This window comes from Castor canadensis, chromosome 8, assembly GCF_047511655.1.
Source record: "Castor canadensis chromosome 8, mCasCan1.hap1v2, whole genome shotgun sequence".
Lineage (NCBI taxonomy): Eukaryota > Metazoa > Chordata > Mammalia > Rodentia > Castoridae > Castor > Castor canadensis.
The window spans coordinates 48,148,449-48,436,806 of record NC_133393.1 but is presented as its reverse complement, the minus strand read 5'-3'; the positions used below and the strand labels follow the sequence as shown (position 1 = coordinate 48,436,806).

Here is a 288,358-nt window from a genome sequence, read left to right as displayed (position 1 = left end):
TGAGGATGTTTAAGTAAGAGCTTTGATCTTGCAATGTCAAGATGACAACTATATTCTGATGCTGGGAAAGGAGCTGGAGAATGTCAGCTGTACAGAAGTCAGCCATGCAATGGGTACTAAGGCCAAGATGGCCGCTGTATGACTGTCACCTCTGACCGTTATACCAGCCACAGTCCTTAATCTTTCTCTCTCTCCTGCCTCTGTGCCCATGATGGTTGATGTCCACATGTACCAGTTTCTCTCAGGGTTTGAGCATTTTGAGGGGTTGCTTTTTGGGTTGTGTCTATAAGTTTTATGGTATTGTAACAAACTACTGTGATAACATACTTACAAAGAGGAGAGGTTTATTTTGGTTCAAACTTTTGGAGATTTCTCTCCATGGGTGGTGACCCTTTGTTTTTAACCTATGGTGAGTCAGCACATCATGGCAGACTGTGGGGGATCAAAGCTTTTTACCTAATAGGAAGGAGAGGGAAAGAAAGGGGCTGTAGTCCCACAAACGCCTTTAAGGATACACCCTCAATGACCTAAAGATCTCCCATGAGGCTCCATCTCTTAAAAGTTCCACCATCTCCCCATAGTGCCAAGCTGCATACCAAGCAAGGGCCTTTGGGGGACAGTCCACAGCCAAACTATAGCAGAGTTTGTGTACTATTAATTTGTACATTTTTCTTTCTTTTTTTTCCCTATCCAAGTGTTTATTTCCTTCTTTAGTTAGAGTGTTATGTATACTAAAGAGTTTAGCTCTTTATCATGCAGCACAATTGTTTGCATATGTTATCATGAAAATATTTTTATTTTTAAATAAAATTTATTTCTCTAATAAAAAATGCATACTACATTCACATAGTTAAAAATTAAATAAAATAAAGTAAGATTGTAGAATGAAAAATCTTTTCCTCTCTACCCCTGTCATCTATTTACTTCCTGTGTCTCCCAGGTTTGATGGGTGCTACCACTATTAGTGCCTAACATATTTTTCCAGAGTTTACTTTGTGTATAGAAGCAAGTGCAAACAATAATGTCTATTTCCCTCCTTTTATATACATAAAATGTAGGAAATTATACATATGTTCTGCTCTTCATTCTCATTTTAGAGTTTTTTCATAACAGCACTTAGTGAACTTTATTGTCTATTTAAAGCCCTAGGGGATATGATAAGACATCTTTTCACCTTTTAAAGTTACAAAAATAATTTCTCATATTTTGATAGTTTTAATTTTTACATGTATATATTTAATCACTCTGACAGTGTTTTCATGAGTCTTGAATCTAATTATTTTTTTTCAAGTGGGAGCCACTTGTCTCAACAGTGTTTATAGAGTAATCTATCTTTTTCCCATTTACTTGAAATGCCATGTTACCCAATAATAAATTCTTATAAACATTCATGTCTGTTTGAAAAAAAAAAGTCTCTATTCTGTTTCACTGATTGAATTGTCCAGGCCAGAACAGCACAGTACTGTTTTAATTTCTCCAGTGCTATAATGTATTTTGTTACATTTTGGGAAGACAAATAACCTTTCCTTGTATTTTCAGAATTTCTGCATTATTTTCTTATCTTTTATTTGATGGGTGAACTTTACAACTAATTAGTCAAGTTCAAAATTCTCTTGTTAAAATGTTGGAGTTCCATTAGATTCATAGATTAACTTGCAGACAGATAACATCTTCTACTGCTGGCTTTCAGAAAATGGAAACATAAAATGCCTCTTTATTGTCTTTCAGTCAAGTTTTGTAATTTCAGTCAAGTTTTCCAATTTCTTCCTCCACACCATAGGTCTTTTACATCTCTTAAGTTAATTTCAAGGTATTTTATGCAATTTTTTGTTTCTATTAAGAATACTGCTTCCTTCTCTCCTCACCCTAACTTGTTATTTTTAGAATCATTGGTTACTGAGTTTTGCAATCTTACCTATTTTTGTTTTCTTTTATTAGAGAAAATTCCAAAAGTTTGCATTGCCCTACAGCCAGTCCGATGCTATGTATACTCTGGGTGTGTCTCCCACCCACCCTGGCTTATTTTGAAGCCATTACCAGACATCTTATTTCAATACACATTTCTAAAAGATGTGGAGTCTTTCTTAAAAAGCGTAACTACAATGCCATTATCACATCTAAGGAAAAGCAGTAACAGTCTCCTAATATCATTAGATATATTCAGAGCTTATTTTCCCTAGTTACCTCTAAATTATTTTAAATAGTTCTTTTCAATCAGGATGTAAATAAATTCCACACATTATAATTACTTGATGCCTCATGAATATCTCTTGGTCTCTAGGTTTACCCTATAGATGGTGTTGATGAATTCAGGTCTTTTTTCCAGTTTGCCCCATATTCTGATCTTTTTTGTTGAAGCCAATGGTGTCATTTAACACTGTTGTCCTGTTTCCTGAATTCTGTCCAATCCTTTTATCAAGGCCTCTCTGGTCATTCTGGTTGGCTGTAGCTGGTTCTCCTGTGGTTTTCCAGGAAGAGCTTATGGAACAATTCCCTGAGTTCTTGCTGTCCAAGATAGCTCCTTTGTGTGCTTGCAAATCAGTTAAGCTGAATGTGGAAATCTTGGCAATTGTGGGGGGTCTTCTGTTTTTAAGGCTGACAGATCCCCTGTTGCCTCCCTTTTCTCCCTCTGCACAGCTGCTAATTCCGTATGGGTCTTGTAATATATGTATTTCTACCCACCTGTTCTGTGTAAGGACCTTGGAGATTCATCTCATTTTATTGTAGATGGTACCCATGTTTTTTAATACTGTTTTCTGTTTTTATGGGGAGATTTAAGAAGAATAAAAAACTCCAAAACTTGTCTCCTAAATAATGACTCACTGCAATGTATTAAGGTATGGTTTTAAATGTATGGGTTAAAAAACATTCTTTTTTTTGGGTTAAGCTTCATGGATTTTTCTAGATGGAAGAATCATACCACCTGTTTATTTTATTTTTTATTCCCAAGAGTTCATTCTTGTTCTCCTATTGTTCCTTTGCTGATCTTGTCTTCTTATTCCAAACTTCTCCAATTTCATTGAGGATTCCAACTGGAATATTTTGGAAATTCTGTTCTTTTTTGTTTTAATTCAATTTTCTTGGGAGGCAGTTGACATAGGCTGGTCATTTTTGGAAGATGGTTTAGTTTCTGCCAAAAATTTCATGGATCACTTTCTGCTTCCAGGTAGGATTCTCTTCCTTGGATATATTCTCCAGGGATAAGTAGTTTCCCTAGACCATGGTCTGTCTTTCCTTTGGATATGCAGGCTCCAAGGGCAGCTTTGCAGTCACCTTTGAGATGTACCAGCTGGGAACCCCCGGTGAGCTCCTCTGGTGAAAGGTGAGAAGTCAGAGGAGCTCAATAAACACAATTATTGAAAGCATTTATAATGATTGCTTGCCATTTCTTATCAGTTTTGACTCAATAGTTATTTCTACTCCATCACCCTCCTCAATAAAATAATTCACATGGAATGAGAGTGAGAGAAATGGCATTTAGGGTTATAACCCTGAGTCTAACACAAAAATACACACACACACACACACACACACACACACACACACACACACACATCCGAGAGAGAGCAATTTATGTGGCAACATAAAGCTCAAGTTATTTTAAAACTCAGGTAATTTGATAATTAGATGTGACAAAATTATTTGTGATGCACCTCAGAATTGATATTGACAAGCAAGGTATCTCAAAATCAGAGCACCTTAGTTGAAAATCAATGGTTTTGTTTAACATATTTCATTGCACATTGTACATTTTTATATTGTGTATCATAAAGATAGAAATGCTGTCTTTTTTTTTGTAGTGAAAGTAAGGTTTATTAGGGAAGAAATACAGTTTTAATAGAATGAAAGTGGGTTATCTCTAGAGTGAGAAAGAGAATGACCCTTTGAGGTTCTGTGTTGAACCTGGGTATAGCTTAATCAAATATGATAGCAATCACACTCTCCTCTATTACCATGCTAAGCACACGAGGCTGATCTATGAGCAGTCATTTTCAGGTATCTCATGACTTTTGTGGGAGGACACTTTTCAGGATACAGCTCATTTAAGTGATTATGTTACAGTTGATAATCAAGTTTGTTCACTGTCGAATTAGAAAAGTCCTAGATAAGACTAGTGACTATAAAAGTTACTTAATTATAACCTCAAATTGTGATGCATATTATTTAGTATATTTAGAGGTTGTAGCAGCAATGGAGTCTAGAAATGTCTTAGTGGCTGTTCCCAAATCGAAGTATGAAATTACTTCATAGGCAAAGATGGAAGAAAGGAGAGTACGCTTGCTCCTCTCAGGTAACAGACGGGTATTGAAGGGGTGCCTAGAAGGGCATATTTTGATCATTACCCTTTCTCTCTAGTTTTTCAAATTCTCCTTGTCTGGAAAGGCTGCTGAAATGTGGACATTTTATTTGCCTTTAAACCGGACAGCACGCCAAGTGCCATTAAAGATGGCTCTGCTCCTGAATCATTAAAGGCCAGTGAAGAAGCTGCAATGAAATATGCTGTTTTTTTGACATTCCGTAACATTGCCCTTCACTGCGGCTGCCAAAAGTGAGCAGCTGCTTCTTACATTCCCCTGCCATTTCTCGGCACTGCTGAAAGAGGTCAGCTCTGTTTTCTCATTACCAGTCTCTCTACCAGCGAGGCATCTGGATTCATCTTCCTCTTGTATCCTAACTTGATATTTTCTTCACCTCATAAATAACATGATGGCAGATGGGCCTACCTGTGGTTGCAGTGTTTTTAGGTGTGGCCCCCATGACTCATTCCTGGTGGTTTAACCCCAGAAATCCAGCTGGTATGACATGAGAATTATAGTATTTTTCCACTGAGACAGGCCATAGTCTAGCTCTTGAGGACACAGGAAGGGGAGTGAGGGGGAGGAAACGGGGGTCTTCCAGTTGTTCCTGCTTCCCCCACCTTGCTGACATTTGATAGCAATAATGCACCTGAAAATGAGGTAAAGGGTTCTTCTGCCTTTGCTCAGTCATAGCAAACCCTGATCATCTAGTGTGGCTCATCTTCACTTTGAGGGGCTTTTAGCACTACCCATTGCCTCTGTAAAGACAAGTAAACAAATTTGAGGTTAGAAATTCTCATTTAGATAATTTTGAGTTTAAGATCAGGACTATAATTAACCTTGATAAAACCAAGCCAGGGACCCTGGTTTGGACTGTGGTGGCTTTCAGTCAGGTTCTAAGACCACCGTGGAAAAAGAGGTTTTCTCTGGGGTAGGTCTGAGGGCTCCAAGGCCACAGGAGGTTCTCGAAGTAGATTCAAGCCCACTGGGATGGATCCAGACCATTTCTGAAAGGCCTTCAGGCTCCCAAATGTTTTCTCACCCCTGGCTGGTGTTTGGAGTTCTACTACTAGGCAGTCATCCTTTCAGCTTAGGTTAACACCTCATTGAGTGTGGATTACCTGCTCAAGTGAATGAATTAATTAGGTTTTCCTCCTGAAATGATAATTCTATGGGTAAGGGATTGAGGAATAGGATTGAGAAGTACCTGTTTGGATGACAGTCGAAAATGGGGGTGAGCAGAGGGGATGATGGGGAGACAGGAGAACAGGCATTGTGAAATGGGAAAAGCATGAAGAAAATGAGCAAATTCAACACCAAAGATCAACCTCTTTTTTCACCATTTTGCTATGAGTAGTCCTGTTGAGGATCCAAATGACTATATAAGAAATTGTGAAGGCTGGGGATGATAACTTGTGCCTGTAATTCCAGCTAAGTGGGAGGCATAGGTAGGAGGATTGTGATCTAGAGCCTGCCCTGGGCAAAAGGTAGGAGATTCTATCTGAAAAATAGCAAAAGTGGAAAGGGCTGGAGACATACATCAAGTTATAGGGTGCCTGCCTAGCAATTGTGAGGCCCTGAGTTCAACCCCACTACTGTCCCCACCCCAAAAAGAAAGAAATTGTGATCATTTGTAACCCATACAAGATTCTAAGAGACACTGGCTACAAAGACACAGCACTACACATTTGAGATATTCTGGACTGATTCAACAGCTTCACTTTTCTTGCTCAATGTCTCTGTTTCCATGAAAATATCTCAGAAACACTGATGTCTTAGTTTCTGAATATGTTCTAGACATTGAGACTCAAAATGTGGTCTGTGGGCTTTATAGCATCAGCACTGCAGAATCAGCACCACCTGGAAGCTTGTTAGTAACCAGCGTCTCAAATCCTATCCTACATCCAGGGAATGAGATTAACAAGATCTCCAGCTTGCCAGTTGCCATTCTAGACCACCTCATAATTGGCAGCCCCAAAATTATTTGCCGGAGCAGGATGGAGTGACTTTTGTACAGAATCTAGAAGAGGTTGCATTTTCTCTTTACTAGAGCTGACCTCTTCGATGTGGCCCTGAGTGAGATTGGGTTAATGTTCATTTAGTGTACATCTGGCCTCACTAGCAAAAAGGATTAAGAGCTTCGAAAGAGAAACATCACAATATGCCTGGTACTGAGATTCTTTAGTCCTTGGATAAAGATATTTTATTCTAAACCCTGGAGCAAGACCAAACACTTGTATAATTTGTAATTTTCTTTTTTTCATGAGCAGTAAAGCAACTGAACTCATGTGACAGCTGGAAGGTCATATGTGCTCTTCAGCCCCAGAAGGATGCACATGGCCCCTCAGCCTCACCAGTCAGAAAAAAGGAACCAGGGGCTCTCTCATCCTTCTCCCTGTCTCCCTAAATTAATTTAGGAGTTGGCCTCTCAGGATGATAGTGATAATTTTAGGTGAGCACCGTGAGGTCTCCAAGATAATATATATCGCAGAGTGTTGATTTAATGCAGAACGCAGATACTTTTCAAAAATGCTCAAGGCATTCTTATAGATACTTACCTTGTGTCTGTAAGATCATGTAGGAACTCATTCCTTCCTACTTGTTTACTATTGAAGAATTAAAAGGAAGAATGATGGATTAAGTCAGTCACATTGTGGTCAATAGCATCAACCCTACATTGAAAGACGCTATCTTTCCTTTCCAGAATGTACTGTTTACTAAATTGAGAAAATGCCTAGGGTTTGGGGTTCTGTGATTCAGTAGTAGAGCTCTTGTCTTGCCTATGCAAGGCTCTGGGTTCAATCTTTGGTATGTAAACACACACACACACACACACACACACACACACACACACTCCTCTAGGAAATCTTGGAACCCGGCCATGAAATAGCAACTTTTTTGTTCCTAAGATCTGCTCAAGCTGTATTTCAGGAGGCAGACACAGAACCCTCCGACATAACCTAAAATGAATTTGAGAGCCTGGCAGAAACAAAAAATGTCTCCCAGTGGGAACCTGAGGAATAAGAACAGGGCTCAAAGACTTAGATTAGAAGTGAGGGGTGCTGTTGACAGTTGCAGGATGGACCAGAATAACTGACGGATCAGAAACGCTTCATTTATGAAGTATCCACAAGTTGAACCTTGACCGTCTGGCATAGCAGGTGTGGACTGTTCAACCATGATTTTGGTTACAATCAATCAGCCCTTGATTACTCCTTGTCCTGGCCACCTAAATTCCTTTCCTACTGGCCTGTGGGGAGGCAGCTTTGAGCATGTTCCCTTTCTCCTTGTTGGCTGACCTACAATAAAGCTTTTTCTTTTGGCAAAAACCAGAGCTATGGTATTGGCTTTATACATGGTGAGCAGTGGGCCCTTGCTCAGTAGCAAGTTTTTCTTTGAGAAGAGAAAGGGCAGCAAAGTATCTTAGTTTTGTTCTGAAGTATTTCTGCTTATGGTTTTCAGCCACGAGAAGGGTGAAACCCTCAAGATTAGATTTTTTCATCAGGAGGAGAAAAGCATGAGCCCCCAAGAGACTTTATAACCTGAGCCTGGACACCCAGTGGGTAGAGTGGCCATCTGGTTACTACAGGCTTACTGCTCCTATTGAAGTGTAATTATTATCTCTGCCTCCCTCTCTCTCTTCCCTTGCCCCACTTGGTTTGGACCTTATATGATTAGATTTATAAAATAGACAACTTTATATGATATAAATAGTCATTATATGAAACCACTGCTGTGTCCATGACACCCTTAACCCATTGACCCAGTTTATCTTTCTGGTCTAATTTCTGACATTCTCCAAAGTACTTTGGGTTCCAACTCCACTGAACTACTGGATTCCTATAACATGACTTCTTGTTGGATTTGCATGGGACTATTCTGTGTGCAGAGGAGATTTTGTTTTTGAGATGGGGCTCGTTATGGTGTTCAGGCTTGTCTCCAGCTTCTGGATTCAAGTGACCCCAGTCTCCAGAGTAACTGGGACTACAGACAGGGGCCATAATATGGCTTTGGAAGAGCACTTATTTCTTCTGCAAAATCATCCCAGTTAATTCTTCTCCTTTCCTCTGGACTCTTCCTGTACCTGCTCATTAGTGAAGCCTCATGTAGAAACCTTCATTTCATAGACTTTCAATGCACTGTTGAACATATAGACTTCCATCAGGGAGTTGAGTTGGCAGAACACATGGTGAGTACTCAATACAAATGTATATGAGAAACACTGGAAGGAAAAAGAAAGGAAGGAAGGATGTAAACAGAAGGGAAGGAATACAGCATTGTCATTGAGAGGCAAGAGCTGCTAAAAGGAAAGCTGGATTTTGAAAGCAACTTTGGTGTAAAGCTGTGAGGGCTCCCTTGGTAATACGTCCATATTTATTCTCCTCTTGTCTTTTCTTCATTGCTTGCAATAAAGCCTCAAGGAAAGCCTAAAATGTCTTATGCACTTTTGGAGACAGGATAGATGGGCAAGAGCAAAGAGATGGTTCATCCTGTAGGGCTTCAAAAGAAGGCTCTGATCAGAAAGAAGAGGGAAGGCAATTTTAAGAAAGGAAAGGAAAATTTGTCTCCTGGAGCTAAGGGGTAAAATAAAAAAATATGGCAGGAGGCCCTGCCTGGGACCACAAAAATGTCCCAGGAGTGTCTACAATGGTAGAAGGTCCTGCATGCCATCGTTGGTTTGAATTTCAAAGTCATAGCTACATTTAATATATTACTAGTTACATGAGGACAGAAATCAGTACAAAGGAGTTTTTATTCCATGAGGATTTCGTTAAAAGATGGATGCTTATAAAAAGAAAGCTTTAAGGCACCAGTGCATTTGGCTAAATATATGTTTCTTCTCAGGCAGTGTTTCTGATTGGTGGTCCAGGGACCACCTGCACCTGAGTCGCCTGGGCCACTTGTTAAAATGCAGATTCTTGGACCCTTTCTCAGACTCACTGAACTCTGGCTTTTCTGAAGCCCACAGGGGTTCCTGGCAAGGTAAAAGCCCCTGGGGTCACTGCCTTTCTTCTACCTTGTACAGGAGTAATTTTTATAGGAGAGTCAACACTTTCACAGGATGGTTTTCTTGTACAGTCACAGTGCCTCAGATTGCTTAACCAGGCTGGCAATCCTGATCAGGACAGGGAGCCTTGCTTGCTTCCAACCATGTTTCTTCTTCTTGGAATGGGCTACTAGGCTCCATGTTATTGAAAGAGATAGCTGAGAGAATATAGAAAATTCTTCTCCAGCGTTCCTTTACAGAGGAGGTTGGGATGGGACTGCAATATACCTGACATCTTCTCTTTGAATTTCTTGCACCAAGGACACAGACATTTGATTTTCTACTTGGCTTACTTTGGCTGTGTTGTGAGTGCTTATAGCAAGTGCTGTCCAGCTTCTGAAAATTGACTAATTTAGTGGTACTCAGTGACCAAGAGATGAAATGCAGGTCAGGACAAAGGGAAGACAAAGTCTCCTCAGAAGGAAGATGTTCTCAGTGGCATGGTTGGGAAGACTCTTACTGTGAAATGGTAGTCCCAATATTTCCTAGATGTCCAGCTGTCTCTCAATGTCACATGTACATTAAATTACAGTGTGTGGAGTTTTTGAAACTATGCCTATTTTAAAATCACTTTTTCTATCATTTGAAATTATTTTCCATACCACCAGATTTCTAAATCACTAATCCAAGAATTTAAGGATCCACATAAGAGCTCTTATTACTTGGTTGTTTGGGAGTGTAGAGTGTTTTTGTAGGAGTCTTTTGTATGTTACTTCAGAACAGCTTCTTCAGTATGATGGTTTCTGGATTATGTAAGTTGTCTCTGTAACATCATGGCTTTTGAATCAGTACTTCTCATTTTGCATAATGTCTTGGATTGTCCAACTTTTTAAACATGGACACTGTCGTGTTTTGAAACTAGCATACAATAAAGGGCATTTGTCTTCAGTTTGGGAATTGCAAAATCTGGATTACTGCTTAAAGGACTCAAATCAACCAGTCAGTCAAATTTCCCATGCTCTTGTGTTGTGCATGATTTTCTAAAGACTGCAGATAGCAGTGCAAATGTGCCTGTGGAGTGAGTTTGAGCAATTTTTTTGAACACTAATGATAGGAAAAGAAGGCATAGTGAACAAACATTACCAAGACAAAGTATATGTACAAAGATGTTTTGTTTACTGGAATAAGCCAGAGAAAATCTCCTGACAGTAAGACTTGTGAAATTAACTATTTCCAGGAAGAGGTTAAATACGTTCAACTTGATCCAGTAGAGGGCACTGTATCTCTGTCCTTATGTATATATATTTATGTGTATATTATATACTATTAAATATGACCTATGTTACAACAACATATATGAGTATAATGTATATAGGGCATTTGTATAATTAACATTCTTTTGAAATTTTACCTTTTCCTTTCCAAAGGATGAGCTATTGCTTATGTGTGAAAACATGGCTTGTATAGGAAACATACATGATCATGCATTTACATGAGAACCCAGTAGGTAGTGAATATTTACCTACCCATAGCAACGCATGCATTAACTAGGATTTTTTAAGCAACATTCTTTCTCATGATTCTGGCTTTTGAGAATTAGGATTATTGTATTTCTTTATTCTCCTCGTCATTTCAAATTCTTGAAAACGACGTTGGTAGCTGAAACGCCAGAATAAAGGATCCTGAGTTTAGGTCATTTCCTATTGTGCCTGTCCCCAAAGGGCGGGGAGTTCCCGGGTCCTGCAGCCTCCCGCTGGCCTCCGCAGGCAACTGCTGTGCGCAGTGCGGGGAAGCCTGTCTGCAGGCAGAGCCTTGCTTAGTGGTCAACTTCAAATGACCCTGCAAAACCGCATCCAAAGATGTCGCGGTGGGAAGAGCCCTGCTTAGTGGTCAACTTCAAATGACCCTGCAAAACCGCATCCAAAGATGTCGCGGTGGGAAGAGCGCTGCCCGCCCTGCCCGCGCTCATTGTGATGCTGCTCGCTGTTCTTCCACCGAGTCTTTCGCGTTCAAGGTGGAACAAGCGGAGTAGTAAACTCCGCGAAGCAGCTCCTTAGAGTTGAGCAATTCGGCTTTGAAACTCAACACAGAGCGATTCAGGGATAATTTAGCTGCAGGGACCACAAAAGGAAACACGTTTTCTCCCCAGTTACCCCAAAACCGCCATCGTTCTCCCATGGTAAATGTGGCTACTTCGGGAGAATGGGATTTAATTATAAGCCTTTGGAATGCCAGTCCAACTAGAAAGTGCATTGTTTCTCTTGTCTCTATTAAAGGGGACCTTGATTTTTAATTCTTCTGGAAGAGCCCATCTTAAGAGCCCATCTGCTTAAGTAGACTTAGCAGTAAGTCTACTGCTGCAAAGGCGCTCTGACCATGACACTTTCTGAAAGTGTAACAAGATAAAGGAACAAGTTGGGAGTCATGGTCTCCAAATAGTTCTAAAATTTTAGTGACAGAGTGCAGTGGGGGAAAGTCTACAAGAAAGGGGAAAACAGCAGGCTGGCCTTCCTAAGATCTCAGATACCAGAAAGCCTGCGGGATGATTTCACATCTTTGACGCTACTTACTTTCAAAAAAAGTGACTCCCTTCGCTTATTTTAACCAGGAAGAAAAGCTCAATGCACCACTAATATATCTGTAATTGCTTACACCATTCACATCCAGTTAGACACACAGGCTGTGGGCAAATACATATGTATTACATGAATGAGTTCTGAAAACACTGAGCTGAAGGAATCAGGTGGCCCTGTCTTTGCTAAGACTGTTTCCTGTGCCTTCAGTGTCCTTCCTCTTGACTAAGCCAAGTTAAACCCTGTCTGTCTTTCTGCACTGCACTTATAATAGGGGTTTTAACAATGGCAACCCAATGTGGTGAAAAGGCACCTTGAACTGATGGAGTGGACTTGCTTTTACCGTTCTGGAAAGCAATCAGTGTGACTCAGAATTTCCTCTTCAATAAACTTCTCATGGTAGGAAAAGTACCAAAGTTAGGCACCAGTGTACTTATAGCTATGGTCTTGCCTGGGCCCCATCTAGACTAGGAAATGACTTGGAACTTATACTAGGGAGGAAAGCTCTGTCCTGGTTTCTGTTCACCTCTGATTAAATGGAAAGAGATGTTTCTTCAAGGAGCAGGGGAGGTAGAATTAAAGAAAATTATTCTGAAAAATTTCAAATATTCAAAATAGAATAATGAAATAAACTTTGTATACCTATCACCCAGACTTAACACATATGAAGGTTTTCCAATATTTGCTTTTATCTCTTCATTTGCTGAAAAATTTTACAGTAAACCTCTATCATGCCACCTTATCATTACATACTTTAGAATGCATTTGGAAAAATATTAATGCTTTCTTATGCCCACAGTGCCATTATTCACAACAGTAATGTTTTCATTTAGTCTCCAATTTTTAATAAAAAGTTAAAAAATTTTTTTGGGGGGGAGAGTTGGTCAGAATCCAAATAAGTTCTATCTGTTACATTTGGTTGTTGGGAAATGAAAATTTTATTGGCATATTTAGTTGGTGTTCAAACACATACAGTTTTTTTTTTTTGAGCTAAGCAAGGTTGATAGAGGTAACACAAATGAGGTTGACAAGGATGGTGAAGTGAAACTACTGAGACCTGAAAGAGAATTTGGTTGGACAGACCCCAGTGGGAACAGTGCAGGTCATCAGGTCATGGTGTGGCAAAGCTCAGAGGGGTTGAGTCATGGATGCGGTGAGGTCAGTGGGCTTGTTTGCCTGAGAAAGCATTTCCTTTCAATTTTGAAGGACAATTTCACTAGATACAGAATTGTACATTGGTGTTTTTTTGTCCAACACTTTCAACGGTTCACTCTGCTTTCTTAATGCATGTGTGGCTTCTGGAGAGAAGTCTGGTTAACTCTGACACTATCCATAGGATGTGACTCTGTATTCATCTGTATTCATTGCCTTTGTGTTCATTCATGTCTCCAGTTTTCAGGGCAGCAGTTTTCCTTGTGTCCTCAATTCTCTGATGGGTCTAAGAAGAGTTGTTGCTTTTTTCAATTTGTTTAGATTTTTCTTTGTTGTGAGCGTAGAAGCAATGACTTCCAAACTCATATGTTGGACTGATGAGGCTAGTCATTTGGATGTGAACAGCAGTGACCAAGGGAAAGAATTTAGGACAGTGAAGACCAATGGAATCAGGATCACAGATTACCTGTGGATCTTTCCATGAAGAAGGAAGGATTACAATGGATTCTGAGCAGGTTTGGACAAAAAGAGTTGAAAATTATCATTATCTTCATAATCACCAATTGCAATAAGTATTTATTGAGTGCTAAGTTAGGATATAAAAAGTAACCAAGAATGAGTCTTGTGTTCAGGGAGCTTAAAGAGTAGTTGGGGAGAAAAAGACTGATGCATAAGAAGAAAAATAAAAGAAAGATTATATTTATGTGTCTCATTTGCCTATGTATCCAGGTGTTTAATGCTATAGCAATTCTTAGAAGTTAGGCTTCAGAACTCTCTTTTAAGATAGGAATTTTAATGTGTTTGTCAGCATTTTATTACTGTAACAAATACCTGAGACATTCGGCTTATAAAAAGAAACCCTTTGTAATTGTTTTAAGTGTGTGTGTGTGTGTGTGTGTGTGTGTGTGTGTGTGTGTGTATAAGAGGTGGTGAGAGTGTGAACCTAACCAAGGCACATTATAAGCATGTGTGGAAATGCAATAATGAACTCCCTTCCCCGTACAACTAATATATGCTAATAAAAATGTTTAGAACAAAAGAAAAAGTTTATTTTGACTCATAATTTTGGAGGCTTCAGTCCATGATTGGTTGGCCCCATTGTTTCTGGGTTTTTATCCGTCATGGCAGGGATAAAGCACAGCTATTCACCTCTTGGCCAGGGTGGAAGAAAGAGGAAGAGACCAAGCTCCCACAATCTCCTTCAAGGGCATACCCCAATGACCTAACTTCCTCCCACTAGGATCCATGTGTTAAAGACTCCACCACCATGGACTAGAGGCCAAGACTTTAACACATGTGTCTTTGGGGTACACTTATCCAAAGAAGAGCACAACTATTGAGGTGAGATAATCAGGATAAAGGCATATTTGGGTGGTAGTGAGAAAGGCTTCTTAAGGCATTTTGCATCTTTATAAACCTTGGAATTTTCTTTCCATTATTAAATGGAGGCAGAGTATATTCATACAAAGCTAAAAACCATGCATCAACTTAACATGGATCATATATGCACGAAGTTCTTCTACACTGAACATTAAATAATCAAAGTATAGGGCCTGGCACAGTGGTTCATGCTGGTAATGCCAGGGAGGGAGACAACAGGAGGATCCCAGTGGCTCACACCTATAATCCTGAAGAGGCAGAGACCAGGAGGATCCCACCTGAGCAAAAAATTACCAAGATTTCATCTTGACAAACAAGCTAGGAATGGCAGTGCACATCTGTAGTGAAAGCTACATGGGAGGCATAGTTAGGAAGATTGAGATCGGAGGTCATCCTGGGAAAAAAGTGCTAAATCCTATTAGAAAAATAACTGAGAACAAAAGGGCTGGAGGTAAATAGCTCAAGTGGCAGAGCACTTGCCTAGAAAGCACAAAGCCTTGAATTCAAACCCCAGTACTGCCAGAAAAAAGTAATGACCAAAACACAAACTTGAATTTAGAATTGAGATGATGTTCTATAGGTTTTAAAGGCACAGAAAGCCAATCCACAGCAAATATTTCTGAAATATTTGTTTGAAAGTTGAACTCTGAATATTAATAAATTATCCTGTGTTATTCCTGGAATAATCCATTCTATCTAGTAATTGGGAACACTATCTTAGCTTTACAGACAATGTTATTTTTAAAAATATGAATGGAATTTTTCTTACGGATATTCTTATTTCCTTTGGTGAGGGTCCATTAGTGGTAAACACTCTTATTTTATAATCTTTTGTATCTTTGAAAGACAGTTTAAGTGGGTATATAATTCTAAGTTTGAACACCAAATTTAGGTTGGGCAATAAAGGTATTTTTTCACAGTTCTCATCATCTGCTGGTGTATCTCTCTTGGTAGGTGCCTGTCTTTTCTCTCTGGATGCTTCTAGACTCTCTTCATCTTTCTGCAGTTCCACAGCTATCTGCTTAGGTGTCCATGCCTGTTTTATTTATTCTGCTTAAGAGTTGTTACTCAATCTGGATATGAGATTTGCTATCTTTCAACAACTCTGGAAAATTCTGTCATAATCTCTGTGAATATTGGTTTTCCAAATAATATCAATTTGTTGTCTCTTCTGGAATTTCAATTGGATGTAAGGTAGACCTTGTATTACTCTCCAAATCACTGAATCCTCATATTTTTCATCTCTGAGTATCCACAGAGTGTATTCTGGATCCATCACCAGTTTGGTAGTTCTCTTTTTAGCTATTTTCATTTTTCTGTTTGAGTCATCCTTGAGTTTTTATATTTCCAATGTTTTCTTTTTAAAATTCATTTTATCATTTTTACATTTACTCACATGTGTATACATTGTTTGGGCCACCTCCCCCCACCCCCACACACACCTGCTTCCCAGCACAACGTGTTCGACCCTCTTGTTCTCTGATTTCGCTGAAGAGAAAACATAGGTGATAATAAGAAAGACATAGCGTTTTTGTTAGTTTGAGATAAGGATGGCTATGCAGAGAGATTCCTAGCATTGCATGCACTTGTGTATTACAACCTACATTGGTTCATTTCTACAGATCTTTTCAGTAGTTCCTAGTCCCCTTCCCATGGTGGCCTCTGCCAGTTTAAGATTACTATATTTGCTCTTCTACAGTGAGCACATCAACCACATTCAAGTTTTAAGTTTCTTTCCCTTTCGCTATTCCTCCTCTGCGTGTTCTCTTCTTAGTGTGTAACCCATGTCCAATAATATTATTGCATTTTTAAGGTCTATAATCCTCATATGAGGGAGAACAAGCAATTTTTGACCTTCTGAGCCTGGCTAACTTCGCTTAAAATGATGTTCTCCTGTTCCACCCATTTACTTCTGGATGACAAAATTTCATTTTTTTGTGGCTGAATAAAATTCCATTGTGTGTAAATACATTTTCTTAATCCATTCATTGGTAGTGGGGATTCTTGGCTGTTTCCGTAGCTTGGCTATTGTGAATAGTGCTGCAATAAACATGGGTGTGCAGGTGCCTTTGAAACAACCTGAATTGCATTCCTTCAGGTATACCCTTAGGAGTGGAATTGCTGGATCATATGGCAGATCTATGTTTAGTTTTTTGAGAAGTCTCCACATTGTTTTTCAAAATGGTTGTATAGCTTACATTCCTACCAAGCAGTGTATGAGGGTTCTTTTTTCCCTGCATCCTCGCCAACATTTGTTGTTGTTAGTGTTCTTGATGATAGCTATTCTAACAGAAGTGAAGAGGAATCTTAGTGTGGTTTTGATTTGCATTTCCTTTATGGCAGGGATGATGAGCATTTTTTCATGTGTTTTTTGGCCATTTGGATTTCTTCCTTTGAAAAAGTTCTGTTTAATTCAGTTGCTCACTTCTTTATAGGCTCACTGATTTTTGGGGAGTTTAGTTTTTGAGCTCCTTGTATATTCTGGTTATCAGACCTCTTTCTGATGTATAGCTAGCAAATATTTTCTCCCACTCTATGGGTGGTCTCTTCAATTTAGAGACTATTTCTTTTGTTGTGCAAAAGATTTTTAATTTCATGTAGTTCCATTTGTCTATCCTTTCTCTTAGTTGCTGGGCTGCCAGAGTTCTACTGAGGAAGTCCTTGCCTACACCTATTGCTTACAGAGTATTCCCTGCTCTTTCCTGTACTAACTGCAAGGTTTCGGGTCTGATATTAATGTCTTTAATCCATTTTGCATTGATACTAGTACAGGGTGATAGGCATGGATCTAGTTTCAGTTTTCTGCAGACAGGTAACCACTTTTGTGAGCAACATTTGTCGAAGAGGTTGTCTTTTCTCCATTGCATGTTTTTGGTGACTTTGTCAAAAATAAGGTGGGCATAGCTGTGTGAATTCATATCCGGGTCCTCTGTTCTGTTCCACTGGTTTTCATATCTGTTTTTGTGCCAGTACCAAGCTGTTTTTATTGCTATGGCTCTGTAGTATAGTTTGAAGTCGGATATTGTGATACCTCCGGTGTTACTCTTTTTCCTCTGTATTGTCTTGGCTATTTGTGGTCTTTTGTGTTTCCAAATGAACATTAGGGTAGATTTTTCAATCTCTGTGAAGAATGTCATTGGGATTTTGATGGGAATTGTGTTGAACATGTAGATTGCTTTTGGTAGTACAGCCATTTTTACTATGTTGATTCTGCAATCCATGAGTTTGGGAAATCTTTCTACCTTCTGCAGTCTTCTTCAATCTCTTTCTTCAGGGGTTTGTAGTTCTCCTTGTAGAGGTCATTCACATCCTTTGTTAAGTTTACTCCTAGGTAAATGATTTTTTTTGAGGCTACTGTAAATGGAATTGTTTACCTATATTCATTCTCAATTTGCTCATTGTTGGTGTATAGAAAGGCTACTGATTTTTGTAAGTTGATTTTGTATCCTGCTACATTGCTGAAGCTGTTTATTGTGTCTAGGAGATTTTGGGTGGAGTTTTATGGGTCTTTGAGGTATAGGATCATGTTGTCTGCAAATAGGGATACTTTCACTATTTCTTTACCTGTTTGTATGCCTTTTATTTCTTCTTCTTGCCTTATGCTCCAGCTAGGAATTCCAGAATTCCAAGACTATGTAGAATAGGAAGAGGGAGCATGGGCATCCTTGTCTCATTCCTGACTTTAGGGGAAATGGTTTCAGTTTTTCCCCATTAAGTATGATATTGTCTATAGGTTTGTCATATATAGCCTTTATAATGTTGAGGTACATTCCTTCTATTCCCAGTTTTCGTAGAGCTTTTATCATGAAATGATGTTGAATCTTATCAAAGGCTTTTTTTGCATCTATTGAGATGATCAAGTGGTTTTTATCTTTGCTTCTATTAATGTGCTGTATTACATTTATTGATTTGCATATGTTGAACCATCCCTGCATCCCTGGGATGAAGCCAACTTGGTCATGGTGAATGATCTTTCTGATATGTTGTTGGATTCAGTTTACCATTATTTTATTGAGGATTTTTGCATCAAAGTTCATTTAGGAGATGGGCCTGTAGTTCTCCTTTTTTGATGTGTTCTTGGGATGAGTGTAATATTGGCTTCAGAGAATGAGTTAGGCAGTGTTCCTTCCCTTTCTATTTTGTGGAAAAGTTTAAGGAGGGTTGATATTAGTTCTTCTTTAAAGATCTGGTAGAATTCAGCAGAGAATCTGTCAGGTCCTGGACTTTTCTTTTTTTGGGAGACTCTTTATTGTTCCTTCAATTTCACTATGTGATATAGAACTGTTTAGGTGGTTAATATTCTCTTGGCTCAGTTTTGGATGGTCATAAGTATCTAGAAATTTGTCCATTTCTTTAAGATTTTCCAATTTATTGGAATATACATTCTCAAAGTAGTCTACAATGATTCCCTTGGTGTTTGTTGTTATCTTCCCTTTTTTGTTTCTGATTTTTACTGATTTGGGTCTTTCCTCTCCTTATTTTAGTCAGATTTTCCAGGGCTTGTCAATCTTCTTTATATTTTCAAAGAAAGAGCTTTTTGTTTCATTGATTCTTTGTATTTTTTTTTTGGTTTCTATTTCATTAATTTTTGGCCTCATTTTTATTATTTCTCTTCTCCTGCTTGTTTTGGGTTTTGCTTGTTCTTGTTTTCTAGGAGATTGAGATGTAAAATTAGGCCATTTATTTGAGATCTTTCTGTCCTTTTAATATACACACTCATGGCTATAAACTTTTCTCTTAGGACTGCCTTTGCTGTGTCCTATAGTCTCTCTGGTAGGTAGTGTTTTCATTTTCATAAACTTCTAGGAATCTTTTGATTTCCTCTCTTATTTCTTCTATGATCCACTGATCATTGAGGAATGTGTTATTCAGCTTCCAATTTCTGCTGTTGTTTTTGTTGCATTGTGATCAGATAGAATGTAGGGGATTATTTCTATTTCCTTGTATTTGCTGAGGCTTGTTTTGTGCCCTAAGATATGATATATTTTGGAGAAAGTTCCATGGGTTGCTGAAAAGAATGAATATTGTGCTGTTGTCAAATGAATATTCTGTAGACATCAGTTATGTCCATTTGATCTATGGTGTCATTTAGTTCTAGGATTTCTTTGTTGATTTTTTGTTTGGATGACCTATCTATTGGTGATAGAGGGGTATTAAAGTCTCCCACTACCACTGTGTTGGAGTCTGTATGTCCTTTTAAGTCCTTTAGTGTATGTATGTTTGATGAAATTGGGTGCACTGAAATTGGGTGCATATAGGTTGATAATTGCTACTTTCTTTTGATGTGTTGCCCCTTTATTAGTATGAAGTATCCTTCTTTGTCTTGTTTGGCCAATGTAGGTTTGAAGTCTGATTTGTCTGATGTGTATTGCTACTCCTGCCTGTTTTCAGGGGCTATTGGCTTGGTAAAGAAATCTTCTTTCAGCCTTTTACCCTAAGCCGGTGTTTATTTCTGTCAATAAGATGGGTTTCTTGTGAACAACAGATTGTTGGATTTTCCTTTTTAATCCAGTGAGCCAAATGGTATCTTTTGATGGGGGAGTTGAGTCCATTGACATTCAGTGTTGATACTGATAGGTATTTGGTGGTTCCAGCCATTTAGTTGTTTTTGTTGTTTAAGGACCTGATTGTATGCAGCCAAATCAATGCTACTCTCTGATTGTCTTCTGCTGTGTCTGATACTTCCCATCCTGTTGGGGTTTTGTTTGCTTTCATCTTCTATGTGCAGAATTCCTTGGAGAATATTTTGTAGTGGTGGTTTGGTGGTCATATATTGTTTTAGTTTCTGTTTATTATGGAAGATTTATTGCTCTGTCAATTTTGAATGATAGTTTTGCTGGGTAGAGTATCCAAGGGATGGAATTATTTTCATTTAGTGCCCAAAATACCTCATTCCATGCCATTCTTGCTTTTAATGTTTCCATTGAGAAATCTGTTGTTATTTTGATGGGTTTACATTTATATGTTGTTTTTTCTCTCTTACAGCCTTCAATATTCTTTCTCTGTTCTCTGTGCTTGTTGTTTTAATGATAATATATTGTGGGGTAGTTCTATTTTGGTCAAGTATGTTTGGTGTCCTGGAGGCTTCCTGTACCTGAATGGGCAAAACTTTCTTGAGATTTGGGAAAATTTTTGTTATTATTTTATTGAATATACTATGTATCCCTTTGGCTTGCACCTTTTTTCCTTCTTCAATGCCCATGAATCTGAGGTTTGGTCTTTTGATGGAATCACTGAGTTCTTGCATATTCCTTTCATAGCTCTTGAGTTGTTTGACTAAGATTTCTTCTGTTTTTTTCTCTTTAATTTCTATTTTATTTTTGAGCTCTGTGGTTCTGTCTTCCAATTGCTCTAGTCTGCTGGAGTGACCTTTCACTGTGTTTTTGTTTGACTAAAGGGACTTTTTATTTCCAGGATTTCTGTTTGATTCTTTTTTTCTGAGGTTTCCATATCTTTGTTCAACTCCTCTTTTATATTTTGTGTTGTCATCTTTAATTCATATTCCTCTTTTTGTATAGTGTCCTTTGTTTCACATTTGTGTTTGTTGAATTCCTCTCTGAGTTTATTTATTTGTTTTGGTGTCTTCTCATGTTCTTTATTTTTGGTGTCTTGAAATTTCTTGAGTGCATCTTGTACATTCTGGTTAACCATGTCTAGTATCTTCTCAATGAATTTCACAGTGATTTCTTCCAAGATTTCTTCTTGGAAGAAATCACTGGGCTCCTTAGTGACATTTACCATTATTTTGTTGGACTCAGGGACTGGGTACTCATTTTCTTCATTTCCCACTGAGTCCTGTTTTGAAATGTTTTTTTTTGAGGAGTATGTTTCCCATCCCTTTTCTTCTTCTTCCCATCACTCCACTTGGTGCTGTGCAACCATGTTTTTGATAGGCTAGTTGGTGGTTTTAATTGCCTGTTTTCTCCCTTGATTTAATTTTTGTGTTGTGACTAACTTGGGTGTTAGCTAGGTTGATGCACTTTTTCTGTCCCTGACCTGGAAGTGTAATTTAGTAATTGGTTCAATGCCAGACCAGGTGTTTACATATTAAATAGAAAACTCCTTGGTGATAATAGCTATAAACAGTGGAAGTTGGAGGGATAATGGTTATTAGACTAGATGTAGAAATTTGGGTAATTGATAAAGGTGGCACTAAAAATGGAGGGCAGGAAAAGGGGATGGGTGGGTGGGGGAAGTGGTTTGGGGGCTGCTGGGTTTTGTGGCCCTTGTGTGTGTTTGGGTGTATTTCTGTTGTTGTAGTAGAGGGTGCTTGTGTCAGGGACTGCAGGGAGCTGGGGTTGTGTACAGTTGATATAGTAGGTTGTTTTTTCTGTAGATTCATGCAAACAGTTTTGAAACTGGCTGGTGGGGAGAAATGATGCAGCATAGGGAGTCTTTCCACAGGTTAGGGGTCCAGGATATCGCAGGGTCTGAGTCTGATTGATGTTCTGTCTTCTGCTTGTTGGGAATAAAAGAAAAAAAGAAAAAGAGAAATTGTCAGGGCACTTTTTTTCCCAGGGCTGGACATGCCTTGCTGGTTGTGCCACATGGGATTTTTGCAGCTGTTAGATGCAATTAAAGGCTGACTTAAGGGTCAGTCTTTAAATTTTATGTGCCTCTAATGTGATGGAAATTAGTATTTTTGTTTGGAGCAATCAGAATTACCCAAGTGTAGCTCTGATGTCTCAAGGTAGTTTCTGGAGTCACGGAGCTTAGGATTTCTGATTCCTTGCCCTAACTGCCATCTTCAGATCAATTCTCCCAACATCTTCATTATACTCTTTTCAAGTCTTCTGGTTGTTTTTAGGATCTTATATTTCTTGCTCTGATTTTAAGCTTCAATTTAATTTCTTGTTAAATGTTAAATATAATAATTTTATTTTCAAAACTATTTGTAATTCTGAGTTTGCTGTCTTTTTTCCCCTTGCTGGCTCACACTCATAGTGCTTTGTTTCCATATATGTTTTTGATGAGTGACTTTGAACTATGAACTCATTTGCTTGGAATTTTATTTGGGGCTGCATTGAAGTTACAATCTTTCATAGAGGATCTACGTTTATTTTTGCTTTTTCTCTGGGGCACTCATTATCCTAGACTACAGTAAATTAGATGATGTATCTGAGGATTGTTTGGATTGCAAAGGTAGTGTGAACTTCGGCCCCAATTTTATACAAGTTCCAATTTGTTGTTGAAAATGCTAAGAGTAATTTGTTTTGAGAAGAAAGATTCCAGTTGAAGGTTTTAGTTTCTGTTCATTCTTATGGTGAACCTGTGCAGGCCTTTGAAGGTCCGAGCTTTAGAGATTTTTCTGTTTTGATTCCTACTTTGGGTTTACTGTGGCTCTAAAAATGGAGTACAAGGTCATTAGAGTTTGGAGCTCAATGTTAAAACTCAGTTCAGATGCTCTTTTAATCCAAAATTCTCACTTTTACTTTTAGTTTTTTCCTCTTTGGGGCTTCCTTATTTTTGGAGAGCTAGCTTAGAAATTAATTAAATCAGGTATTTCTAATATTTTGTTGAGCTACCATGTTATTCACCTTTATATGGCCCTATTATAAACCATTTGACAGTATCTATCAAAACAAAAATTTATATGTCATTTGAATCAGCAATTCTATTTCTAGAAATATCTTTGGCTGAAATACTCATGTGCAAAGGTATATGTGCATTCTTTTGTTTACTGCAGAATCATTCGTCACAGTGAAAACTAGAAGTGTTCATAATGAGTGCTCCGTGCTGTGGAGCAATGCTAAGCAGCCATTTCAAAGAATGAGCAGATCTACATGGAGTGTACAGAGCAATTTCCAAGATTTATTAGTAGGTGGTAAAAAGCAACAAAGAAAGAACTTCTTTACTTTTCAGTGCATTTTCTTGTTTTTACATTTTATTTAAAATGTCTCAAAACATTCTTATCAGAAGTGGTAGTAGCACCATTATATGCAACAAAGATAAATAATAAAAACTTGATCTGCTAAATGCCTTTCATCTCTTGATTTCAAAGAGCATAGATTAACATAACATTGAAACATTAATAGGCTAAGCATTTATTGTATGTATAAAAGAGAAAATTATTTAAAAATTTCAAGACAAGGTATTAATTTCATAAGGGGCTTTTGAAGTGAAAGCAATCTATTCTTTTAGGAGTTTTTAGTGGTAGATAATTTTATTCATTATGACATCTCCCCTTTTAATACTCAGACAATGTACCTTTTAGAAAAAGACGTTAGTCCTACCTAGCATGGTGAATGACTTTTAAGTCAGTAGACTAGAATTATTTCTTATAATAGACATTTTAAGATTATCAGTACAATGAAGTACCGATGTCATGTTTCACTTACTAGGGGTAAATGATATTTGAGTCAGACAAATGACATTGGAGAAGAAGACAAACACCTGTTCTCAAGGCAATTGTCACAGAACTAAAGTGAAGTGTTACACAATGCCTCAGGAATTTTATAAAGCAATTTGAGTTTAAAGAGACAAGAAATGAAAACAGACTTTGTAATTTTGATTAAACATCCTTGAATGGATTAAGCTGAATATTTTAACTAGATATTCAGAGCTTGAAAATAAGAAAGAAAAAAAATACCACTAATTTTTCTACAATTATGGGGAAGAAGTCATAGAAAGTTTTGCCATGAGTATAAACTTGGAATAATTTGTCTTTCCATTCAAGTCACATTTTAATGATCTTCCTTGATGTGTATGTGACTTTCTATTAGCCAGTAAATGATGGAAAATTTTGAAAGGCAAATTTTTTGGGAAGTACTGGTGACTGAACATTAGCACTGTCTTTACCACTCAGCTACACATGCAGTCCCAATGCAAATTGCTACCTAAGTACTCAGTTCTCAAGAATGAAGACTAGGCTGTCAGAAGGTGTTAGAAAATCCCCAAACTAATAGAGAAAATAAGATTTTGAGAGGATAAATCCACATTTTTTTTAGGTACTAGGGATTGAACTGGGCCATGAACGTGCTAGGCAAGTGTTCTATCACCGAGCTCACCCCAACCCAATCTTGTGATCTCATCATGAGTAAGTTATATAGAATCACAGTGACCACACATACACAGGAGGGTGACGAACAGCCACATTCTCATCATTATGGTGTCTGCAGACTCTTTATTGCTTTTAAAGCTATTTGGTTCCCCTCTCTCTCCCTTTTAGCCTCTAACACTGTTTCTATAAGTTGGCAATTCTGTTTCCTAAAAGTTTGGGTAACTTCCTTGTAAAACATTCTAAGCCAAGGACCTCCTGGGAGATGCTTTTTTTCCTCCTATTTTCCTAAAGTTATTGACCCGTGTTAGCTTCAACTTCTTTATGAGCAATTTTGGCAACTCTTACTTTTGCATAAAATGGTCTTTTTTGCTGTGGTTTAAAAATTTTAAACCAGATACTACACATTATCATCTATTATAATTTAATATCTCTTCTATAGCTATGCTTTGCACTTATGTATAGTTTTATGTGTTTGTGTTTTCAATAGCATGACTTAATTTAAATATAAGTAAGGCATAAAACATAAATCTGAAAAGGCAGAAACCAAACATTAACAGTAGGTAACTCTGTGCTGTTGAATTATAAATGAGTTAGTCTTTGTTAATATTTTCAATGTATTCCGAATGCATTGACTTTTACTGATGAGAAACATAATTTTTAACATAAGTGATATATGAAGCTCTCACACTGCTTTGCGGTGGTTCTTTAGTTGCATATTACTGTCTCCTGATTAGAGAGCACTGTCACGGAGAAATGACACCATCAGCCATGCTACGGAAGTTTCAATTAACATGGATTTCCAGGTGCCAACTAAGCAATGAAATAAAATGTCTATTTGTATACTTTTTATCCAGAAATTGGACTTCTAAGAATTTTTTCTCTTTTTTTGCATGGTACTGGATTTTGAACTCAGGGCCTTCATTTTCTAGGCAGGTGCTCTACCACTTGAGTCATACTCTCAGCACCTTCTTGATTTGAAGAGCTATGTGCCTAGACTGTGATTCTCCTATTTATGCTTCCCATTTACCTGGGATGACAGGCGTGTGCCACCACACTCAGCTTTGAATTGGTTGAGATGGGGGGTTCTCTCTAATTTTTTGCCCTGGTTGGCCTCAAATTGTGATCCTCCTAATCTCCACCTCTGGAGTAGCTAGGATTACAGGCTCAAGCCACTACACCCAGTCTAGGATGTTTTTTGCTGTCATAAAATATATTTGTTAAAAAAAGTATGTCAGGGAATGGGGGTAGGGGGGAGAAATGACCCAAGTCTTATATGCACATATGAATAATAATAAAAAGTATGTCTGTGTATGGTGTTTAGAACTGTTTTAATGGTACCTGAGATTTATTTTAATCAGGCTTGAAAGCATGCAGATAAGAGCATGATTTTCACAAAGAACAGCTATGCAAACGGCATAATACTTAGTACAATCATGTATTGCTTAATGACAAAGCAATGCTCTGAAAAGTGTAACATTGGGTGATTTTGTCATTGTGTGAGAGCATCACAGAGCGATGGCCCAGGCCAATCACTTGACATGGCCTTTTGATGTAGTCAAGAGATGAGATAAACATGAGATGGATGAGGTTGCTGCTGATATAACATGATTGACTGCTGGACAGCCAACTTTTTTCCTGTGAAATGATATCCATGCCATTATTAGGTGACTGAAAAAATTCAGCTTCATTATAATATTATGAGACCATCATGTTATATGTAGCCTCTTGTTCACTCAAACATCTTGCAGTGGATGACTGTTTATGCTTAGAGAATTTCAAAGAAAGACATTCAACATTGGTTGTACTTTAGCATGAAAGGTAAATGGCCACCTGTCTAAATCACTTGAGTCATCTCTAATTCCTCCTGTCATGGTAATATATGCCACACTCACTCATTTCTGTATCTTTCAGTTATTGATACTATTGAAACAGACTTGTAGACATTTGCTCTACCACTAATTATTTTCCTCAAAGGTGTTTTTATTCATTTTATGTTTTCCTTGGGAATTTTGTTTACAGTTTTTGCCTCTAACTATCATTACTAATGGTAGCCCTAAAAGTTCTCTATCAATTTGGAATAATCTATCAATGTGGAATGTACCTGTGACTCCCATGAAGGTCTGTGTGATTGTATTGAAAATAAGCAAAGATTAGTAGTACATCTTGAAGCCTTTCTGTTATGAGCACCTAGAAGTGAATTTAAAAAGTAGCAAATAAACAATCTTACAAATATAGAGTGAATATCTCAAAAAGGAAAAAGAAAGCTTCCAGAGGCAGAAAAGGGAAGAAACGGAGAATTCTGAGTGATATGGGTGTGAACAGATGCTGTGGTGTCCTGGGGAGGAGGAGTGTGTATTGGTCTTGTCAATTTAGGAGTTTGAGTGTTGTCACTACTATAGGAATAGAAGCCAGAGCTTTGGGTCTGTCTGAGGCAGAAAATTGAAAATTGAACAGCTCTGATAGAAAGGTACAACTTTTGAAGGGCTGCAAGCTGGGTAACATGTGAATCAAAATAGGAAAATAAAGCTTGTTTCTATCTACCAGGTTCTTAGTGGAAAAGACAAATCTCTTCTGAGTATCTAAAACTCAAACTTGACCACCATAGAAGTTTAAGATTCCAATTTCACCATTCCTATGGTCAGAATTTCAAATAAAACAGATAAATATTAATACGACATTCAACCTGGGATGCTGGTATCTCTATGACTGTGTTAGAGACAAACCCATATTCACTCTGGATGGGAATGTCCATAATCCAGACCACAAAGCCTCATCACAGAAAAAAAAGCCTAAATTAAAATGCTCTGACATAAAAATTATTGAGGAAATAGTTCACCATAGGCCAGAGTCAGTAAACATACACAGAAAGGTTAGATTCCCCCAATAATTTAAGATAATAAGTCACCTGAGAGAGAATATAAATTATGTGTAAAGTAATAAAAGACATGAACCAATTGGTGTTGCAAATAAAGAACAGGCAGATTTTAGTTCAATCTCTAGAATTGAAAATATAAAGTTAATTTACTATAGATGCCTTTGCATATGTTAAATAACAATTATGAAGAGAATTAATGAAATGGACGATATTGTTAAAAAAAAACTACCCAGGATTTAACAAAAAGAGACAATTTGGAAGACATGAAGGCAAAGTTAATAGCATAAAGAATAAAATAAGGTATTTATAGCATATAAATATAGTATAGTGGATAAGAATTCTAGAAGAAAGAATGAGACATACACTGTAATAACAGTAGAAGATTTTTAAAAATCAGAATTCAAGAACAACATGCTTCAAATTGAAGAAATTCAGAGTTCCTTGTAGGTTAAATAAACACGAACCAACCTATGGCAACATTGCAGTGAAATTGTGTAGTAAGTGCTAAAATCAAAGAGAAAATCTTAAAACATCAAAAAAAGTTACCTACAAAAGAATAATAGCCAACTTTCAACAGAATAGAAGCTTGAAGTCAATGGAATAATATGTTCAAAGAGCCAAGAGAAAATAAGGATCAACCAAGAGGTCTACACACAGAGAATCAGACATGAAGGGTGTGGATAAGGCAAAGGTATTTTCAAACTAAAGCTGAGAGGTTTTTAATCATGGATCTTCTTCAGGGAAAATAAATTAAATGCAAAAGTAAGGAGCAGTGTATAAGATCAATGATGAGTAAAGAAAGTGGGAAATGTAAGGTGAAACATAAACCATCTCCCTCATAATGACCATGAATGCAAAACTACAAATGCACAGCGTGTCATAGGGAAGATGGAAGGGTGGGGATAATCATAGTCAGAGTGAAAATGGACTGAGGTCCTTGCAGTTTGCAAGAGGAGGGGTGAGTATTGGCTCTGGACCCTGATTTTATTCTTTTAAATAATTACATGTTTAGAGTAAAACCACTACAATAATAAAAGCAGGGGCTGGGGATGTGGTTCAAGTGCCTTTTCTTGTATGTGCAAAGCTCTGGATTCCAGCCCCAGTACTGTTAAGAAGAAGCAGAAGAAGGAAGAGGAAGAGGATGATAAAGAGATAAAGGAGAAGGAGAAGAACAACAAGAAGAAATAACATTTAGCTCAGTAGGGGGAGAAAATAAGGCATTAAAATGTAATATTAGCCATAAAGGAATAATAAAAGAGAGAAAAATAAGCAAAAATTCATGACTAAGTAGAAAACACAAAATAAGGTAATAGGAATAAGTTAAAGCTAAGCAATAATTATAAAAATGTGGAACTAAAAATCCATTAAAAGAAAACACTTACATTAGATTAAGAAAACCTCACCAAATCCAGCCACATGTCTGTTTGTAAGATACATGTAACTGGGGCTGGGGATACAGCACAGAGGTAGGAACACTTGACTAGGATGCCCTGGGTTCAACCCTCAGCACTGTACAAATCAAATCACCAGCAGCAAATGGCAAAACACATACCTAAAACTTAATGAGAAAACTTTTGAAAAATAAAGGATGGAAACAATCTCACACAAATGCTAACCAAAAGAAAGTTACTTCAGCAATGTTATCAGCCAAAGTGGGCTCTAAAGCAAAAGGCCTTGTTTGAGACATACTCATTCTTTAAAGACGAAAGGTATAATTCACCAAAAAGCAGGTGAATTCTGAACTTGCATGCAATTAACAAACACCACTGAAATATATCAGGCAAACATTGATATAAATGTAAGAAGATATAAACAAACCGGGGGCTTTGTGGGAGATTCTGAGGCTCTCTTTTAGAAGCTGACAGATCAAGTTGGTAAACAATGCACAAATGTGTGAAAGGTCTGAGTTACATGTGTAGAAAATTCCTTTTAGGCATACAGGAAACACTGACAACAAAACTGGGCAATAATAAGCCATAAAGGAAGTCTCAAAAATGCTAAGAAAGTGACATCACGAGATTACCTTGTGACATCAATATTCTGCCATCAGAATGCACTAAATTAGAAGCCAATAAAAGAAAGATACTAACCACACATACAGACAATAAAAACCACAATTTTAAATGATTTAAGTCAGTAGAAGTCACGATGGAAACTAGAACATCTTTAGAAATGAGTGACACCAAAATTTTTGCATATTAAAACATTGAGGTTGAGCTGGAGGCATGGCTCTGGAGGTAGAGCACCTGTCTCTAAGAGAAAGGACCTGAGTTCAAACCTCAGTACTGCCAAAAACTTGTAAAAACTTTGAAGTTATAAAGTAGTATTTAAAGAAAAAAGTCATATCCTCAAATGCATATAGTTTAAAAAAGAAAGAATAAAAATGTTCACCAGTGGGCCTGGCAGTGGTGGTGCATACTTATAATGCCAGCACTTAGGAGGCAAGTGGATGACAAGTTTGAGGCCAGCCTGGGCTACACAGTGAGACACGGTCTCAAAAAAAACTCAGAAGTTAAGCATATAGCTCAAAGAATTAGAAAAATGAGAACAAAGTAAGCTCAAGGAATGAAATAATGAAGAGCAGAAATTAAAGAAATATAAACCATTGAGGAGATCAGTTCTCCCCAAAATTATTTCTTTGAAGAAAAGAACCCCTTAGTAAAATAGACACAGCCTTAAGATTAGTGGTCATCACAAGTGACATTAGAAATAAAAAAGAAAATTTAACTATAGTAACTATGTAGACTTTAAAATATCATAAATTAATTTATGCCAATAAATTTGAAAGCTTGGTAGAAACAGACAAATCCTTAGAAACGTATAACTCCCCAAAACCTATTCAAACAGATGTAGAAAAACTAAGCAGTGCTATGACTTTTAGAAGTTGAATGGGTAATAAAATATTTTCTCCTAAAATACTAGCCAAAATTATTTCATTAGTTATTCTCATAAAATACTAAGGAACTAATAACTCTTGTCTTATATAATGTGTTCCAGAGACTAAAATAGAAGGCAAGCTCCCAATTCCTTGAGGCTGATATAATCTTGTTACAAAAACTGGTCAAGGGCACTATGGAGAAGGAAAATTCTATGCAGTTCTCACTTGTCAACAGAGAAGGAAAACACCTAAATAAAACAGCAGCACTCCTAATCCAGGAATGAGCAAATGATCTAACCTTAATGCTGCAGTAGAATATACCACACAAACACATTCAACAAGAAACTATATGATTATTTCTAAAGAGGTAGGAAAAACGTTAACTAAAACTCAATCTTATTTCTTTTTTTGGAGGTATGGAGGCTTGAACTCAGGACCTTACACTTGTGAGGCAGACGCTCTACCACCTGAACCACTCCACCAGCCCTGAGTCCCCTTTTGAGACCGGGAATGTTCTCTGTGGTAAAGCTCTTGTATGACATGTGCAACGCCCTGAGTTCAATGCCCAGAACTGCAAAATAATAAATAAATAAATAAATAAATAAACGATGCTTTCTCATCAACAAAAAAATTCTCAAAAATAGTTTTCCTGGAACTCAAAACGCGTTTCCTAAATTCCCAGAAAACAGTAAAAGACCAAAAGGCGGGGTGAAATGTTTGGGGAGCAGCAGCAGCGGATCCCAGTGACTGCAGAGGTGGCCCAAACTGAAGGACACGCAAGGGATAAACACCGGCGCACGTGACAGACAGACCATCTGTGTCTACCAGCGACAGACCGAGCATACCCATGGCTCCAGAAGGTTAGGATGGAGCTGAAAATTCCCATCTCCTAGTGCCATAGTGTCGCCTCACGAGTCTTTGGAAGCCAGTGTAGACACATCGATTTGGCTGCTAGCAATACACAAGAACAGCACAGCTGGGGCTGGTGGCGCAAGCCCATAATCCTGGAGGCTGAGATCGCAAGGATCCCGGTTCAAGACCAGCCGGAACATCTAGTTCGTGAGACTTCCCATCTCCAAGATAACCAGTAAAAAATGGACTGGAGGTGTGGCCCAAGCGGTACAGCGCCTGCTTTGCAAGCATGAAGCCCTGAGTTCAAATCCCACTGCCCCACAAAAAAATACAACGGTACATATGCACAATATGTACATTGGTACTTGACAATGGTGATCAGCCACTATGCTCCTGGCTCACGTATTTACTATACTGCTCTTTGTATCATTATTTAAGAAGAACTCCTTCTACGTATTACAGATCACTGTAGAACAGTCATCCACCCCTGTCGACTGCGCGTCTCTTCATCACTTCGTTTCTCTGGGGCTTGATTTAATCTCAGTACTTTTGTCCAACCTGGCCCAATAAACAAGAGGCTGGACTGCGTATATGTATGTATGTGTCATATACACACATACACCCAGGCTCCGTGTGTAGTAGGCTATACCATCGAGGATGGAGAAAGCCCTCCACGGCGCACGCAGTGATGGAGTCACCTGACAGTGCACTCGTTAGAGGCTCACGTCGTCTTGAAGCAGTGTCTCCCTGCTGGAGCTTCGTCATCACAGCTACACACAGCGTACAGTGCGTGTAGTACATTGTGGGTACTACAATGTGTAGTCGTGTGGGGGGGTGACAGACAAATCATGGGAAAGAAAACATAATCTGGAAACCAGCCCCCAAATTTATGGGAATTTCAGTGACAAAAGGGTATGATGAGTCATTGGAGGAATGATAGATTATTTCATAAAGAAGCCCCTACAATTGCGTATTTATTTGAAAAAAAGATGCAATTAGGTCTCAACTTCTGTCTAGTCTATAAATCAAACTCCTGGTAGGTTAAAGAGATATTATGAAAAAAAAAACTAAGCATTTCAAAGTCAAAGCCAAGATTTCTGTTATTTTTAATACTTTTTTCTATGTATAAGTATTTCATAGTTAAACAATATTTAAGAAAAAAATCAGCAAATCAGTGTTTGGAGGAATTACACTGTTTTGGAGGTGACCTTTCACAAAATCTAAGGGGAAGATATTTATAGAAATCATAAATAGGTGTTCTCCACTTTCCCATGGTTAAAGTGACACTGAAGGCCAAAAAATAATGTGCAAGCCTGCTGAAGGATGTTACCTGGCCTCACTAACTCACCATAAAAACGAGGAAAATGAAACCTGCTCCATATGGTGGTGACTTTCACGTCTCTTATGAGCTTTAGGATTTTTATGTCAAGGAGACAGAAGCCCAGTTCTAATCCGCTTGACCCAGATAGGGCGTCAGGGTTATGTCACTGGGAAGATCAGCAGCAATGTTAACAAACAAGTGCACAGTGCCAGGCCCTGGTGGGAGCTATTTGCATCTGTACCCATTTGTTTCACAGTGCCCTAACCAGGTGGTCGTGTTACTATTCTCATCTTGCTGATGAGCAAACACATACAGAGGTAAACTCAGCACCCCTTCCCTTGCCTTCCTTTTCCTTCCCTTCCCTTGCCTTGCCTTCCTTTCCCTCCCTCCCCTTGCCTCCCTTTGCCTCCCCTTCCTGACCTCTTCTCTCCCTTTGCCTCCCCTTGCCTTCCCTTCCCTTACCAGGGTCTCCTGCACAGAGTGGATGGACTGGGATTTGAACCATTGATATCGGGCTCAGGAGTCCTCATACATACCTATAGTTTGCTGCTTTCAATGTTTTATTACCCTGCAGAATGTGTCAAGGAGGAAGTACAGTCCTGGTGGATTGAGTGTTAGGTGGGGAGAAGGGTGAGGTAGGGGAGAAAAAGCCAAAAATCTTGATGGCTCTATGACTAAGAAAGGACTTGGGAAATAGAAATGTCTGCTGTAGATCTCTAACCTGTGCAATGTGAGCCCCTGGTCCAAGTCTCCTGTGTCATCAAAGTCTCACTGCTTACCCATACTTTGCAGTGCTTGGTTTACTCGGGGAAGCACAAAGAGGGTGAACTCTTTATTCAGTTTGATGCAGCATCAAAGTAGAGACAACATGTGAATGGGAAAACCCAAAGCTAAAGGGCTGGTTAGCCTCTGGGTTAGGCTATGCTGCATAGAACTTACTCTGATGGACTAGGGACCCTACATAAAAATTTGAGCAGGTGCTAATAATACAGTGAAAAATAGTGTTATGGACATTTCAAGGTATCTACACATTAAGTTAAAGGCTGATTACTGAGAACAGTATGGAGGTTCCTCAACAAACTACAAATAGCCAGGTGTGGTGGTGCATGCCTGAAATCCCAGCACTCAGGAAGTTGAGGCAAGATGATGGAGAATTTGAGGTCAGCCTGAGATACTTAGTGAGTTTAATGCTAGTCTGGGCTGTCTAGGGAGACCTTGTCTCCAAAAAGCAAAACCAAACAACCAAATAAACAAAGACACTAAAATTAGGTGTAGCCATGATCCTGTTATCCTAATTTTGGGTATGCATCCAAAGGAAATGAAGCCAGCATTCCAAAGAGATAACTGCAGTCCATGTTTGTAGCAGCTATATTCACAATAGCTAAGCTATGGACTCAAGACTCAGTGCCCATTGACCAATGAGTGGATAAAAAAATGAGCTGGAGGAGTGGCCCGAGTGGTAAAGCGCCTGCCTAGCAAGCATGAGGCCCTGGGTTCAAGCCCCATTACCACCAAAAAAAAAAAAGATACATATGCACAGTGGAGTTCTACTCAGCCAATAAGAAGAATGAAATTATGTTGTTTGCTGGGGAATGGACGGAACTGGAGCCTATAATGTTAAGTGAAATAAGCCAGTCCCACATTTGTGCAAGTGGTGGAAGAATAAAAACAAGGCCATGAAAATAGAGGGGGGGTATTAGAGAGGTAGAAGGGAAAGGGAGAATAAGAGAGAGTAATAGTAAATATGATCAAAGTACATTGTACACATGTATGGAAATGTCATAATGAGCCCCTCAGTATGTGCAATTAATATACACCAATAAGACAAAGAAAAGAAAATATGGTCTATATATTGGAGTATTTTTCAGCCACAAAGAGGAATGAAATCTTGTCATTTGCAGCAAAATGGATGGAACTAGAGGACATAATGTTAAGTGAAATAAATCCAGCACAGAAAGAAAAGTTACCACATATTCTCTTTCATATACAGAAGCTAAAAACAATCAAGTTGAAAGTACAACAGTGATAACTAGGGACTGTATGTGTGTGGCGGGGGGAGATGATGGGAAAGGTGATCGGATGTCACCTGTATGTGATGCATGCATGTATGAAAATGTCACTTGGAGTCCCATTAGTATGTACAATTAATATTTGTTAATAAAGATAATAAATGGAAAACTCGAAGGCAGGGAGACCAGGAAGAATGCCACTTGCTGCATTGGTTCAATGCTAGATAAAGTCAGATTTCACAAGAGGAATAGGGCTGTGGGCAGATCAACAGAAGAGAGAATGGGGAAGGCACGATCACAGAAAACCTAGCAGTGGCTGCTGCTTGAACAATGTTGAGTGGGGAAAGTTAAAGATAACTCCCAAGCTTACAGTCTGGGTGACTAGAAGAATGACGTCATTAGAAAAAAAGGAACATTATAATAAATAACAGGTTTTAGGAAAAAAGTTCAACTTCAGACAAGCTGAATTTGAGGTGATGGAAAGGAAACTATCAGGATCTTTTTTTGGCATTAATTTTTTATTTTACTGTGATGATCATCAGTCTTTTATTTTTTATGATTTTATTATCATATAATAGTTGCACAGGGGAATATATTGTAATGTTTACATGTGTGTTTCAAACATATCTTAGTTGGATTTACCCTCTCCATTGTTCTCTCTTTCCCTCCTCCACGCTTCTTAGAACAATCTCAACAGGTTTCATTTTTCTGTTTTCATGTATGGATAGAATACATCCACCATATTCACCCTCATTTCCCCTTTTCCTTGTGCCCACCCCCTCCCGCTAGTTCCCCCATCCTGGAAAAGATTTATTTTTCTCTCCTACTCTTCATTTTTTAAATCAAGTGTATATTGATAGTCCAAGAGGGTTTCTCCTTGGTACTTCACATCTGTATATATTATGCTTTTGCCAAATTAACTCCCTCCCCCACCCCGTTACCTGCTCATTCTCTATCACCATTCTCCCTTAATATTCAGCAGCTTACTGTACAGTGTATTATATTATATTTACAAATAAATGGGAGGTCAATATTTTTCATTCTCTAACATTTTCTTTCTCTCTCTTACCTCCTGTAGCCCCCTCAGATGGACTCACTAATACAATTTTGTTCTCTCTGTCACTATATATGTATACACACACATATATGATCATATATATATTTCATCAGTTAGGATCTTATTTGGAAGCAAACCAAACCAACTCTGGATTAGGAGGAAGGAGCTTTTTAAAGGGAGATGGAGTTATTTGCAGTCTTCAAATAACTGAAGGGCAAGGCTCAGACTCCCTGCCCTGAAACATGCCCCAAATCATGAATTCACCTCTGGTTTCTGAGCTCTGGTGTTGCAGCATGGCCACTGCTACAATCACCAGCATCTCCAGGCTTCTGGGTCCGTGCTTCCTCAGATTGTGAACTCTTGATCCAAGGGACAGGGCGTCGAAGAGGCACAGGCCACATGATCATACCTTGCTGTAAGGGCAGCTGGGAAATTGAGCACGGCAGTCCCTCTGATCTGTGATTTTGTTTTCTATAGTTTCAGTTACCCATGATCAACTGTACTCCAAAAATATGGATGGAAAATTTCAGAAGCAAGCAATTTCTAAGTTTTAAATTTCCATTGTGAGTAGCATGAAGAAATTTTGTGTTGTTCACTTGTGTTCTTCCTGGAACATGAATCATCCCCTTTGTCCACTATATTCATATTGCATATGCTCCCTGCCCTATAGCAGCTGAGAGAGAGAGAGAGAGAAATCATGTGCCATGTGACATTAATTACATTATATCACTATACCTACTCTATTAGTAGTTCTTACAAATCTCTTAGTGTGCCCAATTTATAAACTTTTTCAGAGGTATGTGTATATAGGAAAAACATTATCAATAGGGTTTATACCATTCGTGACTCCAGATATCCACTGAGGACCTTGGAACATATCCCTTGAGGATAAGCGGAGAGGCGGGAACTGCATCTGTAGTTTAAAGTTCACTTACAGGGGGTGCAGACTCTGCCTTCCACTTAAACTCATTAGATCTCAGAATTCTCCCCAAATAGGAAAGGTGGTCAAACGCCAGAGAGCCAAAAGAGCATTTGAGCACTTCTCAGGGGTTCAGCAGGTTCAGATGGGCGCTCAAGTGAGAGGTGGGGGGTGGTGAGAGAGCTCTGAAAGGGGAGTCAAAGAAAGGGCACCAGAGAAGTTGTCAAGATAAGAGTTTCCATGGAGGACAGTGGGGTCAATGAGTATCAGAGAGGTCCGAAGACCTGGGAAAACATCAGTCTTTGGAATTAAGAGGTCCAGGTTGGCCATTCCGACATTCAAAACAGTGAAGGGAAGTAGTGAGTAGGCAGTGAAAAAGGAAATGCAAGAGGTACAGTCAATCCACTTATAAGCATCACAGAGGATATATGCCATACAATTGAAGGCAATTTATTTATGCTGTAAAATTATTCACACGCTCCATTTACTGTGCCCTTAAGGAGAGTCCAACTCTGGAGGGCTGCTTAGCAATTAGCTTTATGTATTTTCCTGAATGCTTAATGTTTTCTGGTCAGGGTCTGGGCAGCAAGGGGCAAGCTTTGTCGATACTGGAGCTCTCTGGTTAAGTGTTGAAGTTCTGAGCAATAGTTTCTGCACATCTGCTGTGTGATGGTGGATCACAGGATCATGGCAGATTGAAGGCGGGTTTGCAGGTGAGACACCTGAGTGCGTAAGGGCAGATGAACTTCAGGAACCACAGAACCAGGTTCTTCTGAATTCTGACTGAGACAGAAATTTTATTTGAACTTAATCAATGAGGCAATTGGGAGTTCTCTCTGGATAGGACAGAAAAGAGGTGAGGTCTTGAGAAGAAATTTATAACCCCAGATGTCTTAGTCTATTAGTGCTGCTGTAACAAAATACAACAGACTGGCTAATTTACAAAGAACAGATATTTATTTCTTAGACTTCTGAGGTTGGGAAGTTCAAGATTAAGACACCAAGAGTTGTGTTGTCTGGACTGCCTTCTACTTCCAAGATACTACCTTGTACACTGTGTCCTCTAGAGGGAAGGAAGACTGTGTCCTCACATGGCAGTTTGTAGAAGGGCAGGAGGAGCCAACTCTTTCTGTCAAGTCCTTTTATAAGGGCACATGATCCCATGCACACAGGCTCCAACTTCATGACCTGATCACCTCTTGAAGGTCCCACTTCCTAATACTGTCACTTTGGTCTTTACATTGCAACATGAATTTGGAAGAGAATGCAGATATTCAGATACACCAGGGATTTTCTGTTCCTCAGGAGTTTCACTTGGCTAGGTCTGAGGTTTGCTCAGGGACTGAAGGGCTATAGAATGTGGCATACTCTAGGCCATATGTGGTAAGCTCCCAGTTGGGAATCTTGATGTAGTTTCATTGCTTACACATTCACCTATTCCCTTCAGGGAAGACTGAGACTGTAGCCGCCCTAAGTCACAGTCTGAAGACTATTGCTAACCCTAAGTACAGATCCCACAAAGTGATGCTTGGGCAGCTGGTGTCTGTCTTAAGAGGTACTCAATGAAGACTGGCAAGTAAATTCTAAATCTCAAGAAGTATCAAAAAGGAGGCAGAATGGTGGGTGCTGGAAATGGGAGAGACTGGCAGAGGCAAGGATGGGGCTGGGAGACAGAAGAGGAGTAGCAGCAGCCTGCCTGGATGGCAGTACCATCCTCAAAGGTTATTTGTTTTGAGGAAGAGCCTTTTTGTGATGAATCTGAGCAAATCCTGTATTACTTGTCTGGGGGGAACCCAATCCCTCTAGACAAGAGTGGTCTTTCTCCTTTTTAGAATTCTAAACTCTAAACATCTTTCTTTGTTTCATACAGATATTGATTTCCATTAAATCCATTACATATCTTATCACTTCAGGGAGTACTTTATTAAACTAGGAAACACCATATAAATAACTAATATTTATATGGATAATATACAAGGATGTTAAAATAGAACAGTCTCCCACAGCCTTGGATGCCAACCAACTGCACACTTCAGAGTGAGGCATGAGAACATCTGCTACAGACTAAATGCCTCTGACTCCTCAAATTCACATGCTGAAACCCCACCCCTAATGTGACCACCTCAAGAGGTAGGGGCTTTGGGAGGTATATTAGGGTTCTTCAGAGAAACAGAACAAATAAAAATATATATGCATTATATATACATGTGTAACATGTGTAAGACTGTTTCACATGATCACTGCTATGATTTGGATAAGTATCTCCTACAGGTCACATGTCAAAGGCTTTGTCCCCAGCTTTTGTTGCTACTGGGAGGTGGGGGAACCTCTAAGAGGTGAGATTTAGTTGGTGGAAGTTAGGTCACTGGGGGCATGACCCTTAAGGGGATACTAGGATCCCAGTCCCTTCCTCTCTGTCTAGTTGCCATGAGGTGAACAGCTTCCTCCACCATGTACCCTGCCATGATGTGCTGCCTTGCCATAGGCCCAAAAGGTACAGGGGCTAACAGATCATGGATCTGAAACCGTGAGCCAAAATAAAGTCTTTCCCCCATTTAAGTTGCTTATTTTAGGTATTTTGTTGCAGTAACAGAGAGCGGACTAGTGACCACATAGGTAGATAGCTCCACAGTGGCCATCTGTAAGTTGGCGAATCAAGCTAGAAGCCTCAGAACCAAGGAGATTGATGGTGACGCCTTAGCCTGGACTCTGGCTGCTGGTCCAAGTCCCAGAGTTCAAAGGATGAAGAACTTGAAATCTGTTCAAGGGCTGTAGCTACAGAAAACATATACTGCTCCAGAAAGAGAGAGAGAGACACAGAGAGAGAGAGAGAGAGAGAGAGAGAGAAACAGAAAGAGAGACAGGAAGTTAGTTTAGCTTCCTTCTTTTGCTTTCCTGCTCCATTCAGCCCCCGGCTGATTGAATGCTACCTTCTCACATTGAGGGTGGGTCTTCTCCACTTAGTTTTCTGGCCCAGTCTTCTCTGGATAACACCTTCCCAGAACCACAGACACACTTAGGAACAATGCTTTACCAGTTCTCTCAGCATTCCTTAATCCAGTCAAATTGACACTCAAAATTAACCATCAGAGAAAGCGATTAGGAGTAAATGAGGATTACTGCCCTTGTAAGAGTCCCAAGAGAGCTTGCTTCCTGCCTTAGCCATGGGAGGAGAAGACAGCCTTGTTTGAACCAGGAAGTGGACCCTAACTTAACACTGAATCTGCTGCAGGATTGATCTTGGATTTTCTAGTCTCTAGAGCTTTAAAAAATAAATTCCTGTTGTTTAAGCCACAGACTGGTCTGTGGCATTTTGTTAGAGCAGCCCGAGATAAGGAGATTTTTAGAAACAAGGTTTGTTACTATTTACCCATTGCCCACCTTCCAGGTTGGAGAAGTGGAAACAGAATTTAGGGAAGGAGGTTAGATAATAGCAAAAGGGTACCTTTGTTAAGAATTGTCAGATGGTTGTGGTGGGAACCAGGGGGAACTGATGCCCCTTTCCAGGATAGGTCGAAGTCTGTTTACACCTCTGGCAGGTGAGAGAATGTACTGAAGGCCACCTGCCAGGCTTTGGAATGAAGAAAGGTGGCCAGTTTAGAGAGAAGATCACTTTCACAGATTCTGGGCCACACTGAATTTTCCATGAGTATGCTAGATGGACCCCATCTGACGATAGTTCTGTGGCTTTGCCCAAGAGAACTGCCAGCAGAGGTGCCTAAAAGGGGGCACAGTAATGGGAACCAGGGACTGGTGAAGCATCTTGAGTTGCCAAGCATAGCCCATATGAAGGAGGCTGATGCTGGAGAATCCCAAGAGAATGTGCATCACACCTACCTCAGTCAAGTGGGACCTTCCTTTCTCTTCCCTTCACATCCTAGATCATCCAGAGGCAGCTTAATGATTGGATGAACAGAGACAGATGGACTCGGCTGTCAGTCAAAGAGGAAGGTGACTATGCCCATTGTTACTTATTGCTTCCTTTTGCTATAACTAAAGTGGGTCCAACCCTTTTTATTATCTGGGAGCCCAAATGATGAGTCCTGAAAGATTTCATCCAGGGGCAAGAAAAACCCTAGCCCATAGTTGGGTTTGTACTATCAGAAAAAGGACAATGTGGGGAAGAATGAAATTTTCTGGTTATACTTGTGAATGCCTCTAGTTCAAAGACATGTTTGCAAAAGACTCCTTAAGGGCAGGGGATATGTGAAATTCGCCCTTTTATCCTTGTAGTACTAAGGCTGTGTTGTTCTTGGGTGGTGGATTTCCTGGGCTTTGTCTTATGATGAATATCTAAAACTTTTGGCATGAATCAGAATCAGAATTTAGATGCCTGGCCCCTGGGGGAGGGAACATTTCCTTATGAACAAATTCCCAGGTGTAATGTGATTCTGCTGTCAAGGGCCATATTTAGAAAGGATTGGTTCAAAAGAAATAGATAATGAAGGGCATCAACTAAACCATTCATTCACTCACTCATCTATTCATTAATTCAACAAATACTAAAGATCTGTCATGTGCTTTGTGCTGGTTGGCCTGGGATCACTCGACCAATCTGATTGGCTCCAAAACACTGCAACAGTTTCTATAGGAAGGAGGAATGAACGAGCTCAGAAGACTGCTCCCTTCTCTCCCACTCACATACTCTCATGCAAGGGTTTCCGTTTCCTTGTTTGGCCTACTTCTGGTTGGAATTGAACCTGCTTCATATTTAATAGAGGCTTTTGTTCTCCCCCCACACAATATATTGATTCTTATAATTGGACCTTTTTGCTTTTTCCCAAACTGCATTACCCACATTAACAGCTAGCTTAAAATGCCATTATGAAACCATACGGGTCTTAGTGGATGAGAAAAAAAGGAAATGAGCCTCTCTGAGTTCCATCTCTTCCAGTAAGGAGGCACTCCCCGGATGGGGACGTCTGGCAGGTTTGCCTTTCTGCAGTTCCCCAGAGCTTTCTAGCCAGTGATTAACTACTCATTCAGCTCTGCCTTGCAGATTGGGAGTGTTGGAATGTAGAGGTGGTGGGGCCCCTAGTTCCTCACTCTCCTGTCCATTAGGGAGCCCTCTGTGCCTGAGTCTGTGAATATGCATTTGGGTACTGTCCTGGTCTTTGGTCTACTCCATGGGGAAGTCAAGGGGGCTGCTCAGCCCTGAAGGTCCCAGGTTAGCAAAATAAACCTAGTTTTTGTGCCTCTCTCTTTAGTCTGACATGGGGAGGCCATCATGGCATGCCATGGGTGGGACACTAAGATGGGGTCACAGAGATGACAAAGTCAGAGTCTTTGCCCTGGAGGTGCTCAACAAGGTCATGATGGTTAATTTCATGTGTCAATTTAGCTGGACCATGGTACCCAGATATGTGGTCAAATCTTCTGTACACCCTGTGGTACTTTTTCCCCCTGAGATGAGATTAACATTTAAGTTAGTAGACTTTGAGTTAAGCAGAGTCAGTTGAAGGCAAGAATAGAGCAAAAGATTGACTTCTCAGAATGAAAAGTGAATTCTGCTGGAAGATAGCTTTTGAACTTGAATTGCAGTATCAGTTGTGTATCATATCCTATTGGTTCTGTTTTTTTCAGGAGAACCCTGACCAGCACAAACATTAGGACACAGACTTACATAAGAACACCAGTCAGATCGCATCCTCATGTGGTATGGTGTTGGGAAGGGCTTTGAAGTGTGGGTAAAACATCTGGGGAACAGTTCAACCTGAGCAGAGTGCAAAATCTCATCAGGGATAACAGTCTGGTGGCCCAAAGGACCTGACATGGCAGTAGGTGGCAGGGAGGCAAGAAGTAGGAAAGGAGGGTGCAGATGTAATCGGGAAAAATTGTGGAGGATGTTAAGAAACATAGGTTTTATTCTGTGAGCAGTAAGGGACAAATTGTGGAGGATGTTAAGAAACATAGGTTTTATTCTGTGAGCAGTAAGTGTGAAAAAAGAAATAGAGATGATGGCATTATATCTATGAAGAACATTCTAGTAGCATTTGATGAGATTGGTACCAAATGGGAAGAGAGACAACTGGTAAGGAATTAGAAACTGTGGGTAACAGACATGACCTACTTACCTAAGAAAACAAGACAGTAGAAGGCAGGAACAACAAGACGTGGAGGACCATCATCCTAAGGAAGAGGGGAGACCTGGAAATACACGATGGAGAGGGAAAGATCTGTAGAAGGGGAGCCAAGAATGTTTTCAGGAGGCTTCAAGAGAGTCTGGGGTCTCAGGCATTGGGGAACATGTTATCATGGTGTAGCAGCAGGGTCACAGTTAAGGTTTCATAGTTTCTTTTTGAGAATGAGTTCATCCTGAGTTGTTTTTCCAGAAATAAAACAAATTTGCCTGGATCCAAGATCCAACTCCAGCAATGTCTATGCTGTATTATAAAAATATGCATACACATGTGTGTGCACACATGTGCATGTGTGCAGTCTATGGCCCCAGAAGAGTCAATAGGCACCACGTGGAAAATTTGACCTTATAGGTCTTACACAGCAGCGTCTCCCACTAACCATAGATAGCCAGAGCCAGCCTGTAATGCATGCTTCCTGGTGCACAGTAGCATTCAGTGAATGTCTGGGGAACAAATACATGTGTGTGATTGGGTCTCAGAGCCATCAGAGGACTCAGAGGTTAAACTGAGTGTTGTTTTTAAATATTGAAAGGTAAGTACACACACATTTATATGCACACACACACTTGGAGCCTGTCATTTTAATACTTTGAGCAGCACAACCAATATACATTTGATGAGGGAGAGAGAGAGAGAGAGAGAGAGAGAGAGAGAGAGAGAGAGAGAGAGAGAATTGGAGATATGTCTGAACAGCACAGAGAGAGAACCAGATTTGTTCTTGTGTTTCTCAGTCTTGGCTATGCATTGAGACCATTGAAGGAGCTCTAGAAATCCTGATGTTGAGGCACTGAGTTCTTTGCAATGGTGCTTGGACTAAGAATAAAGATTTTCAAAAAGCTCCCTTGAGGAGTCCAAGGTGCAACCCAAATAAAGAACCCATTGCTTTAGATGCTGCTGTTGATTTTGGTAGCCACTTGCCCCATGGGGCCACTGAGCACTTGCAGTGTGAATAGTCAGAACTGAGGTATGCTGTGTATGCAAATTACACACTAAAATGTTGAAAACTGTGGAGGCTGTGAAAAAAAATTAAAATAATTTTGTCATTAATCATTTCTATTTTGACTGTGGCAGGCAGAATAATATCCGCTTCTTCCCATGATATATATATGCTAGGTCCTGGGTAAGACTGTGAATATGGCAAGAGAGAATTAAGGTTGCAGATGGAATTAAGATTGTTTGCAGATGGCCTTAAATTAGGAGATTATCCTGGATTATCTGGGTGGACTTGATGTCATCACAAAAGTTTTTCAATGTGGAAAAAGAAGCAGAGTGATGCTACATGAGAAACTCTACAGCCATTTTCAGCTGCAAAGGTGGAGGAGGACCAGAGCCAAAGAATTCAGGCAGCCTCCAGAAGTCTGGAAAAGGCAAGAAAATGGATTCTCCTTTACCTTTTCTAGAAAGAGATATATCCCAATTGACACATTGATTTTAGCCCAATGAGACTCATTTTAGATTTCTAATCTCTAGAAAACATATTTATCTTGTTTTAATCTGTTAAATTTGTGGTAATTTGTCCTAACAGCCATAGAAAATTAATCCATTGGCTTATATATTGAAATAGTAATATTTTTGGATTGGGTTGAATAAGATATATAATAAAATGATTTTACTGGCTTCTTTTTACACATGTGTTTCTGACACTACTCCATGTGGGAAAAGCAGCAACTTCTATTGGAATTTTGAGCTAACTGAAGACAGTTTCTATTTGTATCCTTTTCTAACTTTCTGGTAATAAGGGGGGGGGATTGTGCCTCATGTCTGACTTTCCATGAATAAATGGCCAGAGATTGCTTTGAATGACAGCTTTCCAAATTTGTAGAAACTATAAAACTGGCCCAATCAAATCAATCCTTAGAGTCCAAGAGAAGTGAATGTGGATTTGTCCATTTGCTAGTGGAACCTGATTCTCTGAGTTCCCTTAACAACATAACCATGACAGTTATTGTCCGTGACCAAGACTTTCATAGGCCTGTATGATAAATTCAATTTTTGTAAGTAATACATTTCATGTATGGATAGTCAAGATTGCTATCTTTGCTTTCTAGTAGAGGAAGTCAGCCTACAGTTGACTCTCAGAGGGGACAGATAGGTGTCAAGTTAAGACTTAATTTCTTAGCACTTTTTCTTGGAAACACAGGTAAGAGGGTATGCATTTTCTTCTAATTTTTTTTTTCCTTCAGTGTTGGGTATCAAACCCTTGGGCATGCTAGGCAAGTGCTCTACCACTGAGCTACATCCCTAGTTCTGTTTTGGTCTTGAGGTCTTTGTCTGGAGAGTAGTTATAAACTCTAAAAACTCTAGCCTTGTCCTGATGGATTTAAGCGTGGAGGTTTTCAATGTGCTTGTCATTAGTTACTTCTTTATTCTAGTGGATAGTCCAGTGCCTAAGTGTTCAACTGTGACCAAGTGTCCTTCTCACAGTATACTTGCTTATGCTAGCAGACATCCTTGTGGCTCTTGTCTGACCTGTCTAGTTTATTCCTACCAAGATAGCTAAACCCGAGGGTTCCCTGGAACCCTGATCAAGTAGAGTTAGGCTTGGGTATAACTGTCAGGTGAGACACAGACTCGACAGCTCAACAAAACACATAAATAACAGAAGCAGTGCATGACTCACAGATCCCAGAGAGAAGAGGACAACACACCTCACAGGTCAGTGGGACACAGAGAGCCTCTAGAACCTGCATGCTCAACTCATGGGCAGTGGAAAGAAAGAGAGGAGAAGGGGCATGTGAGCCAAAGTCTTTATTGAGGTCCTTAGTGTTCCCCCAACCACCTTTCCCTAGGGGAGTTCAGTTGGCTGGCTTAGAGCAGGTGGGCATGAGTTCTGTGGAGTTATACTGACTGAGAGATGGTCACTGAGGCACATGTGCATGGTCCATATGGGGTGTGGGGTCAGTCAAGCTGGCTGTATCCAGCTGTCCTACAGGAGGTGATCTCCAGAAAGCAGCTGTTGAAGGCAGACAGTGGGATGAACCACCTTGAGGAAGTGGAAGGAAGTGGAGAACTGAAAACTGTCCAGGGTGACTGACAATCAACATGAAATTATAGGAGATCACTGCAGTGGGGTTAATAGTTACTTCTTGAAGGGCCATGACAGGAAGAAACTGCCAGTCCTTGATGTATTTGGGTGTCATTTATTGCCATGAAACACACCAATGGAATCTGAAAAAAATGGGGACTTTACACATAGATGGGAAACCCTCAAAATATAGCCATGAAACAATGCTTTCTTCCAAAGAAACAAAGCTAGATTGTTGCAGAAATGCTGTAATAGCTGTAGTAAACATCTAACTTTCAAAATTAATGTTAATGATTCTGAATTTGAAGTACTGGACATATTTGGAAGTCCTGATAGCACCATTTGGGGTCCATTTCTGAAAAAAATTTCTGTTCTGCAAAACAGTTCCCAACAATGTGTAATGTTCATGGAACAAAATTGAGGAGCTTGTGTGGTGGGCCTCACCTTTGCCAGATTCAGCAGCTGAGTAGCACTTAAAATGACCTCTGACCCCTTGCAGTTGAATGGAATCCAGGAAAAGAGAAACTTCTTTCTCTCCAGTTTGACCATCACCCCGCCTATCCCAAACTTGGTTTTATTGGATGAAAGAATGATGCAAGATGAAAATATTTCTGCATTTTCTCCATGGCTTCATGCCAGTATCTAATGTACTTAATGCTGTTTTATATATCTGGCCAACCCCTGTAATCCACTTACAGTAGATCGAATTGCCATTGGTACAAATGGCCCTCCTCAAGCAGTGGCCATGATATCCATGCTCTCCACGGGCAATGAGAGCAGAAGTCTGATCACAATGCTTTCTCAGAAACTAGTTTAAGGAGCAGTCACCAGGCCAGTTGTGGGAAATTTCACGATGATCTTATGGTCATAAAGGCACTTCCTTTTGTGTGGGTAAAGTTACCTTCAATAAATGAGCTGTTTCTCTTTGTTCATGTTGTATAAAATCATAGTGATGGAACTATGAGGGTATCTTCTGTTTTTATTCCTCAATCTTCAGGATCCAGTCATGAAGAACCCCTCATACTAATAACCTTTCTAGCACTAGCACAGCTTTCCCTCCTGGTAGCTAATGCTTCTCACAAAGCAAGGTGCTCTTGGTTAGCTTCTTGAGAGCTTGTTTGGAGGTTCTAGCAGGGGAGCGCAGCTACTCGTATACCCTTGACCGAAGAACGGTCCTCCTCTATCGGGGATGGTCGTCCTCTTCGACCGAGCGTGCAGCTTCGGGAGGGACGCACATGGAGCGGTGAGGGAGGAAGGGGACACCCGCCTAGCCAGCCAGATCAGCCGAATCAACCCTGGCGATCAATGGGGTGACAGATGTCGCAGCCAGATCGCCCTCACATCCTTGGTTAGCTTCTTAATGGGATCAATTCATGGGATTTCTTTTTGCCCTTCTAAATCCCTCTAGGGATGTTGTTCCCATTTTATAACTCCCCTTCCCTGACTTTCTTCTTAGAAAGTACTTCTTTTCTTTTGCATTTATACATCCATACATCATGACCAGAAGGCCAGCAGGGGCTCATTTCTTCAACTCAATGTCTAAAAAAGTGCACTAACATAGGTGAGTGTGCAATCTGAGAAAGAGAGAGAGAGAGAGAGAGAGAGAGAGAGAGAGAGAGAGAGAGAGAGAGAGAGAGAGAAGAAGGGAATAATTTTTGATATTGTTCTCTTTTTAAATTTTACCCCTCACAAATTTTCATGACATGTTCCAAGAAATGAGAAAGGCTTGTTTTGTTTACCACAGATTGGGATGGCTGGAGGAGAGACGGAGGGGAGGCCACTGGTCAAAGGATAGGTAATTACAGTTAAGTAGGAGGAATAAGTTTCAAGAGATCTGTTGTACAAGATGATCGTAGTTAATGAACTATTGTAATCTTGAAAACTAGAAAGAAAGTAGATGTTAGGTATCCTCACCACAAAATGATAACTATGTGAGGAAACAAACTTGTTAATTAGCTGGACTTAATTATTTCACAGTGTATGTACACTTTAAAACATTATGTTGTACAGGATAAAAACATATACTTATCTGGCAATTAAAGATAAATAAATAAATAAATAAATAAGAGGTAAATATGAATTTCTTAACATAAGGGCCAGAGGCAGGGACAAGAAATTTCCTGTGGAACCTGACTGAACTTAGAGTGGACTTCCGTCTCCCTACTGCTTTTCCTCTGGTGGCCATTGTCAACAGAAAGGCTGGAGTATTCTGTTAAAGCAAAGCCAGGTCATGTGGTTCCTCTGTTGTAAACCCTCCCTGGCTTCTTACTTCAGAGAAAAGCAAGCCTCCAGGACGACTCTAAGTCCTGCGTGGTCAGGTGTCTACTTACCTATGGAAGTTCAGCTTCTAGACTCTCCCACTCACTCTGCTCCAGTCTCCTGGTCTCCTTGCTGTGTTTTGCATGTGCCAGATACTCTCCTGCCCCAAAACTTGCTCTTTCCATGCCCTCAGCTTGGAAAGCACTTGCCTGAGAGATGTACATGGCTCTCGCTTCCTTGACTCATCCACCTAAAATTGCAATACCCGCAACACTGTGGGCTCAATCTTCCTTTCCTTATTTCTCTGCTACATTTTTTCTATACATTTAAATCTAAGAGAATATATATGTCAGTTAACTGAATTGTAGTCATCCCTCAGTATTCATGAAGACTGGTTTCAGGATCATTTACAGATACCCAAATCCTCAGATGTCCAAGTCCCTTCTATAAGATGCTGTGGTATTTGCATAGAACCTTTGCATACCCTAGATTACCCATACTACCTAACATAATGTAGACATAAGTCAACTGTTGTTATATTCTTTTATTTAGGGAAGAAGGACAAGAAAAACCAGACTTTATATGTTTAGTACAGATGCAATTTCTTGTCCCAAATAGTGTTTTATCCTTGGCTGGTTGGATCCATGGATGCTGAACCCATGTATACAAGGGCCAACTGTATTTATTATCTGTCTTCTATCAATTGGGATGGGTGCTTCATGAGGGCAGAATTTTTTTGTCTGTTTTGATCATTACTCTGTGCCCAGTGCTCTGGCACAACGAAGGTGCTGATTCTATGTGTTGAACTAGTAGGTGAATTACAGTACTCCAGTGGGAAGGGGATAGTCAAGTCACAAGATGGAGACAAAGGAATCACTCCCTTAATTGTGTTCTGCGTTGACAGATGCTCTGTGAGTATAAATACAGACAGTATTTCTGAAAGTTGGTCTTGATAGTGTGGCAGGAAGGCAGGAAGGGAGAAGGGAGATTAATGAGTGCTACAGTGAAACAAAGACAAACAGAGTTGGGGAATGTTACCTGGAGACCAGAGAAGGGTCACCTCGCCTCAGAGGTTAGAGCGGCCAATGAAATGACATATGATTATGTATGGGACAAGCTGTATTTCCCCTCCCTATTTCTGTAACCTGTTGTAAATGGTATATGAGGAAGGCCCCCAACTTTGTTCTTGGAGTTCAGCCTTTGGACTCGAGTCTGCTGAGTTGCTGCCGGCTTGCTTAATAATAAACTTGCTTCCTGAAAGCTTTGGTGCCCTCTCTGTCTCTGTCTGAGTCCTCCTGCAACAATAGTTTGTGCATAATTTTTTTTTCTCGTCACTAATAGATTTGAAAGTCACTGGTGGGCAGTAAAATGGAACCACAGAGTGAGAAAGAGAATCAAAGCATCTTGATACTATCACTGACCAGGAGGAATGCTGAAGTAGCTCACGGCTTCATAGGAAGTGAAAATAGAAGGATGTTTGCCACTTGAGAACTTGTCTTTCTGGTACATGAGCAGGGCCCTCTTCCACCTCATCACATACTTATTTCAAATTCTAGTAGGGGGAGAATTCCATCATTCATATAAATGATCTATTCAATGTGTGCTTTATAAGATTGAGGAAATTCCTTTCTTACTTTGCAAAGTTTGTTAAATCATTGATAGGTGTTTAGTTTTGTCCACTTCCTTTGTGCCTCTACTGAGAAGATCATGTTTTTAATTCTTTAATTCTTAACGTGTAGACTTACTCATTGATTGACTTCAAATGTTAAAAGTAGCTTTGCATTTCTTGGACAAACCCTGCTTGGTTTTGATACATTATGCTCTTTGTTAATTTCTGGATTTGCAGTATTAACATTTCACTGAAGATTTATTTGGTCTGTACTTATGAAAGATATTAGTGTACAATTTTATTTTCTTAAAATGTCTTTGTTTGCTTTTGGTATCATGATATAGCTGGCCTCATAAGTTGAGAAATCTTGCCTTTTATCTATTTTCTAAAAAAAAGTTTGTATAGAATTTGTATTGAAATTTCCAAATATATCTATGGATTAGTCTATTTTTCCTTTCAGTTTCATCCAGTTTTGCTTCATTATTCAAATCTACAAGTTAAAAGCATACATATTTAAGATTATTATTTTCCTGTTGTACTGATTCTTTTTTCATTATAAATTATCCGTCTTTTAATTTTGATAGCACTGCTTGCCCTCTGTTTCCTTTGTCTTATATTGACATAGCCACTCTGACTTTCTTCATGATTACAGTTTTTGTGATTGATATTTCTGAGTATTTTCATTTCTTAGATCTGTCTTTCTATTTGTGAGTATCTTTTGTAAGTAGCATACAACTTTGCCTTCTTTTTAAATCCATTCTGAAAATCTCTTTTAATTGGAGTGTCTAGTCCATTTATATTTTTATGTACTACTACCATCTTGGTACTCATTCTTTTCTTCCCCATTTCGAATTAAGGTTTTTAACAAATTAGGACTATTAACTTGAGCAATGGTTATTAATCTGTTACTGTTACTTATTTTGATGCTGAAACTGTGCCAGGTTTATTTACTGAGTACCCTCTAAAGCTGGCTTCTCCATCCTTTTGACATATTCTTATCATTCTTTGAGCACTTCTTTTCTTTCAGTCTTGTATTTTCTCCACCTCAGCCCTGGAAATTATCTTTCTCTCTACAGAGCTCTGGTTCCTCTCGAAACTAGGATGTGAGTATAAGTTGTACTCAGAGCTGTGAGTGTCAGTAGCAGTGGGTATAGAGAAATATTTTGTGAGTTCACATCACTATTCTCAGTTCCATCTCAGTGCCACAGAGGTCATTTGATTTTTCCTTAGATTATGTGTGATTCTTTGTAGTCTATTGGCTTATCAGTTTCCAGTGACCAGTATTGGCCCCACCCACTCTTCTCCCACCATAAGGACACCTTCCTTCCTTAGCTTGGGCTCCAATACCTTGCCCTGGGTTGTCCTCAGTGAGGGTGCTTTTCTTACTTGTCTTGTGGCTTTCAGAGCCACCAAATGCCACCTTCTTACTCAGCCCAGGCTCCACTGGCCCATGTGGGCCAATATTGACCTCCTGTTACAGGGACTCCCCCTTTACCTTGTTTTGATTCCAACAGTCTGTGCTGGGCTGTTAAAGACCCTTCTTCATCCTGATTAGGGTCTGGTACCCTTTTTCAGAGCTGTTGTCATCATCCTACCCCACAGGAACCCTATCCTCACCCTCTTCAGCTCTGACAGCCATATTGCATTGCTGCATTCCTCACATGGTACCTTCTTCATTCTGCCTGGTCTTCAGTGCCCCGGGCTGGGCTGTTGTCCCTCAATCCCCCACCCCTTCCACCAACTCAGTAGTATTTTTCCTGGATTATTCCAGAAGAAAAGTCATTTTGAGGTAAAAGGTAAATGGAAGGCAGGATGAGATACTTGTATGAGGTTTTTCATTTTGAAACTTCTACAATTCTTTCTTTTAGATTAATTTTCGACCCCCTACTAGGCCTCTTTCTTATAGTCATATTTAAATTTTAGTAAAATCTAGACTTTTTAAAGCATCTCAAACTTTATCTGGCATGGACAAGAGCAATTCAAATGCATTTTAAACTACTTCTGTGTTACAGTTAATTATATAATTATGCAATTAAATGACTATTATGCATGCATTTGGCTTAATGGTGAGTATGTGTAATGCCTGTCACTGTAGTGCTTGTTTCCTCAGCCCATTTCACTCTGTCAGAGAGTTGTGATGATATTTCATCTGGATCTACCAGACTTTATTGGAATGAGGTGCTTCCAACCACTAATTCATGACCCAAAGCTTTGGGATGTATAAACGAGTTCATAAGCAGATGTAACCAATGTGTGCACAAACTAAAAATGTTCATAACTGTGTTTTACATGTTATACACAAAAGAGCTACAAGGTGTTGAAAATTTTATATGGTGTCTCATTTAGTGTATATCTGACAAAAGAGTTCTTGCGTTTTGACTTGGTATTAATTAGAACTGAATCTCTGGTTTACATAGACTAACTTCCAGGTCTATTGTATTGATTGATTTGAATTTTAATTAGTGTTATTGCTTGTCATAGATTTCTTATTAGTGTATATTAATGATACAAAATAGCTGGCTTTCTTGTGACATTTTCATACATGTATATTACCTTTACCCCCATTGCACACTTATCTCTGACCCTCTCTTCTCCCCTCCCACTGCTCCCCTTCCTATTCTCTAGTACCCCTTTCTGCTTATGTCTTTTTTAAAGCAATACAGATACCTGCACACCATGTTTATTGTGACAATATTCACAACAGCCAAGTCATGGGATCAGTCTACTGCCAATTAACAGATTAATGGATAAAGAAATTTGGTACATATACACATGGAGTATTATTCTGCCACTAAGAAGAATGAAATCATGTCATTTGCAGGAAAACAAATGGATCATCATGTTAAGAGAAATAAGCCAGTCTCAGACAGACAGCTACCACCTCTTCTTTCATAAGTAGAATCTAAAAACAAATTAACAAATAAAAACCCAACTTTCTATTTTAAAACTTGCTCTATCACACACTTCCAGTTCAGAATCTCATAGGTCACATTCATGCCACAGTAGGTCTCTGACCTGCAACTCTGAAATATTCCTGGAAATTGCTCTCGGGTTGAGACAGCTAGCAGTAATGTCATAATACACAAAAGGGACAGCGAACCACGTGCATGTGTTACTCAATGCAGTGAGTGTATTCTCAATTTGTCTTTCCCTTATCTGAGTCTCTAAAATGCCTGTGAAGAGCTTAATGTCACCTGACACAAAGGAAAGTGGCTAGAGGAAACATTGATCATTTAGCTCATTATGGTTGAAATATCTTCCTCTTGCAAATTTTAGAAGTATTTCTGAATATGTGAAAACAACACCAGGGCCCCTCTAGGCTCTGAGAGGGGACTGTGCGGGGAGGGGCCATGGAGCATGAACTTGGAGGCTGAGCACTGCTGTCTCAGTGTCTCTGTCTCTGGACACGCCATTGGGACCTTGCAGTGCTTTCAACCCTCATCGTACATTTCTTGGGCCCTGTCACTTTGTCACACTGTGAGTAGCTGACTTTAAACAGTCCCTGGACCTTGGGAACAGTGCAAGGAAACTGTAAGAACTAAAACAGGGTGTGCCAGTTTAGTGAAAAGGAAAATTTAAGCACTCTTTTTCATACTGATTAGGAATCTGTCCAATACATGAAAATGAGATTAAATTCAGCTTACTTTTAACTGAAGGCTTGCTGATGTAGGTGATGTGGAAAAACATAGACGTTAGACAAATCATGTGGGTTCATTAATCTTACCTTAAATAAGAGAATGGTCAATTAAGCACCACCCAATCAGAAGAATAATTTTGCAAATCAGGAAGGTAACTTTCAATTTTAAACCTTAATATCAAGTGGCTCTCTATCTTCCTGAGATGATTACTGGCCAAAAAAATAGATACCAAATTGACATTTTAAGATTAAAATGATGCTAAAGTGACATTGTATTACAGCAAGTAATATGCAGATAAATTCAGCATTATTAGTTTATAGACAACTTAGATCATCAAAGGATCATGGGTCTCAAAAAGCAGATGATTCTCATTTAGCTTTGAAATAGTTTTTATTCATCCTTTCTGTGTCTTTCCATTCTTTTCATCTACAAGACATAGAATTAAATGTAACATAATTAAAAGGAAATTCTCATAAATGTCACGAAAATTGTCTCACTAAGAATGACTGCATCTTTCAAGGAAAGGCTGTTGTCTTCATTTTAAGCTTTCTTAATATCCAAATCTAAATCTAGAGTCTTGGTTATTATTAGTGTGTAATCTTCACCAACTGTTTGCTTCTAGGTCTTTGTTTTCCCTCCTTTTACTCACATCTCATGGTTGTTAATCGAAAGGTAATTATCAATAAAAATTATGCCTTATGTACTGTGGGATGGTTTTGTTCTGCCATTTTCATTTATGTGTATAAGGTACTTTGATTGTCACTTATCTCGTATCCTTACTCTGGGAATCCAGTGAGTAAATTGAGAATTCTGTCTCTTGTGTTACTTTTTCCATCTGTCTTTATTGGCACTCCAATAACATATTGTCTTTATGTGAATCTTGGCTGGAAGGACACACTGATGAAGCTCAAATTATGGGCTGATTCTCATCTGGATAAGGTAGAAAAATTCTTATTGGTGGACACACTTCAAGCACAATCTAAAATATTCATCATGGTCATAGGAAAGACTGAATGACATGGTGGAGGTTTCAGCTCAGAGTGTTGATGGGAAACACTATGTATTATTTCAAATACAGACTCTTGTAATAATAGATTCTTAGACTTGGAAGAGACATTAGAAACTATCCTTTTCCATTCTTTTGGTTAGTTTAGCAATCCCATTAAGCCAATCCTGATGGAAAGGGATCTTAAGAGCTGGAGAACCCACCTGGACATCTTCAGAGTTGGAGAACTCACCACCTGGAAAATAGTTTGGTTGATGGCTAGAAACTGCATCTGTGGGAAAGTCAACACATGGTGCCTGGTTTTAAGGTGAAGCTCAACTTCTCTTTCTTCCATATTTTCATCTTCAAATTCCCTGAACCTCATCCAATCCCTCAACCCAAGGAGAACTAAGTGATTGAAGAGTTACTTAAGGTTACTTTGGCAGTAATATGAGAAAAGAAAAAGACCATTTCTGGTTTCCTGATGGCAATCTTGGGAATGAAAAATTGGAGGTAAGTTGTTTGGAAAACTTGGTTATGAAGACTCAGGTTACAGTGACTCCAGATATTTCCTCTTCAGGGGAATTAGATACATTCAAAGGAGCCATGCTCAATAGCAGAGTTCTGCCTCTCACCCCATCTTGACCCTGTTTCCTTTGATAATATTTGAGCTTTGATCCTTAAGACAAGTCTGGAAGACAGAATGGAGAAAAGGAAACTAACTGTGTGGAGACAAAGGGCTTTGGGATTTAGAGGCATGAAAAATGCCCGAATGGGAGTAACTAAGAAGACTGAAGCAGCCTGGGTGCTACAACCCCAGGGAAAAGGGCACTGCTTCCCTATGCCATCAGGTGGCTATTAGGGCAATTCATCCATTCACCAAATGCTTATTCTGCACCAGGCATATAGCAAGGTGTGCACCCAAACCACAGAGCCCTTCTTGCACACTGAAAAGTAGATGGTTGTCTAAATAAGCTTTATTTAAGCCCTTTGGGACTGTTAGTCATTTTTGGCAAAGGAAATCATTGGGATGGGTTAGCCAGACACTAAAAGTTTTTTCAGCATTTGATAGAAGTTGTCAGAGAAGCCATGCCAAGGCATAGAAGAGATGGAAGAGATGATTAACTTTAAGCATATAGGGAATGGATGCTAGGCATCCTCTGCTATATTTACTTGCTTTTATGTACAGTCCCCACTGAGATGGCCCAAACGCTAGTAGTCAAGAGTGTTGGTTTTCTGAGTGCTTTCCAGGCTGTGTCTACAAAGTGATACTGATGCCAGAACAGCAACTCTACCCTTTCTGGTGTCCTGACATTGTCTCCTTAGCCGGAGAAGGTAGCCTCTGCCTGGCATTCAGATAGGCTTACTTGCTCTGGTTGGATGGTGCTCTCAAGAAGTAAATCCTGAAGTTGATGTCTCTGTTAAGGAGGAAAATGACCCAAGAAACCAAATTAGAACTCAGAAAGTATTTATGGACAACTTCTTAAGCCAATGGAGGACAATGTAAAAACCGAAGTACTTCTGTAGCCAGGCCCTGTGGCAATTCTAAGAATATTTTTCTATCAATTTTATTGAAATATAACTGTATGGTCTCCAATAATCCCTGCCTGCTAATCTTCATGTGCTTGTGTAATTCCTTCCCCTTGACTGTGAGCTGGATTAAGTTACTCACTTTTAATAGCTAGAATATGATAAAAATGTTAGAATATCATGTCAGAGATTAGCTCACAAAAAGATTTTGGCTTCTGTCTTGCTTACCTCATCCCTCTCTCTTGCTTCTTCATGGAAGCCAGATGTTGGGTTGTGAGTTGTCCTGTGGAGAGACCTGCATGACAGGAAAATGAGAGACATCCAGCCATCAGCCAGCAAGGAACTGGGGACCTTGGTGCACCAGCCTGTGAGGAACTCATCAATGAACTTGAAAACAAATCATCTCCTAGTGAAGCTTTCAGATGAGACTGCAGCTTCAGCTAACTTGATGGCAACCCTTTGAAAAACAATGAACCAGATGACCCAGCTAAGACATTAACTGGAGCTCCATCCTATAAAAACTATGAGACATGAATGAAATTTTAAGCAGCTAAGTTTTGGGGGTAATTTTTCACAAGCAATGAATAATGAAAACAACCATAAATGTATATTTTAATGAAGTTTACAACACCATGATCAAGAAAGAGAACAGTGGCAGTATCCCAGAAGCTCTCTGTGTCCCTATTTAGCCACTATCCATCTTCCAAGTGTAACCACCTCTTTATCTTCCCTCCCTGTAGATTAGTTTGGCCTATTTTTGATCTCTGAATAAACAGAATCATATTACAGTATGTACTTTATAGTGTGACTTTTTTTTCTCTGTGTTAGGTGTCAGTTCTTTTGTGTTATAATGTTTTATACCACCTTGTATTTTATGAATTTGTTTTATTTCATGTTTTCCTATCACTGCTGTGTATACTTTAATTGTACAAATGTGCCACAGTTTATTTGTCTGTTATATTATAGTATATGTTTTTAAAAATATCCCTAAGAGTGGAATTGCTGACTCGTTGTGTGTGTTCAGGTGTAGCTGATAATGGCAGACAGATTTCCAAAGGGGCTGCATCTATTTGTATTTTACCAGCAGTGCCTGATGGCAATCTTTTCTGTCACTATTTCAGCTGGATTCTTTGCTGCTTCTCACTTCAGCACAGGATCAAGTATGCCAGGGTATTTTAATGCCATGCTTATTGGGTAATAATACTACTAATAAGAAGTATAAGGGAATCTTTTGGATACTTAATTATCTGAAGTATTCATTTTCAAAAAACAAGATACAGTGAGTACTCCATTATGCCTTAATACGTTATGTGTAAAGAGCACTGAGAATATAAAACATTAAGGACTTATTAGAATATGTAGATATCAGGTTGCCTTTAAATTAGACTCATTAGGAGATAGCCAGGATTAGAGAAAAATGGCTGAAGTATAATGCTTTTATATTATGCTTCCAATATTTAGGTTCTCTAGGTGAGTCCATGCATTTGTGGAAGCTCAAATTTCCCAGTTAACAGTCTTCATTTTCTGGCTAACATTTCTAGCAAAGATATCAGAGAAGCTATTTTTTTTCATCATGGAAGGAAGTTTTATTGTACTATATCTATTATTCAACTTCATATCATAATAATATTTTTTTCATTTAGATTGGTTTTTAGCATTGTACACTTGACAAAGCTAATTGGGATATGACTGAAGATACCCAGCATTTCTTAGTAATGATCAGCATAAAAGGCAGATTGCTTTGTTGGAGCCATAATTTTTGACTTTATGGTGATAGTCAAGACAAAAGAACAATACTCATGAGCTCAGCCTTATGTAGGTAATAAAAGTCATGTTCTAAGAAGCAAGTTTGACAGTAGGAGGCCACCATCCTGGGCACTTCAGCCTTCATAGGCTTAGTTTGATTAGGAAAATGCTTGGTGGGGGTGTGTCCTTGTCATCTGAAAGTCCTGGAAGATATAGATGTACAAATTTGGGATATAGATAATGTTAGCCATAAAGACAAGCACCAGAAGCAGCAAAGGGTTAAGTGTCATTAAAAGTAAGAGAATGAAGAAGTCATCGTGGTAAGGAAAGCATTTGGGATCCATGTTAAATGCTATGGTTCATCATATAAAAGCCCCTCCATTAAGTCTAAGAATATCTCTTCAGAGGGTGAAAGCATAGAATGGCAGATCTCTCCTTCCTGAAGGCTGTACAGTGTTAATGAGCACAGGAGGGAACGGTAGAGTGTGCCATAGAGATGAGCTCCAGTGTATTCTGGCAGTGACCTTACAGATATTCCTAGAGAGGAGCTTCTGTGAATTGTGAATGGTGCTCTGATAAAAGCAACTGCACAGAAACATGGTACCAGAGGTGGTACAAAGGCCAGGTGGATGGAAGCTGGGTGGGGGAAAGGCTGGCTCACCTCACTCACTATTGAGTCCTGAGGACACATTTCCAGGGGGCAAGACTGCTCAAGGGTTACTGGTGCCAACTATGGCAAGAGTGTGACTGGCTTCCTATACTTATGGCTAATTTCTGAGTCATCCTTGCTAGAAACTCCTGGTTTGGGGACATTATTGAGTTTTCCTATTCCAGTATCTGTAAGTTTTGGGTTTAGGTATAGGTTGAGTATCTTTAATCTAAAAATACAAAATACAAAATCTGAAACATTTTGCCAACATGACACCACAAGTGGAAAATTCCACACCATGAAACTTTGCTTTATGGGTCTGGGGTGTAGCTCAGTAGTAGAGTGCATGAGGTCGTGGGTTTGATCCCTCCTGCCAAAACCCCCTTTACTTTATGTACACAATTTTTTAAAATACATGTAAAATTTCCTTCAAGCTATGAGTATAAGGGGTATATGAAATGTAAATGAATTTTGTGTGGGTCCCATCTCTAAGACATTTCATTGTATGCATGGAAGTATTGCAAAATCTGAAAAAGTCTGAAAGTCAAAATGCTTCTAGCTCTAAATCTTTCAGATAATCGATGGTCAACTTACATAATTGCATAAAAATAAATTGTTCTGTTTTGTTTCACAGTTAGAGCTAAATCAGTGCAACCTATGTGCAGGTCAAGGCAGTTTTGAATGCTGAAGGAGAAAAAATATGGCCAATCTTTAGCACTTTAGCTCTTGGAGGAGTTGGGTTCAAGGGGAGTGGCAGAGAATTTGACCTTTCTTTGAGGTTCTCATTGGGAAGGTGTCATTTCCCAAGGTTTTTGTGAAAGAGGGCTATCAACCTTCAGCATTGTGACTCTCTTGCTCATCTTCAAGTTATCCCTTATGGCATCTCACCAAATCTTGTTGGAGTTGTGAGAGGTGAAAGGACCAGAAAACCATACTTTTAACAGAAGAGTTAAAGAACTGGCAGTAAATATTACACTTAGGAAAATATGTTAGGTTTCTTGAAATATGTGGAGGCTGCTGAGAAAGAACAAAATATCTTGTATGTATTCTTCAGAATGAAAAGATGAAGTATGAAAACATTGAGCATTTCTTTAAAGCAAAGAATAGGATTAATTGGTAAACTTGCCCTGACAATGTTAGCCTAAGTGCTCTGGTGATATCCTACAGCATTAGAAATTGCTTCAAACTTTAGTGGCTTAAAACAATTGTTTTATCCTCTTTCATGATTTGGTGAGACAGGAATTCAGACAAGTCTTGGCAGGATGATTCTACTCCAAGTGACATTGAGTGAGGTCACTTTGTACTGTGCAGTTGGTGGATGGGTTGGCCTGGAGCACCCAAGAAAATTTCATTATCATGTCTGGTGCCTTGAAGAGGTAGCTGGAGCCCAAGGTTAGCTAAAATAGTTGGAGTGTCTACATGGGGCTTTTCAAGCATGGTGATCTCAGAGTAATTAAGCTTTTTTTTTTTTAGAAGCTCGGGGCATCTACAAAGAGGAGTTTAAGAGAGGAGAAGTAGACACTGCCATTGTCCCATAGTGTGGGCCTTTGAATGAGAAATGCTGTTTCAGCACAATCCGTCAAAGCAGTCACAGAGCTTTCTAGAATCAGGCAGAGGAGGGACTATGAACCCCACTTCTTGGTGGGAATAATAACAGTAATTTTATGGCTATTAAAAAATTTGCTCCTTAAGATAACAAATTCTGTCATGCTGTACTTTCCCAGTAAACTTTGCTCAAGACAGACAGAAAACGATTATTTCTGTGTTATAGGCAGCAGAGTTTTGCTACTAGGGACTACTCATTAGGGTGCCTTATGTTAGTTCAGGGATGATGAAACAAACATTGCTTAGATAATCACCTAAGTCCTAGAATAGTGATTAGTGTGCAAATTAATGGGAATTGTATCAGTAGCAAGTTTGCTGATTATATTTAAAAAATGTCCATTGTCTTGAGAGCTAGAAAAACTTAGAGTAATTCCTAGCAATTGAGGCACACACCCCTTCCTTATTCTTTTTCCATGTGCAATGAAGGTGTTTTCTTTCTTACTCATTTTTGTAAAGTGACTTACAGATACACTATGAAGCTTTTTGTTCATTTGTTTGTTTGCTTGATTTTTTTCTAGAAAGGTAGATATGTATGAAGGGAAAGTAAGTGTGAGTGAGCTAAGGGGCTGAGAACATGAAAATGTTTCTCCAGAAGCAGTTGGGTCTCTTGCATATGAGTTGGAGAGCTTTGCCCAAATACAGAAGTGACTTTGACGCTAGGGGCAAGAACCTGAGTCTTCACCAGTCCCTGCTTATGGAGTTTACTTGACTGCCCAAATTTAGCTACTAGGAGTTTGTGTTTCACACACTTCCATCAGGATTTGACATGGACAGTTTCTCACATGTCAATCTCCCACTTCATCCACTAGAGCCTTGGTTCATCTCATTTCTTGTCCCTAAACCCAACTGTGGCCTCACCCTCCCATCTCATACCTTCTTCACTGATCTGAGTTAGACCTTTCACCCCATTACTCTCTTGGCGTCTGTTAGCTCCATGCCACAATACAGCCCAGAAGGAACAAATTGTCAGTCTGGGAGGTGCTCTGACTCTGATCCATACCTTTATGCATCATCTCACTACACCAAGCTAATCGGGGCCATGCTTATTCTTCCTTCTAGGTTGTCACATGATCTTCTTTCTGTCAAGCACACTTCAACTTACCTCCTAGTCTTTTTTAAGATCCAATTTCTCTCTTCTTGGAGATATCAGGGGAGCTTTCTCCAGGCATCTTTTTCTTTATATTCACTTGGTGCTCTAGGAATACTTTTATATCATACCTGTCCTGTTGTACTTCATCTGCTCCATTATCTTGATCCTCCTCTTCCTTAAGAAGCCTTTCTAGGCAGGGACCATGGACTCTTCATACTCAAATTCTTGGGCTCTGGAATGATGCTTACTGCATTCATGAATGGATTGTTGGAAATAGATGGATGGATGGTTGAAGGCTGGATGGCTGACTGGGTGGTAGAAAAGGTGAATGGATGGATGGTTGGTTGATTGACTATTAGCTTTATAATAACATGGGATATATCTTCATAAATGATGACCTTCCATCTGGGATTTTGTGATTTTTGATTGCCAGTGAATATAACACAAATGTCACCCTTCTACATCTCTACTATAAATTTGTACATATTTTTATTTGTATCATTCTGCAGCTCTCCAAAGACTCCTGAAGTTAGTATTCTTAAAACTCCAAAGGGACAACAAAAGATCAAAACCTGTGCAGCAAATGGTTATTCCAAAAGCAAAGTTTGTTTTCAATATTTGCTCCCACCCCTAGCTTGATTTGTCATGACATACAGCCTGCTAGGCCTTAGCAGGTTCTTTATTAGCAGGTTGGAAATAGTTATATTTACTTTCAAGGTTTATAAGTTGTAATTATTTGAAAAAAAATGTATGTATGCATCTATGTATGTATGTATCTTATATGTGTTGCTGTTAAAGTTTGTTTGATATTTCCCCTAAAAGAACCTTGTGGAAACATAAATGTTGTTACCTTTCTTTTTCCCTGGCACTCTAAACACAAAGGATTTGTTCAAAAGCATCAAAAATTAGCATAGGTAGAAACTAGAGCTGCTGTTAGCTGAGACATATTGTTTATCATTGATAAAATTTTATTTTTATAGTAACTGCATTTGTGTTTGTCAGCTTTCTGGTTCTGTAATAAATGCCTCAGATAATAAACTTATAAAGAGACAAGGTTTATTTTGGCTCATGTTTTGGAGGTTTTAGTTCATTGTCATTGGACCCCATTGCTTTGGGGCCCATGGAGATATAGCAGATAATGATGAGGCACATGGAGGAGCAAAACAGCTCACATCATGGCCAGGAAGTGAAGAAGACAAAGAGGAAGGGAATGGGGTATTACTATCTTCTTCAATGACCTTAAGACTTGCCACCAGATCCCATCTCCAAAAGGCTGTACCATCTCCCAGTAGTACCACATGGAGATGGGAACCTAAATCTTTAACACATGGGCCTTTGGGGAATGCTTTAGATCCAAATTATAGAAGTAGTATTATACAATGTGGAATCTCAGCTGTCAAATAGCTTCATCTTGTGTGCCAATTCCAAATCAGTTGGCAGTTACTACCTGCAGTTGAGAAGGACTCTGAGGCCCTCTTTGAGTTCAATTGTTCCATGAGGTCTACCACGAGTATATGATATCCTATACACTCTGCCATTTATTTTCTATCCATGCTGTAAGACCACAACAGGTGCTTATTGTGATAGAACTCCATGCTGGTTGTCCACTGAGTCACCATAGTGGTTCATGAGATTGTTCATGGGAAAATATTTATGGAGGTTTTCCAGTTTATAGAAGCTGAATTTTAAACTAAGTATGCAAATTTCCTCTTTCAGTGAATGTGTTTACAAAATGCAGAGAGGAGGTGAGGAAAGCAAGCTATGACATTAACACCTATTACAGCCATCTTCCTATCCAGGAGTAGCTTTTCCTCTGTGGAGGAACCATGGCTTCTCAAGGAGTTGTGGTTAGTCATATGTAGTACTAGCAATTAACAGCATTCACTCTGTGCAGATGAAAATATAATCAGATCAACTTTATTTTAAGCATCTATTACATTCTCATGAATAACAATATTCTAAGTCAAGCCAGTTTAACAGTCTAGCAAAAATGCATTTCATTTTAAAGGTGGGTGTTGAGAAGTTTGGCAAATGCTTGGAGATGGCTCCAGGAGTTCTGTGTGATGTACCATGTTGGGACCTGCTAACTGCCATGGGTTAGCACTGAAGGCTCAGGAACAGTCGCAAAGGCTTGGAAATTGACAAGAGCATGGTTACATAGACCAGAGCATTCCATTCTAACTCTTCCCAACCCCCAGTTCCTCCCCATTATGTAACTTTTGTTAAGAACCACAGTCTACCGGCCTAAATCACCCCCTAAGCATGTCAACGGGGAATTCTGACTATAAATCCATTTTGCAAATTAATACCAGCTACCTTGAGTATTGGAGCCTTGGAGCATAATACAAAGGATGGTGGCATCCTCTGCTCTTGGGTCAGAACTAGCATTTGCCGTTTACAAGACTGAGTTCCTGTTACCTTCCAGCACCTAAGTGTTGGGGTGAGGTTTCAACATCAGCAATATGAGGAAAAGAGAAACAGGGGCTGTCTGTCTTTCCACATGTCTAACCACAAAATCTGCCAGTTCTTCCAACTTATGCTTCTAAAAAAATAAAAAAAGACCTGGGTCCGTGCTATTGTGTGAAGGAGACAATCCTGGAAAGACAGGTGAAGTACAACCACCAATTATGGAGATTAAACCCTCATTCCCCCAGTCCCAAACCAGCCTCCTTACTTTCTAGTTCTGCATTCCAGACAGCATTAAAGTAAGGGCTATTTGTTCCTGCTGATCAGGCCACACTGTGACACCTATAAAATGCACTAGAAACTACATTATTTAATAGATCCGTAGATTGCACCTGCTTTCTTATCTCCTCTTAGGTGATTAAGTTCCCACGAATGTAATTTGTTAATATAGGGGCCACATTTTCTTACAAGGTAATCTGTGAAATTTGGCAGGCAATTGCTTGGCTGCAGGTGCAAGATGAAAGACCTTTCCCTGGCTTTGTCAAAAAGAAAAATGATGTTGTACTCAATTCCTGGGAAAAATATTCTAACACAGGGGGTAGAACCTGCTTCTAAGAAAGGGGAATAGAATTCTGAGGATACAATCATGTTCTTCCCTCCTTGGAGAGAGTATGGTGCCTGGAAATGTTGAGTGGGGAAGTTTTAAATGAGGCCAGGTATTGAGGAAATCCCTCACTAAGGGCAGCCCTCTGATATCTGAGCTGTAGCCATTTGTGGTGATAAATGATAACTTTTTCTCTTATGAGCTATGAGAGTTTAATTAGAGCTTAGTTACAGCTAATGCTCAGAATCCTTTGGAAGGTGGAGTGATTCAAAACTAGCTTTCATGCCAGATAGCCTGGGTGTGGAAAAGTATCTTTGAAGTACATGCATCCACGTGCTAGAGCCCTCTCCAGTCCTGTCTGTGTCTTCACAGCTAAGTTAAAGCAAGAGCTATTTTTGCATTAGAATTTCCTTAGCTAACACTGCAAGAGGCCAAGTGCTCAGGCCTATCTCAGCCTCTTGTGGGTTTACATGGAAGGTCGTCTTTGAATCTGCAAGTTCAGCTCGCCATATACATGTCTCAGGGAGTCGCTGGTCATGCTGGCTATCAACTTCCGAGGGCCAGAGACCCAAGGCCGACATACTTCTTCCCACTGCACAGTGGAATTGGGCCGGATTTCACTGAAAGAATTGAAAAGAGAGGAGAGGTTGACAGATCTAGCTTCCCACCTTGACCAGGAAGCAATGAGAACCCCTGCATGTCTCCTCTTTCTGTCAGCGGATGCTGGCCAGAGGACTGAAAGCCTGGTTGGATGATTCTGCAAGTCACAACCCCTCTGTGAGGCCCTGCATCTAGTCATGACCCCCCTGCTGCCATCTGACTTGAGTATCTTTACACTCTGTAATTGGTAATCCCTTTCAACCACCAAATTGGATTCCCTTTATGAATGGACTTTCTTTTCTTGCTTCTTGCCAGTGCCTGGAATTATCCTGGCAATGGGGTGGCCTTTTATGGTCTTGAGTTCTCTTCTTCTTCCTCAGTGCATGCTCAGAGGTCTTCCTAGGTGTTATGGACTGAGGGACAGGGAAATTTAGATTTTTCTGGGGTGCTTCTCATGCATCCCTCATGTAAGCATAGGAGGAATATTGTGCAAATTTATTTGTGTGACGGTGCCTGAAGGTACATGTTCTTTAACACATGGAGAGTTAAATTACTGAAGTAATTTTCTAAGATTCTATAGTTAGTGAATAGGCAAGGATGAGGTCTGATCCCAGCTTACCTGAGTTCCAAATCCCTGCTCTATGGCTGTACATTATGTTTCCTGCTATTTTCTATAAAAGATGCTTACTGTTTCACAGGTTTTATTTCTCAAGGAGAACAGATGCCCTTTGGTTCAGTATCAAGAACTTCCTGAACATCTTGTGCATGTATGATTCCTGGCCTTGGCTCTTTGACCCTTCGACTGGCATACTGGAAGGCGTAGCATGGGACCCAGAGATGCCTTTTTTTTGTGAGAGTAGAAGAGAGATGAATCCAGAGCACCATGAGTGTCTTGAAAAGTTAAAAAAAAAAAAAGGAATCTGATCTTTTTCATAGGATTCATGTCAGAATCAGAAAGGGCTTTAGAAATGACCTAGCCCAATGTCCTGTTTTACAGATGAGGAAGCTGAGACCTAAGGAACCTACAGAATCTCCAAAGTCACAGAACCTCATGGCCCAGGAAATGGAAAAGCTAGAATCTGAGCCAACTGCACAGACTTTCCAGATTCCTGTTAGTAGAATAGAGCCTATACTATTGTGAATTTCACCTAAACATCTGGAAGCCACATGAGGGATGGTAAGAAGACCTACCCTGTAGCAAAAGAATCAGCTGCTTCCAGCAAGAGATGACACAGTGCAATCTGTACTGTCTGCCTCAGTGCTATGTAGAGCTTGTTCCAAATCTGACTCTTCCACATGCAAACCCAGCTGATTCTCAAAGTCCCTTGGTGGTCACTGAAATGGCTATTTCTTGAATGTGATTTCCAGTGCGTTTGGAGTCCTCTATCAGTATTTCAGCAGTTTAGGTGCTTAGAAGTTATGAAAATGGAGGTGTTGATTACCATGCAACAAAGAATACCAAGTCAAAATGTTTTTGTTTATCATATGGTTCCATAATGAGCACTATCATGTGTGGGGTTTATTTCATGTTTATAGCTGCCTCATAGATGGGAACAATAGAGAAAAAAGCAAATTGGAATGGATGGATCCATTCTGAAAAAAAAACAGACATAGCTATCTAAATAATGTGCAATGCTTAGTGTCTCCCACAAAGACCTGTATTCCAACGAATGGAAAAGTATGGGATGAGAATCAAGGAAGAAAAGGGAATAAGCAGGGTAAAGCACTGCATCCCCTCTTGACATCTTCTGTGTTTAGTTAGAGCCCCCAAATTTCCTGTAACGTCAGTAAAGCAATATATATTTTGACTAGCTGTGGGTGTACATCCTCTGAGATAAAAAGGGAATAGGACTGAAATCTCAGAGTCCAGACACTAAATAAGAAATCCTCTTCTCTCTCATATCTGTAGCCAGTGAATTGGAAAAGGCTTGGAGAGCTCTCTCTATGGGGCTTCAGATAATGACTTTGACACTGATAATCTAAAATGTCTAAATTAATTCATTATTTGCCAATGATTTTCTTTATTTTTGTTCTTTATAAATAAGGTCTTACAAGTTATTTTAACATGTTATATAGCAACCAAATTATGTGGAAACACACATATAACTTAAACTTGTGAGTGTGTTTTCAAGTCAAGTGAACTGATTTTATGATTCAGAGTTTGAAGAACACTGACCTCATAATTTTTTTCTTTCCCTTTAAAAGGTGGATACTATTAAATATTGAGTAGGGTGAGAAGAGGGTGGAGTGAGCTAATATTTGTACTGCCCTTAGAACAGTGGCAAGACATGGTAAGTACCAAGAAATGTTAGAAGTACATTATTATTATTATTACCATTGTGGTTATTTTTGTTCTGCCTGAACTCTCTACAACATAACTAGGGAAGTTCCGCCTACCTGTATGCAGAAAGATAATTCTCTATACTTAATTTATAATGATCAATTCAATATGAATATAGGTTTAGGATATTTATTTCAAAACAGCTGTGTTATTTTTACTCAGTCCATTCATTCTCTCTCCCCTGGCTTTCTACATGAAAGATCAGAAGCACATTGTGAAAGTTGTCAGCCTGACGACCTAAGCTGGGACTGTGAAATGTAGGTAGGTATTTCAAACAGGAACGAAATCTTGAGCCTTACTGCACCATTTGCTCTTAGTTTTAAAACCGTCTGCATAATAATGTGCACATATGAAAATACTAAGATACACATGCATGTCATCTTACCTACTGATAAATACATAACGGAAAAAGAGACAGAATCATTTGCTCTTTTGGGTAAGAGGAATAATGTTGGAACAATCCTATTTCCTGGGGATGGATGCTGTGATAAATGATTCTCAGTAATGTGCTGAATCATCAGGATCTACTGGCCATTTATCATCTTGAATGCTTGCAGGCAAATGGGATTATTATTACAATAAACTGCAAGTACCTAGAGTTTGTCCTCTATGTGTGTAGTTCTTAACTTCTGTCCTACTTGAGAAATGTAAAGTTTAAACTCAAATCATAAAGTTGGGGGAATTTTCTTTTGAAATAACTCACTGAATCTAATTATTTGTTAAGGAGAAAAATGAATCTGGAAGATGAATTATTTGATATTCTGGAAGTACTAAGTGCAGAAACCTAGGCTGAGAGTGTATGCGAGCAGAACCTCTGAGTATGTGAAGCAGGGAGGAGCAGTGGGGGGAAAACAAGAGGTAATATCCTACCCCAAGTGAGGACTGAGATGCGACATTGCCTTCTTTGTTACTGGCTCCAATTCCCAGCTCACCAGTTCCTGCCACCCAAACTCTCCGGTTTAGACTTGAGACTTCTTGCTTTCTAGATACAAACCTGGCAAGGGGATGGGTAGATGGATGGGGTGATGATTTAAGATGGGTGTCCTTTTATAGGATTTTGGTTCTATTGAATTACACTGTCTAGAAACCCAAATTATCACGTGGGTTTGGCACTCCCAGATCAGACCTCAGCAACGTGGGACACAGTAGAGTGTTTCTAATTATCTGTCCATATGGAAGTGGATGCTAGCTGGCTCAGGTCCTGGTTGTAAAGGTATGTGCCAGTCAGGAGGAAACAGAGAAAGTAGGGCTCGCTCCAAAGACCTGAGTCAATCTAGATGCTTTTTTCTCTCTACATTTCTGACTGTCTCTGACAAATAAATCATCCCTTGCTTGGGAGGGATTCCAGCCTGGATCTGAGTTCTCATGAGAAACTGAGGAGGATTATGGTTTGAATATTTGAGTCTTCTCCAAATTCTTATGTTGAAGCATTAATCCCCTATGTGGTGGTATTTAGAAGAGAGTTTGGGGAAAGTAATTAGGTTAGCTAAGGAAGTGAGGGTGGGGCCCTCACTATAGGATTTGTGCCCTGAGAAGAAAAGGTATAGAGACCTTGCCCTCCTTCTAACTCTACCATGTCTGTGAGTACATGGTGAGGAGATGACTGCTTGAAAGCCAGGGAAAGAATCCTCAGTAGGAACCTAATTGGCTAGCTCCTTGATCTTGGACGTCCCAGGCTCCAGATCTGTGAACAATAAAGGTTTGAGGTTTAAGCCACCCAAGCAGTGGTATTTCTTTTCTTTTTTTTGTGTAGTACTGGGGTTTGAACTCAGGGCCTCACACTTGCTTGGCTTTGCTAGGCAGACACTCCATCACTTGAGCCACCTCACCAGCCCAGTGGTATTTCTGTTGTAGCAGCCTGAACTGATGAGGAATTCAGACAGACCCCTTAGCTTCTCCTCTGGGCTTCCATCTTCCATAAACTTTTGTACCGGTGGTAAGTACTTTCAGCCAGCATGTGGGCAGGACATCTTCCCTGTGTCCATCATCTTTTCCTTGATGCACCCTATTTTGCTACACCAATGTCACACATTAACAAACAGCAAAGCATTTGAGCCCTAACCTACTTTGATTCCTGTGCCTCCCGTATGGCAAGCCATTGCACTCTGTGAGGATTCATCTTTTTTCTAACACATAAAGTATCCCTTTTCATGCTGTATCAGTCATCTTTCCATTACTATAATGAAATATCTGACACAGACTACTTATGAAGTAAAAAAGGGGTTGATTTAAGCTCACAGTTACAGAGGTTCAAGTCCAAGATTGGGAGGCTCCATGGGTTTGGTCCTTTAGTGAGGGCAGTACATCATATTGTGTTAGAGCAAGCACCTCACATGTCAAGCCAGGAAAAAGAAGGAAGAGGAGAAGTCAGGAGAAGAATAAGAAGAGAAGGAGGAGAAGGAGAAGAAGGAGGAGGAGGAGAAAAAGGAGGAGGAGAAGGAGAAGGAGGAGAAGGAGGAGGAGGAGGAGGAGGAGGAGGAGGAGGAGGAGGAGGAGGAGGAGGAGGAGGAGAAGAAGAAGAAGAAGAAGAAGAAGAAGAAGAAGAAGAAGAAGAAGAAGAAGAAGAAGAAGAAGAAGAAGAAGAAGAAGAAGAAGAAGATTATTCAAGGTCTCCAGGGACCTAAGAACCTTTAAAGGTGTATAGCATTACTCTATACTACCACCCTGGGCTGGGAACCAAGCCTTTATATAGGGACATTTGGGGCTTACTTATGCAAACTATGGCAGATGTGTTGGCCTTGATCAAGGTGGAATTCTGAGGCCAGTCGTGTAAAGGTTGCAGGAGGCTTTGGTACGCTCAGATGAAGCTTGTGGGGCTACTGTATGAGAAGGAAAAATTGGATACAGCAGGGGGCTGTTTGGGAAAGGAAACGTGTTTCACTTTGCCTGAGTGATTCTTGCATCTGATTTGAGTGGGAAGGTGTGAGAATGGGTGAGTGAGACTGTCGTTTCTGACGAAAGCAGGGCTATTGCTGCTGACCTCTCCCTCTAGCAGGGGTTGATTCCTAATTTAATTATTTTTTTCCTGGAACTTTCTTATTAGCACAGGGAGGTTGTGATGTCTTGTGTTTGCATTTAAAAATATACTAAAATTATTTTTTCTGTTGTGTATTACATCTGTAATAAGGCATCTCTTAAATGATGGGACATAGTTGTAAGCCTTGTAGGTAGAAAGAAACACAGAAGGCCCTTTTTGAGCAATAAAACTGTCCCAGAAAGGGTGAGTGAAGCCTGGCACTTGTCCTACAGCTTACAGCATGAGGCGACTTCCATAAAGGGCATTGGGAAAATTCCTGATATAGTGGGTCATAGGCAGTTTCGGAAGACCTCCAGTTCCTTTTCTATGCCTTAGAAGGTCACCCTAAAGAAATGTGCTAGATTGATTGATGCTGACAGGGACTTATTTGTGGTAGAAATGAAAGTAATAAACCTCAAAGATTGGACTCCATTCTTAGTGTCACACTTTAAGAGGAGCACTGACAAATTGGAGTGTCGGGGGTGGGGGGGAGGGAGGGAGCTGAAACCATATTACAAGTGAGAAAGATGAAGTCGGGACAGGCATTTGGTCCCAAGTAGAGAAGACTCAAGGAAGATGAGACAGCTGTTTGCAAACCTTTTAAGCCATCAGATGGAAGAGAGATGAGCCATATTTTATATCAGTCCAGATAAGACATTAAGTTCACAGGTAGGATGGAAAGGTAGAAAAGTCATATTTTCCTACAGTTAGAGCCACCTGACCCGCTGTCTTGGCGGGTGACATTCTTGTCAATAGAAGCCATAGAAACAGACCTGTAGAATGCGATCTGATGGCTTTGGATGGGGAAGAGGCTAAGTTCCATTCTTAATATTACAGAGCCTGGATGGTCTTTGGATGCCAGGATGGAACCAATTCTTTCTATAGGACCAACTAAAAGAACAGCAACTGAGAAACAACAGTTCTATGCAGTGATTGGGTTGTAAATCTGAGAGGTGGAGTTCAAAAGAAGGATCCTGTAATAAAAAAAAGGGGGGCATCTTTCAGCATCAGATCTGACACACTGCAGGTACTCAATGAATATTAGCAGATTGGCTTAGGAGGAGATAGCATGGCACAATGACCCAAACTTGACTTCTGAAATTAGCCACCTTGAATCTGAATTTTGATTCTACTCTCATAAACCACATAATATGGGAATAAACCAACCAAACCTGAAGGTTCAAATTTCTCAGCTACAGAAAAGAGATGATAATTGTATCTACCTCATGGGGGTGATGTTAAGGATTCAATGATGGACGTGTTGGTCAATCCAACCCTATTTTTACCCCATACCTTACAGAAGTTGTCCAGAAGGAAGTATCAGATTCTCAAACATTTTAAATGAAGATTAGATGTATGAATGGAAAAGATAAAGAGAGGGAAGCTTCCCAAAGCCCACACTGCCATCCCACTCCTTTCTAACACTTACGGGAACATCTTCCTCTTGGGTCTCATCATCCCAGGACCATCCAAGTATATCCAGACATTTTTCAGAGTTTCTTTTAAAGGATTGGTGAACTCAACAGTCACAATCATGTCAGAACCAACTATAGCAGCACCTTGGACCTACAAAACAAGTCAATGGAGAACACAGCCCATCAGCCACAATGAAAACCATTCTGCTTTCCTGTCTCCTTAGCATTTTCACATTAGCTAAAGTTTTACCACATGGTTATTTATTTGTTTTGGCAATGCAACCAGAGTGAGCATATTGCTTTAACTGGGGGATACCTATTGAGAAAAAGATGGAAAATGACTAATTAGATTCTTTTCCTCATTATAATAACCACCTTAATTAGAGCTCAGGTTAATGGCCATGGCCATGGGCTGCTCTCTATCAGCGGGAGCAAGAGTGCATTCTGTGTAGTCATAGATTTCTTTGGTGAGGGTGGCCAGGTGAACTCTGCTTGTTGGAAGGATTCAAATTTCCTGCCAGGATGTGAGGGAATTTCCTAAGTTCAAGAGGTAGGAAATGCCACAGGGGGCTTGTGCCTTCTTACTTTCAGACACATTACAAAGAAAGATTTCCTAGAAGAGAGTCCTTATTTGAACTTGAAGAATAGGAATCTAAATACTAAAATAGGGACAAGAGACTTCATCTGCAGATACCACATGAGTACTGGAGGGTAGAAGCCCAGGGGCACATGGGCTTTTCATGGGTGAATTTATCCATAACAACTCTCAGAAGTACCAGGTATTTGGCAAAACATCACATGAGGTGACCAGAGTTCAATGCCAGCTCTGACACTCCGGCAGCAGTGCTTTGGGTGACTCAAACTTTCAGAGAATTCAGCTTTCTTGTCTCTAAACCAGGACTGACATTTGTATAGGATAACATATATAGAATGCTATTGTTATTACTGTTATTGTTCTTTATGCTGTGTTTACTATGTGCCTCACACTTGGAAGATTCTGCTTTCCCCGTACAAACTCAGTGTGCTGGAAAATAGCCATGTGGTGATGGGATTTGTTTGTCTGTTTATGGGTTTATGGGTGAATACTGAATGGGTGGATCTATATAAGACCCAAGTCACTTGACAAGATAATCATAATGACAATAACAACAGTTCTTTTTTTGTAAGAAAGGGTAGGATGAGATAGTGCACATAGAGCATATGCAAGGTGCACTGAAAAGCATGAACACACTACAGCTCAGGCTTCTTAGAGTAGCAATGCTCTGGGTAGTTTACTTACCATAGGTTTTCATTCACTTTGAACTCCAATACCTACCCAGTACCCAATAAATACTTAATAAGTTAGGCGAATTGTTTCAAAGTAGAATTTACTGGTTGCTTCATTTTCCTATGTAATGACCAGATATCATCACATCGTTTCTTTTGCCAGTTTGGAATACAGGAGAAAACACATAGAAACAAGCCTTTCTTATGAATGGAGGCACACAAGGAGGACACCACCCACAGAAGAGGCTCCTTGCCCACTGACTCCACAGTTAAGAATAAAATGGTTTTCTGACTAAATTTATGTCCATGGGAATCTCCAAAAAAATGAAACTTTTAGCCAACTTTCCATGTTTATTATATTCCTGTCAACGTTTCCTGGGGGGCAGTGGGTAGAAAGATGGGTTTGGGGGTGTCTAGAGGTGGGCAAATAGAGTTGATGACAACAGAAGGCACACCTAAAAAGCATGGGTTGTGTGCGATTTCAGGAGTTTTTTGGATTTTAGGATATTTACGTAGACTTTACCAGTTAAACATTGCTAATCCGAAAATCCAAAATCTGAAATACTCCAAAATCTGAAACTTTTTGAGGGTATGTTGAAGTTTGCTTTTTTGGATTAAGGATGTTCAATTTGTATTTGAAAGGCTACCCCATGTGCTTGGGGTTTCATGGATAAGGCTTCAGATGTGGATATGATCATAAGACTAAGCCTTCTTGGATAATTCCAGGTGTCATGCCCAATCAGTTTACTTCCAGATTATCACTGTAATTAGCTGGTGGCATGGGTATATCAACACCGCCTAGACTTCTCTAACACTGGAACCACGAGAAAGCTGGGGAGAGGTCTGGTGGAATGACTCAAGTGGTAAGAGCTCCTGCCTAGCAAGCATGAGGTCCAGTGTCACAAAAACCCCAGTTCAAACCCCACTACCAAAAAAGAAAAGAAAAAAAAGAGCTGGAGAGAGATGGGGAGATGAAAGAAGAACTCCTTTCAGGTGTACTGTGTTTCTCTTGCAATTAGCAAGGCTCACTGATCCTTTTCTGGCATTAATCTCCAGCATCCAGAATTTAACCTTCCTGACCACTGACTGAAATGACATTGAATCTTAAAAACTCAAACCAACTGAAGGATGAAAGTCTGCCCAATGTTCAGCATTCCTGCTTGGGAAACTTAAGTGGAGGTATTTCCTCCCACTTCCTGTGAGGAAAAAGAGGCCCCCACACAGCGTTCCCATGCTATGTGTTGACTTAGGTGATTGCAATGTGCTATTATGTCTGGGAAAGCGGGTAGCAATGACTATTTTGGAGGAAAGGATTTGTTTGCATTGAATTCTTCCAGAATTCTGTACTATTCCTTTCTCTTTAATGTTGTAAGAACAATTCTATGTCAGTATAGTTGTATTTCTGATTTTCTTGTTCTCCAAAAGCCTTGAATAAAGGGAGAGTTTAGACAATCCAGAGAGGACAGATCAAGAAGAAACTCATGTATGACTTTAGGGAAGTATTCTATTATGTGGACCAGAGAAAAGAACAAAGCACATGTGACTTTACATGCTTTTCTATACATTTGATTGCCCTGATTTTTTTCCAGTATTTGATTTTGAATATCTCTGTTTTAAAAAATCAGTCTGTCATATATCTTCCCAAGTTAAAATTCACTCACCAATATTTACACACTGATTTCTTGTCTTTTATACTATTTCATGGTAATGAGCAGTTATTCTGATTCTATGGTAAGCAGAAAAGTTGCTAACACACACAGAGAGAGAGACATTTATATAAACTTTTTGGAAGGAATTACTCTTTAGGAATCACAAGTTATCTTCCGCCGAATATATGCTTCACAAAATGCATAATTGTATTCAAAACCAAAACTGAAATGAAGGGAAAAGTTTGAGAGAGTGAAAATGAATTAAGTTGGAAATTTGATTCACACAATTTATTGGATTCACCTAAAAGCCCTTATTTCAAGTGCTTTCAATCATGTCTTCCAGTAGTACTGGAAATTGGATTTCCTCCCTCCTCCTCATTCCATGGTCACTGCTGGTAAGAAGCAATAGCTTGTTTGTAAACTGTGTTCACCAGCTCCAGCATCCACACTGCCCCTAACACAGGCTGCCATTTGCTAAATAATGCTAATGATTTTACCCACGTCAGGCAGTGTTCTAAGACTGTGCTGGTCAACAGCATAGCCACTAGTGACATGTAGTTATTTAAATTAATCAAAATTAAATGAAATTTAAAAATTCAATTCCTTGATAGGACTAGCCACATTTCAAGAGTGCAAGAGCTTCATGTGGCTGATGGATGTGTACTGGACAGCGAGGGTTTAGGATATTCCATTGTTATGGTTTGGATATGAATATCCCCCAAAAGGCTTATGTGTTGAGGTCTTGGTTCCCAACACAGCAATGTTAGGAGGTGGGGCTTTTGGGAAGTGACTGGATCATCAGGGTTCTGACATTATCACTGAGTTAATCCACTGATGGATTCATGATGTGATGGCATTAATGGGAGGTGGCAGAAAGTAGGTAGAGCCTAGTTGCAGGAAGTAGGTACTGGGGATATGGCTTTGAAGGATATATGTTGCCCCTGGGCTCTTCCTGTCTGTCTTTGCTTTCTGGTCTCCATGAGGTGAGCAGTTTTGCTTTTCTATGAGGCTCTGTTTCATCACAGAGCCAGAAACAATGGAGCCAAGTGACCATGACCTGAAGCCTCTGAAACTGTGAGCCCAAATAAATCTTTCCTCCTTTTGAGGAGGAAAGATTGTTACAGTGATGGAATGATGGAACACTGACTAGCACACCCATCATTACAGAAAGTTCTATCAACTCAATCTTCACAACACTCTTGAGTAAATACTATGAGTCTTCATTTTACAGATGGGGGAACTGAGGCACAGAGCAGTTACATAATCTACTTGAGTTCCCACAATAAAGTGGAGTGGATGAGTTGTGAATGCAATAGTGTAGTACTAGATCATTGCTTTGTCAACCCCTATACTGATTCTGTTTAATAATACTCATTAATAACAAAACCAACTTATATTTTCTGAGTGCTTACTTAGTGATGCAGGTGCTCTGATTGTCATTTTGTTTACATTGTCTTACTGAATTCCTATGACCTTTTGGGCTTAGAGGCAGACATTATTATCCTGGCTTTACTGGCATGAAAGTGAAACTTAGACGACAAATAAAATACTGATAGAGATAGTAAGCTGGCAAAACCAACCGGATATAAATCTAGGTCTTTCTAACTCTAAAACATTCATCTTTAAACACTACTTACACTGTGATCTTTGACAAGTGAGAGATATAGATAGTAACATTTTTTTTTTTTTGGCAGGAATAGTTTCTTTATTTTCTGAAATCCACAGTAGAATCATTTGCAGTGTTCACTTTTTATGTTATCACTAAACCATGCATTGAGGACAATGATTATAAGTTGACCCTGAGCTAAATTTGAAAACACATCTACCACCCACTTCTTTCTTTTTGACTTTCTGGGGAAAGAATTAGATTCCTATGCCAGAGTGAAATGTGACAAGGTGGCCTTGGGGCCTTGGTGTACATTACTAGATGATAATAGGATTTTCTATTTAGGGTTCAGCTAGAGATACCATGTTTTGAAATATCTCTAGTTGCCCCAAATGTAGTGGAATTACAAGTGGGTAGATGGAATTGGTTCTCCTAGGTGTTTTCTTTGTCTGTGATTTTTTTTAAGATTAAAAAAATAGCAAACAGGAAATGCATAGAGCAAATTATGTTTTAGGTATCCCACTTACCAGTGATGTATCATTTTCCTTCTCTAAGGCACACTGATGCATAGCTGTGCTTGCAGGAGAGGTGGAAATAGTGAACACGCAGAGTGGCAGGGCTCCCTCACAGATAAGAGTCTTGGATGTGTTCTCCCCACTAGCTGAGCACACCCACTGTCTGATTCTGTGGTCATCATTCTCCAAGACCAACAGCCACAGTCGGTGCAGTTGGCTCCCTGAGCATAAAAAGCAGTGGCTGGAGTGCCTCACCTGCAGTAAGTAAGTGTCACTTGCTCAGATTCTTTCATGGCAAGACCTCACAGACAGACATCTTTTATTTTCTCCATGGATGGCCTGCAACAGTGTGAGGGATGCTGTTGTCTGGGAGACATGTGCATGGGTGCACACTCTTTCATGGGCATACAGTGATGTTCTTCAGGTAAGATTGAGCAGAGAGTGAGCTAACTCTGGATCTGAGTACTGGGGGCCTCCACTATGTGTCCTTGAGCAAGTCACTTGGGCTCTTGGATCTCAGTTTCTTGTGTACTTATTGGGATGATTCAGTATAATCTTTACATGGTCAAGCATCTGAAACAGCATTTACTGAATCTAAGGCTGAAAGGGAGAAAATGTTGTCTGGACAACCATGAGGCCTTCCTTGCTCATAAGTGTTTTTGGGGGACTTATGTGGCTTCAGTTTCTCAGGTATGGAGAGGTGGAGAATCCCATCTCCCTCTTCGTTCCCCTGTCCTTGGTGTCCTCTTGAAGGGCAGGACATGGCTGAGTCCTGGCAAGTGAGACAAGTCACTGAGTACACAGGGAGGCTGAGGAGAGAGCATGCTTGGCTGGAGACAGGGAGGATGCTATGGTTTGGGTCTTAAGTGTCCCAAAAAGGTTCATGTGTTTGGTCCCCAGCCTGTGACATTATTGGAAAGTGGTGGAACCTTTAGGAGGTGGAGCATAGTGGGAGAAAGTTAGGTCATTGGGGCGTGCTTTTAAAGGTGATATTGGCATCTTTCTCTTTCTTTGCTTTGCAGCTGCTATGAGGTGAACAAGTGAACAGGATTCCTCTACTATGTGTGCTCCCACCACCATATGCAACATAGCCAACTGACCACAGACCGAAATTTCTGAAACCATGAGCCAAAACAACCCTTTTTGTTTTCCTTTCAGCTGATTTAGCTCAGGTATTAGGTATAGAGAGGCAAAGCTGACTAACTCGATGGAGAAAATGGTCAAGGCTCAGGGGTGATTAGAAAATAGTCTCTCTTCTTATATTCTGCCTTGTTGACCAGTTTGGGATATTTGGGCTCCTTCAGAGCAAAATGAAACTGTAGTTAAGCCTCAGAATTTACCTAGTTGTTGTCAGGGAGTTCAGGATTCCAATTGCATCCCAAGTAGTTCCACAATTTTAATCTTTCCTTCAAGATGAAGGTATATGAATCAGATGTTGGAGGAGCAGAGCCCTATCACCCACCTCAGCATCCATCTTGCCTTGCTCAGGGGACACGTGTAGTAGGGAATGGAAGAGGATTCCATGGCTAACCTCAGGAAACATTGTGGCCATCTAATGAGAAGCTCCAGTTGAACAAAATGTTAGGGCTGCTATTGGGACAAACCATGCTAATGTGTAGAGCTAGAAAAGATCTACATGTAGGGTTGACCCATGGTGCATCTGGGCCAGGTAGAAAGGGAGCCCGTCTTCACAGGAGATGCAGCTCCCTGCAGGCTATAAAGTTTGGTCCCTGGCTGTCTCCCTCCCAGCCCAGAGGGATACAGTGCTCAGGTGTACGTGCTGGCCTAGAGGAGCTTAGCTGCAGGAAGGCCTCTTCAGGGGTCAACACTGACACTTGCCTATGACCTGTTACTACTGGTCGTTATAGATGAAGTGGTCATTATTCCAAAGCAGCCCTGATAGGACTATGAACCAGCAGGTCTGCTCTGGCCTGTGCCTTACCACTGTAGTTCTCTGTCTTCTAGAAACAGACTGAGCCTCTCGGTTATCTTTCTGTAGTTGATTTTCTGAGGATATGAAAACTGTCACACCTTCACTGCTACTTGAAAATGGGAGAAGCCCTTCAGATTTCTGCACCTGTATTACAGGCCACGGACCCTAGACAAACTGAACTATAGTCTGAAGACCAGTTGAATTCCCCTGTGATCCCTTTCTCCACAAAACAGCTGTTCATTAAGAATTAAAATGTGGAAGGGACTTTTCCTGACTTAAAGTAGTTTATGACAATCAATACATGGGAAGGCAGAGAAAAATTCTATTCTGCTTTTAATAAAATATGTTTTTTTCCTCATCAAAATATTTTGCTAGCACAGGAAAAGAGATGTGTGCTCATTAAAGTTTAATGAATGTCTCTCCCTGCCATTTTCCATATGAGGATCACACACTATGACTCATGCATAGTGGGTGCTGAGAATAGTTAATTAAGAAAAAATTCAATCCAAACTCCATCTTTATTGCCATGGGGATGAATGGCACCCAATATGGAGTCATCAGGATCCAAGAACATGGAGCCACTGGCCTAAGTGCTTTGATTGACAGTAACTTGGATTTAGACAAGTAGACCCAATATTGTTGCTGGTTGTTTGAGATTTGCTCTAAAAAGGAAGTTAGGTCTGAAAAGCTAGGTTCTTGCTTCCAGGCAAGTCCCAAATCTGTGCTGGAGAATCCCAGAAGACAATGTACAAAGATGTTGAAGACCGACAGGAAGAAATCTTAGGAGGGCAGAGCTGAGCACCATGTTATAGTCATCCTCTAGAATCGTCACTGTGCAGCCTGTTTGTCCAGAGAGTCTATTACAAAGCTCTCATTCCACAAGTTTTAGACTCACCTCAAAATGGCCCTACTCTGCATTTCTCAGGTTAACTTCCACTCCAGCCAAGCTGGCTTCTTATTGCTCCCCACACTTGCTGTCTACATCCCTGCTGCTCTTGCTTACGGTTTTTTCTTTTTCTGGTATCTGGAACATTCTCTGCATCATCTCCACTGGGTGAATGGCAACCATTCATTGAGAACTACCTATCTTGTACATCTTAATTCTTGATACTCCACTGCATTTAAACCCATGCAGTTGCTCCTCCATTGAAATGCACAAACTATCTTGTTAAGGTTGTCAGCACCCCTACCTCCTGTGAGAGTTCCCGTATGAGAGTTCCCGTATGAGAGCGATGCAGCTTTGTGGTTACCTGCACGATCAGAAGGGCCTGGGGTAGCAGTTTCTCTCTTCCCTCACCAGGAGTGTTCATGGGCAGGTCACTTAGGAACAGAAGCAATTACATAATACCAAGCACCAATGTATAGTAAGTGTTTCCCGTGACTCCAGCATCAGGCGTCCTTGGCTCACTAAATACTCACAAGAACCCTAACACTTTCGCTGTCCTCACTTTTACTGTCCAGATGAGAAATAGGAGCTGAGAGGTTCAATGATTTGTCCAAGTTACAGAGGTATTAAGTTCAGAAAACAACTTTGAACTCAGACAGCTTGGTTCCAGAACTCCATGTTCTGACCACTGTGCTACAAGGATTACTCTGTGTCTCTTGTAAAATGAAGGTTACAGTAATACCCACCTGTAAAATGGTAATGAGTTCTAAATAAGACAATACAGGAGGCCCACCCAATAAGTGCAGTGTTTAATGACTCACAGCTGCAGTCATTGCTGTCAGCATCCCTCCTCTTGCCTACTAGCTGCAGGTGGGCAGGTCACATCCTCTCAACTTTGTCTTTCTCCCTACATCTGGCTCAGTCATCCACCATGACTTTGGGAGTTTCAATCTGCAGCGAGCTCATTCCAGGCTGAAAGAGTTGGAGGAGAAATTCTGGCATTTTCCTAGAATTGGAGGACATGTGTCCTAGATACTTCTGGATCTCTGAGCCACTGCAGATTTTGCAGTTTAGTGCATTTAGTTCCTTCTCCAACTCATGTTTTGTGCCATTTATCTCACTCATCTCCCTAGAGTCTCCCGTGTAACGTTTCAACTTGATGTTTTCTTACTGTCCTCTTCTCTCTCCTCTCCCTCAATATGCCTTATTTTTCTCAGGTCTCCATTCCCCACCTCCCCCCGTACTTTCAGGGTGAAAACTTCAGTCTGCAGACTGGGGTCTCTATGTCATTCATATCTCTAGAAAGCTAAGCATGTCCCAGGTCCCATCTATTAACTAGAGTTTCCAGAATCAAGACCTGCCTGTCACAGCTGGATGACACCTGAGTTTTTTTAAGGGTACAAGGTGCTTTCCTCAGGAACATGTCTTCCCCTGTTTGGATCGAGTTTATCCTGGGGGTTGATGAGGTCAATGTTAAGGCTTGTGTGATGATGTACATCCTCCTGAACAGAAGGTAAAATTTCCTTCTCTCTTGCATTTGAGACTCAGTTAAATGGCCCTGGCTCTAAATACACTTCCTCCAGGACCTGCTTGCTGTTTTTGTTTTGCCAAGCAAAACAAACCAAACCATGCCTTTTTACAGTTCCCCTTCCCAGCCAAGGTCTGGTGACTTATGGGACAAGGTGTTTCTGCTTCAGCCTCTAGGGAATTAAACTGCTCTTTATGGAAACCCAGAAGATAACTAACAAATAATCCTTCAAATTAGAAATGCCTCAAAGATCAAACGTATCAGTTGCCTTCATCCACCCAGTTTATTATCAGTGGTGCAATTAATTCTATTTTATGCTGTGGCTTGAGCTCTTCACAGGGTGGAAAAGTTTCTCCTGAGACCTTCACAGGGACCTCATCACTTCATAATGAGATGAGCATGCAGGCCTCGCCTCTGGTGGGAAAGGCTCAGGGCTGAGCTGGGGCAAGGGCCCTGCCCAACATCCCCTTGACAGCAGCAAAAGATGCCTCTACTGTGCAGCTGGGAGAGGCCTGCAGGGCTGCACACCTGTAGGGACACAGCATGAAGGGAACTGCCCCTCCTTCCATGTAGGGGCAGGGTGGCCTCCTGTGCCTCACATGATTGAATTTACATTCTCATGCATGATACCTTTGAAGCAATCTGGATGCCCACTTCCCTGCTTTGCATTTGGTTCTGATTCTGCCTGGAACCTGCAGTCCTCATTTGTATTCTGGCTTTTAGGCCTTTTGTGCTGACAGTACTAGGATGGGTCTATGAGCAGTGACTGGATGAAAAAGCACATCTCTTCTTCTATGCTATGAAAGATAACATAGGTCTTTCTAGGAAAGAAGGACCTGGTGTTCTATTTCTCAGTTGGCACATGTTCTCAAGTTTGGATGACCCTCATCTCGGGGTAGCTCATGTGCCTTGTACATAAGGCCAGACCATCAGAAGAGTAGAGTGAGCTAGTTCCCCTCCCTCCCTCTACAGCTAGACTGTCTGGGAGAGGCACAGCTCTATGTCTTGTGGGCTGTGTAAACTTGAGAAAAAGTTTTAGCCTTTAATTTTTCAGCTTCCTCATGCATAAAGTGGAGATGTTAGTATTCCCTACCTCCTGAGTGTTGAAAATGCAACAGTGCAGATAAAGGGTGTTGATAACAGTATCTGGACCCCAGTAAGTACCCAAGGAAGCTGCCATGTTGAATGTGACACAACAGTGACTAGGTTTAAAAATGATTCTGAGCACATGGTTCATAAGAAACAAGGCCTACTCTTCATGGACACCCACTGTCCCCACCTCTAAGGCCATTTAAAGTATGCTAGACATTAGGAAACTTTGATTTATGTACCACTCAGGAGAATGCAGCTTATCAGGATCTATGCTAATCATTCTTTACCACTTCAAGAATAGTCTCCAGACACTAGGGGAAGTCTTGAAGGCCTGGAGATCACTCCTTAAGGTCTCTGCAGGATACTTGGGCTCCTGCTTCCAACATGGGAAACGGTTTCAGGGGTGGGGCTGGCTGTAGAAACCACCAGAAGATGTGCATGTGTAGGTCTGTACAGATGGTCTACAGATGTGCACCAGAAATTTCTGGTGGTACCTGGAGAGGAGCCATTAAAACTATTACCAAGTGGGAAAAATAAATGTATGATGGCAGAAATCAGAACAGTAGCATTTTGGTGACAGGGGAGGAAGATACCTTCTGGTGTGTTAGAAATCCTCCATTTCTTCACCTGACTGGGGGTTGCATCTGGGGGTTGCATATACATATATAAAAGCCCTCACCATCCAACTGTACTTTTCAGTGTGTGCATCCTACTGTATATGATTATACTTCAGTAAGCAATATTACTGCTCCAAATGCAGATGGGATGATGCATGAGGTCTGCTTAGCACACAGCTCGCCTGACCCACTTTATTCTGGAGACAGTGAGAATTCGAAGGCTCTGTATCCATTACACAGCTTTATCTTCCTCCACAAGTGTGTTTATATCCACAGGTTATATTTATATCTGCAGTCACATCTATATATTTAAATCTAGGGAGAAGAGGAGTGTTATATGTACATGGCTATATATAGGGTGGTGTGCTTCTTTCAAAGAACAGGAGGATCCTAGCTCCATTATTGCTTTTGGAGCAGGACACACACAGATACATAGACACAGACACACACGCTTGGGTGCCTAATCCACATCTTGTCTTTCTCCTTTGTCTGAGAGGAGATGCTAGAACTGACCTTAATGATGACCTTGGGGATGGTCAGCACAGCAGACTTCTGCTTGGCGAGGACATCTTTGGACTCATTGACTCGAGCTGTGACGAAAAAGTGCAGGAAGGCCTGTTCCAGAAGCTGGCCCATGTACTCGCCGGCTCTGATCAGCACTTCTTCTTTCTTGACTGTAAGGAGAAAAACAAACAGGCAACATCAAGACCCCACACAGGGTCTGCTTTACTTTCCCCTGCTCCCCCATCTTCCCACATTAGCACATTAGTCACCAGGACAGGGCAAAGGTCAGGGACAAATGGAACCAAGAATCAATCAGGTACAAGCACTCTTCTGCTTCTTGAGTGAAGAAAGAATGTGCTAGAAATTTAATATTCAGTGAAGTCAGTTTCTAGGGAAAGTATGTTGAACTTTTCAAACATTGCCTTTTCTGCTGTAATATGGAAAGCTGTGACAAAGATATTTAAAATGGAGGACCAAGGAGTTTTAACTGTGGCTGCTTTCATTCAGACAGGGACAATCCCAAATGTCAGATATGTCCAAGGCCCCCAAAAGCTTTCAATAGCCCCTCCCCCTATTTGTAATTTAAAAAGAGCTCTGTATCAAATGCAGGTTCTCTAAGGTGTTGGGGACAAATCCTGAAGGATGGCATGGGGTTGGGGGTAGCCCTGGCTCCCCTCTAGTCACCATCTGGGCTGAGGATGGTGAGTTCTACCTCGTGGCTCTGGACCACTTCCTCCATCATTCTAACTCCCCATGGCCCAGAATTCTGTACAGCAAAGGACAGTCCTTTCGTAGGCTGGGCCCAGGTGTGGTACCTGCTGCTACCTTGCCAGAGCCAGGTGTCTGTGCTGCACCATCAGCTGGCAGGCCCAGCAGGTAAATGGGTGACTCATACCTCCATTCTCACCCTCAGGGCACAGACTCCATAAACATTCACACACTGACATCTCCAGCTTCTTCTTGCCCAATGTCTGGCTGTTACCAAAGATGCCTCCTTCCTGTGGAAGTTGCTGAAGCCAACTTCCCACAATGGTTGTTCAAGTGCAGAGGCCAGTTCACTTCCCCCCACCACCCTGGGCAGCAGTCTTGGAGGGGGTGGAGTGCTGCCTGTGGACAAGTGAGCACCAGGGCACAGGGAAAGCCCCTGACTCCGCTGCTTCACTGGTGAGGGAACATTCACCATGCTTATCACCCATAGGCAGGATACTCACACCTGGGCTGGAACTGCAACAAGTTCCTGGCCCAGAAACCAAGAGCCCAGGGAAGGACTCTGCTTTGGGCAGCATTCCACCTGCAAGTCTCCTTAAAGATGTGTAGGTGCTGTGGCTGCCTCCAGCCCTCTGACAGCCAAGCTCTCAGTCTTTAGCCACTTCAAAATCCCTGGGGACTTCTAAAAAACCTGCCATGCTGGAATGCTGGATCCCACCCCAAACCCATGAGCCTGCTCCTAAAGATTTGAGCCCAGACATCAGTATTGATTTGCTTTTTTTTTCTTCAGTGTGTTGGAGATTGAACCCAAGGCCTCACACTTGTTAAGAATGTGCTCTACCTATGCCCCCAATATCAGTACTTTTTAAAAGTTCTGCAGCCGATGTTGACATGTAATCAAGGTTGGAAAGCACCATTCCAACAAATGGGGGGTGTGTGTAGGGGGGGGTCTGCAGAATTGGCCTTGCAAACTGCTCTGGTTCCAGTGGAAGGCACGGCCTTCCCACCTGGCCCTTGTATCAGGTGTGGTCTGTAGAGCAGCAGCAGCAGCAGCACTGTGTTGAAGATACAGGCTCCCTGACCTGCCACTCCTGTGAGTCAGACAGTGTGTCTGCATCGGGTCCCAGGTGCAGCTCATTCACGAGCAAGAAGCTCTGAGAGGCAGGGGAGCTCTAGAAGGGGAGTAGTTGGGACAGAGTTAGGGTTGATGTGGGATGCTCTAGGTTTTAAAATAGAAACTCTTATATCCCAAGAGTCTCATTGGTCCCTTGCCCACCAGAAAGGGTGGTCAACCTACACTGGTGTCAATGGGTGGAAGGTTTTGTGTGTCCCAGAACAAAACATTTGGCAATGTTTGGAAATCTGTTTGGTTGTTGCAACTGGGCTGGGGGACAAGTTGCTAGTGGCATCTGGTAGTAGAGGCCAAGGGTGCTGCTAAATATCTACCATGCCCAGGACAGTCCCACACCAAAGAAGTAGCCAGCCCCAAATGTCAATAGTGCCAAGGCTGAGAAACCTGTCCTAAGCTGTACAGGTATTTGAACATATTGGTCTATCCATGACAGGACTCAACAAAATGGCTTGGGTTGGCTTGATTCCTGGGATAGTGCTAGCCCATTTAGAGTCTATTTTTTTAAGTTATGGCTTTGCCTTGAACTTTGCTCCTGAATTTTCCTTTTTTGGATGACCTACTCATATTGTTTTCTTTGGACCTGATCCTGGGCCCTGTGCCTTCCATGGTTCTGCTAGAATTAACTGTCCAGATAAGTGAGCCCCAGCCTTCCCTCTAATGGATGTTGACCTCAAATGAGTCCATATGGCCTGCTCTTCAAACTTTTAGATCTGGATGGGTGGAATGGCAAAGCGTTAGGGCCTGAACAACAAACATTGTGCCCCTAGGTGCCTCTAGTAATAGTAATAAAAATGGACTTCCTCTAGCTATTTCTAGAGGGGTAGCCTTGACCATCACATTTCTTCAGGCTAGTGGGATATGTCTCTTTTCTTCTCTCTACCCATCTTCACTACCCTTACAATGTCAATACCAGAACTCTTTTCTTCTTGGAGGTAGAACATTCCCTAAATCACAGCACTAAAGAAACAGGGCTGTGCTTCAGAGCCCAAGAGAACAGTGCTCCTGAAATAGTCTGTTATGTAAGTGCTGTGTTTTGCCACTGCACAAGAAATTGTTCTAGATAAAGTTTATTAAACGTGGCAAGAGAAGGAGGAATAGATTTTCACTCTATGAGCGGTGGAGCTGGGTTGCTGCCAACATCATTTACGGTGTCTTGGGAAAGCCAAGGGAGACACAGACTGAAGCTGCCTCATCTCTTTTCCAAAAAGCAAAGGAAACTAAATATAGCCAAGTGGAAATGATAGCACCTTTGAAGGTACTGGGAGGTTTAAGTTATTCAGATTTCCCAAGGTGATTTTAGCCCCCACATCCCTTTCATCTTCAATCTGGAAAGTCTGCTTCACATTCAACTTGGAAAACTTTCTTTGCAGTAGAGGCACTCAAGTCGCTTGATTGGAGGCTAGAAGTATGTGGCTTTTTGCAAAATCCTGCCATTTATTTTCCATTGTAATGTGCAGTTTATTGCACGCAATTAATGCCACCTACCTGCATTAATGAGTACACTAATAAAGGAAGAAAGAATTTCTAATTCCAGATTGGCGGTGGTCTGAGTGGGTGGGAATTACATTAATACTGATTTAGGCTTAGGTTTCATCAACTGTCCCTGTACCAGTGACTAAGTGGGGGTAGCAGTCTAGTCCATGAACTCACACATGCTCATCCTTTAATTGGATTAGGGAGAGAAGGGGAAGATTGACAGACAGGATGCTTGCTGGGCAGGGAAAGTGCTGGAGTTTGGCCACTTGTTCAGGGATGTGTGCTGGTCTCCTAATGGGGGCAAGAGGGAAAAACTGGTCCACTATGGGCCCAAGTTTCCTCCTATTGGCTGTCATTGCCTGCATGGAACTTGGGGTCTACAGTCACACCACCTTGGAAGCACCTGATCTCCTCTGAATGGGACCTGGGTTCTGTTACCTGTTTTGTCTCTAACTGTTCTGTGTGACCTTGAACATATCAACTCAGCCTGTTTCCCACAATTTTGGAAGTGAACGTACTGACAGCTATCACGTCCAAAGCATTTCATATCTAGCATCTCAGTTTCGTCCTTTTCTCACACACATACCCAATCCATTGGCTGATCAGGTGGGCTCTACCTTTAGGACATGCCCACCTTTGACCAGTTCTCACCACTTCCATCACTACCACCACCTCTCAGGTGAAGGAATGCAATAGCATCCTAACTGGTCTCCAAGTTTCAGTCTTGCTTCCTCTACTGTCTCCTAACACAGAAGCTACAGTGGTCCAATCCAGGTTAGACCATACTCAAAACCCTCAAATGGCTTACAGTTCACTGCAAATAAAGCCAAAGTTTGTACAAAGGCTGAGAATTCTTTAGATGATTGATCTGCACCTACCACTTTCCCCCTTGTTACTTTGGTTCCCATTTTAGTCTGTTTTTTGTTGTTGTACTGAAATACCTGAGGCTGGGTAATTTATAAATAAAAGAGGGTTATTTGGCTCCCAATTCTGGTGGCAGGAGGATAAACAGCATGATACCAGCATTGTGATTATATCACACCATGTTGTATAAATAGAAAAGGAAGGGGTCAAGCTTGGAGGGTGGCCTTGCTTTATAACAGCCAGGTCTCTCGGGAACTGGTTCGCTCCACAACACCAATATCAGTCCCTTTGAGACTGATATTCCCATGGCCTACTCACCCTCCACTAGGCTCCACCTCTTACAGGTTTTATCACCTCCCAATGTCAGCACACTGAGGACCAAGCCTCTAGCACATGGACATTTTAGGGACAAACTACATCAAAACCAATTTAGCTGTCAGTCCTGGCTTCCTGCTTCTCAGTGAACATATAAGACATGCTCTGACCCCAGGACCTTTGCACATATGGTTTCTTCTGGCTGGAAGCTCTCTGCCAGGCCTCCATTCAATATCATCCTGTTAGGGAAGTTTTCCCTGGCCACCCCAACCCCAGCGACAGCATTCCTTGTCCCCCTTAACCTGCTCCATATTTTCCTTTTACATATATAACCACTCTATGCATTCACTTGTTTGTTGCTTATTTTCTGGTTCCTCATGAGATCAGAAACTCTGCAAGGGTAGCAATTGTTGTTTCCAGAACAAACCAGAACTTGCACTTCCAAGCATGAAATAAATGCTTGGGGAATGAATGAATATTCTGCAGTGTGGGTGATATTGTTCCCAGATGCAGATAAGGAGAGAGAGAGCACTGATGGCTTAAGCAATGTGTCCCAGGACACACAGAGGTGACAGGGCCACACTTTATATCCAGATTTGTCTGATTCTAAGGCTCAGATTGTCTAAAATCGAACGTGCCTGCTTGTGCTAGACAAGTCTGAGGACCTTCCTTCTCTCCAGCCCTAAATGCTGACTATCGTCTTCTATGAGAACCCTTTTCTCCTCCTTGGGATTAAAAAAAACAAGTGTTAAATCTTGCTTCCAAAGAAAATACCATGGTGATTTTCTTAACTGGTAACTATACTTCTGAAGCTAGGGATATTCACTTCCTTCAAGTTCCTTCAAGTAGGTTTCTTGGAATTAGAATTTTTAGGAATAATTTCTCATTTTTCTGGGAAGACCTCTCTAAGGGGATTCTTGGGCTGGGACAGTCACCAAGTCTAGAAGCTGGGGAACAACTGAGACACGGCATTTGTTCATCCCAGGGGGGCACATTCATTTTGTGTCTCTGATTTATAAAAATACTACTTTTGTATCCTTTTCCCCTTTTCTTTTCTTTTTCAGTGCCACATGTCAGGTCAACAGAAACCCAGTGCCCTTGACTGACAGGTGCACTCCAGACTTCCCTAACTCAACATGCTCTGCCTGAAGAGTTTCTTCTGATTGACTCATTTTCCCCATCCTGTGGCCGACTTCTGCGCCCACCCAGCATAACACCCCAGGAAAATGAGGCAATCCGATTGTAGTTCCCAATGTCACTGAACAGGTCAGTCCCACCCTGCTTAAAATACTCTGGACTTTCATGATGATGAAAATACTTGGAAGGATGTGTGTGCAGGGGAGGCCAGCAAGAAGAAAGGATGGGAAGACGCCCACGTGAGATGCAGAGAGCACATTCAGTGTCCCTGCCTCCTCTCCTGAACATGGACGCTCTCCCTGGACATCCCACTGATCAAGGTTTAAAAAACAGGCTGGGGCCATGGATGTGGCTCAGTGGTAGAGTGTTTGCCTAGCATGCATGAGGCCCTGGGTTTGGTCCTCAGTCCTGCAAAAATAAATTTAAAAAACACAAACTTAAAGAAACAGCCTGTGTGTAGAGCTTAGGTCTCTCTCTGCCTTCTGAATGGAAGATGAAGCAGCCACCAGGGCCTTTCCTAATTTGTGAGAGAGGCAACCAAGGGTTTGTTTCCTGAGCCAGATCATTTAGACAAAACTTTTCTGTGCACTCAGATCCTCTGGATCTTGTTAAAATGCAGATTCTGATTCAGGGGGATTGGGTGGGGCCCAAGACTCTGCATTTCTTTCTTTCTTTCTTTTTTGCAGTACTGGGGTTTAAACTCAGGGTCTTACTTGCTAGGCAGGTGCTCTACCACTTGAGCCAGGCTCCCAGTCCTTTTTGCTTTGGTTATGGGGAGAAAGAGTCTCACATTTATGCCTGGACCTCAATCCTCCTGTTTATACTTCCCAAGTAGCTGGGAGGATAGGTCTGCATACCACACCCAGTTTTTATTGGTTGAGATGGGGTCCCTCAAACTTTTGTCTGGGCAGGCTTTGAACTTTGATCCTCCTGATTTCTGCTTCCCAAGTAGCTAGGATTATGGGTGTGAGCCATCATGCCTGGCTGAGACTGAATTGCTAAGACTCCCTGAATGCTGTTGCTGCTGGTTCATGGACCACGCTTTGAAGCAAGAAGTGAGGTTACACTTAATTCTCACAACTGATGGGGCTGTGAAAATTTTGGTGTTCACGTCTATGCATGAGATGTAAAGGTGAAAGTTGAGGATTTTCTAGAACAGATGAGCTCTGTTTGTATAGTTCATGTACCTGAGTTCTGGGGAGAACTTGAACTTTGACAGAAAACTATAAGTGGGCGTTGCCACTGACAGAGACAGAAATCCTGATAACAAGTCGTGGAGAGAGTCAGACCCTTGTTCACTTACAGGATAAGGGCTCCAATGTCATGTTGAATGCCTCATTCTTGAATTCTGTTTTGGCGACCCCGGTGTAGAATGTGATGTTGCCGGAGAGATAGGCTGAGATGGTGTAACGGTTGGAGCTGTTGTTCTGGAAGGTAATGGTGACCTTGAAGTCTTTCCCAAGGACAGCATTTTCTATTTCAAAGTTCATGTCCACGTCAGACCTCGATTTGACGATGCCTTCTGTGTTGAGGGCCTTCTTAGCTCCATACATCAAGGCAGTTTCTAGAGCCAGTCTCTCTTCTTCTTGACCTAGGACAGAGATAATGACAGGGAAAAAGAAATATGATCCACCAGAGAGAAGGCTATCTTTACAGACGTGCGGACCTCTGTCCTTACCTATGAATTCTATGTCTCTCAGCCTCCTCAGGAGGCTGATATGCTCTTTATTCCTTTTATATATTCTGCAGAATAGGTTCCCAGAGAGAACGTGACCTGCCCAGGCATCTGGGCTGATGGGCAGCCATCTGGAATGAGGGTTACTAAGGGGGTTGCTTTAAGGGTTGTTTGTCCAGGGCCATTATTTTAGGATTTAGCAAGTAAAGCTGGCAAAAAACCAGATTTCTCAAACTATAGGGTCAATTTGCCTTCCTCTCCAAGCCCTAGCCTTGAAGCTAGAATTTGGGTTCCCCTAAGCAGAGATTTTGGAAATAGTTACCTCTTACTCTCCTACCTCCTGCCATACAGAGACTGACTCATGAGCAGGCAGAACCTGTCCCCCTCATTCTTCTTTGCCATGGACTTGCTGTCTCTTGCTCACCCTACCCTGCTCTTCTCCATCTTCTGCTTATGGCCGGTGGTCCCTGATCCTCAGCAGAATGCAGACATGGCTTTTTCCTTCCAGGACACTTGCTCTGGAGATGTATTGTCTTCCCTACCCAGGGATTCCCCTTTTAGATCCTCTGAAGGGGCCCTGAGTTGTCCAGAGCTCCTGAAGTCCACAGATTCCCTTACCCTGTCAGTGAAGCCCTACAGCAAGGAGAATTGTTGGCTTTTTTTTAGCAAAAGATCTCCCAGACACATGTGACACAGAACACGGTTTTTTAAGGGACATCTATTGGTATATGCACCACAATTCTAGTGCAGTTGAGACACGAGTGCTGCTTTGAGGAAAGTATTTTATACAGTTTCTGAGGTGTTGTGGTGGAGATGAAGGAGGGGAAGCTAGAGACAGAATTTGCACTGGAAGAAGAAAAACGTAGCTTTGTGCAGGTGAAGCAACTGGAAGTAGGCAAAGAAGTTGGGCCTCAAAGGGGCTTGTGCCTTTGCCTCTGAGGCTGATGAGCTGGGCCAATGGTCCTTACAGAGTTTCGGATAAAGTGCTTGGCTTTGGAGATAAGCAGGACAGAGGCAGGAGGGGTTTGGAGGGATGAGGGTTTGGGGTGGGATGTGTTTGGTTGCCATTCTCTTTCTATCCTAAATATCTTTGGTTATACCTTCATGCATCTTGGAGGGTAGAGACAAAAAGATGAAGGTGAATTCCTTGGCTTATGAAAAGTAGTCATCAGAATGGCTAGTGGAAACATTCACTTTATAATAAGAATGCTGGCTTTTCTATGTGAATTTTAAGATATTGCCTTCTTCCTGGTTAATAATTGACCACAATGATGGTGAAGAGACCAATTGATCACAACAATTGTTATTAAGCATTAAGTCTGTACCAGGCATTGGGACAAATGCTTATTGTGCTTTATCTCATTTAATCCTTATGACAACTCTACAAGCTAGGCACCATTAACACCATCAGTTTTCTTCTAATGGTACCTGCCCAGAGGGAGTAGAAGGACAGAGAAAAAGTCAGCAGGCTGCATGCAAACGTGAGTGTGAGTATGTTTGTGTGTTTGACAATGTTCCTGATTGTCAAGACTGCAAGGATGTGCCAGAGGACAGGCATTGGCTGGAGCACATTTGCAGATCAACAGAAGGGAGCTCAGGAAGGAAAGGAGGGGCGAGGGTAGTGAGACATTTTAGCAGAAGTCATCTGGCAAACAGGCCCATGAGAAAGAGCACATTAACGCCTGTCACTTTGGATGGGGCCAAATATACATTTAAGCAAAAGGTGGGAGGCCAATTCAAGCAGCAGGAACATAAGCAGAAACGGGCTGCCTTTGGGAGAGGAGCAAGCAGGCCGAGGGGAGGGAGGGGCTTGTGTGGAGTCTGTCCTGGACAGTGCAGCCTTGAGCTCCCTCCCTGTGGAAGGGGCCTGTACCTGTGAGCAGGCCCAGAGAGAGGACAGAGCTGCATGTCCCCAGAGCCCAAGAAAACAATTCCCATTTCCCTGCAGTTAGACTCTGTGCTCTGGTGTCTGTGAAATTCAAGGCCATGGGCAGCACTGAGAGATTCTCTAAAGCTAGACTATATTCTCTGAGGTTCCTCTGTGGCCTCCAGGAGAAAGGTCAAAGATGTCTTCCTGTTGATTAGGATGTCAACAAGAGCTCTTTTATGTTGGACTAAGTCTCTTCTCATTGTCTTGTTCTTAGCCATCGCTACCTCCTCTGAGCCCTGCCCCACTACTCTGTGTAATGCGTTCTGAAACCCAGTCCTGAGACTCTCACTAAATCTGACTTTCTTTCCCTTTGCTTGTCCGGCAAGGTACTTGGTGCTGTGTGACATTGCCTCCCCTGCTGGGGCACAAGTTCTAAGAAAGCAGGGACATGGTCTACTTTGTCTACCGTTGTGTCCCTAGGTTGTACTGGCACAGGGCTCTGAAGGATGAAGGTTTGAAGAAACACACTGCTTTCAGCCAGATACAACGGTTTTCTCCAATAGTCCAACTTACAGCATTTTACATTCAGTTGAGTGAAGTTGAGAATCAAGCAGGATTCAGAAGGGAGTGAAGAAAGGAAAGCTTAGAGTTGCAGGAGATAGGAAAAACAAAGAGCAAGGTGAGGGTGGAACGAGGAGAAATTTGTAATATAAAAGCAAAGAGGAGAGAGAATTTTGAGGAAGGTGAATGAACAACTTCATCAGGAAGTATAAGAAGGTCAAGCAAGATGAAGTCTGCAAATATGGATTTTGTGACCTTGAGTTAAGGATATGCTGGTTGCAGAAATCAGGGTAGAGTGACTGGAAAAGTGACACAAGATGGGCATGCATATCAGGTGGCGCTTTCAAGATGGGCAAGGAAAGACAGAGAATGGGGAGTGGGTGGTACAGAGCATGGTCTTGAGAAAGAGTTTTGTAAAATATTTTGTTTCATTCAGGAGATACTTAAATGCTAATTGGCAGGAGAAAACAGAAAATGGAAAGATGAAAATACAAGTAACAGAGGGAGTAATTCATGGAGTGAAGAGTGGTGACACCGTCACAAAAGAAGATATATTACCATGGTTAAACCGTTCAGAATTCTAGTTTTCAAAGTTTTACAGGTACTTAATCTTACATTTTGAAACAAAGTTACAAAGTTGATAGTAAGCTTTAGTTGACTTGAAGAACGGTCTTTCTACAATTTAATTGGAACAGTTAATTCCTAAATCTGGTAGTAATTTCTTCTCTCTGTCTATACTCATCTCCATATTTTAGTGTTTACACTTAGCATTTGTGGATTCAGAGAAATTGAACAGCTCACTATGAGAATCAGAGTGGCCAACACACTGGTCCGTCACTGCTGGTCCTTTACCACATAACTATGGCGGACATCAAAATCCACCACTCTTCCCACCACTGGCAACGGTGTTCCTATGTCCTGCTCAAAACAGCGCTCTATTCAGTTCTTTGAAAAGTTAGAATGTGAAATGAATGTACCATCCTTCATTAAGACACTATCTACCTGAGACTGAACCCTAGCCCAGAAGCAGGATGGAGGGTGGGGGAGAGACTCTCACAACATTTGGTGTGGGTTTAGGGGTTCTTTCAGTTCGATCAGAACACACACTGGGCTCTGCCTGTGCCTTGTCTTCTTGCCAAATTCTGGAGACATGGACTTCAGAAGTCTTCCTCATGGAGAGTTGTGCATTTTGTTTTAACCCTTGTCTATCCCTGACCACTCCGCTTTAGTAGGCTGGTTGTCGTCTTTCTTCTCCTGGCATCTGATTCTGTCCTGTTCCTGATCTTGATTTGCCTGTCACCCTGAAGTTGACAGTTAATGGAAGCTGTGTTCTGCCACCTTTATTTGATAGGACATCTGGTCACATGGCTCACTGACTGCTCCTCCTAGATGTCTGGGACCTCACCTTTCCTTCAATGACCTACCAGATTAGGATTTACCTTCTTCTGGAAAAGGGGAGTTCATGCTGCAATCCCTACCTCACACCTCTTCCTGGACAGCTCTCCCCAGCGTCACCTACCAGTTTTCATTTGGACACTGTTTTGATATCTGCTCTGTGCTCAGAGCTCAGCACACAGGAGGTGCCAACATTCTAGGACCAGTGATGCCCAAGGTGGGACTGAATGAACTGCTCCTTCAACTCTATCCTACAACAGTGTGTAAGTACAGCTACAGGACAATGACCACATGGCTGCGAGGACCACAGTCCCTTTTGGACTGGAGTCTGGGTGGGAAGACCGGGCCCTGTGGTATCTGTACACCGAGTGTGGTAAGGCTGGACTTTGTTTTCCCCTGCAGCTAAATGGGCAGGCAGGGCTGTGCAAGGCTCACCCCACACAGCCCTCAGGAGAGGGAGAGTGCATAGATGTATGAAGAAGAGAATGTTGCAGCTAGTCTCTTGCACATTTTCTATGAAGTATTCTTTTCCTCTTTCCAAATCTGTTTGTTTGTACCTCTGTAATAAGAGGGCATGGCTTATTTGTTTTGTTTTATTATGCTTACATTGTTTTTAACTTCCCTTTTTGGAAAAAGCCAAAAAAGAAAAAATCTCAATCTTTTCTGTATTTATGTCATGCAATGGATGATAACTAAATAAAGAAGAGAATGAATCTTTTCAGAAATACTGTAAAAATTCAGTATTTCAGATGACAAAAGTTCTGAATTTCTAACACTGTGCACACATGTTCTCAGTTCGGCAGGTATTTTCTTTATAGTGCAAATTGCTTTTGTAAATAAAAGCAAGGAGACTGTCTAAAAATTTTTTTAAAACAAATCCAGCACTCCTTAGCACTTCAGGAATGCTGATGAATATTTAGATATATTGGTATATACCTAAATATACTTGTCATTTTTATCCAATCCCTAAAATAAATGCTGCTCTTAAGAATGTTTGGAGGTGAAGCATTTGCAAAATATATTCATTATTCCCTATCAAGTCCCCCAACATCCTCACCTCTCGGTAGGTACTGACCTTGGGCAGCTCTGTCGTTAGTCACCAGGCATTCTGAACTTGATGGGGTTAAGGCCTGCAGGACACTAAACACATGGGCTGCTTCTCTCTCCGACCTTTCGCTATGGTCTCACTGCCATAACCCCATTCACCTTGAGGCCTGTGATCTCCTGTCCGAAGCTTCACTTTTGCTGACACTCCTGATGGGACTAAGGATCCCTCTTTTTTCCTACAGACTTCTCTGTATGGTGATCCTATCTCTTGGCTAAAGACAGAAACTGCATCCTGCTCATTGGGAGGACTCCCAACTCCAGACCAATTATGAAGACACTCAGTATTGATTGAGATGGAATTGGACTCATAGCACCATTTGAAACATTCTACAAAAGTTAACAAAACCTGCCCTAACGTTATTTTATAATTTAACTGGCCTTTGAATTTGTAAGATTCCACTGTCCTGTTAATGTCCTATCACCTATGTCATGGAGTTTCCATGGCAATTCAATGGAACAATGTATTAAAAATAATTTGTAAAGTACTCAACAAATATGAGATAGTTATTTAAATTTCTATTGTTGAACTAAAATTATACTAGTTATATAGTGTTTCCTAATATAATTTAAAAGTAAGGTTCTTGTGAGCAAGAACATACTCTATATTCTGTTAAAATAGATACAACTTTAAACCAACTCATTTCACAATCCATGTGAAGGGGAATTCTGCTCAAAGCAGCAAACAAACATAACTGCAATGGAAAACTGGGGGTGTCTTTTGCTCATGAGAGTTTATGCATGTACTCTCACTACCAAATGCTACCAATGCCAGTGCATTCTCTGGAACACATTTTTGATGGACAGGAAATACATACTAAATGGAATTGGGCAAAAAGTTACCTTCTTGGAATTTGTAAGTATCAGTGATATCTTGTATGCCATCTCCTCCAATTTGTTTGGTCACAATTAATTTCCCGATGTGGGTGGTATCCACGGTTTCCACCACATGAGAGCCATTTTTTTTAGCTGTAATGTAAATGAGATCACTGTTGACCTGAAACAGGAGAGAATAGTTAGCCACCAGGAAGTGTCCTTGACACCAAATGTAGCACTATCCATAATAGCTAAAATGCGGAATCAATTTAGATGCCTGTCAGTGGATGAGTGAATGAATGGATAAAAAATTATATATATATATGTATGCACACATACACATAATGGAATATTATTCAGCCATAAATAAGAAGTCAGTTTTGTAGACAGATAGGATGGAGTAGTGGTCAGTAAAGACTGGAAGGAACTGGGGAAAGGACAGAAAGAAGTTCTATAGGGACACCAAAACACAGGGAATAAATCACTTCTTGTTCTTCTTTAGCATAGTAGGGTAACTATTGGTTAAAATAATCTATTATATATTTTACAATGACTAGAAGTGTACAAAATTCCCAACAGATAAAAAAGATTCATGTTTGAAGTGATGGGAATGCTTATCACCCTGATTTGATTATTACAAATACATCATAAGTGTATCAAATGACTGTAATATGTATACACACACACATACACACACACATATAATGCCAGCAAAAGTTCCTCATTGCCAAAATCTTTAACTTTCCATGGTGTGGACAGCTAGTGACCCCTAAAGTTGACTTGCTCTTTTCTTCAACAGCATTGGGTTCATTGGGCCAGGCTCATTTAACAATATTCAGTTGGTGGAGTGGCTCAAGTGGTAGAGTGCCTGCCTAGCAAGCATGAGACCCTGAGTTCAAACCCCAGGACCACCAAAAAAAAAAAAATCAGAAGGGGGAATCAACTTTAGATCCATTGCATGTAAGTTAAATGAAGACTCCCTGGGGTTGGGATGATCAATTGTGTGTACATAGCAACTGTTCCTTATTTCCCTTTTGCTTCCTGATACACTCTTCCTCCCTCAGGAGAGCAGGAAGTATCAGGCTCATTTCTTCCCTTCCCAGACCTCTTTGAAGCTGGCAGAGGCCATGTGACCTATTTCTAGGAAGGAAAGGAAGCCTGCCAGGTGGCCTCCTGGAAATGAGAGAGTTTGTCCTTCCCTGCCTGCTGGGAAGGGAACCAGGGACAGTGACAAGAAGTGTTATTAAGCTGGCAGAGAAAAAAGGAGGAGCACTTGCAGGCAGGATGATGCAATTCCATGGCTAAGCCAACCTTGGGGCTGCCTAATTTGGGATTTCTTATGTGAGGAAAAGAAACCCCCAACCATTTAAGTCATAGTAGTTCTGTTACTTACAGCCAAAAGTTTTTATTTTATTTTTTTTTTAGTAGTACTGGGGCTTGGGGTTTGAACTCAGGGCCTCACACTTGCCAGGTAAGTGCTTTACCACTTGAGCTAAGTACCCAGCCCATTTTTTCCAGTTATTTTTTAGGTAGGGCCTTGCTTGGCCTCAAACCAAGGTCCTTCTTCCTATAGTTTCCCACATAGCTGGGATGCCATGCCTGTGCCACCATGTCTGGCTAACTTTTTGCCTGGGCTGGCCTCGTACCTTGCTCCTCCCAATCTCCGTCTCTTGAGTAGCCTTACCAAAAGCATTTTAATAGAAAAATAAGATTAGACCATATGGGAGGAATTCAGGCAATTTTCTGTGGTTCAGCAACTAAAATATGCTCTCTGTGGCACTTGGAAATAGTGTCTTGGGACCATGCTGGCTGACCCAAGCTCTTCCAAGATTCTGCTTTCCCTCACCACTGTCTAGAGACAATGATCAAATCCAGGCCTGCACAACAATTTCCCCAGAGCTCCTTATTGTATTTTTCACAATCATATTATTGGGAGGTCCATTTATTAGTAGGGGAGCAGGCAAGAGTTACAAACAGCACGGCTAACAGTCACTAATGTATCCTACTATGTCCCCAGCCCCTCTCCTTTTCTTTACGTAGGGTAACAACAGCTTCTTTCTTAAAGGATGACTGGCAGAATTAACTGAAATAAATGCAGTCAACTACTTATGATAGTGCCTGGCAGAGAGCTAACACTCAGTAAGTGTTATCAATAATTATGTATTATTTAATAGCATTCTCAGATGTGTTCAAAGTGCTGGAGGCCTAACAATGAACAAAATAGTTGTGGTCCCTCTGTGATAGGATTTCATTACTAGTAAGGAGAGCCTGCACACCAGTTCACTGGGGCACTTAAAAAAAAAGTACATCCCTGATTAAGTAGGCCTTGGGTGGGACTCTAAATCTAATATAGTCTCCAAGAAGTCTCAGATGATTTTAATGAACACAGCCTGAGAACGTCTGCAATAAAGTACCACAAGTACCTTGAGAAGATACATCTAAGACACTTTGGGACTCAGAGGTGGTGAGGAGTTGTCTAGAAAGTGTCAGCCAGGTTGAACTTACAAAATGCGTAGGAGTGTGAGAGCTAAAGAATGTAGGGAAGGATGTCTGTGGGAGGCAGAGAGATCAGCAGGCGCCATGCCCTCTGACGAAGGTCTTGAGAGAGGGACTAGAACAGCTGCAAGAAACTTGGGCTGTGATCCAGGATGTAGGCTTGTAGAAAGTTGTGTCAACCTCTCTGAACTTCAGTTCTTGCTTCTCTAACATGAAAATTAATCACACTTGTTCTGCCAATTTTATAAGAACCTTTTAGGCCAGAGTGAGACAAGAGCTAGGTGAATGTGACTTGAAAATTTCAAAACTGAATAAAAATGGAATGGCCATTCTGAGGTAATGGGGAAGCAAGATTATATATTCCTAACTTTTAAAGTTAAAGAGAGAAACTTTCCTCTCCTTTCCCATAAAATGTTCTGAATTTATAAGAAGTCTGATCTTTACTTGAGGATATAGCCAACAGTTACTGAATACTCACAGTGTTTCATGGACATCTTGTAAATGTCTTAATTTAAACCTTAAACAACAACCTTGTGAGGACTGTATTATTATCCATATTTTATTGATGACAGCACCAAGACTCACAAGTGTCAAGCAAAATGTTTGTGGTCACATGGCTGGGAGACAGTGGAGAACTGGTACAAGTGCTGAGATAACTCATAGTTCTTCCTCTTGACCCTCAGCCTGACCTATCCCATAGCATGTCTCTTTGAACTTCACCCCAGGTCAGCCCATAGCCCTTCCTCCTTGACCTTTACCCTGGGCTGACCCATGACCCCATCTGTTGACCTTCACATTGGACTGACCCATGCTCCTTCATAGCACACTGTCTCTCCCATATGACCCTGGAGATCCAAGAGCACCACCAAGAGCCTTTGTTGGTTTCACCCTCAGGACTCAAGTTTCTGAGGATGATAAATGGTACTCTACTCCACAGAGTAGCTAGAGCTTGATGGTGCTAGCCAAATATGAAGGGGTGAGGTGTGAAATCAGGAACCAGGATGGGAGAGCAGCTGCCTAAGGAATGTTTGCCTATTTGGAAAAGAAAAAAAGTTAAGGAAAATTTAAATGAGTTGCCTGGGAGCTTTGCATTCCCTCTGGGGAGGCCATGAAGCACCAACAACTACTTCCTCCCCTTGCAAATTATAGCAATGATCATGATAAATATCCTCTTAATAACAGCCCTCACGATGGCCGATGTTTTCCAGAGAGACAGGCTAAATATGAAAGTGGCCAAATCCTGACCTCCCCTTGAATATAGCTTAAGATATTTATGAAGTCTAAACTCTCAGGCCAGCCCTACAGCACTCTCCCTTATGGAGAGAGGCTGGGAGAAACACACAGATGATCTGGCTTTTGTACATGAATGCAAGGGGAGGAAAGAGGAGGAGGGAAAGTATTCTTGTCAAGTGATATTAGCAAGTTCTCTTTTCAGTTTCAGCTGGTAGAGTGACTCTTCATTCTGGCTTAAGGCTGAATATCTGAGGGGATATGTGTGATAGGCCCCACCCAAGACCGACTGACTAGACTAGTAGAGAAGTAGTTTAATGCAGAGTATACTACAAGGAATATTGGAGTTAGGCTGTGTGACTTTGGGCAAGTTACTGAATCTTCTGAACCTGGGTTAAATAATACCTTTTTTGAAGGACTAGTAGGTAGATCAGCACTATTCAGGAAAGTTCCATGTTTCAGGCTTATCTCTTTTCCTTTGTTTAATGGAAAGGAATCTCAGTGACCATCTAGTCCCCCTCTACACTATACAGGGATATGATCACATTGAACTTGGGCCTCCCCATGTGAAATCCAGCACTCTTTTTCATAGGGCCATACCCTCTCCTCTTCATCAGATACAGGCATTTCCTATGCAGCCTAGTCCCTGGGGGCTCAGTGAAGGTGACCTGTGCCCTCAGCAGGCTAGAGAAACTCTCTGTAAACTTCTGCCTTTGCCCATAAAGTTGAGCTCTTCACTGGGTCATTTTTCAGGACCCAGGACAGAATTCTCTTTGGTTTGTCCGTTTGTTCCCAGGAGGAGATGATCCTACTGCAGGCCCTGGAGAGCGTGCTGCTTCCCCGAGCATATCCAGTCTAGATGTCACAGGGGTTGGGGACCTTTGTGACACAATCGCTAAATGCCAGCCCTGTCCTTTACAGCCTGTGGGTGCAGTGCCTGGGCCTCCTCTCCCACCAGGACTAAGGTCTTGTTGCAATTCTGGCCCCATCTTAGAGATGCTGTTTTGGCAGAGCACTTGGCACCAGCTCTTTAATGAACATTTATTGATGGCTACTGTGAAAAGGCCTTGCTCTCAGTAATGAGAACACAACAGACCCTCCTTCAGGGAGCTTCTATTCTAGAAGGGAGAGAATAAACAACAAGGCTGGGAAGGAGGATTAAAAACAGAACAGAGTATGATATTTCTGAAGGGCAGGGTTGTGATGTAGTAGAGACCCAAATGCAGTGAGGGAAGAGGACATGAAGATTCTTCCACCACAGGAAAAGGGTGTGATGGAGAAGTGGGGCTTTTCCAAAGAAAGAACAGCTCTGGCACAAGAACAGGTTTGGATGGTTCCAGAAGAGCAGGAAGGTTGGTAGGGCTGGAGGGAAAGGATCAAGGGAGGGGTGGAAGGAAAGCTGGGACCAGATCACATAGGATTTGTAAAGATTATGTTCACTTTAACTGTAAGGGTAACAAGAACCCCCTGGAAGATTCAGGGCGGGTGTGCTATGACTTAATTTACAGTTTGACGGGCAATTCTGGCTGATTGGCAAGAACAGCAGAAGAACAGACAGGTAGGAGACGACTCAGAGCTCAGCACTGGGGAGAGCTCAGAGAGTAATGACAGTGGTTGTGAGAGGCGCCAGATCACAGATGTCCTTAAAGGTGTTTCTGGCAAGGTGCATGAAGAAGGTTAGGAAGAGAAGCCAAAATAATTCTTGAAGTTTATGTATTATTTGGACATATGGGTGAATTTTTTAGATCTGAATAGGAGATGCTTTAAAATGAGGTGCACGTAAGAAGAGGTAGCAAAATGGACAGGTTTGAGCTGAAAGGAAATGGTCTACAGAGAAGTGTGTGGCAGGTGGACATGGAGAACTGATGGCCCACAGCCAGGAAGGGGAGGCTCAGTCACCACAAGGGGACAATGTGGCTCCTAGGAGCTAGTTTCTCTCTTTCTCTCTCTCTCACACCCCTCCCCCCGTACTGAGGGTTTGAGCTCAGGGCCTCATGCTTTCTAAGCAAGTGCTCTACCACTTGAGTCACTCCCCCAGTCCTTTCTTCAGATAGGGTCTCACACTCACTAAGCTTGGACTGGCCTTGGACTGCAATCCTTCTACCTCCACTTCCCAAGTAGTTTGGACTAGAGGCATACACCATCACACCTGGCTCTTATCTTTTTACAGGCTCTGGAGCACCCTGGATTGGGGAGAGAAGGGAGGGTGGGCCTTTGGAATCAGAGAGATTCACCATGGTGAAGGTGACCTGAGAGGGGAGGAGTCAGAGATCATAGGATGCATAGACAGCATCTTCCCTATGTCCCTTTCTACCCACCATGGGGGAAGGGAGGAAAAGGACCAGTAAGAGAGGGCACTTTCCATGACCCCTCTTATCCCCTTTCAGATTCTGTTTTCACTCAAATAGATCAAGGCCCTAAGAAAACTAAAAGCTAAAGATAGGCAGTGAACACAATGCTGACCTGGTCTGGAAATGAGTGAGGGATGGCCAGAAAGTCGGCAAGCCGAGAGACAAAAGCCGGCAAACGCCTGCTGATGCACATGGGGCCAAAGAGCCATGATGACGCATAAGGAAGGCAGAGGGGAAGGAGCCACAGCCTCAAGCCTGAGTCACGGCCACACTCATTGAAGTCACACACTAGGCCCCCATGGTGCACCCTTAGAAAAAATGCATCAAGAACCTTCCACAGCTTGCACATTCTTACAAATGGCTTGGCCCTGGAGCTCAGCCTGTGCCAAAGCAACAAACTACACCCTCTCTCAGACAAGTGTCTGCAGTGGGTGAGAGAAGGATAATCCACAAATCCTGATGACATTCCCAACACCTTGATCTATATTTAATATCAGCAAAGAGTGCTTGCATTAACAGCTATTAGGCTGTTTGCACGTCAGGGATGGCCTTCCTCTCTCCTTTGCAGGAGTAAAGCATAATGAAGTTATAAAAAGAAAGCATTGTAGATTTTAGAGTGATTTCTTATTGAGAGGTTCTGGGAACATCATAAACTATCAGATGACAGCTTGGGAGGTTTGTACAAATCTTCAAATCCCAAAGTGAAATCAAACTGCTAAGACTCTAAGTACAGCAAGTCTGGTCTCCCGAGGTTTCTAGAAGCTGCAGATGCAGCAGGAGAAATGTAGTTCCTTTTGTGTATTTCAAATTTTAGATTCCGCCATCTGAATATCAACACTTATCTTACTTCCCATATACATCTCAATCCTGCCTCCTCTTTATCCCAGCATTGTTGAGTTGAGGCCTTTCCCATCTCTGGCATGGAAGGATGACACAGCCCTCTGGCTGGTCTCCCATCTCCCATGAAAATTCTATCCAATTTGTGCTCCCAGGCTGCAGTGCTCTGGCTTATGCCCCTTACTAATGATGACTCTCCCAGGCTTACAAGGTGAAGGACTAATTTCTCAGAACCTGAGGCTTCCCTTGTAGACTTCCTTTGGCTTTCATTGTTGACACCCTGATGCATGGCTGATATTGTAGCGAGTGCAGACTTTTTCTCCACACATAGCATTTGGGATGCTCAAGTCATCCCCTCTGCCTAAGTTCCTTCCTTCCTCTGGCTTCTTTCTCAATTGGGAGCATCTCTCTGTATAAATGCAGGTTGTATGCTGACTATATTGCTCATCTGACATTGAGTTCCATAGCAGCCTTTGTACTGTCTCTACTCCACTTGTCATCAGTTGATTATTTTCTGCTATCTCCCACCAAGAATCACACTTCCTAAGGACCTAGGCCTCTGAAATTCCCACAGCACAGTACCTGATGCACACTAATACTAAATATGTACTCCTCCAGAGTGGTTTTGTGGAGCAGTTGCTTGGGCCCAGCTCTTACATTACTACTTATTAGCTGGATGACTGTGGAAAGGTTATTTTCTTTTCTGTTGAGTGGGGAGAATTATATACCCATTTTAAGGGTTGCTAAAAGTGTGAAATAGGAGGCAGAGAGATTACATAGCAAGAACTCAATACATTAGAAAGATTATTTCAATGTATTTCCTGGCGGAAATACATCCTTTGGAAGGTCCTGCCTCTCAGTCTTTCAAATGCCCACCTCCCTAGCAGCTTCCCAATCTTCTCCTTTACCTGACATCTCTTACATTTAACTTAATTTTCAACACTCTCACCCTTTAACTGCTTCCTCTGCTTCTACTTCTTGCTCAGTTCTTCTGGAATTTCATATCATTCACCTAAGCATCCCCACCAGCTTATACAATGGGCTGCATTCCTCTACTGGAGCAGCATAGGTGATGGCCTGGAATGGCAGTCACATGTATTGCTGTGCCCAGGTCAAGACCATGGTTGGGGTGGATATGAATTTTGTTTTGCATGGATTGCTGGACTAGTCTTAGAGAGAAGTTGTGGACTCTGAAATTTCCATCCATGAACCATTTCTATCAAGTCATAGTTGAGTTAACTAGTTCATCACTTAAAGTTTCTGGAAGCATTGATAACAGTTCACAGGTGCTGAGAACTCAGCTAAGGTTGTAAATCATTTGGTTTGAGCAAAAAACCCACCTCAAAACATGAAGGAAAGAAAAAAACTAAGCAAGAATTGCAATCAGCATTAAGAACCTGGGGGTTGGAATGCTGTCTGGCTGATTGGTAAACACAAAGCATACACCATGTACCTGGGAAATTGAGAATTAACAACCTTGTAACCTGTTCTGTGTTAAGAGGTTGGGGAGAAAAATAGCATTTTCCTCCAGCTTTCCACTTACCTCTGCAAAAACAAAGGGAGCATCAAACTGGAAGCAGATGTGGCCATGCTTAACAGCTTGGACAGAGGCGGGGCCACAGCGGTACATGCCTGTATCACACAGAGGAAGGCACTATGAGATCCTTGTCTGCAATTCTGTCCATGTACAGAACCACATGTAACCCCGAGGTAGCTCTATAGACACTGGCATCCCTAAGCTTCATCACTGATGTTGCCCAAATGCTTTCCATGGCTATAGAGGGCAGGTGACTAGTGTGTGGAAATCCCTACTCGACCCAAAATCTGAAGCCAGAGAAAGAACTGGCAACACTGTTCCTCTGTCCATCTGTTCCACACTAACACATACCCGAGTGTGTTTGTGCCAAGCTGTTGGCTTTCACAGTGTTTATTCCTTTTTCAATTGTACCTGAGAGGTTGGAGATGCTGATGTGTCACTGGGTGGTTGTGTTGCATTTGTTTCAATTTTTGTTTTAGACATTATGGATGTATGTCAAGTTCAACTGGAGAATTTGGACACTATACACATACATTGGTCAATGTCCAACCTGTGTTCAGGAAGTTAGCGGGCTCATTGTTTACTTTTCTACAAGTCTTTAAATTTTAAACACCTATCCACAGTTAATAAGAGATTAGCTGCCATTAGTCTCCTCTGAAGTATCCTCACATTCTGCAATTCAGAACATCAGAAAGTGTTAACATTCTTCCTTTAACTCTAGAGTTATAATTCAGGTTCATTATGCATATGTGAATAAATGTTCCTGCACACATGTATCACTATCTCAGATCAACATCCGAGGAAATAAACATAAACATAATGTCCTCAGTCTAGTGATTTTTACATTATCATATTAAAGAAAGATGGAGTCTCTTTCTTTCTCTCTTTTGGTCGTACTGGGATTTGTGCTAAGAGCCTAATTCTTGCTAAGAAAGCACTCTACCACTTGAGCCATGCCCTCAGTGAGAGGTGGAATTTAGGGTGTGATTTTACAAAAACCTGGGGTTGGTGATAGCTGCATTGCTTGGCAGAGCTAGCAACTTAGAAGACAAATACTGACACATCCAAGTTTTGAAAGAAATCACACAACATAAAAAGAAATCAGGCTCTGGAAAATCAATAATTTAAGGTATGATCTATAATTATTTTTCAAGTTCTTTATTTTCTCTGCAGCCTTATATCTTAACACTGAATCAGGGAGGACTGAAGTATATTTTATAGCCTTGTAAAAATGCTTACACAGATATTTTTGTCTCTTGTCTTCAAAACTGCTTAGTAAAGCAAGAGTAGATGAATTATACTTGCTAAGTTTTATATTATTTTTCTAAAAGTTGTAAAACAATCAGTATAAAGCTGTCTATTGAAATGACATTAAACTTGATTGGCAGTTACTTAAGATAGTGCTCATGTCTAGAAAGCACATGCCTGATGTTGGTTCCCAATGGATGTATTGCCTCTGCATCAACTCAGACATAAAAGCAAAATAAGGTCAGCAGTGAAACAACTTCCCCGAGGGAAAATGCATGTTTACCATCACTGTTTTCCTGGGGGGTGCTATCCACAACTTGCCAGCCTCCAAATCCAACAGGAAGATCAGGCCTTGTCATCCAAGCCTCATTCCAGCAGTGGTAGTTCCTGAGAAGACACAACCCCAAAGAGGTCACACTTCCTATCACATTCAGTGCTTCACAAAATCAGAGGGCTCCATCATTCTGTGCAGAGGCTAGCTTTAGAATCTTGGGGTGTACTGGATTAAATCTGGGGGCTCCCAGAGATAGCTTGAAAGTCCAGATTTGAGTTTGTTGTGCCCATCCACATCCATTGGCACCCTTTGGCACTCTCATGGCTGGCTGGTGCTCTTCCCCTGTTAAGGTCAGATTTGAGGTCACCTGGAGACATGTTAATCAATGTGTTTAACCATTTTGATATTGACCATTCTCTGCCACCTAATGAAGCAGAACTTACCATGTGGTCAAAGGGTAGGGAATAAAAGCTAGCTGAAGTTAAAAAAAACCTGAATTCTTTTTACATAGTTCTGATTTATAAAAAGCATACTCTTGCAACAATTAAGTAATACATATTTGTGCTTATGTTCTGAGACTATTACCATAAAAACTATCACATTAACTGCTGATTATAATTTTCTATAATTTGTGGCAATTTGCATTTGGTGTTCATCAAAGAGAAAAGGTTATCAGGGTGAGTATTTCTTTACCCTTCACTGAAGGTGGGCAACCTGTGAGGTAAGGGTTGTGCAAAACTTCTCAGAACTTTGCATTTGACCCTTGAAGCAAGAGCATGGAATAAAATATCGTCATGAATTGTATTATTATGTCCTTGGAAAGACCTGAGATTATATGACAGTATAGAATCAAATGAGAGCACATTAACCCCTGAGCACTACAGAAAATGTTCATATAGTAATAACGATTCAATGATGGGGCGACATAGTTACAGCAGTGTTCACTTAGAGCCCGGATGAGTTTCAGATCCAAGGACCATTCATCCTTTCCCTAAATGTCCCTCAATGTCAGTAGTTTGTGCACGTTCCCATCTCTGATCGCAGCCCATTTCTGATAGATTCCACTAAGAGATACTAATTCAATCATATATCTACAATGCACAGGGCACCTTGCTGGGTAATGAAGATTCAAAGGTGGTCAAGGCAGGATTCCTGCCCGTGAAGCACCTCACAAGCAGTGAGGAGGCAAATGTGTCTGGCACTTATTAAAACACGTGGAAGACTTGCCATAAGGTTTAAATGAGAGAGTACACGTAAATGAGAGAATACATAGCAGTATTTAGAATGGGGCTGGGCATGGGATAAGTGCTCAAAAAATAGTTTTGGGGTTTATAAACACAATTGAGGCAAGGCAAACTAAAATGGAAGCTCATTTTGGGTGCCATGGGGTCTCAGTGGGGGGTGGTCTTGGTGTCTTAGGAGAGGCTTCCCAGAAGTGATGGCTGTGCAGAGTTGTTAAGAGGAAGGTAGCCAGTGGCTAAAGTTGTGGAGATGAAATAGTCACTGTATCTGGGGAGAACTGTTTGCTGTTGGTGGGATGATGGGTAGCACACTTACATACATGTGTGCATGGAAGATGATCAGAGGGGAGAGTGGGCAGGCAGTCCACACAAATAACAGATACGCATAGCACCTCTATGTGCCAGGGGATGCTCTAAAACCCTGATATGTATTAATACATCCCATGTTCCCTGTACCTTATGAGTTCTATTATACTCATCCCTAGTTTACAAAGAGGAAACTGAAGCACAGAGAGGTTAAGAACCTTGCCTAAGGTCACAAAGCTAGTTAGTGGTAGAGCTTCAGGGTCTATGCTCTGAGCTACTATATAGTGAGGATAAGACTATGATATGGCTTTATATCACATTAATATTTGTGATTTATTTTCACACAAAATGAAGCCATTGAAATAACTCAAGAAGATCTGTTTGTAAGTCTTTGTTTGTGGAGAATAGGTGGAGAGGCCAGGCTAGAGACCAAGAAGAGCCCTTCTCCCTAACACCCTCTTAGGGATGTCTCCCCACTTGCCGGAAACACTGCAGTAGTCTACAGTGGACCAAAAAAGGGCATTCACTGTAGCTGTGGCTGTCACCATGGAGAGGGAGGAGAGTCATCTGAACCTGTAACCGAGGGCCTGGGGTGGCTGAAGGACATGAGTGAGCTAAGGGAGACTTTCTCATCTCCAGGAGTATGATGATTTTGTTACAAGACTCTGAATGAAAAAGGAAGAGAAGGAGTGTGTTGGGAGTGGCAGGGAGGGTGAGCAAGCAGCTCAGTTTTGGAGAAATCCAGGAGGTGAGACCCAGGAGGACTTTCTGTATATATCTGTGACACTGGGTTTGACAAGGATGAGGTCATTGAAGTCTTTATGGGTGGAGACAGAGGGTAGTGGAGAGAGGCTGTGCAGATTCCTTCATAAGAGATCTAAGTTGTGGAGGAGAGAAGAAAAGATAGGGTGCAGCCTAGCACATGGTACAATGCAAAGAAGACTGTTGTGATTATTTGAAGTGAGGAGAGCTTGGGGCACACTCAAAGAGGAGGAAACTGTAAAGAGGAAGTGGGAATTAAAGAGGCTCAAACACCAAGGATCAGAGAGTGAAGCCGGGAGCAGCCCCATGGACAGGTGTGGCAGCGAGTCAGGATCTGCAGGGCAGGGAGGGGGCGCAGATGGGGTCAGTCAAGGTGCAGGGTTCTCTAGGCAGGAGACACCATCTCTGTCTCTGCTCTGAGGTGGGAGGGGCAGTCATTGCACGTGAAACCATGCATCTGCCAGCCTCAGTCCAGGACAGTGGAGTTGGCCTCAGCAGGCAGAAGGATCCAGGAGAAAACAGCAATAAAACATCTGTACTCCTGGGTGGACAGCTTCCTGCTCCTTCCACGCTCATGGTGTTCAGTGACACTGGCTCTCTCTTTCTGCTACCCCAGCACCCTAGATTAATAGGTTGCAGAGCGTGCTTATTTAAATTCAAATCTCCTTGGCAAGGCTAGCTTGGAACAAGAGAAATATGCCTTGCCCTTCAGATCCCAGGTAAAGACTTGTCTTTGAAGTTAATATTTCTCTTCAAACAACTAGGAGCTGGGGAAAGTATTTTCTCTCTCAGTATGACACCTTATTAGTGACATGAGCTCCTTCTCCAGTTTTACTAGTGACTGAGACAGTATTTGTGTGTTGAGGGCAGGAGAGTTTGGTGACAGGGTCAGGAGGTTGCAGGCAGTGGGGAAGTGGAAAGGAAGTGGCAATCTGGTGGGGCTGGGCTCCAGGGCAGGGGATGGGGGACAAGCCAATGGCTAGACTCCCAGGCTGGTGGTGAACAGGAGGAGAGGAAGCCACCTGCCCAGCTATGGGGACATCTTTCACAGTGCAAGTCACTCTGCTCAGGTATGGCACGAGGTAGGGGGACTGCCACTAGGGTTTCCTTTTGGTGGGTGTAGTTTGCGTGTTCGTGCTGACTGCTATATCCGAAGTTCCTCGGTGAAAGGGACTATTATTTATAGAATTTAAAGTTTCATTTTGTTTTTGTTGTTTTTAAACATTTACATGACTCATAGAGATTTCAGGGAAAAGGGAAAAATTGTCACAAGTTGTTACCAGATATGTAGCTTTTTTGATGAAATTCACACACATTTCTGAGGATTTAATTTTCCATATAGTGTCATTTCCTTTTGGTCTCATAAACTTCTTTTAGCATTTCTTTCTTTAAAATGTTAATTGGAAAAATAACAGTAAAAAGTAAAATGCAATAACATATTCAGTATGTACATATTTGTGGAATGCAATGTGCTATTTTGACATACATACACAATGCAGAAGGAGAACATCAAGCTGTAATATATCTATCACCTCACTTATTTTTTCTGTGGTGAGAATGTTCGAAATTTACTTTCATAGCAATTTTGAAATACATAATATATTATTATTAACTATAGTCACTGTGCTGTGCAATCCATCTAAAATACCTAGTCCTCCTGTGCAGATATTTCTTAATTCCATTCACTAACTCTCCAGGTTAGGAAATATATACTGGTTCCTGAAATGCTGCTTTTTATTTTAAAGGCTCTTTATCTAGATGAATCATAATCTTTCTGTTTTCATTTTGCCACTTGAAAAGGGCAGTTCTGGGGTTTTTATCTTGTTCACTCCAACAGCTCAGCTCTGGAGTTGGCTTGGTCCTAAGGAGATGCTAAGTACAGTTTTTCTCCTTTACCCACAGGGAATACATTCCAAGACCTTCAGTGGGTGCCTAGAACTGCAGAGAACACTGATACTATCTTTTCCTAATCATACATATCTGTGATAGAACTTAATTTGTAAATTAGTTAAGAGATTACACAGTAAGAGATTAACAATAACTAATCATAAAATAGAACAATTACAGAATGCACTGTAATAAAATTTGTGTGACTGTGTTTCTCTCTCTCTCTCTCTCTCTCTCTCCCAAGTGATTAATGGGCAGGTAGCATATCCAATGTGGATAATCTGGACAAAGGGGTGATTCACAGCCAGGTGTGGTGGTACTCATCTGTAATCACAGCTACTTGAGTGGGAGAGGCAGGACAATCACAGTTTGAGGCCAGACCAGACAAAGTTAGTGAGACCCTATCTCAAAAACAAACTACAAAGAAGAAGGATAGAGACATGGCTCAAGTAGTAAAGCACTTGCATTTTGCCCTGGATTCAAACCCCAGTACTGTAAAAATATAAGAAAAAGAAAAAAGGGATGATTCACTGATTCATGTCCTGGGTAGGATGGAGCTGGATGGTGTGAAATTTAATCCTGCTACTCAGAACAATGTGAAATTAAAAAATTAGGAATGGATTTTTCCATTTAGTATTTTTAGATCATGGTTGAGACCACAGATAAGGAGGTACTACTGTGGTGGTTAAAGAATTGTGAGGACATCTCCTAGAGAGGCAGGTGTTATCAAACCTTTGTTTGTTGCTTGTTTTTAAGATTTGCAGTTTCATATTTTCTCAGAGCCTTCATTTCCAACTGAGTTTTTACTATAGAGTGAGAATGTACAATGTCCCTTTAAGGTTAAAAACATTATAGATTCTAAAGTGAGCTAGTTTCCTCATTGTCTCTTTCTAAGGAAAGAATGTAGAAACTAAAAGGCTCGATTTCACAGAGAGTTGTTTAATCAAGATAAAACTTTTGTGTAGAGGGGATAATGATAGAGAGGACAAGTGAAAATCATATCTCTGGTCACTTGTTTGTGTGTGCAGGGATGGTGATTTTTAGAACTCCTTTCAAGGATGCTGATAGATCTGCAGCATTGGTGCAAAGGATCCAGAGAGTTTTCATGAAGGGCAAGGAAGGCTCACTAGAGAAGCAGCAGCACCCTGCCTGGGTGTCACAGCGTTGCTTTAGTTCATCCTCTGATTCAGCAGACACATTGGCTTTGAATTTGCACACAGGAAATACCACACAAACATAAAGATGAGACCGTTAGGATTGTCATCCGTGCAAAATTGATAAGAAGGGAAAATTGGGAACAACCTAACTTTTCAATATGTGATCAAGTATTTTGAAATCCAAGCTAGAATGCAATTCAACCATAAAAATGTAGACTCATATTATGAGGCAGGAAAGGTATCTGTGCCATAGTCATTTAAAAAAAAATCACACTACAGAACACCATGAACAGTGTTCACCGTATATGTGTATTTCCAGAAAGCAGAATTTTAAGTGACTTCTGCACCCTTGTATAGTTCCTTGAGAGCAAGAAAAACCTATGAATAGGATGGGATATTACTCTTTTGATTATGCTACCATGGAAGATTTTGTAATTAAGGTTCCTAATCTGTTCACTTTGAATTAATCAAAAGGAATTTATCAGAGTGGGTCTGGCCCAATCACGTGATGCTTTTAAATCTAGGTTTAGAAGTCAAAGATAGAGCAAGTAAGGGAATGGGAGCAGCAGGGACAGTCCTCTGCTGGCTAGAAGGAGATGGAAGCTTCCATAAGTTTTACAGCTGCAGAGAACTGAATTCTTCAAAGGCTTGGATGAACTTGGACGAGGAACCTGAGTGTCAGATGAGGCAGAAGTCCCAGTCAACATTCTGCACCATTTGAGACCCTCAGCAGAAGATGCAAGCAACCTCTGCCTAAAGTCCCAACTCCTAGAAACTGTTCAATAAGAAGTTTGTGCTGATTGAAGCTGCTGCTTGTGGTGCGTGGCCATGGAGCTGTAAAACATGCATACATTGCACAAAGGGATATGTTAGAGAGTGTTTAATGAGGGGCTGTAAATGTTCTGAGGAGTTGGAAGATGGATGGTTCTCACTTTTGTACTTTTTTCGGGCAATGTCTGAACGTTTTTTAAATGCAAGCATATTCTAGTTTGCCCCCAGAACATTATGAAGATCGTTTCTTTTATCAGAAGAAGGAAAAGCACAGTTCAAGGTCCACCCTGGTCTGAACAGCTGACTGGTCCCACTGAGAGATGCAGGACACCATGGGATGGGGAGAGCTGGACAGAGAACATGGCTGAGATCAAAATGGGCTCCGAGGCTCATGTGCCACGTTCAAAGAAAATAAGGTGGTTAATTTAAGCAAAGAGTCCTTTTCTGCAGTTAACTCAAACACCCCACAGGGTCAGCTCCTTTACAATCTGTCCAGAAAGGTTTCAGAGAAAAAGAGCCCTTAAAGGAGAAGCAAGAGACACAGGCTTGTAATTTTGTTTGCACAGCTTTATAAGGGCTGGAGGAGAGCACAATAAGATGGAGAGAAAGCCCCGGAGGAGAGGTCTTGGACCAACTTCAAGTGAAAACCAAGTGTTTGAATTCTTTCATTGGAGAAATGGTAGGGGCTAGAAGATAAGCACCGGGTTGTCCTGAAACATTGTCTGTGTACAGGTAACAGAGAGAGGCAGACTCACCTTTCTGGTTCTGCCAATATTCTAATGCAGGCAATGATACTGGTCATAAAAATGATAGCACACCTTGGCATTATTAACCTGGCCATTGCAATAGCAGTGGGGATGGGATGGGATGGGGTAAGAGCTGTTGGGAAGAAGTGGGAACCGTTTGATGGACTCTAGGATTGTCAAAAAAGACTCTTCAAAATGGAAATGAAAGATAAACTTGAGAAAAAACTTGTCCATTAGGAAGCTTAATGAGTAAGAGGGCAGAATGGAAATATTCAGAAGCAGGGTGGAGGACTCTTTCATGGATCTGCGAGCTGGGAGCACCACACTCCTTCAGAATGCACCTGTTCATGGGGAGGGGCTGTTGGAGTGCTAAAACCAGGAAGGACACTTGGAAGCTCCAAGTCATGTCAAGCAAAGGCCACAAGTTCAATCAGACATGTGGAGGCCAGCCCAGTGGCTCCTCTCCAGGCTCAGCCGCTTCAATTCTCTCTAATTGGGAGCTACCTGAAGAAGCCCTGGGGAATCAGTCCTGCCAGTTTGTATGGTGATGCAGTTAGGGACACTAATGGAGGATGCTGCAGCCTTTCCAGCTCACTGAAAGATGCTGTTCCAGAAACCAGTTGCCCACCAAGAAAAAAGAAAGAAAGAAAAGTATTTATTCTAGCTTGTCCTATCGAGGCATGGATTGTGTGATGCCCACTGAAGGGTTGAAATTTAATACAGTCTCCTGTGTCACAAGACATGCCGATAGATGGGGCTGCAGATGCAGGAGGACCTGGGGATGTTGTAAGTGTATTTATAGTATGGGTGATGGTTAATGTCATGAATAACTGCTCACACACAGGTGCAGCCACCAATTGAATGCTGGTGCTAAGTAGAAAGGACACTGGTTCTAAACGCTGGTACAGTCCTACCAGAGCAACTGGCTAACCATCAGTCCACATGCAATCAATTGCATACAGACAGTGCCACTTAACATGCTTCTACTTACAAATCTTTTGGGTCCATGTCCTTCCTTGGCCTTGAAAGTATAGCTGTTCTACTCAATCTTTCAGGGAAAAATCTTTGAATATTTAAGAGAATTTTACAACAGTTTTCTTTCTTCTCTTCTTTTTTTTTTTTGTCAGTACTGGGGTTTGAATTCAGGGCCTTGTGCTTGCTAGGCAGGTGCTTTACCACTTGAGCCACATTCCCAGACCTTTTCTCATTTTTTTTTTTTTTGAGCTTGGGTCTCGCCTTATGCCTGGGTTGGCCTGCACCATAATCTTTCTATTTGTGCTTCCTCACAGTAGCTGGGATGACATGCATACCCCACTGGTCCAGCAATTTGTTGAGATGGGGTTTCATAAACTTTTTTGTTCCAGCTGGCCTTGAAATGTGATCCTTCCAATCTCTACCTCCCAAGTAGCTATGATTACGGGCTTCAGCCACTGTATCTGGATACCATAGATTTAATAAGAGCAATTCTTGAAAAATTAAGAGATGATCATTCGGGTTTCTTCTTTTCCCTTCTTCCATTGTTTCCTCTCAATTTTTTAAAATGGATTGCCAGAAAATAGGATAGGCAGAAAAAGAATCTGAATTTAGTAAAACAAGTCACAAACAACAAAAAAACCTACAAACAAGTCAAAACAAAACAAAACAAAAATCCAACAAATACAAAACCAAAAATGCTCAAGACAGTAAGTGCCACCTGTCCACCCACACTATGGTTGCCCCTCTTAGTTCTGCTCGGTTCTCTCCTGTAGGATTTGTTTTGAAAATGTTACCCTATTCACCAAACCAGTCTCTGGCATAGTAAGTCAGGAATTGCTATCCTGACTGAAAATAAAGAAAAGTTTGAATTTTGAAGATACATGTTTGTGTAACTCTAATGTATAAAATAACTCTCTATAATAAATTCCAATCAAGTTTCTTCATAATTATTGGAGCAGATTTAAAAAAATCCAACCATCAGTCTCAGTAGGTACCAACGTCTGTTTTACATTAGAAAGATGTTTATAAATATGATAATCTAAAATCAATAGTTCTTATTTTTAAAAAGTTTTTTAGATGTCTTATTAATCATAAAAATAAATTAGCCTAGGTAGTGCATATTTATTAGTTTCTAATTCTTTTTAGTAACCCTTTTAGTGGTAAATATGAATTCTTTGTCCTAGGCAGAAATTATAATTAACCAGAAAAATGACATTTTTCGAATAAAAAATACCTCAGTGTGTTCTGTATGGCTTATTCCAACTTTCCCTGTCCATTCTAATTTTCTGAGAAGCTCTGGCAATGACCTCTGACTTTTTACCACCCAAACTCCCTCTTTGTCTACTATCAAGTAAGACTTGAGTAGGTTATGGATTATAGGAACTCTTTGGAGATATTCCAGCAGCAGAGGTAGGGTAGGTGGATGATAGCAATAGGAGGAGATTCTAGTGTAGTAATTTCTAACCTAATATGCAGGAGAAATAAAAGTATATGTATACAGTCATGTGCCACATAACAACATTCTGTTCAATGATGGACTGCAGATAGGCCAGTAATCACATACGATTATAAAGGAACTGAAATTTCCTGTGACCTAGTGACATGGTAGCTGTCATAATGTCACAATGTGCATTGTGACTTGTTCCTATGATGTCATAAACAAACCTACTGTGCTTCCAGTGTTAGAAAAGTCTAGTACATACAACTGTGTGCAGTACATAGTACTTGACAATGGTAACTAACAACTATGTACTGATTAATACATTTACTGTACTATATTTTTTATTATTAGAGTATACTCCTGCTTATTAAAGAAAGCTTACCAGCAGCAGCCTTACCCATCTCATGTTCACTGAGGTTTTTGATGGCATGAAGAGGCCACATCCAGTGATTGACCTAGAGCATCTGTGTTTGTGTAAGTGCCCTCTAGAATGTTTGGACAATTAAGTCACTTATTAAAGCATTTCTCAGAATGTAATCTTATCATGAAGAGACTCATTACTCTACATACAACATTTTGTATTTCAACAGATATGTGTCAAGAAGTCTATACTAGATGCTAAAATGTAGCCCTACAAAATGTAGGGTATGGTAGACCCTCCTTTTGGATTCACTTAAGTTGAGCTAAGAATTATCTTTAGGAAAATTTCCACAATGACAGAGTATCAATGAAAACACTAGCAAAAATGATCAAAACCAATTTTTCCAGAACTCTGGAAACTAACCCAAAACTTGTAAAAAAAGCAGCATTTATTTAAGAAAAACTGATAAATCTTGGTAAGAACACAGATTTGTGAAGCTTTCATTGACTTTGCTCCCACCTGTTCACCGTAGTGCCAAGGAAATCTTAAAAATCAATAGCCTCAATAGCTATTGTAAACATGTGCAAACAACTAAGAGAAAACATCAGAATGATGTCTCACCAAATTGAGAATGTCAGTGAAAAGACAAAAATTCTGAGAAGGAACCACATGGAAATTATGGAACTGAAAAGTACAATAACAGAAGCAAAAAAAAAATCACAAGAAGGTTGCAAAAGTAGATTTGAGCAGGCAGAAGAATCAGTGAACTTGAAGATAGGCTAATTGAAATGATCCAGTCTGAATTCAACAAGGAAAAAAGTGAAAAAAAAGTGAGCAAAGTCCCAGAGGCATGTGAGATACATCAAGTGTACCAACATACTCATAATGAGAGTCCCAGAAGGAGAGGAAAGGAAATAGTATACTTGAAGAAATAAAAGCAAGAAACTTTCCAAATTTGATGAAAGACAATGCTGCATACAGTGAAGAAATTCAGAAATTCAAACTAGGATAAACTCGATAGATCTTCACCTAGACACATTATAGCCAAATTATTGAAAGCTGAAAGCAAAAAGAGAATCTTTAAGATGGCATGAGAAAGTGGTCCATCCCACTTTTCATCAGTAAGAGGATTTTAGTATCTCTTCCCTTCCATTTTCTTCTTTTATTACTTCTATTTTTACTTCAGGCTACATACAAAAGTTAACTAAAAATGGATCCTAGATCTAGGTATAAGATCTAAAAACTACAAAACTCAAAAGAAAATAGAAGAGCAGGTCTTTGTGACCTTGGGTTAGGTAATGATTTCTTATATACAACAACCAAAGTATAAGCAACCAAAGGAAAAAAATAGAAAAATTGGATTTGATAAGAGCTAAAATCTTTAGTACTTTAAAGAACTCTATCAAGAAAGAGAAAAGACAGCCCGGAGATGGGAGAAAATGTTTGTTTACATCCAGAAAACATAAAGAATAGTTACAATGCAACAAAACAAAGACAGATAACCCCTTTTAAAATGGGATAAATATTTGAGGAGCCATTTTGCTAAAGAAGATGTACAAATTGTCAACAAAAACATGAAAAGATGTTCAACACCATTAGCCAACAGGGACATGCAAATTACATCCAGGATGAGACCCCCCTTGATATCCAGAAGGATGCCTATAATAAAAAACTGGGAAATAACTCTTGGCAAAGATGTGGAGAAGCTGGAACTCTCATACACTGTTGATAGAAATGTAAAATGGAATAGTTGTTTTGTAAAACAATTTGGTACTTCCTCAAAAAGTTAAACATAGAGTTACCATATGACCAAGCTTTCTATTCCTATGCATATCCCAAGAAAACTAAACACATATGTTCACAGATAACTTTTACATGACTGTTCATAGCAGAATTATTCATAATGGGCAAAAAGTAAAAAATAATCCAATTGCAACTAATAAATGAATAAATAAATTATATTTTATCCATAAGATGAAATATTATTCATCAATAAAAAAGAGTAAATTACTGGCACATATTATAACATGGGTGAGCCATGTAAATATGCCTTGTGATGGAAACCAGACACAAAATGTTGCATACTGTGCTCCATTTATGCAAAATGCCTCAATAGGCAAATTCTTAGAGACAGGGAGTAGGTGAGTGGTCATCAGATGCTAGATAACAGGAAAGTACTGCTAATAGGTGTGGGGTTACTTTTTAGGGTGATGAAATGTTCTGAAACTAGATAATGATGGTCGCACAACTGTGAAGATACTAAAATCTACTGAATTGTGCAATTTAAAAGGGTGAATTTTGTGGTGTGTGACTTATCTACCAATAAGGATTATGTGTATATTTGATTGACTGGGTCTGGGATCAGCCCCCTGCATTTTTAATTCAGTCTCAGCCACTTATTGACTGGGACCTTAGTTAAGTCCTGTGCCTCAGTTTCCTCATATATAAATGAGGACTATAATAGTAATTTCCTAAAATACTGTTAAAAGGATTGGTGCACTTGGTGCAGGGCTGGATGCAAAGAAAGTGACATCCATCAACATGAGCTAGTTTTATTCCTTGGAAGTGGCAGATAACTTTTAAGTCCATTTTGTCAACATGCTGGCCTTCATTCAGTGCATACACGTAGCCCTCAAATGATAGATCTCGGATGTGAGGGCGATCTGGCTGCGACATCTGTCACCCCATTGATCGCCAGGGTTGATTTGGCTGATCTGTCTGCCTAGGTGGGTGTCCCCTTCCTCCTTCACTGCTCCATCTGCGTCCCTCCTGAAGCTGCGCGCTTGGTGGAAGAGGAGGACCATCCCCGATAGAGGAGGACCGTTCTTCGGTCAAGGGTATACGAGTAGCTGCGCTCCCCTGCTAGAACCTCCAAAAAAAACAAGCTCTCAAATGATAGATCTCATGGTCTAGTTCCTGGTGATTTTCCTAAAAATGATTTGGCCAAAAATATGGTTAACAGGATAATGCTTGAAAATAAATATGCTTGTAACTGTTCAGAATTAGTAACTCGAATGCATCGTGGGATAATTTTACAAATCCTCTAACATCTCTAAACACTTTGGTCTATATTCAGAATTTTTCTTTTATTTTATTTGGAGTTTATTTTCAGATCATTCTGCTTTTCAAAGATAGTGATTAAACTGAACATAATTTAGCAATATAAAGGGCCAACTAGTTGGAACACACAGAAAAAACATCTAAACCAATGTCAAGATGGAACAGCCTACATTAAAAAAATGTGCCTAAGGTGTGCAGCAAGCACTAGAAGTGCACTAGGGTAAACTCCCAGTGTGATGCTGGTGAATCTGTGTTCTGAAATTTGCCTTGAAAGAGCTTTGTTTATAGAGAATGCTGCCAGTTGCAGAACAGAGGGATTCATTTTAGAGTTAAAACAAACCAATGACAACTGTACTCTCCCAAAAGTCTGAAAGGAAGGGTTTTTTCTTTTCTTTTTCTATTTTTAGAATCCAATGCCCTGAGGCTAGGCAAACAATTACAGAAATTTACTGTGTTGCTTTGCTTTGTTTCTTTTATTGCAAGGGAGCTGATGTGAAAGCAGTTTGCAAAGCAGCACCTATGATGTGAGGTTGCAGACCATAGCCTGGATGTGTGCAGGTGAGCAGGTCTTCAAGACACAGAACAAATGGCAGAGACTGCCCAACACTGGGGGAAAAGCCTGTTCGGAAGAACAGAGCAATTGATTCAAAACAGATTTGGGGGTAGAGCTGGGAAAGACTCTGTAGCTAATTAAGATTAAACTCTTAAATTTCCATGTAGACTATTAAGGCCAGAGTAGTTGAGCAATTTGTACAAGGTCACCCAGCTAATTCATGCCAAAGCTGATCCTGTTTCACAGAGAGAGGGAGAAAGAGAGCGAGAGCGAGAGCGAGAGCGAGAGCGAGAGCGAGAGCGAGAGAGAGAGAGAGAGAGAGAGAGAGAGAGAGAGAAAGAGAATTGTTTGACTTTGGTATTTGCCCATGATACTCTGAGGAACCAAAATGTAACTTGTAATTTCTTTCTACAAGGATCACTGATGGTTGAAACTTTGAGCTGAAATTGACTAATACAAATTAGCTCCTTCAGAATAATTTTTAAAAAATCAAAAAAGGTCATTTTAACCAAACCTACTTAATTTCAGATGGAAAGGCAACATAGAAGATAAGGATTCTTGCTGATTTTTTTTTAGTTCCTAACTCTTACTATTATTTTTAATGACACATAGGTTTAAACACATAGGCTGTTTAAACCTCCCAGATTAGGCTGTTTTCTCCATCTGCCAGTTGGCCAGTTAGCCAACGGACATTGATAAATATGTGAGGGCACCTCACGGGCTTAAGAGTCCACTTAGCCTCCTTCTCTTCACATCCACAGGCATGGACAGAGCTGCCTCCACCCACCTCGTGCAGAATTCCCTTTTCCTGAGAAGAATACAGATGTTCCCCTACTTACGGTGGGGTTCTGTGCAGACAAACCCATCATCAGTTGAAAATATCCTAAGTGGACCATGCACTGAATCCACTGAGCATCCTAGCTTACGAACCAGCACACTCTGCAGTGTCTCTTGTCTTTGCTTTGTGACCCCATGCCCGACTCAGAGCTGTGACCTGCTACTATTGCCCAGTATGAAAAGAGAGGGTTCTAGCATATCCTGCTAGCTCTGGAAAGATCAAAATTTCAACACTTAAAGCATGGTCTGTACTGAAGGCATAGTGCTTTCACCCCACCCCCAAAGTTGAACTATCTTAAGTGGGGACGACTGTATGTCCTCTGCCATTGTCAGCAGGAGGAAAAAGAGTGCAAGGCAGGGCTCAGAAGTTGGATGGATGAGCCACAAGTTAGTGGGCAGTGAAGCTGTTGTCTCTAAGGGAGACTCAGGAATGCTTTTGACTGCAACTAACAGCAAGGGTGAGTTTGCCTCAGGAGACAAAGCCTGCAATGAGACAGCTCCAGAGGGTGGGCAGGGTGGGGGAGGTGATGTGGGAGTACTGGCACCACATCTGCAGCTGATTATACCTCCTCTGGTCCTTGTGGGTGCACAGCTGGGGGCACTGGCCATACAGGAGGGCAGACTCAAGAGAAAAAAATGGACATAGCTACAAAGCCTGACTCATGAGGGTGACAAGGAGTTTCAGTGCTCAACGATTACACTGATAGCTCTGGATGCAATTCATTCCTGCCTGCCTGGTCTCTAGAGCAGATTGATGTTTGGCTGTCTCATTTCAGCCCTTGGCCCTTTCTTGACATACCCCTGGGTTTCAGCTGTGGACTGAGACATTTCCTAGGCTTCCAATCTTTGAACAGCACAGCCGGAAGACTGCAGCAGGAAAATGGGTTTGACTCCACGGCCACTTCCCATGGGAACAGCTTTGCTTCCCTGGGCTTAGGATGAAAGTCCCTTTCCTGGTCTCTCTGATTCCCAGGTCACATCATAATCCTCCTATTTTTATAGAATGTTCTGTGTCATTCTCTCCCCACCAATACTGGCGGGAGGCCCCTCGAGGGCAGCAACCCTGATTGATTTCTCTCTGGATCCTTAGCATCAGGTGTTTGGACACAGTAGCGTGCAGACGAGTTTGTTGGATGATTAAATGATATTTATTCAGCTCAGGGAGCATTTTAAAATTTTCCCAACCAATAACATTTATTCAGTGCTTGCTCTCTGCCCCATGCACTGTTACATGCAGGCAAACAAACAAAAATACGAGAGAATAGACACTGCTTCCCAGTGAGAGTTTGTGTTCTGAAGGGGACAAGTCAAGAGAAGGGCACAGTTTTCCACCCCAAATTATCAAATCAGATTTGCCTGCTCCAGCCAAAGGGCAAAGGGTAATGCTTACGTTGAGAAGGAGCGACGCCTTGCATTGAAATACCTTTCATGACCCTAAGTGCCACCATCCCTGTCTTTTAAAATTGCTTCCATTTCCACTGTGACCTTTGTATAATGAGTTGGTCAAACAGAGTTCTGGCAAGGAATGGGAAAACTGCCACTGTTGTCTGTGCATCTGCACGAGCCCTGACTCTGTCTCCTTCATGTCCCTCCACATTCCTATTCGCTGTTTGGATTGCAGAGAGGCACTGGGCAGGCATCTTCATTAAACTGTTCACAGTGATTCATAGACACCTCCCCCAGAGGTTACACATAATTCAGACCCCATTGGCCTACTGGTGACAGGTGCCTTTAAATTGCTCCATCCAGGACCTGTGACCTTGCGTTTGCACATTTGAAAATTCATTGTCTGTGCTGGGGTTCAATTTATCTGCTCAGTTGTGCCATTCTAAGGTTCCCTGGCCCTCTGCTCCTGAACAGCTAAGGAGTCCCCTGACTATGCCATCGCTGGCGCTGACAGTATGTCCACTCTGTATAACACCTCAGCCGCATTCAAGAAGGTGCTCTCAGAGGGGGACATTTACTAGACAGGGGGCCTAAGGCAGCAAGCCAGGAAGTAAGACAATAACGTCTGCCCTCCATGCTGTGTGATCTTAAGAGTAGAGTCAGAGCAAGGAATGGAATCCAAACTTTGCCACTTGGCTTTGGAGTGTCATGAGTGTTAGCACAGCCTCTCCCACAGTTCTGAGCACTTTCTGTCTCTGCGATCCTCCCTGCTGGCTTATTTCTGGCTTGGCACTCAGACTTGGCTGAATCGTGGAGAAGAAGATGCCCTTGGTCACCGAGACCTAACTGGATAAATCAATTCATCACAAACTGTGGACCTTTGGGACCTGTGCTGAAGAAGTGGTGGATTGAGGGAGGGGGAGTATATCATTCTCACAGCTTTCTTACTTCAAGAGGAGAGCGGTGGCATAAGGAGCAGGGGACACACAGCTGACACTCCCACCCCCACCCCCACCCCCACCTCAGCCTCCGCTTAGCTTCAATGCTCACCTTCTCTCTTGTTTGCCAGCCCCAGCCCAGGCAGCCTCTCCCTCTTATCAGGGGCCAACACCGATCTGATTAGCACCAGCTGACCACTATGGCAGGGAGAGTTTGAGAACGCTCTACCTGGAGTGCTTGGGACCAGAACTGTTCAGGATTTTCTCAGGTTTTGGAATACCTGCATATACACAATGAGGTAACTTGGAGAAGGGACCAAAGTCTAAATAAAATTAATTTATGTTTCATATACACTTTATACACATGCCCTGAAGGTAATTTTATAAATTTTTAGTGCACCTGCATTTTTTGACAGTGATCCTCCCATGAGGTCAAGTGTGGAATTTTCCACTTGAGGGTGTTATGTTACACTAAAAAATCTTTGGGAATTGGAACATTTCAGATTTCAGATTTTTGGATTGAAGATATTCAACCTGTACTTTACCTTGGTAACCTCAATTAATTATTATGGCCACCCTATTAGGAAACGGTAACTGATAAGGTGATCCTCATTCTGCCGACGAGGAAACTGAAACTCAGAGAGGCGAAGTCTTGTTCTCAAAGTCACACAGCAGCTAACAGACCAACCCAGAGGTTGACAAGGGGATGTGACTGTGGTGACCATATACCAGTTGATATGTCCAGGGAGAACCCCTATCATTTTCCTTGAACAGGAGAGTTCTTGCCATACTCTGGCTTCCTGGAACACCTTCAGCTTTCAAATTGCACCAGTCTTTGCATGAGAAGTACACATTTCTGCTTTCCTTTAAAAACACCCAAAGTGACAGAAATAAGAGTCATCTTAGGACACTGGGCACCCCTCTTTTTTTGACTGCTTCAAGGTACTTAGGCTGATGGTAACACATTGCCTCACGAAATTCCAGCTGTGCGACTAATAACAAAGGCAACCATAACAGCTGACACTCATTAGGCACCTGTTATATTGGCTCTGTGCTGAGTGAAGGAGGCAGGTTGTCATCTCCACTTTAGAGGAGGAAAGAGGCACAGAGAGGTTGTGTCTTGCCCAAGGTCACACAGCTGGTCCACAGCAGAGCCAAGCCATTGACTGAGCCTTTTAAGTCCCGTGCTCAGGGTCGGGTGTGCTACATGGATTAGCACAGGCCATTGCCAGTGAGCTGGTCAAGGAAGATGCACTAAGATCCAAGCCAGAGGAGGGCAGAGGAGCCCAGGGCAGTAGTGTGCAGTGGGGCATGCATGAGGGTCTGGCCAGGGAGCAGAGTCCAGGGAGCTGCAATGGGATTTAAGCAAGGCCCTGAAGGAGCAAAGGATGCCAGGGACAAGGAAAGAAATTTGTAGCAGGGAGCTGGAAGAGGAAGAGATACAGGGACAAGATTTGTTGGCGTCTCAATTTTGTATCAATTCTAGTTAGGGCTTAGTTGAGTTATTTGGCCCAGTGCCCTATGTGGACTTAATATGGGAGGCGTTTGGCTCAAGGAGCTGGGAGAAAATAACTTTAGACTGTGTGTGTGTGTGCGTGCCTGCATGCAAGGAAGAGATGCAGAATGGAGAACGCCAAATAATTCTCATTTTGCCATTTTGACGGTCACAGCTGGCCTTAGGATAGCTGTTTTGGTCTGTGTTTTGTCATTCCATATACACGCAGGGCTGCTGTACCGAAATTCTGCTGGCCTGATGGCTCTTTAAATTGCTGTGCAGTTTTCAGGGTAAGGTTTTGTTGGTGAGCTCTCCAGGTCACCACAGCCCAGCTCATTCCCTTCCAATGAGTGGCACTATTTTTCACTCTTAGTAGCACATTGCCGCTGGTTCAACTGTCTCCCTCTTCCGTGGCCTCTGAAGAGCATTTACAGGTCCTGGCAAGTTACTACTGCTCTTCATACTGCCATACATCCCAGCAACCCAGGCACTTCTAACTTTTAATTTCTCTTAAAATGAGCTTCGAACTTCCAACCATTCCCACTTGGATGCTTTTACAACTGACAGTGTTTTAGCTTTATTACTTACAAAGAACAACTGTATGAGACACATTTTTGGCTTGAAAATTCCAACTAGTTCCATGCCTAGGGACAGCTGAACTTATGTCTCAATTTCCTCCCCTAGGGACCTCCCTAAATATCCTTTCAATTTGGAGTTGGGATTTTTTTTTTGTCATTTTAAAGAAAGGTACTGTTTGATGGAGGGGGTCCCAAGAAAAAAATGAAATTTCTTTGAGTTCTTATACTCTCTATAGGATACCCCACTGCCACAGAGCAGTTCAAGGGCAGTGAAAGGAGTGTGGGGTTGATGTTTGGAAACAATTTAAAGTTTTCAGCTTCACTCCCATTTGTATCTCTAGATGCAAGGTCAAGGCCAACATTATCTTTACATTCAAAGAGCACCCCTATGGCTGCAAAGGCAATAATAGATGGTGCTAAGAGTCACAGGCACTTGGAATTTATTCTCACTGTACCAGACATGGGACCTGGAGCAAACCTCTCTGGGCCTCAGTTTTCTCTTCTGTAAATGGAGATATTAAGAACACTCATTTGATAAAAGAATAGATATGACTGTGCCCACAGAGAGGCTGGTGCACACTGAGTGTTCTCTGCCATTGACACAGAGAATGCTTGGCTTCAATCTCTCCTCCATCAACCACAATATTAATGGTCTAAGATAGAGAGGAACCAGTACAGGGTGCATAGTAGCTAAACCATGGATTTTCTTTTTTTGGTGGTTGCTGTCAGAATGGATGGTTGATTTTTATTATTAGGTTCTGAAACTGCCTGTTCAGTAACATTTCTAATTCATTAGCTAAAAATCCTCTTTGACAATCAGACATTTATGCCTATGGTATGGAATGGCCCTTAAAATAGAAAAGAACAAAACATGAGGTAGAGTCTGTCTTGTGGTAGGTATGCAATGTCACTCTAATTTGCTGTTGGCCAAGCTCTTGTAAATCAAACTCACCACACTGAATCCTTGGTGAGTTTGGAACTCACACTCCCATCTTCTTCCAGGAAGATGTCCATTTGCAAATTGGCATCATTATCGTGGGCTGAGAAATAATTGGTAACAATTCTTGCTGGAATTCCAAGGCATCGCAAAACTATAGGAAAGAACTATGATTAGACACATCACCAAAATTCAGCAAATGCACAGTGAAAAAAATTCCTTCTTGTGGGACTTTCTTCTTTCCCCATATGAAAAGCCCCTTGGACATGTCCTCAACTGTTCTATACTGAAGGAGGGTGACTTGGTCATCTCCGTGGGGACAGGAAAGAGACATCTCCCTCTGGTGTGTGATCCTTCGGAAACTTAGTGTCAAATGAAGCCAAGTGGAACAGAATCTCAATAGCATGGTTCTAATAGCTTAGTTTCTAATCATAGGTCACCAAAGTAGTAGCATTTTAGACCAGTTACTAGGATCATGTTCCTAAAAAACAAAACAAAAACCAGCTAACAGAAAGTTAGGAATTTACAGAGCAAGTCCCCATGGGCTTTGTTTTTCCTGGCTGCAGTTCACTCTTGTGACACTCGTAGTAGGGTGACACCACACATTCTTTTTAATTATTAGATAATAAATTACTTGGATGCATCTCTTGCCATATGTACCTATTGATTAAGCTTAATCCAAATGCCCTCTCTGGCTCCCAGGATGCCAGACATCAGGGCTCATTGAAAATAATTCAGCTGACATTTTTAAGATTAATGACTTGGTTTGCCTTTTTTTTTTCCTTCCCTCAGAATAGTTTAGCATTTTTAAACAAAGACTATACACCTCCTTCTACAGAACAACCTTGGAAGTCCAAACCTGAGCCTGGTATAGATCCAAATGTCCTCTTCCTTAAATGACTTGATCTCAAACACTACACACGGGTGGCAGCCACCACCAACGGCCCACTCCCATTTTCCTCTGTTGATTTGCAGCCCCTGTTCACCCATAGTCTTACCAAAAAAACAATCAGCACTCTCATTCTACTGCTGGTGAATTCTAATGTGAATTGCTGAACACTAGTTCCTGTCATCACAGAATGGCACTTGTTCTAGAGTCTGCTTTACTCAGAATTTTAAGATAGTCAGAGTTTGACTTTGGGGCACCTGCTCTGCCTCCCTTCTAATGACCCTCTTAAGATTCACTCTTTTCTTTTCTTGCAGTATTGGCATTTGAATTCAAGGCCTTGTGCTTGTTCGGCATGTGCTCTACTGCTTGATCCATAGCCCCAATCCTTTTTTGCTTTAGTTATTTTTCAGGTAGGGTCTCATTTTTTTGTGTCCCCCCTCTCCCCCCAGGGCAGGTCTGGGGAGCTGGGGAAGGCAATCCTCCTACCTATATCCTCTCATGCAGTTGGGATGACAGTGCCTGGCTTCTTCAGTTTTGCTCTTATTGTGAGTCCCCCAAAACGTGTTTCTGTCTTTTCTTAATTTACCACCAAAGCCTGTTTTCAGGCACAAATCTGACAATTATTTTATGCAAAAGGCATAAATAGAGGTAAAGTGTCACTATTTTAGCTGGTTCTAAGCCCAAAGGAATTGAGATCGGACTGTGAGATGGTAGGGCTAAGGACTTGGGTCCGTTTTGTCTTCCTGGAGTATTTTGCAAGAGTGACAATCTCTCACTGCCTCGCCTTGGAAGCCTCGAGGGAGGGAGACTCCCACTACCTTCAGCTCATCATGAAACTCAGCTTTCTGCCTAGCACTTCAGAGACCAGTGCTTCTAGGAGACCGATTCTTTTGGCTTATATTGCTTCCAGGACATAATATATTCCTTCAATCCTCGGGTATATCCAAAAGGCTAAGGAAATATTTATATTCAGCTGATGTCACAGGGAAACAAACAAACAAAGTAAAATTTACAATTTCTTTCAAGTTGGGTCACTGGCTAAGTCCTAGATAGTCACAACTTTGAGCTAAAAATGGTGGATTTCTCAATCATTTTAAAAAATCACCTTGCCTCCAGCCTTTCTCTCTTTCCTCTCTGATTTAAAAAATGCTAACTAGGTAAAACATTCTTTATTAATGAGCAGAGAGAAAGGACACTCTGACTTGAGCTTAATGTTTCTCCAAGGCTGTAGAAATGGCATTCGAATGAAAAACATTTCTAATGATGAAGATACAAGGAAATAAATGCATTTTTAACATAATCACTCAATTAACTATAACATTATCTGGGTCTAGAGAGGCAAATGCCATTTTGAAAAATGATGCATGAGCCTGAAGAGAATAATTCTGTTCCTGGCTAGGTATTGGGTGGATTAAATACTGGAGGAGCAACTGGGGCGATAAAGACCGTTCGTGCGTTCTGATATCTAATTTCTCAGGGGCATTGAGACTCACGTGGATTGGGGGAGATGAGACCACTTACCACAATCCTTTTTATAATTAGAATAAAAATTAAGAGGATATAGTTATATAACTTTTCAACAATAAATAAGCAAATAAGCATATTGATGCAACTTCTCAATAGCAAATCAGCAGTATATATCTTACCTTAGTAGTTATTATTTTAGTTTAATCTTTAAAAAGTGGATTACCTCCCCTGCCCCTGCATCCTTTCTTGGCCCCACTGCTTGGGTGTTGAATGGTGGATCATGCAGGAAACAGCCTATCATTCTTTCCATAAAGATTCTGCAACCAGAGAGACTCTGAGCATAGTTGGCCCAGTACAATTTAATTACGCATTGACTGCATCCCAGAATAGTCACCCATAAATTCTATAGAGCCAACAGGGGCTGCTAAGTCTCTTTGGCAGGTAATAGACAAAGTGTCTTGAAGTGAAATTTCCTTTACATTAAAAAAATACTATTCAATTGATACTCACACGTGTTAAAAACACCAGCAAACACCCAGCACTGACCATACCGGACTGGATTCTCAGAGCTCTTGTATTCAAGTAGAATGTCAACACTTCCAGTCCAGGCCGATGGGGGGACACCATAGGCATAGATATTGTCCCAGGATCCAATGAGGACACCTTCATCATCTTTGGCATTCACCTAAATGAGGTGATGAGAGGTGAGAAGGAAAAACCATTATTTAGATGAGTCCCACTTAGACTATGATACTGGGCAAGCTAAAGCTTCCAGTGCCTTCCATATGTCCTGATGGTGGAAACAGTTTCACTTCTGTTCGATTCACCATTATGTTGTCAGGGAAAATGATGCAAAAGCTAGGTGTACAAAGGGGAGACCAAATAACCAAGATTGCCTCTTAAATTGCATATTATCACAGAGAGTGAGGTTGAATGGCAGATATGAAGACTCTTCATATGATTTGGAGAAGTTCCACATAGGGCACTTGGCGTGGACTAGAATGACATGAGGAAGAGAGGTGGAAGATCTGCAAAAGAGAGCTCAGCAGGGGATCTCATTTTGGTGGCAGGAGAACTCAAAACTGACAAATGAGAAATCATGGTCTAGTGTGCTATCATGCATATGATGAGTGGCAGACTCTAATGGGTTGAAAAAGTAACAGATGTCACCATAGGAGCCATTAAGAGTTAATAAGAAAATAGATTCCCATGGATACCTCACAGAATTATTTTTGTAAATTTCATTAAAGAAATATTCTTTCTATGATTATTGAAAGTGATTAAAATTTTATATATTTTTCTGTGCTGAGGATCAAACTCAGGGCCTTGCACATGCCAGGCAAATATACTACTACTGAGCTACATCTGAGGCTACAAGTTTTATAGTTTTGTTAAAGGATATTTCTATTTAACTAAAGGGCTGTGAAGTTATGGTTTCAATATAAAGGAGAGTTAAGTGGGCAGTGGCTATCTTGAATATTTGGGAAAATTTTGCTGTATATTCAGACAACACATCTAGTAACAAGCAGACCTCAAGTGCAGGAGTAAAGACTTTGCATTTCTACAATAACAATAAGTTTGATAAATAATAGTTTTCAGTCATTCAGTTTTTCTGGGTACTGCTTACTCTACCTCTTTTGATGTAACTTTAATGATGTTTGTCTGTGGACCAGCTGTGTTCACCTTCCCTGATTTCTCATCAGGCTGCACTCAGGCATACTGAATAAGTATCTGAATTGTAACAAGATCCACAAGTGGTTTGTGTGCACATTAATTTGAGAAATATGGGTCTGGATGATGCTGAAAAGACACTAGTAAGTAATGTGAAGTACATGATTTGAAGCATGTGCATTTGGATTATTGAAACCATAGAAGAGATACTAAATATGGTGAATTTATATGTGTTTGCTGCCTCACTAACTAACAGAGTCTGCCTAGACCTCTCTGGCTTGCCACATTTGGTTGTAGAAGAGTCTGTCTTTCCAAGTGGTTTAAGAGTTCCTGGAGAATGGAGATAAAAATCTATGTCTTTATGAATTTTAGCAAGTATGAGCAGAGTAGGTACTCCATAATTGTTCAATAATCACTTGCACATTCAACAAACATCTAGATGTTGTATATTGAATAAGACCTTTTCCCTGGGGAGAGATGGACAAGAAGCCAATTAAGTGGAGGTAAACATTACTGGGATTAAGACAGAAAGACATCTAGGTAGAGTAGACGCCTCAAGGAGGGAGAAGTCAGTTGGGTTTGAGGGTGACGGTGGCAATATTAGGGGCTTCATAGAGGAAAGATGGCTAGAAAAGTTATCCACATAGTGGAAAAGGTTGAAGAAATGCTTGATGTTGTGAAACAACATGGCAGAAGCAGGGGCCTCTGTGTGGATATCATGTAAGTAAGAAAATATTGCAGGCAATGAAAAATACCAGTAGGAAAAACTGAAAATGCATATGCATCTTCTACTGCAAAGGGCAAGCCCTCCACCAAAATGTGACATTCACTCAGCACTGAGTGGCTTTTCCCAAAGAGGGTTCTTCTGTGGAGTGTTCTCTACAAAATCTTATTCCATTTGATTTAGATGTAGTATTTTCCCCTTTGACTCTGTGTCCAAGTTGGGTTAGAGTGAAGAGGTTCAGTAACTACCCAGTCAATGTGTTAAATATAGAAAAATGTGATTCTTTGGCAGTTTCTGAAAGGCCTTGTTCAACTGACGGCAAACTCATGCCTTTGATGTGAACTTTGAGTTCAGCCTGTAGATCCATGAAATGACTAAGGTTCAGGAAGTTTGAGCCAATCATTCTTTCTCTATTCATGATCAGTACTTCTTCTTACAGTTGAATTGACCATTAAAAAAATCTGTATCTTTTATAGTGGAGCCCAAGAGCATCTTGGTAGGCTAACAAGTAGTCTTTAAAGTAGATTCAGCTGAGAACTCATATTATCATTCCCTTATCATTGAGAAATAGAACAGGATCTGTGAATCCCAGAGGTAAAATTCCCTAAACTGTGGTTTTTATGACTGATTTTCAGATAGATACCCATTAATGAGAGGGTTATTTATATCATAAGGCTAAACCTAATCAGCTGGGGGTGGGGAAGAGTCAGAAGAAAAGAGCTCTCTTCTCTGCAGACCTTTTAATTGTTAATGCTGAGCTGTTACTCTGTTGCTAGCTAATCAAAATTCTCATTTATTAGCATTTGGCCAGATTAGCTACTGTTTTCTAATTAGAACATTGATTTCCAGGGAGCTCAGATGCTGAAAGAGGTAAGTCTTTAGTGACAGCTGTAAAGGGTTAAAGTAAAATGTGTTTCCCTAGACAATAAGATGTATTTGGGGTTCATTTCAAAGACATGCTGGTTCTTTTTCATGACATAGTTGACTTTTTTAACACCCTATTGTGAATCAGGGTTTGACCAAGGGCAGACTGACACTGGTGATCAAGTAGACAGTCTGAGCCCAGGACTATGGACAGAATGTCTTCAACTTCAATATAGTTGCACTAGATTTCCCACCCATATGACTACAGAATTAGAAAAATGAAATTAAAATCAGCTCCCAGAAGTTATTATCAGCAATCTCAGTGTTATAACATTATTTAATAAATTCAAAACCTGGTGGCAAGAGATGAGGACTCTGGACTGAAGGAGGGAGGCTGCTTGGCTCCAAGCCTTACTCTGACTACCAGGTTTTCACAGCCTTACTATGAGTCAGCACAGTCCTGAGGGTTTTGATTTGTCTTTCAAAATCTGAAAACAAACAAACTGAATTAAAACACTGATCTTCTTCTTCTGGCCAAAATAGGAGAAATAACTTCTGTGAAGAAATGGGTGAAAAGGGTCTGTACCTCAAAAAAGGTAGATATTCTGTGATTACAATTGTGAAATGGTACAAAACTTAAGAGAATTTTCCATGGGAATGAGATGCACCTTCAGTTAAGAGAGAGTGGAAGACTTAACAGAACTTAAAGGAAGAAGCAGAAACCAAGTGCTTTGATAAAGATGGCCCATCTTCTCAGCTAATCACCTCCTCCCTCCACTCTCTTTGTGAGTACTAAAGAACAGACAAAGTGAAGTACACTGGTCTCAACTATAGGTCAGAGAGAAATCAGAGTTAGATTGAGAAGAGTCAAGATTTTGTCTATTAGAGCAAATGGAATACCTGGAGAGGAGCTATGCAAGTACGAACATGAAGAAAAACAAAAAAGCCTTAAGAAGGAAGGCGGAGGGAGGGAGAGAGAGAGGTATCACACACAGAAAAGAAAAAATGAAGGTACACAATGAATTTTCTCACAATCATTAAGGGAACAAATTAATGATGAAATCATGTCATTATAGAACACACAACAATCATTAACTGCAAGAAGCAGAATAGAACAGACACTGTGAAAAATAAACTAAACAACATAGAAGACATGCTTGAGATAATCAAAGAAAATGCCAGCAGAAAAGATGAAGTTATTTAGAGAGAAGTTAATAGTTATTGAATACAAAGATGATACAACATAAGGATAATTAGTTTCCTTAAAAGAGAGAACACCCCCAATAAAACTGACTATATAGTCATAATATAAGAACATTTTACTTAATCGAGGAAAAATCGAATCTGTATATTGAAAGAGAAATTATGCTCTGTGATAATTTGATACAGAAGTCTTACTGCCTAGGAATTTTAATAAATTAAATTTTAGGACAAAGAGAAACTTATCAATCATCTAGAAAAAAATGCAGATTAGCAAAAAGTGAGGGAATCAGCTGCCTTTGGATTTCTCCACAGTATCTATTGGTTACAATGCACTGCTAATCAATATTTTCATAGTCCTGAGAGAAAAAATTTGATCTAAGAACAACTAAGATATTGTGCAAGCCAAGGGCAGGCAGCACACATTGACAGACACGAAAGACCTCAGGGAATACAGTAGCTTTCATAAACTACTTGGAAAGTGATATAAAGTTTCACTGACTCAAACAAAGAGCTCAGAAAGAGAGACGAGGTGGTAAAAGTTCTGGTGGTGAGAAAAAAATCCATATAAGTGAAGCATCATTGGGAACAAAAGTTACAGAATGAATCTGAAAACTTAAAAACTTGAAAACAATAATCACTGTAAGAAAAATTAGGCATAAAGGAGGAAAGAGAAGCAGGGGATGAAAGTACTACAGTTTTAATGTGTTGAGCTTCCATAGTTAATTAACACCATCTAAAGTTAAAACATAATTTAAAATATATAATTACTTTATTCTTTTAATGGTTTTCATAATTTTTAAGTAACTTTAGAGAAGTCTGTTAGAAAATGATGTCTAGTATGAGAAAACATTTATTTGAAATTTAATAAGTTTTTCTGTTGTAACTTGGTTTTGTCTTCTATTCATATGCGGACTTTAGATCTAGGGCAAATGCAGCAATGTGGTTGGACTTGGGTCACATGACAAGGGGAGAGCACATATGGGAGGTATGGGGATAGGTAAAAAACACAAACCATGGAAGTGTTTGATGTCCCCACTCCAGAGGAACTAATACAGAAACCTTAAAGTGACAGAGGTTATCATGAGAATGGGGTCAGGAACCAGTGTAAAGATCAGTTAGAGATGAATCAACGTGGGTCGTAACTCATGGGTACATGAGAGCAATAGGAGGAATCTTTCTGTATAGCTATCCTTAACTCAACTAGCAAAAATGCTTTGTCTTCCTTACTATGTTTGTGTCCTTTCTTCAACAAAATTAGTGATAAGGGCAGAACGGGACCTGCCTGGAACTGAGGGGGAGAGGGTGGGGGAGGGAAGCAGGATGGAGAAATGACCCAAGCAATGTATGCACAAGTGAATAAATGAATAAAATAAAGTTCATAGGCAATAGAGCCAGAAACAAACAAACAACAACAACAACAACAAAACAAAGATGAAAAGATTGAGGTTTAAAAAAAAAGTAAAAATTTAATAAAATTAAATAAGACAATTAAACAGAATCTGAATGCAACTAAATGTAATAATTTTAAATTAAATAGCATGATAGCATTTGGCATAAATACAGATAAACAGATTAATGGAACACAATAGAATACACAGAGATGAACCTACACAAATAGTTAGCTAATTGTAAAGGGAATTTCATAGACAGAACATAATTTTTTACCAAATGGGGTTGGAGCAATTGGATATTCAAAGGCAAAAAAAAAAAGTGAAGCTTTGGTTCATACTTGTACCAAATATAAAAATGGATGAACAAAAAATGGATCATGGACTTAAATATAAAACCTAGATCTTTAAAACATCTAGAAGAAAACACAGGAGAACACTATGTGTTCCTGGGTTGGCACATATTCCTTAGAAAAAATGCTAAAGTATGATCCAGAAAAGAAACATCTATAACTTAGACATCTCAGAATTAAGAACTATTACTCTTTGGAAGGCACTGTGAAGGGAATGAAAAGATAAGTCCAGAGTGGAAAGAAATATTTAAAAATCAAATAAAGGATTTGTATCCAGAATATGTAAAGGACACTTGAAATGCAATAATAAGAAAGCAGACACAAGTTAAAAACATGAGGAAACTATTTGAATAAATAGTACATTCAGGAAGAAACATGGATGGCAATTAATTAACCATATATATAATTTCTATACATTATATATAGTTATTAAGTAACTATATATATATATATATATATAGCTATATATATATATATATATCTCCCTTCCAGTCTAACTGAAACTTTGTAGTTTGATCAATACCATCCCTTTCCCCATCCTTGTCTTTCCCTCCCATCTCAGCCTCTGGTAACCACTTTTCTAGTCTGTTTCGGTAAGATCAACTTTTTACATTCCACATAAAAGTAAAATCACACAGTATTTTGTATTTCTGTGCCTGGCTTATTTCACTTATAAGGTCCTCCGCCACACAATATATAAAAATAAACTCAAACAGTTAAAATGCTTAGACATAAGACAAAACTAAAACTACTAGAATAAAACATCATAGCGAGAAAGGTCTACAACATTTTTCTGGGCAACGATATCTTGAGTAAAACCCCAAAAGCACAGAAAAGAGAGCAAAAACAGACAAGTGAATTGCATTAAATTAAAAAATGCAATAGCACATAGCAAAGGAAATAATTAATAGAGTGAAGAGACAACACCCTTTACAAACCATAATGTGATAAGGGGCTAATTTTTTTAAAGAAATAATGTATAGAAAACAATTATATTAATAAGTAGGCAAAGGATTTGATCAGATATTTCTCAAAAGAAGACCTAGGAGTGGCAAACAAATAAATGAAAAAGCTTAACATGTCTAATCATCAGAGAAATGAAAATTAAAACCATGCTGAGATATAATCTCACACCTGTTAGAATGTCTGGAATCTGAAAGATGAATATTAAGTGTTGCTGAGGAGGTGGAGAAAATGTAACCCTTGCATACTGTTGGTGGGGGATGTAAATTAGTAGTCCTTTTGGAAAATAATTTGGTAGTTCCTCAATAATCATAAATAAACTTATGATATGATGCAATAATCCACTGTTGGGTATATATTTCAAAGGACTTGAGATCAGTACATCAATGAGACATATATACATTCAAGTACATTGCAGCACTATTGACAATAGTCAAGATATGGGAGCAGCCTAGTGTCCATTGATGGATGAAAACAAAAGAAAATGTGGCCTAGATACACAGGGGGGTATTATAAAGCCATAATAAAGAAATTTGGGGAGTTTAAAAAAATCTTAATGTTCAGATTTTTCTAGATGTCCTGAATTTGTTTTAGAGAGAGAATTTTTTTTAGGCAAAAGAAAGATTATCCATAAAAGATACTGTAAGCAGATATGTCAAGCTGCCAACTATATTTAAGTCTGTAATATGCACATATATGTAAAGTTATTGTTTTCTTCATATTTTTGAATATTTAAATTTTTCTAAATATTGACTTCAATGAAGAGAACAGCTACAATTCCCTTTGTCTGTGAAAGAAGGAACTAAGTAGGATAGGCAGTTGCTGACTCCAAAGTGTAGGTCCAGTGGGAGTGAGAAAATTGGTTTTGTTCACCTATAGGGAGGGGTGGAGGCAATGATCTGAAGGCTGGAAAGGAAGGCTCAGCCATTTAAGGAGATGGGCCTTCAGGGGCTGGGACAACGTGGGAAATACACAGGAAATGCAATGCTTCTTGGGTAGGAGGCCCTTCATGAGTGGGCTGGCTGTACACTGATTTTGAGGATGCAGAGCTGCCAGCAGTGTGGCCTGCCCTGATCTTGGGATGTAGCTTAGGAGTCATACTGGGTAGAACACCACCCTGCGGTAGGAATAGGCCCTGGGTTCCTGTGCAATTAGAAAAACAGGAAGACGCTGAACTTCTCTCTAATTTTGGTCATAGGGCTTGAGAAAATTTTAACTTGATTCTGACAAGTAAAGGAATTGGACATTTCTTGATTCTCTTATTTCCTATAACACAGATGTTTATATTTTGTATAGTTGCAATTTGTTTTCTGCTTTTTAAACAAGCAAAGGCATTTCTCTTCTCTTGTGGATGCATAATACGGTATGAATAAGTGACTTTTCTCTGTTGTAAATCTACTGTACCCTGTTAAATTTCATTGTTAAATTTACATTCTCATATAAGCTGGGATTTCTGTAACTCTTTTAGAAAACAGTTTTATACCTAATATTGTCTCCAGTAATTTCTCAAAGACTACTGGATATAAATTTTGGGTAACATGAACTAGCTTCAAAGGCATATAGTTAAATTTGGGAAGGAGAATTAGTCCCGTAAAAATCCTTTCCAGCTTCTGTGAATCACAGTTCCATCTTCTGTAACTGTGGGAGTGGAGGAGTGAATGGCCCCTGGGCCCCATGACCCTCTAAGGTTTTATAAGTGCATTTCAGTAGTTGCTGCATTGGGTGGGGGGTGAAGCAAGAGAAGAGTGGTTGCTGCATTGGGTGGCAGGGGTTGGGTGTAGCTGGGAGGTGTTGCAGCTGTCACCTCTCCTTAACAAGAGCTGTTTGACTTTTTCTCCCTTTATGCATTTGGTTCAATTGATATTTTAAAAACCAGTTCTAGAATATTCATAAACCCATTGGTCTGGGAAGGTAGAGGTCTGATTCTTGTGTTGCTCCTCTGCGTTTTACCAAGTTATGTGATAAGGATGGGAAGGGAGATGAGTTGAAGATAAAGTACTCCTAGCAGGTTATTCTAACAGAAGAGAAATAAGGTAGAAGGAATTTCTGTTTCTCTTGCTTGGCTTCTCAGCCTTGATCCTCTCTGGGCTTTCATGGCACTTGTAACAGCCAGAGTCACAAACCTGATCTAAATGAAAAGGAAGCCATCCCCATCTCCATCACTTTTCATAGTGAGGTGTTTAACAAGCTCTTTTCTGCTCTTGTGCTACTGGAAATGTTATTCTGTCTTCCTGGAATGCCTTCCATAAATTGTCCTTTATTTGGTGAATTCCATTAGTTGTTTAAGTCTCAGTGGGTTTCACTTTGGAACTTTTAACCTATTGCTTTGATGGCCTTCATCTATGCTCACTTGGTCCTCTGCTTAGCACTCTATACTTGTATATATCATACTATATTGTGTCACTGTTTGGATTGTCTTTCTTTCCATAACCAGATTGTGTGTTCCTGAAAGGAAGGAAGTCACCGTGCTGCTTTGACTTTGCATGCCTAAGGCTACCACAGAGTAGGCACTCAATAAATTCTGTTGAATGCATGCATGTGATATCATTTTAGTATTTCACTACTAGATTGAGACAATGGGCTAGCTGGAATGCCAACAGACATTTTGAAATTGACAAGTTTCTGAAATTTACATAGGATTTAGAATAACTAAAAATATTGAAAGGAAGAAAGAAGTGGAAAACTACTTGATTTGAATGTTTTCTATTGCAATACAGTAATCAATACTGTGTTATATTGATATAAAATAAACCAATAGAACAGAACAGAATTCAGAGGTAAAGCCACACTCACATCACCATTTGATTTTCAATAGTTACCAAAGCAATTCAATGAGGCAAATGAAAGTCTTCAACAAATGAAAGCCTTTCCAAAAGTCTTTTCAACAAATGATGTTAGAAAAAAATAGATAAATTGGGGAAAAGTAAACCCTCACTCCCACCTCACACTACACAGAAAAGCTCAAGATGGATCACAGATCAACATGTAAAATCTCAAATTATAAATTTTTGAAAAGACAACATAGGGCCTGTGAAAAGAATATATTTCCTAGAGAGGACCATTTTTGAAAAAGCAGTTTAAGGCTGGAGATGTAGCTCAGTGCTAGAGCATTTGCCTAGCATGCACAAGTCCTGGATTTGGTCCCTAGCACCACAAAAAACAAACAAATAAATGTAAAACAAATTTAAAAATTGGACTTCACAAAATTTTTAAATATTTGTTCTTAAAATATACCATTAAGAAAATGTAACTGCAAAGCCAGTTGTGGTGGTACATGTGTATAATCCCAACACTCAGGAGGCTCAGGAGAAGGGTGATGGGCTCAAGGTGAATCTCAAAAAAAAAAAAAAAAACCCAAACAAACAAAAAAACACAATAAAAAAGGAAATCTAACCATATGCCATAGTTTTGGGGAAAATGTCTTCTTTACATCTAACAAAGGATATGTATTCAGAATACGTGGAGCAAGTACAACTCAATAATAAGAAGAACACAATCAAACAGAAAATGGAGTTCTTCCTACACATGTATGAATATGGAACATTAAAACCTTTCCAAGTCATTTTAAGAAGGGGAATTGGGGAAGAGGGAGAATAATGGAGGGATTGAACCAAACCAGGGTACAATATATGTATATATGGAAATGTCACAACGAACCCCCGTGTATGATTATTATATACTAATAAAAACGTCTTTTAAAAAAGAAAATGGGTAAACACTTGAAAAGATAATACATAAAGAGATATGTGAATGGCTGATAATGTATGAGAAAGTGGCCACCATTATTACTCTCCAGAGAAAACAAAATTGAAATAACAGTTGGATACTACTATTCACCCACAAGATTGGTTAAAATTAAAAAGGCTGAAAACATCAGGAATGGATGACCTATAGAAATACTAGAACCCTCATAGCTCACTGGGAAGAAGGTAAAATGGCAAACCTATTCTGTAACACTGGCAGATCATTATAAAATTAAACATATACATATCCTATGGCACAGCCATGGCATCTTTAACTATTTACTTCAGACATATGAAAGCATGTACACAATAAGACTTATGCAAGAATGTTCATAGTAGCTTTACTTGTAATAGTTCTAAAGTAGAAACATCTCAAATATTTATCAATCAGTGAATGGATACACAAATTGTGATACACAATACAAAGAAATATTGCTCAATAAGAGTAAAGATAAAATTAAAAGCACATGTAACAACTGAGTAAAAGAAGTCAGCTCCTTACCTACGGCATGAATCCATCTATATGAAGTTTAAGAACAGACAAATCTAATCTACTATAAAAAAAAAATCAGTGGCTCACACATGTAATCCTAACTATTCAAGAGGCAGAGAGCAGGAGGATCATGGCAAATAGTTCATGAGACCATCTCCCACCACACACACAAAAAAGGCTGGTGGAGTGGCTCAAGTAGTAGAGTGCCTGCCAAGCAAGTGTGAGGTCCTGAGTTCAAACCCCAGTGTCTCTAAAAAAAAATTCAGAATTATTGCTGTCCGTGGAGGTGCAGACTGAGCAGAAGGAAAACAAAGGAAATTCCTGAGCTGATGGAAATGTCTACATTTTGATAAAGGTGCTGATTATCCCCATCAAAACTGATTGAATTGTACATTTGATATCCTTGCTGTTTATTGTATGTAAATTTGACCTCAATTAAGAAAACATGAACTAATCCTAATCTATATTGTGAAGTATCTAACTACTGTTATACAGTTACCCTTTGGTATATGTACATGAACCCACACTGACAGAGGTGGGTAATTTGGTTCATTTTTCATGATCATCATTACAACAAATAATTATTAACTTGTGTCTCTCAGTAACTTAGAATTTACATTTGACTACAACATTCTTTACTAATTGACAATCATGAGAGAAATAACCAAATGTGGACCAAGAAAGAAAGAAACTAAGAGTTTAAGCTCCTCCAGGGTTGTCTTGTTTTTCATTGTCATACTACGTCTGCATGGTGGAGGACTGGTTGGTATAGAACAGGTCTCCAAAGATATTTCAATGAAAGGAGTAGATGGGATGGAAGAGGGAAAAAATGGAACAAGAGGAGAAAAGAGAGAGAAGAAGGTCAAGGGAGAAGAGAGAAGGAAAGACAAGAAAGAAACCCAAAGAGCATAAAGGGCACATCCTAAAGGGCCCATTTGGCTTTGCTACTTTCTCCTCATCTATCCTGGGGACATTTGTCCCTAGAGACCAGAGCAACTCCAACTGCACAGCTTGGAGGGAGTGCTGATAAGTAAGCACCCCCGTGTTTCAGAAATAGCCTGTGTGATTACAAAATAGCTGCTGTGTTGAAAACTCATTCCAGGAAGCAATTCAGGGAAAGCAGACATTTAGATTGACTATGATTATCACATTCGAGAGATGGCTTGTAATAAATGTCTGTTTTTCTCCAGAAATATGGGAAGAACAAGCATAAGAAATGTAACCTTAATAATTGAGAAACCAAGCTGTTTGCCCACAAATGGAAACTTCATTACATTGCTGGCTTTTACCATAGGAGAAAAAAAATGATGCCTGCACAGCTCACTGTCCCTCATTCCCCTTATCTGGAAGAGAAGGACTGAGTCAGGCAGAGCATGTGGAAGGCATTATCTTTGTACCCAAGGAGCTCATGTGATATGGAGAGAGGACAGGAAGAGGACAAATCCAGGGGAAATACAGCATTGTGAGTGGAGCAGGGGGATTAGGCAATCAGAGATCCACCTCCAGAACTACCCATGACGTTGGAAAAAGCCATTCAGCTTTCTGATACCTCAGTCTCTCCATCTGCACATTGGTTATTTATGGAATTGATATGATTTCTCACAAGTGGCTATGAAGATATTTCCTGTTAGGTAAATTCTATTTTCCCACTGATTTCCATTAGAGTGGTCAATTGTTGACAATCTTTAATTTACAGAAATGAAAATCCCTGGTGACCTATGAAATTGTGTTTTGTTGGGAGTGCCTTAGAGAGTTGTCCTGACTCCCCCTTTATCATTGGCTTCCCTTGGTCATTCTAAGGAATGACAAGAAAGGCAGAAATGCCTTTCATTCTTAGGAATACTTCCACTCCAACTTTGAGGGCTTAAAAAGTCTTTTAAAATTGGTAACTATTTAGTATTTTACCATGTTGGACTGTCATAACATTTTTCAGCATGACTAGCCAGTAGATTCTCCAAAAGGTGCTACCATGAGTGCTACAATTGACTTGAGTTTTGTCACCATTGGAAAGGTTACACAAAGCATCAGAAGCTCTACCTTTTTCTACCATCCCCAAATGAGGAATCTCTTCCTGACCTTCATGTGCATGAATCATGGAGATAGACAATAAAAATCTAAAATAAAAGCTTATAGGTTTGGATACACAGGAACTCTGGACCCACCCCTCTTTGTGGAGCCTGTTATCTGGCAATGGTCACCAGCTTGGGAATTTTGGCTCTAGGCCTCTGCAATTCAGCAATGCAGGTGGGTTGTGCTCACACTCATAAAATATCAATGGAACCCTCACAGAGGTGGCACCAAATCATATGTTTGCACTGACTCTCTGCTAGTGGCAATTACCACTAACCACCACCATTAGAAGTTCTGATTGGCAATTACATAAGACACAGGAATGGGGAAACCAATTATTATTACCTAGTCATGATTTTAGACAGATGAAGATTTTCAAGAATGAGATTCAGATGGGAAAATGTTTAAAAGATCTTTTACGGTAAAAAAAAAAAAAAAAAGATGGGGGCAATGTCACTGAGTACCCATGTCCTCGGATTTCTCTGTAACAATTCACTCAAAGAAAGAGGTTCTGACTACTTTACAAACCAATGGGGAAGTTAGATATTGCTTCATACATTAAAAAATAAAACTGTTAGGGAACTACATGTGGTTGACTGTATTATCAGGGACTAGATTTTGCACATTTATTTCTGAATTTCAAGTTTATTTGGAATGACTCAGGTGTGGAATTTCTAACTCAAGCAAATTTTTTAATGTAATCGGAATAATTGTAATTAAGGTTTATTGTGTGAGGAATTTTGCTGAATGTGAAGCTTTCCACTCAAGACTGGTAAGTAAAAACTGGAAGAAAATTTAAAAGGAAATAAAACATGGTTTAGTAGTAAATCCCCTGTGGAATTACTTGGCAATGTATCAAGGTAGTGATGTCATGATTGTCTTTTTTCATGCATGAAAAGAAAAAAACTTACTAAATACTAGGGAGAAGAAGAAGGGGAGGAAAGGTAGACAAAATGAAAATAGTGAGTGCTTGAAGATCAGAAGCCAGGAAGTCCATTTTGTCTCAAAAGTCTACAGTAATTCATCTTGCACTGGCTTAAGAAGAATTCAGGACCTACTCCCAGTGTGGTCAGTTTGATTTCCTAGCTGTAGGTCAAGGTTTTTTAAATAACACTAAAGAGTACATAGAACATCGATTGATTAAAAAAGTTCAATCTTGAGTTAATTCCCAAACGGCACGGTGAGAACAGGGCATTAATAGGGATTAATGATGGCATCACAGTTCAATATCAGCAGAAGCGCAAGGTTAAAAATAACTATGCATACCTCAAGGCAAGCTGGGAAGTCCAGGCCAGCACTAGTGAAAAGCGCTGGAATTCTAAAATCTCCGCTATATTGACTTTTTCCCTTCCCTCCCACCTTCCAAATTTCCCATTAATACTACTTTTTCCCCTTATCATAACTGAATCAAAATACAGCATTATGGGATCAAGTAACTGTAAATGGTGGCACCTATGGGGAAAACTAGTTATGGCAACCTTATGTTTTCTGAATCACAAAACAAACAAGGGCTCAGAGGAGCAAATTATGGTACCCCTACTCTCTTTTCCTCCAGTGCTTTTGGTAACCTGTGATTTGTGTATAATTTCTGCCATGGAAGACATTCTTATGAGTAACAGCATGACTTATTTATTACTGCTATGAGCCCTTGTCAGCCATTCCCTCTGTTTTTGATCCAATATTCCAGCATTCATTAGGTCAGTGTTTAGTCCTAGGTAAACTTTGATCTAAATTTCAGTGATTTTGCTTTCCCACACAATCCTGTGCTTATTTCTATTAAGGAATTTGCAAAAATGGACAGAAAAATTTCTATTTACTTGTTTATCTTTTCTATTATTTTTTCTTTATTCATTTATTCATATTATCTTCTCTATTAGACTATAAGATCTGTGAAGACAGAAGCTATTTTGTTTCCAATTGTACCCAGTTCCTAGGTACTTGCTGAATACTTGTTGGGTGAATGAGTTAATATTGAGTGCTTACTACCATGAGTGTTATATCACCATCACCACCAAAACAACCATCTTTGCTATCACCAACATGATTACCAGCACCACTACCACCACCCCTACTTTCACCACAATCACCTCTCCATCATCATCACCACCACCACATAACACATCACACCCACCAAAATCACCACTACCTCCTTCATACCTCATTTGGTACCTAATTCTTTTGGGAACCTCTTTCCAAGGAGACAGTGCCTCTGGCTACTTAGCATCCTCTGACTTACCCTTTCTTCACTTATTCCCTTTTTCCAAAACTTACTTGCTCTTGGGGACATGTTCTTTTTTTAGGAGACATCTACTCACTGTGATACAATAATTGTGTTCCTAGCATTAATGTGTTGGTAACAGCCCTCCGAAGCAATATGGTCTAAGAGCAACGATGATATCTAGTTCCAGCTCAGCCACTAACGTGCTGGGTGACCTTGTGTGAATCACATCATTCCAAGAGCTGCTTCCTCACTGAGAAGACCCCTGAGAGCCTTCCAGATCCCATGCACTAGTTTGATGCAGGTCTTCTATTGACCAACAGGAGGGAACCTGCACCGAGGTGGGGCATTCAGGTTTCCTGGTGACTAAGCAGGTAGTGCCTTCAGTAACTGAGGTGCCACTGCAGCAGCTGCATCTCCCTGGGGATCCTGCTGCACCAGATCCAATCAGTCATGGGGCAGAAGCAGGCCCAGGCAGATAACTACTCAGCAGTAATGACAGGTTATTGTCACTGTCATCCTCTCTCCTCAGGGCTATAATGTTCTTTGTTCAACACATAATGGCACTTTTGTTTTGATAGTCTGGGAGCTCAAAGTCTATATCTGGTTGCTTCATAGCAATTGAGGGCTAGCAATGGAATGCTGTATTAATGCCATGTGAATGGAAAAAGTTTCAGATGGCATGGAGCATCCTTCTTAAAGATTCCTAGTGTATTTCCTGACAATTTTCTTAAAGGGGACTGTCACGTTAGAAATGAGGTGGAAAGAAAACAGCAATCAAGGGATGTAATTTAAGGGAGGAAGTGTAACTTCAGGCAAGTTTCTTTTTTCCTCTTTTTTTCTTTTCTCTCTTAAATGAATTTATAGTGTAGCATTGGTAAAATATGCCACTCAGTATTTAGAAGAGCCTAAATAAAAGTCCCTTTTAAGAGGTTAGATCATCCCAGGCCCAGTCCCCAGACAATAGGATTATAGGGTTGGGGACATTCTTTCTCTTGGGAAAGTCCCATAGTGTTAGGCTGGCCAGATTGCTATCAACCTTTTCTACTTTAAAAGCTAAATAACAGCAATCCAAAATAACAAGAGGAGATACTGAATGTATAAAAGAAAAAATAGAAGGAAGGAGAGCATTATAGTGAAAAATAAGAAGATAATTTTGCTAACAATGGGAATTACAAATATGGTTGAAGTACAAAGTTTCATTTTAAAGAGGAAAAAGGAGCCACATAGAACCTGAGCGAAGGTCCCATCTCCTGACTTGGGTCCAGGCCCCTCCCCTGTGATGTTGCCTCCACTTTCTCCTCAGCAGAGAATGAAAAGCAGCAGGTTTTGAAGAGAGCATTCCTCTATGAAGGCCAAGAAGAGAGTGCTATTTTCAGTCCACAGATTGGGGAAGCTGAGCTATGAAGAAATTTAGGGCTCTGGTCCTCTCTAAGGGTGATTTTACCCCCAAAGGACAGTTGGAAGTATGAAGATATTTTTGGATGTCACAACTGGTGTATATGTTTGGGAGAGGAGGTGAGAAGACAGAGATGCTGTTGAACATCTTCCATGCAGATGGTTTCAGTGTCTCCCCTCCCCTACACACAACAAACAGTTCTCCAAGGTCATATATACTGGATCATAAAGATTTTTATCTGGGGTGTGCACTTAAAAGCAAAGGTCATATTTTTGTCATTAGAAAGTTTGCACAATGTGGGTCATTATCTGTGTTCTTTTGGCATCACACACAGCCCATCTCTGGCAAACTCCTTGCCAGTCTTCAGTGCTAGACTTGGCCATGACCACAGAAAGCCAGTTTGTACTTGGGTCTCCAATTGTGTGCTCCTGTGTCATGTCCCACTTGGCTCCACTCCACTTTCTTCAGGTACCCAGGCATGGGTGGGCTACTTATTCCCACTCCCTTCAGCAGCAGATGTTCTCAGGAAAGTTCTGCCTGCCCTGCCTTTCACCTTAGCATGAACTGAAGTCAATGGGTTACGTCTTTGGGAAGATTTGTACATTTTGTGCATCTCTGTCCTAGTATGCACATTCTGTGAGAGGAATTTCCAGGTTGAGAGGCAACTGAGAGCAGGCCCTGCTCCTGAGGCTGAGTCCATCCCTGGAGAACATTTCGCCTATCTACCTGTGACTCTTGATGCTGGCTAAACTCTCCCAGCTCCAAACATGTTCTCTGGACACTCCAAATACATCTTTTCCCGTGTTTTTAAATTTGCTTATAAAGTGATTTATTCTACTTTTTAGAACACACATTTGGCATGTTACAATGTACATAAATGTGTTAAAAAGCTAATAAGTAATTGGTTTTTTATAATATTTATTATTTATTTTTTTCTTCTCTTTTTTATTATTCATATTTTTCCCATTTTTAAGGCAAAATTTTCATTAAAAAGTTTGAAGGTTTTTTTTTTCTTTGTTATTTGTTTAGCTGTACTCAGAAATTTCATGATATATTTCCAGGACTTTTAAACAGGAGAGAAACTGTCTGAGTAATTAGAAAACAGTTGTTACTTTTTTTCTAAGTGTTTTTGGATGTTCTATATTTTACTCATAAAAATCACTATAATTAAGTGGGTGTTGGGAAGATTCACAGAGCTATTCTATGGGTTAAAGGAGGTAATAGAGGTGAAAGGGTTTTGTAAACCATCAGTCTTTCTGTATATGTTAACAACACAGTGGTGGAACTTGAGATATTGCTCAAAATTGCCCAGGAAAAGACCCCTTCCCTTCAACAGCCAAGGTCACTTCCAAAAACCAAACCAAACCATTCCCCAGACAGATTCTCTCTGTCTAGTTCCAAATCTTGTAATTGGGATATACATTTTCAAGATGAGAACCTCATAGGCTTTTTATAATTAATAAAAATTCAAGGCAATTTGCATTAACATTTCGTGTTTAATTCAATACTTCACAGCTTCCACTTGGCCAGATGCCCCTAGAGTCAGCACTAAGATAGCTGCTCCCTCTTGCACTGGTTGAGCAATGATTTCTGGGTTTATAAAAATACTCACAATGTGTGAGTAAACTCAGGCTGAGGAGCAACCTTTTTAGAATGTTTATGAGGGAATTAATTTATACTTAATTACTCCTAGCTATTGCTTCCCTTTTCACCATAAACTTGTCCTGGTAATTTCCAAGAAGAAAGAAAAAAAGGAAATCTCTTTGAAGTAAGAAGTGTGATGAGTGACTGCCTGTCTAATAGTTGTCATAATAGGTTATTAAAAAGAGATTCCAAAGTCTTTAGAACCCAGTGACTAACAACGGAAATAAAACTGCCTTTCTTTATTTGGGTGCTGGGAAGTGAACCCTAAGCCTCATGAATATTAAGCACGTGCTCTACTACTGAGCTATTACCTCCAGCCCCAAACTGCCTTTAGCTGTTAGTTTCTACTTCCACTTGGTGAAACTGGAGTTTGAACTCAGGGCCTTGAGTCAGGCAGGTGCTCTACCACTGGAACCATGTCCCCAGCCATTTTTACTTTAGTTTGTTTTTTTGATAGGATTTGACACCTTTGCCTGGGTGAGAGTCAGACCAAGCTCCTCCTACCTCTACCTCTTGGTAGGTGGGATTACAGGTGTGTGCAACCATGCCTGGCTCTACCCTCACTTTTTAAGCTCTACTATCTCTTCAATTTACATTTAGCTTAATTCTTAATAAAATAAAAAACCTTAACAGCTCCAGAAATTACATGATGTATCATTCTCAGGCTAATATTTGTATGTTAACAATATTATGTTTAATGCAAAAGATAAATAAGACCTAACACAAAAGATGGAATTCTTCCTGGGAGAATATTTTAGAAAACTTAAGTTTTCTAAACTTTGTATGAAATACAGTCTAGTATAACATTTCTCTTTTCAGGAACAGTCTGCTCCTGAACAGGTGTGATATACTTTTCTTCACCAAGGGCCAACTATGTGCTGGGTGTATCAGTGTGGTAGGACTACACCAGATCCACTTCCTACCTTTGACCCTAACCTTCCCATTCACAGGCTTTCTGTCTCCTCTTTTCTGTGCCACTGTGGGATCTCTGCATGCTTGAAGATATCTTAGGCTCTCCTACAGAGAGTAGCATGACAGCTGGGACACGCCCAGATCTGGAGTTAGCAGACCTGTTTATAGCAGAGGCTGTTTTCTTCATTGTAAAAAAGTGGCATGAGTGATGCCTGCCCTACTTATCTCATGGGATTACTGAGAAGAATGAATACCCACTTCAAAAGTGACAAAGCCCTGTACTGCCATATCATTGCGAGGGGAGCTGGGATTTTATAGAAGCATTTATTCTTAACTCTTATCATAGCATAAACATGGAGAAAAACTGTCTTGCACATCTTCATGTTCCTTGATAGATTGATCCTTTGATTATAGTCATTGACATTTTTGTCATGGTCACTTCTTAGTCCCTAGGCAAGAAATTCTTAAGAATAACCATTCAATGGTATCATGCAAACATACCTCATTGAGATTAAGACTGTTTTATAGTACCAAGAACTATGCTGGGTGACATAAGCCAAAATCTTCCAAATAAAAGTTTATTAAGTGTAAGTACCGATTTCAACAGCTCTTCATGAACTGATAATCAATAGTGAGGCAAGTGGAGTGTGTGCTAGGTTTTAATCCTCAGTGGCTCTTGCTTACCATGGCAGATCCAACACGGCTGACCTTGATGGGATTCCCTCTGCCAGAAAGGTCCATTTTTGCTTTGTCCATTACGTACAAGCAAGCATCAAGGATGCCATCTTCAAACTACTCGGGAGGGAAAGACAAGAAGTACTTACTCTCTACTCTGTAAACAAAAATATGCCCTGCAGAAAAATAAAATGAAACCACAACCTAATATTTAGAAATGTGTATTTCTTACATAGTGACCAACCATAATTTTCAGTATGAACTATAAAAGGGGAAGAAAGGAGACATCCTTTTCCTCTTTCAGTGAAGTGAAGAACATAGAAGGAAGCCATAAAAGCAAACAGGACTACTAGAAAGCAGAAGTACTCTAGGATCATGAACTGACGAAGTTCTTTGAAGAACTGTACAAGTTGATTCAGAAGATCTGTCTGACATACAGACTCTAGTGCCTAAGGTGAAGGAATGAATGATTTACCAAAGCCACTTTAAAGTCTTGTGACCTCAGAAGTAACTTGAGTTCTTATGTATATGGCTCTCAGATGTGATACAGGAAGGTACTTCAGACCCAGTTACTTGTACACCCAATAGGAGGAGCCCTTGTGGTGAATGCCTTGTAAGAGTCCCCTCTTTTGAGACCAGGTGGATCCTAGGTTTAGAGAAGGTAGGTTGTATTATCTTGGGAAGAACCTGTAGCCACCTTGATTTCCTGAAAAAGAACTGCTGGCTACAGACAATATCATAATTACCTTTAAAAGGAATAAAGAGCAAATAGTAATAAAATGGCAAGATGGGGGAGATTTTATCCATACTGTACTCCATTGTTGGAGATATTTTTATATGCAGAAACCTTGCATATTGTCCACACAAGTACTGTGACACATATCCAAATGTGTGTACGTGTGTATTTGGTGGTATTAGGGTTTGAATTGGGGTTTAAATTTAGGGCCTTGTGTTTGCTAGACAAATGCTACTGCTTGAGCAATGCCTTCAGTCCTTTTTGCTTTTAGTTACCTTTATATAAGGTCTCACACTTTTTGCCTAGGGCTGTCCTCTGACAATCTTCCTACCTATACTTCTGTGTAGTGGGGATTATAGGTGTGAGCACAGCCCCTGGCCATGATATCACAATTTTAATGGCTAATTACCATGTAATTCTTTATTAAATCTAGTTATAATACCAACTCTGAGTGTGCCCCAACCTGGTGGGATAGGTGCAGAAATCTGTAATTCAAACATATAGATAACTAGTTTTCCAGATACATAGTAAGTCACTATTCAGGTTCTCATTAAGTAACGTATCTCAGCTGCTTGTGGAACATGATAGCAGCTAACCATAGAGGTAAAGGAATCAACATAGAATTCACTATTTATCTACATAACTGCAAATACCTGGCTTGGCTTGTTTTGTCAGAAGGACCTGAATCAATGGACTCTTTAAATGATGGTATATACAGGTCCTGGGCTCAAGACATCTACTGAAAGGCGTGCTGGCCAAGTGTAACCTGACTGTGCCTGGCACACCTTTCTAATTCTCTTTGCTACCTTCTTGTACAACTTTTGCCTCATTGGCTATCTGTAGAATGTCAAATTGGGGCCATAAGTAGAACCACATCTGATGTGTAGATGTGATATATTCCCCAAAGTTCCATATGCTAGAAAGTTGCCCTCCAGGGTGGAGATATTGACGTAGTGGAACTATCAAGAGGTAAGGCCTAATGAGAGATAACTAGATTGAAGGGGCACTTCCCTGGTAAGTGATTAGTGCTTGTTTTAGGGAGTGGGTTAGTTCTCCCAAGAGCAGCTTGTTATGAATCAAGGCCACCCTTTCTGCTTTGCCCTGTCAGCACATGGCCTGTTTCCTCACTATGTTGTAACACAGCCAAAAGGGCCCTTGCTAGAGGTTGAACAAATGGATCTGCCCAACGTGGGACTCTCAGATTCCAAAACCATAACCTATATAAATCCCTTTCATTTATAAAGTATTCAACCCCACATATTCTTTATAGCAATAGAATACAGACCAAGATAGCAGCTAAAGACTAGGAAATGGGAACCCAAGGTAAGGCTGTCAGGTAATAAGTATTAGTCAAAGGTAATGGGTCACTGAGGAAGAAGAGGGCATATAACAAGGAGACCCAGAAAAAATCTAAAAACAAGACTGGGTGCAGTGGTTCAAACCTGCGATCCTAGCTACTTAGGAGGTGAAGATCAGTAAGATCGGGGCTTGTGGCCAGCCTGGACTAAAGATTTATGAGACCTCCATCTCAACCAACGACTGGAAAAGGTGGCATGCATCTGTCACCACAGCTACAGTGAGAAGCACAAATAGGAGGATCATAGTCCAGGCCAGCCCTGACATAAAGTGAGACCCTATCTTGAAAATAACCAAAGCAAAAAGGACTGGGGGTTGGATCAAGGGGCAGAACACCTGCCTAGCAAACACAAAGCCTTGAGTTCAAACACTAGTACCTTAACCCAAAGAAAAAAACAGAATCTGAAAACAGGGCAAGTGAAAATAGCACATAAACACAGGTGAGCAAGACTGGGCACAGCAGGTTTTCTCGGGAGTCAGAGTGATGAAACCGACCACAATGCTGGGCAGGGCGATAAGAACTTGTGATGATGTGGGTGCTGGTGGTCCAGCTGGAGCCATGGGTGAGGGACCCAGGGAGACCTTGTATGGGAGTCAAAACAAGGCATCATGTGACTTGGTGTGGCCAGATTCTGTGAACTTTCTCCCATGGACACCCAACTTCAGTTCTCTCTGAAAAATGGCATTCATTTCCTCTATGTTGCTAGTGAAAAATCATTTTTAAATCACAGGATGTACATTTGTTTGTGGCAAAATTTCATTCATTTGCACCGTTATTGAAATAGTTTAAATGACCATCTTAAAGAAATATAATTTGGAGCTGTGTATCTAGACAGTAACTTGAGGTGGCAACTGAGGAAATGGTCTCTATACAAAACTCCACTGGGATTTTCTTTGACCAGATGGTAACACTCTCTTTTAAGTAGTCGTACCCTAGACAGCACTCTTCTTCTTTTACATTTTTTATTATTGTATTTTGTTGTTCTGGGGGTACATTATGACATTTACAGAAGTTCTTATAGTAAATCATAGTTGAATTCATCCCCCCCATAATTTTCCTTTATTCCCCCCTCCCTCCATTCCTGGAATAGTTTCAACAGATCCCTTTTTGCCATTTTTATACATGAACATATATTTCCACCACATTCATCCTCCTACACCCTTTCCTTGTATCCTCTCCTTCCCACTGGTACCAATCCCCCAGACAGGACTCGTTTTACCTTCTGTTCTCCATTTAAATAACACTTTTAAAAAGTTATTCTTTAAGTTGGGCACACACCTTACAATATTCTTTATAACATTATCAAAATATATTTCTTTATAAGAAAAGGAAAATTTCAGTCCATTTCTGGTAGAACTAATGAGATTTCACAGGTCTAAGATGCCAGCCTATTTCTGGGTGACTTTACGTTATCCACAGAACTTCTGAACTCTGTAACATTTGGAATAAGAGGAATATATGTGGTTTCAACTGATAAATTATGCAGTTGTCTTTATAAGTCTCTGCTCCTATGCTCTCTGCCTTGGAATCTCAGATCCTGAAAAGCAGGAAACTGCACTTGTCTGATGTCCATACAAGGCACCCTGCGGTACTATGTGTGACAAAAATATTAAGTAAACGTCCTTGCCAATGGTCCATTGAGTGTCTCACCTGACCATAGCTCCAGCTTCTACTCTTGATGTCATTGAAGTCTCCATAAAAAATGACGCCGATGTCATTCAGGACATACTCTTGTCTTTCTTTCTCATCATCCAGATACACAGCGTCCTCTGTGTTGGGATTTGAACAAAATGACCATTACCAAGCCAGCCTGTTTTCAAATGCTTACAGGTTTATTTTGTTACTAAACTGAAATTTAATCAACCAAATGGAAAAACAATGTCTTGTGTTTCACAAAGCTTAGCTCATTTCCCAATTTTTTCAGCCATGGTGAACAGAATCGGCACCAAAGATCAGTCTGTAAATGATGACATTTGTCAGCAAAATGGTGACAAACTGGCTCCGAAAGTTCCAAGCTGCACAATTAAGTTGACATGACTCATTAAACATTTTGTGGTCCTGATGCACAGTAGATTCATGATCAAAATTCTATGATGCAGATGCAAATGTGCAAGACCCATCAAAAAATAATTTCTAATCTACTAATGTTAATAGAAAAGGAGCTGAATTGAAAATGATTTTAAAAATAAATCTGGAAACAGTGGCATAATTTGTCATGCCTGCTTTGTGGTCCATCGGGCTCAAGGAGGAGGGAGGCTGTAGGTTGTCTCCTTCTAGTGAAAAATCCTTATGGATGTGTTGGTAGGTGTGTGTGCCCACCAACTTCCCTGGTTAGCTTTGTTGTTGCAAAGTTTTTTTTTTTTTTCTGGTGGCTTTTATCTTAGGAAGGACTCACTCTTCACCTACTTATCTAGTTACCTGTCTGGTATTTATTCCAAGGCTCAGTGTGAGAACAGCAAAGCATCTTCAACACAATTCCACACAGGTATAGATTGCATTCAGATAAATTTACATGCCTGGAGCAGGATTGATCTTGAACAGGGCTTGGTTTACTATATTTATTTAGCCCAGGTCATTGACCATCCCTATTACCTTTGGGGGTTTTGTTCTCCTTATTTTCTGACCCATTTTATTACTCTCTCTCAAGTAGTTTTTCCCAACCTTGGCTACACATTAGAATCTATTAGAGATATTTAAAAATTCCTGACTCAGCTGGTTGAGTTGCTCACATCTGTAATCCTAGTTACTTGGGAGGTGGAGACCAGGAGGATTGCAATTTGTGGCCAGCCCTGGGGGAAACAGTTCACAAGACTCCATCTAAACCAATTTTTTAAAAGCATGGCATTATGCATCTGTTATCCCAACTAGGTAGGAAGTGTACATAAGAGGATCACAGTCCAGGATGACATCAGCATAAATGTGAGACACTATTCAAAAAATAACAATCAAAAAAGGGCTGGAGGTGTGGGTCAAGTGGTAGAGCACCTGCCTAGCAAGCAGGTGCTTGAGTTCAAACCCCAGTACTGCACCCCTGCCCCATTTCCCAATTCCCCCATGTTATGGATTGCGACTTAAATGTCTCCCTCCAATGGTCCATATGCTAAAGGCATTCCCAGCCTGTGGGAGGTGGTGGAACCATCAAGAGGTAGAATTTAGTAGGAGAAAATAAGGTTATTGGGAACATACCCTTGAAGAAGATACTGGGTCCACAGTCCTTTTCTCTCTCTCTGCTTCCCAGTTCCCATGAAGTAAATAGGTTTCCTATGCCATATGTTCTGCCGTGACATATTGCCTTGTCACAGGCCCAAAAACAATAGTCATGTGGCTGTGGACTGAGACCTTCAGTCAAAATAAACCTTCCCTTCCTTTAAATTGTTTTGTCTTAGTTGTTTTCTCATTGCAACCGAGGGCTAGTATAGCCAGGCTGACATCTGGGTCAGTTGAGTCAGAATCTCTAGGGTGGGATGAGATCCAAACATCAGAATTTTGTTTTATTTTAGTTTCCTAGCGATTCTCATACACAACTGAAGTTGAAATGGATGTTGTAGCCCCTCACTCCACAAAGAGACCCGAAAGACAGCAGAGCCAGTATCGCCTGGGGGCTTGTGAGAATCACAGAGCCTTGAGGACCTTCTCAGTCTTGCTGACTCACATCTGCATGGTAACAAGATCCCTGGGGCAGTTGTGAGCACAGTAAGACTAAAGAGTTCTGCTCAGTCTGACCAGCTTTGTGGGTTTCATTGAATCCTTGGGTAATTCCCTGGTTTTGTCTGGTCTTCTGCACTTTGTTGTACCTTTCTCTTCTGTTCTCTGCCTCTTGCCTACCATTTGCCTAGATTCGTGCCAACACACACACTCTCTCTCTCTCTCTCTCTCTCTTAAAATATACAGTCAGCCTTTCACATCCTTGGGTTTCAAATCTGAAGATTCAACTATTCATAAATTGAGAATATTTGGAAAAAATTGCATCTGTAATTTTTTGTTCTAATTTTCTAAAAATTACAGAGCAGAAATGATTTACATAGCATTTATATTGTATTAATCATTATAAGTAATCTAGAAATGATTTAAAGCACACAGGAGGACATACACAAGTTCAAGTACTACACCAATTATATAAAGGATTTGAGCATCTGTAGGTTTTGTTGTCCTGCAGAGGATACCAAACCTGGAACCAATGTCCTGTGGATATGAAGGATGACTGTATATTTCAAAGTTCAATAAACTGCACACATTTAAAGTGCACAATTTCACGATTTTCAAGATAATAAACATATCTGTCACCCTAAAAGTTCTCTGTCACCTCTGTGATTCTCTCTTCCCCAACCTGTCACCCCATCTCCACTCCAGGGAACCATTAGTGGTCCTCTGTCACTGTAAACTGTCTAGAGTTTTATATAAATAGAATCACACATATGCTTTTTTGGAGGTCTGTCTTCTTTCACCTAGGATCCACTATATGAAACTAATCCATTGTCTATCAATGGTTTGTTCCTCCCAAAACCATTTCATCCTTCCAGAGTTACACAACAAATATGCCCCAGTTTCCCGTTGGCCCTGGAAGGTGTGAATTACGCTGCCTTTTACCTGCCGGCCTGGCTGAGTTCAGGAGGCAGCATTGCCATTAGTACTAATCTCTGTACAGTTTGGCAACACATACTGAGGACACTTAACCACAACTCGAGCATCATTCCCAAGCGGGACTAACCAGAGGCGACACATGCAGAGCTGACAGCTGAGTTCGAGATTGAGGTCAATATTTCTAAGTAAATGCATGAAAAACACTTTTATTTTAAGGGAACATAACACAAGAATGCATGTGAAGGGCTTTAAACATTTATATTCACATAGTTGCCTACCAGATGCTAGCAAACATCTAGAAAATGAAAGTCTACTTGTGTATTTTGTGGGGTTTTATTCTTTTACAATAGTAGTTCAACTCTTCTGACTATTGCAGAAGTAACCATCTTATCAGATGGGTTTAAAATACTTGTTGTGGAGATAGAATCTCTTCTTCAGACCTGTGATGTCTGGCATTGTCATTTTGTGATGCTTCTGAAGTACGATGCTATAATATTTCCCTTTAATGGAAGATGTGCATGGATATCTCCTATAAGAAATTAGAGTACACAATAAAGTGCAGTAATGTGAACAATTGGTATAAAATAGGTTAATGGATCAGAATAGGTAGCCCAGAAATAGGTATAATTGCATGCCTGTGCTGTTCTCTGACTAATGTACATAAAGGAGATATCAATGAGAAGGATGAGCTACTTCATTAAGTTTTTTTAACTCAGTTTTTTTGCTTGCTAGGCAGATGCTCTACCACTTGGTCAGCCTTTCTTCATTAAATTCAGTTGGGAAAATGACTGTTAGGGATGAGTACATTTTATATATCTCAAAATAAACTGAAAATTAATTTAAAATCTGAATTTTAGAAAAATGAAAGTGTAGGAAACTTACAGTAAAATAAAATAAAGGTGAGTATTTACTTGATCTCTAGGTAAGAAATTTTTATTTATTTATTTATTTATTCATATGTACATACAATGTTTGGGTCATTTCTCCCCTCTCCCCCGACTCCCTCCCTTACCACCCTCCCTCTCCCTCCACTCCCTCACCACCCTCCCTCTCCCCCCACTCCCTCAATACCCGGCAGAAACTATTTTGCCCTTATCTCTAACTTTGTTGAAGAGAGAGTATAAGCAATAATAGGAAGGAACAAGGGTTTTTGCTAGTTGAGATAAGGATAGCTATACAGGGAGTTGACTCGCATTGATTTCCTGTACATGTGTGTTACCTTATAAGTTAATTCTTCTTGATCTAACTTTTTCTCTAGTTCCTGGTCCCCTTCTCCTATTGGTCTCAGTTGCTTTTAAGGTATCTGCTTTAGTTTCTCTGCATTGAGGGCAACAAATGCTATGTAGTTTTTTTAGGTGTGTTACCTATCTTCATATCTCTCTTGAAGAAATTTTTATTCAAACAAAAGTAATAGAAGAAAGTCACTAAGGCAATGCTAATGCATGTTATTTAATGTAAGTGTGAAATCTGAATTTCAGATACAATGCAATGTAAAGCATAGGATTAATTGGGGAGATATTTTCAGCAATAGTTTCAATTTACTTACAAATGTTGGCAGATGTTCCCTGTATGTAAAGCATTCCAACAAATTGAAAAGGAAACCATAGTGTGTGAAAGGTCAGCAAAGGAAAACCAGTTCATGGAATTGGAAAAGTAAATGGAAAATAAATATACAAAAACAACTTTTACTGATCCAAGAACTGCAAAATAATGTAAATAATGAAATTCGTATTTTACCTAGAGGTATATGTATTTTTATGACATTATTATGTTGAATATGCTTTGAACAACTAGTCCCCAGCTGGTGGTGCTTTCTTGACAGGTTCTGAAAACTTTAGGAGGTAGGACTTAGTTGGAGGAAGTAGATCATTGGGGCGGAGGTCCTTGGGGGATATCTTGTGCCTGGCCCCTTCCAGGTCTGCCTCTGCTTCCTTGGCCACCATGATGTGAAGTGCTCTGTTCTGCCACATGTTTCTGCCACCATGCTGTCTCTGTCCCACTATGGACCCAGAAACAATGGAGCCAGTTGTGATAGACTGAGCCCTCTGAAAGTATAAGCCAAAGGAAATCTTTCCTCTTGTGCCCTTGCCATTCTTAGGTATTTGGATGCAACAACACAAAAGCCTGACCAACACAAATATGTACTTTTAAATGAGCTTAAAGTTATAATACTCAATACAGCTAACATGTACTGAATTACCAGTCTACTGATGGGATTTCAATTGCTACGATATTTCAAAATGGAACTTACAATTATATCGTTAGTCTTAAAAAGACCTACAGTCTTTTTTTCTAGAGTATGAATCCCTTTATCCAATGGAAATAATTCAGAGATGCATCAAAATGTCTATATAAGATTTGCTCCTCATAGTACAATTTATGGTGCAAAAAATAGGAAAAGATCTGAAATGTCCCCTAATTTCCCCACATAATGGAATAGTCATATACCCATTAAAATAAACTTTGAAAGAATTTTTAATAATACTAAAAGCTTTATACATAGAAAAGTGAAAACTTAAATGGGGAAATAAATCATATATTAAATGCGTTCAATTATGCAAAAAGAAGTAAAAACCTGAAGATAGTTTGGTCAAGATTATTGATATATCTACATCTACCTTCCCTACTACTGTAGATTGCTTTAAGTGATTCAAAAGTATGCATATATTAATTCCACTACATTGGGGGAGCTAGAAAAAATGCCCTCAGCATCTCTAGAAGAATCAAGGAATTCTTAGAACAAACAAAAAATGTGTAAGTACGAGAAAGGCATAGCATAGAAGACATTCAGAAAGCCCAATATCTGCCACAGGGCACTTTACTGTAAGAAAGCACATTAAGAAAAGAAGAAAATTATCAAAGATACAGCAGAAAAAACTTCCCAGAGCTGAAGGCAGACTTACAAATACAGTACCTGGAAACAACAGTAACAAAAACACCTGGATACAAATTGTTTGAATGTCAAAACTTCAAAGAAAAAGCATAAAACTTAAGGGCTTCACATCTTGTATTCTAAAGCAAATTGATATCAGCAAGGATCAGTAATGACTTATTTTGACCTAAATTTCTCTTTGAAAATTCCAGTTTCTCTACTTAAAATTTTTCTGAAAGATCTTAAGCTAAATGGTTTTCTATGTGTGTCTCTGTCTCTGTTTCTCGCTCTGTCTCACACACACACACACACACACACACACACACACACGAGACAGAGAGCAGGAGGAACATTTGAAAGTGGAGTGTGGTAATGGTTTTGAGAGTGTACACATAACTTCAAACTCATCAAGTTGTCTACATTAAATATGCACAACTTTTTGTTAACCATATCTCAGTAAAGTGGTATTTTAAAAAGTTTGTCTCACTTACACACAATAAATAATAAATAAATAAATAAATAAATAAATAGGTAGATGAATAACTACATAAACAAAATTGCAATTTTTAGCTCTGTGCATTACAAAGAACTAGAGAAAAAAATCAACCAATGTAGCAATTAGCACCCTTGAACCTGGATTATCATCTCTGGGGTAGTCAGTTTTCTATTACTGTGAAAAGAAAAACACCTGAGATGATCAATTTATAAGGAGCAAAGGTTCATTTTGGCTCATGGTTTTGGAGGTTTTGGTGTATGATCACTTGACTCCATTGCTTTTGGGCCTGTGACAAGGCAGCACATCATGATGGGAATACGGGGCAGAAGAAGCTATGCACCTCATTGTGGACAGTAAGTGAAAAAAAGAGAAAGGAAGGCACGGGATAGGATCCCACAATCCCCTTCAAAGACACTCGCTCCATTATCTAACTTCCTTCCTCTAGGCTCCACCTCTTAAAAGTCCCACCATCTCCCAATATTGCCACAGGCTGGGAACCAAACCTTTAGGACATGAACGTTTTTCAGGACATTTCAGATCTAAACTGTAACAGTCTCAAAGTACAGTCCTCTCGCCTCCCCCACAACCCTGGGGAGGTACCTGGGCTGTTTGAGAGCTTGAGCTTCAAAATAGCCATGGGGTAGCTATGACTTTCGACTACATTCCACTCATTACAGCTCTGGGTCAGGAAGTATACAGGACTAATCTGGAACATTTTTTTCTGACATAAAATAAGGAGGTGATCAAAGATTCCAGGGGTCATGAAAAAGGAATCAGGAGCCAGCTTACAGGTGCTCTCACTTGACAAAGATGGAAAAGTTTAAGTAACGAAAATAATAGTCACTGCAAAGGATTAGTGTACATGAATTATCTCAGTATTTATAAATTAATAATGATTTAAAAAGTGTGTTGGTCACCTTTGTGGCATGCTAGGAACCAATTTATAAATTTGGAAATGGAGAAATGAAAGGGCATATTAACTTTACTTTGAGGTAACAAACTAATTGTTGCTAATAAATACAGAAGTTACAGCAGAATTAGAATATCACCATTTTGCAATTTCTAAGAAATAACTGGTTAAGGCTGAACTCAATAATTAAAAGAACTTCATGATGGATGAACTAATAAAACCTGATTCTACTGGTGAGTCTAAACATGTATATCTCTTGATTGGTTAAATGCCCTGAGAAGCATATGACATGACTAATGGAGTTCTCCCCCTTCCCTGACAAGACAATTTTTGAAGAGGAATTTAATCTTGTCTCTAGACCTTACTAACTGCTTAACAGAAAGTATCACAGGAGTTAGAGAAACATATTTCATGACACTAGGGGACAGAATCAGCAAAATTAAGAATATGGCAACTTCTACAAATGACCCAATTTCAGCAACAAGTTTGGGGCAGGAAAACAATCACATCTAACTAGACCTGATGATTCAATATTGTATTCTACTCAAGTTAGTCTATAATGTCAATGTGAACCCAACCAAAATGCAACTCAGATTTTTTTAGAACTCTGCATGTTGATTCAAAAGTTTGTATGGAAGGAATAATGTGAAAAAAAAGCAGCAAAGTAAAATGTTAAAAAAAGAAGAAAACCAGGTTTTCTGCCCATTGGTGAATTGTTCCTTTCTCTATGGCCTGTGCCATGCCATGCCACCAACAGTCCTACTTGTAAAGGTAGACGAGTCCCTCCTCACTTTGGTTTAAGAGGGTTTAGCAGAAGTGATACATGCAGGGGACATACACGTGTTTGCACAGCTGAGTGTGCTGTTGGCTGTCACCAAGAGAAAAACACGCTGGCAGCCCACTAGTCAAGGGGTGAGCATCTCAGCTGAAGCAGAGCTGGCCAGTCAAGCCACATCCAGATTAGCACAACCCCAGGTCCCCGAAAATAAATGCACACTGTTGTATGCCGCTAAGATTGCCTGGTCCTTTTTCTTTATGGAGTATTACTGTGACCATAGCTAACTGAAATGAAGCTTTAGGTCAGTGTAATTTTGGCATGGTATAGCAATATGCAAATACATGGATGGAGCTAGATATATATTTGATCTTAATATATGATAGAGACAACATTTAAGGTCACTGGGTAATGATAGATCTGATCAATACATGGTTATTTGACATCTGGCTATCTATACACTATCTGTATACACTATATATCTATATAGTAGATATGTATATACACTGCATGGGAGAGTAAGTAAAACGTATGATACAATCTCATTTGTGATTTAAAAATATTCAAACTCTAGGTATGCATTATGGGCACTATCTGGGGAAGAAACATCAGTAAGATCATTTTTTCCACCTTATAGAAAATTTATTGATAGGTCTAAGAGCTGCATGGGTGTCTCTTCTTACCAGTTCTTAACTCACCTAACATGTTCCAGATAAGAACAGTACAGAAACACAGCATTCAACAAATATGTGAAAGGTTGCTCAGCTTCACTAATGATTACAGAGATATGAGCTAAAATAACCATGAAATAGCCATGATTCTTCATTATATTGGCAAATATTTAAACAAATGGTAACATCTAGTACCAATGAAGGCATGAAGAAATGAATGTTTTCATGTATTGTGTCTGAATTTTAAAACAGCACAGCCTTTTCAAAGGGCAACTTGACAGTATCTATGCAAATTTAAAATATGAACTTACTTTGACCAAGCAATGCTGTTTCTACAGGTCTACAGAAGCATATTTGTACAAAATGCATGTACAATACTCAATACACTATGGTGTGCTACAGTGAAAATACTTGTAAGTAAATAAGTTATTGCAAATCTTAATAGTTGCAAATAAAAGACCAAATTTCTTGTGGTACAACCATATCAAGCAGCCATTAGAGAGAATATGTACGTACCGCTACAGAAAACGCTCCAATATACACTGCATGGGAGAGTAAGTAAAATGTATGATACAATCTCATTTGTGATTTAAAAATATTCAAACTCTAGGTATGCATTATGGGCACTAATGTGTAAAATCCTAGTGAAATATCTGTAACAAGTTCACATACTTGGTATTCCCTGGGGATTCTCTAGGATCGGGGACTCAGTGAAAATGGGAGTTTGCTTTTTATCATATATATGTGCACATATGTATAATTGGAAAAGTGTATTCAATTGTCAATTAAAAATGAAAAACACTCAATATATATTAACTGGATGGAAATGCACCAAATGTTAACAGTGGGAGTCACCAACTTTAGCTGTATGAGTTCTTCCTATGCTTTCATTATTTTTTATTTCTATAATATTTTTATTTCCATAATAAGACATTCATAATCAGAAATGGATATTTTTACAATGTGTTTGCATTTATGTGAAACTACCTGTTTAATAAGGGATTAACAAGTCCAACTTTTGTGCATTGGTTTTTCTTTAAGAGCACTAGGGTTATATTCTTTTTTGTTTCAATGTTCTCATTAAATGTCCTTATATTAACATTTTCTTCTTTCTTTAAGCCTCTCTCTACCCTTCCCAGCAGAGGAAACCTCGTTTCCTTATATCTTATGAATATTGGGTTAACATTCATCCTACTGCATGAAGATGGTCATTTTCTGACTGTAAATTTAATTTTATTGAAAATATGTGTACTTAGTATTTACTATGTGCCAGGAACTTCCAACATCTGTATAAAAACAAATTAGCTCATTGAAACTCATAGTGTCCCTATGACAAAGGTATTTCATTATCCCCATTTTATGGATGAAGGGTCTGAGGCACAAGCCAAGCAACTTTCCCAAAACCATCCTGCTGGTAAGACTTGAAGCCAGGATTTGAATATTAGCTGCCTCCTATGTAGGCTGAGACTCTCACGACAAAGGGACCAGGGTTCTGTGTTCCTATTCCCTAGCACAAGGGTAGGAGTAGCACTAACAGCATGGTGGGTAGTCAGTCAGTGACTCTGCAAGAGTGAGAGATGATGTTGGAAGCCTAGAGAGCGAGAGAGAAGTCCAAGAAAATGAAGGATTTACCTGTGGACTTTGGGTTATTATTGATGGGAAGTTATAAATTTGGAAACTATAAATAGGAGGAGTTTTGTGGCTCCATACTAGGCCACCCTTTTCCTTCCAGCAGCTGAATTAAATCCTACCTCAAACCAGGCAGGCATAATCAGGAATCCTCAACAAGGCAAAGCAGTCCAATGGGAAGCCTCAATTTTAATTTTAAATTTATTTATGATTTTTAAAGAAGATTGAGGGTGGAGAGCTGTTTTATTTCCCCTGTTTTTATTCATATCTGTCACTTTAAAATATAGTTGTCCAAAGCTAGGTGAAAAAAATACACATCACCATGGAAACTCCAAAAAACTCTCTACAGGAGTTTAAAGCTAATAAAAATAGGGAATTTTAATCATATTTGCCTCTGAAGATTTTTTGTTGGCCTTTGGTGCTGTTTTTGTTTGTTTTATAGTTTTGGGTTGGGATCAGAAGAGCAGTGAGTTTTAGCAGTTCCAAGGGGAAAGCTGGTTTCTGCTCAGTAAAGCTCTGTTGGCAGGAAAACGAATAGCTCACTGTTCTAGAAGTCCAGCATTTTGGACTGTTAGATGGTCAGGGTTGTGCATGCTTGTGTGTAGTGTGGGGTCTGGAAGCTTCACTTCTTAGTTACATGAGGACAGAAAGGCTAGTTAGGATCACATAGGTCCCAGAATGGGTGCGGTTTCACCATGGGCCTAATGACAATTTTGGATTGTCAGCAGCATTTGGAAAACAACCATCACTACAATAAAACTCAAAAGGAAAACAGACTACATACAGTACCATTGATAAATGTGACACAGAATCTCCACTGCGTCCCCAGAGTGGCTCTGACACCAGAACAGACCTTCAAAAGGCCTTGTAAAGATGTGCCCTGTAAAGACTAACAGCTTACATGAGGCCAGCAGTAAAGAAGGATGATTTCATTTACTTTACTGTTTCTCTGGTGGGAATAGTTGGGTAGTGAAAAAAAGAAAATTGTGGGGCTACGAAATTTTAGGACTCACTTATAAGGCTGATTTCAGGCACCCTTGGAAATGACCACTGGCCTCCTGACCCAGAAAAGGTAAGAATTTATCACAGACACATAAAGATGAATGCCAAACCCATTGATTTTATAGCTAGATAGCCTCTTTGGGGGAAGGAAGACCATTCATCACCACTTGGACTGAAAAATTCCTTTTCCTGTTTACATGCTATTTTAAAGTTAAAGCAAGTATATTTCCAGCATTATTAGGTTCAAGCCTAGAAAGGCAAGAGCTCAGGGATTAAAAAAACTATGGTGCTGGGAAGGCCCTTAAGTAGGCCAGAGACTCCAAGAGACTATTCATATCAGGGGTTGATCTTGTTTCTCATCTTTTAGGAGGAAAGATGGTTTGGGCCTTTCAAAAAGGCAAAATGTGTCACTTCTTTAGTGAAAGGAGGGATTTAGAATGAGGGGACTAGGAATCACTTCACATGCCTCCCCTGTATATAAAGGCTCAATGTCACTAATGAAAGAGGGAAGACTTATGTCGGGAGCCTGCAATCACTTAGAGGGAGTGGCTCCATCTGCAGAGCAAATGTGACTCCAGATTGGTGTCATCATGATATGTTTTTCCATCTCAAAGTAAATCAGAAGGGGTGGCAACTTCTAGCAGACTGTTGTGTGCTGTAGGCGTATTAGGAATAGCTTCCTGTCTCCGAGAGTTGTGAAACACTGGACCATATGAAGGAATGGCATTTCCAGAGACTGTATTTTTTATTCTGGACGGCTCCAGAGCTGCTGCCTTCCTGACATGGTTTAATACTGTCACTTTGGAGGCCTTACCTTTGACCTATTAACTCTGGGATGTAATGAGTTCATGAAACACTGGCAAGTGGCCCCTCCATGGTTCACTTGCCCCACAAATGCACTGTGTTACCCTGCAGTGCATCTTGGGAAGTTTATTCAAAACTGCTGATTGACGAGTTTTGCTGGTGATGGACTTTTCAGTTTAGGTATCATCAGAAGACAGACTATTATTTGTGAAGCAATTCTACAAGGAAATGCCAGAGCTTCCCCACTTAGCACATATTCTTTGAGGGAACCTGGCCCTTGCTGGTATGCTTTCGTTTCTATTTTTTTTTTCCCAGAGAAAATTTTCATTTGATCTTATAGCTATCAACCTGATTTTATTTTTGTTTTTTTATTTATTTTATAAGGGCAGGACTTCCCAACATTGATAGATCATCATGGAATCTTCTCAGCTGGCCATCTGCTTCTCATGTCTCTTGCGGGATGACAATGAATTTTGTTTTAAAAACTAAAGTGTTTTCTCTGATTGAGTCAATACACAAGTTTTTGCTCCAGTTTGTTTCCTAATTTTCTATATGACCTTGGGAAATGTATATAACATCATGAGCTTGTTTTCTTTCTTGGAATGTCAGCCTAATAATCCACTCCCAGCCTCTCAAAGTGGTGATTATTAATTCAGTTCAGCAAACATGCCTTTCACTGAGCTCCATCTCTGTGCCAAACACCTGTGCCAGGTTGAATGCGATAAGGGTTGCATTTTCCAAAATTTGGAAGCTAGGGAGACACTGCCTATGAGCATACTTGATGAGTATAAGGAATTCCACATGAAGGGATTGTAAGCCACATGCATTGGTAGATGAGTAGAATTCTGCACTAGACCCTTCCAATCCTGCTCATTCCAGAAACATCTTGTAAACAGCTTTGACCTTGGTCCTGGGGTCACCTATGTGGCACTGAAAAGAATGCTTACTGTGAGCTTTCCAGGGTCCCTTCTGATTACAGTGCCACGCTGCATGATGCTCTCTTGGCATAGAAAGGATAAACAAGGCTCAAAGTGATCCAGACTCAGGGAAGGGTGACGGTAGTCTTCCCTTTTACATGGGGGATAACTTCCAAGACCCCACTAGATATCTGAAATATCGCAGAGTGCTGAACCCTCCACATGTGATGTTTTCCCTGCATGCCCAGCAACATTGGCACACAACCTGTTCTTCATGGGTCATAGCCTGCTGCCTCCTTTGCAGCACTACTCTTGCACTTTGAGACCATTATGAAGTAAAACAAGGACTGCTAAACACAAGCACTGTGATACCACAACAGTTGATCTGATACTAAGACACTACCAAGTAACTGACGGTAAGTAGCAGATACAGTGTGGATACTGGGGACAAAGGGTGATTCATGTCCAGGATAGCAGGGACTAAGATGTTGTGAGAGACAGGTGTAAATCACACTCATGCAACTTAAAGCTTACCAAATCATAATTTGGTCTTGTTTCTAATCATTTAGGAAGAAAAATGGTTTGACTCTTTCAAAAAGGCAAAATACATCACCTCTTTAGTGAAAGGAAGGATTTACAGTGAAGGGATTAGGAATGATTTCACTTGCCTCTCCTTTATATAAAGGCTCAACGTCTCTAATGAAAGATTATGCTGGGAGCCTGCAATCACTCTTACAGGGAGTGGCTTCGTCTGCAGAGCAAATGTGACTCCAGGCTGGTGTTATTGTGGTAAGTTTTTCCATCTGGAACATTTCATTTAATATTGTCAAATTATTTGGATCTCGTATAACTGAATTCTCAGCATCTAAAACTATAGATAAGGAGAGACCATTTTATTAAATAAACCATTTTATTAAACAGAAGCATCGAATAGAGGGTTAAAATTTTGACATAAGTTTTTGGAAACTTTATAAAAATCCGATTAACCAACTCTTTGATTGCTGCTGCTCACATGCTGTTCTAGAGGATGGTGAGGGTACAAAGACAAGCTACTCTCTGGTCTTTCCCTGATCCCCAACTATGCCAGGGACCCCTGTTTAATGTTCTTGTCATGCCCTGACTTATTTCAGTACTTTTTACAATTGTAATTAAATTTTATTAGTAGCTCACTTGTAAAAATCCTTGTTACTTGGTCTATGTGGGAAAAAAAAACCACCTGTCTTTTTCATTGCCATATCCCATGAGTTGAGTTCAACACTGACTCTTAATATTTATGAATGAATGAGTAATGTTGTTGTACTTTGCATGGGTAATTGTGGCTGTGGGAGAGGACACACCATCAATATTTGTGGACTGATGGATTAATGGCTCAAGCCTGGGGGTGTTATTCTGTTCTGAGTTCAGAATTTCTCCATGAGAAAGGGGTGTTGGTGATTGCCCCTCTGAAAGAACCAGTCCTAGGGAACTGCATTCTGCACTGAAGGGTGGAAACCACCATGTGTATTCAAAGCAAATAGTCTAAGGGTAAATTTAATAATAAAATACAAGCTAGTCATATTTCTTTATGCTCTATTAAAAACATCAAAGATATTAGAAACATGATTTCTTTACATTCAGTTAAATTGATTTCTTTGTTTAAAGGAAAAATTACCCTGAATAAACAAGTAGAAATACTAGATGCTAACTTGGTGTTAGATGCCAACAGAGAACTCTATACACATATCACTCACAAGCACACTCCCCCATGTTTTTTGACTCTTTTCAAGATGGTAAGGTCTGAGATTACAGTTACCACTTATCTGCGGTGATAGGGTGCAGTGAACCTAAAAAGTAGTTACTTGGAATTATTAAAAGAATGCAGCAAACGTTTATGAAATGTCCAGTATGTACCAGGCACTCAGTGGGATCCTGGTGACATGGGATTGAATGAGGCAAGGGAAAGTATTAATGGGTGATGTAGAGGAGCAATGAGCTGTGGAGAGGAGGAAGACCCCAGGAATAAAGAGATGCCCAACCAAAACCAATGACTTAATACTGCCAGGGAACCCAGCAAAGGCATTGAAACCTAAGCTTGTCAGAACTCACTAACACCAAGGACACACTACCAAATGGGAACACTTGACATTGAAGCAGTGAAATACATTCAGCAGTTTGGAGTCTGTCAGTGGTCAGAAAAGCAAGATGGACCAGAAAGAATGCTCAATTCACCCATGCTGCCTTTGTGGTGTGGTTCTGTCCCCAGCACCCTACAGAAGGGCTCCCTCATAGAATGGACCAGAAGCCCAGTTGGCATTATCAGCACTAAGCACAGTTCTCCCTGCATCCACCATGCCCTCTCTCGGGTGGTATTGCTATTGATTCTGGTTAATGATTTAGTGGTTAAGGAGGATAAATTGCCTATGAATGCAAAGCAGGCTGACACTCCCCCAGGAGCACAGCTGAACATTCTTCATCAGTAAGCACTGTACGAGCTGTGTGGGGGAGCTTTCTGCCCAAGGCCCATTGCTTCCTCGGACCTTACTGCCATAAGTGGAGTGTGGCGTTTCCAGAATCTCGAGATGCTTCCCTTTGCTTCCCTGTTATCTTTTGCACCTGAGCAATGGTTTCACCCTCTTTTGACCTGTTTTCCAGTTGCTCAATGAGTCCCTTGTCATGTATTAACATCTGCAAGCACAAAACCACCACGGGGATTACCAGTTACTGCTCAGTGTACTTGGTTGTCGTGAGAATCATCATGCTGACCTCCTTTCTGGGTTAGGCCTTGGGTGCTAGGCTGCAAAACCACATAGTGAGGGAAACTAGATGAACTCTTTCTCCCATTTCACAAACATCCCCTGGAAGATCTCAATGTGCATTAAGATAAGGAGGTTAAAAGGAATTTTCTTAAAAGCTGACACCAGACATTTTCTTCTGAAGGGGGTGTTCTTCAAAAAGGTGTGGCCCCCAAAAGTCTGGTTGTCCAGGGTGCCCAAACAGCAAGTTTAAAACCTTGCTGAATCCCTCTGCATTAGGAAAGGATTTCTTCCTGGGAGGGAATCAGAGCTTGGAGAACAAGGAAGATGGTTGGGAGAGAGATGAGAGGTGGTGAAGGTGGAGAGAGACTGGGATTAAGTTCATGGAGGAGTTAGCGAATTTTTAAGAAGAATAAATTCTACTCTCCCACTATTGTTTTGAGATTATTATCTAAACCAGTTATTCCACTCAGTAATCTGAGCCCACCCCAGGAACTGGCTAGAAATCAAAATTCTCAGGCTCCACCCCAGACCCACTCAATTTGAGGATGCTGCACAGAAGCCTTAAGGAGCTGAACAGGTGAAGAAAGTCCTTGTCTCTTACTCAGTACTGAATTGCAAGTAAGACACTCACAGACTTCTTGTTGCTGATGACATTGAAGAGGGTTGATGTTCTCATTTGGGGTCACAGGGTAAGGAATGGGGAGAATAGGATTCTTAGAAGCAGAGATGCCATGAGGACAGAAATACCCCAGGAATTTGTAGAAATGCTTACACTTCTACAGGTCAAGGAATTAAGGGAATCATGACTATTTTTCCAGTATTCAGGAGAGCAGCAGGGACCACCTGTCACATTTCTATAATGAGTTCACCTTTCACTCCCCCAATGACTGCTCACGTCTTCTCCTCCAAGGCTTCGGTCCTCCCTTGCTGCTTTTCTCAACATGTGACTTTGCGCTACCCTTCACTGAGAGAAAGACAATCACGAAATGGCAACAGCTGTATCCTTCCTCCACCAAATCTCAAAAATCTTTTATCTGCCCCTCTTTCTCAGTGCAGTGTCAATGGGTTACTTCTCTCAGGCCCTTTACCCATTCCTGGATCCCACCCACTCCAGGATTTCACTGTAAAGCCAGTGTTTCTCAACTTTAGCTTCAAGAGTCACCTGTAGAGCTGTGGAAAAACCCTGAAGTCTGGGGTGGCTCCAGACCCATTACATCAGAATCTGTGTGTGAAGAGTTGGGTTTAAACTCCCAGGTGGTTGCACTGTGCAGCCAAGGCCAAGAAATGCCTTTCTGCTGGTTTCTCTGTCCTGGTTCCTCTCCATCACCATAAAATCATAACACCCATATTCTCCTGTCCAAAACATTCTCCTTTGACATTCCCGTTAGCAGGAGGCTCTGCAGAATGTCTTCAATCCCTGGTGTCTTCACGTTCTCACCCCTTTAGACAGCAACCCATCTCCCTGGCCTCTGTCCTCACTGCTTTAGCGAAACAGTCCTTTTCAAGATTGTGTGTGACATCCATGTTTCCACAAAGAATGGCTGCTTTCTTTCCTTATGCAATTCAACTAATCAGCAGCTCAGCAGAGTCAGTTGGCATCTTCTTGACTCAGTGGATGCATCTGAATCTATCCTCTTTTGATTTCCTTGGACCTCACTGACTGTCCTTCTCAGGCCTTTGTTGACGTCTCTTTTGTCATGACTCTAATTGCTGGTGAACCAGAATCCATTTTGGTTTGTTCTTGCCCTTGATGTTGTCATATTCACATGACTACTTTGGCCAACTCTTTTGAGCTCTACATTCACTGACTCAAGTGCTTACTTTACATCTTCATCTGGATGTCTCACAGATACATTTATCATTCCATCCCTAGACTGGCCCTCTACCTCCCCTAGTAGACCCAGGTCTGAAAATGGCACCATCATCGACCCTGTTTGGCCAAGCCAGATCAGCTTCCAAACTGGTCTCTCTGGTTTAATCTCACCTTCTGCTCTGCACAGAAACACCAAGGTGAGGGGTCCTTCTATTGTGCCACAGCAAGTAGGGAAGGGACCACATTATCTCTACCTCTAGGCAATTTTAAGAACAGAAGTACTAGATAGCTGCTCACTGTGTATACAAGTGAAGGCCAACGTGATAATTATGCAGTCTAGAGTATTAAACTATCTACCCCCTGAATGGTTCTCTTGTACATCAAGCAACATGACTAGCACTTTTCATCTCAAAAGGCATGGCTACATAAATTGAAATGCATGTAGACATGTACCTCATTTTACATAGATGATGTAATCTAGAAAAGATGTGAACAAATTAAATTATGGATAAATCATATTCTTCCTTAAATACCTTAGCATGCTCAATTAGTTTTATGAAGCCTGCAACTTTCTTGTTGTGATGCAAAGAAAGTCAACAATAAACTCCTAATTTATTTATTTCATAAGTATGGATTTTTAAAGTTCAGTTTTCTTAGAACAGGCCACCTGTTCCATATTCTTTCATCTCACTCTCCTTTGCCAATTCCTCTACTGGACTCATAAGCTGATGTTCCTGAGGACTGGATACTGTACCTTATTTCTTCTCTGTATTTTCTCTCTAGGGCACAGATCGCTCCCAGATGTATGTGTCTGGTTCTCCTCTCCAGAGTCATATACTATTTGTCATTTCTGCTTGGATATCTACAGTTATCTCCAATGTACTGCTTTTGAACCCTTAGTTTATCTCTGAATCTTTATTCTCCATCTCTGCAAATAGTATCCCATCAGCAAGTTGCAAAATACCTTATGTCTAATTAAAGAGTTACTATAAAAGCAGCTCACCTGTGACCTACATGAGGCCCCATTAACATCTCCTGTTCGTAATGAACTCACTGTGCAACTGTAAGCAATCATCAATTAATCTGAGAATAAAGGTAGTGGCATTATCTTCACATGTACGGGTTTTACCCTCACATACTCTGAGCAGAAATTTTGCATTTTTCTCTCTTCTATAATCATTGAAAGCAGAATGTGTAGGAAAGGGAAGTGTTCTCTTAGACATGTCCTGCCACCCTCCAGAAGAGGCGCATTGTGATTACAGGAATTATTTAAAACGGGTAAGTGAAATGTGTGTCCCCTACCTTCACACCAAGGATTGAAGAGAATGTACGTGTCTGTTTCTGGGTCCCTGCGGGTCCGGAGTATGCCGTAGGGGGTCCACACAGCAACGTACATGCGGAATTTCCCCACAATGCACTCAGGGGAAGACTGGATGGACAGCCGGACAGACCTGTCCTCGCTCATGAGAACTTTGGCTCCCCACTTTCCGCTTTGCAGCTCTGAGACTATGGGCACCGGGATATAGGTGCCCTTGTTCTCCTGAGGGTAGCGACCTGTGAGAAGAAAGAAGGAGTGAGCAGATTGCACAGCCCGGTTTTGTTTTCACTGTTGGGTCGTGGCTGGAGGAGGGAGGTACTCCATGGGGCTTGACATAATAAAACGTAGGTTTGAATTTCATTTCTGCTACCAACGAGTATGATAGTAGCTGATTTTCCTGATTTCGAGACTCATATTTTTCATGTCTGTAAAAAATAAAAAGGATAACAGAGATTTTTGTTGTTGTTGTCTTAGCCTGTTTTCTGTTGTTAATAACACAATACCACAGACAAGGTAATTTATGAAGAAAAGTGGTTTATTTTTGGCTCACAATTCTGGTCCAAGGTAGAGCGGCCACATTTGGCAATGACCTTCTTGCTGGCAGAATCCCAAAGCAGGGATGGAGATGGAGCATGTGTGTGGGGGAGTCTCTTTTTCTCTTCTTATAAAGCCAATAGTAATCAATTATGGGGGCCGACCTTGCTGTCCTTATCTACTCCCAATCAACTCCCAAAGGCCCCACCTCTTAACACCATGTTAGATTGAGGTTCCACCCTCTTAATATCTCACAATGGGGATTAAATCTTAACATAAGTTTCAGAGAGGTCAACAATATTCAAATCATAGCAGTTGGGTGGATAATGAATTCAAACGAGATGCAGAAACACCAATTTAAATCCCAAAACAAAGTTTATATTCCCTGAAATTCTACCCTCTAAAAAGTTATAGTGTTTTTATTATATAGAAGTACTATTAGTACACCACAATGTTTTTAGGGCCATAAGGCAATTTTCTTTTTTTTATTCTGAACACAATTTCTTTATTTTTTATGGTAAGGTTATATCCTATGATATCGCACACAGTAGAGTAATAACGCATTTAGGGTTGCCTATACATAGTCATTTTTATATTCAACCTAAACACGTTTGCTGCTTGTTGCATTAATGACTTAGACTTATTATAGGCAATGGTTAAGAGTTCAGGCTCAATGACCTGGGTTTAAATCTTGGCTCTGCTACTTTTTAGCCTTGCAACTTCTGGCAAATTACTTGACTGTTACCAATCTTTTTTTCCTTCTCTTTATCTTCATCAGTAGGTGAGGATAATAATCCCATCTAATTCACAGAAAGGCAAAATAAAATAATACATATAAGATGCTTTGTGCATAGTTTCTCATGCATAATAAATACTTGAAAATTTTAGCTGTTATTTCAGCAGAAGATTAAACACCAGGTCTTTTTTTTTTTTACCATATTTCCAGGCTCATCATATTTAACGTTTAGGCTATCTCAAGATAAACCTTATTTTTTTATCACTGCCATTGTAGGCCACATTCATATTCCATGGTCTTCACCTCAGAACTAAATTCTGTCAGTGGTTTCCTGAGTTGTATAGAGTCGACCTCAGTCTTCCTTAACTCCTTAACTTGCAGTTTCATTTACGGCTTAGTGTAGCAAAGATCAAATTTAGAGCTATTTTAAACTGCAGAAATATCTCATTATCATATTTTCCAAATATAGATTAATTCATTTGACTTTAAGAGAGATAACAAGTAAGACAAGTCTGCAAGGTATTTTCGTTGTAAGCAGAAGACTGCTTAAGAGCAAAGCCTATGCACTCCAATTATTTTATATAAAGCATATAGAACATTCCACAACCAAACAAACGATGCTATGTTTTAGCTTCTCTGCTGATGGAGGCCTTAAAGATTCTTTGGTAGGCATATTGTCTTCAACAGAGCATTCTAAGCAGGTGGTTGTGTAAATCACTGCTGTGTAATTCTGTACAGATGCATAATTTTAATGAAAATAATGATTTAGACAGTGCAAACCAGGGAGAAAGAGTAGAACCCCAGTGTGCTGCTATGTGTTGGGGTATCAGTTAACCACAGTTCAGAATGAGTATCACATACACTCATCATAAATCCAACAAAGACTTAAACATGGTTTTCTGCCAAGAAGCCACATCTGAGCAGTTCAGATTTTGCCTAAATAGTGCTCTTGGGAATACATGGGCTCAGCCTCCAAGAACCCAATAGAAATCCCCCAACCCCTCGGAAGGGTGTGTCTATTCCAGAGACACCTCTGTCTGTCCTAGCCCTCTTTAGCCTTCCTTTTTCTGCCAGCCAGACTCAAGGATGAGGCCTTGTTGCTCTCTGGAGTCCCCATCACTGTTGGAGTGTAGACATTAAAGGCAATCTTGTCAGATAAATGGGACCCATAATTCAATTACCACAGTGCTCCTGGCAGCTGATGCCACAAAATACTGAGTTAGACTTGCAACGTATGGAATTACAAAATGGCACAAGTTTAGCAAAAGTAAACTTTAAGAGAAAAAGCTATGTGATGGTGTTAGACTTCAATTTTTTTTTTTTAAAGACTAAGAGCTGAAAGGAAGTTTGAGATGAATGACATAGGCATGCTCCTTTGGGAACAGCAAAGGGCCGGGAAATCGTAATTACCACGTGCCTGCTCTGTGCTCACCCTTTGGCCCCACCTTCCTACTATTGCCCACTTTGGTTGAGAATTTTGAAAGAACTAAGACCGTTGTTAGTTTCCAGGACAGGCTGCAAATTCCTTATCTGAAATGCTTAGAATGTTTGGGATTTCAGTTTTTTTGAGATTTGGGAACATCTGCATAAATGAAATCTTGGGGATGGGACCCAAGTCTAAACAGAAAGTGCATACACATAGCCTAAAAGTGACTTTAGACACGGTTTTTTAATAATTTTGTGAGTATGACAAGGTTTCATGGTGAGAATTTTCTGCTTGTTGTCTCATGTTGGCACCAAACAGTTTCAGATTTTGGAGTACTTCAAATTTTGGATTATCACATTAGGGCTGCTCAACATACTCAAAAGACTCCCAGTGAATTTCCCCACAGAACTATGCTAGAAAAGAAGAGTATGGCTTTGAACACAGCCATAGCCTAATCTAAAGACTCTGTTTGAAATTTCTTTTTTGAGACAGGGTCTCACTATGTTGTCAGGCTGGCCCCACACTCACAATCTTTCTGCTTCAGCCTCCCATAGTGCTGGAATTATAGGTGTGAACCACCTTGTCCAATGTGAACACTTTTCATTCATGTGCAATTTCTTACTATGTGCTACACATTATTCTAGGTGCTCAGGAAATAAAAGCAACCAAAACAGACAACTCTTGTGCTCATAGAGCTTATAGATTTTGGGAAAAGCCAATGACTGTGGTGTTTGTTATGATATGGTGACTCTTTTATTCCTTGTAACAAACTATGAAAAGGAAAATATTATCTTCACCCTCATTTGACAAATCAGGAAATTAAGACAGAAAGTCATTAAACCATTTGCCCTGGATAATGCAACTGGTAAATTCTGAAGTTCCTATTTGAACCTAGACAGTCTGGCTTGAGTTTGGGAGTTTGGCTACGAAGATCTAAGGCAATTATTTGTATTAAAAATGCCTCGGAGCTGGTGAGAACCAGCTACTGACTACTGAGGTTACTTGAGATTTCCATTTTCTCAACTCTTTGTGGCTATTTCTGAAATGAGAAAGAAAGATTTTATAATATAACGAAAGCTTTATCCTGGCATTCATTAAGGACTGCCTCAGTGGGATCTATTGTTTGTGTTTAAAGCATAACAGCTCCTGGGAAGTAGAGGTCGGAAGAAGAAGAGGTAATTTTTCGCCCTCTGATTCTGAACCTCAAGATAGGTGAGTGGCTCCAGGAAGAGCTGGTTACTGTGTTGAGGGAAGCATTGAGTCCAAGGGCAAAGCGGTTCTGCTGCCTGACACTTACTCAGTGACGCTGGACCAAGCACTCACCCCCTGTCAGCTAAAACGTCATTCATTTTGTGAAGTGGAGGTGACAGTGGCCCCTGTTTGAGATGGGGAGGGTACTTAAGGAAGCGCAGGTTCTGTTACCTTCCCATTTTCCCTGGACTTTTGAACTCCTCTAAGTTGTCCTTTCTTGGCCCCATCTGTGGAAACCTGGGATGGTTCACTGACCACCAGCACACACTGTAGAGCCAAATATACTTTCAAAGGCAATTTATCACAGATTCAAAAATCTTGAGTTGACTTATTTTTCTGTCAGGAGAATTTGTAGGGGTCAAAAAGAAAAATATCCATCATTGTAATCCAAAATAAATACATACATACATAAAAAGGCCTTGGCATTTCCAGAATCATCATAGAAGGGTCACCTGGAAACTGCCATCCAATTGTAGTTTCTGATTTTTCTCAGTTTATCTATGGTCACCTTAACCTCCGTTCATCCCTTAGATTAGAGGTGAGCAAAGTATGACCCATGTGACAAATGTAGCTTGTTTCTTGTTTGCATAAATAATGTTTTATTGGAACACAGTTATGCTTGTTTGTGTATTGTCCCTCTACAATAACAGAGTAGAGTAATTGTGACAGAGATCACATGGTCTACAATGCCTAAAATATTTACTCTCTGGCCCTGACAGTAAAAGTTTGCCAACCTCTGCCTTAGAGGATATTGCATTTTATTTATTTAAGGGTAATTTGTTATAGATACTCAATGTCTAAAACACAGGCCTAAGGACAAAATACCAAACCCAGATTTTCTTTCCAAAGAGGAATATGCTACCAAACTAATAACAAGCATTAGTTTCCTTAATGTCTGCTAGTTAAAATCCTCACTATCTCAGAGAATTCTGAAAACCTCGGAAATTGGTTGTAACTTCTTATTGATTTCACTATTATAGCTAAAATGCTCAATTTTAAGATCCTGCAAGTTGTTTAGAGTTGCTAACGCAGCTCACACAGAGATGGAAATCAAATTAAAAGAATGAACACTCGTCCCCTGAGGTCCTTCCACAAATCCTGGAAGGGAATTTTTGCAGGTGGGAAACTGAGGCTAGCTGAGAGTGTCACAGGCATGGTGTCACACAATGAGGCAGAGGTAGACACAGGGATTGGGCCCTGGTCTGTGCTCTGTGGAGCTCCTTCCCCTTGCATCCTGCTGCTTCCATGGAGAAGGTGGAAGATGCTCGCAGGAACTAGAGGAGATGCTGGGAGGCAGGAAAGCTTGAAACTCTGGACCAACCTGAGACAAGGGAGAGCAAGCCCATGTGTGGGTGGATAACAGATGTGGGAACCAGCGATAGGATCACAGGGGTGAGTAACAGAGTGATGAGAAAGGAGATCTGGTAGAGAGGACCCTGCCTGAGGGTTGAGCTGGTTTCTAAAGTAATGCAGCCACTGAATGACTTTGGGAAAAGGCTGGGCAACCACTCCGACACATGGCCCTGGATCAGTTTCTGGAAGCCAATCAAGAGTAGGTAGTAGTGCAAATTCCAGTGCCACCAAAAAAAAAAAATTAGGTAGCGATTCAATGACTTCCAAAGGAAGAGAAAGAACCCTGATTTCAGGTCTTTCAGAGTCATGGCAGAGAAAAGCTAATTATTAATGTGAAGCCTGCCATGTCAATAGGACCTCAGGGTCTTGTCAGCAGCTCCATTACACCATGTTTAATTCTGAGTGTAATGATTTCAGTGACAGCACTGGGGAAGAATTTGCCATGATTGAATTGTGAGTGAGGAATTGGTGACAGGGCAGTATTTCATTCCTCCAAACAACCCTTCCCCCGACAGGAGTTAGCACGTTTTGGAGACCACAATCAGGCCACACCGGGAACTCCCATCCATCAACATCCATGGCTGCCCATTGGCTACCCTTGACAAACCTGCGTGTGAAGTTTGGCCCCACGCAGGTGATGCCTATGCCCATGTTTGCTAGAAGCTGGTAGTGCCTGACGAGGCTTTTTTCCCCCAAATTGAACAACTTTGTGCTAAAGAAAAATCAGTGCAAGAAATAGGGAAGCGGGAAATACAACACCCTACAAAGACTCTCATTTTGGTTTTAATAATTTAGTCTTTGCAATTGGACTACAGAAAAATGAAAGGAGAGTTTAGGTTGCATTCTTTCACACTTACTTAAAATTGGTTCCATCCTCATGTTATTTAGAAATTAACATATGCTTAGTTTATATGCTGGCTTTAATTTGTAAAATTTTTTGAGATCAGAAAGCTATTGTTTTGTTTTGTTTTGGTGGTACTGGGGCATGAACTCAGGGCCTCTAGCTTGCAAACACTGTATCCTTGAGTCATGCCCCAGCCTTTTTTGCATTTAGTTTTTTTTTCAGATAGAGTTGTAAGCTTTTGGCCAGTCAGCCTTCACCTTGATCCTCTTATCACTGCCTCTTGAGTAGCTGGGATTACAGGCATGAGCCACATCTGGCTTGTTTTTTTTGAGAGAGGGTCTTGCTAACTTTTTGTCCAGCTGGCCTCAAAATGAGATCTTCCTACCTCTACCTCCCAAATAACTGGGACTAAGAAAACTACTGTTTTTAAGGCAAAATCTGCATGGACCACCACCTATATTCAGATGCCTCACTCTCCTGAAGTACATATATTGATATGGAGATGCACCGCTTTAGTCCTCCCAGCTGGAACTGAAGAAGGGGGTGAAAATATGTAATTTCATTCAAATGTTACTGTTTCCTGTCAAAGCTAATTGGCTTTGTGCATGGCTTTTTATGTTAGTGTTATTCTTAAGGTAGACAAGAGAGACCTAACTACAGCTCAGACTCTGCCCCATGTGACCTGGGGGAGATTATTTCTCAACCATTCATTTCATAATCAAGAGACCCCACTGCATTGGTTGTTATCCAGTGGAGAAATTCATTCGTTTTTGGAAAATCCATGCTTTTTGTCAGTTGATGGCTTTGAAAAATCTTTCCATTAAAAACACAATGACCTAGGTGGTGACCAGGTCCCAGGTACCCCAAGAAGATCATTAATTAGCATAGAGTATGGTCAATATGGTTGAATATTGCTTCTAATAGAACTGTTCTGACTCCATCTTATAGTACCTTGAACCTGGAAGAACATAGCAGCATGAATGAGAGGTCAGTATCAGTGACTGAGAAAACAAACTTATCAATCACTGGTCCTTCTGGCTCTCTGAAATGAAGAAGTCAGTAACTCGGGATGCACATTCGCTCATCTCTTGCGCACATCATCTGTATGTCTGTTTTTACATTCTATACTTGGAAATAGTAAAATTTTGGCCATAAGAGTCTGTTTTAATTGTCAGAAAAAGCCAAATAAAACTTTTTGTCTTTGTTCACTTAAATATCTATTTCTGTTATTAAACTGAGCTAAAGGCATATTCTTCTGTATCTGATTAGCCTTATGATTGTCACAAAGCTTTACAGAGGAGGGCACAGCACATGTCAGAGGGACTGAACTGAGCTCTTTGTAAATGACATGCCCAAAAAGAACATGGCAGGGACTTTGGAAGCCCTACGCCAGCTGCCCGTTCCACATACTGTGCAGAAGAAATACAAAAATTAAAGTCTAAATCTTTTCCTCATGGACTTGTTTTCCATTCATGTACAAACAGAGCTCTCAGTTTAAACGGTGCGTTCTCATGAGGGATCTTCTCGAAGGAACCCATGCATCATGTCTTCAGCTGGAAGGTAAATTTCATGATGTTGATTCATTTTTCCATTAGATTCATTTGCTTTTCCCAAGACGCACCTTTTGTGCTCAAAAAAAAGATCAATCTATTTCCAAATGGGCCCTAAAAGTATTACTGTGGCAGCATGATGCATGCCACAGAGCTAGCAGCGTGAATACATAGCCTAATGAAGGGAGTCTTAGGATGGGGTTGGGATAAGCAGAGACCAGGATGGAGTACATCCCTGAATCACTGTTAGAAACACCACTACCAACTGCACAGAAAAAACACCACTACCAGAAAAGACAATCAACAGGCCCAGAGGTCATGGATGATAACCACTATGAAGAAGAACACAAATGTTCAAGGACCAGGGATGGAGCTCAGTGGTACACTTACATAAGCACATGAAGGACCCTGGGTTCCATCCCCAGCATAGCAAACAAGGGGCAAAAAAAAGAGTTTCCAATTAAATAAACATTTAAATTCAAAGCACAGTACATCTTTTCATTGGTATAATGGTGCATGCTTGTAATCCCAGAACTTGGGAGGCTGAGACAAGAGGACTGTGGGTTTGGGGCCAGCCTGGGATATGTAGTAAGGCCCTGTCTCAACTCCCCCCCACCCTCAAAAAAAAGGCTCATCATGAAATCATCTCATTAAGGACTTTGGGAACCTGCTCTTTCCATTCCGTTCCATCCCATTGGGACGTGTGTGTGTGTGTGTGTGTGTGTGTGTATGAGAAACACATTTCCTTTGCCCATTCATCTGCTGATGTACACCCAGGCTGATTCCATATTTTATAAGCTAAGTACTCTTTAAGGTGCTTTGTCTACCTTAATTTTATTTCACCTTTCTTTCAATGTTTTCCAAATTGCTTGAAACATTTTTTTTGAAGTAAGATATAATTTTATGAAATATATATGAAACAAGAACTGTGCCAAAACTTTGCTGGGATACCTAACCATGAGAAGCCCAGAGAGAACATGGCTAGTGGTCTGTGTGAGTCTGAGGAAAGTCCTTGGGGAAAGTGGTTTTGGGATATAAAGTAAAGGCAATGTCATGGTTGATCTTGATTATCAAGTGATTAGGTTGAGAAGCACCTTGGTGATTAGTACAACACACCTCTGGTTGTGTCTATGAGGGGTTTCAGAAAGAACTAAGGGGGAAATCCTAACCTGGATGTGGGGGCACTATCCCATAGGCTTGACCTGACAGAATAAAAGGAGAAAACCCACAGCACGGGAATGCCCCACCTCCCACTTCCTGGACGCCATGATGTGAGCTGCTCTGCTTCACCATGCCCTCCCATGATGGATTAAAATCTCTAAAACCATGAGCTGACATAAATCCTTCCTTTCTCAAATTGTTTATGTCATAATAAACGAGGCGGGGGAGAGTCTTTCTGGCACGGGGCATAATGAAAGCATGGTGTATGAAGAGGATGAGGCAGGGTGAAGAGGATGAGAAGATAATTCAGGATGCTGTGGTAGAAGCTGCAGCTGACTGTCCCAGGCGGGTGAGAACCACAGGGACCTTTGACCCTGTGCTAAGGTGTCTGGGCTGTATCTTTGGAAGGTGCTGGAGATGGGGCTTCCTGAAGCATTGTGATGCTTTCAGTAGCTCAAGGAGATTGCATTTCAGAAAGATCACTGACTGCAGGATGGAAAATGGGTTAGAGGGGACCAAGGGGAACCACGAAAACCAGTCAGGGGGCTGCTGAGTACAGGTGAGGTGGGAAGGCAGCTTTAGAAGCTGTATGAAGGTAAGTGGCGGGAAGTAGGGTAGAAGCAACAGGCACTGGTCAGGTATGAGATGTTGGTATTGAGTGGTGGAGCAGAGCAGAAGGTCACCTTAGATCACTAACTCATTCTTTGTCAAAAGGTTATTGAGCGTCCACAGGTGCCAGGCACTCGTTTCGATACTAAGTACACAGCCACGTGCCTGCTCCAAAAGTTAGGGCCTGGCATGGCTAACTGCACTGCAGATTTACTTAGTAAAAGGCTAGTTTTTTGGAAATTCCCTTAAACACACACATGTTGCCTCATTTGAGAGAAAATAGAATATTGTGGGTCTTTAAGAAAACATACTTATACAGCAGCAAAGCTGTATCATTTACCAAAGTTGGTTACACGGCATAATGCTACCCTGTGGGTTTACTCATGGTGCTGGTTCAGTTTCTAAGGAACAACGACAGGACTCAGACAATTTGAATTTGAGGTCCCTGCTGTTTACTTGGAGTAGCCACTACTGTAGACAAAGTGCCTACTGCTCCCAGATCCACTGTTTCCAGGTCCAGTGTCTATACTTCAGGATCCTCTGCTCAGCTGCCCCTTTGTCTTCTGGCTTTCAGGTAGATTTGGTCGATGAGAGGTTTGTAAGGAGGAGGAGGGGAGCCCTAAGGCCTGTCTTTCCTTCTCTCTGATTCTTGGAGGGAGACACTAGGTCTGCTCTGGCCTCCAGCCTTGATGGCCCTGTTTCTGCTCTGGCTCCTGCTGCTGGCTTCTGTGTTCTGACAAGATCTTCTTCCTCCCTGAGCTCTAGTTCAGGTACAAGGACAATTTTCTCCTGTTACTAATTTCTGGGTTGCCTCACTGTGTCTGTCACCTGTTCAGATTCTGTGTCCCTGGATTAAGCTTCCACTGTTGGTAAAATCTAGCTTCTATTTCATACTTGAGCCCTGACCCTGCAACATGTCAGACATTGTCTTAATACTCCAGATCGGCTTTAACAGCTATGTTCATTTGATATATGGGGAAACTGAGGCTCAGAGAACTTAAAGAACTAGCTCAAGGCTTATAGCTATCAGATTGCAGAATGGTAAATTGAACCCAAGTCTCCAGAGCTGTGACCAAAGAAGCTAATGAATCATGCAGTCTCTTTTCCATGTATAAAATGTCCATTATAAAAGATGAAGGTTAAACAGTATTGTACAGGAAGGGCAATTCATGATCCAAACACCGAATTGTTGTTCTCATGGTGTCTGTTGGTCACAAGGGTAAGGAAAGCCCACTAAGCCTATTTTAGTTTTATTTTGAGCATGACCACATGGGAAGTTAAAAAGGCACCTGCTGATTTGGTATAAGTCAGGATTTATTCAGCCTTCATGTTATTTATTGTGCACCATATGTGTGCTAGGCACTGAGAAAGCAGTGGCATCAACACAGATCAGGTTCACAGAGTGTATGAGCTACAGAGAGTAAACAGATGCTAAAAAAATGTTGTGTCAAAAGGAGATGAGCCCTGTGAAAAATGAAAAGAACAGTTTAAGGGGACAGAGAGTGATGAGGTGTGCTCATTTGGCCAGAGCAGGACTTTTGAGCAGAACATGAGAAAAGTGAGGAGATGAGCCATGGAAACACTGGGGAAGTAACATCTCTGTAAGCACAAAGACCCCGAGGAAGTTGGAACTTGGCACACTGGAGACGGCTGACATGCCTGGAGCAGAAGGAACTACGGGAGATGAAATCAGAGAGAGTCAGGAAGTCAAGCAGGGCATTGTAGGATTTTATTCTGGCTGAGGAAAGAAGTCACTAGAAGGCAGATGTGATCGGCCTGAAGTTCTCTAAAATGATTACTTTGATTGCCTTGTGAAGACTTCAGAATAAGCAAGATTGCCACAAATATCACTTGACCGCCAATAACATTCCCACTTTGCATGTTGGTAATGAAAACCCTGCAATGGAGGCGGAAATAGAGATAATGCTAAAACGTTTACATCTTTGGGAAAGGCAGTATGTTTGCCTAAAGTTGTTATACACGATATGAAACCTGATCACTGTACCTGTCCTAAAAGCTTGCTTTTACAGCTCCAGGGAACCAGATGTTGGAAACGCAGAAACTTGCTCAGTGAGATGGTATTACAATGCGGCTGTCAGAAGTACAGAATTCACTTTTATCATTGTTTCTAGGGAGTCTCCAGCCCTCTGCTGGCATGAGCTTAAATGAGGCGCTAATGCCTTGTCAATTCACAGGTAGAGAAGTGGGAAATAGACATAAGATTTTGGTTCACAAGTCTAATTTACTGTAGTTTGCTTGATTTCATGAGTAAAACCCAAAATGCATATCCAGATTTTTTCCCATCTCACCCTAACTATTAGGCAACTCTTTCAACCGACAAAAAATGTTTCCATATTTCTTGGCTTTCTGTGCGGTTTCCTGCTGAGCTTTTGGAGTCCAAGGGAAGGAGAGAGACATGGCGGGAGGGGCACACCCTTTGGATTTAATATGAAGATCTCTGGCATCTAGCAGTTTTGGGGTAAGGAATTCTCTCCTATAAGGACCAAATTTCCCAGCAAATAGCAATTCTATGGAGCCAATGTTCCATTTGTCTGTGTGGATGAAGATGTGTTCTGTCCAGCATGTGAAAAGAATGAAGCTCTAGATCTTACAAGAAAGACTCATTTAGTTCAAACCATGGCAACTGAGTTAAAAAGCAAAGTGTCATTAGCCTACAAGTATAAGTTCAAAACTGGCAAATAAACTTTTCTAAGCAAAGCAGGCCAACTGATGACATTTTATTTAAAACAGTCAATTCTTGTTAACAATTCAATGGCAACAATGGGAATAAGAACAAATCACTGCTAATTCTGACAAAGTACTTCTCTTCACAATGCAGTAATATGAGTGTAATATATAATAGCAAGTATGAAATGAGACTCAACCAAGTATGGGGTAGCAAAACTCAGTATAGAAACACTGTGAGGAGTAAGAAACACCCCATCTCATGTTATGTGCAAGTGGGTATTCACAACACATGCTCCACAGACTTCTTGTTAAATACATACCTATTAGTAATTACTGTGAGCAAAACAATTCCACTTAATCTGGAGGAGACTGGGACTGGGTGTGCTGAGATACACAGAATATATTTTCTGTGCTCAGTGGGTTTAAAATCTAATAGCCAAGTTTAGATTATAATTCAAGTCAGAATACTGAAGCCACATGAGAACAACAGACCATAAGCAATGGATTGGTGGGAAAGTCAAGATGATTATACTAGAGACATAACAAATTTGGAGCTTGAGGGATAGACGAGAAGATGCACATTGCATTTTATTTGTGCATGTGTGTGCTTATGTGTGGGTTTTTATTTGCTTACTACAGATGTTCGTTGCTGGTTCGTGAGTTGTTCATTGTTCACATTTAAAAGCATCATAAAAAGCTGTGTATATGGACATAAACTACAAAGAGATCATGAACCTGTCTTCACATGGATGTAAACTATACAGAGATCATGGATGCAGTGGAAACACAAGGGTGTAAGGGAACAGCATGCTACATTGGACCAGTGGAGCTTTGCCTAGAGATGCTTTGTAGGGGACCTCAGTTGTTCTTGGCATCCCCCCAAGGCCTTGGCATGCACGCCAATTTCCTTTTCCTCCTGTGTTTGGTCTTTTGCTGATTTGCCTAAGGCCTTCTTTAATAAAGCTCCCTGCTGGGTACCTCTTTATGCAGACGGGGATAATTTTACGTTCCATGAATGACACTCCTCAAGTCCACTCCTTTGGAAAATGGCATAGTGAGAGAATTTTGTCTAATACACCTGCTACTATGTTTTCCATAGTTCAACTTATCTTTCATTGGGACACATTAAGATTGATTCCAGTCCTTGCCTTTATAATTAATGGTGCAGTGAACATTCTTTGATAAATCATTTTTCTTGTTTATTTTTGATCAACACTTCTCTTAAATTCTACACTAGATCTTAGCCAAAAGGCCAAAAGGCTCTTAAATTCTAAATCACTTTGAGTATGTTCTGGAGTTTCACACTGTCAGCTCAGTGGCTGAAGAGTTCCCCTTTTGGGACTCACCTGGGCTAGCCTCACCCGTACTACCTGCCTGCCAAACATCTCCATAGTTTACCCCCAAAGTATAGCACATGCATCTTGCTAAAATGTTTTCTCTTTTTTAATTATTCTTGCTGGAATTTTAATACCTTTGCTCTTACTTTTAATTACACTTGCTTTGACTTCCATATTTCCACTTTGTAAGAATAATGCCTTGACATCTTAAAGAAATAAACTGCCATAGCAGAATTCTACACGTTGCATAAAATATGCAGAAGGAACCGGGTTCCTGTCCTTCACATTCTGGGGACCTCAGCTTCCTCCAAGACCTTTCCAGATCACAACCCCAGTGTCCAACCAGGAATAGTGGGACCAGCCAGGAATTGGGATCTGAATTTCACTGATTCTTTTTTGAGGGAAGAGACTAGAGATGAAGAGCTCAGCTAAGATTTCCTTACACCTGTTCTATCATTATACTCTGCATCAAAATAATACATTTTTGCACACTATTTTGTGATAATTTGTTGCAAAAGCCATAGAAAGATAAAATGGACACAAAGCACACCAAGCACACTTACTTAGTGAAAGCTCAGTAAATGTTAGCTGATGTTACCATCATTGAATAATCCCATATCCACTCAGGTCTTCTTAGATATGAATTAAGAGAAGTCTCAAATATCCCTCAAGGCTAGGGGTCAGGGTCGTCACAGGCATGTCACAGGGGTAAAGCCCAATGGTGACCTAGGTTAGAATGGAAAGTATGAAGGGAGATAGCAACATCCTACCTAGGACCTAGATCTTGGTTTCTAAGTACCGCTCTCTACTGTAAGGAAGCAGAGATCCTTGGAAAAATGGTTGTTTCCAGGGTTGGGAGCAGGGAGAATAAAAAATGAGCCCAAAACATGTTGCTGCTCCAAAAAGTAAGGAAGTAAGTACTGAAGGCAGTTGGAACTGTTTCTGACTGGCAAAACCTAGGACTTTGTGAACATCAACCTAACTGATAATAATAACAGATTAAAGTAAACCATTTAATAAAAAGAGGAAATCAGGAGTGCATACTGATATCAGTCAGTCACTCTACCATTAAAACCTCACTGATGAATGGAATAATTCCAATAATTTACTTTCCTGTAAACTTACTAACTATACAGGGAACAAAGAGTCACTTTGTAGCAGATAATTCCAACCGACACCACTGTGTTGGGCTCTGTGATTGGGGCCCAGGTTCCCCTTCAGGATTGCTAGAAACCTATCCCCATTGCTGGGCATGATGACAGAAAATGGTCCTCGGTGGGTCAATCTTGTCTTAGCTGAAGAAAAATGTCTCTCCAAGTTCACACCTCATTTGAAGCTAGGCTTATAGCCAATGACACATCAACATATAGAGCCCAGTCCCCTGTCCTCATAACAGAAGACTATAAAGAGCCACCCCAGTACTGTAGCTCCACATTGAGTCAGAAAAGGCTTTTGTGGCAAGTGAATTGTAACCTGACTTCTCCTTTGTCCCAAAGGAGCGATCCCAAGAACACTCCATAGTCAACTTCTCACGGGTTAATTTCAAAGTGTTTTCTGGAATATCCAACTTGTAACAGTCTTAATGCAATTACCAAAGTTCACATCACCAATAATGGGACCTGAAAAATACTATGTGCACGCAGGTAGGAGGCTGTTATGGTCTGAATGTTTCCACCAAAACCCATGTTGGAATTTAATATTCATTGTGAGGTATTAAGAGATAGGACCAGGAAGGATCTTTAAGGAATGATTACATTATGCCTTCATTAATCACTTGATCCGTTAATGGTTTCATGGACTAATGGGCTATCTTGAAGGTGGGGCTGTTAGAAAGCCAGTTTGTCTCTGTCTCTTCTATGCTTCCCTCGCCCTGTGCTGCCTCAGCACTCTGCAGAGACCTCACCAGTGGGAAGGATTTCATCAGACGTAGCTGCCAGATCTAACTTCCCAGACCTCAGAACTGTCAGTCAAAAAATCTCTTTTCCTTATAAATTACCCAGTATCAGGTGTTCTTCTACAGCAATAGAAAATGGCCTAAAATAGATGCTCTGAGAATAATACAGTGTGATTTCTGTGACATTACTGTGAAAGGTATGTGACCTAATTTTAATCATGAAGAAATGTCTGACAAAACCAAATCAAAGGGCATGCTATAAAATTTTTTCTTCATAATCCTAGAAGGGATTGAGTCCTGAAAGTCATGGAAAGGCTAGAAAACTGTTCCAAATTAAAGAAAACTAAAGAGATGAGACACGAGACATGCCAGCTCAATGGAACATGTGATCCTGGACTAGACCTTCTAAGGGTTGTTGTTGAAACAACTGATGAAACTCCAATGGATTCCGAAGATGAAATGGTCACAAGTATCAACATTAATGTCCTAATTTTCATGGTTACATAGGAGATTGTCTTTGCTTATAGGAAATACATGCTTAAGTATTCAGGGATGATGGGATATAAGCTAGGGCTCTAATGGTTCTGGGAAAAAAAAGGAAGATATTTGAAATTTTTCTGTAAATTAAAAGCAAAATGTTATTTTTTTTGGTGGTACTAGGATTTGAACTTAGGGCCTCCTTGTTTACAAGGAAGGAGCTCTACCACTTGAGCCACTCCACCAGCTAGAAAACAAAATTTTAAATAAAACAATTACATATATATTATATATATAAATTATACAAACAGTACAGTACATATATATATATATATCTCCATGGTTTGTACAATTATCCTGTATACCCATGTCCTCTTTTTCTTAACTATCAGTGATGTTAAAATAAGTGACATTTCTTGAACTTTATTTGTAGCATCAATCTCAATTCTTCAAAAGAATATGTTGAGGGGATTTGGTCCTGTCCTAGGCCCCATCCTATCTCTAGCAAGGGGCATGAGGACATCTTTCCCTCAGGAAGCATACACTCTAAGAGAACAAGGGAGGAAGAACTTCAATGAAGCTCAACTGATTGCCTGATAATGCAAACTGAACCCAGGTGCTGAAGAAATCAGTATGTGTTACTTAGTAGATCACTGAAACAGGGGTGTCAAGCACTCACTATACTAGGGTCTTCAATAAATCTAGGGGAAATAAGGCAGAGAGCAGAAAAGAGATTTCTTTCTAACTTCTGAAAATGATTACCTTATGCTTGTGTCCTAAATAATCAGGACTGTGATTTTTTTTCCCCCTGTAATTTTATCTTGATATGGCTATAAACACAAGTGCTATCATTATGAATCATCTTTATTTTTAAAATTTGGCTAACACTCCACTCAAGTGTCTTTGACATGTTTAAAGCAATTTGTTTCACAAATATGAAAGTTAGAAAAGATTGAAATGATGGAAATGAGATAATGGAGCCTGCGTGTCATTTCCTATCACTTAGGAATATGTTGCGCAAATAAAAAGTTGTTGGATGGAAAATGCCACTTGAGCTGTCGCCACTACTTCATTTCTGTCACTTGAGTCATACAAACATTTTTCTTTTTGTCTTTTGTAAAAGTAATTGCTTCAAAATGTTAAAGGCTCTTGTTTATCCTGGCCACTAAGTTTTGGATGAGTCTTGAGGTCCTTGACAACTAAATTTTGAGATGTGGAGTATCTAATGTGAATTCTCCCTTTGCATGCTATGAAGTTGTGTATTTTTCCAGCACAAGGGCACAGGACTTGAAACAATAAGTTCTTATGATGTGAGTCCAAATGGAAAGCACAAAGCTTGTTCTGGAAGTTGACAGCAATGTCGAGATGAATGGATGCCTTCCCACCAAAAATGAAAGTCCTGCTCATGTGTTTCTCTGGCTAACACTAACAATGCAAAGTGGCACACACTTCATTTAGCTGTTGGGCTGTGGGAAGTATCAGGCACCAGAGGTTCTCATTCCTTAATTCCTGTTGTAGGCAGCTTGGACTTCTCTAACAAAATACTATAGATTGGGTGGACTATAGATATTCATTTCTTGCAGTTCTTGAAGCTTTAAGATCAAGGGACTGGAAGATTTTCCTGGTGAGGGTCTGCTTCCTGGTTTATGGATGGTGGCTTCTCTCCATGCCCCCACATGGCAGAGAAACTGTTTCTTCCACTTCTTAGAAGGCACTAGCCCACCAGCGGTAAGCAGGAGAGTGAAAGGAGAAGATGAAGAGGGCAAATATGACCAAAGTACTTCACATGCAAGTATGAAAATAGAATAATGAAACCTGCTAAATTTATTTTAAAGGGGGTGGAGTGGGATAAGAGAGAGTAATAGGGGAGGGTGAATTTGATCAAACTATGTTATATGCATGTATAGAAATATCACAATGAAACCCTTTTGTATAATACCTAATTTAAAAAGAAAAAATAAGAGGATAATTTGAGTTAAAAAAAAGGTCATTAACCCCATTCATGAAGGCTCCATCATCATGACCTAATTTTCTCCCAAAGTGTCCACCTCCAAATACCATCACACTAGGGTTAGGTGTCAACATATGAGTTTTGACACTTATCCCAAAACCAGGCAAAGACACCTCCAAAAAGGAGAACTACAGGCCAATCTCCTTAATGAACATTGACGCAAAAATCCTCAACAAAATAATGGCCAACCGAATTCAACAACACATCAAAAAGATTATTCACCAACACATCAAAAAGATTATTCACCACGACCAAGTAGGCTTCATCCCAGGGATGTAGGGGTGGTTCAACATATGAAAATCAATAAACATAATAAACCACATTAACAGAAACAAAGACAAAAACCACTTGATCATCTCAATAGATGCAGAAAAAGCCTTTGATAAGATCCAACACCATTTCATGATAAAAGCTCTAAGAAAACTAGGAATAGAAGGAAAGTACCTCAACATTATAAAAGCTATATATGACAAACCTACAGCCAGCATTATACTTAATGGAGAAAAACTAAAACCATTCCCTCTAAAATCAGGAACCAGACAAGGATGCCCACTATCTCCACTCCAATTCAACATAGTACTGGAATTCCTAGCCAGAGCAATTAGGCAAGAAGAAGGAAGAAAAGGAATACAAATAGGTAAAGAAACTGTCAAAATATCCCTATTTGCAGATGACATGATCCTATACCTTAAAGACCCAAAAAACTCTACTCAGAAGCTTCTAGACATCATCAATAGCTATAGCAAGGTAGCAGGATATAAAATCAACATAGAAAAGTCATTAGCATTTCTATACACTAACAATGAGCAAATGGAAAAAGAATGTATGAAAACAATTCCATTTACAATAGCCTCAAAAAAATCAAACACCTAGGTGTAAACCTAACAAAAGATGTGAAAGACCTCTACAAGGAAAACTATACACTTCTGAAGAAAGAGATTGAGGAAGACTATAGAAAGTGGAGAGATCTCCCATGCTCATGGATTGGTAGAATCAACATAGTAAGAATGCTGATACTCCCAAAAGTAATCTACATGTTTAATGCAATTCCCATCAAAATTCCAATGACATTCATTAAAGAGATTGAAAAATCTACCGTTAAATTTATATGGAAACACAAGAGGCCACGAATAGCCAAGGCAATACTCAGTCAAAAGAACAATGCTGGAGGTATCACAATACCTGACTTCAAACTATATTACAAAGAAATAACAATAAAACAGCATGGTACTGGCACAAAAACAGACATGAAGACCAGTGGAACAGAATAGAGGACCCAGATATGAAGCCACACAACTATAACCAACTTGTCTTTGACAAAGGAGCTAAAAATATACAATAGAGAAATAACAGCCTCTTCAACAAAAACTGCTGGGAAAACTGGTTAGCAGTCTGCAAAAAACTGAAACTAGATCCATGTATATCACCCTATACCAAGATTAACTCAGAATGGATCAAGGATCTTAATATCAGACTACAAACTCTAACCACAAACTCTAAAGTTGATACAGGAAAGAGTAGGAAATACTCTGGAGTTAGTAGGTATAGGCAAGAACTTTCTCAATGGAACCCCAGCAGCACAGCAACTAAGAGATAGCATAGATAAATGAGACCTCATAAAACTAAAAAGCTTCTGTTCATCAAAAGAAATGGTCTCTAAACTGAAGAGAACACTCACAGAGTGGGAGAAAATATTTGCCAACTATACATCAAAGGACTGATAACCAGAATACATAGGGAACTTAAAAAACTAAATTCTCCCAAAACTAATGAACCAGTAAAGAAATGGGCAAGTGAACTAAACAGAACTTCCTCAAAAGAAGAAATTCAAATGGCCAAAAAACACATGAAAAAATGCTCACTATCTCTAGCAATAAAGGAAATGCAAATTAAAACCACACTAAGATTCCACCTCACCCCTGTTAGAATAGCCATCATCAGCAACACCACCAACAACAGGTGTTGGTGAGGATGCGGGGAAAAAGGAGCCCTCTTACACTGTTGGTGGGAATGTAAACTAGTACAACCACTCTGGAAAAAAATTTGGAGGCTACTTAAAAAGCTAGACATTGATCTACCATTTGATCCAGCAATACCACTCTTGCGGATATACCCAAAAGACTGTGACACAGGTTACTCCAGAGGCACCTGCACACCCATGTTTATTGCAGCACTATTCACAATAGCCAAGTTATGGAAACAGCCAAGATGCCCCAGCACTGACGAATGGATTAAGAAAATGTGGTATCTATACACAATGGAATTTTATGCAGCCATGAAGAAGAACGAAATGTTATCATTCGCTGGTAAATGGATGGATTTGGAGAACATCATTCTGAGTGAGGTTAGCCTGGCCCAAAAGACCAAAAATTGTATGTTCTCCCTCATATGTGGACATTAGATCAAGGGCAAACACAACAATGGGATTGGACTTTGAGCACATGATAAAAGCGAGAGCACACAAGGGAGGGGTGAGGATAGATAAGACACCTAAAAAATTAGCTAGCATTTGTTGCCCTTAACACAGAGAAACTAAAGCAAATACCTTAAAAGCAACTGAGGCCTATAGGAAAAGGGGACCAGGCACTAGAGAAAAGGTGAGATCAAAAAGAATTAACCTAGAAGGTAACACACACGCACAGGAAATCAATGTGAGTCAATGCCCTGTATAGTTATCCTTATCTCAGCCAGCAAAAACCCTTGTTCCTTTCTATTATTGCTTATACTCTCTCTACAACAAAATTAGAAATAAGGGCAAAATAGTTTCTGCTGGGTATTGAGGGGTGGGGGTAGAGGGAGGGGTGGAGTGGGTGGTAAGGGAGGGGGTGGGGGCAGGGGGGAGAAATGACCCAAGCCTTGTATGCACATATGAATAATAAAAGGAAAAAAAAAAAGAAAAGTATAAAAATAAAAAAAACAAAAAAACAAAAAACATGAGTTTTGAGGGGGGATATAAACTTGTAGTCCATAGCAAGCTGTCATCCCTCTGCTACAGCTCCTCTCTCACTGCCATACAAAGGTCTTCACGTTGTCCTGCCTGGACTAAACTTGAACTGAGTCCCTCATAGCTAGTCTCTTCCCTTGAGGAGGAATTATGAAAAATCAGAACCTGATTCCCAGATGGTCCCAGGATTCCTGGATGGACACTGGGTGTGTAATCTGAAAAGGTCTGAGAAGAAGGTAAGATCTAGGGAATATGAAGTTAGGGACTGGAACCCAGTACCTTCTCCACATTTTATGCAATGTGTAGAACTCTACTGTAACAGTTTTTTCCTTCAGGGTGTTAAGGCACTATTTCTTACAAAGTATAAGTTATGAGTTAGTACACTTCATCTTCTTGGATATTAAAACTGTAGCAAGGATGAGTGTTTCAGACTTGGTCATTTGCTGTTAACTGACACCAATTCCCTTAAAATGAATTGTCAAATGGCTGTTTCTATGGGATGACATTGAAGACATTGAGTGACTAGTGGCTGCCAGAAAAGGCTGATCCAGATGAAGTGTAGGGTTTTTGGAACCACTCAGTGGGCAGTGTGAGTTTCCTGACACACTCAGGAGATCAGAGCCTCAGTTTTCTGATGCCCAAATGTCATTGTAAGTCTCTCTATAGCTTGACTCCACAGACAATTGTGTCAGGGTCCTGGGTCTTCACACTGGTTAGCCACAGTCATGTGACTTTGACCCATTATTCCCCCAATTGCCCTCAGTTTCTGTCTGCATGCTGTGGTGAGTCCTAGTTTTCTAAGGAGATCTGATGGAGCACCCAGCTAATTCCATCCTGCCACCCAGGACTCCACCCAGAGCCCTGAGTGCTTATAGTGCCTTGGAGCAATATTCTGCATTGGAGAGAGACTCAGTTCTTAACTGCTTTCTTGCCCTTGCAATGAGGAGGTGGGAAGAAACTCCACGCCATGCTTCAAAATGCTTGCTGGGTCTAGCATCAGCTTTGTGTCTCCTCAGTCCATTTCCTACAGCAAGGTCTCCTGCCCCCTCCCTTGTCTCATCTTAAATGGGCATCTCTGGCCAACCTGACCTATGAGGAATGCATTCACCATACTCAGTGTGCATTTCCAAATCAAGTCCACTACAATCCATCCAATCAATTGTTCTTGGCTCCTGCTGTTTTCTCTCATTCAAAAGGATTTTGTGCCCTCTTTGAACATATATTCTGCTTATTTAATACTATGATATCCTTCTTTCCTCTTCTACATCTCTCTAACTTTGTAGTAACTTCCTCATGCCTTAGCTCTGATTTGGTGTCCATATATCCAAGGTTTGCTAAGGACAGACTCATCTTATACTTGCTTCTCTAGCATCCCATCCAAATAGTCTCTCACTCTCACAAGTGTCCTGGTTTGGAGGGTAAATTATTGTTGACACCCACTGAACTCTATCAGATTCTGGGCTGATCTTGTGCAGGGAAGAACATACACTCTTACTGGGTCCATATCATTTCTAGACCTGCAAAGTAAGTTGGTTGGGCAAAGTGCTAGCTATGATTCCTTCCAGTCCTAACATTTATGATTCTGTGATTTTTATGAAATGCACCAAGCTTTGGATAACATCACCTTTACCAATGAGCAGATGCACACAATAAAGTACTCTGTGAGGCATGCTTGTTGGAGGAGCCAGGGCTAGTTGCTTGGTGGGCAGTTAATCCTGGACATGTCTCCTCCATTGACCCCTACTTCCTGCCTTGACTATAAGCTCAACCCTTGGTGTCTTATCCAACCCATTGATGCACAGTACCCAACCTTCTTCCCTCTCTCTGTTTCTGGCTTCCCACACTTCCCAAAACTTACTTTTACAGCATCTTACTTCCTTAGGACACTGCTCTCTCCAGTGTCAACTGGTCATTCTGCAAAGCTAACTTGTATAAATTTATGAACAGGACTGGTTGGAAAACATCATCTGTCTTCATGGAACATTTTCATTCTATTAGGGGGAACGTCCCATGTTTTGTCTCCATTCAAAGGTGGAGCTACAAAGAGGAGCTCGACGTCCTGTTCCCGGGATACTGCCCATATCTCGTTATGCAGACAGCTGTCTGTCTATGTGACTATAGATTGGGCAGGTGGCAATAGTTGCTCAACCTACCATCGGTGAACACATTTCAGTAATTCATAATTCAAATGAATGATTTAGATTAAGCATTTGTTTTTACTATAACCCATCTTATTGTCATTCTATACATTCCTTCTCAGTAACTTTCATTTTTAAAAAGTGTATTTGGTTTCAAAGCTGAAAGTATGACTATCTGATCATCTCTACATTAGCAGGATAGTACAGATTATTTATCTTCCTTCTAGATCCTCCCCACAGGCATTTCGGGTGATTCAGTGGAGGGGGATGGATTCCACTCCAGCCTCTCTTGCACTCTTATGTGCACAGAAACCTAGACAATTTCTTGAGCCACTTTTAAAGCATTCTTGGAAAAGAATGGCTTCTTAATTGCATTTGATCATGTTAGTGAGAGTCTGATCATTGCTAGAAGATAGTTTTCCAGGGCTTGCGTTTGCATTTGACATGGTGAAAAGATTGTTTGAAGAGGATAATGATCTGCAGTGTGGGGAATACAGATGCCACAGCTCACCTCTACATGAGCAGGACACACGAGCTCTGAATTCTACTCACCAAGGTACAAAGGTTGACTAACCAAGCAGTAACCACAGGCTGATCCCTAAGGGAAGTCCATTTCTGTCCCAGGTCACTGCACACTCAACACAACTCTGGTCACCTCAAGACCCAGCCCGAAGTACAGCCAGGGAACTTGACCCCATGAAGGAATAATTATTTTTCACTACAAGCAGGTGTGCATCTGCAGAATACTAAGCTCTTGGACTTCCAAGAGCACTCTCCTCCCAGCAGAGAGGGCATATACTTTCTATCCCTCTTGAAAAACTCCAATTCCTCAGGTCTATCTTAAGATCTATTGGCTTGCCTTGAGACTCTACCCTTCAACTCTACCCCGTCCTCTCCCTCCTGACTGCCCAGAGCAGTTCCCAGTTGGATGGAGTGCACAGTCCTGGTGGGGAATTGTATCAGTGTAGCTCTTGATTATGTAGCATTCATTAATTGTTTATAGAATTCCTTGCACCCAGACTAGTGTAATTGCTTTTAAGGTAGGGATAGACTACTGGGTATGTAACCAAAGGATGTGAAATCAGTATGTCACAAGTCATCTGCATGCCAATGTTCATTTTAGCACTATTCACATAGCCAAGATAGCAGATGAATGGGAAAAGAATGAATATTATGCAGCCATAAAGAGTGAAAGAAACCCTGTCATTTGTGGAAATATGGATGAAACTGGAGATCATAATTTTAAGTAAATCAGCCAGATACAGAAAGACAATAGTACATGATTTCTCTCCTATGTGGAATGTGAAAAAGCTAAGCTCATGGAGGAGAGAGAGGGAGAGTGGCTACCAAAGGCCAGGGAGGGTAGAGAGAAGAAGGCATTGGGAGAATGGTGAATGGTGTGAGGACATAGCTAGACAGAGGCATGAGGCCTGGTGTACAGTTACACAGAGGTGTTTAACAATATAGTTTAACAATATTGTATGATATAATCAAAATGGCTAGAAAAGAGGACTTTGAATGCTCTCATCACAAATATAAATGATAAATGTTTGAGATGAAGGAGAGCCAAAAGAGCCTGAGTTGAGCTGGGCACCAGTGGCTCACGGCTGAAATCCTAGTTACTCAGGAGGCAGAGATCAAGAAGATCAGGATTCAAAGCCAGCCCAGGAAAATAGTTCATGAGCTTGTATGTTGAAAAAACACTTCACAAAAATAGGCCTGGTTGGAGGCTCAAGGTGTAGGTCCTGAGTTCAAATTCCAGCACCACAAAAAAAAAGAGCCTGAGTTGATCATTACAGTAGATGTGTACCAAAATATCCCACTGTCCCTCATTAAGGTGTGCAATTGCTATCTGTCAATTAAGTAAAAATGAGCAGATAAGGTCGGTGATGGGGTATTAAACTCCTCTTAAGCCTCTCTTCCCCCACAGGCATCACAAAGTGCTGTACACAGCAGAGGTCTCTGCATCAGAAATTCATTGAGTCAGACTGGAGATGAGAAGTTATTGTACAGGTCCTTAAACAGCTGGGCAAAGGAAGTAGACAGGGAAAGTGAGTAGACAGGGTAAGACTTCCAGCAATGCCAAAAAAGAGCATCCAAGTACCCAAGCAAGACTTTAGTCAGAGATGGGACAATGCACTCAAAGCAGTCAGCTCTGGCTTCTGGGACTAAAGAAACACTGGTGAACCGACACAAACTCTCCCACCCACACCCTTGTCCTAGGCAAGAGCAAGTGCAGACACTCATGCACAGGATGGTGGGCGTGTGTGCATGACAGTGAGCTAGAGACTGACAAGAGATGGAGAGTGCTAGCAATTACAGAGAGAGGAGGAAAGATCAGAAGAGAGAAGAAAGAGAAGGTGAACAGGACAGCAAGAGAGGTCTGGCTATTTATAGCTCAGCTCCTGGTCCTCTGATCCCTGTCTGCTGCTGTCCTGGTGGCACTTATGCAGGTTAGCCCTCCTTAAGGAATACTGCAAGGACTCAGCTTTCTGTATAGTTGCAGTATTCAAAATAAGGCTGGTAATCGGGTCATCTCATTAGCAAGGGACTATCACTGATCAGTTCAAAGAGCTTCCACAATCCCTCATCAATCCTGCAACCTGCTCGCAGAGCAGCTAGAGGGCACGCATGACGAATAATTAGCCCACTTGCGTGCTTTCTGTAGTGGGTTTAATTCCACTTACTCATGCCTCTTTTTAGACTGAAGACTTCAGAGCAAGGTGGAATGGTTGGCACGTTAGTTTTCATTAGGTATTTTCCCCCCACCTTTCTCAACCCTTCCTTCACACACTGCAAGATTTCTTAGGGTTTATGTGGAACACAGGGAGTGCCTGCACTGTGTCGTTCCTGAGTTCATATCACGACTTTCTGAAGGAATATAGCTTCAATTACATAGGTGCTAATGAGCTGAGCTTATGAACTCTCACAGGTAGAAGAGGTCACTGTAAGAGACAGCATGAAGACAGAAACAGAGAGAGGAGCAAGGGTGGGGGCAGATGAAGGGAAGCGAAAGGAGAGGGAGGCAGAGGAGGGAGGAAGAGAGGCATTCGTGAGATCTCATTCCAATATCCACGGTCCTATCCAAGGATTCCATGTGGTACAGTGCTGTCACAAACACACTGGTGACTCTGGCACCTTAAGGACCCTCAGTTCTGCTTAGAGCCCCGAGTTCTGCAGGCTGGGACGCAGTGGCAGTCCTCCCACTTTAATATCAGTCAGAACTGTGGGCAAATAATCCCTGGCAGGACATGGCCTGTGAACTGTCAAGGCTCCTCTTCTGACTAATTAAACTGTCAGCAGGAACCAGGGAACTTTTGTTCAGAAGCTCAGGATCTGTTGTCTTTGCCACCATAAGAGAAAAGGCATGAAGGCACAGCCTCTGCTATCTTCAGAAAGTGTTTTCTTTTCTACATGTTTATTTAATTGACAAATAATAAGTGTATATTAGGGGGGCCTGAAGTGATGTTTTGATCTATGCATACATTGTAGAAAGATTCAATCAAGCTAATTAACATATCCATCACTTCAGCAACTCATATTTTTGTAATGAGAACATTAAAAAAAATCTATTATGTTAGCAATTTTGAAATACATAATTCATTGTTATTAACTGTCACTACGCAGCACAACACATCACTAAAACTTAGTCCTCTGGTCTAACTGAAACTTCTTTCTTTGACCAACGTCTTTCTTTCCTTATCCCTTCCTTTCCACCCCCACCCTGTTGCTCCTATGAGACCTACTTTAAGATTCTACATGTAAGTGAGATCACACAGTATTTGTCCTTCTGTGACTGGCTTATTTTACTTAGCATAATGCCCTCCAGTTTCCTCCATATTGTAGCAAAGGAGAGAATTTCTTGCTTATTTAAGGCTATATAGCATTCTATTGTGTCTACATATATATGTACTACATTTTCGTTATCCATTCATTCATTGATGGACACTTAAGGTTGATTCTGAATCTTGGCTATTGTGAGTAATTCTAAAATGAACACGGGAATATAGATTTCTCTGACACATGACAATTTCAGTTCATTTGGATATATACCTAGAAGTGGGATGATGGATCAGGTGGTAATTATGGGGTGTTTTTGAGGAACCTCCATACTGCTTTCCATAATGCCTTACTAATTTACATTCCCACCCACAGTGTGCAAGGATTTCATTTTCTGAACATCCTTGCCAACATTTGTTATTGTTCATTTTTTGATAATAGCCATTCTACCAGGTGAGAGGTAATAATCATTGTAGTTTTAATTTGCATCTTGATGATAATTAGAAAAAATATGCTGAGCTTATTTTCACATAGCTGTTGGTCATTGTAGCTCTTTTTTTCAGAAATATCTGTGCAAATCCTCTGCCTATAACCCTCAGTATAATCCCTTAACTCTGTGAACTTCTGTTCCAGATTTCAATGAGATTTCTCTCTACTCTCCCTATTTCCCTGTTTTGTTGTGAGGATAAAAAGGTATTTTCATATATATTGTGTCCTTTAACCCATAAATGGCTTGTATTGGCTGGTATCACATTACTATAACAAAACACCTAAGACAATTAACTTATAAAGAGAAAAGGTTTATTTTGGATCATGTGTTTGCAGGTTTTAGTTGGGTCTGGTCAAGGAAGGGATCATGGTAAGAGAATATGTGGAGAAAGACTGGTTATCTGATCAGCCAAGAAAGAATGAGGAAGAAACTAGAGCCCCCCAATCCCCTTCGAGAGCATGCCTTCTATGACCTAAAGTCTCCCACTTGGCCTCATCTCTTAAAGGTTCCACCACCTTCCAGTAGTGCCCCTGGAGACTGAGCCCTTAACACCTGGGCCTTCGGGGGCCACTCATCCAGACCATAGCATGGCTGCTTAGATGAGGAGACAGTAATTCAGAGGGTGGAGCGACTCCATCTTGGCTCTTAGGCTGGAGCTGAGTCTAGACCCCCTACCCCACTCTGCTCCCGGCCTCCCATTGAGTGAGGTTTGTCATAAAATGACCCCAAAAGTGGAAGGGGGCAGTTGCCTGGAGCCCATGCATCCTCAAACCACAGTGCTTCAGGTGAACCTTGTGGTACTATGCAAAGGAAGGAAAAAAATCACGTTTTTAAAGCTACTTTTTGTTTTAAAAGTAAATATAGATTCCTTTGGGGAAAAGAGAAGGAAAATTATAGAGAATCAGGCAGCACACTTTTATCCTGTCATTTTTCAGTGATCCTGCCCACCCCAGGTCACTTACAAATGTTCCTGACACCAAACGCAATTTATCTTCCATACTTCTGCCACAGGAATATAAAAAGTGCAAGATACCTTGATGGTTTTTGCACTCCACACTCTTCTATGTAGACTCTTATTATTTAAACAACAATGTCTTAACTTCTGATCAAGTTGTACAAAGCCATCAACCTGTTTCCAAGTTTCTGTGCTCCACACATCATTCTCTTTTTGTTCTAGAATAGATGTGTTTTCCACTCCACTGGGTGAACTCCTGCTCATCCTTTGAGACTCAGCTCAAAAAGCACTTCCTAGGGGATTCTGCTAACTGTCCTCACCGTGTCCGAGGTGCCTTGCAGTCATGTTGTTCACGCAGCTGGCACTGCACCCAGTCCCTAGCTCAGACCCTGGACCCTCTGAAGGCAGGGGACATCTTACTGCTATAGACCCAGGGTGGTGCTTTGTACATGCACAGTGCTCAATAAGACTTCAATTAACATAGTCAAGAGGAAAGAGGTGGGGCCTTATGGTGAAAGAAGACAAAGAAAAATATGGCAGATAAACATGTAAATATAAACAAGGATAGTTAGAAATCATTGTTGAAAAGAAAGTTACTGAATATGAATGCCAAATAGATAGAGTGTATTTATTGTTGGCACAAAAATCTTAATTGTCAAAAAGAAAAAAGTGGGCACGACAATAACTTCCCATAGATGACTGTGAATCCACACACGCTCCTGGTCCTCCCTCCCCAGAATTCTCCAGAAGAGGTGAAATAGACAGCTGCACTTTGGCTTTTCCTAGGGCAAGTTCTACATTTTAGCAGAGTGAATCACAAAAAATAAAAATGCAGTAGGGTAGAGTTTATAGTAAAACAACTTGTGGAACTGTTGGCTGAACAAGATTCATTTTCGACTGTGTGCCTCCTCAGAGCCTTTCATGTATGGAAGTGTGTTGGGACTCTGAGAAGGCACGCAAGCACAGCACGCTCCAGATGCATTTGACTACCGAACTTTTCCTTTTCCCAAGGAGCATCTCACGACAGGTGTCCATAGGGAAACGCCCTGGGAAGCACTGCCCTAGTTTCTTAGATGCCATTATTAATCACTCCGCACAGATGCTTACACATGGACACGTTGATCATCAATGCAGAAACTCACAGAACAAAAATGTGCAATGAAATCCTATGGAAGTGCTGCTTCAAAATGATGAAATTGCCTGTTTTCAGCAAAATGCAGCACAAAATGGCAGACAGAGCTGGTCTAAGGATTATTTCTCTACGTATTAACCAGCTGTCCTGGGGCAAAAAAAATTGTTGACAGAGAAGCTATGTTATATATGTGCAAATTACACATTAGTCTGAGAATTTATCTGGACTTTCTGAAACAAAAAGCCATGGGGAGACACAGTCCTAAATGATTTGTCTTTCAGATTGCTTTGGTATGGGTATGGTTTAAGTGAGTCCCCAAAGATCCATAGGCTGGAAGACTGGTCCCCAGGGTGGGGTGTTGGGAACCTTTAAGATGTGGGCCCAGTGGGAGGCAATTAGGTCTTGCCTTCCCTCCCCCTTTCTGCTGCTGTCACTGGAAATATGAAGCATGGAGTTGTGGGGGCTACTGTAGGGCTGAGACCAAGGTGGAACTAATCTCTGAGGTTCTGGTCTCAGTGCCTTTGGACTTCTGTGATTGACCTCTAGGGAAGCACAATATATACATGGATAGGAATTGCACAGCCAAACCCATTGATTTTTACAATTAAGACGCATTAAGAATGATATTAATAAATAATGACTTTCTCTCTCAAAACTGGGTATCAGAGAAGTCGGGTCCCAAGTTAAAGTAACAGCAAATTAACACCACAAGTTGTTTCTAAACTGTGAAAGCTCCAGCTTCAGGTTGGCAAAGCTATAATTAACGCTCTGCTCCAAGCCTGTCATGATTTGTCATGGCTGCAGGCTCAGAGAGGAAAGGAGAAAAGGCTACTGGGCATGTTTTCCTCCCCAGCCACCTCCTCAAGTTCATTAACACCTCCCACCTAATTCTTACAGGTAGTGGTGCTCTGCTGGCAGTTAGAGAAGGCTGTTATCAAACAGAGGCTCCTGAGGCCCTGGTCCAACGCCCTCACTCTCCTGCATACCTTTACTGCTGGAAGAACCCAGCACACAGGGGCTCATCTGGCACCATCTTGCTTAACTTCTTAAAAAACAATTGCTTAAATATTTAAAAAAAGAATGAAAGAAGGAAAGGAAGAAGGGAGGAGGGAGGAGGAGCTTGACTACAAGGCAGAATCACTTATAAATAAATTCCAGGACCTAGGTTCTGAGCACAGCAACAAAAGGTTACTCAAGGTATTAAAACATGAAAGTGACAGGGAAGTGGAATGGAACAGTACCAAAGCCCTGAGTGCAAAGTGGAAGCAATCAGGTCGAAAGTGATTTTTCTGTAATTTTAAAATTCTCTAAGCCATCATTATATGCTTTAAAAGTATTGCTTCAACTGATCTTTGTTGATAAATCTAATTGCATTAAACACTCTAAAAGAAGTGCTTAAACAGATGCTATTATTGTTTATTTTTACAAGGTATCATCTGTTATGTTTCTTGAGTCAGTATTTTCACATTCTGGGGTTCTTGATATTGAGGTGCTCTTGCATAAGCAAACCTGGGCACTTAGCTTCATTTCCAGTTTACATTTGATACTTGTCGTTTTTTCATTATAAGGATTACATTAAAATCTAATTTCCATGGCATTATTCAGCTGCATTTTAAGAGAATTATTCCTGAGCCCCAGCAAGTGCTCAACAATGTTCTTCTCCCCTTCTGTTTTTCCAGTCTTAGCACTGTCTCAGTGAGGAAGCCTAGATGGTCCTGAGATTTCCTGAATGATGTGAGATGCAGAAAGGACAGGGATCTAATCAAATCCCCCATCACCGGTCCTTCAATTGTTGCCTCTAAGTATGTTTATCTCCCATACACTAAGTGATCAAATGTGGAATTTTTCATTTTCCTTTTCTTATATCTATAATACATTCAGAATTAGAAAACTCTCTAGCCATACCACCCTGGATGTGCCCAAGTTCATCAGGTCTCAGAAGCTAAGCTGGCTTGAGCCTGGACGGTACTCAGATAGGAGAAAATCGTTTAATGCAATAATGCCTGGAAGGGCTACATGTGCCAGATTACAGCTTAACTTTGTACTTCACAGGCTCTGAGAAGGATTTAAAATACATGTTGTTTTTAAATATATATATATATTTATATTAAAAGTAAAATTAGCTATGTTTTTTCCCTCCCTTTGAACTGATAGAATAAAACTATTGCTTTTCTTTCTTTCTTTCTTTTGTCCTTTCTTTCTTTCTTCCTTCCTTCTTTCTGTCCATCTCCTTCCTTCCTTCCTCCTTTCCTTCCTTCCTTCCTTCCTTCCTTCCTTCCTTCCTTCTTTCCTTCCTTCCTTCCTTCCTTCCTTCCTTCCTTCCTTCTTTCCTTCCTTCCTTCCTTCCTTCCTTCTTTCCTTCCTTCCTTCCTTCCTTCCTTCCTTCTTTCCTTCCTTCCTTCCTTCTTTCCTTCCTTCCTTCCTTCCTTCCTTCCTTCCTTCCTTCCTTCCTTCCTTCCTTCCTTCCTTCCTTCCTTCCTTCCTTCCTCTGTCTCTCTCTCCACCATCCCTCCCTCCTTTCTCTTCTCTTCTCTTTTCTTATTTTAAAGAGTTTAAACATCTACTTTCTGGGTGCTGTGTGGTCAGCTGCCCAGACTTCTCTGTAGCTGAGGGCATTGGTGGCTGACAGCTCTCCCGCACAGAATTATTTTAAGAGCTTTGCCCTCAGTCTCAGGAAACCAACTGCATTACAGTTACAACCTCTCAGATGAGTACCAGTGGCTCACACCTGTAATTCTAGCTATTCAGAAGGCAGAAGTTATGAGGATCATGGTTCGAAGCCAGCCCAAGCAGATAGTTCTAAAATACCCAACATAAAACAGGGCAGGTGGAGTGATTCAAGTGGGAGAGCACTTGCCTAGCAAGTGTGAGGTCCTGAATTCAAACCCCAGTACTGAAAGAAAAAAAAAAAAGAAAGAAAAACAACCCATCCCTGGGCAGCCTGTAATAAAAGACTGTCACTGCTCAGGTATAAAGGCCACACTCTTCCTTTGAAATGGGACAAATCTGAAGGTCCAATGCCGTTCCTTGTGGCCTAGTTAGTAAGTCCTCTCTCTCTGCCCAGCACAGAGATTCCTTCTCTCCTCACAGATCTGGCCCAGAGAGCACTCCCCAACTAGTTTCCTCCTCAGAACATGTTTCCTAGGAACTCAGTCTAAGACTTGTGATTTCATGACTATTTTCTGAATGGTCTTTGGAAGAGGGTCTCAGACCAGAGACAAGTCCAATTCAAGACTGAAGCTTCCCCATCCACTTCTTACTGCCCTAAATATTTGTCCATAAAGGTAGAATTAATCTCCTGCTAGCTGGAGCAAAACTGTGGGCAGGGTTTCAGATGAGTGTTAGTTGCCATGCACAGGTACAGAGTGACATTCCATTACGAATGTGTCAAAGGCATATTAATCAAGTGTCTGCCTTGTGGTCAACTAGACACTCAGACGTGTGCACAAAGAAAAGAGATAATGAACTGAAGGAGAAATAAAAATAAGTTCTCACCAGATTTTAAAAATAACATTAGCAATATTAGCTTCCCTCACCTGGATAGTAGCAAACTCTCCACCACTACTAAAAATACTTAAAATGTGCATTAACAATAATCGTTTATACCTAAAATGTAATCAAATTGTGATTGGTTCACTTTGCTTAAATATAGGAATAGTAATTTAGCATTCTCTCCTCTCACCCACAACTGGGATAACAAGCAGTGCTGTGCAGGACCCCATGAACTGCCTGAGTGCTATTTATTCTGACATAGAGATAGCTTTTCTCCATCCCCTACTTCCACTCTGGACTCAACCAAATGCTTTCACACATTTATACGCCAATTTGCACTTGTAAATGCAAGTGAGCAGGAACTGTATTTCTTGTACTTGGGATCAGAGATTTTTTTTCCTAAAAAAGTGTTTATTTTTAGTTCAATTTCTTAACTATATATTCCACATATCACTAGTTTTGAATACATATAATCATATCATCTTTGCCTTTTTTCTCCTTTTCTTGCTTATTCCCTTCTTTGCTTCTTTTCCCCTTATTTTGACTACACCCCGACTAAAATCCATGTTTGTACCTATTGGAGTCTTTCCTATTCTCTTTTGTACTCACAGCAATGTACAGGTAGATCTATGAGCACAAACAGCAGTCTCCCCTGGTCTACAATTTCTCTTTCCACAGTTTTGGTTATCTTTAGCCAATCTCAGTCTGAAAATATTAAATGGAAAATTTACCAAGCCCATAGGTTGCTTTTTTTTTTTTAGTGCTGGGGTTTGAACTCAAGGTCTCACAATTGCAAGGCAGACATTCTAACCACTTGAGCCACATTCCCAGACCTTAACTCATAAGTTTTGGGTTGTGTACTCTTCTGATTAGTGTGATGAAAACTCATGACTTTCTGTTCCTTCCCACCCAGAATGTGAAGCACCCCTTTGCCCAGCATATCTGCACTATAAATGTCACCTGCCCTTTTGTCAATTGTCACCATCTCAATTACATGATTACTGTGTTTCTGTTCAATTAACCCTTATACAGTAGTCTAATACTACATCACAAGGCCTATGTCATCCACCTGCCTTCATTTCATTCACTTCGCTTCATCTCATTAAGTAGGCATTACATCACCTCATATCACCACAAGAAAGGTGAAAACAGTGCAATAAGACATTTTGAGAAAGACAGAATCCATATTCATGTAATTTTTATTATAGTATATCATTATAATTATTACATTTGATGATAGCTGTTATTTCTCTTATTGTGCCTAATTAAAAAATAAAACGATCATATCATGTGTATAAGTAGGTTTCAGTATTATCTGCAGTTTGAGGCATCCACTGAAGGTCTTGGAGTGTGTCCCCCATAGATTAGAGGGACTACTGTATAGTTACAGGCACAGAGTCATATGTAAATTCTTCTATTTTTTTCTAACTCAGTTACCTCTCTTGAAGTCATCTGGCATAGGTTTAATTCATTCTTTTCTTTTCTGGCAGTACTGGGAATTGAACTCAGGGCCTTGTGTGTGCTAGGCAAGTGCTCTACCACTGAAGCCTTGACCCCAGTCCTCATTCATTTTTAAAATAGCTATTATGCAAATATGTTCAACCATTCCACTACTAAAATGTTTTTGTCACTATAAACAATGCTGTAATTGATTATGCCTACCTATGTAAGATGGATTGTTTTTGGTGGTGGTGGTTCTGGGTTTGAACTCAAGGCCTTGAGCTTGTGAGACAGGTGTTCTTGAGCCACACTCCCAGCTCTTATTTGCTTTTTATTTTTCAGGTAGAGTCTTCCACGTTTCCTGGGGCTAGCTTCAGACCTAATCCTCCCTATCTCTGCCTCCCAAGTAGCTGGGATTATAGAGGTAAGCCACCTTGCCTGGCCTTATAAACTAGTTTGCAAATATCTTTGATAGAGTTGCCTAGGACTGAAATTGTTGGGTGAAATGGAATATGTATTTTTATTATTAACAGATGTTGCCAAATTACTTTCTAAAAAGAGTATAAAATTGCACACTCATGTAAGCAAATGTATGCTTTTTTCTGCATACATGTTGGCAAAAGACATTAATATTTTTCAAATTTTTGCCAGTCTGGTGGATATTACTTTGATTTGCTTCTATAGTCTACTAGAATTTAAGTATGTTTTCATGTGATTACAGGTCACTTTGATGTTCTATCTTGTTAATTGTCTTTTCATATTCTTTGTATGTTTTCTATTGCTTACATTACATGGTCAGTTTATAAGAGATTGCTTTTTGACTTTCTGTGTTAAACCTTTACCTATGATCTATGTTTTGAATAATTTTCCACATCTGCCTTTGTCCAATGATTTTATTTGGGATTTTTTGGTCAGATATTTCTATTTTGTCATTTGGTTATATAAATAGCCATTGTGGGTTTTGGTATATTCATATAGTTTTCATGTTCTTTTACAGTTTCAGAATTGACAATCTAAGTCTGTCTGATTTTTTTCACAAATTATCTTATAAGATTTTTATATTTTATATTAATATTTGTTCCATTTGAAATTTATGACTGTGTGTGGCATCAGATGAGGGTCACCTTCTAAATTTTCTCCCAGTTGGAGAGCCACTTGTTCTAGCATTACTTATGTAAAAAAGTAAAACAGAAATCCAAAAGCCAAAAAAAAATCTACAGTTACTCTAGTTTCACTAAAATCTGACATCTGCTTCTGGATTGTCTTGTGTTCCACTAAATACTTTTGTAGGGTGTTCTGGTACCTGCTCCTGATAGAAAATATTCTTACTTATTTCCTTTTTTTTCTTTTTGGTGGTACCGAGGTTTGGACTCAGGGCCTCATACTTGCTATTGCTACTATTATTATTTTTTATTATTGTCAGCAAATGATTATTTCAAGTGAACTTTAAGAATGTTTTATCCAAGTTCAAAACAAAAACAAAAATTCCACAAAACTCCACTTAGATACTGATTAGAAATGTATTGGAATTTTCATGTTCAATATTGATCAATATGATCAATATGAAAATTGGTCAACAATAATTGTCTACATTTATGGGGTAAATGTGATGTTACGATGTATGTATATACTGTAAAATTGTTCAGTCATGTTAGATAGCATATCAATCACCTGACATACTTAGCACTTCTTTGTGGTGGGAGCGTTTAGAATCTACTCTTTTAAGCTGGACATGGTGGAGCATGCCTGTAACCCCAACACTCAGGAGGCTGAAGCAGGAAGATTTTGAGTTTGAGACCAGCTGCTACACAGCAAGATCCTGTCTCAGAAAACCCAAAACTGAAAACAATAAAACAACGTCTCTTCTAGCTGTTTCAAAGTATCTAACATGTTCCTATTATCAATAGTTGCATATTGTGCAATCAGTCATAAGGCATTCCTCTAACCGAAATTTTGTGACCTCTGACGAACACCTTGGAAGACTTTGAAAAATATATGTGGAAACTTCACATTCAAGACCAAGTTTGCCTTTTCATTGCTTTCTTGTGTCTTTTATTAGAACTTAGTAGCTGCTTTATATAGGTTTCATGTCTTGTTTGTAAAAATTTAGTTTGACCTTTCATAGTTTAGTCACTATTGTATATGAAACATTTTTCTTATTTCTATTTCTAGATGCTTAGTGCTACAGAAGATAAAAGCCATTGATTTTCAAGTATTTATGTCCTATCTAGCCATCTTAGAAAGTTTTATTAATACTGTGCCTTTTCCCCACTTGCATTTGGTAAGTTTTCTACACACACAATCATAATATTATTGAAATACATGGTTTTACTTCTTATTTTAAGTGTCTATAACCGATATTTCCCCTATATTGTACATTGCCCCCAATCTTTAAATCAGTGCTTTTTTTCTAAGGATGGTGATAGTAGTCTTTTCTAATTTCTGATTATATTTCAATTTAACTTTTTTTCACTTGTTTGGGAGAAAACAATCTTTATTATAATTGAGGAACTTTTCCTACTTTTGCTCAAACAATTTTAAAAATAGCTGCTGAATTTTATCATGTACCTTTAGTCACTATTGACTCGATTGCCTCATTTTTCCTCTCAATTTAGGCAGATTTCCTTCTATTGATACTCTTGTAAATTCCAACAGAAATGTTTACCAAAATATGTCAAATGTTCTAGCCATAATTTAATAAAAGGGCTCTTTGATCAAGTTAATTTGAGAAGCACTGGGCCAAACAAAGTTAACTGGTGCTTCCTGGAATCTTTAAAGCTAATATGCATTGTCCATCTTCAAGAGAAGATCAGAGTACAAAGTGTTAAGTGAATTTTACTGGATGGTCCATCTCTCATGGACCATCCATGGGACTAGATTATTGCAGAGCAAAACTTTGGGGAAGGCATATGTGGAGATCATAAGCTAAGATCTGCAAGTGTTTTCAGCACTTTAGACCAGTGAAATCATTGTGATGCATTAAAAGTCACAACTATAAGATGCCACACTATTGTTTAATTTAGTCAAAGAACATTTTATACCAATTGGGCATATTTTATTTTTACTGCATTTTCACCAGGGTAGTCCTAAATCATTGATGTATGGCATGATGAAACACATCATACAGCACAGGTGACCCAGGGACTGAGTGTGGTCCCTGAGCTAGTCAGTGTTCAATATAACGCTGTGTATAATGCAAGTGCACAGTGCCCGCCCCTCTCTGCAGTGCGACCCACCATGACTAGGGCTTGCACGTGGCACTCACCAATGACATATTCCACTCTGAAATGATCCTTCCTGGGATCATATGGACGATTGAAGTCAATCTGGATGTAGAAAGACTGCCCTCTGCGGACAATCAACTTGTTGTTGTCATACTTGTCTGTGTGGTGATCAATTTTGTTGGTGTCCCATTTCTCCTTGAACAGGTGAACACCTGTGACATTAAGGTAGTCTGGACAAGAAGAGAAGAAAACAGTTGAAGGAAACCATGAAGTAACTTTGGTTTGCATGCAAACTCAAAAACAAGATTAATTTTTCTGAAGATGGAAGGGAGCAATGTCTTAGAAGAAAAATCTATATGGGGAGGGAGGAAATAGCAGATGTGAGTTAGCCTCTTGTAACATTCTTGCTTTGAAAGAGTATTTAAGCTTTTTCCAACCAGGATCTCATTTCAGATCACAGGACACCACTTTGGGAGAGACAGATGCCTAGCTTATAGATCTAGACACAGAGAAGGCAGGGCCAGAGGCCAAGTCTTCAGATTCCCTCTCCTGCTGGGTCTTGTTATGCTCAGCTCTCCCCATCATGACTCTGCCTCACTATGTAACACAGCCACTTCAATTTTCCCATCTCTCAAAAGAGAGAAATCAAATCTGACAAAGCCTCAAAGGGATGTTCTGAGCACAAAGTTGGCCATTAATCCAAAATTCTCCTCTCACCTCAGGAAGGGTCAAATGTCTCCTCCTGTAATTCTAAAAGTAGATCTGGTCCCTCAAAGGCAGGAAAGGGAGGGAACAGGTCTGCAGAAAAGGATCCAACATTTCTATGAGACAAGGTATGCCTCCTTCCATTTCCTCAGGCATCTCCTTAGCTACTGAATGACTGACTTGCACATCAAACCCTGGTCTGTCTGGTACCAAAATTCCAGGCTTTTCCTCCATCTTTTGGAATGAGGCATACACACAAAAGTTATATGTTTACTAGTCTTCTAATTTTGTGTACATTGCTTAAACTCATTTCCTCATCATAAAAGGAGGACATCAACATTTGTTTTACAGACTAACAGCTTACAACCTATTGCAACACAAATGAAGTTAACGTGAAAGGGTCTGACACAGGATAGTTCTGCGTGGAGGTGAGTTTCCCTTCCAGTCCTTCCACCAATGATCATTATGGGAAGATAACCACATTTATACTGTGGTTTAGAAGGCTGGTTCCACAGGGCTGCTGGAGGGAGAAGTTTGTGTGGGGTGCCCTGATCTCCTGCTCTCCTTCCTCCTCCCTCATGGCTATAAACATAGTACTCTCAGAAGACACAGTACACTGCTGAGCTTCTGCCTATGTGGAGGCATTGTCTTATACTCTAAAGACATCTTTGCTTTGACGTAGTAATCCTGTGCAGGACTCCTGGTTCCCTGAATTTCCATTTTCTCTTTGGTTTCTTCTTAAATCAAGAAGTTGGGCTCTTTATGATTCTTTCTAGACTAAAGTCTAGGAGTCCTGAAACCCTCTTGATAAATTCAAAGTTCATCAAAACCTAAGTTTGAATTTCAGGTTTCAAAATTACTTAGGGAAGGTCCTTTACCTTTCAGACTCAGGTGAGTTTTCTCACCTTTAAAATGAGGCTGCTAATAACCTTGAGAACTTCCATGAAGACTCAGTGATATGTGATGCCATGAGCCTGGCTCCACCCCTGGCACACAGTGGGGTTACAGTCATATTATGCTCATGGCACAGGAACTCTGATGGGCCACTTCTTGTGGCCTGGTGCTCCCTGGGTTACTCAGACTGTGGCATTGTAGCCAACAAAGTACAAGATGGAGTTTTATTTTTACCTTACCCCAGAACCTAGTCGTAGTACATGGGCCCCTGAAGGGCACTTTCTTCCCACTAGGCTGTGGGCTGAGATGTTTAATTTCCTAGGCCTCTCTTTTCCAAGCCTTCTTTCTCCTAAGTTCTCTGGCTTTATTAAGGTCAAAATCCCTTGTGTTAAACAAGTCTAAGAAGGAGCTGGGGAATCATAAGTGCCCTAGGTTGAAAACAACTTTAGTGATCAGATTTTCTGGTGCAGAGACTTTAATAATTAGAAAAAACTTAAATCCTCAGAAATGGGTTTCATCAGTTCTCCATTTATCAGCACCCGTGGAAAGAATATACCAATATACAACCTCACAGAATCACTGAAGGCAAAGGCACTTTCTGAGACATCTGGTATACCTGCCGTGTCTGTGGGGTATGAGCCACATCTATGAACATATTGTACTTGGGGCTTCAAGCCTCTGACTAAGCAGAAAGCTCACTAACTGACTGACAGGGCAAGCCAACTGTTTTTAAACAACTCTAATCCTCTTAAGATGAACTGACATCTGCTTCCCTGTAATTTTTCTAGTCATGAGTCCTGGTCCCGACTTGTGTATCATTACAGTAAGTCCTCAATTCATTTCACGTCACACTCTTCAAGTGTTTAAAGATTGCTCTTAGGAATTCTCAGAGTCAAACAGTCTCCATTTCTTCCGCTGTTCTTTACAACATTATTTCCAGAACTTTTACCCATCACTCTGTTTGGGAATATGTTTCATTTTGTAAATTTCTTTCTCAAAGTGTTTTCCCTAGAATGAAGAACATTACTCTGGTTGTGGTTTTCCCAATAAAATGCAATTAAACCATTGCATCTTTTAAAATAAATAGTATATTTCTATTATTTCAGCTCAGGATATCATTAGAGTCTCGGACACTGTAGATTTAGATGAAGCATCTGATGAAGCAAAACCCTTAAAATACATTCTCATGCCATGGATTGAGATTATAATTCAGATTCCTGCAAGTTACTCACCCATGTTGCTCTTTGGCCATATTCATTTATGCTTGTATGTATTTTTTGTTGTTGTTTGTTTTGTTTTTTGAGGTATTGGTGGTCAAACCCGGAGCTTAATGCATGCTAGGCAAACACTCAACCACTGAACTATATATATCCCCAGCCCTGTGTTTTCTTCTTTTCAACTGAATTTTAAGGTCGTACATGTATTCATATTAAATATCTACTTACTGAACTGGTTCATTGTTCTATGCCCTTAAAACAATTTTATTTATTTTTTTTTTTTCATTTTTCTTTTATTATTCATATGTGCATACAAGGCTTGGTTCATTTCTCCCCCCTGCCCCCACCCCCTCCCTTACCACCCACTCCGCCCCCTCCCTCCCCCCCCTCAATACCCAGCAGAAACTATTTTGCCCTTATTTCTAATTTTGTTGTAGAGAGAGTATAAGCAATAATAGGAAGGAACAAGTGTTTTTGCTGGTTGAGATAAGGATAGCTATACAGGGCATTGACTCACATTGATTTCCTGTGCATGGGTGTTACCTTCTAGGTTAATTCTTTTTGGTCTCACCTTTTCTCTAGTACCTGTTCCCCTTTTCCTATTGGCCTCAGTTGCTCTTAAAACAATTTTAAACTTTAAGTATGCATTCAATATATTTGATATTCTCTCCAGCTTCTTGTCCTCCAGGACTTCTGTAGTTTGCTATTTTATGTTGCCATTGAAGACATGGATATAAATATTGATTAGGCAGTTGCCTAACAACTGCAAGCTAAGTAAATACCTAGTGGTAGATACTAAAAAGGGAACAGTGGTCACTAAGCTAAAAAGCAGAGGTCAAAGAGTGGTAAATTGTCCATGTGGAAAAGAAGATGGAGAAGACCACTTTGGGCAGAGAGCTGGGACCTCTGATGCAAGAGGGTGCATGGCTACTAAAGAAGCTGAAAGATGATTTGCTGGCTGGAAGGTAAGAGGCAGCGCCACAGTGGAAGGGTAGATGGGAGAAAGCCTTGTTTGTGTTAGGGGAGTTGCATTCAGTGCAGAATATGAAACAGCAAACTTACATAATTAGATTTATAAAATATAAGTTTAAACTGATTCTGGGGACAGAGTGGAAGAGGGATTGGATTGTGTCAGGGCAGGAGGCTGGGAGACCAGTTAGGAGGCTGTTGCCCTGTTCTGGGTGAGGAATGGTGGTGAATTCACTATAGAAAATGAATTTGCAGGTCCTGGAGAGTTCCCAGGAATTGATTCCCTGGTTCCTACCCTCCCTCCACCATGATCCTGTGCTGTTGAAAATGAGTGTACTACCTGTATGCCTTGGCTTCCCAAACAGATCTACCTTCCAGGAAAAATGAAGCTGGAGGGGAAGACTCAAGTGTTTCTTTGGTATCTAATTCTCACTGCAAAGGAAAACCTGGCTTTCTATTTTACACCTCAGGCTAGAGAAGCTGGTTAATGTCTAGCAATTTTGGTTCAAGTAGGTCCATCCTTGCATAGAGCAGTGCTAGTTTTGTGGGATAGTTTGGTTGGTACTGGAAGAGAGTCCCATGGTTAAAGCAGTTGGGGAAATGCTGGCCTAGCCAAAGGTAATCAGGCTTCTTTCCTGCAGTGCTGACCTGAGACTTTAATATGCTGCTGTGCTCTATGCAGCTCCTAGAGGGACAATGGTTTGCACACTTAAATAACCATGGAAAATCTTCTCTTTGGAATCAGTACTTTGCAGAATATTCTAAGGGAGATACTCTACTACTTACTAATTATGCAAACTCACACAAGTTATTTCATCTCTCTGAGCTATGGTTTTGCTACCTTTAATATGAGAATGAAAAACCCACCTCACAGAGTGACTGCTACCAAATATATTCTCGCTAAATGTTTAGTGTTGTTGCTGTTGTTAGGAGAGCACAGTGGACAAGAGTATAGGATTTGGAGCCAGACCGCCTGGACTCAAATCCCAAGTCTGCTGTGCATTGTCTTCATGACCTTGGACAAGCTGTGCAAATGTTCTGGGCCTCAGTTTCCTCATGTGCTAAATGGATTTGGTGAGGGGAATCAAACAGAAAATGTACTGAATGCTGTATCCCGGGGTCTGTCATATGCTAAATGCTCAATAGCTGAAAGCAATACAATAATAGCACCAAACATTCAAGGGGAGCCCCAGAGTCAACGAGTTAAAATGCAGGTATTGGAGAGTGCATGCTGGAAGTAACTGAGCAAAGTCAGCATGGTAAAGTATCCCCTCACCACTCCAGAAGCTGTCCAGAGGTGGCCTTTCAGCCCTCCCTGCAAGCACGGCCTTCTCCATTCTTTGGCTGTGTGCAGACACACCTGCTTTGCTCTCTTGAGTTTCTACTGGCCGGTGAATCCTTTTCTCCTCTCCATTCTTAGAATGCATTTCTCTATTTTCAGTAAATGTATATAGTATCATTAGCACTTTGTATTTCCTTTAGACTAGTGATGTTACCCATGGAACTGTAAACCCCTGAGGGGCTTACAATCCTCTTGTCACTGTGCCTGCAGCAATGTGAAACACACCTTAGCAGATACACCACTTTTCTCTTGGACCAATGTAGTATCTTCAAATTTGGGGTTTGGAACTGGTTACTCATTTTAAAGTGAACTGTCCCATTTACCATGGAACAACTATTCCAGTCCTTTAAATATCATTTGTCAGACAATTTTATACTTAAGACATGCAAGTTCTAGGATCATGTGTGTTAATGGGGATTTTTTGACCTGAGGCCTCCAAATGAGAAGTTTTGCTTCATGCTGCAATAAAAATGCCATGTCTTCTTGCTGTTTGGTACAAAGGGCAAAGAAAAAGGGTGCTAATGAATTCCTTTGAGTATATAAAACTTAAGTTAAAAATCATATGCATTTGTAGTCTCTTTCATAGTGAAACAAACATACATAAAGAGTTTGTTTTTAAAAAAATGTAGTCTATATTGTCATGCTTTTGAGAACATTTAATTCTAATTATGGAGTTTTCAAAACTATCTTTTTTTAAGCAATCTTTTCATTTTCCAATGCAACATCACTGTAATAAGTCAATACCTTTGGAAAGGAAGAAAAAAGCTTAGGAAATTACAGTAGCAGTCTAAGTGAAGAAAAACTAAGGCAGTGATAAGTAAAAATTCCCTGTGTAATTTCTCAAAGGTCCATCTTAAAATAATCTAAACTAAGAAAAACATTTCATTTAAAAACTGTCACACTAAAGGACATAAAAAATGAAAAATGGCTAAAATATGGAAGATTAAAAGCTACACTGAGAGGTCAAAGGCTTAAAGAAATAATGTAAGCAATGTTCCAGATTGTAGTGGAATGTCTAAGATATAAGAAAAGCCACCAGGGAGGTTTGCTCTTTGGAAAGAAGAGAAAATGGCAGCCATGATATCTGTTGCCTGCATCTTAGAGTAATCGCCTAACAGGACAAAGGATTTAGTAGGTGTCTTAGTCTGTTTTTTATTACTGTAAAGAGGAGAGAAGAGGAGAGGAGAGAAAAAAAAGAAAAGAGGTACTGTACAGAAAAGAGAAATTAAGTTCACAGTTTTGGAGGCTAGCATCCATCCATATAACATGGTGGAGCTCTGGTGAGGACCCACCCCCCACCTCGCCATTGTACATGGCATCATAATGACAGGAGTACATGTTCTGTCAGAGGGAGAGATCACATTGCCGGGCAGGAAATCAGAGAGCAAATCACAGGACAGGCTCAAGCATTTGTAACAACTCACTGACATGAGAACTAAGTCAGGGCCTCACGAGAACCACTTTAATCCCTTCCAAAGGCACACCCTTAATGACCTAAGGACCTCTCCCTTGACCCCATCTCTTAAGGGTCCACTACCTCTCATATTTCTACCCTATGAATTAAGCTTCCAACTGAACACTGCGGGGACAAACCACATCCAAATCATAGTACAAGTTCCCCCATGTATTGGGGAAGGAGATGAAGTTCCCAGTACTACTGATTAAACAGCATTTCTTCCATTGCTCATGGATAGTCACTCACAGATCAAGTCAAGGATAGTATTAGGTTCTTATACACCAGATAATAGCAAGGACTCTGCAGATGGCTGTCATAAACCACAAGCATACATGAAAATATCACAGTGTTTTCTATTGTCTATTTTGCCCCTTCCCAGGTGGTTGGTACCCAGCAAACATGTGTTAAGCTGGCATATTGATTTTTACTTTGTTTATTGGCTAATACAATCCAGCTTATTTCAAAAGCCTTATTATTTGGGCTCCATTTTCCACAAAGAGGAAGTGAATTTGCATCTCTGTCCAATCCCAGATCCTGGCAAAATGGAACAACTCATTTCTAAGCCATTTAAGAGAGAGAGAGAGAGAGAGAGAGAGAGAGAGAGAGAGAGACAGACAGACAGAGAGAGAGATATTATGGCTTGAAGTTTGGCAGCTTGCTCTTTCAAAGTGACAGCTTTCAAAAAGTCTAGCTAACACAATTTAGCCTAATTCCAAACACATCGGAAGATGGGCTGTTAAAGAAAAAAAATCTCTCCTCAGGAGCCAGCTGCTTCTCTGTCCTCCTACTCACTCCCTAATAGGAAAAAAAGTGGATTATCTTCTCCCTAGGTTGTAAAAATATTCTTCTGAGAATGATTACACCTGTCACAGATGGAATCTTGAAATAAGTTAAATGTTTAGGTTCATATTCTGGGAATTCCCTAGTGAGCTGAAATCGCCATGCAATCTTTAGTAATATTATTACTAAGCTATGACCATTAATGCTATGCATGAAAAGTAGGTCTGTTTATGGTAAAAAGAGAAACAGGAAAAAAGGGCTCTTTCTCACATGTCTTTTGGATCCTTGAAATTTTAACATAGCACAATTAGAGTGATTAAAGACATCTTCTTCAGCAGTTGATTTTTAAATGGTTGCTATTAAGAGGTCCTGCACCTAAAATGTTTAAGAAGTATTCAGCTAGCTGCTTAGAAAGAGTTAGAATGAGAGAAACAAAACTTACCATCTCCAGGGGCTAAAGTCCCTCTGGTCTGCCTGTCCTATCAGCTAGGATATCTTCTCTCACCATCAGAATTACCTTTACAAACCATGACTCTGCTGTTTAGAATCTTCCATAAGTACCCCGCTATCTTGAGAATAAAAGTAAGTGAGGTGATCAAGGCCATGTAGTTTGATCCCCACCATTTTTCTCGTCTTTTTTGTCCTCACTACTTGACATACACTGTTCCCTGTGTTAAAAATGCATTCATCTGTCTGGAATATTCTTAGACCCAGCTCGGATATCCTATCATCATGAAGCTTTCGTCACTTTCTTCCCTACTCCATCACACCACAAAATATTCCTTTCTATTATGAAACTGCAATAAATCTCAGTTACACTTTTTATTGTACGGAACTGCAATGATCTTTTCTTTGTCAATTAGACTGAGAGCTTCTTGTGGTTAGAAACTGACCAGCGTGTTTCTCATGAACTGAGTGAAGGGATGGCAGCATCATTTCTTAAGCACACATTGACTACCTCTCTCCTTCTTTCACTAACCTCAAATCTAAAGAGTTTACTCTGCACCAAGGAGAGACTGACCCCTAACTGGTTAGTCCCTTGTTTCAGTTCTGACAAAGACTGGTGAAAAGGAGAAGAGGTCAGCTGGGAACAGATCCCATTATCTGAAAGCTACTAGATCCAACCTACATTTGGTTTTCCTAGATCCAGGCTCACTGTCTTGTTTGAATTCAATGTACTGACTGCTGCAAGTGATCACCTATCACTAACGACAGAGTCTAACAACTCTGAGAACAGAAAGCTGTCTTCTGCCACCTTACATTTCTAGCTACAGATAACTTGAGAGCAGGAAGGCTGCAGAGATATGTTGTAGAAATACCAACTCTGAGTGTAAAACAGTCTAATAGGAACTAATGCAAATCTCCACAGTCTGAGAAGAACTTCACAGACATTTCCTGGTTACAAGTGAGTACACAGGGGGACATTAAAGATCCCTAAAAGCACGCAAAGATGCCAGATGCCACCACTGGCTGGTCCCAACTCTGAGGTCCCAGTCTCCTCAACTATTTCAATTTTTTTCTTAAGTGGCATGACATGTGTGGGAGGAACCTTATAATGTGTTATATATTTTGATACAGATTTTACCTTATTAGAAACATTTTTTTGAGATGGGGTTTGCTGTTATGCCCAGGTTAGCCTTGAACTCCTGGGCTCAAGTGATCCTCCTTTCTCAGCCTCCCAAGTAGTTGGGACTATGGTGTGTGCCACTATACTGAAATAATTGTTAACAAAATATTCACAGCCCTGGCTTAAGGGCTTAGATTATTTACTTTGTACATGGTATGGTCAGGACTTTTGTTATAGGGCAAACTAAAATGGAAACCATGGCATTTTCTTCCTTTTCCTCTTTTTGCCTCTCTGAGCTTCTCAGTAAGTTTCGCAAGAGCAGCTTTTGAAAGAGAAGGGCTATCATTGAAAAAAATAAAGAAAGAATTGGGCATAGAGATTTGTGTTCCTGGAGCCAAATGAATCCTCCTGGGTAATCAGAGAAACAAGCTCCCCTGGAGGCCACTATTGGCCACTGGGTGAACTGCAAGAATAAGGCATTAAATGAAATAAACATGGACTAGGTCTTTCTAGCTAGTCCCTTAGCGGGGGTGAAATGGGGAGAACTTGATATATTCAGTGTCAGAAAACCTGCTTTTTGGAAAATGAAACTGAAATCTGAACTGTACAGGACAGCCTTCCTGTTCAGACAGCTTGTACACTGGTGTTTTTTTCTGCCCTACTCTTTTGGGACTTTACAGGTATGATTCTAGGTTCAGAGTCCTTATTCTTACAGCATGTAGCACTGACCTGTGTGAAAAATACTAAAAGGATGCTTGGTTTTGAAATCTGGAACTTGCTACTAATAATGAGATTATTAAGACACTAGGGATGATGAGTCACTCAATTTGCAATTGGCTGGCTGTTTTCATTCATTGAACTCATTCTATAAATAATCACTGGACCCTTGCATCCCTGTGCCAGGGCCTCTCGTGAATATCCCAGAGTGTCACTTGGGTTGTGGACAGATGATGACCAAGTAAATGATGACTAACTTTTCAAAATAATTCAATTAAACTATTCCCCACCTCTGCTTTTAAAAATAAATCTTTAAAAAAATCTAAGATGATTTGAAAAAAAATAAAATGACCTGCTCAAGTTCTCAGACAATTTTGAAGTCTACTGGCAACATTTTGTTCAGATTCCAGATTTATGGGGCCTACCGTTGGCTCATGTCCCCTGTTGAATTGAGTGTTTACTGGATGCTCAATCAGTGACACCTGATCTTGGAGGATAGGCTCCTTTGCACGTTATTGGTCATGTGCTTGTGGGTCAGATGCTATGGCAGACACTATTCATCTGATCCTGCAGACAACCTGCAAAGTAGGAATTGCTTCAGCTTTGCTGATGGGGCACTGAGGTTTGGGGCACTCATATGTCTTGCCTGAGGTCCTGGAACAACCCAGCGAAACAGGGGCTCCTTTCTCCCCTGCACTGCCTGTGTAGAGGTTCATGCGTCTCATAACTAATCCTGGCAAAGGTGGCTATACCCCTTTCTCTTTCTCTTCCTACCATCCCCTTCTTCCAGGGCCCAGTGTCTTCCTTGCCAGAGAGAAACTGCTAGAAAACCGAATACTGCAAGGAGACCTGCTTGACAGTTTGGAGTCTGCAGGCTTTCTAGTTTTATATGCATTCTTTAAAAAAAGAAGGGCAGCGAAGCAGTAAGTATCACCTGTTTGCTTCAGTCCTCTGTTTCCTAACCTATAACACAGGGCTGAGATTATATGCCCCTTTTAAACTCAGGCCTACAGCTTGAATGGTGAGGTTTAGGATGGGGTCATCTAGCTGGGAGTTAGTTCAGAATGAGTTTGTCTTGGCCCCCCCCAAACTGTGCTATGCACTCAACTGCAGAAGCTCTTCCCTTCTGTGAGCCCCTTCCCCAAACTTGCAGATACCTCTGCACAATTTGATCTCAAGTCCTCTGGAAATACTCACACAATCAAGCCCGACTGCAACATCTGGGCAGTTTTCTTACTTGCTGGATTTGTTGCTAATCCACATTGTCCTTTCCCTTTACTACTGGAAGTCCTGCAACCATTGGTCTCCTTCTGATGAGGTCACTTAAGCACATAGCCACCTGGTGACTGTGTCTGCCCACCCCTGCAAGTGGCTGTTTTCTTCCCAATGGCAAACAACCTTCAGGAGCAAAATTGGGGTTGATGCAGAAATGCTATTACAGAAAGTGCTCCCAGGTAGATGCCATTCAAGGACATGAGCCTGAATGTCCCTGCTGTGGCCCAAGGGAATGGCACCTGGATCTCCAAGCCAGCGCTGGCACCTGGGCCCTGTCACAGCTGACGGGGCTGACAGAAGGTCAGCTGGTGGCTGCAGCACCCAGAGCAGGTCCCTCAGGATCAAGCAGAGGCAAGAGGCAGAGGAAACAGTCTGCCTCTCCTGCTCCCCAGGCTGCTTGGGAGACAAATCGAGGGCTTCCATCTCTATTACTGTCACAATCTGGCACCTCTTGCCAGCTCTGAAATTCACAGCCATGGATGAAGGAGGGAGGAAGGAGAATAAAGGAGGTGCAAGACAGACAATCAAACATAGCCACAATATTTTTGGAAGTGGAATTGTCCAGCTAGAGAATATTCTCAAAAGCATAGAAGGGTAGGGCTGGGAGAGGCCTGCACAAACCCAGCACCTTTATTTTGTGCAGGGAACAGTTAAGAAGTAGAAAGACAGAGAGGCTTCCCTGAGGTTACGAGATCAGTAAATGGCAGAATTGGGACAAGGATCAGAGTCTCTGGTGCTTTTACAACTCAAAAGAGCATTTTGGAGTCCTTTCTTTAAAACTAGAGACTGGCTGGGCCATTGTTTGTGGAGGTCTGAGGAGACAGGGGATACTCTTGCAGCAGCTGCTGGGGAAGAGGGCTGGCCTGGATGCAGGGTGCTTTCTTACCTTGCAGGTTAACACCTCGGGGCACCAAACCCTGCAGCTCCTCCGTGGGAAGGTTGTCTTCCGCTGCATTGGAATTGTTGGGTGGGATGGCTCGCCTGCCCCCAAAGGTGGTCGTGGGAGTTTCTGACATTCTCAGCTTTACAAGGTCCTTGGGGAAAAGGGGTGGGGAGGAGACATGGAAAAGGAATGTGAAATGAGTTTCCTTTGAGACCAGGATTCAAAATAGAGAAGCAGACAAATGTGTGTGTGATAGCACTTGAACAACACATTTTGAGGTTTGCATAAATAAAAACTGAGATATGGCAGGAAGGATTAGCTTAATGATGGAATACAGTTCCCTGAGGGTCCTGGGGAGAGTTTGAGTTTGTCAAAACATATAGGAAGCAGAAAAAGGGTTATGTGAAGAAATGAAAAATGTAAACGATTTTAGAGAGCAGGGTTTTCCCTTCCCCAATCCTCAGAAGACAGTAACTTTGTAAGAATTACTGTCATATGTGTACCTGTGCCCATCTCATGGAAAATTATGAGGCTTAAGTCAACTCATGTAAGCATGTCTAGATAAGGACTGTCCTCTGAAGTGTTCACATCTGCAATTTAGTTCAATCAATGTTTAGTGAAGGCCCACTCTGTGCCAGGTTGTGACCTAGGTATTTGGAATAGTACATGAGAGAGGAAAACAGGATTTCTACACACAGCACTTACAATGAAGTGGGATAAGTGTGACAAGAGTCATAAGTACATCCAGTTGCGTGTGAGGTGCCAACTGCTTTGGAAACAGAACCTCATGGAGGGGTATAAGCGGGAAGGCTATGGAGAGATTGGTGGCAATTTTAAGTCGGGCTATCAGTAGGCTGTTCTCTAACATACTTGGTCAATGGCGCTGACACTGCCCTTGCTCCAGCCTGGAGTTTGTGCAGGCGGAGAGCCAGTCTAAACACCACACACCTTCCCTCAGTGCCCAATAACTACTTGTTGACCAACTGACCAAATGAAGGGGGACTTTGTTTCTGGACCTTGATTATCTGGTCACCTAGTCATGACTTCTGGCAACCTGGCTGTTTTCAAACCAGTTCCACCCTCCAAGATGGAGAATAACCATTGTAGAATCAGTTAGATTAGACTTGCACATCAAGGCTGAGGTCAAGAGAACCACTTGGTTCTGGAAGGAGGGGGGAGGGCTTGGAAGGATAAGATGTGAATAGGTATCCATAAGTACCTATAAACACACTTACAGAGCCTCAGTGACCTGCAGCAGGGAGGGAGGAGAGAGAAAAGCTTTCATGATGGAGAGGAGGCAGGAAAAGCAGTTCTGGATGGAAAATAGTAAAGGCAGGCTGTGGGATTGCTGGGGAGGGCAGGGTTTGGGAAGAACAGACAGAGCAGCCCGTTGGGAGGGAGAACAGGTGAAGTGGCTAAACCATGCTGTGTCCCAGGTGCAAGCCAGCTGGCGTAGGGGCAGGCCTGGCTGAATGAGTGCAGGCCAGAGCTGACCTTCTGGACAGGTCTGGGGCAGTCAGAGTTCAAGGGTCAAGTTCAGCTCCTGCCTTGGGTTGGGGGAAGAGATGTAGAGTGGGGCAGAGACTGCTGGAGATTAGACAAGCAAGGGGTCCTACCTGGCTCTGCCCTCTGCCTCAACACTTTGTGTTTCTCATTCTGCTTCTTAGCAATGCCCTCAGGATAACTTCGTGGAATACCTAAAGGAAGCGCTGCTCAGAAATGAGGCTGAACAGGGCAAAGTCAGGGGGGAAGAGCTGGAAATGAACCCCCCATTCTGGAGCAACTGAGGGCTTGCAGGAAAGCCAAGGTGCAGGGGGTCAGCTGCAGTCAGCCACAGGGTCCAGGGTGCAGGGCTGTGCCATGCAGCTGGGCTGCTTACCTGAGTGTGCTCCCTGCCCGACGGGCCCTAGTTGACTGGCTCTGTGTGTCTGGGTACTTCCTCAAAAGGACACAGGAAAAAGGATCAGAAAGTTCGCCTTTAAATAACTTCCTAACAGCTCCCACCCTCCTCCCAGTTGCACAGGGTTTTCTCCTCCCCTTCTTGACAGCTGAAGCACTCAGAGCAGCTTCTAGGAGTTTCCATTTACTTCTGCCATCCTGCTCTGTTATTCAGAGCACACACCCTCTCCCAATACCCCTCTTGCTCCTATTCCTACATCTCCTTACCACCACCCTCCCCAAGTTGTGCCTCTCTTCCTCCTCCTTTGGCTGCTGGGGTAACAGGCAAATGGCCCTGAAGTGCCTGGCAGTCCCCTCCCCTCCTGTTGTGAGAGGGCTGGAAGGGTCTTTCACAAAGGCATACTTTTGCCATGCAGGTTGGCTGGTGCACTTGGCAGAAGGGAGGGTCTGCCCTCTCTTAGACAGGTCACACAGACAGTTGTGACCATGCATAAGCAAGATCAACGTGTCCCTGTTGTGCAAATAAGGCAGTCCTCTTGAATCACCCACAGAGCTTCAGCCACAGCCAAACCACAAGACTTCCTGCAGGCCAGAGATGCCGATGCCCTGCTGGGAGAGATGAGTAAATACCTTCAAGACAGCATGTATATTAGAAAACAACACTTTACTTTTTCCCTGAAAACCACCTTGGTATATTTAAAAAAAAAAAATAGAGAAAAAATTTTTAAAAAGTTTTCTCCTAAAATTTTCCATATTTTTGTTTCAGTCTTTGTGTCTCTAACACTCCTATCTTCAATTGTGGCTATTTCTAGCTTCCTTTACTGTCTTCAGTTGTCTGACTTTGCCACTTGACCTCCAAATTTCATATATATATATATATATATATATATATATATATATAGAGAGAGAGAGAGAGAGAGAGAGAGAGAGAGAGAGAGAGAATTCGAGGAATAGGAATTCTCTCATTTTTTTTTTCAACCAAATCTATGACCATCCTTGCACCTTCCCTGACATTTCCCTCTTTCCTCCCGTTACTGAAGTGGAAAATGTCTCTCCTAACTCCTGCTTGTCCAAATCAAGAGCTTTGGGTCCCTTTGTCCTGTTTCATGTCACTTTCTTCTCAGGGGCTTTGCTATACCTCCTAATAACTCTTCCTCCTGTCTTCAAGCTCCTCTTCCATCACAGCTGCTTCCTGTCAGCATTGACACAATTTCAAGTCAAGTCCCTTCAATATTTTTAAAGGCTTCCTTCAATCCACATCCCTCCAGCTATTAATCTCTCTCCTCTCCTCTATACCAAGCTTCTGCCATCTGGCTTCTACCCTCCATCATTCTACTAAACTGTAGGTTTAGGTCCTTGTCTTGGTGCGTTTTGTTATTATAACAAAATGCATGAGACTGGGAAATTTACAAAGAATAAAGGTTTATTAGTTCATGGTTCTGGAGACTGGAAAGTCTAAGAGCATAGCACTTAGCATCTTCTTAGCTTCTGGAAAGGACCTTGTGTTGCATCTTAACATGGCAGAAAAGCATAAGGGCAAGTGGAGATATTCAGAAAAGAGAAAGCAGGACACAATCTATAGGGGAAAAAAATTTTCATGGTAATTAATCCAGTCCCGTGAGAACACTAGTCATCACTTAAAGGTTCCATCTTCTCTCAATGCTGTCACACTGAGGACCAAATTTCACATTAGTTTTGGAGAGGTGAACCATATCCAGACCTTCACACTCTCCAGGGGGCTGTGCTTAAACCAAAAAACAGGATTCAGTTCTCATTCATTTAATCTCTTGGAAGCACTGAAGTCAACTGCCCACTTTCCCCTGAAAGTCATTTCCCATGGCCCCCGGGACACTGCACACTGCTGTTCCCTCTGTGCGGCATACTGCTCCTTAATCATCTTAGCTCTCTGATGCTTTTCATTGTCCATCTGTATCATGACTTTTCCCAAATCTAACTCTCTAGCCTTGGCCTTTTCCGGACCTATAGACTCCTCCAGCTAACTGCCTGCTGGCCACCTTTACTTGTCACCCCTGTGACAGCCCACTCTCATCATCTCCAAAATGAGACAGTTTCTCCTTAAGATCAAATGCACCTCGGAGTCCCCCTCTCCATCAATGCTAACATCTCACACACAGTGTTGACACTTCTTTCTTTCTTCTCTTCTCTCTCTCTTTCCCTCCCTCCCTCAAATTCAATCCTTCTAATATTTTCTATGCTACCTCTTAAATATAGCCCTAGACTCTTCCTATGTACCATTTCTGATCCATTCTCCACAATGAGCTTGGCAGGGCTCAAATCTGAATTCAAATTCTCTAACAGGACCCTTCTATGCTACTTAACTGTGCTTTTTAGGGTAAATTTCATACATCAACTGACACAGCTCTGTATAAGCCAGACCCTACTCTACGGTCCAGTCCCATCTCTTTTATGTTCTCTGACCATGTTGTCTTGCTCCCTTAACCCACCTTTGCACTTTGCTCCAACTATCATGAACATCTTATCCTGTGCTTCTTGCCAGAAACACATTCTTCTCACCTCTCCTCCCCTCGCCACAAGATCATATCCTGTTGAACCTCCAAAGTGTGACCTAAATTGCTTGGATACCCAGGACCTTACTCCTCACCTTGTAAGGTCATTTTCTGTTTCTTTGGCTGCACGCCCCCCACTAGATAACAAAGGGTAAGGACTCTGATCAGAGATCCCCAGAGAAAGGCAGCTGACCACTTAGCTACCTGAAGCTCATCCTTTCCATAATCTTTGCTGAGTACTAGGGAAAGCACCAAGTGAAGTTGTCACCACATTCTGGTAGCTCTCCTGCCTATCAGGAAGCCCAAGCAGCCAGGATTTGGACTCCCTCACTCATGTGAGATTTGGGGAAGTGTGGCCACCCTTGCACCTTTTATATTAGATTGCATAGGTGTCAACCCTCTGGTTAAGTTTGCCTTCGGGATAGGCTTGTTGCCCTCACAACTACCACCACAATGCCACCTTTGACGGGAGACATGCACACAGATTGGTTGGCTTTTGAATGCTCCTCAATCCACAAACCCAGTAGCATTCTAAATGCTACTTTAGCAGTCACATGAGCATCAGAGGCACCAAGTCCTAGCACATAGTTGAAGCCCATTCATCTTGGAGCATTGCCTCAGGTCCTATGGCATAGAAGTCAGAGCAAGGGATTCTGGTCATGCATAAATTGTGACTTCTGCAGAATCATCCTGGGTACAGAGACTCTGAGGTCCCTAAAATGGGGGGGGGGGGAGGTGTTCACATATATCTGAATGCCCTTTACCAGGCCTGGAAGTGACATGGTGAAGGAATTTAAGGAATGTAGCAGGTCCGTTCAAGCCAAGAAACCAAAAACCACTTTAGGTGTTTTTTTAAAAACAGAATTTATCACAGGGGATAGAAGAGACAAGAAGTCATACAGCAGAAGGTGAATCAGCTCCACAATTAGTAATGGAGTAATTGCTGTCACCACAGGTCAAAGGATGAGGTTATGTGGCAGACCTGGAATCCCATGGGCCTGTCTGGTGAGAGCGTAAGATCCAGTCATTACACAGTCTGGAGTCAAGAGGGAGGGAAGAACTTCCCCAGCTGTCCCTTTCTTCCCCATCCACTGTTCCTCTGTTGCCTTCCATCTGCTGAACTCAGCTAAAAATCAGTGGGGCAGAGGAGCCTGAGAAGCAGTCAGAACCACTCCTACGTAGAGTGCCCAAGAACACCTGCCAGTTCTATGGTTCTCTAGCAGGACACAGCAGACCAAGACATCCTCGTGGCTATGATTTACTACTGCAAAAAGATCCAAGTTAAAAATCAGCAAAGGGAAGAGGCCCATGGCCAATGTCCAGAGGAATCCAGGCAGAGGCTCCCAAGGGTTCTCTCCCAGTTTCTTGCACAGATGTGCCCAACTCCCCTGTAGTGACTTTTGACCACATGTATGTCATGCTGTCTGCTAGGGAAGCTCAGTAGACTCTGTGCCCAGAGTGTTACCTGGGGCTGGTCATGTAGGCGCCCTCCACTTAGCTCATATCCAAATTCCAGATTCCCAACAGGGAAGTAAATACTCAAGGTAAACCACAGTTTTTGTAGGATTGGGGCACAGTGAACCACTCTTGTCAGTTAGGGAAAGGTGGGAAGTTTCCTGACGCCTAGATCCCAGGTGCCAGCCAAAGGCCACCTTGCAAGCAGGCTTTTCTGAGGCCAGTCCTAGGCCTTTTGCAACTCTTTCTGCACTAGTCCTTCCCCATCGCTGAGTAGAGCAGGTGAGGATGGCAGTTGGGACATAAGAACAGTGGACTTTCAACACATGTGGCTGACTCCTCATTCTCCAGAGAAAACTCCAGTGGGAAGGCCACTGGTGCGATTCAGTTCTGGCCACACTCCTGGCTTCTTGGGGTCAGAAAGGAAACTCTAAAGAGACCTGTACCCCTCTGCCCACATGGGCCATGGCACACCTTTCATTCTTCCACAGCTGAAGGGCCACGATCCCAATGTCCTGTTGGCTAAAACTTGAAAAAAGCTGCAGTGTGCACCTCATTGCCTCAAGGGTCAGGTGACAATGCCCCAACATGTCACTTTGGGACTTTGGCTCCCATCAGAAATACGTAGCAACCTTTGGAGTTATGAGCAAACAGAAGCTGCAGAGAAAGAGGTAAGGTTTCCTTACTTTTATCCTTTTATTCTGTATTTCATTTTATTTTATGGTATTGAAACTCTTTTCTTTAAAGAAACCACCACTTTGTCTTACTTGGCAATACCCAGGAAGCAGACTGTATTTTCTCAGGCAATGAATGTTCCAGAAAACTATTTAATTTACATGCAAAATTTCACATCTCAAACAAACAAACAATGAACCCAGTCATGTCTGGTTCCTACTGCTTTCCTCCAGCTGAACAAGACCTGGACTTTGTTTTTGTTGGTTGTAGATGTAGTTCCAGAGGGAGGTGAGTGGATATAAATAAAAACTGGCCTTTTAACAAGGCGCCCAACCCTCTGACATGAAGGATCAAAATCCACCCCTTGGGAGGGCCTATCTCCTCCATTGCCCTTGATGCTGTCAGAGTTGGAGGGAAACTTTCCACTCCAGAAGGCGGTGTGGTGGGGAGAGGACAGAATGGGGTGGAGTGAAAAGTTTACAGTCATGTTCCAGCTATAGTGAGCAGGTGGTAAAGGTGAGTGACCCTCTATATCCAGTCACATCTTTATAGAAGCCTCAGGGGATTTTTTTTTACAAAGGCTAACACTGATAGTTAAAGCCCCAAGAAGGAAATTATAAAGTGCCATTACAGCTGCCACCAAAATAGGACTGGGGATGAAGAGAGGACCATTCCTCTGACTTTTTTTGCACCCCTCTGCTCCCTGCATTATTCTTGCTTTCAGGAGAGATGTAAAATGCACACCAGTGACAGCCTCAGATGGCAGATGCTTTGTTGTTGCTTCAGCCTCTGTAGGCACAGCTCTGTCTTGCTGGTGGTCTGTGATCACCCTTACCCACCTTCCCCCGGAGCAAAAGTGTCCCCATGACAGGCCATCAGGAGGCTGACTGGACAAAGGTGCTATCTCCTTAGGAACGAAATAGTCAACAAGTACATTCACATACTTACAGCAAATATTGTCTTTTTGAATTTTACCTTTTATATGCATGCAATAAAATTTGCCATTTTAACCATTTTTGAGTTTATAATTCAGTAGCCTGAAGATATTCACCTTATTGTGCAACAAATCTCCAGAATGTTTTCATTTTGCAAAATTGAAACTCTGAATGCATCGACCAATACTGCGTGAATGTATATGCCTGGCTGTATTTGTGAGTGTGTGTGTCTGTGGGCATGTGTACATCCATGATTGACGGTGCATGTCTGAGTGTCTATGTGTCACAGCATTTATGTACTCCATGGGTGTATGTGGTCTGTCTGTGTGTGAGGGTATTTGAGCACATCCGGGAGTGATTATGTGCTTCCGAGAGTCATTTATAGTCATTCCAAGAACATTTGTAGATGTGCCTCCAAACAAGTGTGTTTGCTGCATGTTTCTGTGAGTGTGTAATGCTTGTGATGAGGGTTCAGGGCCAGGCAAAAGACCCAAGAATCCCCGAGGTTAGGCCTGGCCATGTTGACTCTCTTGAGGCAAGTTTAGCTCCAGAAAACCTTCCCTTTTGGTTCCTAAGTCCTCTAGAGTCCTGGGGGAGCCTTAAAGTTTAAAGGGATTCCAAGAGATTTTTAAGCTTGAAAGGACTTTACAAACATGATGAATGTCAACTTGAGCTAGATCATTTACAGATTCAAACTTTCTAAGGTCGAAGGGGAGAGATCTCTATGTAAAATGTGAGACATCCAGAAGGAAGAGACACACCCTTGGGAAACCACAACCAGCCTCAGTATAGACACTGTCCCACGGGTTTAATTCAATTCCATTCCTTCTGCTGCCCATGTCCAGACTGGGTTGACCCAGTACTGAGTGAAGCAAGAGACCCCACATCCACCTCTCCCACAGATCTCACTTTGCAGGAGAGAAAGCATTCAGTGATAACAAAGCGGCACGGAAACATAGGAAATAAGTGGCAACATAGCAATACACATGAAAAACATAATCAACAAAGGTGAAGCCTAGCAAGAATTCCACAAATTTAGAATAATAAGGGCTGGAGGTGTGGATCAAGTAGTAGAGCACCTGCCTAGCAAGCTCAAGGCCCTGAGTTCAAACTTCAGTACCACACACACACACACAAAATAGTGACAATTGAGACTGGGCAAGGTGGCTCACAAGTGTGATCCCAGCTATGCCATAGGCATAAGTAGGAGGATTATGGTCTGAGGCCAGTCCCAGGCAAAACTGAGAGATCCTATCCAAAAATTAACTAAAGTCAAAAGGGTCAGGGGCATGGCCCAAGTGGTAGAGTGCCTGCCTAGCAAGTGACAGGCCTAGAGTTCAAACCCCAGTACCACCAAAAAAAAAAAAAAAAATAGTGGCAATTGAAAATTGCAACTGAGGCAAATTAAGGGGGTACTGTACAAAATATGGTCACTTCACTAAAATCGCCAGTGTGCCGACCAGCTGTGTGTGTGTGCACGTGTGAGTAGACAAGGGCAATGGAAGCTTTGCAATGTTCCTCAGGGGGACACCTTGGCTGGAGTTAGAATCCAGTTTTCCTCAACTACTACCTGTGTGACCTCGAGCACATTACTTAACCCTACTTGTAAAGTGGTGACCACAAAGTTGTCTACCATACATGTTATAAAGATCAAAGTAGAGAATCCCTAAAGCACCATAGCCCTGGCATGAAGCTGGCTCTAAATAACTATTTCCAGTGGTGGCCAACAGTGTGGTACCCTGGGAACCTCCACTTATCTCTGATGAACACTATCATGTCTACTAATAATTACCATCATCTGTCTTTTTCATTATCTGGAAAGTGACTATTTTGGGTTGTTTTGGAGCACCTATCTATAGCTGTTTTCAGTCCAGAAGTGCTTTGGGAGTTCATCTTCAACTCTTGCTCATGATGGGGGCTAGATTTCTAATTGGCTGGTTGTAGTTGTACATGTAAAGATGTGTATGGGTCTGTTTCTAACTGCAGCCAATGAAAAGCCTTCTCTTTTGAAGCTCCATAAGGAAGCTGTCAGGGGAGTGGGTGAGAGAATGATCAAGACCAACTGTGTCAAGTGAAAGGAACAGCTCTGGCATGGTGGAAGCCCACACCCAGGTGGGCTGCCTGGGCAGATCCCCCCTGGCATCTCACCAAGCTTCTAATGAGGCCCATGGAAGTGGGTGGAGGGGTGCCCCAATTTATGGCAGTTCCTCCTCCAAGGGGCCTGCTGACCTCCATCGTGGTTGCACAGCCAGCTGCCTTCTTGCCTGGGAGGGAGGGGGAACACCCACACCAGGCCTGCAAGACTCTCTTCCAGAGGAAGCAAGGGTGGAGATCAACACTGAAACTTGGAAACTGGAGAAGGACCCACAGGAAATCAAGGGACAAGCTGTTCTGCAGGGTCTTCATGACAGCAGAACTTCTGGATAATGATAAGAATTTCCAAAACCAGCCAAAGGCCATTGCAAAATCCATGGGTGGGCATTGAGACACAGCCAAAGAATGGGCCAAGTTCTCTATTCTTTGATGCTCACTCGGCAAGTTTCAGATATCTGTGCCCGAGCCCTCTCTGCAAATGTGTTTCTTATTAGTGCATCTCTTTCCTTGCAGTGCTAACTATAAGTGGTTACAATAGCATCTGACATGCTAGCTGCACCATATGGACCTATATCACGATCCTTGGAAATAGTCCTCACCACACTTTTTTAACTTATATAAAAATATTTATGATGTTTATATTAATAAATTCAGATAGTGTGACTTACCTTGAAGAGTGTCTTATGCCTATTTTTTTTTAAATAAAAAGACAACATAGAAGCCCAATGATATAAGAAATCATAGTAGGGGTCTTGACTGTCCACCCTACCTCTGTATTCTGTGTGTGATAATGGTCTTCACCACTTCCAGAAAGAAGTCCTCTAATAGCTATGACTTATTACAGTTCATTTTCCTGATTATTACTCCTTCTTGATCATAAAGCCCATTCATTTGGGGGAACAGAGATAATAATGTTTTATAAGCTTAGCTATGTGACATTGTACTTTATGGAACTGAACTTGATCTGTGTCCATGTATTTCTCTACTATACTTTCATTTTGTATGCCACCTTTTGGGGCACCATTCTCTCCCTCTGTGTAGACATGTGACTTTATGTAGTACTTCCTTTCACTTGTACTAAAACCCAACACAAACTGTGAAGGGTTCACCAATGATTACATTTAGGCATTCACTTTATATTATCTAGTTTCCAAAGATGGTCCAATTATCCATGCCTCCTAATATTCACTCCCACAGTGAAGCTGTCTTTTAACTGATGGATTGCAGTAAAAGTGACACTGGTTCAAGTCTCAGTCTAAAATGCTCAAGATCTTATCAGTTTCCATTTTGTGCTTTTAGGATCCTTAGGCAACATTAAGAGGTCTAGCTGCATTCCTGGAGCCCAGGTGACATGAGGAGGGAACATGTAGAGAGGACACATGGAAAGGAAGAGGCCCTAAGACTTCATGGAGAGAAAGAGGTCTCCTACTGATCTGCTACCTGAGCCTCCTATTGGCAGGGAGAAGTAAGCTGTGGGAGTGAACCATCTTGGATATGAATCCTCTGGTCCCAGGCAGTCACAGCTGATGGAACATGTTGCAGATGCAAACTTCCTGGCTGATTTTCCTGCCAAAATCAAGATTGTGAGCAATGAAATTAACTAACTGTTATTTTAATCTACTAAGCTTTAGGGTACTTTGTTACACAGCAATAGATAACTGAGACACGTTAGTCCAATAAATATTTATCTAACACATACTATTGGTGGATAGTGTAATGAACAAAACATGATAGCTATCTGTCAGGCATATAGTCCAGAAGGGGAAACTATATTAAAAGCTAGTCTTTTGGAATTTAATCAACAAGTCTGTTTCCATGCTTTCATAGATTTCAAAATATTTAATTTTTTTTCACTCCCATGACAAGCATCTTTTTTATGGACTTAATCCAGCATATAATATGTGTGCAGGAATACATGTTGACTAACTAATGAATTAAAGGTAGTGAAATCTCTGATATTAGTGAGAGCAAATGTGTTGCTGACCAAAAATAGGAAGTAAAGGCTTTCAGTGAATAATGTATGGAGTCCTGAGTTTTGTTTCATCCCTTATCTTAAACAGTTAGCCACTCATTTTACACTTGGGTTTCCAAGGCTGAGAGCCACATAAAAAGGAAGGAACACCAAATAATTGCAAGTGTAAATAATGGCTTATGCTCCCTAAAATGCTTTATTCATACACAGTAATCCTTAGTTAAGTAAAATGGGCCCAATTCCACCCACTTACCCAAATACTAATCAATTAGTCACTCACATTTCAATCCATAGGGCTTCTCTTTTCTCTATGCTTCTTTGTGATGTTTATCTCATGGCTTTTATGCCCATCAGATCAACTGTATTTTAAGCCTGGAGTGAGTAGAAGGAAGGTCATCAGACCTGGGAACCCATTATCCATCCGTTGCTAACCACTGTCTTCCCTGGTCTGGGGACATTAAGGGAGATACTCCTGCAAAATGTCTTGCAGAGAATGATCATGGGATCATTGTTTCAGAACTTGGTACCCATGAATGGTGACAAATCTACTCAACACCCTGAGTTTCCACAAACTTCTCCTCTCCCCCTTGCATTGTGTTCAACCACATAAACATGGAAACTCTGGGCAAGATCTCAATTTGAGAGAGAGAGAGTGAATGAGAGGACAAGAGAGAGAGAGAGAGAGAGAGAGAGAGAGGCTATAGGAAAAGAAAAAGTGAGTCATAGATGAACAAAATCAGATGAATTAAATCTCATACTATGAGAGCAACATGGTATGATTTCTTTCAGTACCCACTCACACTAGAAAACATAACTTCCCATGGTACTAACTTTAAAAGTCTATCTATCTATCTACCTATCTATCTATCTATCTATCTATCTATCCCATCTATCGTCTATCTACTTTCAGTCCAACAACATATATTTTAATGCTCATGTAGGAATTCTATAAGATATGTATGCATGTAAAGTACATATGTTTATAACCATATAAAGCTTATCTATGCTTGTATGTATGTATGTACAGTGGTCGCTTGGTAACCTCAGGCATTGGTTCCAGGACACAGTTTCTCCTGTGGAAGAATGTGCATAGAAATTAGTCTCCAATATGTTTTGGATCATGTGTAGATGATTAGGTTTATAATACCTAGTACCATGCAAATGCTGGCACACATTGCCATTATGTATTTGTTTAGGGAATATCAAGAGAAAAGACTGTCCATATTCAGCACAGACACAGTTTTTAAAAAATATTTTTGATTGGAGATTGGTTGACTCCATGGATGTGTAACCTACATAACAGTATCATAGAGTTGAATAACCTAGGGAAAGGTAGACAAGTCAGAAGTATTTTACCTGGATTTTTAACCTGTGCTTTTCCAATATGTTTACATATAAAAATAACTGTGCTTTCTCTCATTCTTTAAATTGGGATTGAGTCTAGAAAACACATCTGTGATTTATTGCACAATATTCATGCCTTTTAGTTGCTCAATTCCTTGCACTTCACAGAGTGCGTTCATAACCGCTGTTTCACTCTCACAACAACCATTTACAGGATTTCCAGTACACAAATGAGGAAACTGAGGTTTTGCAGCTTAGATCTCAAGTGCTCCCTAAAAGTCAACATACTAAAGGCTTCATCTCAGTCTGTGACACTATTGGGAGGTGGTGGAACCTTTAGGAGGTGGGGCCTACTTGGCAGAAGTTAGGTCACTGAGGGTCTTATGGGCATAATTGACTCCAGCCTCTTTCTCTCTCTCTCTCTCTGTTTCCTAGCTGCCATGAAATGAGTAGCTTTGTCATCATGCACTCCTTATCATGATGCTCTGCCTTGTTGCATGCCCAAAGCAACAGGCCAAACAGTGTATGAGTCTTGAGCCAAAATAAACCTTTTCTTCTTTTAAGTTATTTATCTCAGGTATTTTGTCACAGTCATGGAAAGCTGAATAACACATGAGGCTTGGAGTGGCAGAAGGACATGTTCACAATCACCTAACTGGTACATTACAGATCAAATCCAGTGTCTCAGCTAAAATATGCCTTTAACAAGACACCATCTCACTCTCACTAGAGTTTCCACTCTATATGTTCTTAGGTCTCTCTAGAATTGACCTCATCTTCTAGAAGATGACAAATGGATCTATCTATGTGTTTTGAGTGGTGACATAAGCCCAAGACTTTTTAAAGTGTAGTGAGTGGGAGGCAAGGAAGTGAGGTGGTTAGGCCATACCTAGAGGAGTCCAGTCCTATGGGTAACACTCTCACCAGCCAATAGACTAATTTTATTGGACCCTTGGATGGACCAGGAGCTGTTTTATATGCCTTAGGGGATTGAGTGGGAAGCAAGAGAGAGGTTGTCCATTCCAGTTTACAGTCAACCCCTAAGTGTATTGGTGAAGGGGAGTAGCAACATTTATAATCTGTCTTATACTTCCTGACCCTTGATATTTCCACATCCAAGAATGTTTTCAAATAACTTGACTTTATGGAATTTTGCTCATGTCCTCTGGACTTCCTTACTCACTCAGTGCATATTATTCAAAATACAGCAGCCAATGGTCATCCTATCTCAACCTCCGTTTTCCACCAGTTCTTTTCTAATCCAAAGTGCCTTTCATCTTGAGCAGGAAATAAGAGAGGAGAATGCTGCAGTCTAACAAGTGATAAGGGACAATGTTCCTTGTTGCTGGGCCTCCATGCATTTGCCGCTGCAGCTCAGATGGTTTCTATTTCACTCAGCATTAATTTTTTATGAAGTCTCTCCAGGGCCCAGGGGATCCATAATTGGCTTTTAGTTCTTTATTTTGCACTGTCGTGTCTCATTGCCAAGATGGTTCCATGATAAGACCTGCATTTTAAGGTGATGTTAATGTAGTTAACAGCCTTTCTGTCTGCAGGAGGCCTGTGTCTTGGTATGGAACTTTTAATCTTGTTTGTCCTTTGGAGGGGAGATGGCAGTATTGGACTAAATACATTTGCTGTTCTTTGGGTTTCATGATTGGTATCTCACATCAGTGGTCTTGCATACTTGACTTTGCCATGAACACAACCCACGCTCTCTTTTCTAATTTTAGTTTGATTCTTCAGGAGAGGTTGGGGTTATCTGTACAGCAGAGATAAGGCCTGCAGAGCATGAAGCTTTCTCTTTGAATGAAATGTGCTCTTTGGTTAAGGGTGATATAAAACCCACTAGGCCACAGGGCTGTTGTCCTTCTTATTTGGCAGCTACAGCCTGGGTTTGCTCTTGGATCATCTCTGGTGGCTTCAGCAAAGCCAGTGAGGGGCTTTCACTGTCTGTTCCAGAACCCTCTTTGCTTCTTCTATTACCAGTGGGCCCCATGGACTATTTAGAAGACACCATGTATAAAAACAACAGGGCTCACAGAGTTGCTGCATGCCAGGAATCTCCCTTCCTACCAAGCCAGCACTGCCATGGCTTTCACTAATTTCAGATATCATTATTCTTGCTAATGCCATGTGTTTTCTGAAAGAAGAAGAAGAAGAAGAAGAAGAAGAAGAAGAAGAGGAGGAGGAGGAGGAGGAGGAGGAGGAGGAGGAGGAGGAGGAGGAGGAGGAGGAGGAGGAGGAGGAGGAGGAGGAGGAGGAGGAGGAGGAGGAGGAGAAGAAGAAGAAGAAGAAGAAGAAGAAGAAGAAGAAGAAGAAGAAGAAGAAGAAGAAGAAGAAGAAGAAGAAGAAGAAGAAGAAAAGCCAGTCATCTGGCCCTACTTCCTTAAGGTGAGGCTAGCAGAGGTATACAGGATCTGGTTTTCTTTCAACAGTGATTGTGAGCCACACACCCTGAACAAACTGGATGCAAGAGTCCCCCGAAATTAACTTGCCTTCTTCATTTCTCTGATTGGTTCCCACTGTTCAGAGTCAGATTTTGCATGCATAGCTGTTTAGAGAGAAAAGAGACTGGTTCTGGCTGGTTCACATGATGACAGGATCTTGGGATTCTGTTGGAGATGTTCCCTTAGTTTGAAGGTACCTGAGACTTCTTTACTCACCGAGTGTCTGCTTTTGATGTGGTCCCTAACCTGCCCTTTCTGTGGTCATTAGCTTCCTTTATTCTGCAAGACTTCCCATCTAGTAGGCAGCTTTGGTGCTACTGTTAAATCTGTGAATTTGCTAGTCTTTAACTTGGTCTTCACAGACCTTAAAAATCCATGCTCCTTGAAGTCTCTAAGCACATGAGGCTGAATGTGTAGGGCAGAGCTGCTTTTCAGTGTTTTCAGGCCAAAGGAATATTCTTTCAGTTGCATTTGCTCAGCTCTTGAAGACGAAAGGCAGTGTTTCTCTTTGAAGCTTGGGTTCATTCAAAAGGAAGCAATCAATTCTATTCTGCAAATATTTATTGAATCCTTCCTAGGACCTCCGAACAGTGCCAGAGGCTGTAGGGCAGTGCCTCCCAAACTGCAGTGTGCTGAGATCACAGGGGACTTTCTGATTAGAGAGGTCAAAGCCAGGATCTGATTCATTTGCATTTCTAAAAATGCCCCAGGGAACACTGAGGCTGTATCCTTGGAGCCACTGTGAGTTGCACTGCTGTGAGAGTCTGTAAGACATTTTCAGAGTTTTGGGGGATGCTACTGAAACACATTCAAATTAGAGAACAAGACAACCAATGTTATAAGACCAAGTATTACAAGTCCCCAAATGCACTCCAGTAATATCAAACAACAATGCTGTTCAGCAGATAATGGGGACACTCTGGGCTTGAACATATCTGACTAGATTTCACTATCCAAGATAATATTTGGAGGTCTTAGAGTTTTGAGAAAGGACAGAATGTGGATGGGTGCAAAAGAAAGAGGAAGGCTTCTGGAAGAGGAGAATAAAGGTAATAAATAATGGAGCATTTGCACCAAGAGCTGATGGAATTATTTTTGCAAGGAACACAGTTTCTGCAGAATTAAATGAAGACCAATCAAATGAGAGCGAGCAGCCTATTTATTCAAAGCTTGCTACAGCAAGGGCACCAGCCACCATTACTAGCATTTTGGCAAAGACTCAAAGGCAGGCAGAGTGGGAAAACTTCACAGTGGGCAAGAGGAATGGATGGTTGCAGGTGTGCCTGGACTGGGGATATTGCCAGGGAGAAGCTGGGGACCACTAACGAGGAGCCTCCCTGGGATTGGTTAAGGGTGCATGTATGTCTCTCTCTGGTTGGACACAAATTAAAGGTGTTGTTAATTGCTAATTGAGTCCTAGCCATTTTGGACCAATTGTTGCAAAAGGTTTTGTGTGGCTCCCTGAATTGTTAAGAGAGATAACAATCTGACTTCTCTTAAGTTTGACCTGTAAATACCATGTGGCCTTCTTGATTGCTCACATAGAGAATGGGTTGGCTTTTTGGGAAGGTTGTTGCAGAGGTCTGTTTATACCTATGACACAACTGTTGTCTGTTTATAAACTGTAGTCCCCCGTTATCTGAGGGAAGTGTGTTCAGAGGCCCTCACTGGATGCCTGAAATTGAGAACAGTATGCAACCTAATATATACGATGTTTTTTCTCTACATGCATACGTATGATAAAGTTTAACTTGTCACTTAAGTGCAGTAAGAGATTAACATTAACTGGTAATAAAATGACAACACACAGTAATAAATTTGCCAGCATCTTTGGAGCCATGTTGAGGTCATTATTAAGTAAAATAAATGTTACTTGAACATAAGCACTGTGTCAGTTGATCCAGTAATTAAGAAGTCTACTAAGTGACTAGCAAGCATGTAGTGTATACAGCATGGATACACTGAACAAAGGGATGATTCATGTGCCACCATGATGGAGCAAGACAGTGTGAGATTCCATCATGCTACTCAGAACAGCACTTGCTTAAGACTTAGGAGTTTTTTATTGCTGGAAATTTCCTTTTAGCATCTTTGGACCACAGTGGACTGAAACAGTGGAAGCAAAACTGTGAGCAGAGGAGCTACGGCATTCACTCCCCCATTTTTGGGTTTTATGCGTTTGTTCTGATGTCATCCATTCCTTCATCTCTTTTTGTTTTGCTCTTCATTTTCAGGAAATGTGGGCTTCTAGCCTCAGTCCCCCTAATTGATGATTCTTGACTACTGCTTTCCTTTTATCCTGATTTCTCAGGAACCCAGCTATGCTCTGTTTATTCTGTCATCCTCAGACATGTGATGCCTAAGCTTCTTTTGGAAGAGATATTGGTCCAGTTGCCCCTGAGTGAATCCCAGTCCTCGGGCTGCAGAGCAGTTCTGGGTGGAAGCTATGGCGTATGAAGATGCCAGCACTGCTTGGGAGGTACTGGGGACTAAGAGTCACTTGGCTCCCCTGGGCTTCATATAAAAGGACATTTGAGCCCTCTATGTAGCAGCTTCCATGACTTCAGGTAGGAGGAGCCTTGTGGGTTCCCATTGGAAGGATGCAGCTCATAGGCATAGGTTGGTCTGCTGGACAGCATAAGCAAAGCTCTACAGATGAGCAGATGAGGTCTTTGGCTGCCAAGGATCTGTCCTATAGGCACACAGGTGCCACACAGCTGAGTGAGGTCACCAGTAATCTCAGTGCTCCCTAGACACTACCTGAGACCTTGCAGAGCTGCCCTCTCTTCTCACCATCTGTGCGCAGCTGCTTTGGTCAAGAAACTGGGCTGCCAACTTGCATCTTCCATCAGAGGCATCCTTCCGCGGGCGTCTGTCCAGCCCTTGGACAGCACATCACCTTTTTGCCACCTCCCTTCCTCCCTTTGTATTTGCTCTAAAAACTCTCTTGGTGCAGCATCCAGGAGCTTTTGTGAGCCATAAGCACCTAATTAAATTCTCCAAGTAAAGCTTGCATATGGGGCCACTGTTGCTGAAGTGTTGCACATATGTTCATTTCTTATGTAAAAATTCAATGAGTGAATCTATCATATCTATCTCTTTCACTCAGAAAGGAAATCACATTTTCACTCATATGCAGAATCTAGAAAGGGGGCTTTTTGAGGGAGAAGACCAATGGGAGGGAAAAAGAAATGGTGATAGGGAGTAAATATGACTAATTAATTAGTCTTAGATTAATTCAGAAAACTAAATGGCTACTAAGTGCTCAAAGAAACATTTTAACATCTGAAAAATTCCAGAGCCAAGGTTTATCACTTACAATAAGCATGGATTTTTATTAGCATATACTAATTATATAAAATGAGGGGCTCCTAGTGATATTTCCATAATGTATATAATGCACTTTATAGGTGTCACCCCCTCTGTTACTCGTCCTTATCTTCTCTCCCATTTTATTCTTTTACAGTTTTAAAAAATGGGTTTCATCATGCCATTTTCATTTGGGCAAGGTACTTTAGTCATATTTGCCCCACCACCCTTTCTTTTCCCCTCCCATTGGTCTTGTCCCTCAAATGGCCCCCTTGTAGATTCTGTAATGAGTGAAAATGTGGTTTCTCTTTCTGGCTTATTTTGCTTAGCATGATGATCTCCTATTCCATACATTTTCCTGCCAATGACATAATTTCATTCTTCTTCATGACTGAATAATACTCCATTGTGTACCCCCAGTACATTTCCTTTATCTATCTGTGGATGGGTACTCAGGTTGGTTCCATAACTTCGCTGTTGTGAGTAGTGCCATGATAAACATGGGTGTGCAGGTGTCTCTGTGGGATAAATCTACATATTATTAATGTAAATACCACACATTGGAACTAGGACATTTTCATCTTTGACTTCAGATATTTTGGGAATGTTTGGGCATTGTGGGAATTTTTTGTGGGATGAAAACAAGTATCTTTGGATTCATTGCACAAAAGATGAAAAATTAATTTATTGAAATTATAATTCTGGCCAGGCGCCAGTGGCTCATGCCTGTGATCCTAGCTACTCAGGAGGCAGAGATCAGGAGGATCATGGTTAGAGGCTAGCCTGGGCAAAAAGTGAGACTGTATCTCAAACATACCCAATTCAACAAAGGGCTGGGAGAGTGACTCAAATGTTAGAGCACCTACCTAGCAAGCATGAGACCCTGAGTTTAAGCTTCAGTACTGCCAAAGTAAAAAGAAAGAAATTATAACTCTGTTGCATATTGAAATGAGAGTTTGTTAGCTGTCTCTCATACCATTCTTTCTTCTACAGTAATTGAACTTTCAATTTTCTGCAAGGCGAATCTGACTTCCTAACTTCTCTTGAAGCTAGTTATCTAGATGCATGAACTGGGGACAAGGGGCAATGAATGGAGATGTGTGTATGTGAAATTCATAGGGGACAGGAGGGGAGTGAAGGGGAGGGGAAAGAGGGAAAGGGAAAGGAGGGGAGGGGAGGGGAGGGAAGGGAAGGGAAAAAAAGAGAAAATGGAAAGATGAGTTTTCTTAAAACAATAAAGTCAGAACAGGATAAACCTGAACTACCTGGATGGTGAAAGCCAGGCTCCACAGCCCCAATCTCAAAACAATTAAGGCAAGTAGGTGATGTTAATGCAGTGTGATTTAAGATGAATTCATACTCAAAGCCTGCAAATCAATGACCTTTCTGAACATGGAGTTTTCTAAACACATTTCTGGCCAAATAAAAAATGTTTCTGAGCGGGCCTTATGCCTTGGCTGGCAGTTCATGCTCCTGGTAAGTTTGTTTCAGCAGCACCTGTGCTAGATTCCAGTCTTGGGCAAGACACAATCCAGGCTTCAAGGAGTTTATAATGAAGAGGAAAACAAGATGGGTCAGTACAATTTCTGTCTTATTATGACTTTTAAAAAAGTATACAATGTTATCTTTTAATTTTTAACATGCATTAATTATGCAGGGGGTTTCACTGTGATATTTCCATAGATGCATAAAATGTACTTTGAACAAGTCAACTCCCTGTATTATATTCCCTAAGCCCCCTCTCTCCTCCCTTTTAAAATAATATTTAGTGGGTCTCATTTTGCTAACTATCTATCTACCTATCATCTATTTATCATTTATCTATCTATCTTACTTCAATTCTGTTCACCTCCCCTAGAACCCTCTCCTTTCCCCCTCCAGCCTCCTGCTAATTCACCACCAGACAGACTCCCTTTTATGCTCATGTCCAGTTATTATTATTATTATTATTATCATTTTAGATCTAGATTCTGCAATACGAGTGAAAACATGAGTATTTGGCTTTTTAAACTTGGCTTATCTTGCTCAACATGATGATTTCCAGTTCCACCAATTTTCCTTCTTCATCTTGGCTAAATAATACTCTCTTGTGTATATTTTCCACATTTTCCTTATCCTTTCATTGGTTGCTGGGAATCTAGATTGCCTTCCATGTTTGACTGCTGTCCATAGTGCTATGATAAACATGGGAGTGCAGGCATCTCTATTGTATGATGACTTACACTCCTTTGGATATATGCCTGACTGTAGTATGGCAAGGTCAACCTCCATCCAGATTTCCATAGTGGCTGCACTAATTTACATTCCCACCAACAGTGTAAGGGTTCTTTTATTCCTGCATCCTCACCAGCGTTTGCTGTTGTTTGTTTCCTTGATTATCACCATTCTGACTGGAGTGAAATGGAATCTCATTTGATTTGCATTTCCTTTATGGCAAAAGGATGTTGAACATTTTGCCTTGTATTTATTGGCCATTTCAACTTCTTTTGAGAACTGTCTGCTCAAATCATTTGCCCACTTGCTAATTGGAATATTTGTTCTTCTGGTGTTTAATTTTTTGCATTCTTTTTATACTTTGGATATTAATTCTTTATTAGAGGCCCACACACCTCACTAGGACCCAGTGTAGTAATTTGCAATGACAAGGAGGTATTGGGACTAAGGAAATGACTCAGTGATTCAAGACTATAATCCTAGCTACTTGGAAGGTTAAGATTGGGAGGATTGTGGGTTAAGGCCTGTCCAGGCAAAAAGTTCACAAAATCACACCTCACACAATGACTGAGCACAGAGGTGTGTGCCTGTCATCCAGCTACAAGGGAAGCACAAATAGGAGGATTGTGGTCCAGGTGGCCTGGGCATAAGGTGAGACCCTACTTCAACTTTGGTTGTGTAGTTTAACCAATGCAAAAAAGGGTGGCAAAGTGGCTCAAGTGGTAGAGTACCTGTCTAGTAAGTATAAAGCCTAAGTTTAACACCCGGTCCCACCAAAAAAGAAAAAAAGGAAAAGAAACCTAACCTCCCTCAAAAAACAGACAAAGGAAAAAAGTACATACACAGCCATAGTTGGGACCAAGAGAAGAGGGGTTTCAAATCCAGCAGTGCATCAGACTTTGATGCACATGACAAGAAGTAATCTGAACAAAAAGCAGAATTTTAAAAGTTTTTAAATGAAACAAATAAAACTGATATATTGTATGTCATATACCCAAACTAGGTTTAAGGAAAGGTAATATGCAGAAAATAATCACTATTCATAGGTAGGCTGGTAGTTATTCATAAACAAAAGTCCCCAAATGATTGTGTAAAACTGGGATTTGTAGCAATATCTCAAATTAATGACCTATTTGGTTCAATTTCTTTGTATTTATTTAAATTAACTTTTTTTGGCAGTACTGGAGTTTGAACTCAGGGCTTCACATTTGCTAGGCCCAGACCTCCAGCCCTGTTGGGTGTTTTGTTTTGTTTTTGTTTTTTACTTCAGCAATTTTTCTGATAGGGTCTCAACGTTTTGCCCGGGCCAGCCTCAGTCTACAATCTTCCTATCTACACCTCCTGCATAGCTGAGATTACAAGAATGAGTCACCATACCCAGTCTCAAATCCAGGAGCAGGTACCATGCTCCTGGAAATCATTAGATGGGCATCTGTCCCCTTCAATCTGTAACTTGATCATGGATAATTATGTGACGTGATTTCATAGATTATTGTTAGAACAGGCTGCAATGTCCATCTTTCCATAGGCAAAGGTGACAAAAATTCAGAAAATTAGAACACATTCTTTTATACCATTCTTCTTTTCCAGTATTAACATTGTGTTCAAGTTAATATTCCTTAGCTAGAAACAAGTACATAATTTCATTTAGGACAGTAAAAACATTAGAGTATTAGAAGACACTAAGAGAAACCCTATACTGAAAAGAGAGCCGGGAATGAATCACAAATCTAAGGCTTTATCACAGAATCCTAAATTCTGAGCTAGCTTTGCTTTTAGGGAAGGGAGACAGCATGTGTAAAAATCACCAGAGAAGCTCAGTGTGTTGACACTCAAAAGAAGGAAAAGCACTGCTGCTCACATCAGCCCAACTTCTCCCAGCACACTGTGGGACAGATGGAGAAACATGCTGACATCCAAAAGCACTGGTCTTGATGTTCCTAGGACAGAAATGACTCCAACTGGGATTAAATCCTCAAGTCACTAGAGTGTGGCAGGCTAATCCACTTCCCTGCCTTCATCAAATATTTAGAAATGCTACATGCTTAATAGAAAACACTAAGAGGATAAGAAAGGAAGTTTAGATTCTACAGCATAGATATGCCCGAGCCAGACATCATTTAAGCATCACAGTAATTTTTCAATGGAACCTGAAGCCAGCCTCTCAGTGAGAATTTGAGGAACAAGTCAATGATTGATACAGGTTTTACTGTCCTTTTATGGTGACAATAAAATCTCACTTAGGTATTTTACAGCATGGAAGGGACCCAGTGGTTGCAGGCTAGATGAGAACACCTGGCTTGCTGACCCAGTGACTGATTTTGTACATTAAGGAAGTGACATTGAAGATTTTCATTAAAGATTAGGTTGTTGGCCTGCCCAGCAGCAGAATACCACTGAGGCTTCCCATGAAAATCTCTTCAACCCAGAAAATTGTTTCAGGGATAGGAACCAAAAGAAGTCCACTAAAGTAATATGTGGCTCCTTTTAGAATAATTAAGTATAAAGAGGCGATCACTAGATTAAGAGCTGTCCTGGATCCATTCCAAATATGAGGAAATAATGCACTAAGAAGAAGCTTCACAAAAGTAACTTCTTTCTAGTAATTATAAAATTCTGCACAACTAAACCATGCAAGCCAAGAAACCCAAAATCTGGTTCAATAACAAATCCATAAACCTGTTTTAATCAAATTCATTATAATACGTCGTTACCACAAACACATACAATACTGCTCCCCGACTGCATAGCCTTTTTTGAGACCATCGGATACCGTTTTAAGTTTTATTGATAAGGAAAAATAGCTACACAATTCCAGAAAGTTGAGAGGTAAATCTCTATCCTCAAAAGGAACGGAGAGTATTATAAACAAGTTATACCCAATAAACTCACTCACCATTCTCCTCAGCACACTGTTTTGGTGCCCACCAGCTTCTGGAGCCCCAAAGCAATGGAAAATCTCTCATAATTATATGCTTTGGTTTTGTTTTTATTAGTCAGGATGAAAAAAAACCAAGATGGCTGGTGTTGAAAGAGCAATAGATTTTAAATGGTAATACCTACATTGGAATCACAGCTGTGCCACATTTGGCTGTGTAAACTTGGGAAACTCAATTTATTGTTTGTCTTGAATTCCTTTTCTCTTAAGTAAACAACAGGAATAGACTATCGGGGGCAGGGGGAGAAATGACTCAAACAATGTATGCACATGTGAATAAATGAATAAAAAAAGGACAAAAAAAAAAAAAAGAAAAGGAATAGACTATCATGGCCAAAGGTTTTTCAAGGTCTGGCATTTAGCATGGTGGCTCTTACCTGGGGAATTCCTGGAGGGTTTCACTAACATTTCCTTATAACACCTATTGGGAACACTATTGCTTTCTCATTCTGAATCCTTTTCAAGACTGGTGGTGGGGGGGGTCTTTCATTTACTTTTCTTATTATTGGTTCAGAAGTGGGAATGTGGCTTAAATCAGGGACACTGAAATGAAGGCGACGATCGAGGAAGGGTTCATTCTTATCTTTCCAGGAAAATTTCTAGAAGCAATAGAAGCAATTTTCTTCTTTGGACCTGGTTGGCATAAACTGTGAAATGAGAAATGTTATCACAATTTCCCTGGCCCTCTAGAGGTGAAGCCAGTGCTTTGAGAATGACTGCATCAAAGGACTTCCAAAAAACTGGATCCAGAGCCACAGAATGAAGTCAGGACTGAGCCCACACCTGCTCTGGACTTCAATTCTAGATTCCTGTTGCTCCCAGCACTTGGTGTTTTCTGCTGCCTCCTGTGAAAGCTATTTGAATTTGCATTTCATTGTACTTGAAATATTCATTCGTGCTAATTTCTCATCTGCATGCTATGAAGGAAGTCATAAGAATGATTGACCTCAATGTGTCCACTTGGTCCACAATCTGTAAAGTGGAAAGAATCTCAGGTAAGAGAAGCTGCATTTCATTCATTTGGGGCCTTTAACAGTTAGCACATGGCCCCATAAAGAGAAGATACTCAGTAAATGTGCAATTAGCAAATAAGAGAAAATAGTATTAGCTAACATTTATTGAGTGCTTCTTAAGGCATACTGTGGGAATTATTTTTTTTAAATCTGCACAACCTGATGAAATACCAGAATGATTATGTCCATTGGTCAGATAAAGCTGAAAATGAAGTGATTTTTCTCAGAAGCATTCATCTGGGAAAGATCCAAGATGTAGACTTGCTCAATTTCAGAACCCAAAGTCTCCATGTTTAATTTCAACTACTTCAGTGGTTTTCTAGTCCAGTGCTACTCAATGTGATCCAGATACCAGTCACAGGTCTGTAAACTAGTTCAGCTGACATTTTTTTCCTGGTTAAACTTTCCCAATGAAGGAAGCACACGTTTCCTCTACACAAAGGCTAGCCTTCTGAAAGAAACAATAGTTACCAAACTTTCACTAACAATGCAGTGTTTGGGATAGTGTGCAAATTCACTCATTGCCTGAAAGAAAACTCACTTACGATGATGATAACTACCTCTATGCAGAGTTTGTATAATGGCACACAACATTTTTTCTTTCTTGCTGTTCATTTCAAGTTATTTAGCCCACACAGAAGCCACTTTGGGTTTCCTCTTAACTCCTCTGCTCATTTCCTCATACACTCCTCATTCTTTCCTGGCCTCTGTCGAGCTCCCAGAGTCCTAGGTCCATCCCAGGAAGACATTTACTTTCAAGGAGAAGTCCTTAGGTCCTTCAGGTTCCTCAGAGTGGGTCATCTCTAAGACAGACAGACAAACCAAACAATGTTACTTCTCTGTAATCATATGGACTACTTATTATGGAAGTGCCTTGGGAATTATTGTGCTAATAATTCTACCCAAAGATGAAAGAAGGTACATTTCCACAGGTACAGCTTCAGGTGTACTTGTGTCCCCAGCACGCTGCATAATAATGAACACCATATCTCCTGTGAATGACACCTGGGACCCCTAGTGTTGGACAAGCACTCATCTATCACTTAAGTGCAAAATTCCTCTTTTACAAAGTGCGTCGAAAGGGATGTTTAAAAAATAGGAGAAGATATCAGATTCCTTACTTTAGTCAATACATGTCTTTTTGTAAGTGAGTTAGAGAAAGAAGGTAGAAGATTTGAATTTCATTTGGAGATAGAAAAATGAAGAGGACCTATACTTCGAGTCAAATAAAACCTGAGAGATATGTCAATTTGGAATTTAGCTCTTGTCATCATGTAATTTGGAGTTCTGTAGGAGATGAATTTTCTTTTAAAAAATAAAAGAAATCTCTTAATTTATTCAGAAATAATGGGTTCCATGTCACAGTTCTGTTCTTAGACTTCATTCTTCCTTTTGCTTCTCCCTTGGGAGTTACATCACTTAATAAGCTATAGTAAGAGAGACCCATGTGTGTAATTCTCAAAAAAATAAGAAAATTAACTGTTCAAACATACTTTCCAAGAAAGGAGGACAATATACAACATATCTCAATTGAATGAAAGTTCATGTTATTTTTGTGGACATGAGTTTAGATTATTATGTAAGAATTTAAAAGTATTTATTTAGAAAGTCCTATATCTTAATATAGACAGGCAAATGAATACATTGGGTTGAATATCAATCAACTTATAAATGAAGCACTAAATAGTTAAACTCATTTGCCTTGTTGGCTATAAGTGTTAGACACTGAGAGCTTTGCTAGGTCAGCCTGAATGTCATGCAGTGGTCACCTCTGACATTTTCTGACATGTTTCCCAGAACGTGGGGACAAAGGAACATCAGATGCCACATTTATGGTTTATCATTGCAGAAACCAAAGGTGTTGAGAAGGCCCACATGAAAGAAACAAACAAATTTAGTTTCAAGAGTAATCACAATTTGATGTGCACTGTTAACTCTATAAGGAACTTTCATTAATGAGTAAATGGAATCATTTTGATTACATTTTATCATATCATCTTCAGAACCCCTCTGTATGCACGATTCAATCTGTCCTTCATAAGATTTCTGTGAGAGAGATATGACAGGGTCTCATACCCACATGTTTTTATATGAGGAAAGCTAGGCTCAGGCAGGTGAAGGGCTCTGACAGAGTCACACACTAGTAAGGGTGAACCTAGTTCTCCTATGCTCTGTTGCCATCCGTTGATGTATTCTCCCTGAATACCTCCTGTTGGGATCAAACCCTCTTTTCAGATAATTAAGGGAGACTCTAGAATGAATGTCATAATTAAATCAATATTATAATTAGAATGCAGCCTCAGGTTGGATTCAGCCATTTCTTCAGGGATTTCCTTCTGGGTTTCTAAGCAAAAGCAGTGTGCCAGGTTTGGGTTCTAGGAACAAAGAAATGAAGGAAACTTTTAAGGCAGGGAATATAGAGGAGACGAGCACTGTGTAGCACAGGCCAAGCCCAGGTCAGGCAGATCCACATCTAAAGAGCATGTGGTCTTGGTTGGATTACTAGGGATGGACACTAACTTTGTGGACAATGTTGGACATCCTATAGGTGTCCTAATGCCTCATAGGTTTCCTTAAATGTCTGTTTCTCGGATAAGGAAACATTAACTTTCCCAAGGCTACATAAATGGGAAGTAGAATTTGGCTATGCTTTTGTTTGGATATGATCTGACTATATACTCTAAGGGTTTGTGTGTTGAAATTTAATACCTGTTGTGAGGCACTGAGAATGGAAAGTTAATCTGTCTGTGCTGTTTAGAGGTGAGCCTTTGGAAGGTGATTAGGATTAGATAACATCATCATGGTAGAGCCCCCTCCCCCCACACACACCATGACTGAATCCTTACGACTTTATGGGAAGAGGGAAAAAGAAAAAGTGGGGATATAGCTCACAAGAAGAGCACTTGCCTACCCTGTGCAAGGCCTTAGGTTCCATTCCCATTCCCAGCCCTATAACAAAATAAGAAGAAAGGGAGAAAGCAGAATACACACACCTCTCTCTTGCCATGAGATGTCCTGCACCATCTGAGAACTCTGCCACCTAAAAAATCACCGCTAGATGTGCTCCTGGTCTTCCACCTTTAGAATTGGGAATCACAATAAACCTCTTTTCTTTATGAAGTAACTATGCCTCAATTTTTCATTATAGCAATGAAACACAGATTAATACAGTTCCCGACTTCATTGGCTTGAATGTCTTTACCAACTTTGTTGATCTCTAAAAACCCTTTCCATTTCTTAAATTTTGAGTTTACTATAGATACTATAGAAATTCACTATCAAACCACATCCTCCCAGTTGACTTTATTCTACTATAATGTGGTTCTCTGAGGATAATTTGAAATGTAAACTGGTAAAAATTGTGACACAGCCCACAGATCATTATAGTTCAATAGTACTAGGTTCTTGTTCTTGTCATTGTAAACTGTTCTGTATCTGTTAGGTTTTTTTTGTGTTTTTTTTGTTGTTGTTAATTTTTTTCTGATTGCTTACTAACATTCAGTTTAAATTTTACCAATTACATTTTGAAGAACTTTTATTTTGCCTGTTTTTCTGCTATCTAAATAAAACACCACCTGTTTTTATCAAAATACTACAAAGAAGTCTCACAAAGAAGTCTTCCAAATAAGTCTGCTTATTTCTCTTAGAAAGCAACTAACAATGGTCTTCCTCATGGAATACAGTTAAAAAATTCACATTTTTCACCAAATATGGGAAGTTTGCAACCTCTATTGCTTCAAAAAAAAATTTTCCTCTTCATTTTCTTTGCTTTCCTCCTGAGATTTCAATTACATATAGGCTGTGGGATTGTTCCACCAAAGCTCTGTTTGTTCTTCACTGATTTTCTCTCTGTTTTTAAGACAATAGTTGCTGTTAATCTGTTTCTGTTATATCACCTCCAACTGACCATTAAGCCCATCAGTGACTTTATTATTTTATTTTATGCATTATTTTTGTTCTATAATTTCCATTAGTTACTTTTGCATGCTTTCTTTTCCTGATTGTGATTTCCTATATGTTCTTATGTGAAATTTCCTATATATTTATTCATTGTGGCTGTTCTTTTATGTTATTGAGCATGCTACAATAACTACTTTAAAATACTTGTTTGGTTATTTTAATGCCTGAATCATCTAAAATTTGTTTTCCATTAGTTTCCTTTCTTTCCATTATGGGACATGTTTGCCTGTGTCTTTATATGGATAGTAATCCTGCATTGTGTACTGGATGTTATGAATGTTATTTTGTAGAGATAATGAATTCTGTTATGTTCTCCAAATGATGTTGATTTGTTTTAGCAGTCTTTTCACTTGATTGAACTCACAATCTAAATTCTGTCTTCTCTGCAGTGGGAAGAGGTTGAAAATTCTATTTATTTTAGTTTTATATAAACTTCCTAGAGTTTTGGAGTGAATTCTATGCATGTATGCTTCAAGGGTAGATTTTATTTAAGAATTTAGAACTTTTCTCTATGCTCTCTCCTTTGCAAGATTTCTCCCCTAACTTTCGAGTTGCTACAGTAGCCCTAAACTCTGTCTTCTGGTTCCTCCATCATCAAATGGCTAGTCCCTTCCTGGTTTTAGCTGTCCTCCTAGTCACTGATGGGTATGCCCTAAATAAGAAGCTTTTAAAACTGCAAACTGCATGGAGTCTCTTCAAGATTTTGCTTTTAATCACTTTCCAAGGACTTTAGATAATTTTTATTTTGCATTTTCTAATCATTATTTTAAAAATAATAGTTTTACATAATCCCTACACCCTCCACTACAAGAGTACAGTTCTTAAGCTCTATATTAAATGACTTCTTGTGAAGAACTTAATATGAACCAGTCACTTCTTTTGACTAAGTAAGCTGAAGGAGTATCTCTTATCTTAAAGCAACTAGAGGGTCCTGAATTAAAGTGTGCAGGGGTCTTGAGTTTGTACAGACCCTGCCTCAAATAATGCTAATCCTAATACAAATCTCTGATAGCTTTTCTGTTTTCCAAAACTAAGGGAGTTGACACATTTGTCAGATCATGAAAGCATCCATGTCCACCATTTCAGTAGTTATTGGGTAGATAACTGACCATCATTCACAGGACTTTTAGATGACATTTTCTTAAATGACTGGTATTTCTCTGATGAATCAAGTTTAACCTCTGAGAAAAGGCTCCAGTTAATAAAATGACATTACTCATTATTGTATCTATCACAGAAAACAAAAGCACAGATTTCCAGAAAATTGGTCTCCATCACACAGGGTGGAAGACTATAGGAAGTAGATCCAATGGGAATTATTTTAAATAGTAATGTATGTTCTGGGTAGACTGCTCAGATGTGACTAGCTCCTGCTCGTGCTGTAGCTGTCCTGGTGCTCTGCTGGGAGCTTTCAGGATGAAGTCATTTTACAAGAGAAAGAAACATCTGGAGATAGGATTCTGAAGTTTCCATTATTCATAGTTCTTAAAAGTCTGGCATAACATATTTTACAGGCATGACTCCAAAATAGATCAATTCTTAACTGCATTTATTAAAAACAGATGACCATAATTGGAAGCTATGCCCAGCTTGTCTCTAGTTCAAGAAGGCCACATTGGAAAATAGCTAGTCACAAGTCACTGTATAAAAGCTTTATTCATTGTAAAAAAAAAAAGTCTTTAAGAATTGTAATTAACTAACACTGAATTTTGCTGGAAATTAAGTAGTTGTGCTTCTTTCTAGAGAAGTTTCTATTCATCTATGCAAAGAAAAATACAGAATCCCCAGAGAGAGAGAGCAATTTACACCTCTAGAGTTCACCACTCTAGAAACTGACAAATGGAAACCACTGAACTTGTCAGCTGTAAAAAATCACCTAAAATAATCCATTTCATGTAAAATTCAGGTTGTAGCACACAGAACTAAAGAAAAGTCTACAGATCACATAATCAAGTCCCTATTATTTGTGGACCTGGAAACTAAGGTCAAAAACAGAGATTTGCTTTGGTATCTAACTAAACAAGGAGTCCTTGATCATAGCCTAGAGCCTGTTGGCTTGTCTTTCATTCCCTGTGCAGAGATAGTCAGGATAGAAGTTTCTAGAGCCTTTAATCAGCTACCACATCAAGAATAATCTATGAAAACATACACTCTGCACAGCTAAGACACTCTTTTTCAAATCCCCATTTGATTTCCTGTCCTAGGGAACTAAGCTGAATAATAGATATGCCTCAAACATGGCTTCTACATCTTCATTTTAAGGCATAGATGAGAAACATAGTAGCCAGCTGTTTGTCCCCTCTCTCACACCGTCCTGCCGTGGGAAAAAGAAGCATGCAAAAACAATAAGACCAGTGCTGGGAAGCAAGCCCTTCTTCCCAAGATTAGAGGCCAGATGGACCAAGCTTCTTATCTTATTGGCCTTTGCCTGGGGTTGGTTCCCATGTGTAAAAGTCACTTCTTAAGATAAAGACCAGTAACCTCGGTGGTGTTGCACCAATCATATACAGAATAGGTGAGAAGAGCCACAGAGAGCCAAATCAGAAATAGTGTTCTATGAGATACAGCTGAGATGGACAATGCTGAGGACCAAAGACCCAGAGAGGGCATGAGTTAGGGAGGTCTGATCTGAAGTTCTTTCATGTCCAGGTGATGAATAAGCCTTGTCCATGGAGAGAGGACAGTAAAGGGAGATGGAGAAACTAAATCCACTGAGCGTTCGCCCAAAATCCATTGAATTTAATCTGGAACTCTCCTGGTCAATTGGAATTGGCTAGACTTTTCTTTCCATTGATAAAAATTAGGATCTCATGATATCAGTAATAGAGAGAAAGAGTTTTCATCTTTCTAAAAGTGAAATTGATAACCCTCCATAACCCATGCTTGTCGAGTGTTCGCTATGGGTACTGCACTCCACTCTGTGCTTAAAATTGCCTTAGAAGGCAAATTTTCCTGGTATAGTTACTGAAAACAGGAAGTGTAGGATCAGAGAGAATGCATATTTCTCAATTTAATAGCTCTTGCCAAAATGCCCATGAAGATTGTCACACTGACATATCTTCCAGAAGCACTGCACAAGAATATTGGTAGCCCCTGTGTTTCATCAGAACATACCATAATACTTAAATTTATTTTTCATTATATTCATTCTTATAAAAATCAAATCTCATTGCTTTAATTCCTCTTTATTTTAATGATGTTGAGAAAAAGCTAATGTATTTTATTAGACAACTAATGTCTTTTATTAGACAACTGAGAATTTCTTATTCATTGTACAAGTGTTGTTGGTCATTTGCATTTATTTATTAATTAGTGTAACTTCACATTTTGTAGTTACTCATTCCTTAGTAGTTATATGCTGCAAATATTTTTTGTCTAACCATAATTTGTCATTGGACTTTCTAAGTGTATTTTTAATACAGAAGATAATTCTTATAAGCTCAAATCTGTAAATCTTTCATGTTTTGTTTTAAAGGACTTTCCTATCTCAATTACAAAAAAATTCCTTTTGTATTTTATTCTAATATTTTATAGTTTTGTTTAGCTTATAAAAAAACTGAAATTTGCTTTAGATATAATAGGAGGTAAAGATAATATTTAAGATGTTTTCCTCAAATGTAAATTTCAAGTGTCCCATCATACTTTGTTGCCTATTTCTTCAATATCTGATGACTTAAAGCCTACTGTTCTCATAGGTCAAGTTCTGTACGGACTTAACAATGTGGGCATAGCCAATTTTCTTTTCCACTGATCTGTTGCATGTTCCCATGCCCCCATCCATGATCAGTCACTGTAGGGTGATGTGCATATGCCAGCAGTTCTCCCTCATCATTCTTGTAAAGTCAGCATCTCTATCCTTATCCAGGTACCCTCCCCGATGACTATTAGAGTGTAGTAAGTGTCTCCATATATGCGTACAACATACTCTAATCACACTCACCCCCTCTATCACGCTTTCCTATCCTCTTTTCCCCTTTTTTCTCAATTTCTAACTCCTCCAGGAGGTTTTTAAGATCAGTTCACCACTTTCCGTGAAACATGCTATTCTATTGCATTGCTTATCTATTGACTTTGGACATGAATTGCCTTTAAAATGCTGAGTATTTCCATACACAATCATGACTGGTCCTTCTATTTGTTCAGGTTTTCTTTTTACGTACTTCATTAAGTTTTAAACATTTTTGATAAAATTTTTTGGTGGTGCTGGGGTTTTGAATTTAGGGACTTGTGTGTGCTAGGCAGGAACTCTACCACTTAAGCCATACCCCTAGCCCTTTTTGCTTTAGTTATTTTTCAGATACAGTCTCATACTTTTTTGCATGGATCTGGACTTGGACCAAGATTTTTCCCTACTTATGCCTCAAGCATAGCTGTGATTACAGATACAAACCACCATGCCTGGCTTGTTTGTTAAGATGGAATCTCACTACTTTTTGACCAGACTGGCTTTGAACCACAATCCTCCTAACCTCAGTCTCCTAAGTAGCTGAAATTGCATGCATGAACTACTGTGCCCACCTTGAAAAATATTTCTTAGTGTGTAATCTTGCCATAAATTTCCATTTCTTTTTGAGTGTTCAATTGGTTGTTAATCATATCAACAGATGCTCATTTTTGGACATTGTTCTTCCAATTCTTTCATCAGCTCAAATCATTTTTAATTGATTGCTTTATATTTTTAGACTTTCAAAATATACTGGCTTACCACCAGCAAAAAAATTCTTTTCCCCAATATATTCAAAATTCATATTTTTCTTGTTTTATTGCTTTGTCCACAACCTCCAGAACAATGTTGAATAGTAACAATGGCGAAAATCTTTATGTTACTAAAACAGAGGTCAAGAAGCAGAAAAACAGCATCAACAGATAAGGAAATTTAATCACTCGTGGTTCACATTGCCAATTTGCCATCTAAAGACATGACAGCAGCACTGTATGGGAACATCTGACTAATTAATCCCTCAGCCAGAGTTTGTGTTCAGTAATTGATTATAGGAAATGAATCTGATAAACATTTTTAAAAGGCTTTACTGATTCTGTGTATATCTTGCACAATCATTATAGAGAAATAAATTTGTGATAGTGTCGGAAAGAAGTTTTCCCAAAATAGCTCAAAATTCACCTCATTCTAACATGAAAGTCATTTAACAACCACTGCTTTTGTCTGGTTAGTGTTGCACATGGATTACAACACCCTATCCTTTCTGACAATGAAATTTTCTCACTTGCCTTGGGTTTTATGAATTTGAGAATTGTGTATTTTCTGGACTTTCAATCTCTCGTCATCTTCAAACAATTGGACAGGCTGAAAATGCTGAGGATGACAGCAGCCTCTGAGCACTGTAGGTGGGAAGAAGTCACTAAACAGATGTCAAAGTGGATTCCACCATTTCCCCTCACATTTCTCTGCAGAAGTCAGACTTGATGCACAGGAAGTGTAGGGATCCTTCTCACATGCCTCTCTATCCATTCTGACTCAGTTGAAGACATTGTACACAAAAAAGACTTGTGGCACTGTTTTTGCAAGGGCTCTGTCCCCATTAATCAGAGGAATCCCCATTGACTAGGAGTTGAGAGCTAGAGTAAATGGTTCTTTTACTGTCATAGAGCTTAGGTCTTAAAAGGTCCAGACTTTAAGAGCTGAAACAATCCTTTAAAAACCAATCCTCCACGACTGGGCCTAGTACTGATCCTTGAGTGTTCTTACACCCTCTTGTTTTCCAGGAAAGCTCCCATCGAGAGGCCCCTTCACAGTGGAAAGATGCTGTAATCTAGGGTTATGAGCAGTCCGTGTTAGTCGTTTTGATCATCTGGGTAACTGGCACGCCCTCTCATAACTGCTTCTCTTCTACTTCTATGCATTTGTATTTGTCTCACTGAATCACCTCAGAGTAATTTTTATAAAAGTAAAGAGCCATTTAGCAAAGGTCTGACAGCTCCTTGCTTGTTTTATGACTGACAACACTGCATTGAAAAGGACAATTTAACAAAGTAGTCAAAGTCTTCAAGTGATTGCTGCCAACTCATGAAAATGAGCTAGGAGAGCCTCGCAGAGCCAGCCATCCTTGCATGACCTTTTCTCCACAACCTGTCAGTCACACACAAGGAACAGCTGCCAACAAGCCCTCGTGAAAAGAACTGCAAAACAAAAAAGTGGAAGTAGAAGAGGCTGGCAGATGCCTCCTTAACTTCATGGTCACACTAAGTCAGCGATGGCCACAGGACCTACATCCTGATCCTCCTTGCGCTGCACAGCACACATGACAGCTCCTGATTCATCTCATGAGGAAACATTAAACAAAGCACATCAAAGGGAAGGACACACTACAACAGAGCTAGCCTATTCTTCAAAAACGCCAGGTCATGATGGTCAAGTTGAGGGACAACCACTCTAGACTTAGAGAAAAAGAAGACGATACAGCATTTGGGACTTTCTTTCCTTGTGAAGCATATTCTCAGAACAATGGGCAAAATCAGAAAAAGTTCTGCAGATTAGAATTGGAGCAATGTTAATTTTCTGATTTTAATATTTGTGCTGTGGTTATATAAAAGAATGTCTAACTAGTGCAGTTGGCTAACACCTACTAGCTATAGGAAAAAAATGGGGGAATTCAGTTCATAGGCCAAGTATAGTGGGCTGGTTAAAATTCAGGGTTCTACTACCCAAGACGAGGGAGGGAACAGATATAAGAATAAAACTATGTCATGTCATGGAGTGCATTTTCCTGAGAAAGTTGCTATAAAAAGACAAAGTCACAAAAAGCAATAGCAGGTAATCTCATGAATGAGGATGGCACTCCCTGACTCATTTGGAGGAGCTACTCAGTCTCCTTCTTCTCCTTGCTTTATGTCACTCTCACTGATTTCCTCCACTTACAGCCTCACGAGTGACTCCACTGCCACTCCCTGTTCTCCACTCGACACGGCACAGCAGGTCCATTTTGTACTACTAGCGCTCCTTACATCTCAGCTCACATGGGATTGTCCCACTCACACTTCCATGAAAGCAAATCAATTGGCCAAACCTGCAAAGAAGAACTTCAGAATAGCCACCCTTGGACTGGTCATATGTGCCTTAAGAGTAAAGAGGTGATGCCACACAGTTCTGTGGTTTGGATCTGGCTTATCCCCCAAAGATTCATGTGCTCAAAGTATTGTCCCCAGTGTGATAGTATTGAGGTGGTGGGTCTTTAAAGGAGATAATTGAGCCCTAATGGCACCACATTGAGAAGGAATTAATGTAGTTCTTGCAGATCTGGGTTAGTTTCTACAAGAGTAGGTTGTTCTAAAAGAGGAAACCTGGCTTCTTCCCACTCGGGCTACCTCTCTCACTATATGACCTCTCTGTCTCTCTGTCTCTGCCTCTTTCTCTTACTCTCCCCTCTATTTTTTATAATGTACAGAGCTCCAAGTATCTTGTTATAATAACAGTACTATATGGTCTCCCAAACTCCCAAAGGGGGCTGTGGATATAACCCATAAGAGAAGATGGTCAGAGTGAGAAATGGTTGTGATTTCTAATATAGTATATGACAAGATGCAAACTGAAGGATCATTTTTATTCAGGAAAAAAAATGAAATTAGAAGAGGCCCATTCTTTTCCAGAAATAAATGTTAGGATGGTTCATGAGACAAGCAAATAAAGTAGTCAAACTGGAAATGCACAGTAAACATGATGAAAGAAATTGTTCTCAATTTAAAAAATTCTTCAAATTTTCAAAGCTCTTCCCCCAAGAGCATATGGATGGAAATGGAGGGGCACAGGAGGGGCAAACAGGCAGCAAATCACAGGGCTCTTCAGGTCAAGTGAAAGAAAATTGTGACCTGGTAAGCTTCCTCGAATCTTTCCCTATACTCAGAAGGTCTTGGTAAATCTGGCAGCTGTCACAAAATACCATCTGTCCTAAGGAAATGGGTGCAGAGGTGGCTGGGGCCCAGGGGATTTCCTTCCCCAAATGCTGTCAGCATGATTTTTCAACCTGATGAAGTCCCTGACAGGAAAGTGAATCCCTGAAGTCACAACTCAGAGGAAGAAGGGGTGCAAAACTTGGGGACTGATTGGGGTGGGACCACACACTTGAGACAGGAGAAAGGGACGCCACCTTCATGGCCCACTCCAAGAGAGGCAGGAGAGTGCACAGGAGCTTGCATGGGTTTGGGGTGCAGTGGGCACAGGGCCAGGTGGCTCAGAGCTCACTCCTATCTGTATTGGTGTGGATGGACAGATGTCAGCACTGTTTTGTCTCCAAGCTTCCAGCTGAGAGCATACCCTAACCCCAGCTAGGTTGATATCTAAATGCTGGCAGAGCACAGTCTTTGTTCACAGAGCCAAACTGTCCTGTCACAAAGGGTAGGAAGCCTTTTCTCCCAGCTGCACAGGAAGCCATTCCCTATGGCTGGATAATGTGGGGGTGCAGGCTCTTTGAATGGTAGGCAGTGCTTGGTTTGTGGGGGAGAACAGCTTGCAGAGCATTGTTGCAACTGTGCAGATGTCCATCAGCAAAATAGTGACAGAGAGTCCTGTTTCCTTTGAGAGAATCCTGAGAGCCTTTTTTTTTGGCAGCACTGGGGTTTGAACTCATGGCCTCCTGCTTGCTAGGCAGGCGCTCTGCCATCTGAGTGCCTTTTAACACGGCCCTGGGCCAGTGTGCTGAGCCATATGCATACTGCAGACTACATGAATCATTCAAAGCCTGCCATCCACATCGTGGGCCCCAAATAGATGAGAGGCTGTGGCCCTGGTCATCTTTCCCACCAGGTGCTTGAAAGGAACGTGGGAGAAGCCTCTAGAAGCTGAAACCTCAGCTAGGCAAAGGCCATGTTGTGCATGCAACTGAGAAAGACACAGAAATACCTGCAAAGGAAACCCACACACATGCAGACACACACGCCAACTATATACACCACACATACATATCACAACATACACATCACTCTCACATACCACATACACAGCACATCCATCCATCCACCCCACCCACCACATACATGCCACATATACACACACCTTCCACCACACACACTCCATGCACACACATGCCACACACAGCAACCCTGGTTTCACCAGCAGTGCACATGCCCTTCCTGGCATAGAATGACAGCACGAATTCATGTCTGGAAAGGGGTCTTGTGCAGGAGTGGTGGGAGGGCTTACAGACCTGTGAGGGTGAAGTCACCGGGCTGTTTTGCATGGCAGGGGCCCCTGGGACCAGGTGAGAGGAGCCCTTGTCAGGTGCCCCAGGAACCTGCTGTTTGCCAGCACCCAGCTGGAGTTTCTGGTGAGCTGTGAGTCTGGAGATTCATGAAGGCCCACCAGCGAGGAGACGCAGTGCCCTGCTGAGCAAATGCATGTGTCCTGCCCTGGTGAAGACACTGTGGACAGGCAGGGGCAAGGAATCCAGGACTCTCCCTTGTTGCCCTGGCCTCTGGATTTCATTAAAAATGTATGTTGGTGATAAAAGCGAGAGCACACAAAGGAGGGGTGAGGATAGGTAAGACACCTAAAAAATTAGCTAGCATTTGTTGCCCTTAACGTAGAGAAACTAAAGCAGATACCTTAAAAGCAACTGAGCCTGATAGGAGAAGGGGACCAGGAACTAGAGAAAAGGTGAGATCAAAAAGAATTAACCTAGAAGGTAACACCCACGCACAGGAAATTAATGTGAGTCAACTCCCTGTATAGCTATCCTTATCTCAACCAGCAAAAACCCTTGTTCCTTCCTATTATTACTTATACTCTCTCTACAAGAAAATTAGAAATAAGGGCAAAATAGTTTCTGCCGGTATTGAGGGGGTGGGGGGGAGAGGGAGGGGGTGGAGTGGGTGGTAAGGGAGGGGGTGGGGGCAGGGAGGAGAAATGACCCAAGCCTTGAATGCACATATGAATAATAAAAAAAAAAATGTATGTTGGGCTGGGGGGTGTGCTCAAGTGGTAAAGCACCTACCTTGCAAGCACTAGGCCCTGAGTTCAACCCCCCAGTACCACCGAAAGAAAATATATATATGTTTATGTCCATTTGTAATATATATTATGCTGTAATGTATGATAAAATATAAAATGTACAATACATTTTAATTAATTTATCAATGTTAAATGTGTTATACATTATATTAAATTATGTATTTTAATATATATGTTATACATATATGAAATGTGTATATATATTTATATACATACATTGCATCTTATGTTATACTTTATTTTACATATATATGCATGTATATATAGTTTAATGAAACTCAGAATCCAGTGTAACAAAGGAGATTACTGCATATGTATATTTAGTGTATGCATACATTATATGTATTATATCATTGTGTATATGTAGATATTTTTTATTTAATTAAGAAGCATGGTCCTGCCTAACTGTGCTATTTCATAAGTGATAACTCTCCATATCATCCAAATGACTCACCTTTGCAGCTGCCTGTTTTATCTCCACTTTCCAGATAGAAAACTGAAGTCCAGGCTAGTTAAGTAACATGTTCCAGGCCACACAAGTACCAAAAATAATGGGCTTCTCTTTCATAGATGCTATTGTGAGGATTAAATATGCTTTGTATGTATTCATAGAAATATAGAAGATGCAAGTTGTTAAGATGCGATAACCTCTCCTTTGTTGTCTTATTATAACTGAAATAGAGGATTAAATCTTCTACAAACACCCCCAAAATGTCAAATATCCTGGCCCTATTTCTGTATTCTAGTTCCTGCCCTAATTTTTTTTTTTAGCTATATTCCTCTCCAGTAAACCTGCCCTGCTTGCTCTCAACTGAAATTCCAAGTATTCAAGAGACTTCCATGCAATTATTCCTAGCAGCCCGGAAGGATGCTGAATACTGAAAACACATCCTGCTTTTCTAAGGCTATGAGGTCCTCTCCATGATTTTAATGCATGCCCCTCGACAACTTAAAATCAGCTTTGGAAAGCGCTCCACCTCTCATACACAGACAAATTTGTCAACAGTGCCAGCAGATGAGAATTACAGTGCAACACAGACAAAGGGTTGTAACGAGTCCAAGGATACTGGCTTTGACAAGAATCTCTTGGTGAATGCAATAAAGCAAGCTCTGAGCTGTAAATGTCACTGTCTGCCCCGAGTAGGCCTCAGTCAAGCAAATAGGTGTCCACCTTACCTTGAACTGCTGAGCAAGTGGGAGCCTGACTAATATTTATTATTCATAAGAAGGAAACCCGTGCACTGCAGACATTTGCAGATTGTTGCAGCCCTTAATGAGGTGGGGGAAGTGATCTGTTCTGTTCCCTGGTGGCCCCCCAACTGTGTTTCCTTGAATATGTGAACATTAGATGGCACAAGTCTCTCTGGGGCTCAGTGCCCAGAGTGCATTGCACCCTGGAGAACATGAAAGTACTTTAATTAACAACAGGAGTGGGCAGACCTGCTGGGTTCCTTCTGTTACTTACCATCCTCAGGACCTGTAATTCAGGACTCATTCCTCACTCCCACTAGTTTTTATAATAAACATAAAAGTAAACCTTAAACAATAATTTCATTTAAAATTGATTTGGAAAGACCGCTAAATATAAGATATTTCACTCCCTTTCTTCATCTGGATCAACCTTGTTAGTAACCAACACATACCCACATTCTCTAGCATGCTGTCTCACACATGTGCACACACATACACAAGATACAAACTTTGTATATTTCTGCATTTCACAAGCTCCGCAAATAGTCCAGTTGCATGGGGAGTATAGATGCCAAATCAGCTTGGAACTTGAAATATGCATTCACTTGAATGTGCAAAATTACATTTAATAAATTACTCAGATAAATGCTTTGGTTCATTAATTTAAATAAAATGCTGGTGGTTTCCAAGTGCATTATCTGGCTAACAAATTTTGTCTGGTTTAAAATTAGGGGTTTCTGCCTGGATTAGCACTATGTAAGACTATGTAATATCCGACCAACAGTTTCAGGACAGGAGAGTCAGGCAGCCATGAACTATTAAAAGACTGACCTCTCGGTTTCCTATCCAGGACAGATGTGAACTGGTACGAGCAGAGCTGGCTGCGGTTGCATATGCAGGCTGACCATCAGTGTTACCCCTCACCATGTCTGCAGACTGGCTTCTTGCAAAATGAAACAACTTAATGCAAGGACTCTGATTGGGCCAGAATTCAGAATTCACTTAAGAAAGACATAATTATTACATCACTCTGATGATCAGCAAGTATTTTTTGAGTATCCACTAGTGCTTTTCATCAACATAGTCTCCCCAAATAGTGGACCATGAAGGTTGGATTCGATCAGAATCTGAGATACATTTGAAGAAAATAAAATGCTGACATGTGGAGTGGAGAATTTCACCTTCTTGAAAACACAGTGTTTTGTCAGGCATATTGAATAAGTTTTGATTTTTATTTTTTGAGGTAGTAATTGGGAGTGGAATAGAATATGATTGAGGGAACCATTTTAAAAAAAAACTTTAAATTTTAGAACACTTTTAGATTTACAGAAAAATGGGGAAGGTATTACAGAGTTCTCATATACCCCCACACACACCCACTTTACCCTATTACCAACACCTTATATTACTCTATTGCAACATTTGTTGCAATTAATGAATCAATAGCGATGCATCAGTATTAACTAAAGCCCATACTTTATTCATATTACCTTGGTTTCTGCTTACTGCCCAGGATCCCTTACAGGGTATCTGTATTAGTTTCACTGTTGCTGTGACAAAATGCCTGAAATAAACAACTTAAGGGAGGAAGGATTTATTTTGGTCACAGTTTCAGACCATCATAGCAGGGAGGGTGTGGCAAAGCAGAGCAGCTCACATCACAGTGGCAGAGAAAGGAAATGCTTGTGCTTCTGGTCATTCTCCATTTCCCCCCTTTTATTCTGTCTGGGTCACCAGCCTATGGGAAGGTGTCTCCCACTTCCAGGGCAGATCTTCTCTTGGTTGATCCTCTCTGAAAATGCCCTCACAGACACACCCAGAGGTGTGCTTTTTTTTTTTCTCCTGGGCACTTCTCAATCCAACCAAGTAGTCAAGATTAAGCATGATAATGCCATACCACAATTAGGTGTTGTATCTTTTTTGGCACTCCGGGGTTGCGAGAGTTTCTTAGACTTTCTTGGTTTTGATGCCTGACACTTTTAAGAAACACTGTTCAGATATGTGTAGGAACATAATGGTTATGTTCCAAGTGGATACAGATAGGTCTTTCCCTTGTGCCCAAAGTGTCCCCATTAGTAGTGCAAGACTTTCAGTTTCCAAGAACATTCAGTCTTTAAGAATCTTCTGGAAAAATAAAAGATTTTATCCTTATAGACATTTCTACAGCCTTGCATGCTTCATAAAATGTTCTTTACATTTCATTTATTCTATACTTAGGAAACACTCCCAGAAATAAGTTATGGCACACACATATAATGGAAAGCCATGCAAATCATTCAAAAGGATGTAAGTGGGCAGTATTACATTTTTGCTCCTTTTTTGACAATGGTGTTAAAAACAAATGTCTTTATTAAAATTTCTCAAAAATTTATGGGAGTTGTCCAGAGAATCAAGTAAAGGTAACTTTAATAATGTAGTGAAAATGAAAAACACTTACTATAATCAATATTTGATCAGTATGCAAATGATGCAACATATGTGTCAGAACAGAGGATTTTTCTATAATACAAAAGGATCTCGTATAATTTGAGAAAAAAAGCAATGCCACAGAATCATGAACTAAGTCCATGAATAACTAGCTTTCAAGTGAAGAAACAAAAGTAGCTACTAAATATATAAAAAGATATTCAGCCTCTTTACTAATCAAATGAGTGCAAATCAAAACAACAATATGTTTTGGCTAAGAATATGCTCTGTCAAGAATGTGGAATGAACCATATTTTATCAATAGCTATCATAGCTCAACTGCATATTTTCTTTGAATCAAAACTTGAATACATTCTATAGAAATATTTGTTCAAGCATGCAAAGATCTGTTTCCCTAGATATTAATTGTATCACTGTTTGCAAATTGCAAAAAGAGCACCAGCCCACATGTCAATTAGTGGAGACTCCCTGGAATAAGTTATGGCACATACGTATAATGGAAAGCAATGCAAATCATTCGAAAGGATATAAGTGGGCAGTATTATATTTTTTGATGAGAAAATCAGTTTCTCTATTTTATTTTTGATTCAATGTATGTCACCATGCATGGCTTTTCATTGCAACATCTGTCTTTTGAGTGGTTCAGTGATGAGCCTTTGCAAGAAAGAGGATCCTGAAGTCAGCATACTAGTAGCTCCTTGGGTGCCACTGTACATATATAGATCTGTGAACAGGCCAGCAATTTAGGAAAACAATTGATAAGCAGACTCAAGATGTTACAAGTAGGAAACTAAGTAATCCATTGAAGACATGTTACTTTGAGGTTATTGTACATTGTTACCTGGAACTTAGTTAACAATGCACAAGGACCTCAATCGAACATGTTCCAGAAAATTCTGAAATATCAAACCCATGGAAGTTGTGTGAAAATGGTTCTAAATTTAATTAATCTTTTCTTCAATTCCTCTATCACATGCTGAATGTTATAGAAAGAGAAAACATAAATGAACATTACTACCTAAAATGTTCCTGTACTATTAAGTTTAAATAATTGTTATTCAACTCTAACTCATTTGGAAAAAGAATTAACATTGAGTGTCTGCTGAGGTGTCATCCCTGCTTAGTCAAGGTCCATTTAAGGACAGATTTATCACAGCCAAGCTTGAAGAATCAGGTTCTCTAGAAATAACTTAGGTATGATATGATGGTGAAAAAGATGAGCTAAATGCAATTACTGTGCTCAGCCCCAGAGGAGTATACACTGTCTGCAAAAGCACTAATTGACAAAAAAACTAGGCATCCACCCTGTAGTGTGTGGGGCAGACACAAGTGAAGCTCTGAAGCTCCAGCGGAAAATGAAACTTCTAAGAAGGGAGACATTCATGCTCTCCGCACCTGCAGGGCCTGGATATCCACACCTTTTCTGGTGTCTTTTGAGCAGGATCTAGAATGGTGTCACCCTCTGACTTTTTGTGATTACTTCTGGGCATTAAATTTGCCTTGTATCTTACCGAGGCTCAGCCTAATTTTGGTTTGGAAAAAAGTCACACCAGTCACTCCTATGACGAAATGGTAAAAACTGGCTGATGAATGTCTAGTTCTGGAAAGTTGTCAAAAGGATACTGGACCTTGTGTTGGTTATAATACTTTAGAGGAGAGAAAATAGGATTCTCAGAAATACTCAATAGAGATGCCACTCCAAACAGAAATGCCACCTTAAACAACAGCCTACTATGAATAATCAGAGAAAAGAGCAATAAATGAAGCAGTCATAGGAAATAAATGGGGAAAGTATGGCAGCCTGGTTGGACCCAATGAGAGCTTTGAATAGCATCAAGTTCTGGAATAGCAGCAAAATTTAGCCTAGTTATGTACACAGTCTAGTCTGTGGGCTCTTGGTCACACACTGTGGTCTCTTGGGTAACCTCTGCTTACAAAGGTAGAGCTCAGTAGAACAAGACCCTGTTATGACATATTTCAACATGGTATTCATTTTCAAATCACTGCATGAGATTTATATGGAATAACACATAGCAAGTTTTGAATACTAATAGATAAACCTCAAAGGCACCAAGACTTGAATAGGCCTTCAAAAGTCTAGCTCCTCAGGTGAATGAATGATAATCTCTGATAAAACATCTGGATAGAAACCTCTTCAAGGATCTTATTCCTATTTCATTCACAAGTCTGCCTCCCATACTAAGATTCAGTCTTAGACAAGCACAGGCAAACAATAAAGAATATTTTCAGAGTCTAAGTTAAATAACAACTCATTTTTCTCAAGCATTATAGTTTGGTATTTAATTTTTTATCAAAGAAACCCCTAAAACAAATTATGTATCTTTTATCACAATAATCTCAATGTGTTACATAGTACTTGGCATAGAGATGACAATAAATAATTAGGGAGGAACTAATAATGTAAACGGGGAAGACATTTATTTGAGAGAGTTGAGACTTAACTATCCAGTCTTATCTTTCATTCCCAGATTTCCTACAGCAATGAGTCAGTAAGCAACCCAGTGAGACTAGAGCATTTCAGTGATTAAAGAAAAGGGTTGGGGGCTGGTGGTGTAGCTCAAGCCGTAAGAGTGCCTGCCTAGCAAGTGTTGAGGCCTTGAGTTCAAACCCCAATGCTGCCAAAAAAAAAGAGAAAAGTTCATACATATGTTTTGGTATTATTACATGAATTTGAAATTCAGTATACCTTCTGAAAGTGTGAGAAAACAGAAAAGGGTTGGGGTAGACCCATTTCTCCTGCCAGGAAAACCCAAGGTGCCAACAGCAGAGAAAGAAGGAATACAAAATGTTAAGGATAAGAGCAGCTAGTTTAATGGGCGAGAACCCCTAGCTCTGAGAGGTGAAGGCAGACCCACAAAATGTCATAGCAGGTCAGGAACTTTACAGTTCATGCCTCCTCAAAGGGAGAGATTTTAAATTAAAAGGACATGGTAAAATAATCTCCCTAATGTACCTGTATGCCCTTGATCAAGTCTATCTGGGGATAAAAATAAAATTTCAGTAATTACATTCTTGGGTCTTTATTCTTTCATTCTCTGATGAAACTCCTGGCCATTCCCAAACTTTTCATACAAAACCATTGATAAATTCAACAAGTATTGACGGAGCCACTCATTTGTATCAATCATGACATGAAGACATAGCTGTGAACAATAGTCCTAAGCCCTGTTCTGAAGACCTGCTAATCTAGAGAAGGGTTCTTGGGGCTTTTTTTCACTATATTCTAAGTGTGAGTTCTTCTGGCCCCTTTCCCCCCTGCCATTTTTCTTGGGGATGACACCTCCAATTAGCTACACCCAGCCAGCTCTACTGTCCTTGCCCAGTACTCACTCTGCCTCTCTGATCGTGTGCACCAAACCATTCCAAGACTGGCAATGTAACTGGTAAAGATGTGGAGGACCATGTTCAGGCCACGATTGGCTGAGGATGCTGACACAGTTGCAGATACTTCTTGTGCTTGCAGTTGCTGGTACCTATGTTGGCCAACTTCTTATTTTTTGGGAAGAAAATCCCAGGCAGAGGGACCTACAAGTGCAAAGACCCTGAGGTAGGACTGCACCTGACATCTTGAAGCAACACCAAGGAAATGTGTGTAGTTATGGTAGACTAAATGCAGAGGAAATGAGGTCAGATAGAGATGAAGCCAGTCTGGTGGACCTTGGGAAGGGCTTTGACTATTCTTCTGAGTCAGGTAAGTCACCATTGTTAGGAGGGTGCACAGAGAAGTAACAAGATATGACTTGGGTTTTAGAATCATCACTCTGGCTGGGATGTAGTGACAGATTAAAGAGAACTAAAAAGATGTAGTCCTCAAGTCAGGTGAACCAAGAGAGCAAAGTTGAAGTGATCACACAGTCAGCCCTACTCAATCTGATCAGTGAGCACAGAAAACTATAAACAATTAGAAAATAGGATAATTGTGGGATGTCCATGCCTACACCAGGCTGTTATCAATGTTTGTAACTGGGACCACCTCAGGCAAACTAAGATGTACAGTCACCCTAGACTTTAGTATTTGAGCAGAGTGGTTTGAGGGGAATAGAGGGAGAGAGATGAGAACTATACCAGTGAAATTGAAGCCCTAACTTTTGACTAATTACCTGATTAAAATGAGCACTCTTTCTCATCTTTTCCCACTAGACTTGAAGCTGGCAGAAGGGTGAATATGATTGATGCCTATTTTGCTATTAACTTGAGGTCAAAGAGAAAAGTCAATAGGGGATTAAGCAGAGTTCAGGTGGAAATTCCTAGTAATATTGAGCACTTAGATCCTACCAAGACTAAAGCTCAGTTAATATGAACAACCATCACACTCTTCCCCCACTCCCTTTAAAATTTTTAAGTTAAATTTCTGAAATTTATAGTCAAAAGAGTACAGATTAATATCTTCCTTATTTAAGTAGATCCCAGTTGAAGGCAATCTGCCATTCTCCCAAACACACCTAGGTATATCCAAATACAGGAAAACATAGTTTAAACTTAATACTGGCAATTCAGATCATCTCCTTTAAGAACTTTTACTTGCACGAGTATCCTAACTGGGTGGTTAGGAGTATAAAATGGATTTTTATGTATCAATTTATATTGATGGTGAGTAGGTGTTGATATCTGAACACCCATAAAGTCAATCTTCAAGACGGGGAGTCCCACAGGTACTTCTTTGGCAACATCTGCACTGGATGAAATGCTGAGGGCTCTTCCTTAAATCAATCCAATAACAAAAGCTTGTCACATAAGTACTACCTGCAGAAGAACTGGACCACCCATCTGGAGCCCAAATGAAATCCATCTCTATAAAGGAAAGAAGACGTCTGTTTTTAAGTTGCATGCTGGTTGCTCATTCTTGTATTACTTTCTAGTCACCCTTCCTGTTCTTGTTTCCTTTAGATATCCAGCACAAACAGACTGGGTTTTTATGCAGCCTCTAAGGATTTATCCTACTAAAAGTATATCTATTTTAAATTTGAAAAAATTCAAAACCCTTTATGTAGGGGGACACAGCAGAGTCGATAGAGAGGTGAACAGACAAAGACGACAGCGGCTGTCACCAGCCTGTGGGGCTCTCCCCTGTAAGAGGGGTATCACAAGCTGTGGAGTAGGGACTTGCAGCCATCTGGAGGGTTCCCTTGATCGGTGCCTCTTTGGAATGCACAAACAGAGAAAAGAACAGAACTGAGCTGGGCATGCAGAAAATTGAATGTGTCCATTGATCCGGGAAGTCTGAATAAATCCTGGTTCTTGTTAGCACAGCAATTAGTCCTTGTGGTCTCTGGAGCATTGGAACAAGGCAACTTTGGTGTCACTTGTCTTGCTCCCCTGTATTATCCAAACACGCAACACATCCAGATTGGCATGGAACAAACCTCCTTAACTTTCAATCACCACCTGCTTCAAATTAGGAAATGGACTGAGAAGAGGGAACAGCATGGAGGTGACATTTGATTCCAAGATCTCCCCAGAGTTGCTGCTCCACATTAGCTGAGTCCTTTCAAAGAACATGAATTGCTCACGGGGGTCTGCTTTCTGTATAAGGTCTCACTTAATCCTCACAAGTAGGATTTCTAGCCTTTCCTGAGAGGCGCACCTTATACGTACATATGGTAAAAACATTGCCGATGGGCCAAATGTGCTGATAAATTGAACCCAGAGCCAAGAGCCAATGAAGCCAAGTCCTGATAAGAGACTCACCACTACCCTTGGGATATGCCCTCAACAGGGTCAACTGTGCATCCTTTCTTTTAAAGCACAGCAGATAACACTAAGGTAAGCAGAGGATTGATGCTGCCATGTTAAAGATAGCTCTGCACTCAGAGCTTCTTTAAGGAAAAGTGTTACAAAAATGCATGGCATGACCAGAGTAAATAAATGGGCATTTCACACTCACAACTTACCCAGTGGGACTTTGGAGGAAGTTAGGAGTTGAGGCTCCTGCTGTCTCCATGTAGTTCAGCGTTCCCAGAAGGCACACTCGATTACGGTTTATTTCATCATTGTAAATGAAACCTACAGGGAACTAACTGATAGTTCACAATAATAGTGCACACACAACAAAGAGGGGAAAACATTTCATCCCATGCTACCTGTTCACTCTTCCTGTCACTCTTCCATAGCCCACAGCCATAACTTTCCCCAGCTATACTTACAGAGAAGAACATAGTGCTGTTTCCTCTTTTGAGTATCAGGGTCTCCACCTTAAACAGGGTTTCTCATACTCGGCACTATTGCTTAGGATCTGGATAAATCTTTGATGTGGGGCCATCCTATGCATTGAAGGAATGTTTAGCATTGTCCCTGACCTTCACCACTAGATGCCACCCCCCCAACCCAGATACAACACCAAAAATATCTCCAGACACTGCTAATGGTCTGCTGGGGGAAAGTCACCCAGATTGAGAACCACTGCCTTAGAAGATGGATTATAACTGAACTACATGGCATGTTTCAGTTACAAGGTCTAGAGAGTGTGGTGATATGGAACCCCAGCAGCTCAGCAACTAAGAGATAGCATAGACAAATGGGACTTCATAAAACTAAAAAGCTTCTGCTCAACAAAAGAAATGGTCTCTAAACTGAAGAGAACACCCACAGAGTGGGAGAAAATATTTGGCGGCTACACATCAGACAAAGGACTGATAACCAGAATATATAGGGAACTCAAAAAACTAAATTCTCCCAAAATTAATGAATCAATAAAGAAATGGGCAAGTGAACTAAACAGAACTTTCTCAAAAGAAGAAATTCAAATGGCCAAAAAAAAATGCTCACCATCTCTAGCAATAAAGGAAATGCAAATTAAAACCACACTGGGATTCCACCTCACCCCTGTTAGAATAGCCATCATCAGCAACACCACCAACAACAGGTGTTGGCGAGGATGTGGGGAAAAAGGAACCCTCTTACACTGTTGGTGGGAATGTAAACTAGTACAACCACTCTGGAAAAAAATTTGGAGGCTTCTTAAAAATCTAAACATTGATCTACCATATGATCCAGCAATACCACTCTTGGGGATATACCCAAAAGAAAGTGACAGAGGTTACTCCAGAGGCACCTGCACATCCATGTTTATTATAGCACTATTCACAATAGCCAAGTTATGGAAACAGCCAAGATGCCCCACTACCAATGAATGGATTAAGAAAACATGGTATTTATACACAATGGGATTTTATGCAGCCATGAAGAAGAACAAAATGTTATCATTCACAGATAAATAGATGGAACTAGAGAACATCATTTTGAGTGAGGTTAGCCTGACCCGAAAGACCAAAAATCGTATGTTCTCCCTCATATGCAGACTACAGATCAAGGGCAAACACAACAAGGGGATTGGACTTTGATCACATGATAAAGCGAGAGCACACAAGGGAGGGGTGAGGATAGGTAAGACACCCAAAAAATTAGATGGCATTTGCTGCCCTCAATGCAGAGAAACTAATGCAAATACTTTAAAGCAACTGAGGCAAATAGGAGAAGGGAACCAGGAACTAGAGAAAAGGTTAGTTCAAGAAGAATTAACTTAGAAGGTAACACACATGTACAAGAAAGCAATGCGAGTCAACTCCTTATATAGCTATCCTTATCTCAAGTAGCAAAAACCCTTGTTCCTTCCTATTATTGCTTATACTCTCTCTTCAACAAAATTAGAGATAAGGGCAAAATAGTTTCTGCCTGGTAGTGAGGGGTTGAAGGGGTAAGGGAGAGGGTGGGGGGAAGGGGGGAGAAATGACCCAAACATTGTATGCACACATGAATAAATTAAAATTAAAAATACATAAATAAAAAAAAGAGAGTATGGTGATCATTTATGTAGTCACCTATTTCATGGATGAAGGCACCAAAGGCAAGACTTGCTCCAGGTAATTCAGATAATGGCACAGCTGACATTAGGATCCAGGCCTTCTGAAAAGAGCACATTAAATGTAGATGGATACTTTCTGGAACCACAGCTATGGCTAACTTGTTGTGGTTCTAATCAGTTCTTCTGAGGCCAAGTCAATTTACAAAAATGCTATCTAGCTCCACTTACATGAAGTTTCTAGAGTAGCCAAATGCATAGAGACAAACAGGAGAACGGTGATTACCAGGAGAATGGAGAGCTAGTGCTTAATGGGGGAAGAGTTCAGTTTGAAAAGATAGAAAGTGTTCTGCAGATGGATAGTGGTGGTGGCTGAAGAAAAATGTCAGTGTACTTAACACCACTAGGCTGTACACTTAAAAATAGTTAAGATGGTAAATACTATGTTACCTGTATTTTACCACAATTAAAAATAATAATAAAAAAGGAAAGGGGAAAACTGAATCATGTTCTTGGGTCCATAAAGGAGACTGACTTAGCAAACACATCTGTCAGGTAACACGCAGAGACTAAGTAGGGACTATTCCCTTAGATGTGGATGTGGATAAGAAACCCAACAGGAGTGTTGAAGCATCCAGAAACCAGTGATGACAGGGAGACTTTATTGCCTTTGGAGATGAAGAGGCAAAGGAAGGAGACTATTACCAAAGAGCAGTGAGAAAGAGTTAAATCCTGGTCCAGAAGGACCTACAGCAGAAGCAGGATTGGGGATATGGGAGCTGGGGTGTGCTTGAAACTACTGTAGAAACATGCCTCATGGGGAGCTGGAAGAAACTTGTTAATGCTCTCCAGTCTTCCCCTTGGGCTTTCCATTCATGGAAGCCAACATAAACTAGATAGCAAAAGAGCCAGTGATGCAGTGAACACCAGCCAGCCTCCCGGGGTATGGAGCTGGGAGAGGCAAACAGAATAACCAGCACAATAGGTCTTGGGGTTCTGAAACCTGCATCTTATAAAACTGTCCCAGGATATTCTTTTGCAGGGACCCTAAACCCATCTTGAGAACACTGTCTCTGGGGAAAGAGTCAGAAAATAAGGAAGCACCACGAACCAGAAGTGAAGATGAAGGTCAAAGTGGAATAGATGGAGTCGGTAGATGGGCACCTTGATTCACAGGCCAGCAAAATTTCTCCCCTTCAGTTCCCAAACTAAAACTGTATATGATGATATCTTTGTATACAGCATAACTTCTGCAGGCTCTGACCATGATGCATGCAGCCATGGTTTCTGTGGGCAAGCAGGCACCTAAATAAATTTATGTGTCTGAGAAGGTAACTTTCTTCTTTGCAGACTCAAGTGTGAGTCAGAGCATACTGAAACCAAAGCATCACTATTCCAAAAACTGCAACCGATTTCAGGTAACTCTCAGAATAAGAAATAAGCCTACATAATTCTGAGGAAATCAGATGCAACACAAATTTTGTAATGTGTGTAAATTAAAATAAATGTGCTGTTAACTGTGGACAAGGAAGAAGTAACTGTTTCAAGAAGTCCTAAGTTTTGTGAGGTTAATAAGTTTGTGGCTTCTAACATGGAATAATCATCAATTATACAATGACAGGATTCATCTTACTCATTCATTTAATTAACTAACATTCACAGAACCCATATCGTGTGCCAGGAGCTGAACAAAACAGAAGAGATCTTGTGCCACTTAAATGGCTGAAGATGTGGCCAGCTACATTTTGGTTTCATTTCTACAACACCACTAGATTCTAGAGTTTAGCAACACAGAATTGTCCCTGGATGCTGGTGTTTTCCTAAGAGCAGAAAATTCTAAGCTGTGACCCATAACTTCTGCTCACCAAAGCTTGGCAGTTCTCATCTCTGTCTTTAACTATCTCTGTATCTGTCTGTGTCTTTGTTTCTCTCATTGTTTTTGTGTGATCACACCTAAGCTCTTATACTACCTCTGCTTTAAAAATTGTTATTTTAATATTCCTCACAACCAACTAATTCTGGAAGACAACTTTAAAAACAAAAACAAAACAAAACTCAAGGATCTTTAAAATTGAAATTTGTTATATGACTTGCTTCTCTTGTGTTCCTATGCGCAGAGACAGTTCTTCTAAGGTCCCATAGTGTTGCTATTTTATCATCATCGACTCCCTCGCTCTAACTGGGTGAGCCACTCAGCATAGCTTTAGCATGAAATCCTCTGTCTCATTAGCCAAGACAGCTGACTGCCTTCCCTCTAATACAGTGGTATCCTGCAGATTCTTAATACACATCTTCTGTGTGGATGAAGAAATGGTCCCATAAAAATGTTCTCTCTGAGGCTTTTTTTTTCATGTAGAAACAAAAAAGGAGACTTTCATGCACAAGGTTATTTCCAAGTATAATCATTAAAAATCAGGTGATTTAAGTTCAAGTATTAAAATATTTTAAATCCACATAAAGATTCAGTATGTAATATCTTTATTTTAGGATTTTTAGAGAAAAATGTCAGAGTATTTATTCTTGTTTTACTTTAACTTTCATTCAGTCATGTAGGTGGGATGAAAATGAGTTTTGGAAAACAAATTTTGAAAATCTGATGTTTAAAAAAAAAACTGATGGCTTTGGGACAGTCACAAAACCAAGACTATGACATCCTTCAAGATAAAAGTAACGAGGCACACGTCCGCTTTGCTGTGCTCACTCCCCTGGCTCTAAATGGCCAACAGGAGCTACATTATCTATGCATCATCCCCTCCACACAAACCCACGAGCCCAAACAAGCTGCATTTGTGTTCCGTAGTTAAAGGCAGCTCCTTCTCACGACCTCAAGCTTAATAAGCCATCATGGTGACAGCAACATGCCATTGCACTCAGACTTTTCCCAGCTAGCTCATCAGGAAGTGCCACCCTGGCTCAGTCTCTCCCTCTCCAAAGATTTATTAGCCATTACCTTTCGTGACTACAAGGTGAGATCTCGGCATGCAATAAAAGCTGCTCATTTCCCACTGTTTCTCACATAACAGGCAAATTTATTTCCTTATAAACAGGAATCACAGGTGTAAATGCCACCTACACAGCTATTTCACTGCAGGTCCACCCTGAAAAAGGGAGTAGTTTATCCATGCTATGTGCTTTTCTGTGGTTTTACCAAGTTTAAATAAGAACCAGACACAAGTTTATCTTCCTTCCTTCCTTCCTTCCTTCCTTCCTTCCTTCCTTCCTTCCTTCCTTCCTTCCTTCTTTCCTTCTTCCCTCCCTTCTTTCTTCCTCCCTCCCTCCCTCCCTTCTTTCTTCCCTCCTGCCTCTCTCTCTCTCTCTCTTTCTTTCTTTCCCAAACTCATGTGACTGGGAAAATTCCTACCATAAAATGCCAATGAATAGTGTTCCTTTAGAAAACAACTTAGGAACACTGTTTTAGACACTGAATGGGGGTCATTAAATGACTGTGTAACTAACTTCAATGGAATGTTCTCCACTTGTATTCTTACCTTATTCCTTAATGGAATGCTTCATGGGGAAATTCATGAATTCCAGGCCTAATTTGCCCACTAAAATACAGCTGGATATCTTATCTCTTTTCCTATAGGTGGGAGTTTGGGAAGAGGTATTCTTTGGTGTCCCTTGAGTTCTAATCATGTTTGGCACACACATATAGACACACAGGGGCTCAGATTGAAGTCCCAACCCTCAGAATGTACCTCTGAAGTACTTAGAATGAGACCTTATTTGGAGATCAGAGTTGATTAAATTAAAATGAGTCCATTAAGATAGGACTCTAATTCATTCTGACTGGTGTGCTTATTAGAAGGGAAAGACATGAAGGATGCATGTGCAAAGTGGAACAACCTCATGAAGACACAAGAAGAAGACAGCCATCTGCAAGGCAAAGAGAGGCCTCATGAGAAATCAACCCTGCCCACCTTGATCTGGGACTTCTAGCCTGCAGAACTCTGAGAAATAAATTTATGTTATGTAAGTCACCCAGTCTGTGGCATTATGTTATGGGGGTCCATGCCGACCGATACAAGGTAAGAGTCTTTCTGAGATTAAGTTACATATATGCCTCATCTCTAGTAAGTAAGATCTCTGTCAATGCTCTCACTTTCACTGGGTATCATCATCCAGGTAGTTGAGAATGAAATAAAAATAACCACTCAACAAGAAAATTCATACAAATGTGGTGTAGGGCTGACCTTGAACTCCTCAGTAGAATGAATCACATAAAGGCAGTAATGTGGCTAAAGTGAGCTTCTGCCCTTAGCTGGGATTCACAAAATTTCAGATTACATGAGTATTTAATGAGCACTTTCTATAAGCTGGACATGGCTGGAGAGACAAGATAAATAAGCCCAGGGCTTCCTGCCCTCAGAGGAGAACAATGAAGATATACAAGGACTCCAATGTAAGCTAGCCCGTGACACACTAGGGAACAGAATGCTGTGAACCCATAAGGAGTTACATTTTATTCCTAATGAAGGGAATTCTGGTAAAAGGTGGATTAACCAAGTTAAGTCTTTGTTCTTTTCATAGACCAAGAATTTCAGAAGTGCATGGTTGGCTGACAGTTTTTCTTCAAGGCTTTGAAGAGGCTAGAATCAAAGTTTCTGCAGCAACTGTTTTCCTCCTGTTTTACTGAGGAATAATCAACAAATAAAAATTGTCGATATTTACAGTGCATAGAATAATGTTTTGATACATACAATGCTGCTTAATGAGAGGGGCACATTCTGATACATGTAGTTGGGCATTTCTGTCATTGTGCAAGTATCACGGCATGTCTGTACACGAGCCTCAGTGAAACAGGTTAGGCATTCAACTTGGTCTCTTGAAATCAAGATACTCAGTAAATGTGCAATGGATGAGGCTGTTGAAGTGGCTCTTGTGTTTTACTGGTTCATGGTAAACTTTTTGGAAAATAAATACAAAGAGCACAATCTAAAATAATGATAAAAGGTATGGTATAGTAAATATGTAAACCAGAAACAAGTATTATGCACTGCATATAACCATGTTATAGTTTTATACAACTGGCAGCATATGTTTGTTTATACCAGCATTACCACAACCCTGTGACTAAAGTATAGCTCTGTGATGTCACTATAATTATGATGTCACCAGCTCATTTGTAATCTTATGGACCACCTTCATATATGTCATGTATCGTCAACCAACATGTGGCCGTATATGCTACGAGATGAATAGATCAAGGTGACTGACACACCTCACATATTTATTTTTATGTTGTGAGAACATTTTAAGATTTGTAACAGTCTTGATGGTCCCTTGTGGTTTCCAGGTGGCTGCTCTGGCCACTATGTTTGTTCCAGGGACAAAGAAGAATGCAGGAGGAAAGGACTGAAAAGCAGAGAAATGAATGCCTGCTACATCTGCAGGCCATTTGGGGGACTTTCTTCTTGAATTTCACCCAATAATATTCACTAATATTTCACTAGAGAGAAGCTGAGAAAAGAATTTTCTACACCATTTGCTGCTCGCTCCAGCACTGAGGAGAGGAAAGGAGGATGGATTTGGGCAGGCAGTACCAGTAGAAGGCAAAGGGAGATATATCTGCCTGGGACAGCCTATTAGATCTTCTTTGAAGGTATGTGATGGGAGCTAGATCCCTAACCTAGCCTGGGGGCAAGGGCAATCTATGCAGACTTGTCACCAGCACAAAGACAGAGACCATCAACCATAAGAGAACCACCAAGGCTGGGGCTTTGGCTTTATGGGAAGGTGAGGGAAAGTACAAGAAGATCAGTTGGATCATGCAGGTGGGGCTGATGGGTAAGTTTATTTGTTTGCTAGGTTCTGTAACAAACACTGCAGACTAGATGGCTTAAATAACAGATTTGTTTTCTCATAGTTATGGAGTCTGGAAGTCCACAGTCAAGGTATTGGCACTGTTAGTTTCTCCTTGGGCCTCTCTCCTTAGCTTGCACAACATGGCTGCCTTCTGGCTGTGTCCTCATATGGTCTTCTGTCTATGCATCCCTGGTGTCTCTATATATCCACATCTCCTGATAAGGGCACTATCAAACTGAATTAAGGGCAACCCATAATCTCACTTTAACAAAGTACTACTGCAAAGGCCTGTCTTAAATATGGTCACATACTGAGGTATTGGCAGTTAGTCCTTCAAAATGAATTTGGAGGTCAGAGGGGCAGGGACACAATTCAGCCCATCCCAGGAAGCATCTTAAAATCTAGGGCAGGGGGTTCACATTTTATTCTCTATGCAGTGAGGAAAGAGCAGAGCCTTTTGAGCAGGGTTTTCCCTGCATGGTCAGAGTTATTATTTTTCAGCAGGTTGGCCCTCTGTTGCCACTGTGTGGGATGCATTAGCAGCCCTGAAACCCGAAGGTGACTCCTGCTTTTGTGTAGGCAAGAGGTAATGATGATCTGAATTACAGCAGTAGCAATAGAAATGTAAATAGCAAATGGAGTAGGACATTAAATCCAAGAGACACTTTCCAGATAGAAGAACCAGGACTTGTGACTAATCTGATATAGAAGTGAGGGAGGATGAGGGAGGAGGTGAAGGCATTGCCAAGGTTTTGGAAACCAGGTAGGTGATGAAATGGCATTTACTGAGAAGGGATGATGTGGAGGAGGCCAAGTTCAGTTTAGGACATGGCAGACTTTAAGGATGCATGTCTGACACCAGCATGGAGATATCATAAAAGCAGGTGGAAATACTGGTCCCAAGCTTGGGCATCATCAAGAGTCACATTTTAAAAATTAACGCTGGCTAACAGCAAACTTTTGAGTTGAAAAGTCTGTCACTGATGTCTTTCCACCTCTTGTCACATTCATCCCCCTATCTTTGGGTCCTAGGTCCACATGCTCCCAAGTTCTCTCCTCCCACATGCAGATACCCCTCCACTTGGTTGGGCTCCAATCTTGACTCTCTGGCAGTAGTAGTTTGCCAGCAGCCCTTTACTCTGGGGAAACACCCCAGCCAAGCCCCCAGCCATCTTTATGTCTGATTTTTCTCTCTGTTTACCACTGAAGAGTTCTCTAGAATGGTTTTCTCCCCAGGATGAGCTGTGGGCCAAAGTCTGTTGAATTTTAGGTTGCAAAAAGTCACTACAAGGAAATGAATACCTCTCTGCTTCAAGCTTGTCAAGTTCCATGGTTTGGGGAAGAAATGCACACATTCCCACCCAAATACTAATTTCTTTTCTCAGGCTCTTTTTCTGGGTCTCCACTCTCTTTGACTTGTGTGGCACAGATGAGACCCTAGGCTGCCTCTCAACTCCTGGGTCCATCATTGAAGAGGGGTGCCAGATTTCCTCATACTCCCACCATAGCACCCTCTCTTCCTTAGTCAGCAAGTTACCAACTCACACATGTAACAGTCACCTACATTTCCCTTGGGCACTCCAAAGAATGTCCTCCTCCCACAGGATGAAGCACTGAACTCAGGCAGAGATACACTTCGACTTCTTAATCAGAGAGGAAGAAGAGGGAGCATTCTGAGAGAACAGGACATGGGCGAAATGCTCAAATGTAGTTGAAGATGGACACCCACAGCCTCCCTGACCTTCACCCATCCTCTGCAGGAAGAAAAGACATTATAAACTGCTCATGTGCACTGGGCTACCCAAATGCCTGGATTAAGGAAAAGACAGGTCCAGGAAGACCTGCTCTGTCTTTCTCTCTGGTGCCTCTTTCTTTTTCTCTCATAAACTGCATTCCTGACATTCCTCACCCCACAGCTAGTGGGAGTGACTGCTCCTTTTGTCACTCTACCTTCTGACTTGCTGCCTGGGGATCTGCATTTGCAAGCTCACTTCTTTTCAGCTGTGGCTTGTTTTCAGTGAAATGATAGCAGCCACTTCCACTGAGTTCCCAAGTGGTCAGTGGTCCTCAGCCACTTGGCTTTTCCCTGGCCAGCCAGCCCAGTGTCTAATATCTTTTTTCTTGATTTTTGGTAACTGAGTGGGTTGGGATCATTGCTTCCCCCTTTCTGTCCATGTTTATATGGGACATTTATGTGAAGATAGGCCTACACTTTTTAGAAAGAATGAGAAGATCCTAGGGCTGTCAAGCTTACGTTTGATGCTACATTAACTGAAGTATTTGCTTATTGTCATTATTGACTTTTTTCTGACAACATAATTCTGGAAAAAGATTATTGTATCCTCAGTGTCTGCATTGTCTGATACAGTAGTAACTAGCCTCATGTAGCAGTTTAAATTTAAATTAATTAAAATTAAATAAAAATTCATTTCATCAGTCATGCTACTCATATTTTAAGTACTCAATGACCATGTGTGGCTAGTAGGTGTTGAATGACAGCAAAGAAACAACATTATCTGCACAGAAAGTTCCATTAGTTGGCACTGACCAATATTCCATTTATGAACCTTGACTGTGAAATCCAACTGCTTCTTGTCCATGTAACCCTCCAACCAACACCTGGATACCTGGATGTAGTCTAAAAACAAGGGTATCGGTTGCAGGAAAGATTTAATTTATATTATTGTTATAATTGTAATGGTTTAAAATTTATGATTTGTAATAATATATCCGCTGGGTTTTTTTTACTTATTTCTTTAGTTATAATAGCACAGATTTAATTTGCCTGTGTGATTAATAGAATTTATGGAATTTCTAAGCTGTATTCTGCTTCTCCAGTGCTTCTCTTTTCTTGAAATCCACTCAATTCTTCTTCATTCATTCACTAGACACACTTGGGAAGAAGAGTGTGTTTTCCATAGTTAGAAGCTATGATGTGTGCAGTATAGGACACATGACATTTATTGAGATCTGAGGCTTTGATGTCCTCTGTTCATCTTTGTCACCTTCTAGCTCTAACCCTTGTTTTCTCTCCTGTAAAATAAAGATAGATACTTAGAGTTAAAAATCAAATGGGTTATAATATGCGCAATTCTTAACAAAATAAGTTTACTATTTTAATAGTCAACCTATTTTCTTTCATTATTGTTGAAAGGGGTAATATTTAAAGCCAACTCTTTTCTGACCAATCATTCTACAAAGGAAATGAAGATGCAAGACTGGGACTGTGGTTTGTGTGAAAGTGCGGTTTCTTGCCAGAACAACCATTTCGACAGTTCCTGCAGTGTGGTGAAATTTCCTGTTCTTTGTTTCACTGCTTTTTTTCTGTGGATAAAAAACTATGAGTAAGCTGAATACCAGCAAGCAAGCAAACAAGAAATTCAATTTTGAAAATGCTTGCTCTTCTTTTACAAAAGAACAGAACCTCTTGTGAACACCACCCCACCCCCAGAATGAAGATAATTGAATTTACCTGGTCCCCTTCATCTCTTTCATTTCTCTTTTGAGTGGTTTCATTGTAACAAGAATAAAATTGATGATAAAAACTTAACACCATTTTTATTACCTGGGAGCAGTTTGAATTTAGTAGGAAGTCTTTCAAAGAATTTGAAGCACTCAAAGAAATAGATTCTTAAGCTCATTCTCATCCATAGCAGGAAGTCAGGGTTAATGGGGTGGTTCACATTTAGGGAAGTCTTTGGTGCGTTAAGGTTGCCTTCACCTCTCTATGTGTTCTTGCCTTTACCCCCTACAGTCTGGCTTCTGTTCACCCACCTTAGTGCAAGGACCCTTTACACCTTCCTCAGAATCTCACAATTGGACTTCCTCTTTCTCTTGGCTTTGCCTACCATCTCCTGCCTCCTTAAAAATTTACCCCCAATATTCACAGTTTTGTTTCTGTGCCTGGCCCTTAAAACTCTCTAGATTGCAGTATATATGGATGCTGTCCTGTTAAAATGTGATCGTGTCTCCGATAAAGGCCTTGATAGAATGAAATTCACAATTTTAGATGCTATGAAGCTGAGAACATTACTTAAAATGATGGATCACACAAAGACAGCAATAAAACATCAACAGATTGACTAGACCTAAAAAAAAAAAGACACAAGTATAAAACAGAGGGACTGTTTGAGGGTAGGAACCAATGAGGAGGGAGGATGAACGGAGCAAGGCAAAGTACTTCACACCCATATATGAAAATAGAATAATGAAACCCATTAAAAATTGTTCAAAAGGGAGTGGGGTAGCAAAGAATAAATTCAGAGGGGATGGATTTGATCAAAGCACATTATGTATACCACAATGAAATCCCTTTGCACAATCAACATACAGTAAAAAAAGAGAGAGAAGCTAAAGTAAGATATTCAAAAAGAAGAAAATAAATCCACAAATTAAAACAATGAACTGATAGTTCTGTCTTTGGTATCTAAAACAATACCCAGATTTAGGATGGGGAAAAGGGGAGAGGGGTTATGAGAAATGGAAGATGCCTTTTTTTTTTTTTTTGACCTGCCACCCTGAAGGGTGTGAGGTGTTTTCTCATGGTTTTGATTTGCATTTTCTGATGATCAGTGATGTTGAGCATTTGTAAATATAGCTGTTGACCATTTGTATGTCATCTTTGGAGATATGCTTGTTTAAGTCTTTAGCCCATTTTTAACCATATTATTTTTAAAATTTTACTTCTGAGTTGTATTGTAGGAGTTCCTTATATATTTTACAGATTAAACCCTTATCAGAAACATGGTTTGCAAATATATTCTCTCATTCCGTAGGCTGCTTTTTTACTCTCTTGGTTGTTTTCTTCACTGTGCAGAAAAGCAATAGTTGGATGTACTTCCACTTATTATTTTTTATTTTTTGTTGCATGTGCTTTTGGTGTCATGTCCATGAAATATGATTGCCAAGACCAATGTCATGAAGCTTTTTGTCTAGAGCATCTTCTAGGAGTTTTACCATTTTAGGTGTTTAAGTCTGTAAACTATTTTGAGTTGATTTTAAATATTATATTAAAGAAGTGGCTAATTCTATTCTTTTGCATGTGGATATTCAGTTTTCCCATCACCATTTGTTGAATTAAACAAGTGTTGTCAGCGAGTGTTGGCAAGCATGTGAACAAATTGGAACCCTTTCACACTGCAGGTGGAAGTGCAAAATAGTGCAGCAACTATAAAAAATAATATTGTGGTTCCTCAAAAAATATAGCTACCTTATTAACATCCAGAAATCCTACTTTTGGATATTTATTCAAAAAACTATAATTAAAATCTCAATGAGATATTACCACTCCGTGTTCTTTATAGCATTTTCACAATAGCCAAGTCATAAATGTTCATCAACAGATGAATGAATAAAGAAATGTGATATGTATATAAAATGGATATTATTCAGCCTTAAATAAAAAGGAAATTCTGAAATATGTGACAATATGTATGAATCTTGAGTATAAAAAACAAATACCACAGATTGTACCTATTTAAATTACTTAAGAAGATCCAAATTCAAATCAAAGAGTGCAATGGTGGTTTCCAAGACCAAGGGGAGGGAGAAATCCAGAGTTATAATCAACAAGCATAAAGTTTCAGTCAAGCAAGATGAATAAGCTCTAGAGATCTGATATTCACCTTTGTATCTATGCTAAAAATTTACTGAAAGAGTATATCTCATGTTAAATGTTCTTATGATAAAGTAAAACAAAATAAAATAAAGCAAAGTAAAATGGTTATAAGCTCATTAGAGAAAATTTAGCACCAAAAGTGGAGTATGTTTTTGTGTTATAGAATAAGGGTATCTAACTCTGCTCCTTGATTAATGAAATAATGATTTATTTAGCTGCTATTAAATATGCAGTAGAGAGTATGACCCACACATATGATGTGCACAGTACCAGGCAGTTGTCTTCTTTTCCTTTGCTGGCCAGATCAAAGCCAGAGCTGGGGTGTGAAGTCAGGCATAGATATGGAGAGCTCTTAGAAGGGAGTGACCCCAATAGTTAGGTGATGAAAATCTGTATCATTCTCTGTGTGGATGTAGCACTAGGGGAGGGGAAGGGTTTGTCCGCATTGCTCCAAGGGCTATCAAACGACTTTCTCATTTCCTGCCTCCCCAGAATTTCAAAGATGGCTGTCCCCCTGGAGGGGGTATTCTGTGGTGGCACTTCCACTGGAGTAGGAATATTAAGGCAGGATGAGTTACCTTTGGACCTTCTTCCACCTCTAAGATGTCCTGATCTTTTCATTAAAGTTTAGACCAAAAGTTCCATGAGAAAAGAGGTTGAAACTCTTCACACCCCTGATGGTCATATCTAACACGGTTCTTTCCACATGGTAAGCTTTCAAGAAGTGCTGTGTGGAGTTTAATTGAAGGTTATTTCTCTCAACACACATTCCCCACAGTTCAGCCCTCGCACATCTGAGCATCACTCTTACTACTCTTTCCCTCTGATACCTCACTTATTCTTACTGTTTGGACCTTCCCTTCTTTACAAGAAAGGCATCTCCAAGTCTGATACTTCTTAGTCTCATAGTTCCAATTTCTTGCTAGATATTTTCAATTGCAAATGTCACTGTCTCTTCAACCGCAGTATTACTAAGCCTTACTCTCTAGACAAGCCTGCTCTCTCATTTCCCTGGTTCAGCACTGACACACTCACTTTTGCAGTCAGCCAGCTTCTCAATGGCACTGCACGGCAGACACTCTGGCATCTGAACAAGAAACCCAGAAGATAGCTTGTGATTGGTCAAAATAGGACCAATAGGAACTGCTCAGTAAGGCTTGGACAGACCCAAGGAGTGGGCTTGGTCTATCATACTAGAAGGTGACTGAAAAGCTAATTTTCATCAAATATGAATTTCTACGTTCATTTAATGAGTTAATTAGTAACTATCATCTTCTCCTGATCCATAGCAATGAAATGAGGTAAAGGCATGTAAGCTAGCTCTATCTGAAGTAGGGTTCTCTCTTCCCAATCATTAAGCCACTCTTAAACCCCAGTCTTGCTGTCATGAAGAGCCTCCCATGGTGCCCAAATAGATTAGATTCTTAATAAGTAATTGTGGAATTAGTAAAAATAAACACATTTTTAGAGAATAAAACAACGTTAGAATTCATTTAGCCCTATGCCTCTTTTGGCATAGCACTGAAACTATTAAGCCTTTGAAATATGATTAGTATGAATGGAGAAATACCCTAAAGTTTAAAAAAAAGTTGAATTCCAAGGTTATAGAACATAAAATATTTTATTATAAATTTTTATAGAGTATTGGTTCCACGTTGAAGTGATAATATTTTGGCTCTATAAAGTAAAATACATTATTGAAACTAACTTTGATTTTTAATGTGATTTGTAGAAACTTTAAAGTTATATGCAAGCTTGCATATTCCTCTTCTCCCCCCCATGGTACTGGGACTGGAACTCAGGGCCTCACACTTGCTACACAAATGCTTTCCTTTTTTGCATTGCTTATTTTTGAGATAGGGCTTTGCATTTATGCTTGGGTAGGCCTGGACCATGATCCTCTTATTTATACTTCCTGCACAGTGCACACAACCATGCTATGCCTAGCTTTTATTGATCTTGATCTTATGAGCTTTTCTCATGTGCTGGCTTTGAACCACAATCCTGTCTATCTCTTCCTCCCAAGTAGCTAGGATTAACAGGCATGAACCAAGGTGCCCAGTCTAGCTCACATGTTTGGGCATCAAGACTATGAATTCTTCTATGGGTAATATTGAGCTCTAATTCCCACATCAAGATTGAAAGAGTTCTTTTACCCTGGGGTACCTGTTCCATTATAGGGTAGCATCCTAGTTAAAAGGATATTAAAGTGAAATTTGTTTTTCTATCATTTACATCAGTCAATCTCAAACAAACCCCCACTCCCATCCCAGTAACTTCCTGGGTTAAATGAGGCTGCTGAGCTAGGTGATCCTGGGGCCCTCTCCTTGTTTAACCATCAAGGAACCCTCCATTTCTGTCCTCTTCCTATCCCCAGAACAACCCTGCAAACCCCACAGGCAGTCCTCAGATCTTCCCTTAGTCTCTTACCAGTTCTCTTCAGCTATTTGGCACCTCAGAGCTTTGCAAAGCATTCGCTTCACAGCATTGTCACAAACTGTCTCCACAGTGAGGGGGAGGTAGCTTATGAGACTCTAGGAGGGTGGAGGCTGCTTCCTGCTTCATGGAGTCTCCAGTCTCTGTACTGCCTGCCTCTTGCACTTGGGAAGGAGCCAGGGAGCCTCCAGGAGGGATTGAGAAGGGCTGCCCCACCTCACTACAGAGAGAATGCACTATCTAAGAAGAGTCACATTGTGGCTTTAGAGAGGTGGAGTAATAAGCACCTTGTCCCAAACACAAGGAAAGAATCAGGTCTGAGATTCATTGTGGGCCCAAGAGAAAGAAGCCAGAAGGGCACTGACATTTTCCCTGGTTTGGGGAGTCCCTAGCCTCCCCTCTCCCTATAGGGTAAGCTCCCTCAGAGGACTCCTTGACTGATTATTCTGTTCTGGAGAGTTTTCTTCCCAACAAGGCCACGAAATCACTCTGTCTCCTACAACCCACATTCCATAAGGATTCAGAAAGATATTAACTTGCATTTTGGCCACCCATGCCCTCAGACCCCCTTAGTTGTTAGCTGGGCAGCCACTTCAGCAGGATGACTTCAGAGGGTATTTCCCATACAAAAAGTGAAATATATGGCTTATAGTTATACTATTGTAGTTTTATTCTTTAGTTTCAAAAAACTTCAAAAATCTTTTGGGAACCTTAAGGTATATATATCCATACCTTAAAGGGATCAGACCATGACCATTGTTAGGGAACCCTGCAATTATCAATGAGTCTCTTTCCTAGGAGTTAGTCAAAGTTCAGCTTGGCTCTGTTTGGGGGCTGCACATAGAGAGGACACTTATTTACTCCTGCTGTGCTTTGGTTCCATGAATGTCTACATGCTCTAGTTTTGCAGTCTCTGAAGAACACTCACAACACTCAGAGACCAGTTGTTTGCCGACTTTTTTTCCATTTGTATGGATGATCTACTCTAAGATCCATATCCGATGCTCTGCTCTGTGAAGATGGGTGCCATGTTTATTCTCCCCTGCTGTCTTCACCACCTAGAATTTGCAATGCCTGTTTGTGAAGCACAGCAGAATCAATATATGAGGTTGGACTTCTTTGTTCCCATCATAGTCAGGGATAAAATACAGCACAGCTAGTCTTCCTTTCAGCTATTCATTGAATATTTGCTTTCCGAGCATGCCAGCTACCAAACTAGGAGAACCTGAGGAATGAAGACGCTGATAGGCAATTGTAATACTCCATGACACCTTCTTTGTTGGGGGTGACTTGGGTAAGGCTCATTCCCAGAACCCTGGCACCATCAAAGCTCATCTGGATATTTCTACTTAAGGCTCATTGGGATTGGTGAGAAGAGAATTCAACCTTGCTGTTGAGGAGGGTTGCAGTTGATAAATCCTTCAGGATTTAGCTCATGGTACAGATACATAGCCCTGGAGTGGGGGGTGAGAGTGTCCCTTATGGAATTACCTATCAGAGTTTTTGAGCCTTGGCAAACCACACAGCATTTTCTAAACAATGAGATAACTGAGCCTGTCTCAAAGGGAATTGAATGAGATGATGGTGTAAAGGCAGTTGTGAGTGTCTCATTTTAGTGCTTTGGAGGACCTGCCTGAATAGAAGCTCCACGCTTTTACAGCAGTCTTATTTTAATCCAATGCATCATCAAATAACTGAGAAGGTTTTGAAAGTGGTCGGTTCTTATGGCTCATTAGATGAGACATTTCCACAGGGTGTCCCACAGATGTTTCTTGAGTTTTCCTGGCTAACTCCCCTTGTTTCTTAAGAATCAGTTGAAGCCCACACAACTCTTCAAAGCACTTCCTGGCAATTCTTCAATTCCCTTCTCGTAGATTCAAGGCTGAATTCCAAGTTCCTTCTTGGGAGGCTAATGGCACCCAGAGTATGCCTCTATTCCAGCACCCTGAATCAGAGTGACACCAATTCTCTGGTCTGTTTCCTTCTATAAATCCATCCATTTGTGGTGGAAGCCATATCTTTCATTGCTTTAGTATACCGCATAGCCTCCATAAGCATTTCTTGAACAAATGAATGAATGGAATTAGGAACTCATCTGTAGCATGCATATTTTCTGCTTTCTCTAAACAACCTATCACCACAAAAGGACCACCATAATCCCACTCCTCCAGTGGAACTGCATATCCTCATGTTAGATGCTGCCTTGGTGTTGGCCATTACACAACTAGATGCAGGGAAAGTATCACAGCCATTAGTAATTTTGTTCACATACTCCTTTATTACAATATTCCTTCACTACTCACTTGGATTTGGTGTTTGGAGATGTCTTAGTCAAATGGCAGAACCAGGTCCCACAAATAAGCAATGTTACCCATTTGGAATGGTTGTAATATCTACGACCACAATGAATGTAATATAATTACTATTGCTTGGATATGGGTTAATTGTGTCCCCCCAAAGCTTCATGTGATGAGAGGCATGGTCCCCATGGGTGTGGTATTGGGAGGTGCTACAGAGCCTTTAAAAGATGGGGCCTAATGGGAGGTCCTTAAGTCACTTGGAACATAGTCTTTGAAGGTAGTTCACACACAACCCTTTGAGTTCTTGAAAGAAAGTTGTTTTAAAAGTAGCAAACCTGGCCTCACCCATCTCCTTCTGCTTCCTGGCTCCATATGTGACTACTTGCTCTACTGTGCACTTCTACCATTGCCATCCACCACCACCATCAGGACCTCTCCAAAACTGAGCCAATGTGGATATCCTACCTGAGACCTTCCAAAATTCTGTGCTGAATAAACCTCTTTTCTTCATAAGTAGCCCATATCAGCCTATATCTGTGTAATATGATTGAGAAATAAATAAAACTTTGGACTTCCATAGACACAGGTTCAACTCTCAGCTGTGCTTCTTATTAACTACTTTATCTTAAGCTACTTTCTTAACTTCGCTGGACTCTTTTTCTTCTCCTTTATAAACTTAGTGCTCTTTACATATTTGTTCTGAGGAAAAAAAGAGATAATGCATATTAAGCAGTTAGCCCCCACCATCTCTGGCATTAGGAAGTGCCCAAGTTCAGGTTTTTATGGTTCTTACTTTCATTCTTAGGAAGCCATCCCTCCCATCCTCTTGTTAGCATTCTCTGACACACCACTCCCAGTTCTAAGGATCTCCAGGGCAGAATATTTTAGTAACTCTGATAGCATTTGTGGATGTGTGTCTGAATGTGGATAGAGATATTTGGAAAAAAATCAAAAAATTATTTATTCCAATATACCAATAATGTTTCTACAAATATTCAATCATATCTCAGTGTCTTAGGAACAAACAATTCTAAATGTTTGCCTTTTTCACCTCCCCGGTGTCCAGCCACCACACTGGTGTCCCTTCCACTCCATAGCAACGTGTGCCTGTAGGAGGACAGTATTCCACCATCCAGGTAATTACTATGCATGTCTCTTGTCTTTCTAATCAGGTCCATTTCTATGGAAACAGAAAAAAAATCACTCCCTTCTAATCTTGTACTGCTGCAGGACATGTGGATCAGGGAAGGAATCTATTTCACATTTTCTTGAAGTGCTTAAATGGCACGGCTGTGGTACACCACCCGAGTTAAGTGGCTGTCCTCTACTTTTCTCCAAAACAAACTTGTTCACACATGTGGGCCATGTCTTGATTCCTTAACATCACCCATGGAGCCAACTCTATGCCTCAGAGATGCTCAGAAATGCATGGTGAGTGAAAATGAATGAGTGAATCAATAATCAAGAAAGCTAGCTGAGTAAGGTGTATTTGCCATGAATCTCACCAGGGCTGTATGTTAGGGAACAAACTCTTAGGCTTCTCTGGATAAACACTGTCATTCTCTATTGAAAAAAGAAGCAGAAGGGGAAGAAGAGGAGGAAGAGGAGGAAAATTCATTAAGAAAGTTAAGAAGAAAGAGGAAGAGAAGGAAGAGGATGAGGAAGAAGAGGGAAAATAGGAGGAAGAGGAAAAAAGGAAGGACTAAGACCATGAAACACTTTCTGCAGTCCCCTTATATATGTATATTTCTTTACAGTTTGCAAGGTGGTTTCAACAGTATATTTTATTAAAAGACTACATAGCATTTGTAGCAATGACAGGGCTACAAGTTGAATAAGATTCAGTTTCTGACCTCTGTTAACAAAAATCCTAAAAAGCCTAGAGGACACATATTTAGATTATACCCTGATTGAGAATGAGCAGACCAAAGCTTTCTCAAAATGGAAGATTACTTGTCAAGAGCAAACAGCGATCAGTAGGGGAACTGTATCTTGAATTACAAGACTTGTTCTCCACAAGCTACCTCTTTTCTTCTTTATTTAGATGAGACAATGTTCCAGTGTTTGTGAACCATAACAAATCTTCCAAAATATGTATATTGGACAAAAAGACTTTGTGCTCATCCAATAATTCATTTACTGTGAACTTTGTTTTTCTACTAGGGTTTACTGCCCAGAATCTGAAAAGGGAGGATTTGATAATATTTATAATCCACATATAAACAATCAAGAATTAACAGCATTAATCTCCAGGATGTAATAAATATTATATCAAGCTTTTCCTGTGTGACTACTAGCATTTTGACTATCACATTAGTTAGGCAATGCAATTTCAATACTACTGCTTAGATTTGAATAATGACCCCTCATCAAAGTTAAAAGCAACATTGCACTGAGTCCTGAACTGAGAGCAAGTACTGATTCTTACACCAGAATCAGAA

At 40.6% G+C, this 288,358-nt stretch overlaps 1 protein-coding gene and 1 long non-coding RNA gene across 3 annotated transcripts; one reads left to right on the top strand and one right to left on the bottom strand.

Moving 5' to 3' along the window:
• Positions 1 to 62,478: 62,478 nt before the first annotated feature.
• On the bottom strand, positions 62,479 to 221,608 carry F13a1 (coagulation factor XIII A chain). 2 transcript variants are annotated; one of them, XM_020185020.2, is made up of 16 exons: positions 221,455 to 221,523; positions 221,192 to 221,272; positions 219,579 to 219,726; positions 207,812 to 208,000; positions 170,289 to 170,540; positions 151,432 to 151,550; positions 147,698 to 147,805; positions 127,879 to 128,053; positions 125,028 to 125,166; positions 105,591 to 105,694; positions 104,066 to 104,154; positions 95,636 to 95,789; positions 89,491 to 89,778; positions 82,565 to 82,725; positions 70,974 to 71,110; positions 62,479 to 64,207 (listed from the first exon to the last, which is right to left on the bottom strand). In XM_020185020.2, the coding sequence occupies exons 3-16, from the start codon at positions 219,706 to 219,708 to the stop codon at positions 64,054 to 64,056; spliced, it is 2,199 nt and encodes a 732-aa protein (XP_020040609.1). In that variant the 5' UTR covers positions 219,709 to 219,726; positions 221,192 to 221,272; positions 221,455 to 221,523; the 3' UTR covers positions 62,479 to 64,053. The 2 variants fall into 2 exon arrangements, with proteins under 2 accessions (XP_020040609.1, XP_020040608.1); XM_020185019.2 differs by lacking the exon at positions 221,192 to 221,272 and having other exon boundaries at positions 221,455 to 221,608.
• Positions 164,413 to 205,114, top strand: LOC141425701 (uncharacterized). Its single transcript, XR_012450762.1, has 3 exons — positions 164,413 to 164,854; positions 165,124 to 165,227; positions 204,889 to 205,114. It is a non-coding gene; the product is annotated as an uncharacterized lncRNA (long non-coding RNA).
• Positions 221,609 to 288,358: the final 66,750 nt, after the last annotated feature.

Coding starts and splice junctions, on each gene's coding strand:
- F13a1 (XM_020185019.2), bottom strand. CDS start 219,708: ATGTCAGAAACTCCCACGACCACCTTTGGGGGCAGGCGAGCCATCCCA. Junction 151,551..170,288: donor CTTCAATCCTTGGTGTGAAG/GTAGGGGACACA, acceptor ATCCCAACACAG/AGGACGCTGTGTATCTGGAT. Junction 128,054..147,697: donor GCCGTGTTGGATCTGCCATG/GTAAGCAAGAGC, acceptor CACCTCATTTAG/GTGAATGCCAAAGATGATGA.